General features: G+C 40.8%; 2 protein-coding genes and 1 long non-coding RNA gene across 6 annotated transcripts; 2 read left to right on the forward strand and 1 right to left on the reverse strand.

Annotated features, from left to right (window-relative positions):
• Positions 1-331: 331 nt before the first annotated feature.
• Positions 332-146,669, reverse strand: GABRB1 (gamma-aminobutyric acid type A receptor subunit beta1). 4 transcript variants are annotated; one of them, XR_008234138.1, is made up of 11 exons: positions 146,508-146,669; positions 146,333-146,424; positions 146,172-146,239; positions 72,598-72,818; positions 40,007-40,089; positions 10,023-10,160; positions 9,764-9,916; positions 8,166-8,416; positions 6,653-6,932; positions 6,016-6,183; positions 5,569-5,896 (listed from the first exon to the last, which is right to left on the reverse strand). XR_008234138.1 is itself a non-coding variant. In XM_052780142.1 (9 exons), the coding sequence occupies exons 1-9, from the start codon at positions 146,591-146,593 to the stop codon at positions 644-646; spliced, it is 1,440 nt and encodes a 479-aa protein (XP_052636102.1). In that variant the 5' UTR covers positions 146,594-146,669; the 3' UTR covers positions 332-643. The 4 variants fall into 4 exon arrangements, 1 of the variants encoding a protein (XP_052636102.1); XR_008234140.1 differs by having other exon boundaries at positions 7,238-8,416; XR_008234139.1 differs by having other exon boundaries at positions 6,653-8,416.
• On the forward strand, positions 15,331-17,861 carry LOC128138739 (uncharacterized). The gene is made up of 3 exons (XR_008234141.1): positions 15,331-15,438; positions 16,551-16,742; positions 17,681-17,861. It is a non-coding gene; the product is annotated as an uncharacterized LOC128138739 (long non-coding RNA).
• A 17,833-nt stretch (positions 146,670-164,502) lies between the features above and the next one.
• On the forward strand, positions 164,503-204,305 carry GABRA4 (gamma-aminobutyric acid type A receptor subunit alpha4). Its single transcript, XM_052780143.1, has 9 exons — positions 164,503-164,864; positions 164,988-165,106; positions 174,419-174,486; positions 176,981-177,201; positions 177,304-177,386; positions 179,164-179,307; positions 180,715-180,867; positions 184,229-184,488; positions 203,055-204,305. Exons 1-9 carry the CDS (start codon positions 164,782-164,784, stop codon positions 203,586-203,588), a joined length of 1,665 nt encoding a protein of 554 aa, XP_052636103.1. The 5' UTR covers positions 164,503-164,781; the 3' UTR covers positions 203,589-204,305.
• The last annotated feature ends 84,053 nt before the right edge of the window (positions 204,306-288,358 follow it).

Here is a 288,358-nt window from a genome sequence, read left to right on the forward strand (position 1 = left end):
CTTCCTAGTATAACTATTAACTTTAAAATGATGCGTGATGTAATAGTTATAACCCTTCAAACAGTTATTTCTCCAAATTTCTCTATACTCTAAATGCTGAAAGACTGTGACATAAGTACCACTTTGAGTTGTTTTACTGTCTTGTTTGGAAGCATGCTGCTGTGGGCTGCCTATGTGGTAAGAAATACAGTAGGACTAATTTTTATTCCACTTAAAAATAAGGTAAAAGTGGGTACAGAAAGGTCACGGGTGATGCACAAACTTTGTAAAAAAAAAAGGTAAAAGTGGGTACAGAAAGGTCACGGGTGATGCACAAACTTTGTAAAAAAAGAGGTAAAAGTGGGTACAGAAAGGTCACAGGTGATGCACAAACTTTGTAAAAAAAGAGGTATAGCGCTTTTGCTGAAGATGCTCTTTAAGAGCAGATCTCTGCTATTCTGATCTGAATGTGGTGAGGCTGGATTTGCATTCGTGGGGTTGGTGGGGTTTTTTTGAAAGCTTAAATCTAGAAGTATTCGATGGCTGGGTATCTTACCCTGAACATGTAACATTATGGCTACTGCAGTTCTTCAGAGTTAACAAAACTGAGAAGGAAAAGAAACAAGTCTAATTATGTTAGTCTATGGTAACGTTATTGCATAAATTAGTGGACATAATACAGCCAGTAAACAACATTGAAAAGAATAAACGTGATGGGAAAGACCATTCTGGACCACTTGTCTATCGAGTTAACATCAGTCAAATCAGGGATTTTGACTTTGATCTGGGATGCCCTTCTTCGTAAGCGTCCTTTTTTATGAAGCCTGTGCCTGTCCAGAGCACTCCTACTGTAGAGGTCTCTGCTGGAAGTGGCTCTTCTGTACTGCAGGTTGGCACTGTCGTACGTGTACGTGGTGGCTCGGGGGTCACGGAGGCTCGTGAACACGTCTGAGCTGCTGACGTCATTTCGTATTTCGAGTGGGCTAAGAAGCATGTTTCCATGGGGATCAACCTGTGTCAAGGAAGGAATGTGAATTAGACAAGTTCCTCAGCCAGCCCAAGGTTTCCCAGACGGACGGGTACCTTCTGGCTCTACTGCCGAGGTGCTCCTGGGGCTGCAGTGGCAGTCATGTCTTGTACAGCGTTGACAAAAGTGAAAAGATACTGAATACGCTTTCCTGACTAGTGTGAAATTAGCTATTAAGCATCTAAGTACCTGCCATCCTGACCAGGCTCCTTGGTCTGGGACCTTTTAATTCAGTTAGTTATCCCCTGTAAAGACTTTTCTAATTTTATCTTTAACTTAGATCACAGTCTTTATGAAATACTGATTTTTAATATTTGGTGACCTGACACCTGAAGCTTTCACATACTCAAGGTGAAAATAAAGTGTTGCTGTCTGCCCATTTTATACAGTTTTATACAGTTTTAGTGCTGTAGGTTAGTTTCAAAAACAGTTTCGTAACAATGGGTTCCTCGTATGAAAAGCACGTAGGTACATGTGCATTTTATCAGTTATTGTAAAATGCTCGTGATGACAACTATTTCTGGAGAATTACTATATTGCAGAGATGGAAGTCCCTACTCCCCACAGCATACCATTAACTTGCTCATGTGCAGATAGAATAATCCACTTTACTCAGTGAAACCTTACATTCAGTTGCATTTTTATATGTCGGTACCAGAAGCAGTTGCTTCAAATACATTTATCACTTACTTTATTTGTACTGTTAGTTAGTCAGGGCACTGCTTTAAGTACCTAAGCAAAGAACTGGAAACTGCAACCGGTATGTACATGTCTGGTGCAGACAATTATATATGTGTATACATAAAATATTTTAATATTGTTGCCTTTTTTATGTATAAATGTAATTAATGATGAATGGCTGCATTACTACCAAGTGTTTACCTTTTCACTCATCTTTAGTTTTCTACATGTTTGTAGTAAAATCTCTTTTAGGAAAAGTTTTTTGGTGTTTCCAGGATGACTTCTGACTTCTCCCTAAAGACTTCCTAGGTGTTTCAAATTCCCAGCTATTTAAACATCCACTGTAGCTTACATGAGGGAAATACACATCAGGACACAGAACTATTAAATGAAACTTCAAAGACTTTGCCTTGAGGCTTGAGTATTAAAATTGGTTTTTGTAAACTGTGGCATTGGACCTACCCCAAATATCCTACAATCTATACCATGGCTCTCTGGGGATGCCTTTATACCAAGGAAAAAAAAATTACTTACTGACAATATCTAGTCTTGTGAAGCACCAGTGATATGCAATGCTTTGTTCGCACTCTGAGCTTTACATTTTTAGCAAGACATAGCAGAGAGAGGAAATGGTATAATAATCTACAGCAGCTTTGAAGTATGTTCAAGAAAAGCTCCAAGCAGAGCACAGGGGGAAATGCAGTCTCTGGGGGTAGCCGCAGAGGAAAGCTGGAAGCCAGAGAAAGCCTCGGTTCCACCTGGCAGCGTGGAAAATGTTCCTTCCCATCACCTGAAGGAGAAAATGTTGCATGATGACTGCTGGCGTATTTACACTGTGCCAGACTAAGCACTGAAAACTACTAACTGAAAACAAAGAAGTGAAGGGGCTATTTGTACAACAGCCACCCAGGAGAGCTGTGGGGAGAAAAGTCTTCTAAATGGAGTAATAAGTCACCACAGATAGAAGATGGTCTAGTCAGGTTTAACAACTGATTCGGTACATGCTGAAATGAGCATTCAGTGGGAACATCCCAGTTCCCACCACTGTTTTGGTGGGAAAAGCTCAAATATTCTGGGTTAGAGAGGCCAGCTGGTCACAAACCAGCATGGTGTTTGCAATCTTTACTTGAGATATGGGCTACCCAGTTTATACTTTTTAGATTAAGTCTTCAAATTTAAGCAGAAGAAAGATCTAAGCTAGGGTTTCCTACTCTCCAGAGGACTGCCATAACTATGGGACTATTCATTACTCCTAAGTTCTGGCATTTTCTGTGGAAAAAGCAATGAACTCAGAGTTGTCTCTGTGTAAAAAGAGAAATTTTTTTAATTCTCAGAAGTTTTGATAGGTCAACCTTTTCTTCCCAGCTTTACGAAATAGCTCTTTGAGCTGTCTTTGATTACATAATCTAATGTTTAAGCTAATTGACTTTAGTATTATAATAGTAGTAACAGTAGTGCAAGCATCATTAAGCAGTTATTATAGCTTCTCTTTTGTGAAGACAACTCATAAATGCCTACAATCTAATGTGATTCATAGGGATGTTTCTTCAACTAATATGCCCTGACGGTTTGTTGTAAGCCAAGCAGTGTACAAATTCCCTCTTTAAGTGTTATGAACGAACCTATTGTATTTTAAAATGAGTTTTATTTAAATCATTTTAGGCGGGATGATTTGTATACATCATGAAGCAATTTAGTCTTTGAATTACTGTCGTTGCAATTCAGAGCAAAGGGCCTTACACTGTTCTTGAGTAAATTAGCTAAGAGAAATATAAAAGCTCTTCTTATGTACCTGTGTCAAATTCTCTGCTTGTGTGATGTGAAGCTAGACTAATAGTTAATTTCCCACGTTGTTAAAAACCCTTTCAGAATTTATTGAAGTTCACTTCAAGATATTCTTAAACTTGTGCTGCTGAGGTTTTGTTACTGAAGCATAGGAATTCTACAAATTCCCGTAGGAATCTGGAAAATATGCAAATTGTTAAGGGATGTGCCAAAGAGACTTGTTATTAGGTTTTTTTATATTAACATTAAAACAAATTAACAGCAAATATGCACACAGAAAAAGCTGTACATTTTCTGTCTTAAAGTCTTTTCTCCCTTACCTAATATGAGGTTACCTGGGGCTTGCTGTTGGTCCTGTTCTGGAGGAAGCCTGTGCATCAGAAACAGCCAGCAGGCTTTAGCTCATTCCACCCCATGTCTCAGCGATGAGGCTCTTTGCCCACATCAGGTATGCACCGCAGTTGTACACAGTCTTTGACACATTTGCATCGGATGGCATGACAAAAAATGGGGATGAAAGAGACCAGGGTCTGTCTACTCAGTTTTCTGGCCCACTAGCTGGCTGCCTGCTTAGGAGTAGAGCATCTCAGTCCCCTTCTTAGGTAGGAAAGATGAGCCATATCAAGCTCAGAGCAGTTCTTTCTTGCTCAGATATAACACATTTATTCTTTCAAATACCCCCTTGTTGTTCTTTAACTGGAATGCCCAGATTTTTTTTACATAAACTGACCATTGCTCAGATGAAAACAGAATTTCTTGCTTAACAAATATTCTGAGCCTAAATGTGTGTTTGCATGAACATATACACTTTGCCTTGTTTTCACAATGCATGAATTTTGCCTAAAGTTGTAGAAAGCTGAATAATTGGGGTTTTTTTTGTCTTTTGAACACATCACTAAGAATATGTGAGGAGGATGTCAAAGCATCTAAAGCTGATGTTGTGTTAGTCATCTGGTATAATTATCAAAGTTTAAATATTCTTCAGATCCATGTATGTGGTGATGCTTCTTGTAATGACATTTATATCTATTTTGAGTGTGCATCTATATTGAGTTTATAGATTTTTAATTTTTCATTTGCACTGGAACTACCTAAGCCTAAATCAGCACAGGTACATATATATGAATATTCATCAGTGATGGAAAAGCCTTGAGGTGTGCTCAGGAAACATCACAAAAAAAGAAATAATAATCTGGCTTGTGTGTTTACTTAGAAAATGAGTTTCCTGCTTAGGAGCATCAAATGATATTGTAAGTGTAAAATAGTTAATGTAATAAAAAACCCCAAAACAACAGACCTGTGTTGACCACATAAAAAGTAGTCAGTCAGCTCTAGGGGAAAAGCATGTTGGCATTCCTTGACAGAGAATGGGTCTCAAATGCTTAGTGCTGTCTGGAATGGATTTTTACCTACCTACTTTTTTTACATTAACTGTCGGGAGATAAAAGGTAAGAACTTTTGTTTTGTCTCAATACAAAAACATCTTTTCTTTCTCTTAAGGTGAGAGATTCAGGGCTGTGTTACTCATATAATCTGTCTTCTTGGAACAAATGCAGTAGTGTTATCACAATATGATCTGCAAAGAAACAAGTTATGCTAAGCAGGGATATACTTATTCAGGTGTGGATTTACTTGAAGTTTGAGCTAGTTGTGTGGTTATGTGCTCCCTCCTTTTTCTCCTTCCAATAGCCACTGTACTGGAAAATCGTATATTTTCCTTGGAGCCTGTGGCTGGTCTCTGGCTTTCCATCCCAGGTGTTTTGTGGTTCACAGAAGGTTTGAAAGGAAGGTGGGATGCTGTGTAGAACTGTGGAGCAAGAGACCACCCGTCACCTGCCTTGTGTTGCCATTCATGAACCTCTCGATGTCTCAGCCCCTTTCCCACTCACACTATGATTGCATCCTATCTCTTTCTCATGCTTAAGAGACATCTTCTGTGTAATGATTATTCACACTATAATTGTCTGGGGAAACAGAAGCAGCTGCATGCATGGACTATCTAAATATTTTCTTGCAGGGTGATTTGTCCTACTTATCTGTAATTATGGTGGTTTCCTCAGTGACATCTATCTTCAAGAAATGGACAAGGAGATATAAACAGTCTTTATGCTTTATTCAGAGAAACAGAAAGCTTGTTTACTACAAATTAATATTTTTTTGCATATTAAAAATTAAAATGGCATAAATTGTGAAACTGGAGAGGCTTTATTTCCACCTTGTTCAGTCTGTAGAGCAAGGGACACCCACACATGAAACAGCAGTATGGTTTCATTTTCCATCTGGTCTTCTCTATACTGTTTTAATATCACGGTCAGTTTGCTGAGTGTTGCTCACATGTCTAATGCTTTTGTTATCTGGTGAAGGAATTTGAACTCTTTTAGTTGAAGGAGTTGCATGTCAGATGCGAATGAGCATTATCTTCACCTGGCACAAAGAGAGGAAGCGCTGTTACATATCTTCTATTGATTATAGGTCCCTGTATGGATAGGTGGTATGGGTCAAGAGTAAAAGGGAAAAAAAATCCTATAGCTGTATATACTTACAGCTGTACTTCTTCTGTGCTCCAGAAAAACCTTTCCCCTGCTCTGGTACAGGCGTCATAATACAGTGAAAAATCTCAAAACATGACGGAGAGGGGCTGGGAGCTGTCTTCACTAGAGATCACATAACCTTACTGTGTTCCACTGCTCAGGTCACATGCATTCTTCCTGCTGAAGACAGAAATACGGCTGTTGGACATCAGCATTTCCATGCTGAGTTAAATGAATGCTCACAAGGTCCCACATCAATGTATCTCCAGTGGGATAACAAAATCCATTGACATCCATTCATGTGTGTATGTCTGTGTATGTATGCATCTAAAATCACAAACTTGCATTGTACAGGCAGAAAGCAGTCTTCTCACTTAGAGCAGAATGGAATTGCAGTCTAAGGTGTGAACACTTACAAATCCTGGTACAAAGTGTGTATGTTTTCTGTTTTCTGTCAAAAATATGCTGATATATGCATGTGGAGCTCTGAAAAGTTCAAGTGTGGTTGCAAATACTTCCCATCCCATTCTGAGTACTGGTCTCAGCACAATCTTTGCCAGCATACCATTTAGAGAAAAGCTTTTAGTCATGAGTTAGGGCTTTTTGTTAGTTAAACAAACTCTCCAAATATGTAGGAAAAAGAGCTTACCTGCACTGTTATCCTTTACACTTTCTCATCCTTTACTCAGTTCAGTGCACTGGGGCCCATGTAGCCAAGGCTGACCTCTGAAGAAGTGTTGCTTCCCTCTTCATCATGAACCCTTGCTGTGCTGCTTCTCACCTAGGCCGGGTTATCTCAGGAACTGTTGAGGTGCCTGGTCAGAGTTTGTGGGTGTTGTTGGGTTTTTTTCCTTCCTTACTTTCCGTAGAAATGGATAGACAGTGTCTGCACACAACAATCTGTATCAGGGTAGCTTATCTCCTGTGCTCTGTGGAGGACAATACTTTGTGGGACCTTGGAGACTGCTGCAAGCCTCAACTGAATTTGTGCACCCACTGTAATAAAGCATCTCCTACACATTGGGACAGGAGGTGAATACGAGTAAGGACTTTTAGTGGGCTCGTGAGTTCACTGAGGACATGACGACTCTGTTAATGATGCTGAGCTGTAGTGGTGTGGCTGCTGGGACACAAGACACACAGCTCTAGAACTAATAAAATATCACAGAGTTTCTGAAATGCACTTCCTGACACGTATGTGAAATTGCAACCATGCATAAAGCTAAAGTCCTACCTGTTAGAGTTTTATGTGTCAGTCTCATTCTTCAAGCTGAACAGGGGGCTCAAATATAGTTTTGTCCAAACGTTATCACCACTGGCCACAACAGTAAAGAATTTTATAGGACAGCCTGGGTAAGATCTCATTAATATTTGGATGTAACATATTGTAAGAAAAGCAGAGAACAGAAGAAAATTTTTGGCTCATTAGGATATGTATTTTCCTCTGAGTCAGACTGGGCCAAATACACCTGAGGGAAGTGTTTATTTCTGAAAAACTGGGAAAAAATGGAATAGGTTTATAGAAGTTTGCAAGTGCTCAGTGGTGTACTGCTAAATTAAACTCCTCCCTGTTAAAAAAAAAATGTCCATAGTATTACTTCTTGGAGTTTGTCTGGCTTGTTTTTTAAGAGGGAGTAGCTGTGGTCTGCTTGAATTTAGCCTGAGGGAAAAATCCTGACATCTGTGAAAGTTGTTATAACCTAGCAGCATCCTCCTTGCATTCCTGGAAGCTCAGTGGTGTGGGCTTCATTCAAAACTCACTGAAGCCACAGTGTCTGTCTTTGCTTTCTATTTTTGGTGAAGTTTCTGTGTGTAAAGAGGAACTATATAATAAACATTTCTTCTATAACACCTTCTAGAGCAAAGAAATATACACTTGAAATGGTAAATATTTAACTTTCTTGTACCCTTGTATTTCTTCTGTGCTGCAAAGAAATACTTATTCTGAATACTCATTTCCATTTTCTGTAGTTTCTTACTCTGTTTTCAGTTGAAGACGGAAAAAAACATATGTTGCTGTAATCTCCTTAAAATATGATTTTTCTCTAGACAATCTCAAATGCTTTTGCATACGTGTTCAAACTGCACTTATCTCTATCATCATATACATCAACATTGTCACAGCAGAAATAATGTTTGAAAAGTTAGCTTGAACATTTTACCTGGACTCTATTTGTTTCCAGTCTGCTCTTCTCGCCTGTAGCTTGTCTTGCCCTGCCTGCTGCCTTTTTTTGACGTTGGGGTCCTTTCCCAAAGAATATGTAGTTTACAAAGGCATATTCCAGCAAGGCCAGGAACACAAACACAAAGCATCCCATCAGGTAAATATCTATTGCCTTGACGTAGGGAATCTTTGGCAAGGTCTCTCTGAGGTGGGTGCTGATGGTGGTCATGGTCAGCACAGTTGTGATTCCTGCGAAAGGAAGAAAAAGGCGTTGACTAACAAGACAGGGAAGGGGATTTGAGCGTGAAAAGCATAATGGCAGCATTGCGCGGCTACCATGCACTTCTCATGCAGATGGCTTAATTACGTGATCAGATTCTTAACAGCCAAGGGAATGCATTTTGCAGGACTGGAAAGGACGATATCCTTGCAGGCCTGCTGATAGCACCTTCCTTGGCTTTCCATGCAACGGAGGGTGAATGAAATAGCCTTCAAAAGCCCAGGCTATCTTGGTACATCTTGCCTTAATTTTTACAATAACTCTGCTAGGGAACGTGGTGTTAGCTGACCTGGATAGGAAAGAGTTGATCACTGTTCTTTCTACGTGAGGAAATGCTTCTCGCTTTACTTACAGCAGTAGCCCTGCTTGACCTCATAGGGTGGCTTGCATTGCTCTGGGGAATTGGAATGAGTATCTAGCTTTTGACTGAATCCAGAGGATTGAAAGGAGAAAGGGAAGCTTTATGATAAAGTGATGGTCTTTGATGAACAGAAAGGGATACATATTCTTGTGCCAAAACAGCTTTCCCTGTTAAAGGGGTGCTCGCAAATAAAGAATTTCCATCTCCTTGTGTAATCCATCGCTGCATGATCCTTTTTTTTTTGGGGTGTGTTTGTGTGTTTTGTTTTAGCTGGATGAAATTATTTTTTAGTCTGCTTTAATCACAGGTCATTAATGCATCTAGAAAATAGTTCTTGGCACAGGTGTAATGAATTGAATTTACAGAGAGGTGGGACAAAATAGAGGTGGGACAAAGTGGCTTTCTGACATTAGCATTTGAAAAGCATACCTGCCTTAAAGTGCAGATGGTGGCAGAAGATCTTGGTTCTTATGGAAAGTTGCAGGAAGGAACATGGTACAGGAAATAACCAACTATGTAGGTGAACCAGGCTTATTTCATGTAAGTTGGTATCTCTCCACTGATATTGGTAGGACCTTGTGTATTAATTCCAGTCACATATCTGGCCTGACAGGACACTTTTTAACATCAATGAGATGTTGATGCAGCACAGTGTTAGATACCCTTGGCTACCTGAATTAGACCTTTATGCTCCAGTTTGGAAGCAAGATGATTTTGGCCCGATCCAAAGACCATTACGGCAACTGGAAGTCAGTCAGGGTCCCAACCTAACTGCAGGGCAAGAACTTCAGACATAGGCAAGGTGACACCTGCCTGCCTTCCTGACAACGAAGATCCTACACTGCATGTGTAAGACCACAATTAATGCTGCTGCAATCAGCTGTATGGATTCGGTGCTACTGTATTCAAAGGCAACATGTATCTACGTGGTTCAGTGATTTTAAAAAGAAGTTACCTAGAGCAACTCTGGCTGCAGAGGCATCATAATTGATCCAGAAGGATACCCACGACAGAATTGTGATCAGCGTGGAAGGCATATAGGTTTGCAAAATGAAGTATCCAATATTTCTTTTAAGCCGGAAGCTAAGTGATAATCGAGGATATGCTCCTGAAAGAAAGAAGTCATTATATGACTAATGCCTAACAAAAGTTAGACACTGATATTTCTGGGTTGGGGAAGAGGGGGGAGATTTTTTTAACTAGCCAGTGCTTACCTGTTGTAAATTCTACTCTCTTTGATACCATCTTGTAATCAACAATAGAAAATTGCGGGAGCTCGATGTTATTAACTCCCGTTACTGCCGACTCTCCTCCATTCCAGTAAAATTCAATATCATCAGTAGTGTATCCATCTGAAACAGAGGCACAATTTGATTATTGATTTTTGGTTTTGTTTTATTACTTGGCTTAAATAGTTGTGGTTAAAGTGGAAAGAGCTGCCATTAATCAGGAATTCAGCCTTCTGTTGTGTGACACTTCTGTTATCCAGAAGCCATGTAGCCTCCTCTGTACCCAGGGGAAGCTTCGAGGTGTGGAAAGGGAGAAGACAGGAAACAAGGATAGAATTTAAGATTAAAGATCAATTTTTAGCTAACTCTAATACTACTACTTTTTGTTCAGGCTTGAGTTGCTCAGTTTACCAACAAACTGATATAACATCAGCGAAACTTTTAAACTCTCTAGGAGGATGTATTGGTTTTGTGTGGCAAGGTTTTGGTAGCGGGTGGGGTTACAGGGGTGGCTTCTGTGAGAAGCTGCTGGAAGCTTCCCCTGTGTTCGAGAGAGCCCATACCAGCCGGCTCTAAGACAGACCCGCCGCCGGCCAAGGCCGAGCCAATCAGCGATAGTGGTAACGCCTCTGTGATAACATTTTTAAGAAGGAAAAAAGTTGGGATGGCGGTTTTCTGCAGCCGGAGAGAGGAGTGAGAACATGTAAGAGAAACAACCCTGCGGACACCAAGGTCAGTGAAGAAGGAGGGGGAGGAGATGCTCCAGGCGCCGGAGCAGAGATTCCCCTGCAGCCCGTGGTGAAGACCATGGTGAGGCAGGCTGTCCCCCTGCAGTCCATGGAAGTCCACGGTGAAGCAGATATCCACCTGCAGCCCGTGGAGGACCCCACGCCGGAGCAGGTGGGTTCCCGAAGGAGGCTGTGACCCCGTGGGAAGCCCGCGCTGGAGCAGGCTCCTGGCAGGACCTGCGGATCTGTGGAGAGAGGAGCCCACAGAGCAGATTTTCTGGCAAGACTTGTGACCCCGTGGGGGGCCCACGCTGGAGCAGTCTGTGCCTGAAGGACTGCACACCGTGGAAAGGACCCATGCTGGAGCAGTTCGTGAAGAACTGCAGCCCGTGGGAAGGACCCACGTTGGAGAAGTTCGTGGAGGACTGTCTTCCGTGGGTGGGACCCCACGCTGGAGCAGGGGAAGAGTGTGATGAGTCCTCCCCCTGAGGAGGATGAAGCGGCAGAAAATAACGTGTGATGAACTGACCGTAAACCCCATCCCCGTCCCCCTGTGCCGCTGGGGGGGTGGTAGAGAATCCGGGAGTGAAGTTTTGCCCGGGAAGAAGGGAGGGGTGGAGGGAAGGTGTTCTGAGATTTGGTTTTATTTCTCATTACCCTACTCCAGTTGATTTGTAATAAATCAAGTTAATTTTTCCCCAAACTGAGTCTGTTTTGCCCATGACGGTAATTGGTGAGTGATCTCTCCTATCCTTATCTCGACCCACAAGCTCTTTGTTATATTTTCTCTCCCCTGTCCAGTTGAGAAGGAGGGGGAGTGATAGAACAGCTCTGGTGGGCACCTGGCATCCAGCCAGGGTTAACCCATCACAGAGGAGTTCTGACAGGAAAACCAGGTTCAGTTCCCAGCTTTGCATTTGATTTTCTATGCAGGCTGTGACAAAATACAGAGTTTGGAGCCAGTGGATGCAAAGATGATACTAGAAGAATTCAGGTGCCTGTACGATTACCTGACAATGTCTGTCGGAGCTGTAGGTATCCTTTTGATATTCATGCAGCATTTTATATTTTAATTAGACCATGCCATCTTTGATCTTCTGTTATCACAGAACTACTTCCTATTGACTTCAAAACTAGCACGTTTCTTCTCTTTCCTTTTAACAGCGATGTTGATTATTTATCATTTAATTAAAAATTAATTTGCCATTCTACCATTAGGAATGTTAACATTATGGTTACCATTTTCAAAAACATTTTGATTAAACCCCAAAGTGACTGAGTTTCAAAAAAAATCTCACAGTTGATGACATTTGTGTACTAATATTTAAACTGGTTCCAATTTATTGCATTTTACTACTTTCTCCAGATATCTACCAAAGGAGAGAACAACATCTCATCTATTTTCAGACTTTTCCTTCAGGTGTTAGATTTAATCAGGTTTAAATCATATAACACAGATCAAATGAAAGCTTGTGTTTGAACTCAAAGTTTTAGAAAACTTGACAGTAGTTTTGCCAGCTGAACCAACCGTAGCATCAGAAGCCTCTACAGAGTTAGGAACTTACCTTTTCATATACACCAGTAATACAATTTCTAGCTAGGGAAATTAGTCTCGAGATGTCTTTTCCTATGATAGTGCCTGGTAATAGCCTCATCTCTGGAAGGCTGACCACATGCAGAATGGGTCCGTAGTTTCCCTGGTGACAATTAGAGAAGCTCTCACAACTTGCTGCCAGGCTCAAGGGACTGCTTGGAAAGTCTGCAATTATCGAACAACTATCTCTTGATGCAAACACACAGTGACGGGCTGAACAAGGTTAAGTGTTCGCATATCTTATTTGTGAGCTGCTCAGTGCCATGGTTTGCTAACTATCTGAATTGCTCACGAAACTGTACTAACCTGTGTAATACAGATGGCTGCTGTTTGCTTAAAACTATGCTTCCTGTTACTTACGCTAATTTTTTTGATATGAACCATTCCAGGGCTGTCACACAGGGCTCGCTGCATGGCTAGTTTTCCTTCCTTCCAGGTAGAAGCCAAAAGCTTTTCACTGCAAAAGGTCAAGGTAGCTGCTTGGTCATGGAACTTCAGTAGCTGCTTTAAGGGTGTTGTTGCACACAAACTGCGGGGCCAACATGAGCCACATGTAGGGTGTAATACAAAATGAAGGAGGGAATGAAGACTGCTAAGTCTGTTTAAAGGCTAAGAATAAGATTGTCAGGGAAGCATTAACTTCATTTTCTTGCAAATCTGTATTAGAAAAAAATATCTCTTGAATGCTTTCCCTTTTTAAAAAAGATGGAGCAAAACAGAGGAAATGGTAAACTATGATCTCATACTGAAAGGGTATTGATTATGTGTAGACTCGGTACCACACAGATATCCTCTACATGAGGTAACACTCATAGCTATTTCTTTGTCTGTAGAGGCTAGAATAAAAAAGAAAGGTGCAGCACTACCTAGATGTTGCACAGGTACTTGCTGTAAAGACACAGGTGGAGGTTTAGATGTGAGAATCCTGGATTCTGCTTCAGGGTTTGGAAGAAAAGGGTGAACATGATTCTTCTGCTCTGTACCATCATCACCTGGGGTCCTTTTCACACCCCTCCCACCAATTTTGCTCCAATTGTGCCGCTTCCTCATCTGGTGTGTGCTGGGACCCAGGGCAGAGAGGAGCCGTCTCCAGTCCTCAGCAAGTCCTGACTTTATTTGCTGTCTCCTGAGGAAGCCTCTGCCAGCTTCTCTGCAGTTCCTCTGCCTTCTTGACAAAAAAGGGAATAGTTTGGCCACCTTATTGCAAATAAAATTCCCTTCCCCAAAGGTGAATTATCATAGATTTAGTTGTTAAAACCACAATGGTATGAAATAAACACCTGGGATCTCACAGGGCAGATTTCAAAAAGAAAACAAGGACAACTTCCTATGAAATGATAGCACCGTGTTACTGGTACAGTGTATGGTGATGCTTGACCTTCGCAAAAACAGATTACGGGAGTTTTGTAATGTAGGCAAATGTGCTTTTCACTAGTCTTGGAAAGGTTTCTATGACTTTGGCTACTAAATGAAGAGTAGAACCACAAGGTTATAAAGTTAATGGACCAAAAGCAAGAACCTTGCATGGAAGATTTCAGCTGATGACGTGCCATCACTGCTGGCAGGCCATGTCTTTAAGCTTTTCAAACTTAAAAAAGACTTCCAAATACCACAAAAAATTGATCTAGTGTGAGCTACCACTGTTTCTAATATGCTGATTCATTCCTTCAGTTTATTCTGGTTAAAGCTGGGGGAAATTATGAGAACGGGATGGTGACGTTTTTCAGTCAGGAGCATTCACATTTGTTAGCTCTCTTTTTAGAAAAGTAATTGAGCAGGAACACCTTTCTGCAGTTTTGTACGGAGAGAACCTCAGTACAAGCATGATTTCCTTGACAGTCATTGTAATAACTGTGCTAGGCACAAACAAGGTGTAAACTGTCTCCAGGCAGTCCATTCCCTGGCGTGATATGATTTTTGTTGTGTGATGCCTGTCATTGCATGCTTTGCATGTCGTTCTAGGTGCATGAGAGGCATTGCTTTATTGGCTGAGGCTGCCTCACGGGTGCAGGGCTTGGAGGCCCTCATGGTCCATAGGCGCTGACATTGCTTTTTGCTTTCCAAACTAGCAAACTCTAAAGGAAGGCAGCTGGCTGCAGTTTAAAGACTGGAACCCATCTGGGCTCTGAACAGAGTTAGCAGAGGGCAGATGGCTCCTTCTCCTTTTTGAAGTGGATAGTGCCTTCAAGCGAGGAGCCGTAGTGATGTAGAAACGTTCAGTGTGGAGCAGCGTTAGTTTCTGGCTAGCAGGCAGTGATAAACCCTCATTTCTGGCAGCATACACCTTTAACACTTACAATGGAAGAAAAGCTATTTCAATGGTAGAAAAAGTGGGTCTAGTCTGTGCAGTGGCCAGCTCTAACAGGCTGATTTGTTCACTGAATTTATCTGTACTGCCCAGGTATCCCCTCGGCAGCTTTTTTCCGCGTGATCCTTTTCCCTCTGCGTACGTATCCATGTCACTGCTTTAAAGGGATGCCTCTGCTTTTGTGACAGAGAGCGCAGTACTTACAACTGGACGTGTCTGAACAGAAATTTCATAGAAATCAGATATCGGGAACTTGAAATATTTCAATTGCGTTCATAATAGCTGTCAAGAGTGGCTGCAGCTGCGGAAGTCTAGAATTATATCCCCAAATACGTAGGATAGTGACATTAAGGGCATTTAACGATTTAATAACAGGAGTTAACCTAATTCAGTCGGGCCCGTTCCCTAAAAGTCAGAACCGGCTTCTCCGCGCGGGAGTCGCCTGGGGCCGAGCTCCCGCGTGGCCCCCAGGGCACCCACCCGGGGGACAGCGGGGAAGGTGTCGGGCTCCCCCGGCCCCGCCTGTCCCCCCCGCCCCGCTCCTCCCCGCTCGGCCCGGCGCAGCGCAGCCCCGCGACCACGGCGGGGCGCCCGCGCTCCGCGGCGGCGGCCGGGCCGGGCCGGGCCGGGCCGGGCCGGAGCTCTGCCCGCCGGCCCCGGCCCCCGGCCGCCCTCCCTCGGGCCTCGGCCCCGGGACAGCCCGCCTCGCCGGGCCCGAAAGGTGCCATCCCCACGGGGTTAGGCTTGTTGCCGAACTTGGCCAGGAGAGCCGTGAGTAGGCGGCAGAGGAGAGGCGGGCTGGCAGGGGGGGGCGGGGGTGCGCCCGGCCGCTTAACGTGAGCGGCGGTGTTTAACGGCGTTGGGATTTAAACACGTTCGCTCAGTATTCCAGGGGCAAACGTGGGCCGATTTCCGGGCTGACATCCCTAGCAGTCTAGCCCGCTTAATCACACAATTCTCCCAGGATTTCTGCGCGTGATTTTGTTGACCTAAATAATAAGTGATTGCTAAGTTTTGGTTTGGTTTTTTTTTTTTTTCCAGTTAATAAAGGTCCCATGAAAATTATTTGATCTATTTAAGCCTTTGTTTGCTTGCTAGATTCTTTTCCAGCTTCAAAACCATTAATATATGTTCGATTGCCCAGCTCGAGACATTAAACTTCTGCTTCCTAGGAAATAATGTCTAGAAATGATAATAAAATGATAATATAGCCCTTGATGTGCCAATGCTTCTCCTTTTTTTGTTTTTGTTTTTTTTTTCTTCTAGACCAGCAGCCGAGAGTTTAAGTGAGAACACTTAGGCAGAAGTACCACAGATCTAAAAAGTAACTAGATTCAAGCACGGCAAGAAATAGGTTACGTATAAAGCATGCTGTTCACAGAAAAAAATACTTTAGAAATGTTGCTGACATAGTGATACAGCCAAGGTTAACAGCGTATTAGATGTTAATGTCACCACGCTGTTTTATTTTCCACTGCAGCACTTACCATCTCAAATACCTCTGGGATAAATAAAGATCTTTATTACATTAACTTAACAAATAAAGTCATGGTTCTACTATTACTACCAATTCCACAGAGGTGTCCAAACGGAGCCCCATTTTTCTTCTGATTCTCTAGGGTAGGCAGCTCCGAAACACCCAGCAACAGGGTCTCTGCCTTAGGAATCTGAGTCTAACCAGGTCATTTCAAAAGATTATTTCCACTCTGTGTGCCCCAAGTCATCTGGCCTTGTGTAAAGACATGAGGTTGGAACGCAGCCCTCTTCCATCACTACTGGATCGTCCGTTTCCTAACAACTTAGTTTTCGTTGCTTAATGTATTCTTAGAATATAATTTTTCGTGTTTCACACAGTTATTATTCTTATGACTGTATTCAAACAGGAAGATAAAGCATTTCTTCCGCACACCACCGAGGTGGTCCATACAGTGGTAAATTTATTGTACTATTTCAACTTAAACCCAACATGTGAATGGAGCACCGCAGATCTGAAGATGTGTTTTGGAAAGCAATGTCACTAGTTAACATTAAGGTGGTAGAATTGCTTGAAAAGGCTCCCTGCCACCTGTGTTCAGGTGGGTGTTTGTATCTATAAGTGACTCTTTTTTTCATTAAGAAATACTTTCTATAGGCAGATGGCAGATTGTAACTGGGGATATGAATCAGGATTTAGCCTAAACAATACTGACCCAAATGAAAACTTGGTTAGACTGCTGGAGTACTACAAATTGTCAGTTATTTAAGAAGGTTTCTCAAATAAAAATAAATTTAACATATGGGGCAATCTGTTCCATCCCAGTTGGAGACATCAGTTCCTACCCATTAGAAGCAGAAAATAAATGTTATTACAGCATAAAGTCACTCTTGCAACATCCTAATCTAGTTCAGAGAGTGAATTACAACATTGCCTTACTGTGCAAGCACCTTTAATATTGGTTCGTTATTATTGGTTGTTGTCATTTTTTGCCCCTCTAACTTTTTAAATCTCATTTGCCAGTGAGACTTCAATACAAGGTTGAAGGTCCTTTGGGAGAGGAATTATTTGGTTTTGCTTAATATCTCTTTAATGGCTAACACAGCAGGACTTCTCAGTATCACTGTAGTCTCAATAGATGGAAACATGGAAGGTTTCTGGATAAGTAGTCAGACTTGTACTGAAAATGCCTTACCGGTTTATTTGTCTTCTACTGGATTATGTCAGTGATGTCAAACAACCTACTGAGCCTAAAAGAAATCTAATGCAGTGCACAATCAGAAAGATACAGTAATATATTTTATCTAGTATGGCTTTCATGTGCAAGAGTACCTCTTATGAGGTATACTGTTTTTTTTTTTTCCTGTTCACTAATAAGAGTTTCATTCTCATTAGCTAGAAAAAACAAACCAAGGAATTATTAGGAAAGGAAAAGAGAGCAAATGCAAAAATCTTTGTTTGCATTTTCATATGCTTTCCAATTAATTTTATGCTATTTCTTGACTATTACATGCAGATTTATTTCTTTCCCCAAAATAGCTGTACTAAGTTGGCTATGAAGAAGGGCCACGGAGATGATTAAGGATAGACTTGCTTCCATTGAAGGAAGGACTGACTTAGTCATGATTCTTCAGCCTGGAGGTAAGATGGCTGAGGGAGTGTTATGGCAAAAGTCTGTAAGATCCTAAGTTAGCATGGTGAGCTTGAGCAGGGCATGATTATTCACAATCCCTCACACTTCCAGACCAAGGCAGCAACAAATCGTATGTCTAGTGGCTAGTTTAAAAGAAATAAAGGGAAATACAATGTACAGATAAACTGAAGAACTCATTGCATAAGGTGACATGAGTGTCAGAAGTTTATGCTTGTTCAGAAGCTATCATATATATACACACAGAATAAAAATCTATCCAGGTTATTAAACACAATGATACTATTTCTGACTGGAGGTAGCAAAGTGCAGAACACTTACTGGAGGAGTTTACTGGGGAAGTATCAGCATGTGTATCCTATGCTCTGTATCCTATGCTGTGTGTCCTAGCTTCATAGGTATGTGCTGCTGGCCACTGTCAGATGATGGGTGAGATAGACATTTGATCTGAGACAGTACAGCAGTTAAGGGTCTGACATGTTCCACTGCAGCCTGATTTGCCCGTCCGTCTCATGTCTTTCAACTTTACAACTCATTTTTACTTCATCACTGGAGTGATGATTTTTAGCCTGATGCTGAGAGCCTCTGACTCTACACATCTTTGTGTAATTCATGTAAATTAAACTGCGATTAGAAAGCCTTGTCCATGCCCACGCATATTGTGTAGTAATAAGCAACCTGCCCATAGTAACTCAGTGGCCAAAATGTCACTGAAAACTCAGGTGTCTTCTTATATGCAAATGTTTAGAGAGCAGTGCCAGTGATTTAACTTTGGACTTGAGACATTTTGATGACCTGTTGTCTCAAAATTAGCAGAGGTGACATTGTAACTTTTTTTACAAAGCAAGTGTGCAGTATGTGCTCCTGACCGGTGTCTTCTTGTGCAGACTGGATACTTGTGTAATTGTACATGTAACATGTACAGATGCACAACTGCTATTAACAGATCAGCCCTGATAAGTACAGCCATTATACAGCAGTTTCTACAGACCTTTAGCTAGTTTCTCATCTTATAGTCTAGTTTGAGTGACTCTGAATCATGAAGTTTTAAAATGGTACTTTAGTTACTTTGGTGGTTACAACCGCTGAGGATCTGTTTGTTCAACTGCTTCTCACTTCTTTGCCTGAATCCTCTTCTCCTGTGGGGTTGAAACAAGCAAAGTTCTGAAGTCACACCGTTGTGTTCTTCTCTAAAGGTTAGTCAACAGCAATCAGGGCAGAGGCTATGCATGAGGAGATTAACTCCAATAGTTTCCTTGCCTTGCCTCCAGGTTCACGTGCTGCTGGTTCCAGACTGTCCTTGAGAGTTTGGAGCTGGGACAAGAGGGGTTGTTTCTTTCCAGTTGCAAGTGTCAGAAATCCCAGGCTTCTCTTGCTTTCATTCTGAGACACCTTTTTCCTGAATCTGTTTTGAGCTTTCTCCTTCTCCCTTTTTTCTTCTCCTTTTGAATGGACACTTATACTAGACACCAGCTGTATCTCAATCTGCAGAAAGTTGAGCCAAAGCTCTTGACCTCTTCTGGTAAGGTTTGATTGATTCCTTTTTTTCCTCTCTTTCTTTTTATCTTCTATCCTTCTATCCTGGTTTGATGAGGAGGGAAAAAAATCCATTTTCAGGAACAGCAAAATGCAGACTACAATTTGTTTCTACTCCAACCCTGGCAGCACAGGCTGGGAGTGCCTGACTCAGGATTAGAGACCTCAGCGTGTCGAGAGAGACCTGACCTCTCTGGGAAGCCCCTGTTGCAGTCTCTCAGCTCTTCTGCTAACACAAAGGACTTCTACACCTTCACACAAAGCAGACTAAGGTAACTTGCTTGCAGTGCTGTCAGGAGCACATTTCATGTAGAGTTTGTAACTCTGATGTGAATCACTCTTTTCACCTCTCTGTTTCCTTCTCTTTCTTTCTCATCTGGAGCTACTGTGCCGTAGACGGCTATCCCAGTCTGAGCCATAATCCTGGAAGTTTTTTCTGAGTTGAGTTGCTTTACAAAGTTAAAAAGAGAACGACACTATTTATAAACACATTATGTAAACATTAGCAACAGAGGTCCAGCTGCTTAGCATTCAATTAATTTAGTTCAGTCAATATTGCATGGTACATAGTTTTGTCTGCTCGTATTGTAAACACATCTTGCCCTTGAGCACTTATTTCATTTGACTAATTAAGATCTACTTCTAAGTGCTCTCATTTTGTTGCCAGGCAGACTCCCCCAATTTTAGATACAGCTGTTGTACTTGGTGAAAAAGACATTTGAAATCCAGGTCCATCTGGTTTGTGCTCCAGCCTGTCAGGCCAAAACCTGCTTTGTCTAAGGCAGTAGGGTCTCTGTTTTCAACAGGACTCAGGCTGCAGATGAATCAGGACATGTTGTGGTTCTTACATATGCCAGCACGGCTTATGCAAGTACACCTTATATTTCTATGCAATATTGTGTTCCCCTGCCTGAGATCGTGAAAACCCTTTTAAAATTTTAATTACTTAATTCAGGTGCGTAAATTTTTCAGAGAGGTAAATACGCAGGCAAGTACGAGGCCACTGTACTTGCGCTTTTTAGATAAACAATGAGAATGAAGTTTTCATGGTGGTCTCACTCACTGTTCTGACTATGTAAGTAGCTGAATTTTCAATTCATGAGCAATTGTAAAAAGATTTAAAGTTATACTGAGCTACATGAAAATTTTGTTCAGACAAAATTAAGAATAATTGAGTAAAAAAAGTACTTTTCTAAACAAAATTGATTTCAAATGACTTTTGAAAATGAAATACTACTCTTTTTAGAAAATATATTTTACAATGCACATGTATTGTGCCTGTATTACACTTTTTCTGTATGCATATTTTGCCAAAATAGTTACACCTTACTGAATCGATATACTTCACAGGGGAAAAAGCCTTGCATGAAAAATACCATGTTGTTCTTCATGACATTATTACAAGACCATGAAAGGAAATGTAGATTTGAGTGTTGTTTTGAAACTTTGTCACTGATCCGCTTTACTTCTGTAACCATAGGTAAATACTATTTTGGTACTGCCAAGAAATAGGAGCAAGAAAGTCCTACAAAGAACCAAAACTTAGGGAGAAGCACATCCAGATCTGTACTTGGTAACAGATTTACAGCTGTAACAGGAAAAAAAAAAAGGAGCTTCAGACTGAATGCTGGTCTTGGTTCTATAGAAGTGACTCACATTGCTTATGAAGCTGGGATGGCATTGCCTTCTCCTGAGAAGATTTACCTCTGCTAAGGCATTGAGATAAGCCAGCATCATTTTAAACACCGTGACACATACTGCAGTTCACAGCTGGGCTAAGCGGTGCAAGCTACCGGCATTTTTTGGGCTGCCTGTGTTGCTGAGACTGAATTTGTGCTAACAATGATTAGGGACAAAATAGCAAAGCTACAGCAGAAAATAGCAAAATTCTGTTACTACTAAGAAAATATACACCACTTTTCATCCATAGACTTTAATACTATACAAAATCAATCCATCTCCATTTTGTAGGGAATAATACAGCATACTTTACCAACATGTTGTGTTATTAATTTCACCTTCGCAAGTCAATGATAAGTCAAAGACAGGGGTATGCAGAGAAATGTTAGGCCTTACTAGTCTGGTACGACTGTACAGCCTGGCCTGAAAATCAGAATTAGAAAGTTGCATGTTCCCTTGGGCAATGAACAGGCTGGGTTAAGGAGCAGAGTACAGTCCTCCACCGAGGAGATGAATGGCTTCTTGGACACGTGATACTGCTATGGTTGCCATTTTTCCTTAAGCACTAAGGAATGAGTGGGGGATTTCTGTGGCTAAAAGCATAGGCTAAAGTCAAGGAACAGGTTTTTTAGGTGGTTGAGGTACAAAGTCTGCTTAGCATCTGCAGTTTTCTGTGGAGTCAGACATGCGGCACAAGCTCATTAGTGGACTAATACAAGGTGTTAATGGAGGGGCAGGCGCTCCATAGAGAGAGAAGGTCCAAGGTCTTACAATCAAAGGATGCTGAATAATTTTCCATGTGCCTAATCTTATTGATACAAATTCCTGCCCACAGTAAGCGTGTGAAATATTTGAATTACGGGTTCTGTTGCTTTGACCCTAAACGTGAATTCAGATAAGGCAGTCATGCTCTGTGTGGTTTGGATTAGAAACGGTAATATGTTAAATAACCGTGTGTTTTCTCTGGAAGAACTCTCCATAGGTAATTTAGTGTTCATAGGCACTTACAGAATATAAATGAATGAGAACAGAGATAGATTGCTGAGGAGATTAGCCATATATTCTGAGTTAAAAGTAAGTCACTGAGGGTATTAGCCAAAATTGCACCTCACCAGCAGGAACAGATATACTGGATAGCAATCTAGCAACCTTTAGGTGCTGCTTCATTAGCTCAGACCTGTACTTAGAGTCACTGTGCAGCCTCTCCATTTTCCCTGGCCATCAGCACTATGGCTGTGCAGCCCTGATCCTAGCGTCCAGTGTCTCGTGTGAAATGAATCATTGTCTAATTCAGTTTCCATCTACATGCTGATAGGCAGCTGTCCCTTGTACAAACCAGGCTTGCACTCCAATGGTAGCAGGTATTTGAAGGACCGAGGGAGACAATCATGCACCTCTCTGCACAGATGGTTCCTGCATGGCCAGGGACATTTGGGCTGGCAGTCTGGGAAACTTGGTGCTGCTATTTCCATGGAAGCCTGATGAATTGAGGGCTGCCAATCACCAGAAAAGATAAACTCAGTGAAAGATCATATCAGTATGAATGAACTCTTCAAACACAACTGAAATGCTCAATGTTTTCTTCAAGTTTCCCACACACTGTGGTTTGCTCATAACGAACAATGTTTCTTTGTACAGTCTACTCTTGCACTTCATGTTTGTTGCTTTCAGTTTATGAGGAAGATGAATAAATAAATAAAGCTGTTAGAAGTGGTAGCAGAAAGCTAATGGAGGAAGCATTAAGAATTTTATCTGAAGGACTCAATTCTGTTCTCAGTTCTGCAGAGTAGATTCTGAGGGCTGGACGACTCGTATGTGAGTATACTGGCCACTTAATAAAACTACTTCATGTTAATGTTGTCCCAGGTCAGGTAAGCAGCCTTTCCATGTTGAGACTTGAGGCATTGTGTTTTGTTTATTTGTATTATTGCAGTGTCAAGGAGCCATAGGTATAGATCAAGACACGGAATGGGTAGCCACGCAACAGATAATTTCTGAAGATTTATAATATCTGTCAACTTGGATGCATTTGGGGCAAGGCTTCATTCTCACAAGTTGAAGTGAATCCACGAGTACCAGAATCTTCCAATTTGTTCTGGGTTTTGTTTGTTTTATACAGCAATTCACATCTTGGCAGAAGACAAGTAAATACATAAATTGTACTTATGGCTGTAACATCCTAGGACAACTGCATTATCTCAAAGCACGATATGGCAGCTCTTCCAAAAATGTGATATGACCAGGTGCAGAGATTATTTTTCCTGCTGCTCTGACTGCAGAAATACAGACTCATTTAAGAGCACAGCTGTTTCCAAAGAAATCAGCCCCTCCTCTAAATGAACCCTTATCTTTGAAAAGCAAGCCTAGCTTTTCCTTTTGCTGTTCTCCTAGCCCGGGGCTGTCAGAGGCTGAAGACTGAGACCTGGTGAGGCTGTGCTGGGAAGTGACTCAGCCCCAGCTTTCCTGTCCCCTGCGGTCACCAGGGGACAGCCTGGGCCCTGTGTTGGTACCTCTGAGGCTACTGAGATGGCACTAAAATGAGAAGAGCAGTTGTCCAGAGTAACTCTGCGTTCCTCTGTGTGCAACAGAAAAGTACTTAAGATATACTAGATGGGTGACTGGGCTAATTTCATGTGCTCGTGCACGGAAATCATTGATTGTCAAGTATTTGCTATTAAAATCTATGCATCCATGTAGAGACAAGCTATCCACCTTTTTGAAAATAAAAAGGGAAAGTCATACAGACTATACTATCAGCATCTGAGTAACTTCTAAATTTGTGTGCAATGTAAAAATACATTGTGAAAATAAAATAACTGGTTTATAGTCCTCTGGGGAAAGAAAGCTTTCCAAAGTGTGGAAATAGAGCAGTTGCTGTGGCTTAACATTAGTGTACTGTGAAGAATGAATTATTTTAGCTTAGTGACTGACTTAAAAGATGAGCCGTAAGGAATGACTTAAAGTGAGCCAAAAATACATTTTAAATTTTGATGTGAAAAAAATGAAACATACAGTCCTATTTGGCTAATTTCTCAGTTTCAGTATCAACAAGCTATTTGTGAATCTGCCTCTCAGAGTATCTGAAAAACAACTTGCTCAGCTCCACAGCTATGTGCTAGTCTTTCTGTCCTCATGAGGTTTAAATCTGCTGCTGTGGATGCTCATGGTGTAACTTTAAAACCACTCCTGTTTTGCTGCCAGCATGTTCTCTGCAGCTCAGAAGGATGGCATTTCAGCTATGTCAGAAGTTAATGTGGATCTACAGATTGCTGTGTGCATGCAGTCTCCATGGGCGATGCTTCTGAGAGTAAATTTGCAGTGATAGAAGCTCAGTGTGTGTATTCTGCATAGGGTGTATGGAGTGACCTAGGGTGTATTATCTGAATGTCTTTAGAAATGATTAAAGTGTGTTTCGAATTGCAAAATATGTTGCCCAGAGAGCAGTCGCTTTGCTGTCCCAACAGGCAGTATATGGGATCACACCAGCAGCCTGCGTGTGTTGATCTCCATGCCTGCTCTTGCTGGGATGTTTCCTGTGGTACTGTCTTTCTTGTTTTATGAGTGTGCTGTGATAAAATGTGCTTTTCTGTTTTTCTGGTGTTAACTGTTCTTTTGCTAGGGTTTGTGGAAGCTAGTTGCTTGAATATGGCATTTGATCCATGGCAGAGCCCTTGTGAAATAAGGCATTTTGTGCATGTCATAGAGCAGGCAGCAATGGGAGTACAGAAGAAGGCATGGATGGAGACCCACCTGTGAATTGTGAATGCTGTGAATTGGATGAAATGCTATAGCTGGCAGACTAAGTCAAGATGGGCAGGCAGGAACTCTTCTGCATTTTGCATTCAGATAGTAAATCTCAGAAAGATCCCACTGTTCGAGTGACCTGAGTTTTGGAATAGGTACCTCGCTCTCTCTCTTCATAGTCCACCAAGTTTGAAAGAAATTTAAGGCTGAGTATGTATTTTAGAGCAATTAAAGGAATTGGCCAGAAGCAGAAGAGAGGTCTTATTCCCAGCGCTATATTGCAATAACCAGAGACAAGTAAAACTGGAGAAAATGAGGGTTTTTTTCCACACGGTTTGCAGGGTCTGTGGGAAGCGACACATGCAGGGACATGGGTTTATGGCTGACACGTCTCATGGGGGAGCGGGGGGAGTCTGACAGGCGGGTGACTGAGGGAAGTTCTTCGTTTACAGATGTGGCAGAACCTAGGCAAATGTGAGGGATGGGAGCTGCCCTCATTAGAAACATCAGAAAGATGGAATCTCTTAAAAAAGGCATAGATTTGAATGTCCTTCCAGCCTTTTTTTAACTGGGAAGGGGCCTTGCAACTGGTTTTTAGAGTGCTCTGAGCAATGAGCTCCTTTGGGAGGGGAGAAATTATGCCTTCTGTGGAAGCAATTTGACGTGCTTGGTGAGAAGAAGCAGGATGAGACCAGATGCCCTTTTAGTGGCTTTGGGTGCTTTAGGGAAAAGACATGAGTGGATCCAGCTCAAAGCTCCTGCTGCCTCAGGTACCAGCACAGTCATATTCATTAGTGAATTTTTATTGCCAGGCATGAATAAATTACTAGATATCTGGTGCCTGCAGACAGGCAAAGGAAAAGCTGTCTGGGAAAGCTTAGATTTAAGACAGGTTTTTCATCTCTAATAAAAATAGCCCTTTTTGTTTGAGGTGTAGGTTCTTACATCCTTGGTAGTTCAAATGCAATCATACCCTGGATCAATGCAATCTTGTCTCAAGCAGGGAGCTGTGATAAATCTGTTCAAATCTCATTCTGTCAGACCACTCTGTGCCAACAGAGGTGATAATGAATACTTAGGTATGAACACAGTTGTTGTTTTTTCTGGCATCAAACTATGTAGAGGTTCAAGTGGAGTATTTTATTGATTCACTGCAATATCACTTTAAGTTGGTTGCACCTTCATCAAATCATTATATATATTTAGTGTTAGGTCTATTTCTGTATGAAGCAGGGACAGCCATAAAAACAATGGAGTCAAGGCAGAATTGCCATTTTCTATACTGTAGCTGATTAAATAAATCTTCCTCTTTTCCCCAACTCGCTCTGTTCAGGTTTCTGTGGGCTTGTTCTGTTCACCCACACAAGTGAAGTGGTTTCTAAGACTGCTGCTGAGAAGGCTAATGCATGGTTCAGTGTTGCAGTGTCGATCCCTGAATCACGCTGCAGCATTACAGTTGTCATAGAGACACAGATTTTTGAGACCAAAGGGACAGTTCTGATAATCTGCTCAGACCTGTTGTAAAACACAGAGTAGCTTGCCAATAAGTAAATAACTTGCCAAATTGGAACGTAGCCTGGCCCTCCCTCTCCTGTGACAGTGAAACACATTTCACTTAAGTTTGGGGGATGCTGGAAGAGAAACCCCAAATGGGGATTTAATTTATTGTCAGAGCGGTGTTGTCGGCGCATCATTTTTTTCTGCTGAGTGAAAGCCAGGTGCAAGCTTAGTCCACAAGGTCACGCCGTGATTGTGATACTGGTGACTTCAAAGTGACAAAGAGTATTAGAGTAATAACATATCCTGTCTTATTTTCTAGGTAGTGCGGTGAGGTCAGCACTTATATTTGTAATGAAGGATGCTAGAGTGGGGCAGCTGTGTGCAGTCAGAAGTCTCTGACAGACAAGCGCTGGGTGATTTAGCTGCGGCAGTTTGATGCTACTGTCCCTGGTTGTTTGCCTCCTCCTTCTGTCTGCTCCTTTATCAGCAGAGATGTGTGTCTGCATCTCACCCATGCCGATCCAGAGCCTGCTGCAGCTGCCGCCAGGGACAGTGGGCTTGTGCCAAGGCACTGGGTTGTGAACTGCCATAGCAGTTGTAGCCCTTGCCAGAGGCTACCTGGCACAGCAGAACTAACAGCTGGGGGATTTAACATCTTAAACTGCCAAGCTGACATCCATCAGAGCTCACGTGAGAGTGCCAAGCAGTCTGGGTAACCTCCAGCCAAGTATTAAGTCTCCTCTGTCCCAGTATATGCTAATCTGTGAGAAATGGATTGTTACAGATCCCAGCTCTGCTGATGAAGCGGTTCCAGTTATAAAATCCCTTGATTTTATACACAGAATTTTCCAGTGGCCATCATGGTATTAGACACTGAAACAGGTGTAAAGCCTCTGATATGGTCTCCCCATCTGCCGCTGCAGAATTTGGAATAAGGTGAAGTGCTTGAGCAAAGCTGTGAAAATGTCTGTGAAGGAACATGTGCAACCAAAGTGCTCTCCTCCTCCTAAATGTATACATTTCTCTGGTTGTCAGCTGTGCATACATAGTTCTGCACTCCTGTAAGATAGCTTTGGAAAAGCTGGAAATGTAATTTTTTAATGAAAAAAATCTGCTGGCTCAATATAAGCATGTATTATCCCTGCATTGGCTGCTCTGCTGGAGAGGTTTGATAATAGGGCAGCGTTGATTCTTTGTGCTCTTTTCCCATTCCTGTGTAGCACAGTTGTTTTGCTGCTATTTGCAGTGCCTTAAATTACTGCTAAGTATTATTAAGGAACAATTCTTAGCACTTCAGATTTTCAGGGATTGTCTTTGGCTAATTTCCACAGCATTCCTGTGAGGTGTAATGATTCACTGCCTTTCTGTTCATAAATAGTGTGATGTTCAACTATTCTTTGAGTAGCCTAAGAGCAATTCATCTGTGGGACTGCCTGGTTCCTCTGGAGCGTGCTCCTTCTGCAGTAGGAGTAAGTCTCCCTTAAAAACACAGGGGAACTCAAGAAAGGGCCAGGTTGTGGGTGCTACAGTATTGGTGTGCTCTGGCACTGCTATAGAGCTGCGCAGCTGTTGTGGATGCACTGGGGAGCGCTGAGCTTTTGGAGGGGAAAATGTGTCTCCAGCTTGCTTGGTTTAGAGGTGGGGAAGCACCCCCAGACAGGGAGAGGACTCGCTCAGGTGCCACCTTCCTGCCACCCTTTAGGGACGAAGGAGATCCTGCAGCTCTCATGGTGAGGGGGAGCCCGGGAGGGAGAGAGGGCACTGTTTGCAGCAGCTTTCTGAGCTCACACCCATGCACGGTCCAGCCACAGGCTGACCCTGGGTGAATAAGCGAGACTGAATTGAGGAAGCAGACAGGGCTTCAAACGCGAGGAGACAGGATGGTGCCACATGTAACACTTGTGAATCTGAGCGTAAAATCTGTTAACTGACATGCTTTCCAAAGGATGCTATTCAGGGAACCACTCGGCAGCCCTATTGTCCTTGTACATGGGATTAGAAGAACATAAAGCTCGTAAAGTTCAGTTTTTCTAAGGGAGTTTAGCAATGGTGGGAAGAACACATGATCCGTCTTGGCCATGGTCTAGTGTCTCAGCACCGGTTTAACTGTTAGGCTTTTGCTTGCTGTTTCTATTGCACTATTCTATTTCATACTGCTTGTGATTGCACCTGCAGGTATGCACCTCCATGTGAGCCGTGCATTTACATCTGCAGGAGAGTGGAGATCAGTTTAATAACTACTCCCATTTAAATGCAGGATAGATATTTTACATGCCCATACAGACCTTTGACTTGGTTTAATATTCACCCCTTGTCTTTTTGCTTAAATTCCAAATTGTCATGTGCATTTTCTACAGGCATTGAACACTCCTCATAAACATGTGTCTTCATTCTGAGTTAATTTACAGTGTTTCTGCTAATCAGATCTAATTTAAAGGGTGGGGCTGAGGAAAGGGCCATCCACTTGGAACAAACATTTGAAACAACCAATAAAAAAGCAGAGAGAGAAGATTCTCGGTGTGAGTTGCATTGGTTTAATTGACAAAAATGGAGCCATGCCAGTTTTCACCAGCTGAAGATCAGACATGTTACTTCTATGTCAGATTATGTGCTGCCGAGAGCTACTAGATTTAGGGCTATTAGTATTGTATAGATTTACACATCCATACAGGTCTTTTTGCTGTCTCTGTATCCAGTTCCATTTATTGTTTTCTTTCTGCATGCATCAACCTTGCATGATTACTGGCAGCACCAAGGATAAAAATGCTGTTAAGAAACAAAGTTAGGATTAAAAGAAGGTCAATGTTACTGTTACTACGTTCCTGCTGAAGCCAAGACGACTGTAAGTAGCAGAAGAAGAAAGTCAGTGGCAATGGCAACTTAGAGCACATCTCCTCAAAGTAGTGATTATCGTTCAGTGATGGTTTCCACAAACAGTACTGCTCTCGAAGCTGGTGCCATGTGGGTTAAACCATATAACCGTACACAGTATAAAAATGAACAAAATCACTTTCCAGTGCTTTGAAAATGGTCTGGCAGTGCACATAGTGTACAGTATCTGTCTAGCAGTGAGAGATGCTGCTTGCTGTTAGACAGGCAGTCCCAGGACAGCTTAGTGATTGCAGCACCACCTTCCCTGGCCCTTTTATTTAAGGAACAGTTCTGCCCTGGGGTTTATTTAATTCCTGTCTTTTCCCAAAATTGAGTTGGATAAGCCTTTCTTTTAAAGGGATATTTTTTAAACCAAGAAAATGTTAACAATTTGATTTTCATCCTAGCTCTGTGAAGATTTGTATACTGGCACAATAGAAAGCTGAATAGCTGAAGTGAGATGCAGGAGCTGGAAGGAGAGATTGAGGGTAAGAATCTCATAAACTGTTTCTGTCATGGAAGAAAACGTCACATGCCTAACGCATGTGGCATGAACAGAGAGGTAGTGGTCATGGTTATCACCTCTTTATTCACCCTCTCCACTCTGGCCCCTGGTAGCTTTCATGGGGATTAATGGGTACTACTAAGTGCAGAGTACGCAGGACAACTGGTTTACTTGTACTCAAATGCCTAAGAAAGAAGTAGGCAGCCTGCTCTTCAGAGCTCTGTTCTTCTTCCAGGTATGATCAATAATTTTCAAGAGTTTTAGAGATGCAGAGGAGAAAAGCTGTGGTGCATAGAAGGTATATTTTAGGTGGAGAATTGTCAAAGATGCCAGTGCTCCTGACACATTTACTACCTGTGGCCTTTCGGTAGCAGGTAAGCATGCTTATTCTTTTGGAAAATCATTCAGTTGTTAGTAGAACTGATCTAAATACTCATAAGAAGTAATGCACTCTGCCAATTTTGACCTGTTGGCAAATTGTGAATAAAGATTTTGTTGATTTCTTTGGATCGGCTCAACAAGTATTAACATATCAACATATATATCTTTGGAGACATGAATTATTTATAGCAAGTGTTCAAAAGGTCTGAAAAGCAATTTTCTTTTGGGCATGTGTGCCTGGCCACATGGGTGACATGGTATTCTCTCATCCCTGATTGTGTTAGCATTTTAATTGCTTATTCCATCTAATGCTAATTTTGATTCTTGATGAGGTCTCAGTGGTAGTACTAAGTCCATTCTCACTGAGCATTCATCCCTACAAAGCTTCATTTATGTGAAAGCTTGTGAATAAAGAGGTATGAGCCAGCCAAGTGTCAGTCTGGTTTCGTTATTTGGGCTTCTAGCTGATAAAAGCTCGGGTACTTTGATCAGCTTGAGTCATGACTGGGCTGGAGACTTCAAATCAACTATCTCCCAGCAAATAAATTCAGGTACAAATTCAGTATGAAGGCAACTTCAGTATGAATTCGCCCATTTTGATTGCTCTGGTACTATATATATATCTCCATTTCCTCTCCTAATCAGGTAGAAAAGTTACTGAAGAGATGTGTTATGCACTTTATTTTGAAAATCAAGATATGATTTGTTCTCCAAATGCATCCATTGCATGCCTTAATAAGTTTAAGCTGGAGATGAGCCAAGCAGCAGCAAGCAACATCAGGAAAACTGTTTTGTGCCAAAAAAGGCAGGGAACTGCAAAGCCCAAAGGTGGGTATGCAGCTTAATGAGCGGCTCTGTAGGTCCTGTAAAGTGGTGGATTATGAGACTCGGACAGAGTTTTGCACTAGCATAAAGTAACTGGGGAGATCAGTAGAGTGATGGGCAGCACTGGAAAGGGAAGTTACAATTGCCTACCACCTCTGCTTCTCAGGAATGAGAGGAAAATGGCTGTGTATGTCTTTATACACAGGGCTGTGGTGTTGCGGTGCTTCAGTCAACTCAGAGCAATGTAGATATGGACAGGCTAACCAAAAGAAGATGTATAGGGAAAGTTAATGCATGTTGGTCTAACACAATTATTCATTACTGTCCTGGGTTCAGCTGGGATAGAGTTAATTTTTACAGGAACCTGGGAGGTGGGGGGGCATAGCCGGGGCAGCCGACCTGAACTAGCCAAGGAGCTATTCCATACCATGTGACATCATGCTCAGTATATAAATGGGGAGTGGGCCGGGGGGAGGGCTCTCAATTTTCGGTGGCGGAGCGTCGGGTTCTGGGTGGTGAGCAGTTGCACTGTGCATCACTTTTTTTTTTTTGTATATTCTTTCATTAGTACCGTTGTTGTTGTTGTAACCTTTTTTTTTTGTGTTGTCCCAGTAAACTGCCCTTATCTCAACCCTCGAGGTTCCAGTTTTTTTCTTTTCTCTCCTCCGTCTCCTCCCTATCCCACCGGAGGGGGACGGGAGGAGTGAGCGAGCGGCTGCGTGGTCCTTTGTTACCGGCTGGGCTGAAACACGACAGTCCTTTTTGGCGCCCAGCGTGGGGCAGGAAGGGTTGAGATAACGACAGATCTGGCCAGAGCGTGTTGAAACAAATTTGTTATACGCATTTCTTATATTAAATAAATAGATGTTAGTCACAATGTTGATTCATTTGTTTACATGGTGGCGTTTTGTAAGTTCTTATGTGCTCTATGTATTGCCTGTAGTTACGTTTCTCACCTCTGGGAGAGTGATTGGGATTATCATTTTGCTGTACTGGGCAATGTCGACTTGTGAAATGATTACATCACTGGTCATGAGGTTAAGCTGGTATCTGTATGAGGTAGTGATATCATTTCCATACTTCGGGCACCTTCTATCGGATTTTATTGGTAATTACACTCACTCCATGGGGAAGTTAGGGGGGGATGCTTCCCCCCGTCTGTTTGCCTCCCTTCTCTCCTTCCGACTAATTACAACAGCCTTTGAGAATTTTGAATATCCTTGGGATGCACAAGCCAGTGTGCTGTTAGTGCTATGCCTCCTGAATATGTTTCAGGTCTTGTTTAGGGCTACAAAAAGGCTCTTTAAGACTACCACCCAGAGATCTGCCCCAAAGCTGGATATTCATGGGTGGCATGGCATGTGGGAGGATATGGGCAGGTATCTAGAGAACTTCTCACCTCCAGTGGCTTGGAAGTTCACTCCCGAACAACTACAGAACCCTCATGAAGTGGTAGAATATTTGAAAGAAAAATGCTGTGGCTATTCCAAAGACGTACAAGTCACTGCACTGTGCTGGGCCCTGGCCAGTATCTACCAAACACTACTTGATATTAGGCAGCACCCTCAGGGGGAAAAGGGGGAAAAGATGGAAAACAGGACAACAGGCACCGTGGCAACCCAAACCCCGACAACAGGCACCGTGGTTACCCAAACCCCAACAACAGACGCTGTGGCTACCCCAACCCCGACAACAGGCACCGTGGCTACCCCAACCCCGGAGACAGATACTGCAGCTAAACCAGAGAACCAACCTGTGCCAGTATCAGTCGCCCCTGTACAGAAAAAGAAACACACAAAGAAATCAGTTCGCTTAGTGAGAGATGAAGATGAACCAGGGTCATCGCGAGAACAGGAGGAAGAGGCAGAACCTGAAATAATTACCCGATCTCTATCCCTGAGTGAGTTGCGTGACATGCGAAAAGATTTTAGCCGCCACCCAGGTGAGCACATTGTTACCTGGCTGCTCCGATGCTGGGATAATGGGGCTAGTAGTGTGGAATTAGAGGGTAAGGAAGCCAAGCAGTTGGGATCTCTGTCTAGGGAAGGGGGCATTGACAAGGCAATTGGGAGAAAAACACAAGTCCTCAGCCTCTGGAGGCGACTTCTGTTATGTATAAAGGAAAGATACCCCTTCAAGGATGAAGTTACATGTCACCAAGGCAAGTGGGCCACCATGGACAGAGGTATCCAGTACCTGAGGGAATTAGCCGTGCTGGAGGTGATTTATAATGATCCAGAAAATGCGCAGTCACCCACAGATCCAGATGAAGTCCAATGCACACAACCCATGTGGCGGAAGTTTCTACGAAGTGCACCACCAACCTATGCCAACTCATTGGCAGTAATGTCCTGGAAAGAAGGCAATGGACAAACGGTGGATGAATTGGCTGTCCAACTCTGGCAATACGAAGGAAGTCTCTCTTCCTCCCTATAGGCCTGTGTCTCGGCTGTAGAGGAATTGTCCCGAGAGTTCCAGCAATTCAAAGTGGATGTGTCCTCCTCCCCACCTGTACAGGCCCGCATCGCAGCTATTGGGAGTAAGCACTCCTCTGCCCAAGAGAGAGGAGAGAGAAAGTACACACGACGGGCTAACCTGTGGTTTTACCTGCGTGACCATGGAGAGGACATGAGGAAGTGGGATGGAAAACCTACCTCAGTCCTGGATGCACGGGTACAGGAGTTGCGAGAAAAAGCAACCAGAAAAGAGGATTCTTCTTGGAAAGCTGCTGCTCCAGTTTCCCGTGAGCAGTCCCCCAGACGCAGTAGATGGGCTGATCCCATTTCTGATCCTCTTGAAGGGACTTCTGATTGACGTGTGTGAAAAGTGAGTAACGGATATTCTAACCAGGATTAGAGGGGCCCTGCCTCCAGCCAGGTGGAGGAGAGGGACAACCGAGTCTACTGGACAGTGTGGATTCGATGGCCTGGCACGTCCGACCCACAGGAATATAAGGCTCTAGTAGACACTGGTGCACAATGCACCCTAATGCCATCAAGTTATAAGGGGGCAGAACCCATCTGTATCTCTGGTGTGACAGGGGGATCCCAAGAGCTAACAGTATTGGAAGCTGAAATGAGTCTAACCGGGAATGAGTGGCATAAACACCCCATTGCAACTGGCCCAGAGGCCCCGTGCATTCTTGGTATAGATTATCTCAGGAGGGGGTATTTCAAGGACCCAAAAGGGTACCGGTGGGCCTTTGGTATAGCTGCATTGGAGATGGAGGAGATAGATTGAACAGCTGTCTACCCTGCCTGGTCTCTCTCAAGACCCTTCGGTTGTGGGATTGCTGAAGGTTGAAGAACAACAGGTGCCAATTGCTACCACGACAGTGCACCAGCGGCAATATCGCACCAATCGAGACTCCCTGATCCCCATCCATAAGCTGATTTGCCAATTGGAGAGCCAAGGAGTGATCAGCAAGACTCACTCACCCTTTAATAGTCCCATATGGCCCGTGCGGAAATCTAATGGGGAATGGAGACTAACAGTAGATTATCGTGGGCTGAATGAAGTCACGCCACTGCTGAGCGCTGCTGTGCCAGATATGTTAGAGCTTCAATATGAACTGGAATCAAAGGCAGCTAAGTGGTATGCCACAATTGACATTGCTAATGCATTTTTCTCCATTCCTTTGGCAGCGGAGTGCAGGCCACAGTTTGCTTTCACTTGGAGGGGCGTCCAGTACACCTGGAATCGACTGCCCCAGGGGTGGAAACACAGCCCCACTATTTGCCATGGACTGATCCAGGCTGCACTGGAAAAAGGTGAAGCTCCAGAACACCTGCAATACATTGATGACATCATTGTATGGGGCAACACGGCAGAAGAAGTTTTTGAGAAAGGGAAGAAAATAATCCAAATCCGTTTGAAGGCTGGTTTTGCCATAAAAGAAAGTAAGGTCATGGGACCTGCACAGGAGATCCAATTCTTAGGAGTAAAATGGCAAGACGGGCGTCGTCACATCCCTATGGATGTGATCAACAAAATAGCAGCTATGTCCCCACCGACTAATAAAAAGGAAACACAGGCTTTCTTAGGTGTTGTGGGCTTTTGGAGAATGCATATTCCAAATTACAGTCAAATTGTAAGTCCTCTCTACCAAGTTACCCGGAAGAAGAATGATTTTAAATGGGGGCCTGAGCAACAACAAGCCTTTGAACAAATTAAGCGGGAGATTGTTCATGCAGTAGCTCTTGGGCCAGTCCGGGCAGGACAAGATGTTAAAAATGTGCTCTATACTGCAGCTGGGGAGAATGGCCCTACCTGGAGCCTCTGGCAGAAAGCACCTGGGGAGACCCGAGGCCGACCCCTGGGGTTTTGGAGTCGGGGATACAGAGGATCCGAGGCTCGCTATACTCCAACTGAAAAAGAGATATTGGCAGCATACGAAGGAGTTCGAGCTGCCTCAGAAGTGGTTGGTACTGAAGCACAGCTCCTCTTAGCACCCCGACTGCCAGTGCTGGGCTGGATGTTCAAAGGGAGGGTCTCCTCTACACATCATGCAACTGATGCCACGTGGAGTAAGTGGGCCGCACTGATCACACAACGAGCTCGCATAGGAAACCCCAGTCGCCCAGGAATTGTGGAAGTGATCACGGACTGGCCAGAAGGCAAAGATTTTGGAATGTCGCCAGAGGAGGAGGTGACACGGGCTGAAGAGGCCCCGCTATATAATAAACTGCCAGAAAATGAGAGGCAATATGCCCTGTTCACTGATGGGCCCTGTTGCATTGTGGGAAAGCATCGGAGGTGGAAGGCTGCTGTATGGAGTCCTATACGACTAGTCGCAGAAACTGCTGAAGGAGAAGGTGAATTGAGTCAGTTTGCAGAAGTGAAAGCCATCGAGCTAGCGTTAGACATTGCCGAAAGAGAGAAGTGGCCAGTGCTCTATCTCTATACTGACTCATGGATGGTGGCAAATGCCCTATGGGGGTGGCTACAGCAGTGGAAGAAGAGCAACTGGCAGCGCAGAGGTAAATCCATCTGGGCGGCCGCACTGTGGCAAGATATTGCTGTTTGGATAGAGAAGCTAGTGGTAAAAGTACGTCACGTAGATGCTCATGTACCCAAGAGTCGGGCCACTGAAGAACATCAAAACAACCAGCAGGCAGATCAGGCCGCCAAGATTGAAGTGTCTCAGGTGGACCTGGACTGGCAACATAGGGGTGAGCTATTTATGGCTCAGTGGGCCCATGATACCTCGGGCCATCAGGGAAGAGATGCAACATATAGATGGGCTCGTGATCGAGGGGTGGACTTGACCATGGACACTATCGCGCAGGTTATCCATGAATGTGAAACATGTGCTGCAATTAAGCAAGCCAAGCGGTTAAAACCCCTGTCGTGTGGAGGGCGATGGCTGAAATATAAACAGTGGGAGGCCTGGCAGATTGACTATATCACACTCCCACGAACCCGCCAAGGCAAGTGCCATGTGCTTACAATGGTGGAAGCAACCACTGGATGGCTGGAAACATATCCTGTGTCCCACGCCACTGCCCAGAACACTATCCTGGGCCTTGAAGAGAAAGTTTTATGGCGACACGGCACCCCAGAAAGAATCGAGTCGGACAATGGGACTCACTTGCGAAACAACCTCATAGACACCTGGGCCAAAGAGCATGGCATTGAGTGGGTATATCACATCCCTTATCATGCACCAGCCTCCGGAAAAATTGAACGATACAATGGACTGCTGAAAACTACATTGAGAGCAATGGGGGGTGGAACTTTCAAACATTGGGATACACATTTAACAAAAGCCACCTGGTTAGTTAATACTAGAGGATCCGCCAATCGGGCTGGCCCTGCCCGACCAAGACTTCCACATACTGTAGAAGGGGTTAAAGTCCCTGTAGTGCGCATGAGAAGTATGTTAGGAAAGACAGTCTGGGTTAGTCCCCCCTCAAGCAGAGACAAACCCATCCAAGGGGTTGTTTTTGCTCAGGGACCTGGGTACACCTGGTGGGTGATGCAGAAGGATGGGGAGGTTCGATGTGTACCTCAGGGAGATTTGATTTTGGGAGAGAATAGCCAGTGAATTAGGCTGTATGATATTTAACTGCTAAATAACCTGCCAATGTATGTCATTGTATCTATAGTGTCTATATGCCATATCAAGGGTATTACTGTAAGAATTACCCAAATGACTGAAGGATGGACTTTGAAACTGAGCCAAGTACAACAGTGACAGAACTTGAACTGATGCCCAGCAATTTCCTCAAGATCAGCCTCTTCGATCTGCAGGCCAAGGGTGTGGGTTGCACCAAATGTACCGGCCACAAGTTCCAGAGGCAGCATACAACAACCTAACACCTCACACCATCTCTCTTATCCTGAAGAACTGTTACAACAGATGGAGCCCCAAAGTCATGGACTAAATAAAACTGATGGACACATTGGAGGGATAGCCAATCGACTAAGGGAATACTATTTGTGTGTGTGTGTGTAGGGGGGGGGATGTCCATATACATATATATATATATATATGACAAGGAAAGTGGTAGTAGTTGATTGGAAAAATGTAAGATCTGGGCATGATGTAGATGGTATAGAATAAGGGGTGGATAATGTCCTGGCTTCAGCTGGGATAGAGTTAATTTTTACAGGAACCTGGGAGGTGGGGGGGGCATAGCCGGGGCAGCCGACCTGAACTAGCCAAGGAGCTATTCCATACCATGTGACATCATGCTCAGTATATAAATGGGGAGCGGGCCCAGGGGAGGGCTCTCAGTTTTTGGTGGCGGAGCGTCGGGTTCCGGGTGGTGAGCAGTTGCACTGTGCATCACTTTTTTTTTTTGTATATTCTTTCATTAGTACCGTTGTTGTTGTTGTAACCTTTTTTTTTTGTGTTGTCCCAGTAAACTGCCCTTATCTCAACCCTCGAGGTTCCAGTTTTTTTCTTTTCTCTCCTCCGTCTCCTCCCTATCCCACCGGAGGGGGGCGGGAGGAGTGAGCGAGCGGCTGCGTGGTCCTTTGTTACCGGCTGGGCTGAAACCACGACAAATACATGCACATTGACTTGGCCCAGCTTGCCACTCTACTGTGTCCGTTGAGGGGGTTTAATATAGAGTATAACCAGTATGTCCTTCCAGAGATTTCCTTGTATGTGTTGAACGGTGAACAGAGAATAAGCTATTGTGGTGACTCGGGACTGTAGGTATTGAGGTGCTTCACAGGGAACCTTGACAACACTGTCTCCCTGCTTCTGAGATGTCTGCCTGCAATGCCAAAGTGCTAGGATCTTAAAAATAAAAAACACTATTTTTGCATCTCTAAAGAAATAAATTAGCAGGTTCTGTTCAGACAATACTCTCTAGTAAAAACAATTTTCATTAAGCCTACTGTGAATGTTTACTTGATTGAAATAATTTGCTGGTGGAATAAAAGGTTTGTTGTTCTCAATCTGGCAGAGAATTTCTAAAATCACTATAAAATGACGTTCCAGGAAAAGGAGCAAAAGCAAATAATTTTGGGGGAAATATTTCAAGTTTCTTACCAAGCAATTTAAAATCTAAATGAAAAGCTGCACCTCCACTGACTTACATTAAGGCTGATATTGATTATGCACTTACAGAGAAACAAAATACTTCATTATGGAGAGTAATTTTGAAGGTATGTGCCCATTTTGATGCTTTAAATAAAGCAACTTTCTGGTGCCATCAAGTAGAAATTATAAACAAGTATAAACATTGGGCTGAGAGCCCATCTTGTCTCTCATCAGTGCTCCAGACTGACTGTATGCTTTTTTCAGTGCCTGACAATCGCCACCTCACAGATATGTTGAGATATATTACATTTATGTATACACACTGATGAAAACCTCTGCAGTTCAGAATAAATTGAAATCTTTCCCAGCAACATTTTCTAAGGCTCAAAGTGATTTTGTTTTCTTTGGTTTAGACTTACTTATTCTATATTTGTGTTACAATACTATTAAACATTTTATATGTGAATATTCCATTGTTTTGACATTGTGAAAATGTTTTTATTTGTCAAATTTAAGCAACTGAAGAGTAATGGAATCCTTTTGAAAATTGATGCTCTGAGGTTTTGGGGAATTTAATATCTTTTCAGTCCACAGCAAAATCTTATATCATGTGTTTCTGCAGAATGAAAACTGTACTTACTGGACTTCTGAGAACTTTTAGTTCCTTGAATGGGATGTGCTACAAACAATGAAAACATCGCTTTTGTTGATGACATAGGTATTAGGAAATTATTTTGGTTAATCTTTGATCAGCTTGTTTCTCTGTTCATTTAACACTTCAAACTATGCATCAAAGCTGAGGTTCATATGTTAAAATTGTTTTTTCTCTTCAGTAAACTGAACCAAAATACTGTATTTGGGGAAATCTGTTAATCCTTTCTAGAATGTCATACTTTAGAGAGAAGTATTATTACAAAAAAAGATCGCTTAACTCAGTGCAACAGTTGTAATGTGAAAAATGGAAATTCTTAGAAAACTGCTGCAATATTTTGCCTTGGACTCTATGCAGTCTTAACCAGTTTGTTTAGACAGACGGCTGTGTGGTCAGCGGCAGCAGCTGGTTTGACCAATGACAGAATAAAAATTCTTTTCAAAAACCTTGATAGGCATTTCTCTAAAGGCTAGCATCATAAAACATATAAAGACTATGTTAATGACAAAAATTTGCAAGTGCATGCCTGGATCCTGTGCTCATGGAAGACAATGGCAAAGCTCTCATTAACCTTGGTGCTGAAGGATCAAGTTGTTTCATTTTATAACCTCCAAGTGGTTTGGTAAGACCAATTGATCAATCCTGCCACCACCATGTGGGGCAGACGTTAATCTTGATGTTAGAGATGAATGCACTGAGGTGAAGTAATTAATTCAGCTTCTGCAGTGATTAGGCGCTGAAGATGGACAGTGCTCAGTTGCTGTCCTCTAATGTAATCATCAAGAAATACTCTTCACCCTTCCTCGACAAGAGATTTTGAAAGACATCTTACAAGCTTGGATCAATCAATATTGTGAATTAGACATATTTTGGCTTATGTATTACAAAAATACATTGGGTATGTTCAGTGTGCAAGCTCACTGGACACACAGTATTTGAACAACTTGCTCCTGTTTTACCTAACCTGTGAAGGTCTTTCAAACCACAGCTGTCATTTGGCCAACCCTCTCCCTCCAGTAACTTACAACTTTCAATTTCTAGTGTGCAATTTTGTTCATCCAGAGGATATCTGCGTAGATCCATCATGCAAGCAGCTGTTGTTGTGATCCTGTAAGGGGAGGGTGAAAAAAAAATGAGATTTGAAACCACATTTTACTTGTTTGAGAAGGCAAAATTTTCTATAGTGGCTTTTCAGCTTGTTTAAATACAGAATGGTTATGCACGTGAGTTTCTGGCATACAGGTTTTACATAGCTTGTAAAGCATGATTAAATAATTTATACAGCACAATATACTGGTTACAGTATCAAGCATCAGAGCATATGCTGAATATTGTAGAGCAGGATTTTGACTGAAAACTTGATGTGCAAAAGTGTACAGTGTTTTGAAGAACATTTAGTGAGATTTCTACTTGGACATCTTATTTTTAATGTCCTTAATTCAGACATCTTCAAATTGTTTTGCAAATTGTTTTATTTATAACTTGTACTGCTGATAGCTTTCTTTTTTTCATTTTGTTGTCAAATGTACCGCTATTTTAATTTTGTTTGATACGTATGTGCATTTTCATCCATGCTGTGGAGATACGGATAACATCTGATTCATTATTTTTATGGTTTCATAATCAGTTTATCATTAACTATGATAATTGAACATCACCTCTTAAAAATGTCATGACGCAATCAAACACTTGTGAAATACAATACTGTATGGTGGTTACTTAGTGAACATTGAGAGTAGCTGCGATGTAGGCTGGATCTTCCAGATCCTTGCTCCTTCTAGAGGGCATGCGAGTTGATGTTCCATCCATGAAGGTATTCTCCATAGCCTAAGCCTTTTTGCAAGGCAGCTCCCCTCCTTTTGTTAGACCATAAATCACAGACCATCTAAGCAAATGCTTGCTGATAAGCTGGTGACAGTTGGGAGGAAGGTTAAGTGGCTGTGTGAGGATAGGGGTCAAATTATAGCTTCTTTTAAAGATCCCTTTAAGAAAGACACTCACAGTGGTGCTTTCAAACTCACAAAAGTGAGTTATCACCTGCATTTGCCTTTTTTTGTGATAGGTGGGTTCTTAAATGCTTATAAAGCTTCTGAAGTTGTGAATGGGCAAACTTGGCTTGTAATTTTATTGGTCTCTCCCTCTCTCCAGCAATTCCTACCTGAGAAAGGCAGATAACCTCTTTTCTTGATCTGGATTTGATCCCATTGTTCCAGTTCCATGTTAATTAATGCCACAGGAACACATCTGGAGATTTTACTTTTGATGTGCTGAAAGTCAAGCAAACTTATATGCTGTATTGGGGTGATAATTCTTGCTGTCACAGAACTGACAGAATTAAAAGGAAAAAAATGCCACACGCTTCATTACTGTGACATGCTTCAAATTATCCTAAGTCTACAAAATCCATCTGTCTACCTGTGTATAAGGACCAGCTAGCAAGTGGTGTTATGAGAAACAGTCCATGAAACTATAATACTGTGTAAAGTACCATGGAAATGGTATATTTATGCTTTTCTTCAGGCTGATTTTTGTCCCATTGAATTGAACTGCATGTATCTTAACAGGTTTTGCATTTGTCATGGAAAAGGTCGAGGGCTTCAGCAGAGGCAGGACCTCATTTAGTTTAGCCATGTACCAAATACACCTTACTGAGAGGCATTGAGAAGACATGCAGTAATCATTTGTCAGACGCCTACTTAATAATGCTTAAGATCATACATAACAATATACTAACATTAGTCACAGTTAAATGCTTTTTAATGAAGGTTTCATAGGGTAACGTTTTGTTCCCAATTAATAAATCAGCCTTTGTGGTAATTGAGTTCACCTATATCAACCAGATTTATTTAAGTGGGTACAGAAGTAGAAGCTGACATAGTGTTTCCTAGACCACAGAGTTACAGTGGCCAGCTATTTCCTAATAGTCAGTGCATTTGTACTGCTGACTTCTGCAGTTTTGCATATCCTACACAAGCTACATCAGCGATAGCAATTTGTTACTCTTTATAACATCAATGCAAATTAATTGTGCAGTAGTAAATAATGCAATTGTTGTATATCTGAGGTTTAAATATTCCACATAATTTTTTTTTTTCCTGACATTGTAATTCTGACAACTGTATTGTCTTCTCACTGTTTGTGCAGTTTTTGGCACACTGGTTGGTTTGGTGGGTCTGACCGCTACTATAATCCAATAACAAAAAAGAATGTACGTGTTACTAAGACACTGCATTGCTAATTGCAGGTGGGGTCTGGAAGTAAATACCTGGATTATGCAGAAGAAAGATAATAATCGGTTTCTGGCAGCAGCAAGCGATCCAAATCCGCCTAGCCTGTCTATTGGTAATTTCTCATCCTTCATCCTTATTAAATCACTCTTTGTCTCTATGCTACAAGGAAAGGTGAAACAGAAGCACTTAATCTATGTTCTCTGCTTCCCTCAGCTCTGTTTTCATTTCCTGTAGGGCCTGTAAGGCAGTCTCCATACTTTGGGGTCAGTCTCCATACTTGGGGGAAAGTCAAAGGTGGTGGTGGGGAGCAGCTCTGCCCCTCGTGACTCTTAACCCCTTAGCAGCAGGGCTGAATGCTGCTGCGGCTCTCTGGTGCAATAGGAAGCAGTTGCTTCCAGGGAAGAGGGGAGTGACAGGTTTTTTGCTGAGGTTTGCAGAGACGAGAGCAAGACAAGACAACAAGAGACAGGAAGGACAACTGGAGACTATTGTCAAGCAGTGGGGGGGGGGCTGTCAAGAAGCTTGAACCTTGTGGCTTCCAGCAGCAAGAGAAAGGATCCCGCTTCACTTGTAGACCCGCAGCTTTGGAAGTGGTACAGTGCCCTGGACAGGGGGGATGACGAGCAGTATCTGCCCAAGGATGTGTCAGAGCCTGCTTGCCGAGCCTGAACTGCACGCCCGTGCCCGTGTGAATGGGAAAAGGCAGGCGGTAGCTACTGAAGGCTCCTCCCTGAAGCCTCCAACCTGCCAACACAATGTGATGCCTCCTAAAGCTGGAGGTGCTTAAACTCTCTTGGGAATCTTAGGCTTCCTTGAAAATAGCTACTTGTAATTGCAGTAGGAGTGCTTCAGGGTCCAGCAACATTCATTACCTGTAGTTCATAAATCTGCCTTTCAAGCATTTCTTTCTCCCTCACGATAGATCTCAGCTGTGTAAAATTTTTAATGGCATTATGCTCTGGATAACCACAAAACTTGTTTAAGGAGATAAATTAAACCCAGATGCAATCATAGTAATTGCTGTCTCGATTAAAAAAAAATAAAATCTTTTATTATAAATAGAGTAAAATCCCAAACCTGTTACTGGATGCACTCTCTCAGTGAAGAGAGTAACTGATGGCTTGCACATGCACCAGAAGCTTAAAAATGAAGACATTCAAATGCAGAATACAAGAGTGTAATGGTAGGAAGGGAAATGCAATAGTCTGAAGATAGGGCAAAGCTACAATACATCTGTGTTCAAGAGGATTAGTCCTGAAAATCCCTGGGCACAAGCAGTTTGTGGCAATGGTGGAATATCATGAGGCTCTGCAAAAGTTTAAGTGGAGGACTAATCCTACACTTGAAGCAGAGCTATTTATATCTCAGAGTAGGATATGTTTCTTCCAGGCTTTCCATTCTTAAAACATGTTTTAAGTTCTGGTGTTGGGGCTAATTTATTTTGTTTGTACAGTGTCTTTTACCCTACTACCCTTGCATTCTTTAGATTCTTTTGAATACAAATGATAAAAATGGGATTATGCAAAGAAGACAAGCAGTTAGGTGGAGATATAGCATTATGCTACTTTATTTCATTCATGTCAATACTCGGACATTCTGGGTTGGAGTGAAGTCTGAATTGCTAACAGGCAAGATAAATAACATTTGCAAAAAAGCAAAATGAATTATTTTTTTTTAATTGTGGCTTGGGGTTCAAATTATTTGATCCACTGCTTAGCTTTTATTTTGATATCTGACTCTCTGAATACCACATCCTTACTGTATAATCAAGTTATTTTTGGCAAAAAATAAAATTATATGAAGGAAAACATGGATGTCCAGTATTTGCAAAACTGACTTCATTAAGTAATACTGTCAGAGGTTTCCCTGCAGGGCAGCAGGTCTTGTAGGAACAAATGGTAAAGCTTAATATTTTGGGTTAAGTCATCAGTGAGCAGTTAAAGTAAGTTCAGAATTAGTGTGGGAAGTGGAGTTATGGTTCAGTACTTAGAGCATTTAATCAAAATGCTGTCAAAAAGCTGTTCCTCAATTCTTGAAGAAGAAATAGAAGTGATATTTAAGACAGCAATGACAACTAAATGTGGAGATGATCAGAGCTAAACAATGCAAATTCTGTCATGAAATGTTTCCTCTGTTTGGAGGACAGGTATCAAATTTTAATATGTTTGTTCTTTTTCTCTCAGTCAACAGAGCATAAATTATAACTGTATATGAAGATACGAACTGGGATGGACTCGTTTTTCTTTTTCCTTAAAAGCAAAATAAAATCTTCAAATCAAATAAAGAATAACCATGCTTCTCTTAACCACTGCAGAGCTTGGGCTCTAGTACACACTGGAAGTAGATTTTTATATCCCAGGTAAAACATTGCTTTTATTAAATCAGTGTTAATTTAACTTCAGTGGTATCAGGGAACTTAATACCATAGCAACTGTTTGACATCAGAACCCAGTCCCATATCCCTGGTGTAATTGGCCTAATTTTTCTGGAACTTGGAAGAATCTTGATGTTTAAGATTTAATGGGATGTCTTGGTGGAAGAGTTATTGAAGGAATAGAGGAAGGCAGAAAAAATGTATATTTAATCTGCAATTTTTTTTCTTTGTCCATACCATGTGCAAGGTTTAGAGTTGTCATGCCTGCTGACACTAGCTTTCCAAGCAAAGCCTGTGTGCTTGACCCTGGTAGAAAATGTCAGCTCTGAACCTGCAAACATGCCCAACTTCTAGTGCTTGGAAGAGCCTACTTACAGGATGTACATTTGAGCATTAGCATTATTTAGCTTGGTATCATGTATTTTATATAATGTAGTGTGTACTTGGGAAATCTGTGTTCAACAGTCTGTGTATTGCTTGTCTGGTCAAATTCTATTAAAAAAAAGTTACACATGTTAGTAAAATTGGGAAGGGCCAATTGATAAAAACATTACTGTCCTCACTGCTCTTTCATTCAGATATATTCTTCTCCCCAAAAGCTAATGAGCTGCCTGCTTGGGCTGCCGTGCTCTCCTGTAGCTCCCCTAAGACACTCCTTATCCCATTCCTTCTTCCCCTCAGTCATATTAACATAACAGCTGCCCTCCCAAATAAGAAAGAATTTGCCCAAGTTCATTATTGTTCTTGTTAGGTTGGTTTAACATGGATCAGTTCATCAGCTGGGCTCACTGCTGGGCCCCAAAGATGGTTAAAGGGCACCATCTCTGAAGAGAGTATCGATGATGAAGAACTAATGAAGGCAGTGCTTGCACATAACAAATTTTGTCAAGTTATTCCATTGTCAGTGTTATGTACCAGTGAATTGCCAAGGTCAGCCCATTGCTGGTAAGCTGCTTGAGCTTTGTCTCAGACAGAAGTCCTGGAAGAGTCAAAATGCAATTCTTAAATACTGTTTCCTGTCCATCTGAGCAGTAGAGCCTAATCCTGTGGGATACATTCAATATGTCTTAGGCAGTGGCAAGCCACTGATTTAACACACAGTGTGACAGGCATCTAAGAGAGAAAGTATGGTTTGTGACTGTGTCTTTATATGTCCAAACGATTTCCAGGTCTGATGCAGGAGATGCTGGTTTGCAGTAAGCATGTGCCTATTGCTGTTGTGGTCATTTCAGTTTTCTCCAATTAATATTCTTTAACATAACCCAGGCACTAGTTTCTTACATTGGTTTTGTGCCTACAAAGCTATGCAGTGAACGGTGTCTTTTTCACTTGTATTGGGTTTGTGTGGTAAGGTTTTGGTAGCAGGGGAGTTACAGGGGTGGCTTCTGTGAGAGGCTGCTGGAAGCTTCCCCCATGTCCAATGGAGCCAATGCCAGTCAGCTTCAAGATGGACCCGCTGCTGGCCAAGGCCGAGCCCATCAGTGATAGTGGTAGGTTGACCCTGGCTGGATGCCAGGTGCCCACCAAAGCCACTCTATCACTCCCCCCTCCTCAGCTGGACAGGGGAGAGAAAATATAACAAAAGGGTCATGGGTCAAGATAAGGACAGTTTAATAAAGTGAAAGCAAAGGTCGTGCACAAAAGCAAAGGAAAACAAATGACGTTATTCTCTACTCCCATCAGCAGGCGATGTCTGGCCACTTCCTGGATAGCAGGGCTTCAGTACGCGTAGTGGTTGCTCTGGAAGACAAAAATGCCCCCCTTCCGTCTCCTTTTACTTAGCTTTTATAGCTGAGCTGACGTTATATGGTACGGAATATCTGTTTGGTTAGTCTAGGTCAGCTGTCCTGGTTATGTCCCCTCCCAAGATCTTGCCCAGCCCCAGCCTGCCATTGAGGGGAGGCAAAAATGTCCGAGAGACAGCCTTGATGCTGTGCCAGCACTGCTCAGCAGCAGCCAAAACACTGGTGTGTTATCAACACCCTTCTAGCTACCAATGCAGAGCACAGCACTACGAGGGCTGCTATGGGGAGAATTAACTCCATCTCAGCCAGACCCAATACATCACTCCATCTCAGCCAGACCCAATACATCACTTTTAATAAAAATCATGAGTTCTCTCTGAGAGTAGCTGGTAGCTTGGTGGTGAGGGGAAGGTAAAGCAAGAAATCAGAAATCGTCTTAAGCTCTCCCCAAGACATCCGCCCTTGGTCAGTGCTGGGGACAAGGTAATGGGCTAGATGGACCTTTGGTCTGGTCTCTTGTCATATTTTTTAAGTTTCTGATTTTTAACCAAATTTAACAACTTTAGTGGAGACCTACCCCTCACCACTTTGTAGTCCATTTCAGGCTATCTTTCATTCTCCAAATCCTTCCTTTCCAAGTCCAGCTCACCCAGCATGTTTATATGGATCGCCTGCAGGTGCAATAAATGAGTTTGAGGTAGTGCTTCTCAGGGAAGCAAGGTCTAACTTCCTTCAGATGATCTAATACACAATGGAAGATGGGTGGAAATAGTCCAGTCTTCTACAGGAATTACAGCAGTACAAAGCAAGATTGATTAAAAAAGAGGAACATGTATCCGTGATATTTCACTCCTGTATGCCCAGGAAATGTTTTCTATTCCCAAATATTTGATCTAGTCTCTTGCACCTGTGCACAAGTGATGGCACTGCTTGGTCTTTAGGGCTCTAGTTATATGAGTGGTCCTGCTGAGTTACTCATGTGACCTTAAATTTTGTCAGCAGAGATTGTGGGATCCACAGACTAAGGCAAGTAGAAGTGGGTGCAGTGCATTGTAACATCTTTAGTGTGTATGGTAATATATATTTTTTAAAGCCTGAATCACGAGATCACGTAGACAGAGAGATGAGATGTGGATATTGTCACAAAATACCTGAAAAAAATTCACAACTCCTTCATTCCTTTTTAGACATACACAGCCACAAGATGTGCAAAATTAAAAAGGAGAGCTCTTGGACTTGTGCATTGTAGATTCATTTATGCCTCTGTAAGCAAGCCTACGATGGTGTCAGACTGAGTCACTGGCATTTTGTGCCAAGTTGGAGCAGGTGTAAATAACTAATGCATGCTACAAAGCAGAGGAGCTGTAGGGCTGTATCTTTATCTCTGGCAATTCCAGCCATTCGGGGTGAGCAAACTATTAAAGACCACAGTATGACAATCAGCTTTGTGCTACCATCTATTCAAGTGTAAATACCCTTTTGCTAGACTGAACTGGCTCTGAATTTGAAACCTGTTATCAACATGCTGTTTATTCTCCCTGCCCCCCACCCCCCATAGGCTGTATTTGCTTTCTTTTTTCTCTCTCTCTTTTTTTTTTTTTTTTTTTTTAAAATGATGAAGGGTGGTTTGCTGGAAAAGGTCACTGCCAGTCTTCCTTTAAGGATCCCAGGTTTTTGAAGCACTTTGATGCTTATGGGTTTTCTGACGAGGGCTTGCAGCTGTAGTGCCTTGCGATCATGGTGCTGTGATCTATAGGACAGTAGTGTGTGCTGCCTAAGAACTGCCTGCAACAAGCAGATGGCCTCGAAGCTTCACCACCAATGCCACCTTGAGCACTGGGCTGCTGCATGCTGGCCCCTCCACTGTGTTAGCAGAGGTATCTGTGGGACAGTGGTGTTACCCAAAACAAAGTGTTAATTCTCGTCAAAAAGAAGTGTCCTGTTCACAGCATGTCTCTGTGAGCAGCCGTGGGGCAGAGTCGAAGGGGTGGTGTGCTGCAAGGAGTGAGGGCCAGCAAGCGGCTGCCTCCTGGAGAGCAGGACCTCCTTTCGCTGGCCCTGCTGCTGACCTCCTCTTCAGCTCATGAACCTACAGTCTCAACTGCCATTCCTCCTTAAAAATAGATCTCTTATTAAGCTCTGTAAATCCAGAGTGAGAGCTGCTCCTTAGTAACAGGTGTGCGGGTGAGCTAGACTATGGCATGTTGTCAAGGTGAGAACCTGATGGGAAGGATTCGTTACACTCCCTCACTGCCTGCATCGTGTTCCCTTCGGGTTTATTCAGTGATCCACATTGAAATCTAGCACTATGCTGTCATGCTCAGCATATTTCAAAATTTGATTTGGGGTAGCAGCTGGTTGATTTGAAGGTAAGTTTTGGAGTCAGGAAAAGAAAGCCAAGTATACTATAAACACTAGCTCAATGGATATTCATCCCTTCACAATGAACCAGATCTTTGAATGTAGAGACCTGCAAAGCATAACCTAACACAGTAACATCCACATGAGGAGGTGTTCAACTCTTTCAGGGTCTCTGATTCCTGGGAAGAAGTCAGAATTTCTTACGCTATACTATGTGTGCATTCTGGCCAACTCTTTTTATCTTTTGTTCACATAGAACATCGACTTCTACAGGCAATGCCAAGTAGAAGTGTCTCAAAGGTTAGATAATCTTTGACTTGAGTGCTGTAGGCACTAAAATATTTTGAGGAAGGGGATATGACATTTCAGTTGTCTTGGGAGATTTATCTTGGCACTCAAAGTAATTATCAGTAAATTAATCATCGTTATTTTGCTGAGAGAAACAAACCCTTGCTGAATAGTCTGATTTTTAGCTGTCAGAACTCTGCTTCAGAGGACAGTTACCTAGTACTATCACAAAGCAGGGATGGGGTGAGGAAATTACCCAAAATGGGGACAAATAGGCTTGCCAGCTCCTGCCTTCCCCAGGAGGAGAGCCTGAAGGTCCAGGGCAGCGGTGGGCGTAGGAGGCAGTGAGGAAGGGAGAGATCTGATGTGGAGGAGTGGAGGGAGAGAGGTAGTGGGAGAAAAGGTCTGTAAGAAAACATTTTGCTTTGACTGAATTAGAAACTTCTAAAATCAAAACCTTAAGCCAGATATGTACTTTTTATAGATAAGGTAAGATCTTTTTCTGTTCAATACAGTGTATCAGAAATAATGCAAAGTAGAGTGAAGATGAATGACTTGCTTGTAAAGATCTAGAAATATAAAAAAAAAAAAATCACTAAAATGTTACAATGCAACTCTCTTTAAATATTAGCAGAAAGCTCTCTTTCCTTGATGCTTGTAAGCCAAATTTCAGTGCAATGAGAATTTTTACTGCACAGCTATAAACCCATGAAAATAAATTTTATAATATAAATCCCAAGAGAACTATAACAATACCAGGGCAAACAAGATACTTCAATAAAAAGTGCCTGAGAGTTGGAGCTGAAATTTACTGCAAAAAGTAATTTAGTTTGACAGCACAAGTATGTTGCAAGCCAAAAAGAAAAAGAGAGTGAGCCAGATGGGAAGTGCTTAGCATAAAGGAAGGTCCAAGAGGGAAGTAAAGTCAGATAGCTGGTTTTCAGTCTGGTTTTAACAAAAAAAATGGTGCTAAATCTGTAACTTTGTCAGTATCTCTACACAAACCTTCTAAAAGTGACTAAATGCAAGAAGAGTGATGTTACGACTGAAATTCCTAGCTGCAGATAATATCCACAGACTGAAATATCCTGCTTGAGGGAATAGAGGTATGCTAGATGGCATCAGTGATGTTTAGTGTCATTTGGTACCTTCATGTTTTGGGATGTTTGGTTTTTTGTTTTTTATTCCAAAATAAAACCAAACCGAACACCAAGATATGTATTGTGTATGCGTGAAAGACAGACATGCCCATGTTCAGATGTCTCCCGTGCTTTGGCAGAAGAGGAATCTAGGCAACATCTTCCACACCCAGCCTGGTTTGTAATTGGAAGGCTTCAGGTTGTGCTTGGTCAAAATGACTGGCAAAAAAGATTGTTTCTGGGATCAGACATTCTTCATTTTGACCCATCGCTATCTAACTTCCTTGTAATGAAGGAAGATCTTCCTGGATTCTGGAAGCAGGGGTGAGGCTGGAAGAGAGTGCTGTCATTTCCCTGTAGGTGCTCTGCGACCCTTCAGGAACTGTGACTTCTCATGTAGCTTCTACATGTCAACATTACCCATATCGGTGCATCTCAAAGAGAAACCTGCAGTCAGGGGAGGAAATGTACAGAAGCAAGGATTAAAACAACTCCTTGCTTTCATCTTTCTTGCCTTCTTCTGATGTCTGGCCTGTTGGATTTTCCAAGATGGGGAAGTCTGCTCCTTTTCCAGTGGTTTTAGCTTTACCTATGCACTGGAAAAACGGGCCAAAACAATGTCTTTGGTACTAACTACACAAGCTTGGCTGAGAAACATAGAGATCTAGTGGTTTTAAGTGAAGAGAAATGAGGTGTTATAAGCTTTCATGGGTGGCAGGGAAACTCTTTCATAGTTGAGAAGCTCAATCTTTTCATGATTTTGCAAAACACGAGAAACAGAATGATTTTGAATGTGGCGTGTCCTCTGACTCTCTGTTACACAGTTACTATTACTAAAAACACAGGTTGTCAGCCCTTACTGTTGGTTCACAACACCTGTGTAGGCCAGCAGAAAGGACAGGGCTCTGAGAGAGGAATTGGGAGCACCTGGGGAGGTACTGGCCTCTTTTTGTTGGTTGTGTCTGGCTCAATATCTAGCTTCTTCTGGAGTCATGAACTGAGTGGAGAGCTGCCTTGGGGGGGGAAGGTGGAAAGTACAAGTAAGTGCTAAATTTCTGTGGTTTTTGTGGAAATGGGTGCCTGACCAGGCTCAGTGTCTGTTTAAATGTGAGATGCTAGGCTTTTTGCCGATGGTAGGTGAGCCCTGTAAGCTGTAAGGAAGAGGAAATTCGTAATTAATCAATTGCAGAGAAATTTGACTTGAGATTTTCAGGACTTCGTGGTCCTATGTTGTTTGAAACTACAGTCCCTGCTTCTAGGAGAGCGTAACAGAGAGGGAAGGCAGCATTTTCTACAGGGGTCCTGTGGAGAAAAGAAGGAAAGGTAAGAGACAGGAGGAAACCCTGATGCAAAGGAAAAGAGGCTTCCACTTCAATCTCTGGTTAGTTTTATGGCCACATTTCTATATAATGAGCTCATCTATGAAATCTATTGATGACATGTATCACCTATGAAAGATTGCAATAGCAGCAGTAATGGTTTCTTAACATATGGTATTGTACTGCTTTATGTTTGTAACTGACTGTAAGACCTAATACTCATTAAAATATGCTTTTACCACTTATAGAGAAGATCTTAAATTATCAAGCCTTTACAGACCACTCAAGCAATTCTTAATATAAAGTGTGATTGGTTTCTGAAGGCTTTTCTCAGGTCTTTGGTATTCGCTGTTTTACCATGTTCTCCCATCCTGACCAGACAGTAAGCACACCTCATTTGTTCCAGATAGGTAGCTGAATGTGAAAACTAATAATTCCAGTCAGTGAAGCTGGCAGCGTAATTATGTCTTGATACATATGTTGTGAGGAAACTTGAGTGCATCTGAAGAAGCTGAGCTGCTGCAATTTATCTACCATGTGCGGTGACTGATTTAATTGGAGAACTGAAAGTAAAATGAAAATCCTGCACTAGGACGTTAATGAGAGGATCTTTGCTTTTGCCAAAATATTGACACTGCTGGCAGTGTAAAGCGTGAACAAAGAAATTGGATTGCTTTCTTGCATACCCCTGACTCGGGAGGAACACTGGTGTGATTTTTGTGTAGAAAACTGATTGATGATTGTGCCCTGTCAATGGATCTTAACTGGAAAACAAGATAAATCAGAGAAGAAATGAATGTTTTCATTGCATGTGGCCCAAGACTGATTCTGTGACAGTGAATAAGTTTAAGGCATGTATTATTTCAAAGGGATTTCTAGTTACAACAGCTTATTAATTCTCATAACTTTTTGAATGAGCATAAATTAACATTGAAATAAACTTGGGACAGTAAGGTGTTTCTGTTATTCCAGTATAGCTTTTTTGTAGTTCTTATGCCTTATTTTTCTTTGTGAATTGTTCTGTTGAGTCAGTTGAAACAAACATAGGAATAAAGATTGTACTCTGCCATTCATTTTAATTAGAGAACAAGATCTGGGACACAGTGGGAAGGGAAGGATCTTTGCGTCGTTGTTAGTACTACTGGAAATACCGCCTCATGATATTTCTTTCATAACCTGATCAATATGTGTCTTAAAATACTTGGGATTAGTAGGGCAAACTATTAAATAGGAAGTTTTTTGGAGAACCATGTTTTTCTGATAGTTACCCCTCTAATTTGCAGCCTGAATTGATTTATACCTCGCATGTACCCCTTTGCCTTTGGGACAGTATTGTCCTGTGGCTTACAGAGCACTTTTCCCTAACGTTATTTTTCCTCTTTCTGGACAACAAGCACATCTCCTGTCAGTACTTCTTTTGCTGGGTGAAGCAAAATTCTCTGTCCTTGTTAAGCAGACATGTGTCCTTTCCCAGCTGCAGTAGCACTAGATGAAGAGGTTATCTTCTAATTTATCCCCCCCTTCCCTGGAATTTAAAATCCATTATTATCTACCGCCAGAGCTACTGATGTGAAAACACCTTGAATATCTTTGTGAATCTGTTTTTGTTGACTGGTAGTTAAATTGGGTAAGGTGGTAACTAGCTCATAGTGACTGAAATAGATTAGGAAGTGTTCACCAAAGCAACCTTAGTTAGCGTCTCTAAGAGCTGTAATCACTAGAAGAGAAATGGTGATGGGTAACTTGGAGTAGACTGGGAGAGACCTTCTTAAACCAGCACAGCATAGATTAGGAGAGAATATATTTGTAGGTGTGTGGGCTCCTCTGTGTGAATGTTTTATCTGATCTTGTCCTTTTCACCTAGTTCTTCAGCTGGGCTTGCATAAGATGGAGCAGGTTAACTAGCCCCAGAGAGTAGCTTAGTCATACTTAAAGCATTTAGTTTCTCCTGACTGCCAACACCGATGAGTCATATGCAGATTTCGTCTGAATGGGTCACATCTTTGAAAAGAAAATTGGGTTTGTGCCAATGAGATATTTTTATCCTAAAAGATCTGTTAACTAAACTCAATATTGATAACTTTGAACTGGTAGGGGGTGGATATTTTGTATTTGAAGGTGTTGGGGGTGTGTGTGAATATTTTCATTGTTTTTGTCTTTCAGTAGTGGTAGTCATTTTACAAGGTGGGTAGCAGCTGTGTGTACCAAAAGTGTCTTATGGGGAAGAAAAAGGTACAAAAATTGTAAGCAGTTCTAGAGTAGAACATATATATTTATTTAACTTTATTTATATTTTAATAGAGGTGAGAACAACTTGCTCCAATGTTGAAGCTTTGTCTTGTTTTTCTTTTGGTTTTAGACTTCCTTTATATTAAATATGTAATTTCTTTTTACTTTTAAACAATGATACTTCGTGCTCTCTTATATTCACTGAATGGTGTGTGCACCAGTGATCCAGCAGACTGATACGTAGCTGTGTAGCATCTTGAATGCACAACATCTGTCGCTGCTCCTCTGTAAACTGAACATCCCTCATAGACAGACCACACAGGATTGTTATAAATGGTGTTATTTCAGGAATTAAATGTATGTTTCATAATTTGAAGAAGCGTGCATGTCCTATAGACAATATACTTCTATGAATGCTTTCCCCATGATATCTTGGAAGACCTTATTTTGTCTGTTTGCTATTTTTTCCTATTTTTTATTTTATTTTATTATTCCAAAACATACACATTACTTTTAAAAGTTTCATTAAAAGATTGCCTGGTCATCCAAGTTAGGCACTCAAAATCCACTAGCTATTCTAATTTCTCCTCGGCACAGAACATTTTTCAAACGCATGGAATACAGGACAGCCAGAGGGACAGACCTCTTCAAGTAGGAGAGTAAAAGGTCCAACTAAGTACTTAAAGTTCAGGTTGTCCGCTCCATGCCTCATCATGCAGCACAGACATACTTTTTGATACTTAGCATTTCATAGGGCTAGCAGGTTGCAATTAAAACTGTGCAAATTTGTATCTGAAATCCAAGAAGAGGTATGAATAGAATCTCCTGGTACCTTTTTACATATTCATTTTGACTGTAGAGCTGCATTTAGGGTACTCACATAGAAAGGCTGTCTAGAGAACACTTAATTTTTCAGTAAAATAATGAAGGTTAGCTATGTTCTGAGTGGTGGTGCAAATACATTTGGCAAGATCGTGTGCACTTGTGAAATATGAGGAAGTTGGATGTTATGCGAATGTGGGGAGGTATTAGCTATTGGCTCTTCCAGCAGAGAGAATCAAAGCCTTGATGAAAGAAACAAAATGAGCACGTTTTATGAACCAAAGCCATGAGCTGAATGAGAGCAAGACTTGTCTTCCTCAGGTCCATAAACATCAGCACAGATAATATCCATGTACTTTTGAGAATTTTCTGGCTCAGGCTCTGGTGTTGACCTGTCAGGCCTTCTTGTCACCTTTTTCCTCCTGCCTTGAGTAAGCTTTAATATTCTGCAAGCTTGGACTCTGCAGGCTTTTGTTCTCTCCTAGCAACATATCTGCATTTGATTTCTACAAACTGTTGACATATAATTCCTCACAGTATCTGTTGTGCCTGTTTCTTCCATCTTTAGCTTTAAGAGCGCAGTATGATAGGCTGTTGAATGCTACTGTGCCTTTATTCATGCAATATTCACAAGGACAGAATAAGCAAAAATCTCCTTAGATGATAGAGATGCTCTTTACCATAATGTTAAAATACTGGATGAAGAATGAAGCTTATACAAACAGACACATTTCTTTTCCGCTCAAGTTGTCTGACTCCTTAATGAGAGTTTTCAGATAAAATCAAGTTGTTTATGGTGTTTAATTCTCACTTTGTGTTGTTTTGTCACAACCTTGCTGTGTTGCATGGCTTCTTGGAGCCCCAAGAAGTGGTAGGGTAATTTTACTTCTTTTTTTCTCATGGGACAAGAGAGAAATACAGTAAGACACTGCTGCATGACTACTGTATTGTATTTTCTTCTGGATTTCATAGTTCAGAAGTTCTTCCCTGAAATGTTTTAATGATGGAAGCTGTAATAAATTACATGGGCATTCTTTCATCAAGGTAGCTAATGAAAATATAGAAAAGTATGAAAGACATCACGCCAACCTGTATTGTTCTGAAACTCTCATCCTTCCACTTTCCGTTCTGTATAAATTTTTTGCTATTATGTTTAGTAGCTAAATAACATGTTATTGCTAAGGCTCAGTGTTCAGGTAAGCCTAAAGAAAAGGTGCTCTACAGCCTTGATGACAGCTCAGTGGATAGATTATTATGAACTCTAGATTTTCAAAGAGCAAGATGGCTTACTTCAGAGATAAGCAAACAGGCAGTTCCTCTCTTACCCCCAGCAGATCAAGATGCAAGAGGAATATATAATTTATAGGGAATGATTTACACTCTGGGTTTAGCCCCTTTTTTTGCTGTTTCAAAACTGTCTGAGAGAGCAGGAGTTCCTCAGGTGAATAGGCTTAATGCTGTTTGCTGGTTTTTGCCTTCTCTTATGGGCTGCAGGCAGCTCACTATAAGGAGCTACCACACTGTGTTCAAATTCCACACTGGTTGTCCAAGGGTTTCACAGAATGATTTCTTTTCCTTGAATGGACACCGTATTTTTGTATTGAAGGAAGGAGTTGGGAACCTTTCCAGGAGAGGGATCTAAAAATGGGTTTGGAAGTGTTATATATTGAACTTTATATATTGCAGCTTCTACAAGTTTAATACAGTCTTCCTGGGTCTAATTTGAGGCTCCTTTGGAAGGAGAAATATTTACGTATAAATTTTACTTCTTGTTACATTTACACAAAATAAGTGCATGCCTGGTATAGTGGGAAGAACTATGATAAGTTTTTCTTCCTTTGATCTTTTAACTCCTCTTGCTATGGCCAGGGCTGTATCTTTGAGTATACTAATAGCTCTTCAATTTGGCAAATAATACCTTGCTTATACTGACAAAATTTCCTACAGGTGACTGAGTATGGCAGAAGATTGAGTTATTCCCCATGTCAGTGAAAATTCATGGACAGCGCTGTGCAGTATTCAGGGAGCTTTACTTATAATCTTGTGGGCATGCAGGCCTTTGAATTTTTTCAAGAAAACGCTTTGATATTTTCACTGGCATCTTAAAAATAAGCCTGACATTTTGCCACTAAGAAATAATAGAAAAAAAGGAATTAGAAATGGAATAAAAGATCACTAGTGAATGAAAGCTCAGATATATATACATATCAAACAGCCATCGGCTCAATGCTCATAAAAGATGGAAACTCCCATTGGCATTGAGAAAACATTTCCAATGAAGCAGGCACTCCACTATTGATGTCTCAATCTTGAGCTTATAGGGAGACCTACAAAACATCCTCAAAGGTGAATCTGGAAACTAAGCTTGATGGCTGTACCATTCACAACCAGAAGAGCAAAATGATATGGGTACAAAATACTTACGGGAAAAAGCTGGTGCTTATAATCCTGGGTAGTCTAATTGAACAGCGCTCTGAACGACCGTACTTGGTGGAACAGAAGAGGTAGCGATTGCAGTATGGGTTGAAATATTCTATATGAGTTTTGTCAGGAAAGAAAATACTGAGGGATCTGTGAGTTCAGAGCAGTTGTTCTAACTTGTACTTAACCTGAAATTTGTTGCTTTGGTTTGACCCAAAATTGAGCTTGTGTGCCTGAAAACTTGTATATTTTTTGGCAGTTAAATCAGGTGGTGCAATAAAACCACTATTCTTCCATAGAAACAAAGATGAATTTTGGCATTTTTCTTTTCCTGCAGCCCTAAAAGTGTTTTACTAGGTTTTTTTGTTCCGTCTGGGCTGTTGTTGCTTGTTGGTTTTTTTGTTGTTGTTAATCAAACTGAATAAACCTAATTGTGTTTTATGGCATCTTTAATGATAGCCACACAGATCATCTGCCGCTTTGGATCCCTTATATCTAGCACACAGGCTGTCTGTTTGAATCTCCATGCATTTCCCAGAATTAGGAATATTTTTAAATATTTTAAATATTTAGCAAATTCCAAGAAAATGGATTTGTTATGCAGAGAAAAATTATTTATTTTTCTCCTGCGTAGTGATTTGCTTATGAGGAATTAAGCATTCAGTGACTCTAAGGTTGATAATATACCATATGTAGAGTAATTAAATATTACTGAAACATCTGTGACGCACCTTCAAAACAAAACTCTTCTCTTTGCTTGTTTTCCAAAGGCAGAGTCCCAGCAGGGGGCTCCCAGGTAACACTGAGAAATCTTTGGTAGTCTTAATGCACGCTTATTGCCCACAATTGGATGATAGCTGTGTATTTTAAAAATTTCTAGAATTTGAGTTAAATTACTACTTAGAGTAATTTTTTTTTTTAAAGCATTTTACTTACGGAAGGTTTTAGTTGCTAAACTCTTCTTGGCTCATCTTAAAGTGTTTCAACAGTAATTGCTGTTCCTTGGATCCAAAGGTAGATGATGAAAAGCTGAAATATTTGTCTTAAATATTTTAAAAAAATCTGGCTGATATAGGTCTTGTGCCAGTTTAGGCTTAACACCATCTAACATCCCAGAGAGAGCTTGGAATTCTTACACATTTTAGTAATTTTCTGCAAACAGTGAGGTGTATACCCTGTATCAAGAAGAGGCAGCATTAATTGTACTGAAAGCCGAATTATCAGTTTCATGCAAAGAGATAATTTAAAGAATGAAAAATTGATACACCATCCTAGAATCCTGCCAAAAAAAAAAAGGTGCTAATTTTATAGTTGTTTCATTTATTTCTTTCAGTAAAAGACTCAACAGTTGGAGACCTTGTAACAAGACAAGTAGGCCAGTAGCCAACTGTATTTCAAATGATGCCAGCTGGGGTCAATGGAATGATTCTTAGGAAATAATTTGACAAATTTTTATTCTCTCCCCTCCCTCATTTGCAAAATGTCTGACTAGAGATTCTTCAAAAGTATTTCTTCAGAAACATTTCTTCAGGTATTGAAATACCCCTTGTAGAATAGTTTGAGTTAATAAAACAGAAATTGAGAGGTTTTTTTTTATTGGACTCCAAAGCTGTGTTCACAGATGTTTTCTGACAGAAGAAAATAATGGGAAATGGGTTAAGATATTATTTGAACTAAATCCTTACCTATAAAATAAATCTGTGCAATGTTTTTCTTTCTGTCCCTTGATCGGAACATACTAAAACTAATAAATACAGCATTGGGGACATATAGGTGATTTACCTGGATAACTGTTAGGCCTTTCAAAAACTCTTAAATGTTATCTCCCATTTTACCAAAAAAATAGATAGCCTTAAGAGATATGGTCTTTCCTTTGTAAAAAGGTTTATCATCAAACCTGAGAACAAATTTAAAACATCCCATGTTAGCTAATAGAACCAAAAATGTTAAGATTTCCACACCAGATTTACTTTCCAGGTTCTTCATTTAAACAAATATGTTGGGAACAGGACTGGAAGTAGACTTATGCTTCCAATATAACCACTTGATCACACTGTCTTACATAGTTTACAAATCCATCTATCAAAAGATTATGAAAAATGCTGCATTTGCAGTCTCTTGTGACCATGCTCTTGGAGGTGGCTAGAGTGGCTCTGCTAAAAGCGACATGCAGCATGCATCAGATAGTTAAATTTCCCAGGCCTGAGAAAGGCCAAGGGGTCTAAACTTCCCCAAACTTCTTCTGTCTGCGCCATGATGCATGGGAGATGTCAGCTTACACTTTGTATGTAACTTATCTTCTCAGATGATCAACTTTTCCGTCCAATCTATAGAAATGATGGTAATATAAGAGGGTGTGTATATATATATATTTTTTTTTTTTTGGAAGATGATTGGTGTCTTGATGGACCAAGTGTATTGTTATGCACATAGCTTTGAAAAAGTGGTCTTTGGCATTTTTTTCATGAGTGTGAAGAATGGGACTCTTTTCATGTGTGGAAAATACAAAGTTTTGCAAAAAGTAAGCACAAATTATTTGTGCTTGCTTTGATTTGGTTTTAGCTGTTCTTTCCAAAGAGAAGCTAAGTTTATACTCTTACTGACCCAACTCTAGGAAGAACCTGTGTGTGTTGGTTTTGGTTTTTTTTTTGTTTGTGTATATGTATTGTATTTTATTTGGTGGTTTTGTGTGTGTGGTATGTATGGGGGGGGGGGGTTTGGTTTTGGGAAGTTTGTTTTTTAAAGGAATTTCAAGAATTGGAGCCAATGCCTCTGTCGGTGGGACTTGTTGTTGGTACTGAGGTTGGAGGCTGTGATTGCTGTGTTACTCTGACTTGTGAGCAGGTACCTCAGCTAAGGTGAAACCAGCCACACTGGGTGTAAACAATGCTGTACCTGGGCTGGGGGAGCTGAGGCTGATGTTGCTGCCTGATGGTTTACCCAGAGATCAAGAGATAGTTTGTGGTCAGCTCAGACCCCCATGTAGGTCACTCCCATGTAAATCTAGCTACTATAGGTTTAACTGCTGAGTTTTCAAGTTGCTTCGTCCACACTTTTGACTCTTGCTTTAGGCTCCGAGTAGCTCCAGTACTTCTGATACCTCTAGATTCTTCATTCATGAAAATGAATGAATGATTCATCACTCATGAAAAATGATGGCTAATTATATTTGTAATCCAATCAAATATGTCATTCAAAACTACATAAATTGTATTTGAAATACTTACCCCTTCATGGCTGCTCAGGTTGACTTCTCAGTCCAACAAAAAGAGGTCAGTTTAAGGTGGGATTGTATTACCAATGCTATAGCAATACTTGGTAATCTCACTTTATTAATGGCTTTATAGATGAAAACATTCTAGTTGTCACACATTTTGCCTCTTAAAATGAGGTCATTTTGGCCTGGCAGTTATGAGACCATATATGTTGATACTACAGCAAAAGTGCCAAATAGAGGAATGTACTATTGTATTTTATGGAGTAATTCATTTTACATTTTATTATACTCAAGGGCTTGGCTATTTTCTAGATCGTAAATTCTCTTGCAGCTACTTCTAAACTAGGACAATGATATTTGAGAAGAAAAAAGAAAAAGAGGATTACCCTAAGTGGAAATATTTGTAGAAGAGTGAGGGTTAAGGAGAAAATACATTGCCTGAAAACGTTTTTTTATGCATGCTTATTTTCATCTTAGCATTGTACTCAAAAACCAGTTCTTAATCTGTCTTAAAGTTACTTAAAAACACTGTGTGTGTTTGCCTTAGTGAATTAATCAAGGCAGGGTTGCTCTTGATGCTGATGCCCTTAAACACTTGATTTGGTACAAGCCAACCTTCTGTGTGGTGCAGCACAGAGCAGATACAGCCTGACAGCTGTGAGCTTCGTGAGCAAAGGGGATGTCTCTGAGAAGCAGCAACCCCCACAACCTGGCATCTTTTATTAATCTTTTTCACTTTGGGTGTTGTTAGTGAATGGGCTGTCCCAGCATTTGTTCAGGATTTCTGCAGCTTTAGGGTAGCGTTCGTTAGGATGGTTCTTGTCTCTTGGAGAGAATACCTAAATTAAGACTCCTCCCTCTTGTGGATCTAAGTGGATTCATCAGTTTGGGGCAGGTCTAATAAAATATTTGCTGCCTCCCCTAGGACCTTAATTTACCTGCTTGATAATTTTATTGCATAGAAAAGGTACAGATTTACCCCTCGCTGCCCACCACTCTGATTTTGGTTGAACAGGAACTTCACTGATGTCACAGATCAACATCAATATAAATGAAATGAGAGTGAGCTTGGTTTTGAGCAGCTAAGAACTTACATTCTTCTCCCTCAAGAATAATTGTTCTCGGCATGCTCAAAATTAATAGCATGCAAATTGGAAATCTGCAGTAAAGTACCACTTTAATTACTGTCCCTTTTAAGTTTTTATTATTAGAGGGAAATGGATTTGCTTTTTATTAAATGCCTTTTTAATGAACTTCAAGACCTGGAAAACACACATACTGTGGTATGTACCAAATGTATGCTGATATGGAATGTACTACTTAAAGTATGTTAGCATATTAGGATTCAGCACAGATCTCTATTGTCATATCCTTGTATGTAGCATTATATAAAAACATACACTAAATCTGTACTGCTAATGATACATAGCAGCTCTATAAGTTAAATTGCAGTGGGTTTTTTGAAAAGCTTTTGCCTTTTTCTTTCAAAAATAGAAGTGGTGTAATTGTATATGTCCATTAGTGTTCCTTGCAAAGTATAAGCAGCAAGAAATGTGTTCAAAATCTAGTATTCCAGTGAAAAAGCAAATATTATGAAGTTATGCAAAGTTAAGCACTAAATTCCAGAGTGTGAAGATGACATACGTGCTACCACAACGGTGTGTATGCGAATGGCCATGCTGATACAGTAGGAATTACATAGCTCACTTGTGAAAAGCTTGTGGGGATTTTCTTTCTGGTTGCTCAATTATAAAATATCTGTGCACCTAACACGTTATCAGGCATGAGCTTTTATGGTTTGTGAGAGGAGAAAGCTGAGATGGTAAATATACAAATGCTCCTTTCTCATCTGATATCTACCCCCTAAAAGCAAATAAAGAAATACTTGTAAAAAATTGCCTATGCTATTATTGGATGAAGTGATTCTTAGAGTGTATATAAATTTATTTGAAATTCTTCTTGATCAATGGTACTTCAGTGTTATTCTCTGCCATTAAATTTATTTTACTTAATTTCTGTCTCCCAATGTGTTTGAGGCAACTACAAATAATAGCATTATTTATACACACTAGAGATGAGCTTTGGTGTAAATGGAGTTCTTTTAAAAAATAAATAGTAAAAAAATTTAAAGACCATTATATTTAGAAGTGCAATTTTGATGCAGATTGGGTTGACAGTGGCTGAGTAATAATTCCAAAGTATTGGAAGACATTTGCACTTCTGATATAAGAGAAAGGGAGGAGTTGCTCAGATTTAGTAGGCAGAACACAGTCTATAAAATAGAGGATAAGAAAATTGTCCAAAACCAATTTATACTAAGACAGTAAGAAATGATGTGCTGCATAGAAAATATGAAATCCATACTTTGCAGTGTCCTCCAGCTTTAAGATTAAACATTTGTTAATTGTTGTCTAATTATTTTTCTATTGTTCTTTGGATAGTATTAATGTGGTTAAATAGTATTTTAACAATATTAATATATTTAAATAGGCGACATGTAACTTCAGTAATCTGAGTTTGATCTAGAATCTGCTTGAATTAAGTGGTCTTTGAAAAAAGCCTAGGGGGCTTTGCTCTACAAAATGCTTATAATTCAGTTCTTCAAAGTGCTGTACTTGATAGCCACAATCAATTACAGCATCTAAACCTTGTGTTTAAATTCAACCCTGTGAAGCCAGTTGTTATGATTCCACCAGACTGCTTATGTACTTAACTACTGATTATAAAAGCCACTGCTCACATTTAAAGCTAAGTCCATGTTAAGGACTTGTGGTTTGTGTGGTTTTTGTTTTGGTTTTTTGGGGGGGTTTTTTGGTTGGTTTGTTTGTTTGTTTTTTTAATACACTCTCTATAGGAGTCATTCAACCTGAAGTGTTTCCCCACCTTCCCTAGGGTATTTTTACATCCAAAAATGCTATGTGAAAATCGAATAAAAATTGAGTTGGTTGAAATTGCAGGAAAAAGTTCCAAATCAAATACAGGGAATTATTTGACAATTTAGTGGGAGTTTATGAATAGTTGCTCCCCCCAGAGCTGCGTGTTTCTGCCACATCTGCTGCTTACTGGGGGTCGGGGAGGGGGGAGAGTTGCTGCACATGCCACTGGAGGGATTTCGGTTTGCGTGCTGTCAGTGACGAGGAGAGCACCTCTTTTGGGGATGGGCAGCCGGTGGCTTCCCCCTGGCTGTTTGTGAGGCCGTTCGTGCTAAAGGAAGACAGCAAGGCTGTCTCTGAGTTACGCCTGGGACTTCTTCCCCTGCCCTGGCAGCTGGAGAGGACCCTAGCTGTGTCTTCCTCTTTCTTACAGTTTTCAGCCTTCTGTTTCCATTTGTGCTGTTTGTTAACTACCAATTTACCACTTCATTTTAATAAGCCTGTGGGCTCCATTTTGGGCTTGGCACCGAATAAAACTTCAGTGTTTTGGAAGCAATATTTTTGGTTTGCACATAGAAGCCCATAAGCAGTTGCAGGTTTTCTGGTTTATCTGCAGTAGTAAAGCTCTACGTAAATGAGGCCCTGTAAGTTTTAAGGGCTGTACTCACTTTTGTCTTGAATTTCCTCAGTTTTGGCTGTGTGTTTTCAGTTATAAATTACTACAATGATCTCAGTCTCAGGTATTCCTTATCAAATGATGTTAAAGAAATTATAAAATCCTGTGTTGATTGATATGTTACGTTATGTATAACAAACGTGTGAGGAAAGTAGTAGTGAGATTGCATTTCACTGTATATACGGCATTACACGGACATAGCATAAAGGTTACAAATCCAACCAGTCTAGAGTGAGGAGGTGCCTGATCTGAGGTTGTCTCTTCAATTTCCAGCCATGGCGTTAAGCAGTGAAGTACACTGCAGCCTCCGGGGATGGGTATAGAGCAATGTCGTACATAGAGTTTCCCACCAGTGCCCACCTAAACACTGGAGAAGTAAAACAATGATGAATTGAGCTTCATGCAGCGGAATGGACTAAATGTGCTGGTCCCCCACTGATTTATCATCCTTATCATCCTGTAGCACTCTGTCCCTTCTAATCTTTGTACATTAAGTTGGGGAATAAGAAACCGCAGGCTGGGCATGAAGAGTCCTGGGAGGAGCTGGAGGAGGCAGGTTTGGGGAGAAGTGTTCACACTGGTAGAGGACAGTGCAGCTAAGCTGGCGGGGAATGTAAATGCAGGTTTCGACATCTAAGCTGAAGAAAAGTCTGGCTGGCCGTGAAAAAATGTTTCTGAAATGCAACAGGCCCAGTGGGGAAGTAGAGCTTTGTGCTGCTACTGCCGCGTTGCCTGCTGCTAGCAAGTTAGACGGCTGCAGGGGACAACCAGCCTGGGGAAGAGACAACTGTTAAAGTAAAAATAATCAAAAAGTGCTTTTTATTTGAACTAGAGTAATGCAGTGGTTTTTTGTTGTGAGCTTAGGAGTGGCGAGGTTACAGTTCCTTTATTCTTGCTGGTTTTTTTTGTTTGGTGTCTGAATATAATTACAGATCTCTGTCTGAAGGACAAAGTGAGCAATTACAATTTCTGCAGGATTCTTTTATTCTGTTCCATATTTTTTCTCCTCAACTAGAGCATATAACTGTTTTTCAGTTAGATTTGCTCATTCACTAAAAATGAGTGATGCTGAGAGTGTCTCATTCCCTGGCGCTCCTTCGCCATTCTTCCATAGAGCTATGAGACAGACTATACCTGTACCACCTTCTTATGCTTCCAGCAGTATTTAGATGAGCACATCCCTCGGCTTCTGTGTGAAAAATAAGCTATATCTTGGTATGCCGGTGCCTGGTTGAGTGCTACTGTGCTTCATGCAGTAAATTGCAGACTGTAGCTGTATTGAGATGATGAAATACATTTGATCTTTTTTCTCAGAGTGTATTATACAAACCAGTTTGCAATCTCTATCAAATTAACTGCAGTGTGTGAGAAGTGACCTGGGACTGTGTCAAATTAACCAGTTTTGCATGTGGTAAGAGCAATCCTGAAAATGCATTTTAGCTTATGGCAACATCACATATTGGTGGTGCTGCAGCTCTCTGGTAAATACAGATGTTCTCCATTTTGACTTTATGAACATGCATGCTGGAGGAGTGTATTGGGTCTAGCTGAGATGGAGTTAATTCTCCCCATAGCAGCCCTCGTAGTGCTGTGCTCTGCATTGGTAGCTAGAAAGGTGTTGATAACACACCAGTGTTTTGGCTACTGCTGAGCAGTGCTTGCACAGCATCAAGGCTGTCTCTCGGACATTTTTGCCTCCCCTCAATGGCAGGCTGGGGCTGGGCAAGATCTTGGGAGGGGACATAACCAGGACAGCTGACCTAAACTAACCAAACAGATATTCCGTACCATATAACGTCAGCTCAGCTATAAAAGCTAAGTAAAAGGAGACGGAAGGGGGGCATTTTTGTCTTCCAGAGCAACCACTACGCGTACTGAAGCCCTGCTTCCTAGGAAGTGGCCAGACATCGCCTGCTGATGGGAGTAGAGAATAACGTCATTTGTTTTCCTTTGCTTTTGTGCACGACCTTTGCTTTCACTTTATTAAACTGTCCTTATCTTGACCCACGAGCCTTTTGTTATATTTTCTCTCCCCTGTCCAGCTGAGGAGGGGGAGTGATAGAGTAGCTTTGGTGGGCACCTGGCACCCAGCCAGGGTCAACCCACCACACTTTGGTGCTTTTTTCCTTCTGGTAACTGCCAAGCGTAAGGAGTAGCTCTTTCTCCTACACCTGCTGAAGCCTGGTCAATAAATGCAGCTGTATTTTGGCCATGCATGCTGTATTCTGTGCATAGACTGTTGGTGCCAACTGCTTTTTCCCCATGGCTTTAGGCACTGGTCATGGCTCGCTCATCTCCTTGTACCAGCCATGCCATGCCCAAGGACTGGGTTATGGACTAGGAAGAGGAGGTGACAGTAGGATTGACAGAGGGGCACAGACAATTCAAACAGTCCACAAGCAGTGGGAGGGACAAAGAGGAAAATCCATCTGCCTCAGGATCAATTTGCTATGTCCTCTTCCTCTCCTTTTTGCTTCTGAGTTAAAAAAATGCTCCGAACAGTGCATCCCCTGTGATTAGGGGCCATGCCGGCTGCCCATCAGGCACGTTTGCTCGCTTAAGGGTAGTCTGTTGGAAGAAAGTTTGCAGCAGGCCCAGTGTGACCTGCGGCGGGCTGAATTGGCATCCACAATGCACATGTGAACTGCCCCCCTCATCCCTACCTCTTCCTAATAGGTGTACATTGGGGAATGTACTCATTTGCCCATGAATCCTGAAAACCGACCCTCAGAGACTGAAATGTTTTGGGAGGTGGAAGAAATGACAAATATTTGATTGATTTATTTTTGCAAAGTTCTTGTGTATCTTCAGGTTTCAAAAACATAAAGGAAGTCCTAAATTGGTTCTTGTGAGCCTTAATACCAGGTAACCATACAGGAAACACTAAGTAGGAGAAAGTAAAGCTTTCTGTGTCAGCTGTGATCTAATGTCTTGCTTTTCCTTGGATTCTTTACTCCAGCATAACAGTTCTTTTTTTAAAGATGCCTGCTGCTAAATCTTTTGGCATTGCTACATGGAAGAAATAGCTTCTTGTATCATTTTCAAAACTACTTTATCACCTGATAAAAGAATGCTTTACAAGTTGTTCTGTATTTTTCTGGAGAGTGAAATAAAAAGTAGCTTTTTATTTCAGTTAGAGGACATCATTTTTTATCATTTAGAATGACTGCAGTCTTTTTTTTGGCTGGAGATGTTTAGTAACACAGGTGAGAACAATCTATTGAGTACCAGTGTAAGTAGGCTGCTTGTTGCCATGATGGGATGTCCTCAAAAGGACCCAATAACTGAATCTCTAATAAAATCCATGAAGGATTTGGAGGAAAGCCAAAACTCCGAATCATGGCAATACAAAACCAATCTATAAAGCAGTGAAATATCACTCCATTAAAAGATGTAAGCTCCTGGCTAGCAAGTTTCTTTAGTAACACTCTCGGATGTGTCACCAAAATACAGACAGTCAAGAAATTTACTTTTAAGATTATATTTAAAAACAAAGCATTCTGCATTTAAATATAGCTTTTCTTGTATTCCACCTTTAGAATGTGCTAGATGGGCTTCTATGGATATTGCATGAATAAGTGGTTAGTAAATACAATGTTGCATGTGTCAGTTCACATTTGTGAATTTGTTGGAGCTAGATGGATGTGTCTGACTGTTTATGTCACAGAAGACCTTCTTTGTGTAAGAAGTCATGAAGTAAGAAGTCTTTATGTTGAAGGCAAAGATCATCATTCCCCCTGTCCCCTTGCAGTTGTAGCAGTGCCTAGCAAAGTGGCATCCTCTGCTGCAGCAGTATAAAAATGTGTGGTCTCACTAAAACCAGAAGTTTTTGGTTCTCCAAGCCAGATCTTTGTGTCCTTGTCACAATATGCTCAGTCCCCCTGCCTTGAAATAAATGAAGATCTGCCCTAATGAAAGATGGGTTTGTGTCTGAACATCAGAAGGGAGGGAAATCTGTGTAAAGGTATCACTGAAGGTAGGTTGCGCTTCTCAACAACTCATACTTTTAAAGGATATGCTGCTTTTACCACACCAGATGAAATTCTGCTGATGTTTATTTTGAGGCAATGTCATGATAACAGAACAGATGTCTCGGAAGCAACAAGATGTCATTGTTCTGCTACTGAAATGCTGAGAAGAATTGAGAGGTGGCATAAAAATACTAGGAAAGGATGATTTAAATCAGAGCTTCCATTCTTAACATCGGGACATAAGAATTTAAATATGGTATTCAATACAATAAATTAATAATGTTTCCTTAAATATCTTAAAGACAGATTACATGTCTAGGATCTTACTCAGGAAAGGGGGAGAAAGGACAAGAAAAAGGAACAACAGCATGTGTTGGTTTGAGAATCTAGAGCTTGGGGAGCGATTTCTAGAGAATCTTGCTTGAAAAGGCAATAAAAGGCATGAGAGACACTGCTGATGTCAAAAGGGCTATAGATAATGGGATCTGATGACTTATTAAAAATGCAGAAAAAATAAAGAATCCAGTATTTCACCAGCTGTACTGGGACCAGGCTAGAGCTGTCTCAGACACCAGCCTCAGTGCTGCAGGTTTGCACATTGACTCAAGGGGATTTTTTTTCCTTAGGAAGCAGGTGGCTACATCACAGAAAATAATAATAGCTGCTGGTGGGAGTACTTGATAGAAACTGAAGAATCACGCACTTCAGGTACATAATACTTAACAGTGACACTCAACTTCCCTAGCGTATTTGAAGTGGAATTCAGTGGAAATACTAATGTGGAGTTAAATACGTTTATGTGTGTTTAGTTTCTTGGGTGATAGGATGAAAGACTTATTTGGTTAGTAATGTTACACATTATTCACTACTGTGAATAATTAACAGAGGTAGCATTTGCAGTAAGAGACATAACAGCAATGCACAATTTTAGGAGTATTCTGTGTCTGCACAAGTTTATTTGCACACATTGTTCTTTAAACTGTGGGGATATAACAGCTGAAAGTTACAGGAAAAAATAGCTAAAGAGACTTTTTTTCATCATAGAAATACTATAAGGGAGACATACTGAAGTGATAATGCTTTGTTATATGATCTAAAACCAGTTCAGTGTATTCAGTGCATGTTTCCCTTGTTTATTCATCTGTAAAGCCAGATGATTAACCTTGTTTTATTTTTCCTCAACTCTGTTGAGACTGAGCATTGCATCAATGCCAAACTGCCGAGTACATGGATGCAAGCAAAACAGGTTATTTAAAGCTGCTGTGATTGTTCCAATTCCTGTTTAAAGAAGCCAGTAAAATTTCATATCTGAGCCTGAAAAGAAACATTTAACTCTGGACTGAAAATAGAAAATTTGTGTAGGGAATAGGAGGCACGGGGGAAAGCAAGCATTTAAATCATCTTTGAGAGATGGTTTAAGGCCCTGCCTAATTTGTTGGGAACTCAGACCCTGGTCTGTAGTGTAACTGGTGGTGTCTGTCTTGTTCAAGTCACGCCAGGCCAATGCTCTGTCTTCAGGAATGAAAGTGAAACTCACAGGTTGCAGCTCCTGTGTGAGAGGTTTGGTGATTGTCCTGGTTTCAGCTGGGATAGAGTCAGTTTTCTTCCTAGTAGCTGGTACAGCGCTGTGTTTTGGATTTAGTGTGAGAATAATGCTGATAACACACTGATGTTTTAGTTGTTCCTAAGTAGTGCTTATCCTAGGTCAAGGATTTTTTATTTTCCCGTGCTCTGCCAGCAAGCAGGTGCATGAGAAGCTGGGAGGGAGCGTGGCCAGGACAGCTGACCCAAACTAGCCAAAGGGCTATTCCATACCATAGAACATCATGCTCAGTATACAAACTGGGGGGCAGTTGGCCGGGAGGGGCAGATCGCTGCTCAGGCATCGGTCAGTGGGTGATTAGCAATTGCATTGTGCATCACTTGTCTTTTCTTGGGTTTTATTTCTCTCTCTTTTTGTTATCTTCCTTTTCATTACTATTATTATATTTTTATTTTATTTCAATTAATAAACTGTTCTTATCTCAACCCATGAGTTTTACTTTTTTTTTTTATTGTCCTCCCCATCCCACTGGGGGGAGGCGTGAGTGAGCTGCTGCATTGTGCTTAGTTACCAGCTGGGGTTAAGCCATGACAGTGATATTGTCTTCACGCTCTCTACTGCATAGAAGCTAAATGCAAGCTAATATGTTGCAAAGTTTCTTCTCTACTCGTGAGACTAAGATTGGAGCTGTGTTCCTATTTCTAACAGGCAATGCTGAATTTTACCTAAGAACATTTTCTGCAGTGTATTCTCTTGTTTTACTACTTATGAGGCATATGTGTCATCTGGTATATGAAGAAATTGCTGTTTGTATGATCTAAAGGTAATCTATAGGCTGACAGAAGCATATTTATTACCATGAGGGAAGTGACCACTAATAGGTGCAAACTTAGTGCAATAATTGCCATCTGTTGTATGAAACCTGTTTCAATGTCTCAACTTCATTCTTTCTTCTGCTCATTTGTTATCTTTGTCTTTGATCAGATCTTTCTTGTGGGATGGGGACACTGCATGTGTTTTCACTGGCAGCTGGCAGACCAAAGTCTGCTCGCTAGATGTGTCTAAACAGCTGCCTTGTCCTTGGAGAAAACATGGCACATGTGAAAAAAAAACCTGACAGCTGAGCATCTCTTCCTGCACGTGGTTGGTGATGACAACGCTGTCGGTGGATATGGGCACGTCTGGCAATACTTGGCCCTGCTGCACCCTGAGCCCCTGCTGCCTTCGCTGGGGTGAGAAGGTGGAGAAGCCCAGAAACCTGGGAGAGCCCCAGGTTGTCCCTGTGCCAGCGTGCGTTAAGGGCTGAGGCAGGGGTGAGGGAGGAGAAGGGAATCATGCAGTGCTAGACTGCAAGTGTGTGGAATGTAGATTGGCCTTTATATTAGTGTGTGTGTTTTTCTGTTTATTTGGCTTTTGGTTTTGTTTGGTTTTCCTACTGAGAGCAGTGAGGTATTGGACAGGGTATTATGTTGCAGAGCTGCTGCTTAACCATTCAAATGTGAATGATTATCTAATCATATGAACTAGCAATGTCGTTACGTGAAGGTGACCATCTTTGCTGTTGCTCTGGAGGTTTGCCTGACCACCTCTGAGAGGGAGAGCACAGACATTATGCTTGGGCAAGGTCACAGCTTCTTGGCCAGGCTGGTGCTTTGTGGGTGAAGCACGTGAGAGGACTTGCAGCAGGTTCACCAGATGTCACAGATTCTTTTGCTATTTCTGCAGAAGACAGTTATCGATACCAGATGTATGGCGTGTGTGTGGAAGCACGTGCATGGCATATATTTTTCTGGGTGTAGTTTATATTGTATACAACTGCTTGTGAGGGACTGCTCGGCTCTAATGCACATTCTTGCCACTGTGCTAAACCTGGAATGTAAATAAATTTAGTTCCTGGCCTTAAAAAAAGAAAGGAGTGTTTTGAAAAGTTCTCAGGCCAAAAAGTCCTCTAATCATAACTGCCCTGCTAAGCTGCTTTTCAGGAGTCAGTTTGATTGAAAGGAACTATAGGAGGTCTGAAGGCAATTGGAAGGATGTATTTTTCAAATGCTCCATTTAGCAGATTACAATGACAGCCTGTAGTCTATCAGCTATTTCCTCATGGGTTCCTTGTTTTCTTTTTCACAACTGAAGTAGCAGTTTTTCTGTACCAGAACAGATCTGGCTGTATCAAAGTGCCTGTGTGGTTGTTGGTAGCAACTGATGCACTGCCTGCAAATCTGACAAGTTCAAAAGAAAACTTACAATGAACCAAAATAATAATTTTTAAATGATTTTTTGTTTCTTGTGAAGCTTGAATTGATGGTTTGGAAGGCTTTCTCTGAGTGCATGGGTAGTATTGTGTTTTAAAAGGTTATGTTTTTATAAGCTGAGGTCACTTCAAACTTTTATTTTCAGTAAGCTCTAAGTTATCTTTCCCCAAATATTATTTTAATTTTGAATTGCTGCAGCAGTTTGGGGTTTTTGCTTTGCTTTTTCTTGTTTTTTCCAATCCTATTTTGGGTACAATTTTGAGGTATTTCAGCTAGGTTTTATGTGTTGCGACTTTTTTCTGAGTAACTGAAGTATGCTTTCAGGTTTATGTTCTCTGGACATTATTTTCACTGTTGGATGATAACCGTGATCAAAGGTTGTTTCAGGCAGGCAATGTTTGTTGTTTGTTTGGTTTTTTTTTTCCCAAGCAAAGCTACCTTAACTTTAAAAATAATGCAAAGCTTACTCAGGCTCTGTAGCAATCTCAACATAACAAGTAACTTGGTTTAGTTTTAATTTTACATTTGTGTACCTTATCATTAGATTGTGCCTGTTCAGATTTTAGAATATATTTTTATCTACAGGGGGGTATATAGGTTGCACTGTATGAAGAAGCAGTTGTGGTGTGAAGAGGCAGTGATAAACCAAGGCAGATTAAAGAAAACCTGTACTCAGACATATAGATAGTCTTTAAATAATTCATGTAATTTTACAAATGTCGTCATCTTTATTCCCTACCAAATGTTGGTCATGTTTCTTCAGATGACTCCCAATTTTATATTTTACATTGTTCTAAAGAACTGCTGGAGAAATTTCAGAAGGAAGGAAGTGTTTGTCTAAGCTGTGATTGATTACTGGGTGAGAACCATAATATAGAGCTCATCAGTAGCGTTAACATGCTCAGAAGAGCTGAAAGAAATGGAGGCGTTAGGCTTTGTTAGTTATGGCTATAGCTATTAAAGGTAGTTTTGATGCCCTGCAGAACATTCTCTGGTGTATTGTGGTGGTCTAGATGGAGTATTTGCTGACTCACAAAGCTGCCCTGAGGAACCAGGAAAAAGGAGAGGAGAGCAGCATTAGTACTATCTGCACTTACCAATCACAACTTGCATTCTGCCAGGACAGCCATATAGCTGATTAAAAAACCCAACGTACCGTAGGCCATAAAGGACTGTCCCATCTGGATGGAGTCGAATCATTCGATTTTTCACTGTCACCCCATGGACAAATGATTTCTTGTCATTTTGGAAATACGTGTCCGGCACCCAGAGCTGGTCAGCCACTCTGTTGTCCAGAGTTAGGTTCAAAGGTATTCCAGAGTAAGAGAGCCTTTTATCCCTCCAGGACTGCTGGAAGTACATGGTCAGGGTGTAGTCCTAGGGAAGAAATAAGAAGGGCTTTTTGTATTTTGCATATTGATTAACTTAACAGAAGTTTATTTTTAGATAACTCTCAGTAACTGAGTATCAGTAGCAATAGGAAGTTTATGGATCATTAAAATGTTGTCATTAACAATGATCGTAAGTCTTGGCCTGTTTGTGTTTCTGTTGAATTTCACACTACTCACCAATGTCAGTGACTGCCACAGGCTTTCAAAACCTCTTGAGCCAGAAGGAATACATGGTACACTTGGGTCTCCAGTCTGTGGATCACATTTGCATGTTTTTTGATATTTTTTTTGGTTAGTGGGTTTTGTTTGTTTGTTTGTGGTTTTTTTTTTTTTTTTACATGTGAAAAGGGCACAGTTTAGCTGACCTCAGCTAAATAGCATTGCATACCATTGAGGATACTCTTTTGATATTTGCTCCCTTCATCCTGATAGATTCTCCCCCGCAATCCAGAAAGGCCAGCAGTCCCTAGACCTCCTGAGAGAGAGCAAATATGACCTCAAAACGTACAATGGACAACTTCCCATTCTGCAGCTGCTGGAGTTGCCAGATGTAATGGCCTTAGATAGCTGGGCACATCTTGCCTCAGCCTAGGGAATGTGGTGCTTTCTGTCCTTGGCAATCAGATATTACTGCATAGAAAATGAACATCTTCTCTTGACTATCATGTTGTAACTTAGGTGAAATACCGTTTACACAATCCTTCAGCTTTTACTTAGTCTGAAAAGAACTTGTTCTAAAAGGCTTCTCGTCTGGTTTACTCCCTCGTGTCTGTCTTTCTGGAAATTTGGTGATTTTAAAGGTAGTCAATTTTTTTAAAGTAGAAAAGCCCATGTACTTTGTAGTTCATGGAGTTCTTAAAAGATGACTGGAACAGCAGTATGTGGACTATTAGTTTTCTATTCCTCATCTTCTCCCCCAGCTCCCTTTTCAAGTGGCAGGTCATTTTGTCACGTTTTTATGGTAGAAGTGCAGCAAAATTATAGAAATTATTGAAAAAATTGGTCAGGGGTAAGATTTTCTTTTATGTGAGGGAAAGCCCTACCTCTGTCATCCTCAGAAATCCTAGCCTGGACTTTTTGAAGAAATAGAGAGCATAAAAGCTGTCTGTGATTTGCGCTCTCCTTTTTCAGTGGGTTCTTAAGACTGTATCACTGCCATGAAATCAAAGCAGATGTCACCTTTCAAAAAGACTTTCTGCCTGAAATGTTGCATCTAGCAGAGCTATAAACTATAGACTTATCAGTAAAAGAAGTTAATGCAAATACTGTTCTTGCTTGCCCTGGGCCTGTAGTAGTTGTTTTGTATGGAGGAAATGTCATGACTTGATGATCAGTGGTCATATACAATAGGACAACTACATCCATTCTGAGCACTGATTTGCAAAGATTTCATAGATATGCCCTTTTCTAGGCCTGCAAGATGATGGGTACCCATGACAGAGTCAAGAGGTGGTATGCTGAAGGCATGTTTTTTTTCTTGGCCCAGGTAACTAGGAGGAGGTCAGGACAGCTGCTTTTGCTTTTCAGACCACGCTGGTCAAGCCAGGAACTACAAAGTAATGCAGTGGGGTGTATGCTGTGTTCTGCTAAATAGGTGATTTACAATTTAAATAGTGGTATGGAGAAGCACGAACCCCAAGGAGGCAAGTTTTTGAATGTACAATTTGAATAAAGTTGGGTTAGACACTTAAAGAGAAGTTAAATCACTGTCCTTTGTTCCTCTTACGCATATATAGACCCATAGACCAGATCAGAATTGGGCAAGAAAGACTGAAAAGAAAAACCAAACCCCAAACTATTCTGGTGCAGTTTTCATATGTTGTATCTGTTTTCTAGCCTGTCCTATTTCAAGCAACTTTAGGTAGAAAAGCTTTCATGCATGGCTGATGCAAGTCAAATCCTCAGTGCTTCACTTGGTATCTGCTGCATCTTCTGCCTGATTCAGCTGAGCCTATGCAGTCTGCAGCACAGATGGAATAGAAATTCCAATTATACATAATTATCTTTTTTCCTTCCTGCTTGCCTTTATATTTTCACTAGGTCTCACAGCTGCTTTTGTAGAACTGTCATGCTGTCCTGGAAAAAAGCTAACATTTGAGAGCGGTGCCTATGTGATGGTTCTCAAAGCTCAACCAAGACAGAAAAATAGCCAAGATAAGCTACAAGAGATCTTTAAAGGATGTGATCAAGGCGGGGGGTAAAAAAAATTCTGTCTCTTGGCTATGGCTACTAGAAGAAAATAAGTTGCTATTTTTAGCATCATAGTCTGCTTTAGAAATTTTATTTCATCCAGCTGTGCTATATACAGAATACTGCTGTTGGTAACACTATAGTAGAGTGATCCTCTGCCCTGAAATTGTGCTATACTATGTAGAAGTATGTGGCAAGCCAACAAGTGTTAATGGGGACAAAAAAAAAAAATCTGTTCAATACTAAAGGAATCTCAGTGTTTCTTAACTCAGAATTATCTATTTTTTTCCATACTTATTCGATATTTTAATGAGGAAAATGAAGAGTTGTATATCATGATTGTGAAAGTCCCTGTTGCAGTCGGGTCTTATTTTAAAAAGCATAGTTAAAGGTTATGTTAACGAAAAGCAAATGATATCTGAGCTATGATAACCCAAATTATATAGTTATGCATTTTCTATTTTTTTTTTTAATGGAATACAGGCTTACCTTTCTCATATTTCATCACTGAAGAATGAAATGCCAGCAAACCACATGGCTAGCTGCCTCTTGGAGGTCCTTGTATTATTTTTTATATTTTACAGTGCTGTGAGTGAAGTGAGGATTTAATGACTACTTGCCTTCTAACCTGTAAATTTTGCTGGGAATTTTGTGGTTTCAAGGTCTAGAGTGTGTGAATAATTTCTGAATCTTTCATATCTATAGAGAGAATCTATTTCTGCAGATAACTGTTCTTTTAAATGATTTGTTTTAAAAAATATTTTTTTTTAGAAGCACATTGAATATTTTTTGCCTAACTGTACTTCCTATAATAAAATAAAAAATCTGTAATGCTGCTGAAAAATCATGATATTTCAGTAGATTTGAGCTGTCTATGCTTTCCACAAGTGCCACCCTGCTTTTCCAGGGCATAGTCAACCTTCCTAGTGGTAAATGTCTGAGCACCAATGACAAATTTGTGTTGATGTGTATTGATTTTTTTTTTTTTTCTGATGAATTCTGATTTGTTAGAATGAGATGGGCTTTTTTTCCTTTCTTAGTAATTGTGCAAACTCCTTATTTCTTTGTATCAAACTGGAAATGTGTAAGTGAGCGTGTACCGATGTGTACTAATATAAGCCAATCTGTGTATCAAAGAGTGTTTTAATAAGGTGCATTAGGTTGCCAAGACAAATACTTACATGCTAGTCCTAAGTAAGAGAGATTCTGTGAAATTGTGAGTAAGAAAACCCAGCCTATTTTACTCAAAATGGCAAATTATTTCTTAATCTGAATTTAAGCAGCCTCATAAATAAATATTGGCACCAAGCTTCACAGTTCACTTGGGTAATATAAATTTCTTGTACTAAAGAAAATGAATGGACCACTGATGCATATTGTACTTGAAGTTAGAAGAACAATTTATAGTTCCAGTAAATAATAGACTGGAGAGTTCCCATACAATGCTAAGTTTCCTTTTTATTTCTATTTTTTTAGTTCCCTAATCTTTTTTGTGCAATATGTATAGATGATGTAAGGGAAATAATGGAATTTTTCTTTCCTGATAAACCTTTGTGGCTCTCTGAAACCAGTATAGATGCATTAAAATAGCTAGATAATTTGGACTTGCTGGTAATTTCCACTGTGTGGTTTATCAGTTCAGCACAGCAGAATATAATGTGGAATACATCGTTATATTATAACCTAACCTTCTGGGAGACACAGAACTGGTACTTCACCATGCTTATCAGTTGAATTACAGACTCTGGTGGAATAAAAGATGAATTTACATGTCTGCTGTACTGGCAGTTGCTTTGTCTTTCACAAATTCCAGACATGCATGTTTTAAGGGGAAAATAGGGAATCTTTTAATTTGCAATGTTCATCTTTGTAATCTAAAAGACCTTTTGTGTTTTTTCCTCTTTCCAAGGTGGCCTCAATCTAAGTTTTGTTATCATTTCACATATTGAAAAACAGCTTAGCACATTGTGATATATTTAAGTAATAACCAAATATCAAAGTACACTCTAAAAGTCTTACCAGCTAAAAATTAACAATATGGATGTGGTTGTTAGCAAAAGTTAGTAAATGGAAGAATATTTTGTGAATATTTAGCTGTTCTAGGTCAATTCAATATCAAATGTTAGATCTCCAGATGAATCTGCACATGAAGGCACTGTGCAGCAAAGCAAATATATGAAACATATCAATGTCATACTTTTAATAGATAAAAGTGTATATTGATAATTGTGGGATGCATACTGTACACCCAAACAGTCTTAAATTTAAATGATATCCTTGGGAACCATCCAATAATCAAATATCTGGCAGCATCACAGAAAATGAGATGCAATGCAATTCAAATATAGTATAAATTAATCAAGACAAACATAACTGAAATTGCAATTTAAAACTAAATATGGAGTGATGATCAGAATACTAATATTGACTGCTATAAGGCCATAAATGTAGAATAGCAATATATGTAAATCCTGCTGTGACTGCAAGCTGTTATTGGGAAGATTATTTTCCATGTTTATCTGATATTAACAAGAATGGGAAGGGCAGAGTTTTGAGACAATGGTAAGTGCTGAATTTGCAAACTGTGAAAAAGCATACTTATTCATATGCTGTAAACATGCTAATACATCAGAAGAAGCCATTAGTGTTTGTTTAGCAACAGTTAGCTGTCCTATCTTGAACCTCCTAGGGAAGATCTATACCCTCACCTGCAAAAGAGCTATTTCAAGGTAAGAGAATGCAAATGGTGATGTGGTTTTTTGCGTGTGGGTTGCTTTTTTTGGTGTGTTTTGTGTTTGTTTTTTTTTTCTTTTGCTTGTTTGTGTGGTTTGGTTTATTTTTAAATCCTGTATAATTTCCCACATATACTTGGTGCTCAATTCCTGATACTGCACAGAAATTAGGGGAAAACATTTTAACTGAAATTATGGAGGAAGAAACTACTGGTTCTACTCATGCTCTTCTCTAAAAAAGTCAGGGCAGCTACAGCTCTCTATTAAGTCTGCAGTCCAGCCAAGCAAGGAAGCCAGGGAGTTATGGATGTGCACACTAGTGGATAAATTGTATTTGCCTTCCTTTCTAAGGACGTAGTTCAGTGTTCCTTTTGGTTTTGTTTTCAATGAAGACTGATGCAGCATACGTTATCCAGTTCCCCATTTCTGTCCAAAGTAGTGGGAGGAGGAGGGGAAGGAGCATGTGCTCAAATTATTCAGTGCACTGGCCTGGTTCACAGGAGGCCGTGGTTCTTGTGAACTACACTTCTGTCAGGGGAAACAAGATAGGAAGCTCTGACTCTAGGACAATAGAATAAAAGCCTTCTATTTTCCTGAGAGAAGCTGTTTGGCTCTTTTAACGAGATCAGAATTTTCCCACAGCAAGCTTCAGTTTTGCAGAAATGACATTTTCTGTCAAAAAATTGCAAATAATTTGTAAATGCGAGATTTCTGCAAGAGAAAAAGTTGTGCAAGGTATTGTTACTTTGTTTGATCCAGTTGGTAGCTCTAGTTGCTAGTGAAGTGCCTTGCATTTTTGTTTTTCAAATGTGCTGACAGTTCTCCAGAGAAATGTTTCATAAACCTTGTTGGCATTTATAACTTCACAATTAAATTAAGTATGTGGCATCACAGTTGTGTCTTACAGAAAGAAGCAGAGATCTGGCAGGAGTCCGCATAGCTGTAATGATGATGCTCTTTATTGCTCAAAGCACAGCCAGGAACAAGATTAGACTCATTATAAGAGTAGCATGGAGGAAATGAAGGCGCTCATCATAACTGTATTGGGATCCAATATTACTCTTTGCAGTCAAGGCAGAAGTCCCCTTAACTGTGATGGGATTAGAATTACATCCAATGTCTTCAATCATAACTGAAAAAGCAAACCAGAAGGCAAAATATTTCTCAGTTACAACAGCAGACTATGTATTTTGTTGCATTTTGTTCGATGTTTTAGTAATAATATTTAGCAGGAGTATTTACTACTGCTTCTGGCATTTAAATGGGTTTTTATGATAGTTGTGTTCCATTGGCTTGGCATTACTTAACATAGAGGAGGGTAAAATCCCAATTTTATCTTCCTTGTTCTTTGTCTCTCGGGGAGAAGAAGAGTAAGGACTTCTGTACTTTGGATCAATATGCCATTGCCTTGCCCTCTGCTTTTTTCCCTCTTATTTGAGCTTTGCTAACCTGGGAGGCCTGAATGTGCCGCTTGTTCTTTGTATAGGAAGAAAACAGATGATGTTACTAAATACCAATATGGATTGCTTTGATTAGGAGTGGACTTGGCTAAAATTAGCAGGAAAATAAGGTATCAGGTAAGGTAGGCTTACAGGTATGTTGTTGTTATCCTCACTGCATGCTGGAAGCTCCTGTAAGAAAGCTTGAAAACCACTCTAGCATTCCCAGCTGCACTTCATGCTTCCAGTTCCACTTCAAGCTTCCAGCCACATAATCCACTATCTGGGGTAGCAATGAGATACACCAGTATAACATTGCTCACAGCGCAAATTAATACTATGTCTGTCTTACGTCAGCAATTAGCATAGCCACTTAAGACTCGGAACATGTCAATGGTATGATTTGTATTCCCTGAAAGATCAATGAACTGCTTCTAGTACCTGAAGGAAACAAGTAATGGTATCTATTCCCGTGCTATTCTATTTTGCTTTTGAAGCTGGTAATATTTTCTATATAGAGGGTAGTACTGCCATAAAGATGCTTGAGGGGAGGGGTGGAGAACATGAAAAATACGGCACAGGAGATATATGTGCTTAAGTAAGGTGGCATTGTAATGAATGCTGGAGTAAACAAATACAAGTGTACTGGCATATAGAGTAACTGTATTCAGTGTGTGCATGTATTTTTACAGGCAGCAAATAACAGTGTCCTTTATATTTTGGCTCCAGTGAGAGCACATGGGGTTGAATAAAGAACAACTGAAGGGAAAACAAAAGAACAGAAGAACTTCTTACTGGCAAGTAGCCCACAAACCAATGTATGTTAATCCATGTCTAGGTACATATTTTAAGAGCAAATGTAGACAGCAATGAGACACAAACATGTTTTCTCTTAGACATTTCTCTCTGTGAGGCAGCTGAAAGCAAGTTTTTGCTAAAAAAACCCAATCAAACCCAACTTGTCCAGGTGGTCCATACCTGTCTGTATGTGAGGACTCCAGTTAGTGTTCAAGTCCAGGTATTAACAACTACAGTGCAAAGATGTTCTAGAAAATATATGCTGCTTTGTGCTGAAGTCAAGGATGTTCTAGGATTCTTCTCCCGTGAGTTGTGCAAAAACTTGTCTGTTCATGTGCAGGTATGAAAGAGAATGGTGGGATAACATTTGAGGACTGTGACATTGTGCCCAAGTAGTGCTGTCCCTGTCACCTCTGCAAAGCAAATGGAGCAAGTGCTCCAAGGAAAAGAAATTTCAAGCTTTATCTTATGTTCCAAAACATGTCAGCCAGCTTGGACTGGAAGCACTAATACACAGGAGTGGGACTGGGCATTTGGGAGGAAACTGTACTTCCCAGGTTCTTGTGTGGACTATGTGGAGATGGCTCCTTACTGACTGGAGGACTGAATCCTAATGAGGAGGGCACAGATCAGCTCTGAGGGTCTACAACATGGAATGTGATGTGAGGAGTAAAGCAAACTAAGAAAAAAGATATGTTGGAAGGATGCAGCACTTTAAAGTTCCTGTAAAGGCAAAACATTGTGGAAGAGTGGAGAATTAATTAAACCACGCTTCCCTTGCTACCTATAAGCAAGATAATTGAAAAGCAGCCTCTTTTCTAACAATAGTTGTTTCTGAAGCACTTGATTTCTTTTTTTTTTTTCTTTGTAATTTCCAGCTAGCTCAGCAGGGGTAAACTATGAGACCATCATGAAGTGCACTGAATGTCTAAGGAGGATGACACAGTGCGAAGAAGAATTCCTCATGGTGTCAGTGCACAGTGCTGCAGGCGAAGCTGAACTGATTGCTAGCTTAGGAGCAGATGGGAGAGGTTTGCTGAATTTTGTCTTGAATGCTATTGTGTAAGCGATAACAGTACCAGAAATCTTATAAGCACTGGACAGAAAGTTGAAGAGAACACAAGCACAAGAAGGTCAGCAATGTAAAAAAATGAATTGGAGTCACAGGATGATCTAGCTGAGCATGCACAGTAAAAGCAGAAGTGCCACAACCCTTAATTATGTGTTGTGCAGGGGCTTATGTTAAGCAAAGCTTACGAGTTAGAAATCAGTAGTGAAGACAGCAAACCATGGCCAGACTCCTTGGCTCCAGAAGATGCTGAACAGTCTAGGAGGAAAGTTAGATATATCTTAATATGAGGTTGGGCTAACTTTGTAACAACAGCTACTAATTTTTTTTTTAATGCCTTAACACACGTGTATTTAATATATTTTTTACCAATTTACTTCTATACAGATTATGTAGGAGTTATTTCTATTTCTGTGGGTCTGGTGATCTATTTGATTCCTCCTGCCTGGTTCTCAGTTGTTGTTCTACTGTATCAATTTTCTTTAGTTTTGAGAGAAGCAGATGGATGTCAAAGTGACATGCAGTGAGTCAGTGGCTCTACCTGGAATAGAAACAGTAATCGTCTAGCTGCTAGATCTTTAGACTGGATTTTTTTTGGTGGGTTGGTTTGTTGTTTTGGTTGGTTGGTTGCTTTTTTGCTTTGTATGTAACTATTGTTTTGGGTTTGGTGGGGTTTTTGGGGGTTTTGTTGTGTGTGGGTTTTTTTTTTTTTTTTTCCCCAAATTGCTTGGGACTACTTTGTTTCATTGTTCATGGTGCTTATGCTTGAATTGCATTGCATAAAATGGTGATGATAATGAAGACTGTTATGTGGCTGGAGAGATTTTTCCCATACGTTGTTGGCATCCTGACTACTTTACAGAATTCTAACCCATAAATCATAAGGTCAGGTTGTCTCCCTGATACTTTCAAATGAAGGATCGTAATATTTTGTGCTGTATCTGGAAACCTGGGATAGAGGTGCATCGTGACATTTCTACTTTATAATGTCCCTCAGAGTGGAGGTATTTTGCACTTGGAGTTGATAACACTAAGGGTATTAGTGACGCTGTCATAGTACTACCACTACTGAGAGTGGTTTGACTGTCATCTTCCCTTCAGGCAGTTGTAGGCTGCCATGAGGTTTTCCCCTGGCTCTTCTCTGCCAGACTAAGCAAGGCAAGCTCCCCTGCCTCTCCTGATAGGTTATGTGCTCTGGCCCTGGCCACGTTGATAGCGCTCCACTGGACCGTTTCCAGTTTCTCAGTATCCCTCTTGAACCGGGGGAGGAAAGAAATGGGGGAGACTGTTCTAAGTGCAGCCTTACTGTTACAGAATATAGGCAGGTAATAACTTCCCTCCGTGCTGACCAGACCCCTGCCAGCGTAGCTTAGTATGCAGTTTACTTTACGTCTGATGAGAGTGCACTTGGTGGCTTGTATTCAGCTGCTGCTTAACCAGTCAGTTTCCAACCTGCTCCATGGCTGACACCTGTAGTTCTTGCTGAACTCTGAGTTTCCTGTTAGCCCAATCCTCTAGTTTATTAAGGTCACTTGAAATGAAGCTCTGCTATTGATTGTGTCAGCCACTTCCCCTAATGTAGAGTCATCCATGTACTTGCTAAGGATGCACTATGTGCCATTTATGAAGATGTTGAACAGTGTTGGCTCCATTGTTGACTATTTTGCTTGTTGCTGGCTGCTGCCTTGACCTCAAGCCATTAATGATTACCTTTTGAGCCCTGGCAGTCCAGCTAGCTAACTTTCAACCCATCTAACAGCCCATTTGTCCAGCACATCATTCCTCAGCTTCCAAATGTGAATGCTGTGGGAGATGTCAAAAGCCTGACTAAAATCAAGTTTTATTACATCCATTGCTCTCCTCTCATCGTGTAGACAGCCTCTGTATGGTAGAGGGCAGTCAGATTGAGCAAGTATGATTTGCCTGTGGTAGTTCTGTGTTGACTATTTTAATTACCATAGAATCACTGAGGTTGGAAAAGACCTTTAAGATCATCCAGTCCAACTGTAAACCTAACACTGCCAAGTCCACCACTAAACCATGTCCCTAAGTGCCATGTCTACACATCTTTTAAATACCTCCAGGGATGGTGGCTCAACCACTTCCCTGGGCACCCTGTTCCAATGCTTGACAACCCTTTCAGTGAAGAAATTTTTCCTAATGTCCAATCTAAACCTCCCCAAGGTGCAACTTGAGGCCATTTCCTTGCATCCTATCACTTGCTACTTGGGAGAAGAGACCAGCACCCACCTCACTACAATCTCCTTTCAGGTAGTTGTAGAGAGTGATAAGGTCTCCCCTCAGCCTCCTTCTCTCCAGACTAAACAACCCCAGTTCCCTCAGCTGTTCCTCATAAGACTTGTTCTCTAGACCCTTCACCAGCTTCGTTGCCCTTCTCTGGACACACTCCAGCACCTCAATGTCTGTCTTGTAGTGAGGGGCCCAAAACTGAACACAGTACTCGAGGTGCGGCCTCACCAGTGCCAAGTACAGGAGAACAATCACCTCCCTGCTCCTGCTGGCCACACTATTTCTGATACAGGCCAGGGTGCTGTTGGCCGCCTTGGCCACCTGGGCACACTGCTGGCTCATATTCAGCTGGCTGTTGACCAATACCCCTAGGTCCTTTTCTGCCAGGCAGCTTTCTAGCTGCTCTTCCCCAAGCCTGTAGCATTGCATGGGGTTGTCGTGACCCAAGCGCAGGACTTGGCACTTGGCCTTGTTGAACCTCATATGATTGGCCTTGGCCCATTGATCCAGCCTGTCCAGATCCTTCCTACCCTCGAGCAGATCGACACTCCTGCCCAACTTGGTGTCATCCGCAAACTTACTGAGGGTGCACTTGATCTCCTTGTCCAGATCATTGATAAAGATATTAAACAGAACTGGCCCCAATACTGAGCCCTGGGGAACACCGCTTGTGACTGGCTGCCAACTGGATTTAAGTCCATTCACCACAACCCTCTGGGCCCAGCCATCCAGCCAGTTTTTTACTCAGCGAAGCATACCCCGTCCAGGCCATCAGCAGCCAGTTTCACCAGGAGAAGAATGCTGTGGGAAATGGTGTGGAAGGCTTTACTAAAGCCTAGGTAGACAACATCCACAGCCTTCTCCTCGTCCACTTAGTGGGTCACCTTGTCACAGAAAGAGATCAGTTTAGTCAAGCAGGACCTGCCTTTCATAAACCCATGCTGACTGGGCCTGATCCCCTGGTTGTCCTGTACGTGCCATGTGATGGCACTCAGGATGATCTGCTCCATAACCTTCCCTGGCACCGAGGTCAGACTGACAGGCCTGTAGTTCCCTGGATTCTCCTTTCAGCCCTTGTAGATGGGCATCACATTTGCTAACTTCCAGTCAACTAGGACCTCCCTGGTTAGCCAGGACTGCTGATAAAATGATGGAAAATGGCTTGATGAGCACTTCTGCCAGCTCTCTCAGTACCCTTGCGTGGACCCCATCCAGCCCCATAGACTTGTTTGTGTCTAAGTGGTGTAGCAGGTTGCTAACCATTTCCCCTTGGATTATGGGGGCTTCATTCTGCTGCCCTTCCCTGTTTCCCAGCTCAAGGGGCTGGGTACCTGGAGAACAACTGGTCTTACTATTAAAGACTAAAGCAAAGAAGGCAGGAAGTACCTTAGCCTTTTTCTCATCCTCTGTTACTATGTTTCCCCCTGTATCTAATAAGGGATGGAGATTCTCCTTAGCCTTTCTTGTGTTGCTAATATATTTATAGAAACATTTTTTTATTGTCTTTTATGGCAGTAGCCAGATTAAGTGCTCGCTGGGCTTTGGCCCTTCTAATTTTCTCCCTGCATAACCTCATGACATTCTTGTAGTCCTGCTGAGTTGCCTGCCCCTTCTTCCAAAGGTCATAAGCTCTTTTTTTTGTTGTTGTTGTTGTTTGTTTGTTTTGGGGTTGTTTTTGTTTGTTTTTGTTTTTTGTTTTTTTTTGTTTTCCTGAGTTCCAGCTAAAGCTCTCTGTTCAGCCAGGCTGGTTATCTTCCCTGCTGGCTTGTCTTTTGGCACATGGCGATGGCCTGCTCCTGTGCCTATAAGACTTTTTTTTCTTGAAGAATGTCCAGCCTTCCTGGACTCCTTTGTCCTTCAGGACTGCCTCCCTACCACTTTGTCCTTCATATGCTTTGAAATGGATTCCAGAGGACGCGGTCCATGATTTTTCTATGGACTGAGGTAAGGCTTATAGCTCCCTGGGCCCTCTTTCTTGCCTTTCTTAGAGATGGGTATAACATTTGTCGACTTTCCTACCATCAGAGACCTCCCTGATCACACGCATTTTTCACAGTGATAGGCAGCAGTCTTGAAATTATACCAGTCAACTCCCAAGTACCTTTTGACCCATGTTGTCCCTCAGCTTCTTTTTGCAATTAATGTACCTACAAAAGCCTTTCTTGTTACCCTGTCTCTTTCTACTTTCAGGTCCAGCTGGGCTTTGAAGCAATACTTTTATGCTTCACAGAATCAAAGAATCATTTAGGTTGGAGGGGACTTCTTGAGATCGAGGAAGAACTTGTCTGAGACATGAAGGTCAGAGGCAGCCTTAGCTGCTCTCCTGAAATCCAGGGCTGTGGTCCTGCTTTTTGCCCTTTTCCCTCCCCTCAGGATCCTGAACTCCAATATCTCACAGTCACTGCAGCTAAGGCTGTCTCTGACTTTTACATCTCGGACAAGTTCTTCCCTCTTGTAACTATGAGGTCCAGCAGAGCACATGTTCTTGTTAGCTTCTCAGTCACCTGTGCCAGGAAGTTGTCATCAATGTGTTCAAGAAATCTCCTAGATTACTTGAGCCCTGCTGTATCATCCTTCTGGCAGATATCAGGGTGGTTAAAGTCTCTCATGAGGACCAGGATCTGTGAACATAAGGCTTCTTCCAATTGTTGGAAGAAGGCCTAATCTACATCTTTTTCCTGGTCAGGAGGTCTACAGTAGATACCCACTACAACAGCACCCATGTTGGTCTGGCTGCTAATCTTGATCCATAAACTCTTGGCTGACTCCTGACCCATCCCAAGGCAGAGCTCCATGCATTCCAGCTATTTTCTCACATAGAGGGCAACTCCCTCTCCTCACCTTCTCAGCCTATTCAACAACAAATAATTCTTTGTTATTGGTTTTCTCGCCAGTTCTGTTGCATTTTTTTTTCCTTCTGTACACCCCTTCTGTGTTTTAGTTCATTGAGAACCTCCTGTCTTAGCCAGGCAGGCCTTTTGCTGAAATTCTGGCCTTCCTGCATGATGGGGTGGATTGTTCCTGGTTTTCTTTAAAATTCAGCCTCCACCCTTTCTGCTTGACGACTGCTTGCTGGGGAATTTTACTTAGCAATTACCCAAACAAGCCAAATTCTACTGTCCTGAAGCCCAGAGTCCTAACTCTTCTGCTCACCTTCCCAGCTATCCTCCAGATCCTGAACTCTGTCATCTTGTGGTCACTGCAAACCAAGCATGCTGTAAATACTTGCTTTGTTTCTACAAAAGGCAGATTGAGAAAAAGCTTCCCCATGTGATTTCTCATGAGCTGCATAATTTAAATATTAAGCTGCTTACATGATAATCTAACATCATAGTTGATGAGTTTACAACACCCATGCAAATTTTCTGTGGAAAACTTGCTTTTTGGCTTTTGCAGGGAATCAGTTTGCCTTTAGATGCATGTATCACTGACACTAAATCCTCAGAGCAGAATCAAGGGTATTTTTAGAGTGTTGATAATAAAGGACCTTGTTTTATTTTTATCTTACTAATAACATAACCAATTGGATAACTAATTGAGTTGGCCAATTTAATATGATTAATCTGATTAAAACCCTACAAATCCAGTGCCATTGCCAGTTTCATGGGAATCCACATTTCAAAACATTTTATAGTATGTGTAGGCATTTTAGGAGAGAAAAAAACAAGCAAGAGCAAATAATAACTCATCAGTCAGTGTGAAGGCATGTGAATAATAGTCCTGAGTACCGACTGGGATATGGAAGTGCAGGGTCTCTTTCCTGCAAAATATGTAACTAGGGAAAACAGTAATAGTAATTATTTGGAGAACTGAGCAGCTTAGTGCAGAAAGTTGGGATTGTCACCAATATACTGAAAATCTGGGAAAGTGTGTTCTTGCAAATGACATTATAAATAAAGCAAACCCCCAAATCAGGTTTCTTTAATGCTTATGGCAATAAAACCTCTCTCTAAGACTGAAGTTTCAGAAGGCTTTCACCTCACTGAAGTCCAAGACAACCAGTACTTCCATCCCTTCCTGTGTGCCAGCACACATTTGAATAACTAGTTAGGAAGCAGAGGGAATTGATCCAGGTTAGAAATGACCCTTGTTGTTACTATTTTGGTGTGGTGGTTTTTTATGTAGATAAATTTCCTGATCCTGTCCCCACCATGGGTACCTGAGCACTAATGCTGGGGCAGGAAAGGACAGCTCAGAGCGAAGGAGGAAGGCAGGGCAGCTCAAAGCCTCTGTGAAACTACAGTTCTGGAGTGGGTTTTACAGCCCCCAAAACAAGGCAAGAAAAGTTTAAGGACTTGTGAAAGATCATAAAGCACACCTACCACTGTTCTGAACCAAAGCAAATGCCATTGCATTTTTCATGTTTGCTAGTCAGAGGAGGCCAGGATGAACCAGAATGAGTTAGCAGTGTGGTGCCATGCATGGGGCTACAGCAGAGGCCAGGTTTATTAGCTGTGTAAAACTGTTCTACAGCTGAAGGTCAGAGTGACAGAAGAAGTTCAGATCTGTTGCCAGGGCTGCACCAACACTTGTCAAGGTCTGTGGGTTGGCATCTAGTGGCCTACCTGCTATCTTATATTGGCAATGTAAGTTTATCAGTGTTTTCACAGCATTATAATACCCCAGGAGTTCAGCAGCCAGTTGGCTGTTTCAGTATTACTTTGCCTTTGTTTGCTCTTGGTTATTAACCGGGGGTGGGGGGGGTGGAAATTAGCATCCAAAACATTTGAAAAAGCAAGGAAAGCCAGTCTGACCCTTCAGCTTTTCCTTGCTTGCTACAGCCTACTACTGAATATTGAGGTACTGTTGTGAAGTTTGTCCTGCATGGTGACCTCTGAGAGGAGCAGACTGGAAGCCTTGCTGAGACAAGTCTGGTGTTGGTTTGTTGAGTGTGTTTGGTTTTGGGTTTTTTTTTTCCACCCTTCTGAAATATTTGTTTTCTTGGTCCATCCTGAGTTGTCAGCAGAAGTACGTGTAGCAGTGCTCCTGCACACAGCTTCACTTCTCTTGGTGCTTTTTAGGGACACCTCTGTCACACTATGAAGGATGAAGTTAAAACATCTCACAGTGACCCACACGTGATGATCACTGACACAGAAGGCATAGGTTTGGTGTGTCCTTAATTTATTACAATTGACATGATATGGGCTAGAGGGGCTATTGTTACATTTTAAAAGAAGTCAAATCTGATTACAACTGAAATATTAGGAATATAGAGTTGTGGGGTGTAACCATAGTAGATAAAGAACTTAAAGAATGTGCAGTACTGTACTTTTAGCTGATTATTGTTGGCTTGTATTTTCTTTCAAGAAGCCAAGAAGATTTGCTTCTTGGAAACTCCCTACCTTTCCCATTTTGATAACAAACTGAAAGACCAATCATTGAAAAGGTTGGATTTCAAAAGAGAACATAGTATACATTTTTATGCAAACTAATATAGATAGTGATGAGAATCATACTGCGCAGAATCAGCTAAAGGAGGTCAAGAAGCGAACAAGTGAGGAAGACTATGAAAGACCACCAGAGGGCTTCTGAAGACCACCAGAGACCTTTGCTGCGCCTGCGTGAAGAGACATATACATATGCTAATGATTTACTGGAAAGTTGATGATTATGTATAACATTTCCCAGAAACTTAATGAATATGTATAACAGGTGTGTATTTAACTGTATCGTTAGACAAGACAGGTGCACACGATAGGTGGAGCGATCCCCCGTGTGCCCAGCGCTGCAATAAAGGAGTGCCTGCTTCTTAACTTCTCATTGCTGTTAAGGAGTTTTATTCCGGATTTCGGCAACACTATTGAGGGCTGAGGGATCCTAAATCCATAGGTTGTTGGCCAGGCAATGTTTTCTTCTGGGGCTTTAACTTCTGGAGTCATTGCAATGCCTTAACCATGTCAACTAAAAGTCTTCATTTTTTTTTTTTCCAGTTAAAAACAAGCAAACAGCTGCTTGTTACTGGTAAGCTTTCACTGCTTTGCAAATTAGACAATTTTCATCCCATAGAGGAATGGAAATTCAGCGTGTTTTCAGGAGCGAAACAAGCATTTCAAATTGTGCCTATGCATTTATTCTTTCTTCTACAAATATGGCTGGTTTTCTGTTTCTTTTCCTTAATGCTTCCACTGAGTAGAAAGACTCATTTTCCACTAAAATCCACTTGTATTCAGCCAGAAAAGCTCTACATGCAGCTGGCCAAACTATGTGAAGTCTAGGTCTGTGCCACTATTGTTCAAAGCTAAAATGTAATGTTTTCCCAACTACAGCTTTTTGTAGGACTAGCTTACCTTATTACAGAGCCAATCAAAAGTGCTGGTGTCAGAGGTGTATGAAGCATAGAGGTCTAGAAGGCTTGGCTTTTCTGAAGATAACGCTGATAAATGAGATGTTTGTGGGTATGAATGGAAACCAACGTTAGTGAAGCAGCACTCCCGGCAGAGGAGTAACTTATGGGACAGACGTAGCTCTTCTCCTCCTGCCACCTACAAAGGTGGTCTGTAGCAAGGAAGGGATGACAGTAAGAAACTGAACTGGGACAGGAGACCAGCTGTTTGGTAGTTTTGGTGTATAGCAGAGGAGACTAAGTCATGCAATTGTTCATGACATGAGCAACGATGGAGATGATGGTGATGTTTTTCTTCTTTGTGGTAAAGGCGGTGAGTCTCGCTGTTCTTTAGTATGATAAAATGGTTCTGCCTGCTGACTTCTAATCAGAGATAAGGCCCTTACAGGTGATCAGGTAAGTGATGTTCCAGCACAAAGTAGGATGCAGCACCATGCCATGCAGCAGCAAAAGCTTTGAAGCAATATGGCAAATGGCTTAACTTAACGTTCCTGATTATATGGTGCCACTGTAGGCAAGTATGGCTTTAGTGGAACGACCCTTTTCCATATATTGCCTGTTACTTGCCTTACCCAATTGCATAAAGCTTGATTAAATAGTTACAGAATTAGTGGGTTTGCATCAATAGACACTGAATGCTTAGAGATAAACATTCTGGCTAGTCACAGGACTTTCCAGATGAATCTGTTTTATCTGAGTGGATGTTTAGTTTTTCATTTATTTATAGCAGGAATGGCTTTTGTGTCTGTTAGATCATAGTAATAAATTTACCGAACTATCAAATAATTTATCTTCATGCTTGCTTTCAGCTGATTACAACATCTCTAGGTATCTCAGGATAATATGAACATCTGTTCCCTGGAGATTGACTCTTCACAGACAATAATCATAAAGCTAACGAATGGAGTGGAGAATGGTGTTTAGGAAACAACTAGGGACAGCTCTGTCTCCCTTTGCTAACTTTCACTCTAGTATTTCATTCTTTTCATCAGATTGGCTTTCTGACACACCCTACAGCAAACTTGCCAGATGCAATAGTCCATGTTCTTCAGAAGAACAGGATAGAAAATCAGATAGTGACTCTGGGACTTGAACAGCTTGCTCTAATAATTTGTGTTACCAGATCATCAGAAACAGATAGTCCTGCTTCATTTCCCACCTACTCTGAACTCTAGAGCACAAGACCAGAAGCAGGTCTCTCTTCAGCACTCACCAGTGTTCTCAGGGAGAGATCTCCTATAATTTCCCATAATTTAAGATAAGTGAAATGGATTGCTTTCCTGGTATGCTTTTCACTTTGCTATTTTTAATGATAGAAGTGAATCTGACACCTAATTTGCACTTGTTAAAACAGGCTTAGGAAAATGGGATGTAAATAAATCTTGGGAGGAATATAAATTAGCATGGTTCAGGGTAAAACAACTTCCCTGTTGTGGGTCAGAACGAAAATAATGCTGTGGAGAGATTATTCCACTTCTGTGTGCTGGAAGATTCTTGTATCTTTTTATGTAGTATTTGATGTTGGGTGTCACTGGAGATAGGACTCTAAATGGACCTCAATTCTTAGGCAGCATGACAGCCCTGTTGTTCTAAGGCAGCCAGATGAATGCTAACTCTTGGGTCTCTCCTGGATTACAGGTATGACAGAGCAGGCAAACAAATGTTTGTGTATCAAGCAGTAAAATAGCTGCGGATGAGAGCGAGCTCTGTAGCTTCTGCAAGAAACATGGATATAGTTAATTCAGCATATGTAGTCCTACTGAGAATGTATAGGGAGCAGGATGGGAGAATAGCTTGGTTTTGCCTGTAGCCAAATGAAATTCAGTAGGCTTAGTAAAGCATTATACATTGCCTGCTGTAACGGTAGCTGCCGCAGTTTTGTGACATGGATAATACTCTTCACTTATGTCTCATCTCAGGGGGCAGCTAAGAAAGCTTAGTCCTTGCCCAGCACTTGTTTTTTATCATATACCCTCTCCTGTATCACCAACCTGATGTTTGGGAAAAGCTTTTCTGTGATGGGCAATCTGTTAGGTGGAAGATAAGTGTTCTGTGTGGGAACAATGCTTTTATTTCTCCTTTTTTTTTTTTTTGCATTTACAGGAACAATTCCAGTTCTTTAATCCTGTTTTCAGTCTGTTTTTAACTGTATTTCTTCAAATTCTATATGCAAAGATTGCTTGTCATAAATATACTTATTTTCTACAGCATCAACGTAGGTTCAGCAGTAGGTGTCAGTTCAATATTGGTTGAACTGTTTAAATCTCTCCCCAAACCTTTTCCTTCTCTATTTCACAGCAAGTTAAAGTCTAGCAACTGAAAGGAAATCACTATGGTTACAGCACTCAGTTCTAGCAACGAGTCCAAGATTTAAGTCTTACTGCTTGTAGCAAAATACATATATTTGAGACACCCCCAGACATTTGGGATCGTGTTTGCAAGTGTTAAAACAGACATTGACAGTTTTAGATAATTCCATTGCAACGCTTTGCTTGCAAGACAGTGGTCTGCTATTATAAATGGATTGCTTACATAAGAAGTGAAAGAATACACACTAGTTTAAACCACAGCTCGAAGCAGTGTTGGAGTTTTTAAAGTCAGAAATCTAAGATTTAATCACCACCTGGTTAGCAGTCTGTGTCAACACTGTCAGCCAAAAAAATGATTGAAACTTGGTTCTTTCCCAGATGCAAATATTGCCAAGACATCACCATGGGCCATTTGTAGGCATTATGAGAGCTATGAACACTATGAAGCACCAGAGCTTCAGAAACCTACAGCAGATGACTTTATGGCCCAGGTGGTTGGTATTTCCTGTGTTGAGGTCTCTCACCCCAATTAGTAACTAATTTCAATCCAATTGCTTACAGATGGCAGAAAATTGCTGACCTACCACAGTTCTCTCTAGTAGACGGGTATCCATCCATAAGCCAAATTAACAACCCAAGACCAGCATCACATAGGGAGATTTCCTGAGATGCCCAGCCATTGCATAACATCAGTGTGCAAATTGACTTCAACAGGGTGGCTTGTGTGTGCAAAGTTAGATTTGGGCTTAAGTTTCTTATGGAACTGAAATCAGAACACAGATCTGTGCTTGATCTTCAGTTGTTTTAATTGTCCGAACCTCTGCAGGGCTGGAAACTACGCTGATTTGTACTGGTGCTGCCATGATCGGTGATTTATTTAATCTTGTGGCTGATTTCAAGCAGTCAGTGTTCTCACTGAAACAGAAGCTGCTTAGAGGAACGTATGTGCCTGAGCATTGTTAGAGCAGTACTGGGGGCTCTGCTCAGGGCCAAGCCTAATGGGAAACTCTGAACGAAGAACGTTTTTACACTGGCAAATGTCTCTTCTGGCTGTGGCTCAGGCATAGGAGTTAATCTGGATGGGCAATGTCAAATCTGGACCATTTTGTACTTCAGGTCAATACATGATTTTACAGGGTTGTCTTTATGCTTAATGGATGGGAAAAGAAGGCTTAGAGTTCCCCAAGAACTGAATTTCAAACATAAGTACAGTAACTACTGCAGATCAAGTGACCCTATACCATAAAATGTGACAATGTGCGGTTTTTTTATTGCATTCTCAGAATGGCACTACTTGCTAGTCTTGAAGGGCTTATTATCCTATAATATCTATTCTCTAGATATTTTTTTCTTAATGGAGAAGTAATTAGAATTTTTAAGCAAATCCCATTCATAACACTTTTCTACATTACAGCTGTCAATAGCACACCACAGTTTTCCACTTGATATATAATTTTTTTTTTACTTTATGATATTAATTTCTTGAGTCTTTGAGGACATTGAAATCCTATATAATGTTTTTCTGGAAGTAATCTTTTCCATTTAGTGACTCATCATAATTGTGGTGGTTTTTTTGTCCTGATTCTATTAAATATAATACTGGATGTAGAATTTTCTCCAGATAGCAAGTCTTTCAACTTAATTATAAAGTCAACTGTACCTCAAGAAGTTAATACACATTTTCATGGGATTTTTTTTCTTTTTTTAATATGAACTAGGAGGCGGTGGCTGCTGCTGCTATCATTTGACTTCTAGATTGAGGATGTTTGAAAGGATGCATTGTTTCAGATTAAACTTCATTTGTATCTGAGGCCTGAGATAAGTAATTGCTAACTCTTTTTGCCCTGGAGTTTTTTTTGTTTTGTTTTGCTCAGAGGAACCTTAAGAATGATGTTAATTGGCTTTTTGTTTGGGTTTGGTTTTTTTAAGACCACAAGGGACAAAAGTAGAAACAGCTGGTGATGGAATAAAATGCAATATGTGCTCATCAATTGTAGATCATGCCACTTCTTATTTATTCTCTGATAATTGGTTTCTTAGATAAAAGAAATGTGGTAGATCTCAACTATCTGATGTTCAGTAAAACATCTTTGATTGTGAGATTTAAATTGGAGAAGACAGGAATTAGTACAAGAACAGTGTTGTGGTTTAACCCCAGCTGGCAACTAAGCACCATGCAGCTTCTTGCTCATTCCATTACCGCTCCCCCCCCCAGCAGGGGGAATTGGAAGGGAAAAAGTGAGAAAACTTGTGAGTTGAGATAAGAACAGTTAGAACAGTTTAATAATTGAAATAAAATAATAATAAAAAATTGTAATGAAAAGGAAAACAACAAAAAGAGAGAGAAATAAATCCCAAGAAAGACAAATGATGCAAACGAAAACAATTGGTCACTACCAAGTGACGGATGCCCAGCCAGTCCCTGAGCAGCGGCCCCCCTGGCCATCCTTCTCCCTAGTTTTATTGTTGGGCATGACGTCATATGGTCTGGGATATCCCTTTGGTCAGTTGGGGTCAGCTGTCCCGGCTGTGTCCCCTCCCGACTTCTTGTGCCCCCCCCAGCCTGCTCACTGGTGGGGTGGGGTGGGGTGAGAAGCAGAAAAGGCCTTGGCTCTGTGTAAGCACTGCTCCACAGTAACGAAAACATCCCTGAATTATCAACACTGTTTTCAGCACAAATCCAAAACATAGCCCCAGACTAGCTACTGTGAAGAAAATTAACTCTATCCCAGCCAAAACGAGCACAAACAGTACAATGGTTAAGATACTGGATAAAAGAGGATGTGACAGTAGTGTGTGCTAAACATAGAAGAAACATGCCAAGGGAGATTACAGGTGGAAATCCTCAAGGATGAGATGGGACTAATTCTTATTTTCTCTTATATATTCTCTGGCACAAAACATCAAAATGTGTCAATGAAATTTGCAGCTGATATTAAAGTAAGGAGCCACTGTCAACATCACAGAGTATCAGAATATCACAATGATCATCTTGAATGCTAGGCTAGTAGAAGTGGGATTATATTCAATACTGAAAAGTCACAGACTAGGAGACTAAGGATTTGTTTTATAAGCTGAGACCTTGTTGGGGAATGGGATGAAAAAAAGAAGCGCGAGCTGAATATTTATCAATCTGATGCATCGCCCTTATGCAGATGGGATAGAAGAAACAGGATCCTACTGTATACTAAGTGATGTATGCCAGATAAGTCAGGGAGAAGCTAACCTTGCTGTCCGTGAGCAAGCAGGGCTGGGAATTCTGAGCATCATCCTGGTCATTCACAGAAGGATCAGTTAATCACCGAGGAGATTAATTCAGGCTGGGACAGTTGCAGAGAAGGGCTGTGGCAGTGGTCAGGTGAATGGAGAGTGGGGTCCTGAACCCCGGGTCCAGCCTTGTGTGACAGCAGCAGGCTTGCTTAATTGGAGTGTGGGAAATCTGTGTGCTACTGTACAGGGATCCTGATCAGCTGTGTGTCTGAATTTCTCATGTTCCAACTTGCGCCTCTTGTCTCTCATCCTATCCCTATGATGTGTGTAAATACAAAAAAGCTTATACTTAGGTACTGAAGCGAAGATTTCATTACAGTTGATTGTTAAAGATATTACATGATGATATTGACTTTTAATTTCTTCTTATATATTCATGCATGATGTTTTAACATTCTTTTTTGAACAGGAAATTTCTCAGTATTTAAATCATGTTAAAGTAGAATTATATGTGACTATGTAAAACAACCTATGGTTAAAAGCTTCAAGTGTACTGAATTATCTCTAAAGTATCTTTTGCTCTATTGAGTTTATATTTGAAATTTTGGCTGAAATGCTTAGCTTTAAATGTGTAGACCAGAAAATCAAGTAGATCAATGGGCTTTTGTAATTTCCTCAATCTTCTTCACCTATAGGTGAAGGGAAAGTTCTCACAGGCATGGGTTGGGTCAGTGATTTTAAACCCTCAACTCATGGGGAACATCTATATCCCATTCATGTGAAGGTAACCCAGAAAATTATTTTCATTCACATGCATTTTTCTCCTGCATTATGTTACCCTGTAATGTTTTAGTAATAGCATGTGTATACTTCTATGATATTTTTCTTTTTTACTTAAGATGTGTCAGGAAATAATACTGAGGATTAACTTTTTTTAATCATGAAATGCTGTCATATCTCAGCAGAAGAATGACAGAAATAGAGCTCACAAAGAATTAATCTAGAATGTTTTACTGTGATTAAGTTCTTATTAGTAAAGAAGAAGAAAATAATAGTGAAAGCTTTGAGTCACTTTGAGTAACAGCTATTAAAAGTCAGGTGTATTTTAATTTGGTTTAGATTCTTTTCATATTCCCAAGTGTGAAGAAAACTGAGGGGTAAAAAAGGAAAGAAAAGCATCCTTTGCTAGGATGCTTCTAGCAAAGAAATGTTGGGAATCAAGTTTTGTAGCTGCTTGCTTATAGAGATGCACAGGTGATTTGAGAATGTATTCAGCATTTTCTTTAGCTGGTGTTTGCAAATAATATTTCTTTCTGGCCAATGTATTTTGATGTTTAGGTATCTACCATAGAAATAAAGAGTGTAGCTGAAGTAATAAGTCTGTAGGAATACTTCAGTGTATATCCTGGCATAAGAATTGGCTTCCAGCTAAGCTTTTCATAATCATCTGCAAGCTTAGATAGGGGAAGATCTGACATTTGATTTTAGAATACTAGCTCATTTCCCTTTCTTTTCTCTGTCGAAGGTATATCATATTTCTTTAATAAAGGAGACACATTTCCCTAATAGAAGACACTGATATTACGATAAAAGAGCATAATAGAAACCATAGGGACTAAGATATTGTTTCCATTACTTTCTCATCTGTTTGCAAATATTCCTTAATATCAATTTTTACTTTGATGTGGCTGCTTTGTGTGGCTATGACTAATAAGATACTTCCTATTCAAGCTGAGGTGTTCCCAGCTCTCTCTGTCTCCTGAGTGTATTCTGCAAAGCCACCGAAGGAATCTGAGTAAAACTGGAACCTGTACAAATTCTGAACGCAGTGCATCCTGCCTCTTGATTTTGTCTACAAACACTGCTTTGGTTAAGTCAACAGGCAGCCTGGCTTTTGCGCAGGCTTACAGAGCTTCTACAGTTAGGCTGTAAACAAAGGCTACAGAAGAATTTGCTGGTTAAGGCAATACAACATTTGTGTGGGGACAAAGAGAGAAAAATTAAATTGGAAATAAAACTGTCAGTGGAGTTCCTGGGAAAGAGTAAGATGGTATTGCAGAAAAAAGGGAAGATCTTATTTCAGTCCTGGGAAAATCTGGAAGAAGAAATTACAGGAGAAACATCAGAATATTTATGTAAATTTAGGAAGGTGTTAGTGTCTTACAAGAATTGTTTCTGAGCTTCTTGATTTTTATACATTGTTAGTCTAAAACACTGAATTGCTCTATTAGAGCTTCACAAGCTCTACTATACATTTTGGGCACGTTCACATGAACACATAATTTGATTTACTGAACTTTTGACACTAGTTTTCTCAGGTACTTTCTATAACTTTTTGATTATACTCTCCTGTCAGGAAGAATATTCAGCCTTGATTTAGAACAAAGTTTTATCTGCTGCCACTCAAACATAAGCCACTGAGCTAGCTGTTCCTCTGTCTCCTTAACTGAAGTTAGAGGCAGTGGCACCTGGGTCCAGGCCCTTTTCTCGAAAGGTGTTACTACTTCTGATGAGTGAGTAACTACATATCTTTATGAACTTTACCATGCCGAGCAGAATTGGGCTAGAAAGCTCTATCTTATTCGCTCTATGAAGGTTTGTAAACATCTGAAATACAGTGGGAAGATGTATGTAATATAGCCAGCAGCAACACCAGAAAATTATTATTATAGGAAACTTAACATGGGATTCACAGAACTCCTTAAGCAATGAAAAGCAGCATACCAGCTTTCCACAGAAAAATTGGTAAGGGCAGGTGATGACTGCCTTTGGAAATTGATGCTCTTTTCTGACAAATGCATTCATTTATAATAGCTGGTAGCCTCAGCTGTAGGCAACCTCCCTGATCTAATAAAGACAACTCTTACATTTCACAGATACTGAAATCTAAATTTGGCTTTTGATGCCAGACTGGATCAATGTTTTAATTAAGGGAACCTATAATCCTTCCTTTAGCTGCCACTTCCTACTGTGTGTGGCCACATGTAGCTTTTTGTCCTACAGTGAGGAGGTAATTTCCAAAATGCTTGCTGAGAGAGACAAATAAGTAGACTTTTTGGGATATTATTGGAGAATCCAACACTAAATCCTGTGATTATGCATGCTAGCCACTTGATCAGTGTTGTGAGTTTTCTTTCTGTGCTACTATTTCTCTAGCAAGTTAAGTAAATTTTATGTTTATTTGCAATTTCTGTTTACACACATTGAACTTTCAAAACCCTACTCTGCAAGTGAAGCAGAGCTAATTAGCCCACCCTAAAGTTCAAATACCCTCATTAGTATGAGCGGTCCAGGTTTGCTAGTTACCAAGGATTACTGAATAATGATCTCATTAAGGAAATTTATAATTTGCATGTACAGACTAGGCAAAGTGAAAGAAGCTGAATGTTTTGTTCACAAGAAATTACATGTTCAGTAAGCACAGACTTACGCCTGAGAAGGACCTTTAAAAGGAAATAGGAGAATCATATTAAATTCAGAGATATGCTCTTGATGTCTGTTTTGCTATATTTCTGGTAAATTAAGAAGTCTGCGCATATTGCTTTGACTATTCTGATAACCTGAATTTAGAAGCAATTGGCCTGAATTTCTGGAATTGTTTCAGTTTTAGTTATTTGCTTATTGTGTAACACCTAAGTGTTTTGTTTCTTCATAATACTGATGCCATTTATGTAATGAAGTTCACTTGTGAACTGACTAGTTTTGAACAAACTTAGAAGGATCTGCCATTATCTTACAAGGGAAAATTTCAAATTACGTTCCATCATGGGAATGTGTTTACAAAGACAGTATTCAGAGGGGCTTTGTTTTGGAGTAAGACAGTACTCTACGACTTCACACACACCCCACACCCCCCCAACAGCCCACCTTATCAGTTCCACTATGGTATAGTATTTTATCCTAAAGCATGCTTCAAATACTAAAAATGTCCCTTTTAAAGAGTGCATCACCCATGAAGAAAATTCTCAACATTTTCTCAATATGTTAAATATGTACTTGCCACAGATATTTCTGCAATAAGGAGCAGCAGGATTACTATCAAGATAAAGATTCTTCATCCTTTTCGATCCTCAGAATTTTATTTCTTCTGAATTCCTTTTTCACTTTATTTTTTTCCAAATTCCTCTCTTATAAGATAGTCTTATTCTTCCATTTTCAGCCTTTTACTAAGTTAATATAAAAATATTCCTTTATCATAGACATTATTGACTACAGAAATGACCAGTATGAAAGTCCAGGCTGTGACAAGTTCATTTATAGAATTTGTTTTGTAACAGACTTGATAAAAGTTGTTTTAGAAGATGAAGGAAGAAGTAACACTACAGAGAAGTGATGGATCAAGGTTAACTTCATTTAAAATTAATTCATAAGGAATGTTATTTCTTTCCATAGAGCAGAAGGGCAAGTTTTTTTTGCTACTCAGCTAATACTTCCCTGATGAAACCTTCACTGCTCCTGAAAACTTCCGGATCAGCTTGTCGAAGTATTTCCCTCTCCCATCAGTGACATATAGCTGGTCCTTTAAAGCATGAGGATTACTTCAACATACTGTTTTAGTTTTCTTAATACATATTATGATACACTTTTCAGCTCATTCTAGCTAGCATATATCTCTTTTTTCCCTATGCCCCCCAAGAAAAGTCTAAAGCCCACAATCTCTTAGATACATGCTTTAAAGCGTAGTTTGCTTGTAAGAGCCTCATACTTTTCACAGAAGTTGGAAGATGCTGCATGGAAAGGGTGCCTGTAGCAGTTATTTTCCACTTGCACAAGGAACTACAACAGCCTATGGAATCTATGGGAATGAGGTTTCCATTATACGTTCTTAACTCACTTTTGTTCACTGGATCCAATGTATTTTAGCAGTCAGTGTTAGCTTTAGTGGATAACTGCAATTTCTCTTGAGTATGAAAGTAGAAAATATAAATATTTCCATAAGTTTTGCCTTAAGTCAAATAACCCTTCTTCCTGCTTCTTATGTGCTCCTAATATAATTCCAGCATCATCTTAATGGGAAGCATTATTATGGATATGTATAATGGAGTCCACAGCCAGTGCCCTGGCCCACAGTGGACTTCCAGGTGAAACTGAAGGAACAAGTACTAATCTCCAGAGCTCTAATGGGCAGGGACCTGAAATTTTGCTGCCCTGTGCCATATTGTCACTGGTGCAATCTATATGGAGCAGGCATTCTCTGCTGTACTCTCATTAGTCCTGGTCTACCAGTCATCCCAGCTAGATGACCTATTGAAACAGCCAGTGGCTTTCATTTACCCACATCCATAAGTTTCTTTTGGGAGGAAGCCCAGATGAGCTGGAGAAATGCTGGGTCAGCACAATCTTCTTGCAGCATGAGCAGGTGGCAAAGGCCATTTGTGGCCTGAAAAGCAGGGTGAGCAACAGGGTGCCTGTGCCCCTCAGGCAGGTCTGTGCAGCTCTGCTGATGACAGTGGATATGCCGGCATATCTGTGATCTGTTGGAGAGCGTGCTATAGGAAGGGTTACTCTGCGATAAGTCCTTGGTACAGGGACATGACCCCAGCCTGTTTTGCTAGCCTTCTAGCACACCCCAAAGTATGTCTCCTGTTAGTCATGGTGAGGGCAGCGGCTTCAGGCTTGGAGTTCATTTTTGTGAGTAGTCTTGAGTATTTTTGCATGTTTTGATCAGCAGAGGATGGGCAAACATATCTATATTTGATGAATGCCATAAATAATAGAAGCGGATTATTTGAACTGAATGGCTTTGTGGTCTCCTGGAAGAAATGAGTCACTGCTTTCATGTTTTTTAGGTCCTCATGTGGCATTCAAGGGGTCCCAATCACATTTGTTTTGTAAAATTTCAGAGCTGTTGGTAAGAGTTCTACTTTTTGTTGACAACCCACAAATTACTTTGTGGGTAAAATCTTCTGGCTTATGACTGGACTTTTTCTTAAATAACAATGTTGTTTAAAAAAAAAAAGTAGGATGTTGACTTTTTTTTTTCTCTTGTTGTGCTTTTGCTGCTTTCGCATATGCCACATTTATTCTTCCTTTTCTGTCTTTTCTAGCTGGATGCAGTTAATAAATATGTGCCCAAGATATCTATCTCTGTACCATGTTTCTTCCAGCTGGCCTTGCTGAGCTATTTCTTGGTATGTTCCTTCAGGGACTTCTTGGTCAGCTGTCTGGGAGCCACAGAAGTGCTATGGGAATTGCTCCTTCGCTTTGATTCTAATGAATGCTGGGGTGGTGCTGGGTGAGAAATGCTTTCTCAGATTCAGGGACAGGAATACACACTTTTTCTAGAAGTTTAGAATGTTAAAAGCATCTTGTGTTGATACTGATCATTACAGAATTAGCTGTCATTTAATTTTTTTTATATCAAAGTCTAAGAGTATAATAAGGCTTACCATAATGAACTGTTCTTCCATTCGTGTTCAGTACACGCCAGCTTAATTCATTGTCCTTTGGTTTTCATTTAATTAACATCAGCCTCTGATGTTGGCAGGATAAATTGCCTCTTCAACTACATGGCATGAGAGTTCTCTGTTTTCATGTTTTCCTGTCTCACGTACGTGTTCAACAACCCACCAAAGGGAAGACTGGTTTTGCTCGCTCACTTGTCCACAGTAAGTAGACCACAAACAATCTGATTAAAATTGTATATCTGTGAAGGTGGGGGAAGCAGAAATAGAAGAGTTATGTAGCCATCTGAGATGTAGCTGTTCCTTATAGGCATGCTTCACCTCAGTCAAATAAGTAGAAGCCCTGGCTGTTACTGAGTCCCTGTGAGAACAATGTTTACCCCTGCATCTGTATGAGATTCAGCAGATTAGCCCTACGTGCCGGTTCTGGTCTAAGGACTGGTACAGAAGGAGAAAGAAGCTTATTATCTCTCTAGGGTTCCTTACAACTCCAGGAGAACTGGGACAAATGATGGTTAATCTACAGGTGGTCCTTTCCCCCATCACTCAGGAGAATTGGAAAGATGTTTTGTGCCTTCTGCCCTTCCATGTGCCTGTAGTAGTGACAGGTCCCTCGTGGGAAACTAAGACGTAGAGTGCATCAGAACCTTGTGTTAGCACGTCTGCTTCATCTCATAGTAAATCATTCTTCATGAATGCATGTCTACTGGAAGGAAAACTAGACTCGCCAAGTACTTCATTAGTGAAGTTTCAATCAGTGTTAACTGATTTAGGGGATATTTCTCTTAACTAAGTCTTGGGTTTTTACTTCTTGTACTTGCCAAACTCCCAGTAGCTTCATTGAAAGTATGAACTTCATCCCTTGAATGAACAAGCATGCAAAAAGGAAGGAGTGTAGAAAGGACCATCTATAGAACCAGATGACAAAGCCTAAAGGACTACATGGCACTGTAAGACTTTTATAAAAGCCTTATGAAAATAGGTCATCTGCCCTGCTGAGTGGTGGCAGATGTTGAAACAACTGTTTTGTAACTGAACTCTGCTCTGCACTAAGAGCTGCCTACAAAGATTTGAGTCAAATCCCTACGATAAACATCTTTGGAATGGGCTCAAACATTGTGCCAAGCAAATGGGAAAATAATTTTCAAAAAAAATAGGAAATGAAAAAGATACACAAAAATTAAATTGGCACACGTGTGAATGAACGCTATTAATTTGGCTGTTTTGCAGAGTATGATGTTGCTAATCCTTTGATTAGCATATGACTGAGGCATTTTTAGTTTAGATTGTCAGTCCAGTTATACTAAGGCTATTATTTCTTTCTCCAAAGAAGAGTTTTCTGAAAAAAACTCTCTGGGCAATCACATCAGGAATTCGACGTGATACCAACAGTCTCTTTTGAGAGAAACTCTCTGTGGCTTCCGTGGTTTGGAAAGGGAAAGTAGAAAAATAATCCCTGGAAAATGACCTGATAGAGATTTGTGTGTCTCTGACATACTATGGAGCTTCATGCAGACTTTTACCATGGTGTCAACTATTTTTGCCTTAACTCCCTGGACCATTAACAGTTCTACAATTACATTCCACAATTACACCCAGGACTTTAAAAGCTAGACACAAAACCCAGATATATGCCACGTGCTGAAACAGTCCCAAAGAGCAGATCTGTGGGTTCTAGCACTTTTCAAAAAATCAGGCCACTTATTTCAAGACTTAACTAAGAATAATTTGAAAACAGGAGAAAGACTGTGTGAAGGGGGAGACGCCTTTTTATTTCTACCCTTTTCTGTGGTTTCAGACTTTTGGAAGTCTCCAGCTGTAGTCACGCTGTCCCTCCCAAACATACTTGTGCAGGTGATAATCGAGATGGTAGACAGTTGGTGACACCAAGCTGTGCACACACAGCAGGGACTTGTGTCAGATGTTATTTGAGTCAAGTTGTTGGTGATGGATTCCCCAATATTTGTGAGCTGGGCTGGAGGGATTGTGACAAGTACCCCTGTTTGTAGGTGGATTAAAACTGAGGGTTGTTACAGCCAACAGAAAAAAATGACTGTCTGAATTTTGGTAAATCAGGAAGAGCAAGGCCAGTCTCTTATCTCAGTTGGCATGAAGATAATTAAATATGAGAGTTAATGGATATGGACAAAAGACAAGACAGGAGCAAGGACGTGTTGTCTAGACTGGAGAGGCTGTGTATATGTTTCTAGAGAGAACATAATGGAACTAAATTTTATCATTTGTATGTTTTGTATGTTAAAAACTGGCTCCTTATGTATGAGTATGGTGCCACTGTATTAGGAAAACAGAAATAATTATCGTAAGGTTTTTTAAAGTGGATTTGGCTAGCAGAGATTTCTGTGTTTGCATAGGAAAAACCCTAGAAGGTGCTTATACACTGTACAACTGCAAGGATCAATGCTACCTTATCCTGAAGAGTTTAATAAAGGAAGCAAGGAAGAACATGAAATGTAAGCTTGGTTGTACTTTCTGGCTAAACATAAAAATAATTAGAAAAGGCAAAAAGACAATCAGCCAGCCAGTAGAAGATAATATTCTTGAGCTGTTCTCACAGGGGTTGTTAGAAGAGATGAATGAAACTGCTGGTAGATGAGTAGATAGTTGACTGAAAGGAAGAGAGAAGAAAGGCTACCAGGGCTCCTGGTTGCTATTAGAGCAACAGGCTACCAATTTCAGAATCTAAGCCAAAACTCAGAAGCCCAGTTTTAGGCTACAGTGTTTTGGCATCTGAGACCCCTTTTGAACAAGAACACAGCCTTGTCCATACACCAGGACACACTGTATATCCTCTGTTGTGGATGCTAAAATCACTGGGAAGAGATGAACACGTTGTGATGTGTTTACATGGTGCTTCACTGAGGGTGCTAAGAGCTACCTCATGATAATGAAATAGAATTTTAAATTATTTTCATGTTACTTGTTATCACCTTGAGTCCCTCACACCTATTAGCACTAGGTTTACCCTTGCAATGCTCACTGGGGTAGGGAAGTTGCTCTGGAAACTTTCGTTGCCATATAGACCTGATAGTGACAGAACATGTGAGAATCTGAAATTGCTTCGTTGTGATTTAAAAAATTTTTTTGAATTTTTAGTAATCAATAAGTTTCCATTTAAGCTCCCTTGTTTTATTTTAAATAATCACTGCATACAATTTAATTTGGGAATTGGCCTAAAAAGGGTGACTCAGTCACAGAAATTAAGCTAGATGTGCTGAGAGCAGTCAGTGGTGCCAGACATCGTCTTGTGTCAGAACAAATGACAAGATTTATCCAGGAAAGCAAACTCTCTAAACAGTCTCTTCAGGTGACCCTCTGCTGCCTGGGCACTTTGGTTTCCATAAGCTCAGCATTGTAGCTCCCTAGCATAGAGGCTGAGCTCTGTTAAGACTAAGGAGTGTGTGTAATAGAGAACTGGGGAGAGTGGATTTCATGAGCTTGTGGAGAGCCTGTAGACAGACATCCTCTGTACCTTCTTATTAAGATATCTTATTAAGTCCTGTGAGGCTGTATTGGGTTTGTGTGGCAAGGTTTTGGTAGCAGGGGGGCTTACAGGGGTGGCTTCTGTGAGAAGCTGCTAGAAGCTTCCCCCATGTCCAATGGAGCCAATGCCAGCCGGCTCCAAGATGGACCCACTGCTGGCCAAGGCCGAGCCCATAAGCAATGGTGGTAGCACCTCTGGGATAACAGATTTAAGAAGGGGGAAAAGTTGCTGCTCAACAGAAACTTCAGCCGGAGAGAGGAGTGAGAATATGCGAGAGAAACAACCCTGCAGACACCCAGGTCAGTGAAGCAGGAGGGGGAGGAGGTGCTCCAGGCACCAGAGCAGAGATTCCCCTGCAGCCCGTGGGGAAGACCATGGTGAGGCAGGCTGTCCCCCTGCAGCCCATGGAGGGGGGGTGGAGGTCCTGCAGATCTCCACCTGCAGCCTATGGAGGACCCCACGCCGGAGCAGGTGGATGCCCCAAGGAGGCTGTGACCCCATGGGAAGCCCATGCTGGAGCAGGCTCCTGGCAGGACCTGTGGCCCCATGGAGAGAAGAGCACATGCTGGAGCAGGTTTGCTGGCAGGACTTGTGGCCCCACGGGGGACCCACGCTGGAGCAGTTTGTGAAGAACTACAGCCCGCGGGAAGGACTAATGTTGGGAGAAGTTCATGGAGGACTGTCTCCCATGGAAGGGACCCCACACTGGACCGGGGGAAGAGTGAGGGGTCCTGCCCCTGAGGAGAAAGGAGCAGCAGAGACAATGTGTGATGAACTGACCACAACCCCCATTCCCCGTCCCCCTGCACTGCTGGGAGGAGGAAGAAGAGAAAATTGGGAGTGAAGTTAAGCCCAGGAAGAAGGGAGGGGTGGGGGAAAGGTGTTGTAGGATTTGGTTTGTATTTCTTATTATTCCACTCTGATATGATTTGTAATAAATTAAACTAATTTCCCCAAGTTGAGTCTGTTTTGCCGTGAGTGATCTCTCCCTGTCCTTATCTCAACCCACGAGCCTTTTGTTATATTTTCTGTCCCCTGTCCAGCTGAGGAGGAGAGTGATAGAGCAGCTTTGGTGGGCACCTGACATCCAGCCTGGGTCAATCCACCACAGAGGCCAGTAGGAGTGATGATGATCAGGAGCTGTAGATCTGGCAGGTGCCTCTCCATTGCTGTACTGAGGTAGCCTTGAAGCTAAATTGCCTGCCCATTCCACCTTACCTGTTGGGCAGCCCTTAGAGCCTGTTTCTGGAACAACTTGCTTACCACTTTTTGGGATGTGCACAGGCCTTTAGTTTGCGCACAAGCACATACACACTTGCTGATGGTCATTTCATGTACTAAAGGCTTGATTCAGTTTCCCGCTTTTAAGCTGTTGGAGAGGTTAAGTGTAACATATGCTACCTGAACTTTCAAAATGATGGGGGACATCTTGTGTGTGATTCCTCTAAGGGACCCCAGGCATGAGATGACGACCAATGAGGTACTTGACAGCCCAATGATAGCATTGGAACAGTAGCAGAACTGGGGCACTTGCTAATGAAAATATTGGTACTTCTTGGCTCACTTAAGGAAATTTCTTGAATTACTCAGCTGAAGGCAGGCTACTAGTTATATTTCCCTGAAATGTCATCATTTTGGTAATTTATTATTTCTCAGAACTACTTTTTCCTAGCTCTAGTTGAGTGTCTTTGCACTGGTCCTGCAATATTTTGGGAGTTTTTATTGCTTACCCTTATTTTTAAGAAGTGAATATACGCTGAGTCTTTCTAACAGGTTCAGATAGAAAGCCCTGAAGTATTGTGTGAGAGAGGATTATTTCAGAGAGAGGTTGAAACAAGTGACCAGTGTTTCCTGCTGCTGGTCTTTAGGGGATAAATCATTTCTCTGACAGTAATCTGTTGTACTTACTGTTGATGTGACATGTTGAAAATACTTATTCTTTGTTTTGAGTGTAATGACTTAATTCTTACAGTACTTCTTAATCTCTTCTTTTATTGGTCAGTTCATGTATTTTTGCACACCTTGGTGAGCACTTCTTCCTCCCAACTCTGATATTTTTCTGCTATTGAGGCTTTCTCATTCTCTGCCTGAGTTGACTGGTTAAGACAGACTGGAGGTGCTGGCACAGGTGAATACTTGTTTCCAAGCTACAGGCTGCCTGTCAAAATTTGGTGAGCCCCTTATAAAATGCACTGCCAAATGGTTTATCTGGAGAGAGACTAAGATGCTGTGGCAGAGCAACACCATGTGATAAATGTGAAATTTGACAAGTGAGAGCTACTTAAGTTGGTGGCCTTTGAACTCAGGGATAGTGGTCCTGGACTTAGGATTTGAAGCTGCAGACTGCATAAAATAAATGGGATCTGTGGTCACCACCTTCATTAAAATTCACCCTTGTTTTTATGCTTCCTACATCATGCTGTTGCCAAGTAATAAAAATTCAATTTCTTGTGAAATGAAAATCATTCTAGCCCTAAAATGCTGTCAGAATTTTAAAAAAGATGGCTTACTGGCAGCTGCATCCACCATACCATGCTTTTCTGTTCTACTTTATATGTGCTATTTAGCCATACCAGAGTTTTCTTTACTATTTTACTTATTTATAACATAATGATTCCTTTCATGCTTTCAGTGGCTTGTTTTGCAAGACATAGGCTAGCCTTAGTATAGATTTATTGCTGCTAAAATATGTCATGAGAATAATCGGATTAACTGTACAGGTGACAGGTAAGGCTTATTAATTGATCATCCTCTACCATAAGCAGCTTCAGAAATTCATTATTTTTATTTTCTAAATGACCTTCATAAGCCCTCTATGCCTTGTGTCTTCAGATGCTGAAAATCCAGACCTTTAAGCTGTATGCTAAACTCTAAAGCAAGGAAAAAAAAGGGGGGGTGGGGGGTGGGATTTTAACAGACTATTCAAAACCAGTGCCATTATACACAATTAACAAACAATTTTGAATTTCTTCTTGCAAATTAATAAGCTATTAGAAGCAAGGAGTGGAAACTTACACTATCTGTGCAAGAATGATTGTGGTGAGCTCATACTAAGTATTTCTCATGTTTCTTTTTGGTCTGAACTTTTCTATGCCTCAGTTCACTCACCTGTAAAATAATAAATCTTGGCTATTTCACAGGGCTGTTCTGAGGTTTAATTAATTGTACTCTTTAAAGAGCTACAGTTATTATACTGTGATATATAAAATGTCACACTGTAATTGGTGTAAGAAATGAAATGTCCAAATAGCTATACCTGAGAAGGGATATGTCTCTTGAAGGCACTTTTACCTTTCTTTGCAGCAGTAATTTGAGAAGCAGAAAGGAATAGAAATGAAAAAATAAAGCAGCGTAATGTTTCCTTTGCTGCTAATTTTGCAAGACTTGTTTAAAGTGGGAATGTGTAGACTTTGGAAACCAGAGACAAAACAAAAGACTGCACAGTGTCCTCAGCCTAGAAATGAGGGACTTGAACTCAAATATTAAAGGCATCCTGCTAATCTACCACCTACCATGATTTACCAGCTGAACCTTTTGGAAAGCTATAGCTTTCGGTACTAGAGATGGTGTCTTTGTAGTCAGTATCTTTCCTGAGACCTTTTTTCTTTGCTTCAGAGCAAAGGCAAATTCTATTTGTCATTGCCTGGGGAACTGCAAGCATGTGGTTTCTCTGAAGGCCCACAGGGTTTTAGAACATTTCTGTTTGGATTTTTGGTACTTGCAATCCCAAGTGATTTTTGGATTGCTTAGGAAGTAAACTGCCTTTTCATCCTTTAAAGTAGTTTGGATACAGCAGCTCCTCTCAATTAGTATCTATTACTTAAAACACTCCCTGCAGCTACCCTAAAGTAGAGAATTAACATTTGGTTAAGAAATTTGCAATTCCTTGATGCAAATCACAGAGGGAAATATATATATACACACACGTGTGTATATATATACACAGATATATAAAAAGAGTAGTTTTTGATACCTCATAGTGACACCCGTTGGTTTAAATTGATGAATGCCCCTATAGAAGGAGGAGGTGTTGGGAAAAGGTCTGAAAAAGCCTGGATGCTCATTTTTCCATGGGGCCAACAGGAACAAGGTGCCAGGAATCCTAAAAATGCATAGGTACCATATTGGGCTATAACAAAAGGAAAATATAGACAAGGATGTTGGAAGGCTGAGGTCAGGTAGACCCCCCTGGTGATGACTACAATGTTACTTCTGTGGGCTCTGTTCAGCTATGCTATAGCTGAGGGGGATAGTCTATGCTTTGGCATAGAAGGAATAGAAAACATGGGAATCGGAAACAAGGGGAGAGCAATGGGTATTGTCTACCTGGACTTCAGTAAGTCTTGACACTCTTCCTTACAATCCTCATAGAGAAGGTGATGAAGTATGGGCTGGATGAGCAGACAGGGAGGTGGATTGAAAACTGGCTGAATGGCCAGGCACAGAGGGTGGTGATCAGTGGCACAGAGTTTAGTTGGAGGCCACTAACTAGTGGTGTACTTTGGGGGTCAATACTGGGTCCAGTCCTGTTCATCATTAATGACCTGGATGATGGGACAGAGTGTACCTTCAGCAAGTTTGCTGATGATACCAAACTGGGAAGAGTGGCTGATATGTCAGAGGGTCATGCTGCTCTCCAGAGGGACCTTGACATGCTGGAGAACCTCATGAACTTCAACCAGGAGAAGTGCAAAGTCCTGCACCTGGGAAGGAACAACCCCATGCACCAGTATATGCTGGGGGCCACCCAGCTGGAAAGCAGCTTGGCAGAAAAGGGACTGGGGTTCCTGGTGGACACCAAGTCGAACATGAGTCAGCAACATGCCCTGGCCACAAAGAAGGCTAATGGTATGCTGGTCTGCATTAGACAAAGTACTGCCAGCAGGTCAAGGGAGGTGATCCTTCCCCTCTACTCAGCATTGGTGAGACCATACCCGGATTACTGTGTCCAGCCCTGGGGTCCTCAGTACAAGAGAGACCTGGACATACTAGAGAGAGTTCAGCTAAAGGGCCACAAAGATGATGAAGGGATAGGAGCATCTCTCCTATGAAGAAAGGCTGTGAGAGCTGGCACTGTTCAGAGAAGAGAAGGCTCAGTGGGGATCTCACCAACATATATAAATACGTGAAGGGAGGGTGCAAAGTGGACAGAGCCAGCCTATTTCCAGTGGTGCCCAGGGACAGGACAAGAGTCAATAGGCACAAACTGAAACACAGGAGGTTCCGCCTGAACATCAGGAAACAATTTTTTACTGTGAGGGTGACCAAGCATTGGCACAGATTCCCAAGAGAGGTCATGGAGTCTCCATCCTTGGAGATATTCAAAAGCTGTCTGGGCATGGTCCTGCACAGCATGCTCTTGGTGGCCCTGCTTGAGCAGAAGGGCTGGACCAGATTACCTCCAGAGGTGCCTTCCAACCTCAATGATTCTGTGATTTTTATCAATGTATAGTCTATTAGAAGTTTGTGTTTAAGTGGTTTAAATCCTGGATGTTTGTGCAGCCACAATGTTTACTGAGGAGAATTTGGCCTTTCCAACTTACATAATCACCCTTCACCAATACACGTTTATGTAGTAGATAGAACTGTTTACTAAGATCACCCAAAAGGTGAATTAGTTTCCAATGGGTTTATCTAAGCTGTACTGCTTCACACATTCTGCTAGCACATTGCATGCTGCATTAGCTGCTTTCTGCCTTATTACCCTATAAAGCTCTAAATGCTTTGGGACTTTGTTATTGCAGAGAATTGGCTTTCCACATCTGATACCTCTGCTGCTGCATTTAGTGTTAATGTGTGAACTAACAACTACTTTTAAAAGAAAGGGGATAAAGCAGAAACATTTCATCAACAGCAATAATCCATATATTTTTTTCCTTCATATCACAGCAAGCTGGGAAGTGAGAAATGCAAGCAAACGAACAAAAACGTAACCTGCTCTGGGGACTTTGAGATGACATACGGTATTAAGAGGTGTCTATTATAAGCAATGGAAATTTCCATGCATACATTCTTTAGAAAGAACTGGAAAAATCTTGAAACCTTATTTTGCAAGTGTTTTTGTCTGTTTAAATTCTCAGTGAAATTTCTGGGTACATGACTTGTCTCCTCACCTCCCCTTTTGCACTTTATGAAGACTTTAGCTCAAAAGTTTAGTGGCAGAGACATTCATTGGAGGGGTATGCTGGCCATGTGGTGAGCTTTACTAGTGAAAACAGTTCCTAGAGTTCCAGACTTTTTGCTTTGATCTCTCTATATAATTTCCATGGTTCAGGTAGAATGATGGCAATCTGCATAGTCATTTTGCTTCTGGTGTTGGTGTCTGTTGAAAATGATGCTAGCTCTGTTGTTGTGCCTTATAACACTGGCTGTTAAAAACAAGCATCCATGTATGTGTCCAGGAAGCCTTTAGATGATCCATTCTGAAGTGGATTCGATACAGAGATGAACAGCTCCAAACACTATTATGATATGAACTAAACTCACTCCTCATACTGAAAGGGAGCTTAATGAGATTTTTCTGTTTACTTTGAAATTGTAGACATCACATTTATTTCAAACCAGTTTAAAAACAGAGTGGAATTTTTTTCATGTGGAATATGTTAATACATAAGGCAGATGATTTATATTCCGAAGGGTTGGTTTTGTGGTGCTTTCTAGCAAGGTTAATGGGTAAAGATCTGTGGTAATAAAGAACTGTACTGAGTAGTCTGATATTGAAATGAGTACAAGGAAGAATAAATCTAGTGCTAATCAGATAAGACATATCAAAATTATGTTCCTTCATCACTTGTTGTGTTATTAGGAGGAAAGTCTAGAAAAGCCAGTAGTGGTCACTGAAGAAGACTTTAATGTGGAACATTTAGCCAACAGTAAGAAACTTGGGAATTTTGTTTTAGGACTTGAAATGTCTGCAAAATTGTTTTCCAAAGAGAAATGGGGAGTTGCATAGTACAGTGTGCAGTTGCATTATGTGAAATCTCTGGTTACACACAGGTTATTTCAAGGCTAGTGTCTCAAATAGCTCACAGCTGAGCCTAATCCAAGAGTGGCAGCTGATGACAGACCATGTAATACAATAATGATAAAAGAGCACTATGGCAGCAGTGAGAATCAGAGGAAATCTACAGCTGCGGTGGATATAAGAGAACTCTGTTTTCTTTGAACTTTTCCTTTTGTCTCCGGTATCACCCCTGAAAAAGCTTCAGATAAAAGATTTTTTTTTTTTAAAGAGTATTTTTTCACTTATAACAGTAGCCTTTGTAGTTAGAAGGAACAGATTCATACACACCCAGAGGACAGGAGACTTCTAAACCATGCAACAACAGCTTTTAAAAAACACTGCATTTCCTCTAGGAGGAAAAGGTGTACTTGGTGTGCAAATGCTTGGTGGACAGCTGACTAAGGTATTAAGCACTGGAATGGGGGAATGTGTCTATGCAGGTTTGTGGTGGCACAATAATGCAGTGAAGGAACAGCCCTGTATGTCCTGAAAGACACTGACTGGGTGCTACTGGTTATAAAGATGTGACATCCAAGGAAGCTACATTTGGTAAGTGGAAAACTCAGGTGTACTCTGAAGAACTGGAAAGATCCCACGGCAAAGAGAGTATTTCTGAAAGTCTGTGTGTGTTGGGAAAGATGCTGAAATTAACTGCACTGAAAAGGGAATTTGCAGGGGGGGAAGGGTCTAGTCAGTCCCTGAATCCATTTCGTGCCTGAAAGAAGTTGAACTTAACAAAAATTTCAGGGAAATATTATGGTTTAGAATCATAGAATTGTTTAGGTTGGAAAAGACCTTTAAGATCACCGAGTCCAACCATCAACCCAATACCACTATGCCCACTAAACCATGTCCTAAAGTGCTACATCTATGCATTTTTCTGAACACCTCCAAGGATGGTGACTCCACCACTTCCCTGAGCAGCCTGTTTTAATGCCTGACAACCCTTTCAGTGAAGAAATTTTTCCTAATATCCAGTCAAAACCTTCCTTGGTGCAACTTGAGGCTGTTTCCTCTTGTCTGTCATTTGTTACTTGGGAGAAGAGACCAACACCCATCTTGCTACAACCTCCTTTCAGGTAGTTGTAGAGAGCGATAACGACGTCTCCCCTCAGCCTCCTTTTTCTCCAGACTAAACAACCCCAGTTCCCTCAGCTGCTCCTCATAAGACTTGTTCTCTAGACCCTTCACCAGCTTCATTGCCCTTCTCTGGACATGCTCCAGCACCTCAATGTCTGTCTTGTAGTGAGGGGTCCAAAAATGAACACAGTACTCGAGGTGCAGCTTCACCAGTGCCGAGTACAGGAGGATGATCACTTCCCTGCTCCTGCTGGCCACACTATTTCTGATACAGGCCAGGGTGCCGTTGGCCGCCTTGGCCACCTGGGCACACTGCTGGCTTGTATTCAGCCAGCTGTCAACCAGCACCCCCAGGTCTTTCTCTGCTGGGCAGCTTTCCAGCCACTCTTCCCCAAGCCTGTAGCATTGCATGGGGTTGCTGTGACCCAAGTGCAGGACCTGGCACTTGGCCTTGTTGAACTTCATATGATTGGCCTTGGCCCATTGATCCAGCCTGTCCAGATCTCTCTGTAGAACCTTCCTACCCTCGAGCAGATCAACCTTCCCGCCCAACTTCGTGTTGTCAGTAGTTTAGTAGTGGTCAGATGTGCCATTGCCTTTTACATTTACTACATACCTCTGTTACAAAGAAATTTTAATAAACCAGGTTCCCAAAGAGCAAACACCATTGGCAGTAGGATGTGATGAATTATCCAAGCAGGATAATCCTGGCAGGGTTGCAACTATGCCTTGAGAGGTGCAAGCACAGCGTGTCCTGGGTGGAGGAGTGCTTCTGTGAAGGACTTGCTGTACAGCATGGCCTAAAATCATGGCACCTAATGACTGTGAAGCTTTTATTTTGGTGAAAAGCAGGTTTCTGGCCTACTTGGAAAGAGTGTCTGTAACAGAAGCAAGGGAGGTTTCAGATGCACTTGATTTGTGGCACTTGTTGCAGAGGGTGTAAGGCAACCTTGAAAACCCTTGTTTGCCTTTAGAGAGTCTTTAATGTGGAGCCATTACTTCTAGATAGTACAAAGAATGCTTAGGGCAATACACTGAAAAATAAGAAAACCAGCAGAAAATTATGATGATTACTTTACTTCCAAAAAGCTGTGTTTTTGAGAATATTTGGCTTCTGGCTGAATGGAATTTATTAAGCTAATAACTCTTCTCCTGGCTGGAACTGATCGAAACTGCCACAAGCAGGACACTGACACCAGTGTCGGGCAGTCTGGGATCACTCTAAGTATCAACCTGAGTTACAGTTTTGTTTCCTGCTATAATGGATCTGCCTAAAGATACGGGGCCTCTCAGAGCTCTCTGCATACTAAGGTGGGGCTATTTCTTTTCATCTGGGTCTTGCAGCCAGGTTTTCATGGCTTTTGCCTGCCCTGCTGGGGAATAAAGCATCACAGTGAGCAGATAGGGCAGCTGAGCTGTTCCTTCAGAGACCTTGTGTCTACCTCGGGCACAAGGCCCCTGGGAGCTGCTGTACCAGCTCACTCCTCAGAGGGTGACTTTTTAGCCTTGAAATTCTAACTCAAGAAGGTAAGGATCTATAATGTATTGCTTACTCTACTCTTAGAAACAACAGGAAGAACGAAACGAAGCAAGGGAATGGGTAAGCCGTATTCACATGCTTGGATAAAAATAAAGCCCAAGAAAAGCCATTGTCAGTGTCAAGAGTTCCTTGGCTGTCATAGTCAGTTGTACAAATCCTGGTGATGTTATGTCTGCAGCAGATGTTTTTTATTATTTATGATGGGTTGTGGGGAATTTGCCTTTTAGCTGGATTTGTTTTGGTGCTACCATCTTTTTTCCCCTAGGCTGTTTCAGGTCTTCTGAGAGTGCTGTTGCAGAGTGAGTCTTTTCTCAGATGGTCCACAAACTTCAAAGTCACTTTCCTGTATCTACTGCTGTAACACTTATTTTGATCGGGAGCTGACACCAGACCAAATGCATACATGGAATGCAATATTGTATGTTATGTCTTCTCTTAATGAAGTCGGGCAGAGGGGTGAGCTTTCTGCTGTAAAATTTCCTTATTGGTCTTCCAGAAAGAGTGGGCATTCAGAAACAGGCTGTGACTTCCCAGCAATATAAAGAGCTGTGTTTGGTGTAAGAGTGATGGATTAGGCAGACTATTAGAAAGTTGGCAAAGGAAACATTCTGTAAATTAGAGAAATCAGCTCAGATCTGTTATTATTTAAAAATCTGTATACACAGAAATTTTGAGCAATGACATTAGGCTGCAGCGTTGCACCATGAGAACAGATCATCACTGCTCAGTGGTTGTGAGGACAAGACACTGTTACCTAGCAACTTCTCGGAGCTGTCTTTTATAAATCCATCCTGTCATGGATGTCACGTATACGTCACAGTTGGTCTTTACAAATTTTGCACTGGGTAGTACTGGAAACTATCTTCTGAGCAGTAGTATCCTTGGCAGGTATTAAATCATGACAGCGCAGGTTGTTGTCACAACAGTAGTGAATTCTACCTTAAACATGTTTTGTGATGAGGAATTGTTACCTTTGTCTTATTTTTTTCAGATTCTGCCTGTAATAGCAGCAGCAATGACTGTAAGGACAGGAAAGATACTACTAATGCATTTTGCAGGCTGCCCATTGACTGGGGAGCTTCAAATAAACCAGTGCTTTTTGTATTGCATACAAATTGACATTCTTGACTGCATGTGATGGGAAGCAACTATTATGTTAGTTTTCCTTCCCAAAACAGATAACCTGGACAGTTACGATGAGATGCCTTTCTCGGTTCCACACAGACTTTAGCCCATGTTTCAAGCCACTCAAGCTACAGAAGCCAGTAAAAGGGTTTTCAAACCTATTCTGATAAGTACATGTTGTATTTTTTTTCCTCCCAATTTAACCAATGGGATTATTCAGAGTATATTGGCTTTGAGTAGTGGTGTTTCTGTTTCATTTGAGTAGAAAACAGGTGGGTAAGTACCCTGACAATGCAGTGTTAAAAGTATCTCACTTCAAAGGAAAGTGATTTCTCCTCTGTCTTCTTTCTTTAGCTGTCTTGTCTTTCTGTCAAGACCTTGACAAACTCAAGAAACAGTCTGAAAAAGTGGGATGTGATTCAGTTAAGGATGCATTCAAATTCCTGTCTACACCCAACAGGAATATCGTATATGCATATACAGGACAGGGAATAGATAACAGCTCTGAACAAAACGATCTGTGGCTCACAAGATGAACGTGGACTAAGGTGAAGCTGTTGCAGAAAGAAAAAAGGCATATGCTGTAGTGGTATGTATAGAGAACCTGCAACATCTTGTATTTAATACAGAATAGAGAGGACAGAGGGGATGTGATACTAGTCTTTAAATACATGAAAGGCTGCTGCTGACTTCAGTGGTTAAGTCAAGACATGCTGGGCTTAAAATGCAGCAAGGTAGATTTCAGTTAGTAAGGGTAAAACTTTCTAATACCAAGGATACATTTTGCATCAATTGCTTCTGGATGTTACAGGGAATTAGTCACTGGCGGTTTCTAAGTACCTATTAGCCAAATGTGTGGTACGGGTACTATACCACCATTAACCCTGCCTTGGAGCATCCAAAGAAATGGACTGTGTGACCACCTTAGGCTTCTCTGGGATTATGCCAATATGTATAACAGCACTATTTCATTTTCAGGATAGTACTTGACAAGAGGCAGGAAGAAAGGTAACATATTTTTGGAGTAAATTTATTTTATTTTGTAATTACCCAAATACATATTCATGCTAATTCCTAACATCCTAGTATTAAAAGGTTACAGTAACATCTAAAGAATGTGTCCTAAATACACAGTGATCTCCATGATACAAACCAGCCTCTGCTGCCAGAGCTGCAGGGTCATCCTCAGCTGAAGTCTTGTTTTTGAGGTTCTCCCCCCCCCCCCATCTTCATTCTCTCCTATTACCTCTTCTAACTGTGGAAAACTTTCTACAGACAATTCCTTCAGCCCCCTTTACCGTGACACACAGTTAGTCTTTCAGTCTGGCCATGGCAGGTGGTAAGTTGCCATCAGGACCACTCATTATAAATAGTGTACCTAAGATGATGGTGGCTGGACAGAAAAAAAATTGTTCTTTAATACAAGCTGGATTCCTACACAATTTTCTTTTGGCTCATGTTTGTTTTATCCAAATATTAAGTCTTGTGATTTAGATTATGAAGTCTTTGCATCAGAGCTTCCACCTACTGTCTTGCATGTGGGTTTTTCCTCTATGTAAAGTCGGCTGTGGTCTCTCTTTGGTACTTTCTCCCTTGCCCTTCACTTGCTCAGAGTGCCTAAGACAGTGGATCAGCTTAATAATTGGAACGATTTCAGGTCAAGTACTTGGCAAGAAATGCGAATAGAGCACTCATTCTGGAAGTGGCCTGAAACAGCAGAGCTTGATTAATTGATTAATGTCTGATTTCCAGTTAAACATTTAATAAATCTTCTCTTTTATGCTATGTTATGCACAATATGTGGCATATGAAAGCAGCCAGCTGGTTAAGACGCACACTGTGCTGTTCAGCATATTGGCCAGCCAGCTAGTGTGCAAATGAAGCAAGCTGCCAAGCCATCTGTGAGGATGGGACACCACAGGAAAAAAAAAAACAAAAACCAGAAGAGGGCATGGTAGAAAAAGAAGGTAGAGGGGGTAGTAGCAATGATGGAAGTGAAAGGAAGTGTTTTAGGAGCCAGGGGAAGTGGCTGCAGACATTGCTTATCAGGTGAAGCCTTTAAATATTGAACTCCCTTGTTTTGGGTTTATTACTCTTGGTTCACCACCTGATTTTTAGTGCATCATGTATCAGCTGTTGTTGCTCCACATGAAGACAGAGGCTGGAGCCAAGATAAAACAATTTTGCTCACCAGTTAGTTGCTGGGCATGATGAAGTTTTCTTCAGCTGAAAGTAATTTTAATTTGAAATGCACAGAGAAAACCAGTACCTTTTTTTTAACTCAGCAGTGCAAGTCTGACAGCACCAAGTGCCCCCAAGACCTAGTGCTTCTATGACTTAATTACACAAATAAAGTCTATAAATTAAGCATGACAACATCTGAAATGAGTGGGATTTGTTCTATTTTTCCCTTGACTCTGTTTGCACGCTTGAGAAATCAAGTACATGGCCAGGGAGAAGCCACGCTGTGCTCCTATTCATCCCCTGGATGCAGTGATGGGGCCACTGGGACTTGAGGCCGTGGCATGAAAAGTCCCCTCCCACCACAGGGATGGGTCTGGCTGGGCACACTGAGAACAGGGCTGTAAGAAGGGGCATGAGGGATGGGTATAAATATAATAAAGATGCTAATAATGAATGGCAACATTTAAAATGGGAGGAGGGCTGGGGAGTTTGAGTGCAGTGTTTATGAATTGTTCTGTCCTCTTCTTTTTTCCTTATACACACCTTTTGGAAAACAGAGTTCACTGAAATCCTAAGTAGGCTCCATGATGCTGTAATGGACTCATGTCTATTGAAAATGATCTGCCTGGTAACATTTCTTCTGTGCTTATTGTAGTAACACTAGTAAGAATTATTCCACTGGCTTTTATATGGATGGTGCAAGAACTTCACATAGTTAGCATTAGCACACATGAGGAAAAACCCTTGAAGGTCATTCACAGATTTCCCCTCTTTGTACCACCTATGTTCTTACAGTAACCCTTCTAAAGCTCATGTTGTCCATTTTAATTATTTTCAGATGAACATGTTTTAAACTCCACAAGAAGGATGGCTTTAGTGATGCTTTATTGATGTGCACAAGGAGGCATGAAATTAGTTGCAATACATAACACTATTTCTTTCCAAGAGGCTTTAATCGCTTTATACTCTTACGTAACTGGGACCACTCTCTATGTGGGTGTATGTTTAAATGCACATCAGTGTGTTTGTCACGTCATTTCCAGGTGACAAATATGGAACTGGAGAGGATCTCCAAATAGCCTTTGCTACAGCCACTCACACTGCTTTACATTGGGAGTGGGGAAAAATGTCACATAACATTTGAGACTGATTCAATTACCCTGGCTCATTGAAATGTTTTATTGTTGATTCTTGATTTCATTTTCCTTCCCTTGCTCATCTCATGTAAATCCCCCCCCCCCCTTACCAAATCACTTTTTATTTTACATCAACTGTCATTTCACTTACAGTAGAAGAACTTTTCATCAAAACTTAGATAGACATCTTATACATCTTAGAATGGGGATGAATTGTTTGATAACTTGCTGGGCAGACATGTCTTTCTCTGAAGACAATACAAGTGAGCTTAGATTACTGATTTGGACCAGATTCCTAACACCTAGGTGGCTGTGCTTTGGTCTGAAAATTTTCACCTTGGCAGAACACAAACAAGGCTCACAGTAGGCAAGTAGTTTAGTTTATACAACTTGGGCCTTCATAATTTCCTTCTGATAATCTGAAAGGGTTTTGTCAGGTAGCAGAAAAATGAAAAAGAGCTTATGTAAAAAATAAAACTAGTTTTAAATCATTAATAGTTGCAGCAAATTCTCTTTTTGAAACCAATCCTAACCCTATAGGGAGATGCTGCTTTCCTGGGATCGCAGACGGCAGGATCAGTTCAGTTCTCTTGCAACCTTCTCTTTGGGAGACTGAGAAGTGATTCTTCTAGGATGGGTTTGAGAGTATTTGTACAGGCTTCTTGTTCCTTCAGGGCTAACCCTTATACCAGTCAAAAACAGTGAGTGAGAAGACCTCTGGAGTTAGAGGGTAGGTTGTAGGGAAATTTAAGCATATTTGATAGGTAACTGCTCCTTGGTCCTTATGGATTCAACACAGTGAAGTCACATCTTGTTAATTATGGAGGACATGTTCAATGATAGCAAACAGATTTTCCCTGTGGCAAAGCATGCTGTGTCAAGATCTGTAGCCTTCCGCTGTGAAAAGTACATGGAAGATGCATCATGAGCTGTTTTGCATCTGCCCACATACTGAGTTGGCTGCAGGTTTCATATCAGTGCAAACACAATTAAATATTACTGCCTTGAGGATGAAGATAAAATAACTTACTCATTTTGACAAAATTCAGCTTCACAGCCACAAGAGCGTGGCTCTGTCAGGCACCATCTACCTACGTGGGCTGGGAGCAAAGGCTGAAGGAGCTCCCTTTCCTGTATTCAGTTTTATCTACAGCTGCTGCTTCCCCTGATGATACTGAACTCGTGTACCCAGCCCTTGCCCTGTTGTCTGGACGAAGGTGAGCAGAAAGCAGCCAGCTGCCTCTCCCTGCCACCATGCTGCCTACCAAGGCAGCTTTACCTGTGCAGCCTTTTCCTTCAGCATCAGCACTGGCACGCAGAGCACGGAGTCAGGCGTGCACTGCAAGAGGCACTTGCGTACAGAGGTGCATGGGAGAGGGCATTTGAATGAGCTGCTCTGGGGAGACAACCTGAACCTGGAACAGAGCTGGGGTTACTGCCCGGAGACCTACAGGATTTCCCTCCTGCGCTTACCCCTACACATTTGCTGTGTCTAGCACTTGCTTATTTTGCTCGTGCCTTCACCACTGCTGACTGTAGTCTTCAAAACCTCTGTTTTACCCTGTACTGTCTGGGAACTGCAAGCCTGGAGGGAATAACTGCAATGCTCCCATACATTGCACCAGCAGCTGGGAATCATTTGGTGATGCAGTCCCTAAGGAATCCTGACCTGATGGGAGCTACTGATTTCCTGCTTTCCACCCTTTCTTTAGCACGTGCAGCCACAAAGGAGCAGGATGCTGCATGTGCTTCAGCCTGTAATTCCCAGTACAGCCAGCTCATGCAGACTTGCCGAGTGTGTATTTCCATTAGAATTACAGATGCTGTGTATTTTGATGATGAATCTGCTACAAGACTGGAGAAAGGTAACAAATTACTTATCACCAGACGCATTACTGTTTACAATCCTTGTGGCTACTGCTGTAGTGCTATTAAATTTTAGCACTTCTGTTCAAGAAGGGGCTTCATGTTAAGAAATTTGTCATCTAAAAAACAAAGCCTGTCTGTGCACATTTGGTACAGAGGCATTTCAGCTGTCCAAACAATCTTCTAAGCAGGCTTCTTTTCTCTTTCTAGGGAGGTTTTAAAACTTCACTGTAGCAGTCCCTGAGGAATAATGTATTACTTCTCTTAAAAAAAAGAATCTTTATTATTTAGCTTCTTTGTTATTCTCACCTCTGCTGAAAATGTGGCCATGTAAATTCTGTACACAGGTTCTTGCATAGACCTACACGGATTTCTAGATGGGGGAAGAAGCCTCAGCCTAGTCCTTGTTCCTTGACGAGGCAAAGAAAGAACTTCTTGTCAGTTTTCAAACATTCCTATTTTGTAACTTTGCTGGACATATGCTTAAATCCTGGAGTAAGAGAATTCCCACTAGAGCTGCATAGGCAAACATTTTTGTCTGAAATTAGTGTGTATTTAATATTAGGCATTTACTAGGGTAGGGCTGGACCTCAGATATGTTTCCTCTCACGTTTTCTTACGCAAAAACATGCAACAGCTTCTACAGGAGCAACTTAGCCCTGCACCAGGATAACTTTGTTGGCCATTCCTCAAGGAGGTGTGAAATCAGTTACCCTAGAACAGGAACATTGTATTTTGCTCAACTGCTCAAGCCTGTAGGTAGCCAAGTGAAAGGGAAACAGTACTGCACCTTCCTCTTCTGTGAAAAACATCTGGCTTGGATGCCTACACTGTGAGCATTCAAAGTTAGGAAGATGACTCCTATGGGGCTAGGTTAGGCTGATCTCTGCTTAGTGAGCTGACCTCATGCTTTAATTTGGTGCACGTATGTCTTTCGCTGCAGGTCTTAGTACAGGCAACCTAAACTGCTTCTGACCCATGTCTGTTCTGAAATAGAAATGGTACAGCTATATTTGTGGATGCCAAGCCTAAATTAATCATCCCTGCTGAGTCTGGACTAATTATTTTGGGCGCAGTGCTGCAAGATCTGTCTTCCCTGCTTTCAGACTCAAAATGCTATCTTCATGTTATCCTGCATGATGTGAAAATACAAGCCTGGAAGGTGGATTAGCTTACACTCCATCACAGGATGAGCCATCATCTTGGTCACCTCGCATTCTCCATGTATGGCAGAGCATGTAATTCAGGAGTGCAGGTACCATTCACCTACTCAATCGCACCAGTGCAAATTAGACACAAAGCACTGCTATTCAGATTTGTTCTCACGAAACAGAGTGGAAAGAGTGGAGAACAAGGCTCTAAATTTAGTCTGTTTAGAATGACACACCACCGAGTATTCCCATCTATTTTCAAAGATGCAATAAAACAGCATGGCAATACTAGTAAATGTCATTAGCTCTTTGAATTAATAGAATTACTGTTGGCAGCCAACAGTAATAGATTAGAGCAATTCTCATCTACTACATTAGAGTAATTCTTGGCAGCGTGAACATAATGAATCAGAGGAGTTTACAATACAACCATCCAACTAAAATTTGGAATATAAATTCTCAGCCTGTAATCACTTCCTTTTTCACCTCTTTTCTCTTTACTCAAGGCAGTATGATTTTTTTTTTTCCAGTCAGAGAGTCATAAAATTTCTGTTTAAAGTCTTTATTGGTTTTCAAAGATGCAGTTGATTGGTTAATTTGATTAAAAAAAAAAAATCCTTCTCTTTTTAACACAGGACATTTTCAAGCTTTAAGAAATTTACCTGAAATCACTTTTTTTTTAGGCAGATAGATTATAAATTTTGATTAAACAACTATATCAAGCCATGCCATCTTAACTGGGCTATGAATAGTAAAGTACTGATCCTGTTCTATAGCTTCTTTAAAAGCCTTTTCAGTAAAAGAAAAATTGTCTCCCAAGCTTATCCAGTGTTAGTTTACTCATTTTTTCCCAGTGTTTAACAGCTGTATTGATAAAAACAGCATTATCATAATAGCATCAGCAGTATGTAAGCCCTTGAAATGCTACAGAAGCCAGTATTTTATCACTATAGTTCTTAAGCCTGATACCAATTTCTCTGTTCTTGGTATAATCCCCAGGTGTAAGTGGAGTTATTGTTGATTTACGTGGAAGAATTAAGTCCTGCGGAGGTTGTTACCACTGGCATGGCATTGGGAATGGGATTGTGATTCCTTTTGTTTGTGAACCAGTCTCTGCTGTTCCTACCCTCTGTCTGGGCTACAGTCCAAACACTACCTGAGTGACAGTGCTAAATCTGAAGAGATTCAGAGACTCTGAACTGGTTGAGAGAACAGTGTGCTTTGATTCATCACCTACTTGTGCCAAATTTTGAATTATTTGAGAGAAGACAGCGGCTTCTTCTGCTTGCCCCCAAAGAGATGCTGGTAAGACAGTGAGCAACCGCTCCCTGACACCTTTTAACAAATTAATTCAATTGCTGAAGAGGAGCGTTGCCACCTTTTAATAATCACATCTTTGGTTATCAAAGGCATTGAAATACTGGCTCTGTTGTAGAACAGCACCTATGTGTCGCTTGCCCAAAGAATTGATGTATGTGGATTACAGGTTATCAGAAGATCTGTACAGATATTGAAAAAGATGTTCTGTGCTCTTTCCCCGGTGACAAATTTAGGGACCGCTAGCACTTTCCTCAGATTTGAACACAAAGTGAATGTTGAACCTAATGGCTGCACTCTGGAATGATTACTGACAGACAATATCCTGCACAGAAAAGGAGAACCACCAGTCACAGGTGAACACGCCTGAGACCACGACACCATGTGGAGAACCTGATAGTTGGCTCCTTCAACACTGTGGTGAAAACCAAGCTTTTTTATGGAAAGTTGAATCTCTCCATATAATCTTAAAAACATCCATCCCATAGGCTGGGCACCAGTTTTTATTTATTTATTTCATTCTCCTTGCTGAGCTATGTATGTTTGTTTGTCTAATACTTCACCTTGATGGCCATCACTACAGGAATGCCCCTTAAGAACTGAAGTTAGAGCAGTATTTAGGTATTTTGAGCACTACTGAAGAGTTAAATGTTCCTTCTGTTTCTTCTTTACAACTAACCTTCCAATACCACTGTAATGCAGAAGCAGAGTTTTTTGTAAACTGAGCAAAAGGAGTGGATGAACCCTTCTCTACTGTTTGACCAAGAACAATGTAAAAGAGAATGGGGGGAGGGGGGAAGATAGATGTACAGCGATGTAGAGATAGGAAGCCCAGTGTTTCTGAAATGACCAAAATTACACAAATGGTAACCACTTTGGATCTCTTTTATGCCCTTTCCTCCAGTTTTCATCATTATACTGTCTTCTGTATTTTCTTATATTCTGAAGCAACCAAATAGTAGTCTACACAGGGAGAACTTGCTAGAGGAAACAACCTACTAAAAGTAAATGCAAGACAACACTGTGACTAAGTGCTGTACCAACAGATCTTGCCCTTCTCTGTCTACATTGGCCAGCTTGCCCTTGCATTAATTCAGGAAGGATTTTGACTTTGTTACTGCTTTCAGTTGTTTTCATTCCAGAATGGATGCTGAATGGAAAAGAAAGTAAAAAACAGTTGTCTCTCTGCAGTCCACCATAGAAGCAAATGATATCACTGGTTTGAGAAATGTGCCAGACTCATTCAGTAAAAACAAAAAACGACTTTTTGCTTGCTGTTCTGTAATTGGTTTACAGATTCCAGAAACTTATAGAAAAGACAAAGCATTCAGAGACTTAAAGGCTCCATAAAAATTACATATTTTTTGCTAATGTGTGTAAGTCCAGTACATATTGTTAATTTAATTCTCTTAGGCTTATAATCAACAGGACGGAAGAAAATTTGCATGAAAAATGCATCTTTGTAGGCATTTTCTTTCATAAAATAATCCTCTTAACAACTTAGGTTTTTCTTCCCAACTGTTTGAGCAAAAATGAATTCTCAAGTGATTAATAACTTGAATTATGAGCATTCAAAGAAACTCCTCCATGATCTGAAAATGTTGGAAGCAAATCATAGTCACCTAACAAAACATAAAAATACACAGGGGCAGAAATATATCGCACAGAGAAATAAATAATTCTTTGTGACTCTAACTCTTATGCTGTGAAATTCATTTAGGTAACTCTCTTTTTAAAATGAAATCAGAGATATCATAAAATATCATACTGAATTAATAAACCAGGATTTTAGTAATAAATCTGTTGGATGTTGTCATAATTGGTCATGTTGGAAAGCTCAGATCTTCAGCAAAAGGAAATAATATAGCTAGATAAAATACAACTGCAACCCTACAGCTGATTTGGGAATTGCATTTGGCTATCTAGAAGCTTGGCCAAAACCCAGCTTTTCTTTCTAATCCTGGTTCAGGTAAAAACAATACTGACTTTTATAAGATCTCTAACAATCCCACATATGATGTCCTCGATCACTGTCCTGTGCAGTTTCTTATTGTCACCTAACATTTCTCTGCCTGACTCATTGTCTAAGCAAATGTTTAAATAACTGTGGCCAGCCATTCTTACCTCTTTTGGGAGTGATTTGTTTTCAAAGACCTTTTTTTCAAAGGTTGTGTTGCTTGGGGAGCTCTGTCCAATACAGTCACAGTTCTCCTGCTACTCATCAACTGTTGTATTCTTCCAGTCGCAAATAGCTGTTGTGGGAGGGAAGGGATAGATGCATGGGCTTTGGAGTATTTTTTGCAACGGATTTTCATACACTGACAATTTGTCAGCAGGAAATGCCAAGTGATGAAGGCTCCAGAGGATCCTACAAGAGAACCAATAATACCCATTTCAAAACATGGGATGCCATGCTAAAGAAACAATGGCTGCCACAGGTACAGAAAGAGTGGTTTATAAAACCTGCAGGATAGAACTTGGCTTTCTGCACTGCATTACATTTTCATTTACTATTTAGTCCACAGTGGGAATCCATTGCTTTTTGTCATGGAATGCTGCAAAGGGAGATAGAAACTGAGTCATAGTATTTTGATTAGATAAACACTGAATCACAGTATTTTGATTACAGTCACTCTTGTATCTTTTAAATCTTGTATCTGTATGTAGAAATAGTAGTGAAGCAAGGAGTAAATTTCCTAACACTCTGCTTAATATCATGCTCAGTTGTTGGTACTGTCTGGTTTACAAAACAAGGAGAAGTTGGCACTCTCTGTTTACATTTTCCAGAGCAAGAGGGCTCTAGACTATTGAATTTGTTTCAGTTCCAAAACTAATACCTTCTGTTTACAACCATGGTGGAGCACTACAGGGTTGATCTTCATCTTTGGGAAGATTTCTGTGAATTTTGCTTTTGCTGTATCTATTCAGCAATAGAGACTAAAGTGATGCTTTTGATTGTCTCATTCCATCCTCCAAGGCTAACACCAAGTCCCTAGCATAACCTAAGCCTTTTGTTGACCTTTATATTAATGCTAATGACTAAATAAAGGAATTTAGGAAGCATTTTTCAGCATGGTGTTTTCCCCACCATACTTCTGCCAAAATCCTCCTGCTCAAACTCCTAGCTATGCAGCTACCTGAGCTGAACACCTCAGCACTAGTTTTTGAAACACTGGTTCTGGCTTTTTATCATTTGCTGATACAGCAAGGGATGGGGGTGAGAGATGGGAGCCATGGGATGGTGGAGTGCAGAGAGCTCTCTTCTGAAGGGAAGTTTTCTTGGCCATCCTTTTCGATTCAGCTAAACATAAGATAGTAAAACATTTCATACAGTAAAAACAACTTGGAGTGAGGGAAGAAAATTAAAGTGGTTTTTTTTAATGGAAGTTGATCCTACATTTTGTATTCCTCTTTAGATTATATTACGCTTACAGATGTCCAAATAAGATATTTAATCTGTTAACAGAGATGGATGAAAAAGCAATTGTTTTGTATTTAGTTTTTAATGCTGCATCTTCTGAGAGATTTCTTTGCTCAGAAACCAACTTTCACTTTAATGAAAAATGTAGTTAGTTTTTTAAAATTTGATTGTACTATGATAGGTTGTATACAATACACTGTCTAGTATTTGTATTCTATTCTGGCATGCTCTAGGTACATTATTATCATATTGTTTACGTATGTTTTCTGTTGATCATTTCTGAAATACATTTCACTGATCCTCTGATACGCTTTTATCATTTGACTCTGTGAATGCAATCGCCAGTAAGACTGACTGAGTGTGTCAAGACTACAAAGAAACTGAGAAATTGCCCGTGTCTGCTATCAAGGTCTTATATCACCCCTTGCTAAGGTGAGAAACATATTCTTGCTTGATGCTTATAATCCACTTTAAAGAAACATACCTCCCACGCTCACATAACTCAGAAACATGCTGGAGAGAAGACTTTTTTTTTTAAAGCACTGTTGACCTGGGTCTAAGCTATGCCTTGCTGTCTGGACTGAAGGCTCACTCACCATTTGCTTCCCTCGCTTCCAGTGCCATTTTAATATGTCCTAATTTTCTCCCTGCAACTAGACAAAACCCATCGAATGCTATCCAAAGTGACTCTCAAAGTGCAGGCCAATTTCAGCAAGTCCATAACTAAACTCCATCTGGGTATCTTCCTACTGTCTGCCAGATGTCCCCCTTCTCATCTGCCATGCAGGTGTTTGGTTTGCTCACCTCCATGATAATGAATCAGACAGCCGGTAAGCCCTCAGCTTGCTGCCCCATCATGCATATCTCATGGGTCAGAAGATACTGAATCTGAAAAAAAAATATCCATTTGGTGATTGCCTACTGCTGCGTATTCAATGGAAAACCCAACCCTGAGAAAATGAGCTGGATTGCTGACATCAGAAAATGTGCATTTACTTATCTTCTTGTAACATATTTTCACTCAGCCTTGCATGAAAATTCATTTGTGGCACTGATGCGGAAAGCAATACAGAAGTTGCCTATCTACTAAAAGTCATAGTGTGGAAAATATACTGCCTCTCCAGGAATTTGTTTGTTTCAGGTCTGTAATAATGCCCAGGCTGAGTGGTCAAAGCATTTTATCTCCAGCCTTATCTCAAACGCGTTGGTTCCACACTTGCCTCAGCCAGAGTACCTAGGAACCTGATGAGAAATAATTTACAAAAGCAAAGCATCTTGTGTGATAAAGCATCTTGAACCTGTTTACTCCTCACTCTTTTCACAGAGGAATTTACTGTAAATCATTTACTGTTCTTCCCCTAGCTCAGTGTTAGTTCAACAGCTATTTATGGCACAACTTTGCAAGGTGTTGAGTATCCTTGGGGGGATCACAAGGCCCAGTTATTGACTGAATGTACCAATGTTTCCACAAGTGACCTCTGTGAGGCGGCTTATTTTATATGGACCTATCTGTGGGATGACACAACCAGAAAGTTGAGTGAATGCACGAAGTCATGTATTAAAATAAACAGGATACAGGTACATTTAGGTAAGATTGCTTAGGTGTAGATAAGATTGCTTAGATGTAGAAACAGGCAAGATAACAGAATTAATAAAAGATAATTCATAGTATAAAAAAACAGTAGGGCTGTGCTGTAAGGAACAAAAATTACAGGGAAATGAGGAGACTTGGGAATAATACTCTGAATTGCAATTACTTTCCATGCAACATCGGAAAGATGCTTTGTTCTGGAATTAATATATATGCAGAAGTTGGCTTTTGAAAATACAGTATGTCTGCTTGTCCTCTTTCCTTTCATCTGGATCTGATTCACTGATTTCAGACTAGTTACTGCCAATTTATAACAGTGTTGGAGAGCAGGGGTTCTGATCCAACATCAATGTGTAGTGAAAAGTATGACTCCAAATTGGACTACTCACATTACAAAGCATGACATTACTCATCAGTTGTTTTCTCAGTGACATGTGTGAAAATACATCTAGGAAGCTGCAAGGTAGCCAAGCATGCATTTCCAGACTGCATAAGGTGGATCCTTACACAGGCTGGTACTTGGAATGACGTATGACGTGCTGTTTCATTAACTTGAAAATAAGTGAAATAGCCATTGAGTTTAAGAGTATCATATAAGAGAAAAAGTTGAGGAAAAAAAGGATTATAGGATGTAAAACAAAGGACACAAAATGACTTACCCTTATGTGAAAGGAGCAGGTATTGGGAAATGTGATATAAAGTCATAAAGAGAATATAGGAGAAATAAAGTCCCGGAGACAAGGGGAACCTCCTGACTGAGATATGGAAGGGCTGCTCAACAATGATCTGATTTTAGTTCCTGGAGTCTTTCAGACTAGCTTGGAGTAAGCATAGAAAATACACAATGCAGGGCAGGATTGTCCTCACTCAGCGGATGGACTAGATAAGACCATTTTTCTCATTTCACGCTGATTTCTACACTTTCCTCCCAACAAATGTAGCAGTTTTTGTCATGAATCTAAATATCTTGTCCTTGCTTAAGTCTTGTTACTCATTCAGTATCTTTATCCATCTGTAACGCCAGTTTACCCAGTTATCCAGGGACTTCTTGCCAAGTGCATGAAAACTTCCATTTGGCACACACCAGCCATATTACCTTCTGTTGCCTTTGACTGGTCTTTATGGTAGAGACATAGCCAAGAGAATGAGTCTGAGGAGCAATTTTATCCACCAAACACACCTAGTATCGGTACAGTTTTTAGGTGGCTCTAAATTACTTTGTGCAATTGGTCCGGTAATGTTTGAATCATGAGGCTAAGGACTGTTGGGGGAAATAGTGCTCCTTATTTTGAATTTAAGGAGTAACAGATTATAAAGCAAGAAAAAAAAAATCTTTGTCAAGGTCTTCACTGCCTAACTTTATCTTCCTAACCTTGGAGAAATATCTGCATACTTTGTATGACAGCATTAATGGAGAGAGAGAGATGAGGATCCTCAACCAAGTTATTTAGAGGACGGAGGAAAACTTTCCTCTTTGGCACTTTAAACAACCTGCATTACCTCCCTAGTGAGTAGACTGATAGCAACTGAAGACATTTGGCACTACCATGCTCAGCTCTCATTACAGCACATCAGTAGCAACATTTTAGAATTGAAGTACTTGACCTGCTCATGTACCCAGGACTAAAGCTGAGCATCCACCTTTGTGTCCCCCCAGGAATGGCTGACGTTAGAATTGTTGCTCCCAGCGTAAGACACAACTTACCCAGGAGGCCAAAGGGCTGAAACTGCTGAAACTACAATGCAGAGTTGCTACGGACAAGTTTTTTTTTTTTTAAAGAGCACATTGGGCATAGCACTGACAGAGAACCCAGTGAATTAAGTGTCCATTCTGGAAATGAGAATGGCAGGTCTGGGAAGACTTTTTCCACTTACAAGCTGCACACTTTGCATGAAGGCTGTGGTTTGTCAGGGTGCACTAAAACTCTTCCAGAAATACCTAAAGAAAAAAATCTTTACCACAGAAGGGAATTTCTGCTCATGCTAACTGCCCTGGTAAATTTGTGAGACAAAAACCAGAATCTGTGTCAGTCTCTAGTGCTTCTTCCTCCCCAAATACCACCCTTGCAATTTCTTGCAAAAGACAATATGACCATGGAGGGATACATATGAAAATCTTCCCACCTCTTTAATGATCAGCAGAGCCCTCTGCTGTTGCATGTTGTTCTCATGTTCCAAAAACTGGGCAAATAATGATCTGAAATTTAATGAGATTAAATAGCCTACTTATAGAATAGTCATGCATGTTGCTTACCTGTTCTGTTACTCACAAGTGGCATCAAAGAGTAAATAGAAAAAGTTAAGTTTTTTATTTTGACATGCCTGATTCTTCTGACAAATGAGTATCATTATTGTCTTCTCCTGTGAATCCATTCTGCAAACAATATGTTCTTAAATATTAAAGTGAATATGTAAGCTAAATAAATAATGAATACACAAAGTTTTCCCAAGCCAGCCCAGAACTGTGTGTGTTTTGAAAGCTAATGCTGACAAAGTACACATGATGCTGTGAGCATTCAGAAACTTCCCTTTATTCTTACACTCACACTATGTATCTGGAAACCTACTGTACTGGGCAAAGTCTACTGTGCTGACTCAAGTTAAATTCACAGTTGCCTCTTGATATATCACAATATGTCATTCAGTAATCACACTGAGGAAAATGTAATTACCATGCAACATCTTGTGCTGTCTTGGGATTTCTCACTAGGTAAGTAAGAAATAAATTCCTGTCAGTACTGCAGGAATACTGTTGTTGAGATGTAGGAACAGACCAGTTGGGTCATAAGCCACGATGCTGTGTTGAAATTACTGGTCACAGGGGATATATTCTTTTTTAGCTGCAGGCTGTATGCCTTTTCTTTCCTCCTGAGTGTGCAGAAACTTGCCCACTGTCCAAATGAACACTCATAAAATGCATTTAATTCTCTTAATATCCCTGTAAGGTAGGAATCATAACAGAGGAGGAACTGAGGGCCAGAGGAATTGTGTGTCCACAGTCATGCAGGAATAAAAAAAATCTGTGTAAGGAACAGAAATCACCCCGTTGGTTCTAGGATCTCTCCCCTGAGACTGTTTATTCTTCTAGAATGCAATAATATAAAACCCTGTAGGCACTGATCTGCTGAAGACAGAGCGAAATCTAAGGCTTCTGCACTGGCCTCCAAAACACTTTCTGAACCTGTCCCAAGCCAGCTGAATTGCTGCCTTTTCCTTGGGAATCGGGACCTCCCCTTGCAGCTTTGTTCTGCGGCTACAACAACTGTCATAATTGCTGGGAGGAAGAAGCATTAACACCCACATACTTCCCCAATTTCAGCACAAAATTCAAAGCTCCTATTGTGGACCTATTCTGGTTTCTTAATTTAAAGACAAAGATACAAATAAAATCAAAGGTAGTTGATCACTCATACCTACAGAGAACAGAACAGATTCTCACTTGTGACTTTTAAAGCTTGTATGTTATTCTGATAATGTAGTTGTTGCTCTGAACAATAAAAAAGAAGATGTATAGGTAGTTGTTCACATTTATTTTGTTTCCACTGGAGCTGGCTCAATGTAGACTAAGGAGACTGAAATCTCCCATTACTGTCAGAAAGACTGATAGCTTCTGATACCAACATTTAAACGTTATGTTAGGATGGATGAATACAGCAGCAAGAAAATTGTAAAAAAGCTGCAAGGGAAACCAAGTTGTCTACAAGCCAAGATTCTAAAATGACACGAGAATATATTCCTGAGAGGATAGCAGGCTTCATGTTTTTTCTCACTTGCTCATTTTCATTTGTTTGCATTTTGCTATTAAGATCTTCTCAGAAGCTTTAGCATAGAAATTAAGCGTTTTGAAAAGTTTTTCCTTAATGTCTGTGTGCATTCAGGACAGTTCAGTTTGTCTTGAGTTTACAAATGTTACAGGCAGCATTTTTACAAGAAAATGCAATTACTGCAGAAAGTATAATCAGCTTGAATAAGGTTGGTTTGATTCATTACTGATACATCCTCACTGATTTCAGTGGAACCTAACCCAAAGGACAAGGTAGGCTGAGCACCTCTATGCTCCTCGTACTCCAGAAGAGCTGTTTGGAGCTGATATTCAGTGGAAGTACAGCTAACAAATGAGAATAGCTAATATTAAACTATTTCACCCAAAGTGTATTGGTTCCAAACTGGGTTTGGCTTACTATTGCCTAAAGTTTGTCCAGCTTCCTGCTCCAGAGTTCTTGAATATTGCAATGTGTTACGGTGATCACTTCTGTAACTGGAAGGCACATGAAATACTGACTTCCCATTTGCTTAGACTAGAAAGTGCAAAATTATGCATCCTAATGAGTTTATTGGCTTCCTAATGTTTTAAGTACAGAGCTCCATATTTTTTAATCCCTTTCCGCAATATTGTGCATCACTGTAATCATTTGGATGAGAAAAAAACCACAACTAAGGAATGTAGTTCTACTAGTTCAAGTTCCATTCTAGCCCCACAAACATCCTTGGAAATACAGCAAACCTGAAACTTATAAAAAATGTTGACTGCACTGTAAGAGGTTCTCTATAGTCTTATAAAAACTAATCTAAACCACAGTATTCCTGTCTTAAATATGGTGAAAAGAATTAGCCATCTGTCATGACAGCAGCTTGACCTGATGGGCCCTGCAGAGTAGCAGTGAGATCAACAGGGTCTCTGCTGAGCCAGCAGTCCTCTCCTGCAGAGTCAGGTGCTGACGTTGTTCCTTGGAACAACAGGTTGTCGTCAGCAGCTCCTCTTGCACTTATTCTCTATGATCTGGAGCACCAGTGTTGCCTACAAGCTGTGCAAAAATCACTGAAACCATCAGGTCCTGCAATAAACCCATGTAATAAGCTTGCCTGAATAATACATGTGTGAATCATCTGCAGATTAATATTTAATCTTTTTTAAAAAACAGTATTTGTTTCCAATAAGATAGTAGCTTAATAGCTATCCTGCTGCAGAAGGAGGGGAGGTATAACCAGAAGTATTACCTCGAGAGAAAAAGTGACTTGTAAACCAATTTAAAAAAAAAAAAAAAAGTCAATTTTCTCTTTCCTTTTGAGAAAGAAAAACAACTTTTAAATTGGACAACTTAATGAGCAGTGTTCCTGGATGGTCCTTTGTTCTGTGTTACACTCTGAGAGAAGGACGCAGTTCAGGAGTTGACCTATCATTTTAATTGCTTCTGGCTTCTGCAGATGTGAAAAGCAAACACCTGACACTGAGGACACTGCTGGATGCTCTGCTGCTCTTTGCCAGTGCTGCACTCTCTCTTAATGATGAGCTGAAGAATTAATATTAATACCCCTTAAAAAGTAATTTATGGTATGTATTTAGTGTCTGTTCTTTGACTAACGGAGTGCTTACAGGTACTTTGAAGGCACTAAAATAAAATTAAAAAAATTAAAATCCACGGTGTTTCATAGTGGGCAGTGTAACAGTACTGTACCCATGTCACACTGCAAAATGCCCAGAGACCTAAAGTGACAGTGCAGTATCATGTTATTCATGAGAATAGTCTTGACTCATGCTATTTGTATCTCCTCTTGCCTATTCCTCTTCTAGGAGCTAGAGCAGTATTACTTACAAAGTACCCCTGTTCCAGTGAGAGATTGAGAGATCAAACCCAGAGAAGGACAGTGGCAGCACATAGGCCACATTTCCCTATTTTGTCTCTGGCAGTGGTATTTCCCTGGTGCTGTCTGAAGGTCAGAACAGTGTAAACTGCATTTAAGATTATAGGGTTCTGGGAAGGGAAGAGTGAAAGATTGGTGTTATGGTATGTTTTCAGTATTGGCATGGTGAAATGTCAACTGGGATGAGACACTCCAGAATGAGGTGGAATTTTTAGCTTTGTATTTGAAATTGGCTCACTGAATTGATCCAGTGCAGAAATTTCCTCAAAGAGCAACTTTCTCTGATGGACCAGGTCACATTGGTGAGAAGACCCAGGATGACTGCTGCGAGTTGAATGGTTACTACTTTGTTATGTTTGTCTTTCTATTTTCCTGAAATATGCTAGTCCTTCTCATCATCTGCTTTGTGCTTACTCCTGAGTTTCTACTAGGAATAATTAAAAGCAAAGAATGTGTTATCTGGAATACAAACATTCCTTAAGATCTCAGAAATGCATGCCCCCAGTGTGCTTCTGGAAAATAAACTCATTTCTCTTGACAGTGGGAACTGAAAAGATCTATATTCAGGATTCATTTCCAATTGACACCACAATGACACTGTATTTGCTCCCTATTAGTTTAGGAATCCACAGAGCATTTAACAAGCTGTGAAGACTGTCATTGCAGATTTGATTCCCAGCATGTTATTGACGTTTTGCAGCTTACTTTTTTTTCCCTAGTTAGTCCTGGCACAGTAGGTAAAATAAACCCAGAATTTACAGGTGGCTGTTAATCCCATGTTTTGTTTCCTTCATAGGAAGCCAGTGACAAAGATGCACTGCCTGTGAAATGCAATATATGCATGAAGCCTCTGAACCTCATCCATTTCTCTCCTTGACCAGTGTATTGTTTTGACCAGTGAACGGTTTACAAAACAATTGGTTAAAGAAAGGATAAATCATTATGGAAGAACACAGGGTGGGAGGCTATCATTCCAGGTTTTGTTATTCTCTCATGCTGAAGAGTAATGACACAGAAAATTTTAAGGAAACAAAGGTTTAAAACCGATGTAAACCGGAGAGCTGGACTGCTCCTGCAAACCACTGAGTGAACTGTTGAGCTTAATATGCACTTAATTTTACTGGTGTGAGAATTTTATCCATGAGCATACTCACTGAAACCAATGGAACTATCAGCGTCTAGTTTCCTCGGATGGGACAAGAGTCCTCAGTGCTTTGTAGGAATTAGTACTGCCTAGAAGTTCCTGAGATACACAAGCATGAACATACCTACCTGCAGTTGACTGCTACTCATGTTACTTCAGCTACACTTAAGAGTCTCTTCAGGTTAAAAATAGGCTGGGGAATTAATTGCACTCCTCTTTTAATATGATTAAGATCCTGAATAATATTTAGACACCGTGTATCTGTTTCAACAGTTTTAACTTTGCTATCTCTTCAGTTCTCTCTATAGGCAATTAAAAAAAGACATGACTGAAATTCTTCCATCTCAGCCAAATGGATTGATGAATTTTAATGCAGAACATTTATTCCAACCTTTAATTAAGTTTGGCAGTCTGAAATAATTCATCTTTGCTTTGAAACTACGCACTCTATTGTGAGCATTTAAAACCTTACAACTCAACCTTGCTATAGGGTGACTGTGTGATAATGCAGCTTTCTAGAAATCTTTGTGTCTTTTTAAATTACCTTTCCTTTGTTCACAACGTAACACAAACCATTAAGGATTTGCCCCAGCAGAGGATGCAGCAAACCTCAGTGTGACACTGCTTTGGCCAAAAGCAACCTTTTAATCCTGAAAGGTCATTGTAAAGGTTGATAGGCAAGAAATCTAATCTACCTTCTCTAGCCCATGTTAATCTTAATACAGAGCCATTGCTTAAAGAAAGAATCAAACAAACTGCATAATCTGGTGTTATTCTGCTAGATTATTCAGTGACTGCTACTACTGGTTTCCTCGTGAACATATTTGCAGTAGTTTAGCCTTTGGGGTGGAAATAATTTCATTTAAATATGCTTTTTGGAGCACTGCCAGTCACAGGCGATATTGTATGTGAGGGAAGAGGAATTATACAAGCATGGAAGTGAGTGCCTTGAGATCCTGAATTCTTTTTCTAGAAAAAAAAAAGGAGCCTCAAAGAGAATTTAAGTATAAAATGTTTTTGGTAGCCATCTTGGACTCTTTCATCACCTGCGAGAAGTTGGGTTTTTTTCAGGCTTTACTGATGCTTTAAAATACAGCACACTTGGATGGGAGATGAGACACCTCAGGCAGCTGCTGTTCGGAATACAGTGATCAACAAAATATATCAGCTGGGGATACTTCTGAATGAAGGCAATCTCTGGCTTTGATTTCACAGCTTCAGCTGTTGTCCCAGAGTACTTGGCATCCTGTGAACAGGAACAAGTCTTTCTGGAGCTAGCTTTGGAGCTTGTTACTGTTCCCCCCCTGAGGCTGGGATCTTTTCCCACTTGAGGGTGAACTGGTGGTGTGACTGTCTCCTTTCTTGGTTGCGCAGCTCCAGATCTGTACTGAACTGCAGCTGGTAGAGAATTATGAATACAGCCTAGAGGAGTTAAGGAATACTTCTCAGGCAATAGAGTACAAAGCAAAGCTGATTAAAAAAAAAAAAATCACTAAGTTTTGCAGACACTTGAAATGTATCCCTTAAATCTCCTTATGAAGAAAAATGCTTAGTTTGGAAGATTCTGATATTCTCTCCTTTCCAGAATCAGAAGTAAAAAGGCAATGCAATTGGGGAAAATGAAAACACAAGTCTTTAATTAAGCCCTTGTCCTGTCCTACACACACACACAAGAAAAGAAACATCTTTCAGGTTCCTGGAAGAACTTAAAATTTAGTTTTATGGATTTATTTTGCTCTTTTTAGAAAGCGGTTAATTTGGGGGAATGGGTCTTCTGTGTGAATCATTGACTGTTCCAAGAATTATTTGGGACCCTAAATGTTTCAAAAGGTTTGTCCCACTGAACTGTGGGGTTTATGCATGCTGACAGACTACAAGCTGGAAGTTTCCAGTGGTCACAGCACAGCCGTGTTGTTTGATGTGGGTGCACAAAACAGGCAGTGCTGGGGAAAACCCTGGATCTTCTCATTCACATAATTGAAAGGCATATCTCACTGCAGGTATACCCCTTATTTAGTGAAATCCTAGACACCCCAAACTAGGTGCTAAAGCTTCCAAGAAACAGGGGGAGGGTGTCACCCCTCCCATTTCATATGCACCACTATGCACCTCTGTGATATGATTAACTGTAGATTTCAGGAACCAGACCTGGCTGGAGAAGCGGTTTAGGGCATGATTAAGAAAACGTGTGGTCCTTTCCTTTGCAGGTGGTCACTTGCTCACTCCAGCGGAAGAGATTTTTGACAGTTCATCACAGTAATGCCACCATATTTCAGACTTGCAGTCGTTTGGGTTTTTTTTTTTTTTTAAACTCCATGCTCAGGAGAAACAAGAAGGTAAGAAGCAGCTTACCAAAAAAATTACGTTAAAAATTCAACTGACTTTAGTAATTTTCTGTCCTTTGTTATCTTGTGCAATTCTGTTGCATTCCTGGAATATGTTTTAAACAAATGGGAAGTGTGACCGCTTTATTTCTTGTCTTCAGAAATGTGAAGTCTGCGCAGGTTGTATTATCTGGCTGGACTACAGATATGTCAGGATGCCCTGTGGTGTCAGGTATAAAATCTGGCCTAAAAGATGAAGTACACAGGTCAGAACTGAGCTTAGCAACTCTTGAGAAAAGCTGGGAAGTGAGGGTAAGCTACCTGCAGTGGCTAGATAAACAATTGAGGGAGTCAGGAGAGCTGCCCTTGTGGGAAACTGAGTTTAACATTAGATAAAAGAATCACATCTTTTCTATGAAGGGCATTCATAGCTAGTTTGTTTAAACCTTGAGATGGGGGAAGTATTATGCCTGTCAGGCTAAAAAGAAAATTTGGAATACAGCTTGTATCAACACTGAAGCTGGTCTCAGGTTAGTTTAACTTTTGAAAAATTAAGATATATCCACTTTCTGGATCATACAAAACAACATTTAAGTTACTGCTTTATCCTTTTTGCCTACTTGTTCAGCAAAAATTTTGTTGAAGAACAGCTTATTCATGTAGTGAAATGAAAAACAACCTAACAAAATATCCAGTAACAGTGACCCAGTCATTTAACCTCAAGCTGCCTATTTCTACATTCATTCCATGTTTCACTCTTTAATATAATTATTCCTGTTTGGAATAGACAGTGATGAAATGATCTGACCTTTATGTATTATTACTTGATTAGTTTTTCTGCATTTGCTGAAAAAAAATAAAATCAGTTGCTGAACATTCTTATTAATATTCATTTCAAGTGCTTTTATATGTCCTTCATGCTCTTCAAGAGAGTTGCTATATAACAGAAAAGTACTTCTCCCTTCTTCTGCACTAGTTAAGCAAATTTTCATTAATAATTATTGAGGTTTATATCTTTTTTTAAAAATCAGTTTAAACTGTACAAACATCTTCAGGCAAATATATTTAGACCGAGGACCACTTATTATCATTGTGACTACCCTAATCACTTCTGTTGCCTCACTGGCTGAGCTGAAGAAGTTTGACTTTTTAATTCTCCAGGAACCAGACTTAAGATTACAAAAAAATGAGACTTGGCTGCTCTGACGCAAAGAGGTATGAGGTGGGGTTCATAATGCCAATTTAGTTCCCTAGTGCAGAGTTTGTTTTGTACATTTGAGATTCACAACAGCCACCATGCTCAATTCTCAGATACTGAATCCAGACAGGGAGAAAGAACAAGATGATGTGAAACTCTGGCTACATCTATAAACACAGCTTAAGCCTCCCTCAGCCTGCAAAAAGTCCCGTAAGATAACCTGCACCCATACATGAAAGTCTCCCTACCATTCCTAAAACTGGGGTCCAGGGCAGGATTAATGGGCAAACTTTCAGTGTCTTGGTTCTAAGCCTTATACAGCCTGAGTGTTTAAACCCACAGGTTTAGCTTCTCTTAAAACACCTACCAGTGTAGGATGCCACAGCCACCTGGGCTGGCATCAGCCCTCAGGTAAGGGGAAGCCCTTCTGTTCTTCTAGGCCCTGGAGGCATCTATATCCTTGCCTTGGATTAATAGACAAATTTGAAAACTTTTGTGTGTGTACATATATATATTTTGCCAAGTTCATCTTGTGGACTGTACAACCTCCCTGGGCATCCTGCTTCTCTCCTGGACCGTCCTCAAAGGGTAAAACACCCTCCTCCTTACATACAGTCTGAACCTCTTTTGTTTCCCTTCATGTCTGTCATCTCTTGTCCTCCCACCACGTTACTCTGTGAAGAGCCTAGTCCATTTTCTCCCTAACCTTTTCACAGGTCCTGGGAAGCTGCCTCTGAAGCTGCCTCTTCCAGGCTGAACAAGCCCTGGTCCCAGAGCCTCTCCTCACAGAGCAAGTGCTCTAGCTGCAATCAGCTTGGTGGCTCCTCCACTGAACTTGCTTCTGTTCAACATATTTCTTGTATTGGCTGGGGGGAGCCCAAAACTGGATGCAGTACCTAGATGTGGTCTAGCACGTTCAAAGCAAAGATAATCAGTTTCCTCAACGTACTGGCTGTTGCTCCTGTTCATGCAGCTCTGGATGCAGATGTCCTTCTTTACTGCTGTTTATACAACTGAACAGAACTCTAATCCTCTGTTTCAACCTGCAGAGTGAGAATTTGCTCAAAGACTTATTCATTTGGCTTCGTTCTGATGTTCAGACTGTCTGGAACCTATTCTGTTGATTTCTGTCATTTTTTTGAAGGAAATTTAGCAGTTAGACTGGTGATAAGCAGCAAACACAGCAAACCTGTGCAGATCCCAAAAGAAGTAAAATACACAGTTATGTGAGAAATGACTCTCTGAATGTTCAAACAGAAAAAGCAAGAAGTATCCCAGAAAGACACAAGCTGAAGATCAAGAAGATTCTTTCTAGAGATCATGTGGGGGAAGAACACAAGTTTGTTCTTCCTTTTTCCACACTTGCAGAACTGTTCCCTACCCAAACCAAACAAAGATGCTCTGAACTAACGAATATAGTTGAGCCTTCAGACAGAGAACTGTTTATAAGCCTCTAAAGTAATACATCTGTAAACTTCTAGTACATCAGAAAATGCATTTCTCTTGGATTCAATTTCTAATGTAAGCTAGTGTTTCAGCAGTAGGCCTGGGAGCAGCCCTAAAGCAAGAAAAAAAGAGAAATACTATTTTGCTTCCAGGGAAAGCTAAATAAGTGTAGTAGAAAAGGATGTCTGACAATATGGGCAGTGCAGCTCTAGTACTGTGGGAGACACTTCATTCTCCAAATCAATGATAATCTGCAGTCATGACAGAGTAAGGGATCAAACGTGACATGCAGGTCTACTCTCTGCCGCAAACACAACTTCATCATTCGGCATAAGCCATGGCGTCAAAGATGCACCAGAAGATAATGGCTGTCTCTATGTCTAATTCCTTATGTATAATCATACAGGCTAGAAGGATTGAGACAGAATATAAGAGCATGGTATCACATGAAATGGATGATGTGATGGGTTAACCCTGGCTGGATGCCAGGTGCCCACCAAAGCCATTCTATCACTCCCCCTCCTTCTCAGCTGGACAGGGGAAAGAAAATATAACAAAGAGCTTGTGGGTCGAGATAAGGATAGGAGAGATCACTCACCAATTACCGTCACGGGCAAAACAGACTCAGTTTGGGGAAAAATTAACTCAATTTATTACAAATCAACTGGAGTAGGGTAATGAGAAATAAAACCAAATCTCAGAACACCTTCCCTCCACCCCTCCCTTCTTCCCGGGCACAACTTCACTCCCGGATTCTCTACCAACCCCCCAGCGGCACAGGGGGACGGGGATGGGGTTTACGGTCAGTTCATCACACGTTATTTTCTGCCGCTTCATCCTCCTCAGGGGGAGGACTCATCACACTCTTCCCCTGCTCCAGCGTGGGGTCCCACCCACGGGAGACAGTCCTCCACGAACTTCTCCAACGTGGGTCCTTCCCACGGGCTGCAGTTCTTCACGAACTGCTCCAGCATGGGTCCTTTCCACAGTGTGCAGTCCTTCAGGAGCACACTGCTCCAGCGTGGGTCCCCCATGGGGTCACAAGTCCTGCCAGCAAACCTGCTCCGTGGGCTCCTCTCTCCACAGATCTGCAGGTCCTGCCAGGAGCCTGCTCCAGCGCGGGGTTCCCACGGGGTCACAGCCTCCTTCGGGAACCCACCTGCTCCGGCGTGGGGTCCTCCACGGGCTGCAGGTGGAGATCCGCTCCACCGTGGACCTCCATGGACTGCAGGGGGACAGCCTGCCTCACCATGGTCTTCCCCACGGGCTGCAGGGGAATCTCTGCTCCGGCGCCTGGAGCATCTCCTCCCCCTCCTGCTTCACTGACCTTGGTGTCTGCAGAGTTGTTTCTCTTACATGTTCTCACTCCTCTCTCCGGCTGCCAAATACTGTCTGTCCCAACTTTTTTTCCTTCTTAAAAATGTTATCCCAGAGGCGTTACCACTACCGCTGATTGGCTCGGCCTTGGCCGGCGGCGGGTCTGTCTTAGAGCCGGCTGGTATGGGCTCTCTCGAACACAGGGGAAGCTTCCAGCAGCTTCTTACAGAAGCCACCCCTGTAACCCCCCCCCGCTACCAAAACCTTGCCACACAAAGCCAATACAGATGAAAAAAAAAAAAAATCTATGCAGCTGGCTTATTCAATTATCAGTTTTCTCAAAAGGACACAAAAAGTGAGTGGTTTAAGCTAAATTAAATTTTTTCTGGGGCAAAAAGACATTACCCAACAGGTTGGGATGTTGACAGCATAAAGACAGACTACTTAAGAAGAAATCTAGAGAACCAGGTAGTGACTTTTCAGTAGGCAACAGATGACGAGATCCTGCTTCTCTGCAAGATTTGTGGCTTATTCGGGAGATCAGATAAATATAAGAGCCTTGAGTAAAAGTGACTTTGGGATACAGAAGCTAAAGAATCATACATTCTTCCCGTGTTTTCTTTACCCTCTTTTTGCTGGGACACAAAACCTTCAATCTGCTGTCATACAAACCAAATCTTCATCATCAGTGTAAAATCAGTATGGTAGGTCAGGAACAGTGTTCCCCATATAAAATAATGGGCTTTTTTTTTTTCCTTTTTGGTGTTTCTAAACTGCTCTATAAAAGGTTCTTTATCATGTGCACTGGTTTTCAAAACTTTAGAACATGTATAGCTATCTTTTCCCTGATATAAAGGTTTGACCACCTGCTCAGTAGGAAATGCATTTTAGAGAAAATTATGCATGTACTGCATGTGACTTCTTTTACAGAGTCCAGGTACTTACTGACTGTTTCCTAGTAGATATAGCAATATGCTATTTGTTTGCTTGCCCTGAAGCTTGACGGTAGTTACCAGGAATCATGCTATCCATGTTTATTCTTGATGTACAAGCAGCACCTTCTTTTAACCATGTAAAGGTATCAGAGTAAACCATACTATTCACATCACAGCAGCTTAATAGATTTAGTTGTAGCGTGGTTCTTAATGAACTCTTTATATTCATGTAAATATCTGATATACTTCTAAAGGAACTCTGCCATGGATGAAAGTTAGCTGAACCACCATTAACTGAGACAAAGCAAAGGGTCACCTTGTACCTTTGGAAGGGAATGCTTGCAGTTACTGTAGCACGGATGTGAAAATCTGATGGAAACAGATTAAAACTAACCTTATGGTATATTAGGGAGAAAGAATGCTTAGAACCATCATTAGGACTTTTACATTCTACTTCTCCTGCTTGTTCGATGTATGACAAGCTCTTCAGCTTACTACCTGCAAAAATCAATATATGACAACATACCTGATGCCAAATGGGAAAGTCATGAGAATGAGTGCTTCAATTAATCCTTCTGTAAAAGTTGCTATGGCAGCTCACTACAGTATTATTAAACTACCAAGCAACTATAAAACAATGCAGTTTAAAGAGCTGAACAGATAAGGACCAACCGCTCAGGGAAAATAACAGAAAGGTTGACTTCAAGGCTGCGCAAGTCCTGATTCATTAACTGAGTAAAGAACTTCACAATAGTTTAGTGTATTTGAAGAAGTCACTACAACTAGACAAGCTGCTTGAGCAGATGGTTATTACTGATGATGTTCACAGAATTCACAATAGTTCCACTGTCTATATTTCACCTTTTTACCTGAGGACTGGATTTACTCGGACATACAGATCAGCCTGTTGACTAGGCAGACAATCTACAGCCATGACAAATTCTCAGCTAATGCACCAAAGGGGTACACCTCCTTCATAGCCTAGAGAGAGAGATATATATGGATTTTCTTTTTTTAAATCTTTACTCTTATTTAAGCACCAAGACTGGAATAGAAAATTTAACCCTGCCTGTGGGTACCAGGATTTGGAATAACTGCCTTTGTCATTCTGGAAATAAGGTTTCATGTGCTCGAGGAGAGCCAAGGGATGAGACAACTCCCTTCAATACCGCTAGGGTGAGACTGACTGAACAGAGCTCTGCTGGAGTCCAACCAGACTCTATTGCCAGGAGGAGCTCACACAATGAGGCTGTTGCTCTGTCTGCTTGTTACCAGTTTCCTACAGCAACAAAACTGACCTATAGAAAACAGAAGCTATAAACTAGCACCTTCTGGTAAACATTTCTGGCTCTGATGCCACAGAATGGTAACTCTTACTAAACAAAGAAAACAATAATCTATGAGACAACAGTTTAAAAGGAAAGGAGAGAAGGTGAATGATTCACAGGTTGCTGCAACATTAAGCATTTCAAGGCTGTGATTCTCAGAAAAAGTACTAGAATAAAGCATTATTTTACTAGGTAGAAAAATTTTTCTTAAGATGAGATATTGATCCCCTTATTTCTGCAGCGATGGATGAAATTATTGATCATTTTCCAAAAGACTATGTAACAGTCTCTAGCAACACAATAAAGGCCTTGCAACAAAGAACACTCTGACATGGGTGTGTACAGGTAAGCACTTGTGATATGGGAAAGCCCCTTTCGGACTGATTCAGAATGGAGACTGTTTCTTCCATATTTTGCCTTAAGGAATGGGCTTTTGGCTATACCTGGGAATGGTTGCTTCCTTCCACTGTGAGAAATGTGGCATTTTATGAAATGAAAACATCATCTTACTTTTTTGACCAGTCTTAATCAAGCTGCCCCCCCTAGCACATGGAGATTAGTCAAAGAATCCATTTGGCATGTAACTTTCCTTGATTAGAACCCAGGAAGTTCAAATTACAGTTTCCCTGGGGCTGTGCAAGTGTTGGAATGGAGGAGGAAGCTGCATGCTGGATCCACCAAAGCTAAGCAGAAATGCTGTGAGCTGGTGCAATGCAATTAATGCCCTGTGACATTGCCACTGGAAACTGTCACATCTACTCCCCTCCAAATTAACAGTATTTCAGGTGTTGAGACTTTACAAGATAAGTTCTGGACCTTTCAGAACAGTTATATTCGTGATGGTGTTTACTGTGTTGGGCTTTCCCAGGGTGTACCACTTCGTAGAAGCAGCAATCCTGTTACAGGGTGGTAGAAACAGTTTGGAGTTGGAGTAGATTTGTTCTTTCACTGTTTTGCTAAGGTCTATGTTCTGTTTTCTCTGCCTCATCTGCATAGTCCCTACCACGTTCCTCCCTGAAAGTACAATACAGCAACAGGAACTCCAGGAGCCGAAACTTGCAAAACGTTGTCTTTGTGCGTTATTAGCACTCTGCAGAGCCTGCTATGCTACACGCAATGTGACAAATCTCCTTTCCTCCCCTTTCTGCCAAGCATATTCATAAGCAAATATAACAGTTACACACAAACAGGAACTGTGTATATATAACAAACAGAAAAAAATAAATATGAAAATGAAAACAACCTCTGAAGAGATTGTTGTAATGACAACTATTGGCTAATATACCAAGGAAAAAATCCCCACTCTTGAATGAACTACTTTGGATGGGCAAATATCACCTTTTTTTGAGTGAAATAAACTGCTGATCAGGATGAAAATGTAAGGTTTCTAGCCTCTTTTAACTAAATAGGTGTTCCCCTATGGAAAGAAAGCATCTTAGGTTTTCATGAGACCAAACATAAGAAAAAAGAGTGAGAGCAAAACGCCCACGGTGCATACTAATCCAACATGATTTTTTAAAATGTTCAAACTTGTAACTGATTTTTCATTTTCTTCTGGGAAAAGGTTGTCAAACGAGGCAAGCACTATACAGACACATTTTCGCTCTTTAAGCCTGCACGTCTATTAGCATTCCTTCCAGCAGCAGAACTGAAATCAAATGCAGTATGTTTCACACCTGTAGCTAGGAGACTTTTCCGATTTTGATAGCTGGATAGGCAACGTCCTTATGTACTTAATCTGCAATGTTGGGGTTTTTTTTTTTCCCTTCTACAAGAAAGGGCGCATTTTCTAGAAGCTCCTTTTTCTTTTTGCGCCTTTTACTCAACACCACTAGCTTGCAAAGTGAACTAACTCTTTTTTTAAGATGAAAAAACGCACGTCTGCCCATCTGCTGCTACAGCTCAAGAAACTCCCAACATTTCTGAAGACAGCTATGCAAAGGGCAAACCAGCACAAGCAGAACGCAGAACCTCAAACCTGCAGCAGGTATTCTGATCAAGGCAGGGAGCACTTCTGGAGCGCCAATTCAGGCACGCAAACACCACCTCAACAGCGCAAATAACTTTTCCTACCAACCGCCGCCTCCTTGGCTATTTTAAAGCATTTGGGGTGGCTCGGGGGGCAGCCCCCTCCGCAGCCGGGCACCCCGGCAGGTGACAGCCCGTCCCGCCAGGGCGCGGGCTGCCTCCGCACCTGCGGGGCGGCGCGCAGCTCGGCGGCCGGCAGGCGGCGCTATAGCGCGGGAAGGGGTGGGGGTCTCGCTCCGGCCGGGCGCGGCGGGGAGCCGGCGGCAGCGCCCTCCGGCCCGGCCCGACCCGGCCCGGCCCAGCGGTCACTCACCATGTTGACTTCCGAGACCACGTCGATGCTGGCGATCTCTATCCGCATGCCCACGTCCACGGGCGGACCTGCGGGGGGGGGGGGGAAGCGGGAGGCGGCGTTAGCCGGCGGGGGGCGCCCGGGGGGCCGGGGCGCGGGTCGGGGGAGCGCGGGCGCCTCACCTCCGAAGTCGGGCCGGAGGCGGATGTCGTAGCCTTGGAGCAGCCTGTCCACCGTCTCCTTCACGTAGGACATGTTGCTGGGCCCGTCGGCGCTGCGGGAAGGAGCAGAGGCGGGTTAGGGAGGCGGCCGGGCGGCCCCGCGCCCGCGTCCCTCCGCGGCCCGGCCGGCGCTCACCTGCGCGCCGCGCACGCCACGGCCAGCACCAGCGGCAGCGACAGGGCCCGCGGGCCGTCCCGCCTCGCCCCCACCGCCCCCCTCATCCCGGCCCCGGCCGCGCCGCCGCCTCGCGGGGGAAGAGCCGCGGACTGCAACTTGGTGCGGAGCGGAGCAACAATTCCCGACAGCACGACGCATGCGCGGAGCGGGGCGCCGCGGCTCCCGGGGCGCACCTCTGCCCGCCGCGGCCCCGCGCGCGGCGCCCCCGCCCTGCCCCGGACCGGAGCGGACCGGACCGGACCGGGCCGGACCGGACCCCGGCCCCGCCGCGGAGGGGGGCTGAAGGCGGCGGCGCGGCAACAGGTGCCGGTGGCGGGGCGGACCGGGACCGAGAGCCCCCGGGCTGCCGTGAGGGGCTGCGACGGGCGGGTGCGGCCGCCCTCGCGGGGGCGCGAACTTCTCGTCAAGAGAGAATAAATAATGGTGGAGGGCGCGCCTCTGTGAAAATTCACGCTGGCAGGCTCTGGTGTTGACGATAACGCAAAAGGGAATCGGCAAATTTGAAAGGAATCGCACGTTCTGGTGCGAATAGTACTTTGTGCAGCTGTGAAGGCTTAGCTGCGCGTCCGTCCGTCGATGCGCTCGCTGCTCCTTGAGCGGGTTCGTCGCTGCCCTGCAGAAGTACCTGCTGTGGCACACGCAGGAGATCCCAACAGATTTTTAGTTGTTATTTTTCAACCAAAATAATTGATCCTGCCTTCAGAAGCGGATTTTTTTTTTAAAGACTCCATGAATTGATGGTCTAAGGTAGCCTGACCTCTTACGAGCAGCATTACTGCTGACTAATCGGAGCCCTGTGAACAATTTACGGCTTTGCTGGTGCTGCTCTGTTCTCCTGCACAGTAGCTCAGCAGAGGTAACATTTATCCCTTTCAAATTCAACGCACCTCATCTGTGCGCTATACAATCCTGCATGCGGTGACCTTGGGGTGCATATTTGATGGTTTTGAGGCCCCTACAGTATTTCTGAGAAATGGCAGACTTTTGGTGATCCTTTTGTGTCTGAAATATGCCACGATATTTGAAAAATGCAGGAGTATTGAAACAGTTTGTGACACAAATTCTAGTGATGATTTTGAACATTTTAACAATGCATATTTCTATGCAAATTTGTCACTCTTGGAAGAAGGGGCACAACACACTTCCTGAGAGATGACCACAGGAGTCTTTCACCCTCACAGCTATTTCCTGTAACCATGAGAGTACAAGTTTATGGAAAATAATTATTGATGGTTTGTTACAGTATAATAAGTATTTTCAGTTGGCTTTGAGGATTTTTACACTGAACATATCTTTCTTTTCCTCCTAGTTTAGTCCTTAGTTGCTGAAAAATGTGATCTCCCAGCTCAACTCAATGGTACTTTAGCATTGCTGTTTGGAAAGTTTTTTTAAAATTTACTCATCATGATCAGTACATTTTAGTAGTGTTCAATTCTAATTGATGCAGCTTGGATATAGACTTCTAAAAAAAAATTTCCTGCCCATAGAAGTCTACCAAACAATATCTTCTAATTCAGAGTTGTATCAAACATATCCATAATAAAGTTTCCTGGTTCCTCTGAAGCACTGAATTAGGATTTTCCATGGAACTATGGAGTCCCTTTTACTTCTTGATGGTGTGCAGCATTATATCCTATAGAAAATTTTAGCTTTGTCATAAGCCATATGAAAGTCAGATATGCCTGTATGAAAGGGAGACAGCTGCTTGCCAAAATCTGTCTTCAGGCATAAGTGCAGGGGTTTATTCTATATCAAGTCTTCATTCTCTGTACATTTCAGGGCAGCTTTAGTTTGGACTAGCTGTAGTCCAGTCCCTGGACTGAATGCCCATTAGTGGATGAAATGTTTTAACGGTGCGTTTCTGGAGCTTATCATCTGGCTGGAAAAGGAAGGTGTGAGCTAAGCGTGCCTTGCAGGTGTCCTGCCATTAGGGATGCCTCAGCCCAACAAGTGTACTTCCAGGGAGGGTAAGGATGTTCTTCTCGGCAAGCCGGTTCCTCTGAGAGCTCTCCCAGCTGAGCCATCCTGGCTTCTGCAGAGCAGCATTGAGCTTCCTCGACTGAACATCTCAAAAATAAGACTACTGAGCCGTTGACTGTTTCCCAAAGGTGGCACGCTATGGAAGTTCAACCCCATTTTGTTCAGCTTGATCACTGGGGACATCTGGGCTCTAAACTGGGGTCTTGAAACAACTGCAAATATCCCACTGTGTGGAGACAATACTGAAAAGGTCCCTCAGTAGTTGGAGCTTGGGAACAAAGAGGTTTATATGGTACTTTTAATAACCATACAAGGGAGGATCTGCATGGCATTACACTGCCACATCAGGGGTGGTGAGAAGGATCCTTTTTGCCCCATGGGGTGGATGATGGGAACATGTCTGGGACCTGTCTTCCATTGCTTCTAGGACTGAAAAAGATAAACTATTAACAGCAGAACTTCCACTCTCCCACGTGTTACCAACTGAAATGCTCAATAGTTTTACTTGGAGTTTGAGAACTTTAAATTCTGCTTTCTTTGCAGAAGATCTGTTTCTAGGAAAATAAAGCATGCTTTTTCAGGCCACCAATGCAGAAGAATCTTGTCATAATTTTGATAAAAATACTCCTTGTGACATAATTCTGGCTTTTGGCAGCTCTTTAACAACCTCTTTTACAAAGAACAGGTGATATAAAAAATGAGCGACCATGGCAAAGAGGCTAACTTTCAAAGTCCAGATATTATTACTGTCATTCACAAACATTTTCTAAAAGCTTTTGCAGGTGATGAGACATCTGGTGGTCTTATTTACAAATGTGGTTCAGACAGCAGCTGCTTCTGCAGCCAATAAGCTTGATTCAAAATACAGCAGTGTGTCTTTCCATCCACTCCAGGGGGGTTTGCTCACTCACTCGGGCTGAGTGAAACCTGATGGGTACCCAACATGGCTTTTAGGCATCTTGGAATTTGCTGAGCACCCCAGAATTTAGGCACATAAGTAGATGTGCTGCTTTGCACTTTGGAAATCGGGCTGCTTAGTGCCTAAAAACCTAGGAGGTTAATCTGGAGACTTTTGCCACTAGTTTTCAATATTTTTAAAGAAAATAGACTTCTGCAGTGGCTTCAATTTCTGCTCTTATGATCTTTTCTTATGGTTATTTTCTCATATATGTTGTTTAATAATCTTTTTTCTTTAAACCACAGCTAATGATAATGCCAAATTCCTTTCCCACTCATTTCTACGCTATCTATGAGATAGACATACAACTTGTAAATAAGATGTTTTTAAAGTATTTTCTGGGCTGTGTTAGTGAAGGCAGATCTTTTGGGCGGGGAGTAGTTTCATCTTGATTAAGCATATATAAACACTAGTAAACTAAAACAATTGAAATCCACTAGTTCTAACACAGTAGCCGTGACTTTTTTTCATATTCTAAGGCATGTTGAATGCTTACTAGAAGCAAGACAAGTAATATAATTGCAAAGCATGATTCATAAAACCATCCTGGGCCAGTTGCATGTTCATTTTTCACCTTCATTATGCATAAACTTTCAGGAGGGAACCTTTTTTTTTACACAAATATTTCCAGTTTATTAAAGATCTTTTTTGCAATGCTCATTTTCATTTGGAATCAGAAAGTGCACACAGTACAAAGATAATGTCCTGCTCAGACAATGTTGGGTAATTAAAAAGAACACAAGATCACTGAGAAAAAGGGAAATTCTTCTTGTTTCCTGCTGGATAAGCTCATTAGGAGGGAAGACCACAACTTTTAATGAAACTGGGGGGGGGGGGAAATTGCAAAAGTGGTGACTATGCCATCTCTCTCTAGTGATACTTTGTGCCTTCTTAAATGTAGAATGAGGGAAAGTCTATCTGTGATTCTGCTCAAAACAGAGAAGGGCAGCTGTGTGCCTCACACTGTGCACTTTGTATGTGGAGGTGATGACTGAAAATGCTAGTATTTGTAGTACTGACTGGTTAGAGTAATTGGAAATAGAGACTTGCAGACACAGGATACTTGTAATGTAAGTGTCCAACTGGACTTGCAGTTTTCCAGTCAGTGGGGAGAATTATTGTGGGAACAGGTACACCAGCCACAGACCAGAAGCAGGACTGGTGTTAAGTGCGAAAGCAGCATCATTAATTAGCAAAATTGCATTACAGTGTAACAGTGTGCACAGAAAACAGAATGGGAAACCGAGCTCAAGATTTTTGGATTATTCATTGTCAGACATCTGTGCCCCGCGGGTTGCTTGGCTGTGTGGCTTTTTGTACTGCATACACCCCAGCTAAAAGAAAAATGAGAATTAGGATGGGTATACATTTTTTCCTACTTGGCACTGAGAAGGTGACATTTTGCAGTAACTATACTGTTAAGATATATTCAAAATTTTAGATGAAATTTTCAAATTTGTAAAAATTAAGCTAAATGGTTGGGTTTGAAAACTATGAAATGAAACCTAGGAACTGTGAAATTACTACCTTTGCAGGTAAAAACCAAACCCTGTTAATATTTATACTTAGAGAAAGGAGGCAGGTAACGAAATAGGTCACCTATTTCATCTGCTTAGTGATAATGCTATTGTCATTTTATACCTACAGTATTCCCTTGAGTCAAATACAGCTTGTGAGCAGTCGTCTTGGATGGCAGAAGACGGCAAGCTGGAGATGCTTTTAGTGTGCTTTGGGGATTTCAGTGCAGCAGGAAAGCTGCGCAAGCGATTGAGAAGAGCTGTGGAGTGACACACTGAACTTGCACTTTATCCTGGGATCTGTAGACACTCTGATGCTGCCCTGCACTGAAGAGAGCACCTTACCCTCCCAACCATTTCCCTTTCCTTCGGGTCTCTCAGTAAGCCTCCACACCCTTGCCCTTCCCTTAGGAAATAAAAAAGGTACAGCTCAAAACTCATGCCCTCTTTGTGCCCCATTTTTATCCCTCTTTTTATATGCTGTAAAAGTCAATTAAGATCTTCTTAGTGTGGGTTCTACTTTCTTTTAAGAGCCTGTAAAACACTTAGGACAGTGCTTTTAAAGAATTAATAGTAAATATCAAAACTGTGAATTGAAGTTATTCACCTTTAATAATCAAAGTGAGAAGAGGATATATAGTAAGAGCTATAGGATTCTTTTTGTCCTATAATATCTACAGCCAGCATAATTTAGTGAGTCTTTCATCATGTCAGATAAACATCTGTAACACTCATTTGTAATCCCTTTTTAGATCTCCCAGCCTTGTGTCTACACCGCTTGTCCAACATCCTTTCTTAACATTACAGAATTTGCTTCCTCTCTGGGTGTGCAAGTCCAGCACTGCACCCCCCCGGCAATACACTTCCTGTGCCCCCCTCCTCGCTACTTGTGGGAAGCAACTCTGTTGACCTTCCAAGTCCTTCATCCCAGGTGTGGGAGACTCACAAGCTCTTTCTCCCTCTGATGCTAGCTCAAGAGAAGTAGCAGAGGCTGAAGATTAAGATCTTTGTGCCAGGTACTATAGAGATTATAAAAAAAGACAAACCTGGCTTCAGAGAACAAACCATCCAGGATAAGTTAGGAAGACATTCAACAAGTGTTGAGACAGACGTGAAGAACGTGAAGGCAGCAGTTAGTCTGTATGCATTTCTATAGTTTAGTGGCCTCCGTGGGCATATTTACTACAAGGAGCCAGTAGTCTTAAGTGTTGCTGAAAAAAGAAAGGCAGTTGTAGACAGCACTGCAGAGGTTGGTTTTAAGGAGATGATACTTAAAGAACAGAGATGTATGAAGTGTGATATTGTTATGATTCCTGTTAAAAGGTGTTTCAGGTACTTCCTTTTATACAGTTCCTAAAAACAGGTTTGTCAGTGCAGGTGAGATGTCAGAAGCAGGACAGAAAGAGTTAATACCTGATGTATTATTCTGTAGAAATGAAGCACACATATACCTTTCCGTTGCAAGCAGCTCCCTTGATTTTAACAGGCTGATGCATACAATGGCAAGTTGCATAAATATTTGTAGGATTGAGACCTTTGCTTCTATGCTTTTAAGGCCTGGTCCTGTCTTTATTTGTATGGGGGGGGTTTTTTTGGTATAAGAAATGAAACACTGGTACTGGAATGGCCCAGAAATTATTTTTCTGATAAATGGAGTTCATTTTCTCCAGCTTTGCCTTTTCATTGTTTTCTGAAGCAGCTCACTGCAAAACCCTATTTAAATTGTCAGATTAAATAAGTCCTTTTAAAAGTAGTGAGCAGAGAAATATGAGTAGTAGTCTCATACTCAGAAGTATTTTACCACACTGAACCACTAGAATGCAATGTGTCTCTTTGTCCCATTTCAGTGATGTGATGCACTTGCTATGTACGCTTATGAATCTGTGAGTCACGTATATAAGAGCCTAGCTTGTTTGCTTCTAGCAGTAAAGAATCAGAATGGCTGAATTCAGTCACACAAGCAACTTTTCTGGGGATATTTTCACATAAGCGTGTTGATCAAAGCATTCCTTCATCAAGGAGAAAGAAAATACTTAATCAAAATGAACTTTTCTTTGAGAAAAGATAGATTTCTACATTATTTACTCTGAAGAAATTTCGAATTAAAAGATACGCCTTTCAAAGCTCTGAGCAACCTGATCTATCTTTGAGGTTAGTGCAGCTCAGAGCAGGAGCTGAACTTGGCTCTGCAGTTGAGCAGGAGGTAGGCTAGATAACTTGCCCTTCCAATTTCAAGTATTTTGTGATTTTGTTACTCTAAAGGGTGGTAACATCGCTTTCTGCCTCTACGTAGGGTTTGCATTTCTTCCATGGAAACCGTAGTTCCAGTTCCTTTGTTAATCTCCAGTAACCCCTGCTTATTTGCTGTGTTACGTTGCTGGGGAGATTGAAGGTCCTAATTAGTTTTTCCTCAAAACTAGTTTTACATTAAAAGTTTTGGGGTTTTGACTTAAGTCTGATTTGGGATGAAGACTGGTGCTGAACATGGGCCTTCTCCATTGGCCAGGGCTTCCAGTTTTAAAATTATATCTACCTGAAAGTATCCTTAGTGCATTGGAGACCCAGCCTCCAAATCACATACTGCTCAAACAGCCAAGTTCAGTAAGAAAAGAAACAGACATTTTGGTTGAGATTGAATAGTACTTGTTTTTTAAGAGGTTGTGCCTGTACATGGTAAGAGCCTAAAGAATAAAAGCTAGAGCAGAGCCAGGAATGGTCACCGCAAATAGAAATGGTTCTTTATCCTCTTGCTGTTGCACCTGCCTCCCGAAAGGTAGGAATTTTGTATTTCCACTCATTATCAAGGTTGTCTGCTGCCTCCAAGGGCAAAGGTGACAAGAAGGAAAAATTTGCATTATATTTCAAGAATATATTTACAAAATATTTCACCTCTCACATTTAAAAGTGAGTATTAGAAAAACAGCAAAATATAACAATAAAAGCTGCCAGACTGAAAACTTAGAGGCTGATTTCTTTGCTGATGGCAAATTCCTCTGGAATTCTGTTGAGTGGATTTACAGCCATGAAAATGACAGCATTAGATATGTATCGCCATGTATAGTCATACCTACGCTGGGAGAAAACAAAGTGGGCATGATTTTAACAAATGCAGTAGTCCTACACAACAGCTGCTTGCACACTCCTTTCTTGTCTCAGGAGCACATTTGATGAGCGAGATAGATGCTTCTTGCTTGCTGAAATAAAGAGCACATGTGAATCTCTTCAGCTGGGAGTCACTTTGTCAACAGGGAGGTGTAAGACAAGTAATTTTACTTATCTCTTTAACTGATGCAGGAGTGCAGGTCTAAAATCCATGATTTATATATGTCGTGTGGGCTGGCAGCAGTCATTGGAAGTGGTCCATAAACTGAGAAATAGATTACGCCCTGTCATTTGTGCTGGTTTTAGCTAGTTGAAAAAACCCCCTAAAATAAAGGCTAAAGTAAGTGCAAAGATAAGAATTGGAAGAAAAAAGAAATTGAATACAAAGAAAGAGAACTGGTAAAGATGTGAGATAGAGGTTCCTCAGCCAGATCACAAAACTGGGATGCTAGTAGTTTTTTAGCCCCTGTTGGTGTCTCTTCCCACTGCAGTGGTGGGCACAGGGGCACAGAGGCTCTTGCACGGATAACTGCTCTGAGAAAAAGCCTGCAGGAGGGATGGCTGAACGACAGGGGGTATTGGTTTATTTGCTGTTCATGCGTTTTGGAAAAGACCGAACTGCTTGTGGCTGCCTTCAAACCCACCTCAGACGGCAAAACCATCCCGACTTCTCTTTTAAGGCAATCAGCAGAACTTGAATGCTCAAGCAGTAAAGGGTGAGATAAGGGGTGAGGAAGCATCCCCTTGTTCACCCGAGCAGTGGCAAGTATTTGTGTGATGTCAACAATATTAGCTTCAGATATTTTCTAATACCATCTCTGGACACAAGTGAAAGAGGTTGAAAGAAGACTTAGTTTCATGGGTAGAAGAGGCAAAAAGAAGAAATATCAAGAATATACTTAATTTTATAATTTGGAAGCATTTCCCTCTCATCTCTTCCTACTGTAAGGGATGATTTTTGGATCATTCTCATGAGTTAACTTCCCATATTCTTAACCTCTCTGTTGTGTCTTCCTTTGTCTTTCCAAGTTTCTCCTTAAGTGACTTGTTCCTTGGTTCAGACAGTTTCTCTCCCTTCACCTAGCACATTAAGGCTTAAATTTTACTTCAGCTTCTGGACATTATCAAGGTTTTCATTTCAGAAAATCTGCAAAATGTGTTTCAGTATTGTCTCTGTGTTAGACCAATCTGAGGGGCAGGCCACAGGAGTGGCAGCCAAGTCAAATTCCTGACCACCCCCCTTTGATGAAGGCAAAATGTTGCCTGCCTGTCTGTCAGATGGGGAACTGAGGAATTAGAATATTTGTATAATAGGATAAAAACAACAACAATGAGGCTATAAGAAAATGAAGTACTCTAAATATAGAGAAAAACCCAACACCATAGTAAATTGGGAACTCGGAGTGAAAAATGCTTTCTGGCTCTGATCCAGAATCCCCAGGGTGAGTGGCAGGTTTTTAGTTTACTTCAGTGAATTTTGGAACAGGACCTAAATGACCCTGGTGTCTAAATCATACATAAGTCAGGATAGATTTGTACTTCATCTTTTTGGGCTGTGAGCTGAACCGTACCGCAGGGAAAAGAGCATTTATTGCTCTGGAGTAATAAGACAGGGAAGACACAGGTGGTTTTCCATGAGATAAGAAAGAGCGCTTGTGAATGCAGACCTCATCCATCCTGTTAAAACCATTCGTCTTGTGAAGTCTGCCTCCTGGAATTGTGTATTTGTCTCTGTAAAATATTCAGCTTCCTTCTTGTCCCCTGGGTTTTCCACCCACTCATTTTCACCATCAGCAGTGGAAGTCCTTCATTTCTCATGTCTAAGTGGGCTAAGAGATCAGGGAGGTGACTGTGGAGGCCTGTTCATATAGACAGTGTGTTGGCTAAGGGGTGTTTATTTCTCAGATAGTGTTAATCTCATGTACTCTGAAGCCTGTGTCCAGCAGAGAAATATTTAGAAAGCTGATTATGTATTAAACATGCAAAATGAGACACAAAGTTGACAAAATGTCTAAACTAACAAGGACATGAGAACTGGTTAAATACTGACCTATTTGATAATAATACTTAGTATTTATGTACTTTATATTTTTAAGCCACTGTGTGCATTTGAACTAATTAATGCCTTCAAATATCCCTGCAATATAGGTAAGCCTCCTCTAAAATTACAGAACAGGAAATTCAGACACAGAGGTCTGGGGATCAAAATTTTAAATGCAGATTTGGGTATTTGGCCTCCACAAAATCTGGGTCACTCTTACATATAAAAGCCTTCGTATATGTTCATGCACTTATTATTAGCTACACTTGTTGAGAAGTTTTGGCCTAAATGACTTAACTACAGTCACAGAGATCAGTGGCAGAGCTGGGAAAGGAACTGAAGAGTGCATTTTCTTTAAAGGTAAAAAGCAACAGAACCATAAAACGATTTCTGGTTTTAAGTGTATTATGCTTTGTGAATTTTATAATTACAATAGTGAATTTATTTTACTTCATTTCATGCTATTCTTGAAAAATTGATTCTAGTGCATAAGACAAGAGATGCTGCAGCTGCACTGGATCAGCTCCATGGTGTATTCAGACTAGCACTCTCTGTGACTGTGACCAAGAGGTGATATTTCTACTGCTGCAAAATACTTAGAGTGGACTTGTCACTGTATATCAATTATCTGTTGATCCATCTGTTGATCCATACACGTAGGTAAAAGCAAAAGGGTATTGTACTTCATCAGTTATTTTACTTCTTTCACTCGGTATAAGAGTAGACTACCCTTGCTTCATAAGAAATACTCCAAGGATAAGAAATACTCCAAGAAGATTGAAAAGGGTGAGGATCTCCTCAGAGGCCCGAGCTACCTGATCTAACTTTGAGGCTGGCTGCGCTTTGAGCAGGTGATTGGACCAATGACTTCCAAAAGTCCCCTCCAAGCTGAATCACACTGCACAGTTTCCCTTTGATGAAACCATTGTGTGGGAAGGAGAAGAGACTATACAGTGGAGAGCCTGAACTGTGCGAGAGGAGAGCTAGCTCCCCATGTAGTTGTAGAACGGGATTATCTTCCTCTTGCTTACCACCAAGGACACACAGCCCCTGCTAGGATACCACTTGTAAGATACCTCTCTGGGTAAGTACTGGAGCAGATCTGGAAACTAGTTATTAAAAGTGGTTAACAAGATACCTTCTCTTGCCAAATGGTCTCAGCTGCCATTGCTGTCAGTTGGAGGGAACAGTGCACTATGCTTCCCAAGCAGTTCTCAGCAAGTGATATTCAGGGATGCCTTAAATGACTTCACAAAATGCTAAAGTACCACCAGATGCTTCTTAATTTTCTCTTTTCCACCTGCTCATTTTGTCAGTGTTTTCTGGGCCTGATGCCTCTGTATCAATGCCTGTAAGACAAAACCACTCCTCTTGTGCTGCCCACTGCTGCTACAGCAGCCTTTCTTTTCTGGTGATATGAAAATTCCCCTCAGTAACTTTTTGAGATGTGAGTAATGCCACTCCATGCAACAACCACCAGATGGTAATGAAGAGCAGACTGGTTGTGTGTCTTCTGTAGATTAAGTGTATTACCACAATGGCAATTTTTGCCTTTGCAAGCAGAGCTTGCAAGTACAGCTCTAAATGCCAATTTGCTCAGCTGTTTACTGACCCCGGGGCCACTACAAAAGTCTGCTTGGCAGCTCTATTTGCATAAAAAATCGTTCTGTTTGTTTTTATACTAAAACATTTTAAAGGGAATATTTTCTACCTAACACATGAATGCTGATATTATTATTTAGTACGGAGATGTTATCATTACATGGAAAGTTTTGACTGTAGTGGGTGTACAACTATACAAGCTGACCCTTGTAAGAAGTTAGATGCAGAACACCTTTAGGTGACTGTATGCCTTGCTCCTTCTGAAGCCATAGTATTTCTTAAAATGTCATGACAGAAAGGATGTATCTCTTCCAAGTAGAAAGGAAGGTCTCTCTGTTAATGTGTGTGCTTGACATAAGCAAAGAGAGCAGTGGTGGGAAGTGAACCAAACCAAAGCAAACTGTCTCTTCTTAACTGAACATCATTGTCAGTGCAGAGGCGGTGGTGAGCATGGCTCACCAACCCCCCAGCAGAGCAACATGAGGGAAGAGCAGCATAAACAGAGCCTCATCAGTACTGCTAGCCCCACAGTTTTGAGAATCAGCAGTCAGCCCCACAGGGGTCATGAGATTCAGAAGTCCCAGTTTTACTTACCTGCATGCAGGATTTTGAGTTCTTTATGCAGTGCCTTGTAAAATACCTAGGTCAACTTTTGGGGTTTTTCTCCCCCATTGTACAATCCAGAGACTTTGCAACTTTCCCTCTCTCTCTTTTAAAGAAAAATAAGGCTCCTCCTGCCTTTGAAAGACCTGGGCAAGCCAAGCACCATGAAGGCAGCGAGAAAATCACTAGAGTTGATGATGCCAATGGCTTCAGTGTGAGTCAGGAGACAGACCTATGGCTCCCATGGCATATTTAACTCATTCCCCAGGCCTCTGCCCATGACTCATACACTTCTGGGATTAATAGACATGTAATGACTGGGAACATGAAGCCTTCCAGGGAGGTAGTTTGTTGGTGCTTCTGCTCTCCTGTTCCCTCTGGGAGCAGGGGCCAGCAGTGGGATGCAGCTGTCTTAAAACGAGGTGGCAGAATGGGAGGCTCTGCCTGAAAGCGGGAACCTGAAGGAGACCACAAGTGGGAACACCCAGCCTTCCTCCCCTCTCCTTCTGAGCCACGGCAGCCCCCACGAGCTGCCCCTGTCTCAGCCCCCTGCCCCTCTCTTCAGCCTGCCTGCCGCCTCTGAAAGCTGCAGGTTTGCTACCGTTGCTCAGGGCAACCAAAATTTTTGACACATACTGCATTAAACTTGGCAGCCCTGACAGGGGAAGGCAGGGTACAGGGCAGTGGCTTCCCAGATTCCTCCCCACAACCCTGGCTGCCATGTCCTTCACCTCGATGAAGCAGAGACAGCCTCGTACTGCTTTTAGAAAAATCTGTATTCCCCCCTGCATGAAGAGATCTTCTTGCCATATTTTTCTGGGGATGCCCATTTTAGAGATGGAAATCAGGAGATCTGCTTTATTCCTCACTCTGCCACTGAGGAGGTGACCGTGACCTGCCCTGATGGCCCCTGCATCTCTAGGCTCCTGCTGCAGATGTGACATGGGTCAGTGACATGCCTGATTATATGAGTGTGTGTGCTGGGGAAGCAGCAGGGTAAGACGAGAAATGAGAGATGGAGGCATAGGAATTCTCTAACGATTTTTTGCTGAGAACACTTTTTGCCCCAAATTGGCAGTTCCTGCAGTGAGTGCTTCCACAAACATGTTTCCATTGCAGTGTGTAGCGGTCCCCTTAAATATGAAGCTCACAGTTTACCTCCTTAAACATCCATGTGTCAATCACTAGAAGAATCCACATAAATCCTATTGCAATCAGTAATAGCAATATATATGTGTGTGTGTATGTATATATATATATTTGGTACTCAAAGGATTTTCTAGCCTTTTTCCAAGAAATCAAGGACATGTGTGTTAAAATAACCATGGTACTGTAGAACAGTCTTGTAAATACCATATGTCAGAGGAAAAAATACACGGCTAAATGCATGTCGGCATCAGTTCCTGCAGTTTCGTAGGAGTTCTGGCCATGGAAGTGAAGCAAAGCTGGACCAGCGGAAGGTTCAGTTCTACACAGAGCTTACGCTGTGCCTTGAAAGGACTGCTGAGGTGGTGATTAGTGAACTGACCTGGGACACAGCAGACTGGAATTAAGCTCCTGTTCTGGTGCAGATTTCTTACATGGTGTTATGGTGTTGCATTGTCACTTTTTTTGCATCTCAGTTCCCAGCAAAACAGAAATAATAGTACTTTCTTGTGTCCAATCCTTAGTTAGTCTTATCTATCTAGACTGTAAATTCTGGAGAGAAAGAAATGCATCTGGTAACACACTAACTACAATGAATGCAATGGGATCCTTCTAAAACTGGAGGTAACAACTTTGTGATCAGATACTGAAATGAGAAGCTGGAAAGAAAACTACTAGAACTACAGCAGGGGCGAAAAGCTGGACTAGAAGAAGAGCCAGAAAGAGCTTAAGCATCTTACTGCTCCCACAGCAGAACTGAAATTGCAATCAATAGACTCAAAATCCAGACTCCTTAAACATAAGCACTTCCCTAGAGGTGCAATCAAGGCCCACAGTATCCTCATGTCCCCACTGATTAAAAACTCTTCCCTGAACAGGTAGTTCAGGGTTCTCCTGAGCTCCAGATCAAAGTCTTGATAAAGCCAAGGACAGGTGGGGGTTTTTTTGTAGGTTCCCATGATCTCTTTAATGTGTGTGGATGCAGGAGAGGAGGGGAGTGAAAGACCCCTTGCACACTTGAGGAAGTGCAAGGATGGGAGTGAAAGAGCCTCTAATTAGCTGTACAGAAAACGTATTCATATCTTTTCTTGGTCATCTACCAAAAATGGGATTGGGGTATACCTTTTCCAAAGAATGGATATTCAACCCCTGACCTTTAAAAAGGATGTATGTGAAGACAAGCCGTTTGATCAAGACTGTAAGAAACTCTATTGATATGGGCAGAAACTGTAAAAAGTCCAAGAAATCAATGACTTAGCTATTCAGATAAAGAAACATTTAGGTGCTTGGCAGTGACCCCAGTTTTATCTCCTCTTTTCTAAGTGTTAGAGGCTTTTAACTATGCAATATATAGTTGGGCAATAAAGATTTTTGCAGTCTTTTCCATATAAGCTTCTCTATCTTCATGGATTTGATGCCAGGACTATATCAGGTCAAAATCAGCTGAATAATCAAATCTGATGGGGAAAAGGATGTAACCTATAATTTACCTATATAACCTGTTTGTTGGTGGAGGCTATAGTTTACCAAAAAAAAAAAAATATTGAAAGGTTAGATAATGCCTTCCACAAGAAAAGTACCGGCTTCCTGTTTCTTTGCACTTAATCTGATGGTAAAGTAGAAATGAGAAGAGTGATGAAAAACTTTTCTGCTTCTCTGTGTGTTGTGATAAATAAAAAATTATCAAGCTATACTTGAAGATCCATAGCTTTCGATAAAACTGCTTTTGAGGCTTGGCCAGAATGTCTGCTTCATAAAAAATTATTAGGAGGATACATCAGCATAGGGACAGTAAAAAAAAAAAAAAGTATTTAAGATATTCAAGTGCTTTCTGAGCATATGGAGCTGGGCAAAAATAGTCCCCTTCTTACAATAGTCCACGATGGGTGAGATTTCTTTGGAGAAATCTTGGAAGAATTGGTGGTAAAAGCTGGAGAAGCTGAGAAAATGCCGAATTCAGCAAACATTTTTAGGCACCATCAATCCAGCCTGTGACCACGAAATCCTTCTTGGAGTCATCAAGTTCTTTTAGAGACATGATATAACCCAGAAATTCTTTGAAGTGATCAAAGACCATTTGAAGCAGTATTTTTAAAATCAGCATACATCTGCTGGTGACAGAGAAACACCCTGGGAGTTTCTGTATGTGTCTATGCTACAAATACATTACAAAGGAATAAAGAATATCTCTTAAGATGCAATTCAAAAAATGTTGAAATTAGCCAGGGCAATGCATATATCATAAGGTATAAACAAGTACTCAGAGGTGATATATCTGGCTTACAGGACTGTTTACTGTTATTTTCAACTGATTTATGTTTCCTTCAAGCCAAGTTTTGTAAAAGTTTCAGCAATATACAAATGACACAGTTTTTCAGATACCAAGGACAACAATCTGGTTTTGGTATTAATCTCACTGAGTTCTTGATAGTCATTGCTGGATCTAAGGGAGATATTAACCACTGATAAATTTGAGAAGTGTTAGAATTCATTTTCTTGATTTAGAGAAAGTGATTTCTCATTTAGTTTTAGCACTTGTAGGGAGTAAATGCACCCAGATGTCACCTGGATCCTACATCAATACAACCTGCGGCAGGGAGGGTGTGACAGAAGGGCACTATGTCTACCTTTTCTTAGAAAAAACAACATGAGCATCTTCTTAGAAGCCGTGAGTACTTCTTGCCTGGTGCCCTGGCATGGCACATCCACAAATCTTTCAACTTGATGTTACCTTTACTGAAGTACCTGTACTGAAGAGACAAAAGGAATCAATAATATTATTCTTTGTTCTAGAGAACCTGGGAATCATTCAAAGACCAGCTCAGTTCCTAAAATTGCTGTAAAGAGGGGTAACGGAGTGAGTTTCTTTGATTTTTACCTGTAGCAGAACTACTGGATGTACAGCATCCAAGTTCCTTATGACTCCAGGCATGGATCTGAGAGGGTGTTGTGATAACATTTCTCAGGACATTCATGTGGGGACATCATTACCGGTGAATACCACTTTTCTATTTCAGTTCGCACAGGTGTCTATACATATGCAGAAGGTAATAACACAATCTAAACCCAAGGGTGTCCCCAGCTCTGCCAGGGTGTTGTTGGCTTTCTTCCACGGCAGCTGCTAGAAGTGGCAGTGCTGTAGAGCTGTGGTTTGCTCTGTGACTAGCCGACAGGATTCTTCCCAGTTCTCAATTACCATCTATTGCCCTTGCTTCAGTTGTGAGTTTGGCTTCTGCCAGCAAAATTTTTCTGAGGTATCCCTAGATCAGATAACCTTACTTAGAAATACTTTCAGTGTTCTGCAACAAGGGATTACTTTTCTTGCAAGGGACAGAAAAACTAGAGACTCTTTTTACTGGAGGCCAATTCTATGTATCCCTTTGGCATAGTCCATGCTACAGCAGAACACTGGTCCAGAAAAACAAATTACATCACTTTATAGATCAAAAGTGGCTGATTAACCCAGGCAAACTTACCTGATGTGGTGAAGTTAGACTCCTGAAGAGCTGCTGATCCATCCTTCTGTCGTTCCTGATCAGATTGCGAAGGGAGCCAGGGCAGTGGACTCTTGCTGGCGTGCTGGTTTTCACCTGTGTGTGGAGTTAAACAGGCTGCTCCCAGAGCCTCGTCACAGGAGCCAAAGTGACCTTGGCATGACATCCTACCGTCTGCATTGTCCAGGCTTGTAAATACTGCATGGAGCACACGTGCTGTCCATAGGCAGGCTGCCCGCTCTGTGAGGTTTCAGCAGAGGATTTGTCGTTCCAGTAAGGCAGTCAGATCAGGATCCTGTAAGGCAGTCAGGAGATGAGGATCCTGTCAAAATCTCAGTAAGCCGACTAGTAATCTGCAGAGGCCTAAATTGGGCTTTTAAAATTGGAAGCAGAACTGACTGCCTAGACAGAGTTTTTTGAAAGATAAACAGCATCAGCAAGCTAAATGGATTTCAAGCACAGCTTTAATTGTTTTTCAAAGGAATCAGCAAAGGGCACCCTAGCTGGAATAAGTTCTGAAGTACAATCAGGAAGATTTCAAGTGTACAGTAGTTTTGAAGATAATCAGGCATTTCAGTGCTTGGAGATACTGTAGCAAGTAATGAATAAAGCCTTTTTATGTCAGCATTGACAGTACTGTAGTCTTGGAGTCAATTACAATACCTGCTCTATGTGCTCCTGCACGATGAACTTCACCATCCTCATTAGAACTGACATGCACGCCGATTTCCAAACCTAAACAGTTGTCCCTGCAGCACGCTTGATCAGAAGAACAAGTTGTTTATTGCCAATACCTATTGTGTGGGGGACGCCCCCCCCTTCCCTTCCTTTCCCCCTCTCTTCCCCTCGGCACCCAACTATCCCAATAGCCCGTGACAGACTAGCAACACTTCTGAGTGGATTTTACTGTAATTGTTGCAGAATCCCTTGGACCTCGCATAATGGAAATTATTTGGGTCACCAAATCTTGTTTCCTAATTATAGGAATGAAAAGAAAAAAAAGAAAAAAGATAGAATGTGAAACCATTCCCTTATTCTGGCATTTTTGCTTTTAGAAACCCGGGATAACCCACTCGCTGCCATCCGTTTCGGCTGCGCTCTGTTTTAACCTTGGAGTCAGAGCTCGCTTTCCTCTCCTCTCCCCCCCAGCTCCTCTCACGCCGGAGCGGAGGGACCCTCCCGCTCCCAAACCCTCCTCGCTGGGGAACTGATAGCTTCCCGCCCCCCCGCCGCTCTCGGTTTAGTGTGTGTGTGTGGTGTGTCCCTCTCCCCTCCTTGGGGAGCAGAGATGATTGGGACGAACGAAGGCTTGCCCGCCGCGGTCACCAGCGCCACGCTCCCAGCCACCCTTCCCGCACAGGCACCCCACGCGGCCGCACCCCCCGCCGGCAGGCCACGGGCGGACCGGTGGGTTTCAGGCTGCGGCGGCGGCCGGCGGGGGAGAGCGGGGCGGGGCGGAGCGCGGGGCCGCGGGCGGGGCGGAGGGGGGGGGGGGAGGAGGAGGAGGAGGGTGAGCGGGGCGGGGGACGGACCGGCGGGGACCGGCGCCTGTTGCCCCGAGAGAGTTAACGGTGCGGGGAAAGTGGCCTCTCCTCCGCCCGGGCCGGGCGCCTGGCAACCGGGGCGCCGCGCATGTAGGGCCGCCGGGGGCTGCCGCCGTCGCCGCGCCCCCCCCCCCTTCTCTCCCCTCCCCTCCCCCCCGCCCCGCCGCCGGGCCCCGCGTCCCCCTCCCTTCCCCGCCCCGGACAAGGCGTTTAACGTGCCCAGGCGTGAAGTATGGCATGCAAAGATGGTTTCTGCCAAGGAGCCAGCCATCGCCATGTCCTCGGGTCTCTCCATCGCCCTCCTGCACTGCCTGTGCCTGGCGACGTGGTGAGTACCCCGGACGGTCTGCGGGGGGGGGGGGGGTCCGGGGCCCGGGGCGGCCGGTCCCGGTGCCGCTGCCCCCGCGGGCTCCCGGCGGCTCCGCTCACCCTTTCCCTCTTTGCCTCGTAGTCTCACCGGGCCGCCAGGGCAGGGCAAAAAAGAGGAGAAATTGTGGCCGGAGAATTTCACCAGCATCCTGAACAGCCTCCTGGATGGCTATGACAACCGGCTGCGACCGGGATTCGGGGGTACGGTGGCGGTGCGGGGCCGGGGCCGGGGCGGGGGGGGAGCGCCGGGCAGGGGCGGGGGGCAGGGGCGGGGGGCACAGCGCTTGCCGATCGTACCGACCCGTTACCGACCGAAAACCTGTGTGGCGTGTCCCACCTCTCCCCCCTCCCCCGGCCCGGGGTCCGAGCGCTCCGGGGAGGGAAGGGCCGGCGGCGAGGCAGCGCCTGGCCCCGAAAGCTTCGTGGGGGTCCCCAGTAACCCCGGCCGTGGGGGTCCCGCTGGGGCGGTCCCGGGCTCAGCCCCCGCTCCGCTGCTCTGCCCACACCCTGGGCTCGGGCTGCTGCTGCTGCTGTTGCGCTGGAAAATAAAAAGCCCTGAAGCTGGCGTGCGTGGGCTTGATGAGGGTGGAGGGACCTGTCTGACATCCAGATTCTTCTGGCTCTTGGTAGTTTTTGACCCCTAAATGCCACGGATCGGGTCCTAATAGAAACAAGTGCACTTTTACTGGCCTAAGAGGGCAGGTCTTTGATGAGTTCTGTTCCACTAGTTAGGGAAAACCAGAGCTCAGGTGCCTGAGCACACCAATTCTTTACCACAGTTGCTCGAATTCCAGCTTTGATTTAGATGTAGTAGACTTAATTGCTGTATAGGAATTACAAGTGGAGGAGTCTTGAATTTGCCTTCACCTGTGCTCTGCATGCGGGGGTTTCGTGCCCCTTCCCTGCCCCTTTCGTGCCCCAGGCTGTTAAGATGCAGTTCTGTGCTGCTGAAGAAGCAGCCAGACTTGCAGTTCTTTATTGGTTTTGATGGTGCAGTGTAGAGACTTGGAACCAAAAATCACTAGGATCCAGACGAAATAAAACTTTATTTTGTAATCTGGAACGAAGATATTAAAAACACAGATTTGAAAGTTAAAAAAAAAAATTAAAAGGAAATGCTACAGCCCTTCTTGGGATGCACAAAGCTGTAAGGAGCGTTTTATAGGCTGCTTCCTATACAGGATTGAATGAGATCCTTGCGTAGGTTTATGTTGCGAAATACTTTCTTCCTCCTCTGAAAGTACCTTCTTCGTGCACGTGATCCATCTACACTGACATGTATGCCAACACGTTCCCCACATGCCATATACAGTGCTCACATGCATGATCGTGATTGTTAAAGGACAGCACCTGGCATCGTTGATCACTCCTTTATTATGGAAAAATGAGGCCTTCTGTAAGTTAGCTTACACATTAAGCGAGAAGGAAGCTAAATTTACTGGCACCCAGAGAGATCATTGGGAACCGGTAGCCTTTTGCAATTTAGTCTCTGCGGAGAGGTTACAGACACTTCTGCACGCGTACAAGAGAAGTGCTATGTTTGGCATCATTTTAGGTTGAATGCCAACTAATTAGTCATCTAGCAAAGATGCTTTATGAGCATTATCAGATTTCCAAAATTAAACAACTACTAAATATGTAATATGACATACAGTTTATGTTGATTTTTTATTTTCATACAGTTGTCCTTTGCAGGATATTTTGCAAGAGTGGATCTTTTTCCCCAGTAAGTGTTGCAGACTTTCAGCAAAATGCTATCAAGGAGAAAAAGTTCATTGTATCTCCCTGAACTTTTATAACGGCAATATTGAAGTAAATGATAGAGGGAGAAAAAAACTCTCAGATTTCAGCCTGGGGAAAACACTTCTGGGTTAATATTTCACAAAATGGATATTATATTGCTTCTTGCTTCTTCCTTACTTGTAACAGCTAAACCACTCATCTTTCCGTTCAGAACTTCTAAGTAAAACATGGGGAAAAAAAATGCTTTATTTTTGAAAATGATGCCTGCCTCCCTAGCTCCTTACAGCAAAAGTTATCTTCACCTGATTTGGCAAGAACAACTTTTAAAAAAACCAAACCAAAACCAACCAAAGAAATTTCTGCAATTGGTCAGATCTGACTTTTTGACATAACTCAGAGTAAGAACTATGCATTAGTTATTAAAATATACACTATCCAAATCCCTATATTTGGGGGTGTTTTTTGCTGTTAAATCTTTATGACAAATGGGACTTGCCTCTTAAAAGTGGTTTACCCACTAGTTTGTAGCATAGCAGACAAAATGTCAGAGGGGTTTGGCAATATTTAGAGACGGAAAGTATAGTGTGTTTTGGTAATGTTAAACCTACATCACTTTCTGATGAACAGCAGAATATTTATTTTTGTTTTATTCTTGAAGCTGATTCACCATCTAGTTTTCACGTGGCTCGAAATGTAATGAAGGTTTTATTTTAAGAACAAAAGGCAGCACAGAGGTCTGACTGATGCTGATTTTAAACTTCAAATCAATGAAAACATTTCTAATTCTGGCTCAAATTATGTTTAAAATCAGACTTGGGGAGGTAGCCAAATTTTGAATTTTGCTGGCATCTTCCAGAGTTGCCACAAATAACAGTTCATGAAGTTTTTTCGCATGCAGAGCAAAGTAGAAAACGTTAGATTTTTGAAATTTCCTAAAACTGGATCCAAATTCTCCATGCTATCGTTAATTGGCACAATTTTTGGTAGTTATGGAGGAGAAGTTAAATTGCCTGAGAATGCTTACAAATGGGGAAATGGTCTCTCAGGAGGGTTTTGAACCTCAGTGGAGTACGTGGAAGCTTGTCTTGGTACTTCTTATGCAGGAGCATGGCACATGTTGAGGGTTAATAGAAGAAGGAAGTTTCCCATGTCATTGGATTGACACCTTGCATTACAAACCCACTATATTAAATGGATTTAACAAACCTAAAAAGTTGCTGTCAGTTGCTAAGCACTCTGAGGTTTGGTAGTGTAATAAACAAAACCAGAAGGGTTTATGAAAAGGTTATTAAAGACCATTTAAGTGAAAGTTCCCATTAAGTTTGGGGGGGGGGTGTCTAACGAAGCAAGAGAGAAGCAGAGATTTCACCTAGAAATTTAGTGAAACAAAGCAGAATGGGCAGTTTTGTGTAGTAAAGAAAAAAAAAAATCCAAAACCCAAATGCTGTCAGGAAAACTTTAAATGCATAAGAGTTTTGAATTTCAGGAGAGGGAAGGTATTTAGGGACTAATGAATAAAGTAATGCTGTATGATGTTTGAAAATAGTGTGGTGGAAATGAAGTAAATCCATTCCCTACACTGTATGCTCCATTATATCATTATCGTGAATTTCAGAATGCAATTAGTAATGCATGTGGGTTTCCTGGTCAAAACCACTCTGTAAGAACAGCGTGTATACAGAAGCCACTTGTAGTGAGATTAAATAAAAGCATTATCTGCTGGAAAATTCAAGAGTATTACCACAGTGCTATTTTGATTCAGCTGTAAAACTTTGAAGCAAAAGCATTTCTAGTTATACCCTAACTCCAGTTTTCATTTGCTTTTAAAAATTTTGTGTATGACACAAAGGAAAACTCTAGAAAGTTGCAAAAGCTGGCTTTTCTCTGAAAATCCCCTTTCTGCTGGTGGTTAGTTTCAAAGTGACGCTAGAAGTCCAGAGAATTTTTAAAAGGAGCATTATTTGCTTGAAGTGAAAGGCCTGGGTCTGATTTGCCATTTTAAACACTGGCATGGTTTCAGACTTTACCTGAGCAACTCTTGACATAAGTTAAGGGCCTGCGAGATCCAGTCTAAATGTGTATTGGATTGTAACTTTAAAAAATGTAATGGTGTCTTTGAAACTTTCATGATACAGTAACTCATCATACTTAAGCCTGCACTTCGGGAAGTAAGAAGGAATGGAGGGACCGAAGCTGGTGAGGGCAGCATCACTGTGTGCTGCCATGTATCTGCTAATTTTAATGAATTGTGCCTTTTAGAGAACATCTTATCTGGTGTCTTGCTTTTAATGGCCGATTGTATGGCCAGACCAAAGAAAGAAGGTGGTGTGTGACTTGCTTCCTGCCCAAGGCTCCTAGGTTGACTGTGAAACCCACTGACGTTAGCTCTTAACAAGCTGACACAGCATGTTCCTGGCTCATTGTGGTGTGACTGCCCATCAGTCGGTGAAAGCTGGAGCTCTCTCTCCTCTTGCGTTCTGTTTATTTGTGTGAGGTAGTCTGGCATGAGCTGCAAGTCTCACTACCAGCTCGCGAAATGGTGATAGCTCTGTGCCTTTCGGTTTGGAAGTTGGCATGTACGCTGGCTTGTGAGCAGAAGGAACAGGACCCTGTTCATTCGTTTTCCTTTTTCTTTTCTTCCTCTTTTCATATTCTTTCTCATGATCTCATACCTGTGAAAATGTAGCTGAGTACTTGGTGGAATTAAATATGTTGGCCACTGTCTCCCCTAAGAAGGGTAGGAGAGGGCTTCTTGGCCCCTTTTAGGCTGTGTGATGTTCAGCTGATGAACAGCATTTCTGAAGAGTTTGATTTCCTGTCAATGCAGGAGGAGTGACTTTAGTCAGAAAATAAACACAGAATAAATTTGAAGAGCAAAGACAATTTTCTGTTTCTAGAGAAAAGCAAAATATCTACATGATTATCTGCTCTTATTAGGAACTCGTGTACCTTCAAGGTTCTGTTGCTCAGCGTAATGGATATTGTAATTTATTTTTATTTTTTAGATTGCAAATGGACTTAAAGTGAGCATTGTAAAGTGAAGCTGATCGTTTTTTTTTCAGGCAGTTGTCCAGTCTTCCTCAGTTGGTGAGAGTAGATGACTCAAAGGCTTAACAGGATATGGTCTTAGATACCTGTAGTTGGCTGATTTGAATTTGGCCCAGGTTAGTAATGCTTGAAGTCATTACCATCTGTCTGTTGTTCAGTGACCTGCATAAAATTAGCTGATATTCTTAGTCCGGTTCTTAGTAGACAGGTGTCCACATCATGAAAATTGGCACCAGCATCAAGCTTGTTGGCTGTCTCAGCAGAGATTATCTGCTGATGAACAGGCAAAGAAACAGTAATCTCCTCATTTCTGGAGGTATGGTTTTCCATTTTCAGGGTTCAGACATGCTGATGGATGAACATATGTAGCGACAAAGGTTGTTGTGTGCTGCTGCTGCCTTTGTTGTATTTGTCTTTTGGTAGAGAATGTAGCCCACGTGTTTGAATTCCACATTAATTTTTTAAAAATGCCCTACCTAGTTGTTCTGGCTTCCTAAGGGAAATCTTACATATAGCAGGTGTCCTCAGCTATTCCTTCTGATAGACTGAAACAAGAGAACATGCTTGATATGATGGCTTCTCCCCCCCCCCTTTTTTTTTTCTTCACTTGAAAGATATCAGACCTATTCAGGCAGCAAGAATTTGGAAGGAGAAAGCACCAAATCTTTCACATGTAGTTATATTTAAAAAAAAAAAAAATCTGTAGCAACTACTTTTTTTTTTTTTTTAGATGTCGCTGTAGGAACTGATGTAATATAATTTCATGTAGTTTATGTATCCTGGGACTGATCTCATAATAGCAGCAATAACTGCACTTAGAAGTTAAATTGTACTTTGTATGTTGAAACCTTTGTACAGACTCGTTTGTTAATGTTCCCAATTGGCTGTGTGACTCCTGATGGCAAAATCTGCAATATATAGAAAGCCTGTGCAGGATCTGACTGTTTACATACAGTGGAGATCTCTGCAGTGATAGTTGCCTATGGAGACGCAGGGATAATGGAGCCCAAAGTCTTTCACTGGGAGCTGTACTGCAGTTCAACCCATATGTTGGCAGAAAATGCATGGGAGAGCTGTCTTATGTTCCTCTTCACAGGGTTAGGGCCTGGCATCGCTTCTTCAGCCCACATGGAACATCCCTATCTAACACTGAACTATTCTGGCTTTTTGCAGGGGTTGCTTTTAATCCTGCCTGAGCTTCTTTAAAGTATATTATCTTGCAAGCAGTGATTCAGACTTAACTGTTCCCACTGCAGTGTGTAGGACTCTCCTCCTATTTCATTGACATAAAAATACACACCAGTATGTTATAAATAGTTCTTCAGCATTCCTGAGGATTTATGGTAGATAGATGCTTTCTGAACATCCATTGAGGGATGAGCCCAAATGGTCATATTTAAAGTTAATTGGCCTTCTTACAACTTGCTGCATTTTATTGCCAGTAATAGAGTGTTAAGGATTCTAATAGGATCTTCTGCTTGCAGAGCCTGAGTTGATTAAGTGGTGCAACATGTTCATTTCGGAGGGCTGCTTAAATCACCAGTAAAAGTAGGTTAGGTGACTACAGATCACCTCCTCCTTGACAGGAATTCCCACGATTTGAAAAAAAGCATGACTCACTATTTGTTCCCCGCTATTGTTACCAACTGGAGTTATGTTTTCTTCTAGAACAAGACTAAGGGATAGGTTTTGGTGTCGCTATAGATACTCCTGGGTTGGCATTAAGTACTGGGATGTGCTAGAAAATCCAAGATTTGGCCTCGGCAGTTGTGCACTGACAGTGTAGGTGGAAGACGTGGAGCACGACGGGGCTGCAGTTGGAGAAAAAGCATTAGGGAGATAATCAGCTTCACTGTCCCTTGCTGCTGTCTTCACTCCTACCAAACATTTTACTGTTTGACCAAAGTTTTGGATGCAAAGCAAGGATTTGCACATCAAATGTGCAAATCTAGCTGGATAACTGTTATGATGCCTAAAATATTTCTTGATCCTCATTCATCTGCCATTTTCTAGTGGCCTAAAATGTGATTTTAACATTTGTTTTGTCACTGTACTGCCATCATGTCAGGCATGCAACCAAAAGTAAACTTTAATTTCAGCCTTATTTTGTGGCTTTGTTATTGTCTGCTTCCTTCTTTCTCAAGGGTCCTACTAATAAATAAAGGTTTGAGAGCAGAATAACAGTTACTAAAGAGTGAACTTGAGCGTAGTTTTGGTCCTGTGCTGTTGCCACAGGATTTCTAATAGCATTAAGTCGTAGGCTTGCTGATTTGGAGATTAGCTTCTTGGTCTTAGCTCTCTCCTTCTTTCTGAGAAACTCCAAAAAATAAACTTGCAAAAAGCCTCTGAATGCTTAGTGCCCATGAAGCTGTAATCATTTAATAAAACAAAAGAAATCAATGCCAGAGGAGAAGCAGCTCATGCCTGTGGGAAAAATCTGTCCCTTTGCTCAGTTTGATATGATTATAAAATTACAGTGTTCTGTGAGCTAAAGAAAAGCAGACATCGCCAGAGGAAAGCAGTTAAAGGTTTGGGGTTTTTTTGAGGAATATTCCTATTTAGTTTCTTAGAACTAACAAATAAAGCAGTTCCTGAAAGAGATTTGGGAACTGAGTGCGATATTCAGTATTCTCTTATTATTGAGTAACAATGACTAATTCCTCCATTTTCTTATTAGAGCTACGTAGGAAAATGACTTTTTCATTTCTATAGAACTTTGATTTCAGAAACATTTCAAGTTCAGGTGAAATAAATATTTAATTTAAGTGGGGTTGGTTTAAATATATATAGTCCTGTGATTATGGGAGGTCAGATATGATTGGATCTCTTCTGTTTCTATGTACAAGTAAGATTGGGCTTTTCTCCCCTATTTTCTAATGCCCCAGATGAATGTCTTCACTTTCAGTATCTTGACAGCTCTATTATGAGTTCTTCCAATCTCTTGGAGCTTTTCTGCTCTCCAGAAATAATTATATTCAGGAAATGTCATTGGACTACTTTGTCAGTAAAATAAGTAGTCTAACGACTCATGGATTTCCCTGACCTAATGAACACTTTGTTATCTGTAGAAAGGGGAGCAGCTTCCATTTGACATATTAGGAGAGCAACCCATTGCAAAACAAACAGCATGGTATGAAAGTGTGTTATCTGGAACTTGGGAGTTTCTTATTAAAACCTCTTCAAGACAGACCTGCCAAACTATCCAACTTTCCAGGGACTGCTGAACTACCAACTGTTGTAGGGTGAATTTTCTTTAGATTTTATCCTGAAAAAATATCCTTCCGTGAAACTGTTAACTGCCAGCAAAGTCGGTTTTTTTGACATTTAGCTGAAAAATTCTTAGCTGTTCTTCTCTACATAACTTGCAAACTGTTTAGTGAAATAATTTTACATGGTTTTGTTTTACTTTTTGTTCACAGTTTGACACTTGTTATAGGTGCAAGAAGTATAGGTTCCCTGTTTTCCAGTTGCTTACTTAATTTTCTCCTTTTAACATTTGATTCAAAGTGACATCTGTGAACAGTCTTTTTTTTTAATATTTTTTTTTCTTTCCAAGAGGGCTATATTCTTCTGCTGCTAACAGCCTTAAGTCTTTCCTCCTTTCATTTTTAGATTGCAAATACTATGATAAAGCCCGAATTAACAGACTTGAGCCACTTATCGCCTTTAGAAATTTGAGTTATAGGGGTTTAGAAACTGTGGTTGTGGATTTGTAGATCATACTTTTTTTTTTTTTTTTAACCACTTACTGTTTGGTAAGACCATCAGTAGATTTGATTTTTTTTTTTTTTTTTTTTTTTAGTTTATGATGTGAGTTAATTGCTTGAACTAAACTGTTAGCTAATGCTTTGATCACAGAATCATCATAATAATTGGTAATCATTAGCAGCTTTCTAGCTTTTTACATTGGGAACAGACCTAAATCCCAGTGAAACTAGTTAGTGCATATGTTCTTTAGTTTAAGGGGAACTGTAGAGTGTACTGCAAAGTGACTGCCCATTTGAAATTTCAAGGTGTTTTGTCCTGTAGTAAAGAAAATGATACGTTAAAATGAAACTGCTTTCTCTGATAGTTGCTATGCCGTACCCAGCTGTGAGAGTTCAAGACCTCTGCTCGGTGCACTGTTTTTAACAGTGCCCTAAGTATCACTAGTTCTTTCAAGACAGGCTTTGTGGTAGCATGTGGATCTAGGTTCAGACCTTCAAAAATGCTTAGATATCCAACTTTTATTTTGACTGTTAGTATTAAAGCACTTAAGTACATCTCAGGGTATGGATGCAGTTCTTGATCCTCTAGTACAAAATTGCCCAGTGCATGGCATGCTAATATGTGTAGTCCAGTTATTACCAGTAGGACCAAATGTTAGTAATAAATGCCTTGGGGAATGTGGATTTCCTGAATTCAGTGCTTGTTGTTAATTAGTGTGGTGTTTTCAGTGAGCCTTTTAAGTTTTTGGCATTTGTTTTCTTACCCGTTGAGTCAACTTTGGTTTTCTGAATGGGGATTTGTATGGAAATGCTGCTTTTGATTTACTTATGTGGTAAAGGTAATTGAGCAGTGCTTGTTATTAGAGACTTATCTGAAATGACCTGTGTTTGCATTTTGCTCTTGCTCATCCACAGAACCCTCAAGGTGGTAACTGTTCACACGCCAGGATCATTTATGGGAATTGTTGACCTGCAAAATTCAAATTTTCTTGCTCACTTCCTTTTCATACATTAGGTCCTGTTACTGAAGTCAAAACAGATATATATGTCACCAGTTTTGGACCTGTTTCTGATGTAGAAATGGTATGTATTTCTGGGATTAAAATGCCATTTCCTGGTTCTGAGAAACCATTAACTGAAGTAAGGAGTGGATGCTTCATCTGTGCTGTTCTGTCAATCATGCAAAGTAGGAAAGATTAGTAACAGCTTAATTTACAGGTTATAATTAGATACATCAGGCCTGATTCTGGTCACAGTTTCACTGGGATTTGGCTGGCTTTAGGAATTCACTTCATAGGATTTAAGACAGACTTTCATGGTATAGAGGCAGAATCAGGCCTTGTGGGGAGTGCCTAAGTCAGTTTACTGTGAGGAAGACAAGTAATATCTTTGAAATTGCTTTTCCTTTCTGAAACCTGTGTTATTCTCAGGTGAATAATAATGACATCATTTCACAAATACTTGTTGACATTTTCATTTCAGATGAATGCCCTTTGCTGATCTTTGTGCCCCTTTTAGCATCACATTTCAGCGAATGTTTGACTGATGAGTTTTCATAAGTGTCTGCAGAAATTGAATGTCAAAGTGACATGCATGAAATAGTCACAGAAGAGATACGTTACAATTGCACGTACTGTTATTTGTGCCTGAATGGCATCTGCATTCGTTTGAGGTCAAATCCGGCAAAACTCTCATCAACTTCTATAATCCAGTCGTATACACTTAAATCAACAACAGTTTCTCTTTTTATAAAATATCTAAGAAATCCTATGGAAGTAACACAGCCATATGTGCTGCACTGAACTTCTTTAAGAGAAAGGCCGTTTCAGGGCAGTGACTTTCTTCCCATACAGTGTCATTGTGCACTTCGTGGTGCACCTGATTTGGTTCTATCATGTGATAGCAAGATACTTTTTCAAGGGCTACATTTGTGACAGCAGTCTCATGTTGAAATGCATCTTACCCCTTCAATGGTTGTCATGTACAGTATGATGCTGTTCAGTGTGACAAGGGGTACAAGAATCTGGTCCGAAGGAAATCTAGTAATGTGTGCCTCAAATCTAAAAAGAGGGCTGCATGGCATCTCTCAGGTTTCACTGAAGCATTTGACATGGTGCCACATGGGAAATTATTAGTTATATTGCAGAAGGCAGGAGTGAGAACATGGACTGAAGGTAGGTAAGGAACTGGCAAAAGGAGAGTTTACATTAGGTGTTTCCCCTTTCATCATTAGGGAGTAGTTAGGAGGCTATTCAGGGATCCCGGAATCATTTTTGGAATAATTTTTAGTTAACGTATCGATTAGTGACCCAATGTAATCTGAATGTGGCTGCACTCATAAAACTCGCTGAAACAGCAAGGTGTGATACAGTCTCAGTACAGGGGATGATCGGAATGTCTTTTTAGAGCTGGGTTACTTTGGTACCCAGTGTAATGAAAATGGTTGAAATCTTGTATTACAAAATCTGTCATGTAGAAGCTAGTAACAGAAACTGCTGCTTATGAGCTATGAAGTTACCAGCAGGAAATGACACTAGAAAAGAGACTTTTCATAAATTAACTATAAACCACAGTGGAGGATGCAGCCATGGAGAAGACGGCAGATATAATTCTAAGATGCATTACACTAGTAGACATGCCTCCTTGCCAATGTGAATAGATATGGCCATACAAGTAGTTTCAATGGTAACATTATGCAGAAGAGTTTGAAATACAATGAGAAAACATTGTTTGGCTTAACAACAAAATCACAGCCATCAGAGTGGTTCCAAAGAATGTTTATCAATATGGTGATAGGTGCTCATTTATATATATATGAATATATATATAAAAGCACTTAAAGCTTTCTATGACCATTTTCAATTCCACGTGATGCTTTTTTTGTGAAATGCTTTAGCTTCCTGAGATCAGAAATGCATTCCTTCATCCATTCATTCACATATGATTTCTCATGATGTGCCTGTGTCTGCAGTTGTTGTTTGCATGTTTTCTGTGAAGCATCTGAATGGCTTTTCTGAGGAAGTTAATGGGATGGTTACGTAGTTTAAGAACAAATATGTATATATGCAAGTCTATATGTAATTCATTATCCATGTTTTGTGGGCATGGCAAAGAAAATATTTAGCTTTCCTCAGTTAAAAGCTTACTTTCCATGAGTTGAAATTAAATTTTCTTTCCTAAATTGATAGTGGAAGTAATCGTTTGTCCTGGTATTTTTAATTTAGCCAGCAGCAGAAAATCCATGGATATCTTTTCTGTAAAAATCTCTTGACACTTACTGTCAGAGATCATTTTGTTTCCAGTTATATGCTTGACTACAAATTCAGTTGCCTGCTTCCTGCAACCTAATTAGATTAATTATTCCATAATGATTAAATATGTGTAGCAATTTATTGATATGACTAATGTGGGAAATTAAGCTATTAAGAAGTACACAACACTTTAATTGGTGGAAATACATTTGTGTAGTGGACTTAGCGTTTTCTTTACTACTGATTTCTTTGTTCCTCAGGGATTTCTTATTTTACAGGAAACACACATGCAAATGTGATTTTTGTTTTTCTGCAATTTAATACAGGAATATACAATGGATGTCTTCTTCCGTCAGACATGGGTAGACAAAAGATTAAAATATGATGGCCCTATTGAAATTTTAAGACTTAACAACCTGATGGTTTCGAAGGTGTGGACTCCTGACACTTTCTTCAGGAATGGGAAAAAGTCTGTTGCACATAATATGACAGCCCCAAATAAGCTCTTCAGAATAATGAGAAATGGCACCATCCTGTACACAATGAGGTATCTAATGTGTTTGTTTGGCTTCTTACAATTAATGTATGCAAAAGTTATACTGCCTAGACAAAATGGCAACCAGAGACTATTTAATTTGTTCCATTATAGGCTTACAATAAGTGCAGAGTGTCCCATGAGATTAGTGGATTTTCCCATGGATGGTCATGCTTGTCCTCTCAAATTTGGGAGTTGTAAGTTGCAATTATGAAATTTCTTGTAACTACAGAATTTAAATAGTAGAAGTAGATTTTTAGCAGTTACTAAACTTTCTGAATATTAGTCTTGATACACAATCCTTATGCAGACAAAACTCCTGTTAACTTCCTTGGGAATTTTATTTAGGGCCTCAAAAATTAAACCCAGGTAGAGAATTGAAAAGCAGGCAGTGATTCAGCTATTATGTTAAACCCCACTATTCTGGCTACACAGTTGCTTGAAATACGTAGTTTTTCTTGGTTCTTAGGGAGGAATTGGATACTCAGTGAAGTGAGAGATTCTCTGTAGAAGACAAAGAGGTTGGGATCCATCTCAGCTTACAACAGCCAGGTAAAAGGCACTTAGGGAAGCAGGTTATTTGACTTTCTCTACACTTAGTGGAGGCACATTGACATCCTAAGATGTGTAGGTTATGCGCAGAGATTTGATCTTTAGTTGTATTTGTCTGTCTCCTGGCCTATAATGGGAGTCTGCATGGCAAGTTCAGACTAGATAAATAATTTTTAGACTGGTGAGAGGAATCTTAGTTCAGATGACTTCCCTTTTCTGCTTTGAAGTCAGACATAGGTTTTTGGATAATCTCCAAACTTTGGCTAGAGGGAACATTTTGGGACATACTGCATAACAACTGAGGGAGGTAGTTATGATTCCCTGATTTGAATCCACAGCAGAGACCTCCGAGACCACCTGGGGATGGTTGGTGCACTCCATTAACTATCTTGTTGCTCTTCTAAGCCTCCTTGGTTACTGACTTCTCTGCTTTATACTCCACTGTAGTCAGTGGTTGGACATTAATCTGTTTTCCTTGACCCCAGAGCTCTGAAGTTAGAAATGACACTGTGGACACTCCTCAGTCTTTCCTTAGCATAAATTTAGCTTATTCAGTTGGGTAGTCAACCAAAAGGGGGATATTAAAGATGCTGCTCTGATAAGGTTTTTCATCCCTGTTATGGTGAGACTGGAGATCAGATGCTGCCAGATTTGGCTTTGGTATCAGCAATACAATAGGGGAGCTTCAATAGTGGGGGCTTCTCCACTGGCATAATTCTTCAGGAGGAATCACCAGCCAGCAGAAATTGTGCTTGACACTGATCTGATCTTTTCCTCAGTTAAACTTGAAATAAGCTGTAGCCATTTCCAATGCAAGACTGATTTAATTTAATTTTAACAGGAGTTTGGGCTGTGTAGGGATTGAATGCTAGCCCTAAGTTATATCTTTTGTATTAAATGTAAAATGTTTCTTTGGGTGTGCTTATTTTTGGGCTATTGCGAGTTTTTTACTGACCTCTGGTTTCTGGTAAATATTTTAAACACAAGTTTAAAATATTATAGTTTTTAGTATAATCATTCTTTTCTGTAAAGAAATGCGCACCCAGTCTCCAAAATGTGTCCTCCTTATACATGCTCTTTTTTTATATAGTAGTATACTTTAATGATAAAATTTTAGATAGAAATTTCTAAAATAATTTAAAGATAAACTTTACATGCCCAATAAGGGCTGATCCAGAAAGAACTCGTGTTTAGACTTCACATTCAAATGTGAAGTGAATTCGTGTGTGACACTTGACATACGACCTTAGCTGCTATTTATTCTCCTGTGAGGGTGGTTTTTGGGGGTAACTTAACATGAAGGGTATCTTCTAAAGTTGTTAGTGTGAGTCTTGCCATTCGGTTTCAGTAAGTTTGGATTGCGCTCGTAAGTAAGGTGTGAGAAGAAGTTTCCTATTTATGCAAACTGATGCTGTGTTGTAGATGCTTATCCAAAGAGTGAAATGATTTATACCTGGACAAAAGGACCCGAGAAGTCAGTGGAAGTTCCTGAGGAGTCTTCCAGTTTAGTTCAGTATGACCTGCTTGGGCATACGGTATCCACTGAAACCATTAAATCTATTACAGGTAGGAATCTCGTCAATAAAAATCAACTTGAGGTAAAACTAACCCTGTAACATTGCCTGAGGCTTTTTTCTTTCCTTCCTGTAAGGTGTTCTACTGAATGTCCTAGGGTATATATGAAGGGCTGAAAGCATAAATCTGAATTAGGTTTCTGTCCTTCAGATTTACATTTGCAGATTCATTACAGTAGATTGCGACGGTCTTTCAGAAAGCTAGAATGAGATCATTACTCTGAGGGACAAAATGAGCATTTAATCACTGCTTAAAATGCAGTTTGAAGAGTCAAGAGGATGCCTGGGTGAGGAAGTAATTTCTCAGCACTGTATCCACATTATGTGCAAAAGACTTCCTTTGTTTGGTGATGCAAACAGCTCGGGATAGAAGTACAGCATACAGAATGGGTTATTAAAGCCATAAAAACCCTCTAGTCAGATAAGGATAGGCACAAATGCATTAGTCACAATAGATACTTCTGCTGATTTGTGTTGTAAGAAATAAGGCAAATGGCAACTACAGGCATCCGAAATGAGTGAAGTATCACTGATGAGCAGTATGGAGATAAACAAGCATATTCCCAAAATATTTTTAAAATTTGGAATCATTTTCTAAGCATCAGCAAGTTTGGGTGTTGCAAGATGGTCAAAATGAAACAGATAAAGCAAATGTATTTGATGTATTGCTCTATGGATATTTTTCTCAAAGATAAAACTGTTTTGCAATACACTAGAAATTCACTTCTCAGCATATTCATTATTATGAGTTAACAACAGAATTTCCTTACTCTCCCCAAAATGCTTACTCTGTAGTGCTTTATTTAGACAGTTTATTCCGTTTATGGTAAAACTGCCATTTTTTTGTTTGTTTGTTTAATATGAATGATAACATTTTAGAAAAACTTACAGTATTTTTAATTCTTGTCAATGATTTTTGCATTTGTTTCATTATCATAGTGGTGCTGACGTATAAACCTAGTAAAAAGCTGAGATGCTTCCATAACATTTAGTGTGCATCATTGTTATTATTGTTTTATTTGGCAGGTAGGTAGCACAATGTTATGGATACTATAGGTAGCTAGATAGCTTGTGTCTTGGGACTCTTTTCTTCAACAGCTGCCAAAAGAATTTTAAAAATCATGCTTATACTTTAAAATGTAATCCAGTATTAGCTGTACATTTGTAGTATTTTTGATACCAGCTTCTGAATGGCACTGTAAGGACCTATTACTTCCAGGGTTTTTTGTTTAAAACTTTCATTCATTCTTGTGTCTAAGGAACATATCATTCTATACATGTTAAGTGGAATGAATAACATCATCTTAAACAATCCTAGCTGATAGTCTGAAACAGTTATTCTGCAACACAAATTTTATGCACAGTCAGAAAAATATTTTCTTTTTTTTTTGTTTTTTAGGCGAATATATTGTTATGACAGTTTACTTCCACCTCAGACGGAAAATGGGTTATTTTATGATTCAGACCTATATCCCCTGCATTATGACTGTGATCCTTTCTCAAGTTTCATTTTGGATAAATAAGGAATCTGTTCCAGCTAGAACTGTATTTGGTAATTATTTCTTTTTTTGCTTTTTCTCATACTTCCTCTTTTAATGACTTTCACTAAAATAGGCCTTTTTAGTGCATTGGGGTATACTGCCTCCATACTAGTGTAGAAACAAGGGAATGATGTAAATTCAGAGGAATTTTTGCTGTCGATGGATGAAGAATATTGTTATGTGAATCCTTGGAATCTGAAGAGAGACTTGGAATATATAACCTGAAGGGTGGCATGGTTGCCTGTGGCAAATGGGTGTACATCTCTGGGGATTCTACCTGCTTGGGGGAGCAAACTGGGAAGACCTGGCCCTAAATAATACAGTCAAGTCCTTAGTCTACATCCAGAGCAGTTTTATCCTCCAGTAGACAGTAGTGTAATTACTTGAACTCACACTTTTAAAATACTTTTAAAATAATTTGATTGGGAGTGTGTGAGATGTACAGATGTCTTCTTATGAGATATCTGTGTCATCAGTGGAAGCTTGCTATGAGCTGTTACTGTAATTTCATGTTTAGTGCTTTTCTCTCCTTTCTGCCATTGCCATTACGAAAATGAATTAAAAAACCAAAGTGATCACAAGATATTAAAATTGCCCTCACCAAAATACAGCTTGAATGAAATGCTTCAGTGAACTCTGAAAATAAAAAACAAAAAAGCTTCTATGGACGACAAAGCATAAGAAATTAAATGGAAATATGATTCCTAACAAAGAAGTAGGATAAAAACATTTTTAAAAGCAGTCTTTATAGAGCAATGTCTTGACTTTATAATGTACTGTAGTCTAAAGCAGGACTAATTAGGAAGAGAATGTTCTACAAAAAGCCTTTCTATAGATAGATAGATGCTGGCAAGAGTGATAGGAATTAATGTTTCTACGTGACGGCCCATTTGAACATGTGAGTGGAGCCAGAACACTGTTTAATATCACAAATTAGACAAGGTTAATGATTAGTTATAGGAGAAACAAGCTGTAAACCTAATAAGAACCCCACTAGCTCTCAACTCAAGTGTTACATTAGGCAAACTAGTATATCACTTCAGATGCCTTTGCAGTGATGTTGAATAATGGTACTTTTTTTGAAGGGAGTATTGCCATGAACTGGAAAGGTAGAATCTGTATTTACAGACAAAATGTGATAGTTGAAAATGTACAGATTATAGAGCAATAGATGTAATATGTGTCATTATATCCATATGTGAAACTGAAAACAAATAATAATAATAAAGTTTGGACATCCACTAAGTTACAGATAAGTCTCTTGAATGCCTTTGAAAGCAAATGGCTTAAAGTATGGCTAAAATTATCTTTTTAGTTTTCTTGCAAATTCCAACAGGAACCCTGTTTTCTAAAGGTTTTCTTAAAAGAAGATAGAAATGTTGCAGGCAAGAGATAGGAATAAAGCCAGAATACCTGCTATGGTACCAGCTTTCTAGAGGAACTGTCAGAAGAGGCTAACCAAAAGATCTTTCCACTGGACACTGCATGATTAGGGAGAACTTGGCAAAGGATGCCAAGGAACAAACAGAGGAAGGATGCACAATCAACAAAGGTACATGAGGTTGTGATTTCTGCAGTCAGACCTTCAGACACCTGAACCTGGTGATTGTGGGAGATTGGTGTTTCTTAGAGGAAAGAAGCAGTAATATTAAAACAGGTTTTTAATGTTAATTTTTATATTAAAATACTCAATATATTTTTATATGGTTATGTGCATTTCTAATCAGAAGCTTGCAAGTATTTAGGTCTGGATAATTACAGTACCTGTGTGGATATAATATTTTTTACCAGAACTTAACTCCTTACCCTGTAAATCCCTGCGGCAGGTATCCAAGGGCAGTTGCAGTGGCAACTGCAAGTCTCCCAGAAGAATGATTTAATAGGGGGAAATCTGATAAAGACTATCGCAGTAGACTATAATACTGTCACGGCCTCCTCCCTCCTCCTTGTGTTTTGGGAGTGGTTGGTCATTCAATTCACTTCATCCTATTCTTACATCTATTAAACAAATGTCTTTAGAAAGACAATTCAGACAAACTATTTGCTTGAAGTGAGCAGAGGTATAATCAGGAAGGATAGGGCTAAGTAGGGATGGGTTTCTTCCAGGAAAAAAATAACTTTCCATGATTTTTTTTTTTCTCAGACTTAAACATTTTCAGTGGTGTATTTTTTCAACACCTTCCCACTGAAGAAGGTTTTGTGAGCTTGCATCCGTGTTTTTATCCTGCTGAGTTTGCTCTGAGATATTGTTTGTGCTTGCATGAACTGGCTATTACTCTTTTTTCTTTTTTTTCTCCTTCAGTATGAAGGACTGGTTTCATTGTGTCCAGTTCTCTGTATGGCAGTGTCTAGGTGAAGCTTTTTCATATCAGATTGCCCAGATGGAGTACCACCATTTAGGGAATAGGGGATGTGAGGATCCTGCTGAAAAACATGCTCTTTATTATTTTGAATTCTTCTGACCATGAGCATTTCATCTTGAATTAAAATGGGTACAGTGTTCTCTTCATAAGAATAAAGACATGTCCATTTGTAGTCAGTCTTCCTTGAGGTTATCATGGTAGGACTTATGTGGTGTTCACTATATACTTGGTATTTTACATTTGTATGATATGGGATATTTTGGATGAAAAAGGAAAAAAAGACCCCATACCTTGGTTTTATACAGCTTGTACTTGCATTTGAAGTATTACCATGAAGTGGTCATATTTGAGTTCAGTGTTCATGCTTGTACACTTTAATTAAAAAGTTGTTCTTTCAGAAGATGAAATTCTAATTAAATTTCATTGTTTGACTAGTAGCAGAAGGGTTTAAAAGATAAGGTGATGGTTTCTTAATTAACAGAGTTGTTAACATAATATTCTAGTTTTCCTTAGCACCAAAATAATTTGCCATGACTTAACAGCACCTGCATCATGAGTGGGATCAGAGGAATGGATGCAGACTAATAGGTGGTATTCTGAACCCATTACAGGAAAAATCATGTTTTTGTTGCAGTCTGAGGAGCACTCCCCTATTTAACAAGTTAAATTATGTTCAAATGTTTAGAAAGTAACTTGTTGTAGGAAATTCTACTGAACTTTACATGAAAAAAATATGAAATTAAGGCTTCAGTGTTTTCTTCCTGTGAACTCTAGATCATCTGCTGAAGTCATGGCTTTCCATGCCTCCTTTAAAAACTGATTAACTGTTTTGTGTGCATAGCTGCTTATAGATACATGATGGTTGCCGTGACTTAAATCTAATGCACTATTCACAAGTAGCAGAGAAAGACTCTTAAATGATTTAAAATTCTTTGTTTGAAGCTGCTTGCCTCTATTCTCACTTTGTTTTACTCTGATTCAGCAGTGCTTTTGCTTTATTTCTTTGAAGGAATAACAACAGTGTTGACAATGACGACACTGAGCATCAGTGCAAGACATTCACTGCCAAAAGTATCCTATGCTACTGCCATGGACTGGTTCATAGCGGTCTGTTTTGCCTTTGTGTTCTCTGCTCTTATTGAGTTTGCTGCTGTCAACTATTTTACTAATATTCAAATGGAAAAAGCCAAAAGGAAGACAGTAAAATCACTTCTTGAATTTCCGGTTGCTCCAGTACAAAGAGAAAGAAGTACAGAAGAGACAGTCATGGTACGTTTTCAGCTTATACAAACATTTTCTGTCTTTTTGGTGGTGTTTCTTGGTAAAAACAGGCCTTTAACTTCCTCCCAGGTTCCCTCTGAGCTAATGATGCAGTATAAGTCAGCCTAATGGAAGACTAATGCTACACTATATTCAGTGATAAAACCCTGTAAAATATGATTTAATTCTTGCATTATTGGATTAACTTGGGGGAGAGGAGGAAGTTGTGTCCATCCATACCTGCAGCCTCTTCTATATTTAGTTGTGTTTTGTTGGAGGTCAGATAGGATGGGTACCTTTAGGAAACTTTCTTTCCCTTTGCGCATTGATTCTGGCTGGACTGATTATACAGACCAACATATTACAGATTATAAGGGCAGCATGTTATCTTATGTGGCTAACGTCTTTAATGTGGCTACTGTCTTTTTGGGGGGTAATCCCAAGCACAAATACAGCCTGGGCAATGAGTGGATTGAGAGCATCCCTGCAGAGAAGGACTTGGGGGTGTTAGTGGATGAAAAACTGCGTGTGACCCAGCAATGTGCACTCACAGCCCAGAACGCCAATTGCATTCTGCGCTGCATCAAAAGAAGTGTGACCAGCAGGTCGAGGGAGGTGATTCTCGCCCTCTACTCAGCTCTTGTGAGACCCCACCTGGAGCACTGCGTCCAGCTCTGGAGCCCCCAACATAAGAAGGACATGGACCTGTTGGAGTGGGTCCAGAGGAGGGCCACGAAGATGATCAGGGGGCTGGAGCACCTCTTCTATGAGGAGAGGCTGAGAGAGTTGGGGTTGTTCAGCCTGGAGAAGAGAAGGCTCTGGCGAAACCTTATTGCAGCCTTTCAGTACCTAAAGGGGGCCTACAGTAAAGATGGGGAGGGACTTTTTACAAGTGCATGTGATGATAGGATGAGGAGTAATAGTTTTAAACTGTAAGAGGGTAGATTTAGATTAGATATTAGGAGAAAATTCTTTACTGTGAGGGTGGTGAGGCTCTGGAACAGGTTGCCCAGAGAGGCTGTGGATGCCCCATCCCTGGAAGTGTTCAAGGCCAGGTTGGCTGCGGCTTTGAGCAACCTGGTCTAGTGGAAGGTGTCCCCGCCCGTGGCAGGGGGGTTGCAACTAGATGAACTTTAAGGTCCTCTCCAACCCAAACCATTCTATGAATTAAAATAAGCTAAAGCATTGCAGTTGCACCTTGGAGCACTTCCCTAGACATCACAGTTCTGCTTTCATTGCATGTATGGCCTATTTAGAGTTTTCTTTCTTCATCAGTTACAATTTCAGTTTTTTTTGATGAATGTTGGATGAATCCTTTGTGTCCACCATAGATTTAATTTTTATGTAATTTGCGTATCTTTGCACAGGAGCTCACCTCAACTCCTGAAAAGGTTTTGGGGTTCTATTTGACAAAATGCTTTCCAGCTTTTATAGTGCTTTGGATTAAGTGTGACTTGTGTGGTAGCTATCTTAGCGTGCAGACCAGTTAATAAATGCTCGATCTCATTTCTAGTTGAGCTCACTGGTAATTCTCCTTTCTTCCCTTTTTCCATTCCCATATGCTTACTCTCTGCTGCATCACTCCTTCTATTCATGAGACACCTAGCCAACACAGTCACTACAGCACTTGCACCAGCCATACGGTAGGCTAGTAATTCCCAGCCATGGCTGACTCTTGGCAGCACCACTCAAGAAGTAAGATGCTGACAGTAGCATTGTAATTTACTCTTCCTGTCAGGCTGACTTTGTAATTTCCTTTGGCTGAGCCATGATTCAAGAACTGCTGTTTTAGACTAACTCTTGGTAATTTTGTCTCCTGTCTCTTTTCACATCTCATTTGTCTCCTGTCTCTCTTCACATCTCATTTGTCTCCTTCCCTATTCATCTGTTCTTTTTTGCCTTCCCACCCCTTCCATTTGCTATTGCTGCTCAGCTGCTGTTCACCCACTTCCATTTTTCTTCCTCTTCTTTCCTCTCCTACTGTAGATCATTACGGTTTTCAATCTTCTGGCTGTGTTGTTCTGTTAGCTTCCATTTCTGCTTAAAAGGATAGATGTGCTCCTGAAGAGTTTGTTACTTGTCACTCCGTTGGCTGCTACTAAGAGGCGGGAACAAGAAAAAGTATGTTTATAGTAGTGTGTAGTTCGCCTTGTACATAGAAGTATTAGTGCTGTTAGTTTATGCTAAGCTTCTTGATTGTACAGCATGCAGTTTAGTATAATATCTCGGGCACTCCTGAGGAGTGTTAGTAAATACTGCTTTTGGTGATAGGTTTTACTTGGATCCATAGGAAAATAAATTACGTAAGAACAGTTTCATCCTAGGTTCGTCTGTAAGGTTCGATTAAAACAAGAGGAAAAATAGTTTTTTCAGGTAGCAATGATGGAGCCTTAACAAAACTGTTTTGATTCATGGTCAGAATTGGTGTAAGTCAGTCTTGTATCATGCTTAGCCATTTACACACGTTTTGGAGAAACTTCTCTTTGTCTCTCTGTCTCTCTGTTTTGTTTTGTTTTGTTTTGTTTTGTTTTAACAACAGCACACATGCAGCTTCACCCAACTTGAAAGCTAGGTAAAATGAGATGTGAACAGTTCTGTTCCACTGCTTGCTTAATACCTCTGTGATAAATGTGATAGTGTGCTTACAGGTTTGGGGATTTTGAAAGCACTCAAGGGGGCAATCTACTTTTTTGAAGGGTTACACATTAGTGTTGCGAGTATGTAAAGTGAGTGATAATGTTGTTTGTACCTTGAACTGTTATTTTTTTTTATGGCTTTTTCTCCAATTATGCCTATGCTAAGACTTGAGTCTGTGCTCTTCCAGGACAGGTGCGCAGGGTGAGCCCACAGGTACTGTTATAAAGGCTTAGCTATCATGCAGTCCTTCCCATGACTAGATGACTTCTGTTCTGATCTCCTGCTGTGCAGAACAGAAGCTAATAAGGCTGTTCTAATTCTTTAGAAGCTAATACGGCTGTTAGACTCTGCTTTCCAAGATGACATGTAATATAGTCCTCTCCTTAAAATTTTTAGTTTTGCTTATAAAGGACTAGTCTAGAATTTTCTTATGCCTTATTATGAATTTGTTTGGTTTTTTTTTCTCTGCATATATACTGTCTAATCAGTGCTGATTTACCGGAGAGAACAGAATCTCAGCTTCCCTGTGAGTTTGTGGTGCACAAAGAATGCAGGACAGTAGCCTGACTGTAGCATATAATCTGTAAGCATTGTTTCTTAACATAAAGACTACACATTTTATCTCCATAGCTAAATGATAGGCTTTGATTTCTTAACCCAGTTAGTGTTTGAAAAATGTCTGTACTACACTGCCACTATTGTGCTAGAAATTGTTAGCCATACAATTGCCAGAGCTCAAGGAAAAGTTTTACTTTAAAGTTGAAACTTTTTTCAAACAGACTTTGCCTAATCTGGTAAATTTGCCAGTCTCCCAAAATTAAAAATTTTCACTTAGCCCAGGGAGAAAGTACGTGTAAATTGGGAAAGAAGATGCCCAAATACCTAAACCCTGCAGTTCTTTCTGGTGCATATTTCACCATTTGCAACCTGCTTTGGATGTTCTACTAATTGGAGGGGGAGATCCTTCTCTTATGCCTGTTAGCCCTGTACTTTTGCCTGCCTTGAAATGGCATACAGGTGGCTGCACTGACTTTTCATAGTTGAGGTCCCATCTATATAGGTCCCCTGAAAAGAAGAAAAATTCAGAGCAATTGAGGCTGTTAAGGAAAACAAACAAAGTGATATTATACTTTTAAATGAGGGTTTCATTTTATGGGCTGTTGATTCTGCGTTGTTCACTGGATGGTTACATGCATTTGATTTTTTTTTTTTTAATTTAATTTTTTTTTCTCCAGTAATGTGGTGGGATTGTCCTAGAGGGTTCTATGAGGGAGCAAGCTGGGCTATGAAACGGGATTCCCTATAGAATATGGGGATTTTACTATCTGATAGTAGTGGAAATTAGGCATATTAATAGTAAAATTTGGTAAAATAAAGATAAATCGCACATAATTGTAAGTCCTTTTTGACACGTATGTGTTTGACCAATTTCTGACCATAGAATTAAAGTGGGTTTTCTATATTGAATCAGTTCATATATTACTTGCACTAATTAGAATTCTTAGTGGTGGGTTGTTCTTTTCTTTTCAGTCAAAAACATTTTTCCAGTTGTCTTGGATCAAAGGCAACTCCTGTCATTATGATAAAATTATTTGGGATGTGTTCATTCATATTACATATTTCTTCAGCGCAACCAATACATCTTTACTGTGGCAAATGTGGACTATATGCTTTTCTAAGTTATTCTCTTGTGTAATTATATTTACATTTTTGGAGCTACATGATGGGTGTGACTGATCAATATATTGATTACAGTAAGCATTAAATGAGTTTTGGAGGCTAGCTAAGTAATCTGAACTGTGTTAATTCCAACAAAAAAAATCCTGGTGTCAAGCTAATTTACTGGGCTGGGGGTGGCAGGAGTGAGCCTGTAGTGCCTGCAGATGCAGCGTGTGCTCCTCTATTGCTTGATTTGGTTTTAGCCATGGTATTATTCAACCTCTTTTTACCCTCCTCCCCCTCCCTGCCCCATTTCCACTTTTTCTTCTTGTTGCCTATAACTTTCTGATACAAACTTAATGTGTTTCCATAAGGAGGATTGCAGTTCTGCAGTAGACACCCCATGAGTAGGACCCAAGCTTGTCTGAGATCTGCCTTGAGTTCACAAGGAACTTGGACAGCCTCGCTCATCCCTTCTGTCAGGGACAGTGAGATAGTACTGGAATCTGTCTAAGCCAGGACAGATGACTTACACCATGGTCTCCTGTGATTTCCTTGTCTTGGGCGCAAGTTAAAATGCTTTCAGGTTAGAAGGAATGAACCTGTCCCTAAATGTTCTGCACTCCGTTCTTTAGTAAAAGCAGAAATGTTGCAAGTCAGTGTGTGATGGAAATGAATGATTTATAGCTTGTTATTGGACTCAGTCTATTTTTATACTTCTGCACTATTTCCTTTTCACTGTATTCCTATGAAGTTTATTTTTAAAGACCTACCCAATTTTGGAGATGAAGAACGCTACTGAAAAATAGTCTTCAAAAAATAGGCTCCTAAACACTGTTAACATGAGCTTCAACCTCAGCTGTTTGTTAAAAGAGCGTGAAACTTGAAAAAAAACAGGTCAGACTCAAATGAACCTTTTGAATGGAATAATTTCTTCATACTTGGTCACAAGTAGATTGTAACTCTTAAACTTTCTCCCTCTTTTCTGAAGACAGTTAAGTGTCACGTTGTCTTGAGTAAGCCCTGTAATGTCTAATGGAGGAACTCAAGGGTCAAGCTCTTCACTGCCACTTAGGTGTACACTCCTGTCCTTAATAGGAGCATCCATGCTGGGGTGATATGTGACTAGCATGTACCTGACAACAAGTTTACAAGAAACATTGTCATGTGGGCAACCTGCATATGTGCTTTCATGCGATTAAGATTTATTTTCTGTCATACGAAGTACTTGCCTTTTAGTCATATGATGGACACAGCTCAAGTTACATGATGCGGGATGGGAAGAAAGTGGGGATCCTTTGGCAGCTTTTGGTGAAGAGATGTCTAGAGCAATTTGTCTAGAGCTCGTGCCCAACTCTGTGCCCCATCTCATGACTTCCAGAGCAAGGATTGGGCCAGATAAATTGTTCTGATGGGCTGGGTACGATCCAGAGGCCATAGTCTGGATACTTCTTTTTTTAGTGTGTGTGTGTGTGTGTGTGCCCTTTTTCTGTTCTTAATCCCTGAAGTTGATTGATGCTGAAAGAGCAGCAGATATCCTCTTGTGTCTAAGGCTTAGACTGTAAGAGAAAGTGGAAGTTTTAGCCTTTGAACCAAAACTTCTTTTTGAATATGTAGATGTATTCTGTAATGAAGAGATGCATACAATGTACCACATCTAGAGTAGTACCACTTAATTTCTTTGCCTCTTCCTTGGACTAGTAGAATAATAGCTTCCCCTGTCCCAGCAAATAGAGAAGTGGAGCTAAACCCACTCCCCTAATGTGTGGAGGGAGGTATCTGAAGAGCAGCTAGATCTTAATGGCAGTACTTGGACCACAGAGTGGTGGTCTGTTTACTGAACCCTGTACGCGGATGCATAGCCTACCTTCTCTGCATGACTTTGAATAGTCCTGCAGTTGGAACAGCATTTCAGTTTTTAAATATAATAATAATTTTTTGCTGCTTCACTACTTCTGCACTGCCTAGGGTGTTATGGTTCAGGGTTTTTTTAGGGCAGTGGCATTTATAACTCAGATCCTAATGAAGGACTTCAGGCTCAAGAAATGTGTAGAGTGCTTGCAAATATAAGGACAGGACCATAAAAAGGGAGGCTGCTGTGCCTCGTGAATAATTTCTTTGACATGTCAACAATTTTCTGTCCCTCTAGTTTCAGTAGTCAACATTTTTGCTGTTGATGATTTACAGTCATAATATGCTAGCATCATGTTTAAGTAGGATGAGAATGGATGCAGGTCATAAACAACTGGCACATTTTGTAGTGAATGCTATTTGAACGATAGAAGAGAATGACTACCTGGGGTAAGGCTGCAGTGACTTAGTGGGAACTTTGAGTGTTTGGATACCTGAAGATAGAATAGATCCAAAATGGTTCTTAAAATATTTTATTAGTTGTGATGCTCAGGTACAATGTTTTGTGGGTTCCCCTCCTTTTTTTTAATTTTCAGTTGCTGCTTTAGTTTTGTTTGGTTTTTCTGTTGTTTTTCTTTTGGTATTTTGTTTTTTACTTGGTTCACTAGACTTTGATAGTCCTACCCAGCAAGTTGCACTACTCACAATGTATAAAGCTAAATATGTGCTCAAACGATACGATTGGGACATAAATGTGGGGTGTACAATTTAAAATGGTTTTCTTAATATTTCACATAGTATGTCTTTCTAAATATCACAAATTAAAGTGCTATATTAAAAAATTTGGTCTCTTTCCAAGAACCTGATATTGCTCTATCTTTAACGTGGTTGAGTTGTGGAATAAATTTACGCTGGAAGTAGAAACATTTGTCTACTGCAAAGAGAGCAGAGTAATTACTGGAAGCATGCAACGTAGTATTAGGTTTGCGGCTAGATTCTGACCCAACTTAACTGTGATGTAAACTCCATTGAATTCCAGAATTCAGTTATAATGAAGGTAAAAATGGCTGGGTGTTGATAAAACAAACAAGTGTGTTGGAATTCCAAGTTGGGGAATGAGTATTTTTTTCTTATTGATAGTGGAAATGTCTTTGGGGTTTTTTTGCTCGTTTGTGTGGGTTTTTGGTGGTGGTTGTTGTTGGTTTGTTTTTGTTTGTTTGTTTGTTTTTTAATATGCACAAAAAAAGCAGGAATTTGATTTCAACATCTGATTTATAACTAAACAAAAAGAATCCTGTTGGAGTGCTATCTCCTCCAGCCCTTACTAGGAAATGCGGTAATTGCTCACTCTTCAATTTTCTGTAAGTGTTACAGTGAACTACCACAATAGTAAGCAAGGGAATATGAGGGATATGGTTGGCTGTTATTTATCTGATGCTCAAATACCTGATAGTGTTTACTGTAGTTACTGGAAGACTTAATTTAAATAGTATTAGGATAAGGCTTTTATTTTGGAAGCCAAAGGATAGCTCAGTAATGTCAATCTTTCAAGTAGTTATTGTAGAAAATACTAAACCCCATTGGTTTTAATTCTAAAAATACACTTAAATGCCTTTCTCTGTCATTGTGCTGATCGACTGGAAAAAAAAACCCCTACCGTGCTCCAAAAAACCATATTCCTTATGATTTCATCATTAGAATAAACAACACATGTTCCTGTTTAATAATAAAAGACCTTTTTATGCTAATTATCAGTTGCAGGCATTAAGATAGGTCTTATATCGATCTAATTGCAGTTTCTTTCCTTTTTTTTTTTTTCTTTTTTGTAGAGGCAAACATTAAGTACTCAAAAAATATGTGGTAGCATTTCAGAAACACCAAGTCAGAACAAACCTGTATGGTGACAGGGGTAAAATTTTCAGATTGTTCAGCATCCCTTATAATGCAAATTGTCAGGGAGTTTATAGTTTTCCCTATGATGATTAGTATGAAATGATGCCTTTGAACATGAGGCTCTTAATATTTTCTGCTTAAACCTTTTTCTGTATTTATATTTAAATTTCAGTTTTGTTTCCCCTCCACAAGGAGTTTTGAATACTGGTGAGCCCAATGACACCAAATTGCAATTGAGTTTCACAGCTGTGTGAGATTTCTAGCTGACTTCATTTTTACACTGGGAAAATTGGAGTCAGAAGAAATAAACGTTGAGAGGCTTGGGAAAATCTATGAGGCAATGAGTGTTTAAGGCATTTTCAGCAAACTACTGAAGCAAATTTAACCGCAGCTTTAAGGTCATGGAAAAGTGAAAGATACAGAAGATAATGAAGGTCATTGGTCCCTAATCAGCTGTTCTTCTTCCTTTCATAGATGTTATACAGAGCACCTCCGCAGTTGGTTAACACATGACCTATCCTAACAGATTTATCTCCCCCTGCACCCCTCCCCCCCCGTAGTTATGTTTTCAGTTCTTTCATTTTTGTCATGCTACAAATAAAACCTTTAAGGATTGTGCACACCAGTGCATAAGAACCATATAAATGCATACTTACATATACAAACATACATGTATGTATGCAAGTATATGGCTCTTAAGCATCATACGGATGAATGGGTTTATTTGGCATCCATTTTTTGTAAAAAGGTTCTTCTAATTTATGTCTCTTTAATAACCTTGAATTCACTTTTCTTCCACATTGTGCACTTTTAGGCCTGTCTAATGGTGGAACATAAGATGGAGTGCTCTTCTTACCTCTCTTCCCATCACATGATTCAGATTGCAAAATGAGCAATATAGATGGTGGACTGGCTCTTATAGCTTATCTCCCCTCACTTTTCCCCTTCCAAATAATCTGCATTGCTTATTGCACTGCTAAAGCTATGGACTAGAATTCATTGTATTTTGTGGCATATTGGTCATATTCCAGGGCTCTGTAAGGCAAACCAAAATCTCTAGTACTATTCCAGTAAAATTTTGATTGACTGGCTCTACAACATAATAGTAAAACATGGTAGATTTCTCCTCCAAGTTGTGCATTTGCTAGCAGCATGGCAATATGGTGACTCAGTGGGATTTGGGACAAGCAGCATTATTTACACTGATGACAACATGCTACTTCCCTGGTAAATGTCAAATGGTGTGAATTTGGCAGGCTATCTAATGTCCTCCCAGAAGAACAGACTGTTTTCTTAGGAAGGAATGATAAGGACAAAAAACGCGGTGGTAGAGTTTAATAGGAAAATATTACTCAATTACCATACAAACAATTTTCATGTTGCAGCTAAACAATAGGTAATGCCAGACTTTTGGTTGCTTTAAGCCTTCCAATTTTTGCATGAGTTTGTTTGAATTCATTGAGATCTCCCAATTTGGGAAACCTATGCTTTCATATAGCACATCACTGACCTTAATATATAATAAATATATTAATTTACCTGCGTGTTGTTGAAGGTTTAACAGTGCTGTCATGGAAGGCTCTTATCTTAGTCTTGCAAAATTAACAGCGAGGCATAGAGATGTTTATTTACTGTTCACTTCTGATTTCATTATAGTAACACGTCTTTGTTATATGCTTGATTATTCTAATAAACAATTAAAATTCTTCTGTGCAATTTTAAAACTGCTTTGATTGTGGTAGCCTTTTCAGGTTGGTTTTGGTTTGGTTTTGGGTTTGTTTGGTTTTTTTTTTAGTTGGTTTTTCTGGTTTTGGGTTTTGTTTTGTTTTGTTTTTTACTTAGGGAGATTAAGTATCTAAAATGGTGATTAGGCACCTGAAAGGCTTAGTTACTAAATTTCCCTGGGTAGGCATGTACAGAACTGACTTGCAGCTTCCAAAGTGTTTGCCATGCATCTTAGGTGGAAAAGATACCTACTCTGTTTCATCTGAATGGCCAGCATGCCTAGTAGATACGGCCTCCCACAAACTCCACGTGGGAGTCTGAGCAGGCTTGAGTCCTGTCCCTTCTGTCTTGGAGAATTGTGTTAGTAACCAGACTGCTAGGTAGTCCATGGGATGTTAAGTTCCTATTGAAGCCGCTCTTGTTATGTTAAATAATTTATATGGGGCCAGGGAGAAGGAGAGGAATTGATTCTGGAGCCAGCTTGTCTGTGCATGCACTGCAATGGGAGGGTGAGATTGAAGTGTGCAGAATGCAATATCCATAACATGGAGTGAGGAGCACTTGTCCTAGAATATCGAGTAGCCTGGTGGGGAAGCACTTGAGATGTGCGAAGCCTGCGTTGATATCCCTGTTACAGTCAGGGCAGATTTGAGAAGAGGTCTCCTATCACCAAACCTATGTTCCCATCCTGGTCACTGGGTTACTATAGAGGAGGACAGAGTCTTTTTGTGAGTGACTTTTTACAGTGCGACTTAGCTATGTAGCTTCAGGAAAGAGCTCAGAGCTGAAAGTGCTGGGTTGGATGGCTGCTTCTGCACAGGCATGTAATTTAGGCTGTGATCCTACCCAGGGCATTTCTCTCCAGCCTTGACAGCTGCTTGCTGGCTGTCAAAGTGTTAGCCCTCTCCTGCTAGGACTGGTACCAGATGGTGGTGTTGTGACTTTTAAATTCTGCTGTGAATTTATCCCTGAGAAAATAGATGCTACTGCTTTAAATATTGTACTGCCTCTGTCTCAGAGAGAGATACCACTTTAGTGATATCCTGTGCCAAAGATCTGCTACAAATCTAGAAAATGTATTGACCTGCAGCAATGAGCTCTCTGTTTAAGTAAACAAATGGTGCAAAAGCAGCCCTGGGACCTTGCACAATGGTGCTGTAAAGGTCTGTTGTAGGATGAAGCTGATGCAGGTCTCCTGAAGTGTCTATATATCCAACCCCAGGACTGCTGAGCTATTTTCCAAAGAGTGCTGAGGCGGATTAAAAGAATACCTCTGAATTATATTGCAAATACGTGGTCCTAGTTTTAATGTGTACCTGTTTATCAGCGGCTGATGATGGCTGTGTTTCCTAGTGCCCAGAGGGCCTATGAAGGGGATTTTTGGCACTGAGTACTACTGATTCTCTGTTAGCTCAGGCAGTAGGAACTGCTTATTTTGGATTCACATCCCAACAGGATGTATCCATCATATAAACTATGAATCAATTTAAAATTGCAGAGACTGATTTAAAGCTGCTGTGTAGAGCACTGACAGGCTATAGGCAGATGCTCTTCAGTTGTATGAAGGAGCTAACTGTACAGTGCTGTACCAACACCAGGATTTCCCACAGCTTGCAGTGCTTATGTTCTTAAATACAGTCCTAAGGATAAAGTTGCCTGATGCCCAGGTAATCACTTTTATCACTGCTGCATTCTCCCCAGGACTTGGCATGTGACTTTTAAATAACGTTCTTGTTTGTTTTACAGATTCTAGGTTGGCCTTATCATAGGGAATATGCACTGTGGTTGATACCAGCTCTCTTTGTTCTGTAACAAGATGACTAAGTTTGTCAGTTCAGTATTGGATATTGCTGTGCTGATGATCCTCTTCTCATGAATCTCAGCTCAGCTGCTGCACGCTACTTCAGTTCATGCTAAATTTGCAATCTTGACTTCATTGAAGTGCAAAATTGGCTTGCTTGTCAAAAACTGGTAATACATACAAAACAATCCAGTACTTTATTTTTTTGGCTAAAGTCAAGGCTTATGTAGGCTTAGAGAAAGTTTCAGAATTTCCACATTATGTGAGCAGCTGTTTATAGTGTGCAAACCTTGTTAAATATTGAAGAATTTAGATTGACTCATATTTGTGCACCATTTTAGTGTGGTAGTAAACAGCAGTATCCATCAAAGTTGAGCTTAAATGGAAAAGCAAATGATCTATGAATTGATTTTTGGCAATAGATGTGTTGTAGGGGTTTTTTTGTTCTATACGTTCTGTCATAGAAGCTGACCATCAAACTTGCTCCACAAATCTGCCACAGTATTTAAATTGTATAGATTTATCCTGAAGTATGCTAACAGCATCCTTCATTGTATTATCCATGGTCAATTGCACGTGAATCCACTTGTCAAGGGAGGGATACAGCATTAATTACCGCATTTTACACATGCCTGCAAGGAGATTGGTTTAGTTATCCTATCTTCATGCCAAATAAAATGGACTTTCTGCTCTGGGACTAGCAAAAGGTCATCTTACATCAGGACTTTTTACATAGGAAGAATTTGTACTGAATGTATCTTTCCCACTTCAGTTCTTTTAAAGATAAAAACCATGCAAAATAGCATGTGATGCTTAAAATTAAAGCAAGATCTCTATGCTTCTTAATACAATAAATATTTCAAAAGCTTTTTGCATACTGCATGCTTATGGCAGAATTTGTCTGACAGAATTTGAACCTCCTGTCCTATCCTATGCTCCCCCGCCTCCCCAGTAAAATATGCATAGGATGGGAACTTTCTAAATCTCTTGTACTGAGCTTTTTTTTTTAATTGTGTAGACTAATGAAAAATTCATTTGGATAGAAAGAAGGAGTGATTATCAATCTCTCCTGAAAAAGTCTGGAGTCTGCATTTCCCTGTGTTTGGTCAATTCCTTTTGTTAGTGCAGTCACCTATCTGCTTCTGGCATGTTGTACCTTTTAGTGTCCCTAATTAAAAGTCTTGGTGATAAATGTTTGAAGTCCCATGGGGGCTGAAACTTAGCTTTCACTGTTGCCAATCTTGGCTGTTAAAAATCAAATAGGAGATCGGTGCTGTAGATTCTTGTCATTAACGTATCCTAGCCAACCACAGACCTTTATTCAATGAAGACGTCCTACGATTATATCAAAATACATATTCTTAGATTATTGTCAGAACTCTTGAGGACTTTGTCTATGCATGGACAGGAATTGTGCTCTTGAATCGTCCAGGATTTTGAAACTCTCATCCATAGTGTTTCTGCCAGTTAAGGTTCAGAGGCTGAATTCTCCTGACAGGATCAACAGCAAGAAGGTTTCCTCTTGAAGGAGGGTACAGCAAAGCAAAGTACTTACAACTTTTGGCTTGGTGGTTGTTGTGAAGTGTGGGCTTGGTTGGACCAAGTCAGAATGACAGGCTATTTCAAAGGAAGGGTGAGGCATCATTTATGTAAGCAGCAAGTTGTTGTGTTTATAGAAAGGCAATCTTTATCAAATGTATTAAGGCTGGCATTGCATGCTGTAATATACTCCATTTTATGGTAGCTTCCAGGCTCCCATTTTGCATTCCTGAGCAACACCATTTTAAACGTCTCCCAGAAACCTCACTGAAATGCCTCCAGAAAATCAGATCTTTTCTCAATCTAGAGTGGGAATGTAAAAAATGTGGACTCAGTATTTCCTGTGGAGCTCCATCTGGACTAGTGCAGCTCTCTGTTGGTTCAGGATAACTCAGTGGTTTCCTGACTTGCCCTCAGAAAGGAATCTTTACTCAGATAATCCCTTCATTTTTTGGGTTGCATTTTAATTTGGCTTGTGTTTGATTTTCTTGTTTTATTTCTTGTTTTCATGCCTGTGGTGGGTTGACCCTGGCTGGACGCCAGGTGCCTACCATAGCTGCTCTATCACTCCTCAACTGGACAGGGGACAGAAAATAGAATGAGAGGCTCATGGATTGAGATAAGGACAGGGAGAGATGACTCACCAATTACTGTCACAGCCCAAACAGACTTGACTTGGGGAAAAATTAATTCATTACCAATCAAATCAGGGTAGGGTAATGAGAAATAAAATCAAATCCTAAAACACCTTCCCCCCACCCCTTCTTTCTTCCCAGGCACAGCTTAACTCCTGAATTTTCTCTTCCTCCTCCCCTTCAGCAGCGCAGGGGGATGGGGAATAGGCGTTGTGGTCAATTCATTACATGTTGTCTCTGCTGCTCCTTCCTCCTCAGGGGCAGGACTTGTCACACTCTTCCCCTGATCCAATGCGGGGTCCCTCCCATGGGAGACAGTCCTCCTTGAACTTCTCCAATGTGAGTCCTTCCCATGGGCTGTAATTCTTCATGAACTGCTCCAGCGTGGGTGCCTTCCATGGGCTGCAGTCCTTCAGGCACAGACTGCTCCAGCTTGGGTCCCCCGTGGGGCCACAAGTCCTGCCAGCAAACCTGCTCCAGCGTGGGCTCCTCTCTCCATGGGGCCACAGGTCCTGCCAGGAGCCTGCTCCAGCATGGGCTTCCCATGGGGTCACAGCCTCCTTGGGGCATCCACCTGCTCCGGCGTGGGGTCCTCTCTGGGCTGCAGATGGATATCTGCTCCACCATGGACCTCCATGGACTGCAGGGGGACAGCCTGCCTCCCCATGGTCTTCCCCACGGGCTGCAGGGGAATCTCTGCTCCGGTGCCTGGAGCACCTCCTCCCCCTCCTTCTTCACTGACCTTGGGGTCTGCAGAGTGGTTTCTCTCACATATTCTTACTCCTCTCTCTGGCTGCAGTCTTCTGTTGTGCAGCATTTTTTCCCCCTTCTTAAATCTGTTATCCCAGAGGCACTACCGCCGTCACTGATGGGCTCGGCCTTGGCCAGCAGTGGGTCCATCTTGGAGCCAGCTGGCATTGGCTCTGTCGGATATAGGGGAAGCTTCTAGCAGCTTCTCACAGAAGCCACCCCTGTAGACTGCTCGCTACCAAAACCTTGCCACGCAAGCCCAATACAATGCCTCCAAACTAAATGCTACTGGTAGGCAGTAGGTTTGTGTTTCTTGCTGTTGTTTTTAAAAAGACTAGGTAATATAATTTTGGGAGGCAGCAAGTGCTTTACCTATGTATATCATTTTGTCAGTCAGATTGTTATTATCACAATATCCTTTTACTTGGGGTATGCACCATAGCTGAAATGTCTATGGAATGTTTTGCTTAGTACAAACTGAATGATGCATTTTACTATGTTTTGCAATGTAGTGGTTAACCTGACTTCTGCTGATGTCAACAGAATTTGGTTTGTTAAGGCTTGGCCATGGCATCAGCCTTGTTTAATGTTTTTATTAGTGACCTTGGCACTAATCTTCAGATGATGTAGAGTTGTGAGATAGCATCAGTATGGAGGAGGCATAGACTAATCTAGGAAGAAATGAGTTATCTTTATAACATTGAATAGAGGAATATATAGGGGTCATACGTGTACAATCAATAAGAATTTTTGCTAGAAACTTTTCAACTGGAGAAACCAAAAAGGAAAGATACCCAAGTGCTCTGAAGGAGGAGAATGAGGTATTTTCATGATACAGTCTTGAGTACGGCAAGTGCAGGAAAAGGATGTATGAGGGGAGGTGGTGGGCAATGTGCTGGCGAGGCCACCCTGGCGATGAGCGTGCATTCTGCTCAGCTTTGACAGGGCACGGAGCTGGGTGCTCACCACTCACAGTGGGAGTGATACAGCTGCCATGTTAAAAGAGGAAGCAGTGGGGCAGGCTGCCTGCCTCTTGTTTTGCTGCTGCATGCTGATTCTGCAAAACCTACTGGGGACAGGAGTTGGAATGTGTTCCCCTCAGACAGGGCCTCTGGGGTGCATAAGGTATTGGAGCTAAGGACTGACCCTGGAGATTTTCCACCTCCAATATTTAAGTTGGTCCCAGCACTGTTAGAGTGAGTATTAATGGTTAACAGGCTGCCCCAGCAGTGGCCAAAGCCCCTGCTTTTCTGTGTGTAATGTAACATCTCTCTCCTTGAAACGTGCTTGTTTCAGTACGTTTCAAGGACAAGGTTCAATATTCAAGAACACAAATCCAAACTATTACATTTGAAATAGTATAGATAACTTTATTCTAGAATAAACACTGTAATGGGACATGAGTAGTGGATTAAATAGCAACAGGTCTTGTTTGGTCACGTAGATGACGGCCAATGTGGGGGGAAGAGGAGGTATTATGGAAAAGTATCAATGGAAACAAGTTCCCACAAAAGAAATGGAGATGACTCTAATGTGAGAAGGAGCCTGGCTGTTACCTGTCTGTCTTACCAGTGTCTGTGGTTGATGATGCACAGCAGGGAAGGATACTGAGGTTGCTGTTGAAAACAGGTGACAGTACAAATGAGCAGGAGTGTTAAATGGTGCCTCTGTGAATTGCGCTTAATTCTCTGTTCTACTCTTGGGACTGTTCTTTTATGGTTGCGCTTGGAGTGATTGAAGATGTGGTACTTCTATTCTCCAGCAGCACCACCTCTAAGCTACTGGTCCGATGTAGGCAGAGAGCAGGAGGGAAGCGAGACATGTCTTCATTCCAGTGTAGATCTACTTTACAACCCCTGTCCCAGCTTTTGCTCCCCAGGCACTGCTTGAGAGGTTTATGATGGGAGAATTTTACTTGAGCAAAGCCAGGTTGTCCAAGGATCTGCACGTAGAAGGTAAAACTGATCTCCTCAGAATGACTCTAGTGCCAGCTTCTCCATAGCACAGAGCTATTGTTTTGGACAGTGAACGTCGATGACTTGCATCTGCTTAACTTTGCAAGCCTTCAAGAAACATGCAGTACTCCATCAGGTATTACCAAGTCTCTAGCAAATGCACTCCTGTCCTGATTGTACTTTATAATTTCAGTTTAGCAGTCTTGATAGCTGCTTTACTATTCCTGGGTCATTGACAACCCTAATGTGAAAAGTATCCAAATTGCACACCTGTGTGTACTTCTACACTTCCCAGAGAGTGAGTCAGGCTTCTCTTTCAAACAGCACAATTAGTGTTTCTTTCACAAAATACCAGTTTCCTCTGGTGTTTATTCCAGTCCTCTGCTTCATCGGATTGCAGATGCAGAAAAATAAATGAAAGGGATTGCCACGCTTCTATGCAAGAAGGAAAACTCTGAAACCGAAGAGGGCTTCTTTGATATATCAACCATGAACTGGCAAATACATCAGCCGTGAACTGGCATATAGCTGTGACAGCTTCAGATAAATTCAGGCCAACGGTATTGCCAGTCACTGATTTGTACTGCAATTAACAGGATTTAGGACCAACGTTCTGGCCATGATGGGAGTACTGGAGATGTCAAGTGATATTTTTTTTTTTTTAATTATTATTTTTTCAGGGTTTTTTCAGCTCCCATTTCTCTGTTTCTTCGAGCTAAACAGCCAAGCACAACTGATGTAGCAGACAGACATGGTTGTCACTCTTCTCACTACTCAAGGTACTAGTACCTTGAATAACACCTGAGTTGTTCTCCGTTACTTCTCTGGGACTTAGCTGGGTAGAACTGCTGTTGGATGAAGGAGGGAAGAGAGATCACTGCCCACTTTCTGTCCCTTTTACTTGTGCGGTGAGCTTTGGCAGGGCTCTCTGGTAGGGGTGAAGGGAAAGGGAGCCAAAGGCACAGCAGCAGGTGTGGTGCAGGGCAGTGCTTGGGAACAGTATCATCAGAGAGGTGCAAAAAGTTATTTTTGATATACAACAAGTGATTGTTTGGTCCTGCCTGTATTTAGACCTGTATTGCTGCAGTTGAGTATATGTACCCTATCTGCCATTAAATCTTTGTCTTTTGGAAAGCCCTGAGTCTTTGCACAAAATATATTCACATATTATATCTAAAATATAATATGTTTTATATTTTAGATGCAGGGCTGAAGGTTCAAAAGTCTGTTCTTCAGGTACCTTTCCAGAAGGAGGTTCAGGAGATGTTAGGCTTCCTCTTAAATACGGAGAAGAAAGGCAGAGCCTGAGTCCCACTCCCAGAAGTCAGTAAAATATTAAACTCTGCTGGATTCCCACCTGTACTTCCTTATCTGTATTTCGGTTTCTCATCCAGCCTAATAAGTACTATTTGGCTTAAGTGTATCTTTCAGAAAGACATCCAGACTTGCCTGAAGACATCAAGTGATGGAGAGTTCAGCACTTTTCTTAGTTAATTAATGGAAAAGAGTAGCTGATGAAAGACTGATTTATTCACTGGTTCAATTGCAGCTGGAGAACTTATTGCCTGTGGTTGATGTGAAAAAACACTGCCTTTATTTCTGAAAGAGCAGCAATGTGGTAACTTGATTTGGTAAATACTTGTGTTTTAATAGCATCTACTTTAGAAGACAGACTAGAGTTCCTAATACATGTTAGTTACTTTTCTGGAGATATAAAGCAGAAGTAAACCATCATGGCTGGTAAGTTGCATCTAGAATGTTTTTATATCATCAGAGAAATAAGTAAACATCAGAGAATTTTATTCTGAGCATGAGCCTGGAAAAAAACCCTGATTCTAACCCAAGAATTATTAGCCTCATGGTATTAAGTTTGCATAGGTACCACATCACATGGAGTGTGATGCATCAGATGTGCCCACCCTGGTATTCCAGCCACAGGTAAAAGGAACTCTTGTTTATCGCTTTATATGCTATTAAATCTATTTTCATGAGCATGCAGTATCTTTGTGCCTCAGGATCAAGCTACTGGTTATATTTGTGAGTAGTACTCTGATAGTGCTTGATTATAAAGTTTCCATTGCTTCTGTTTAAGTGTTTAAGAATGACTAGTATTTTTTTGTAACTTTGCAGAGTACAGATGCCAATTCAAATGTGAGGAAAAGAACGAATGCCACAGTACAGTCTGAAGCTGATGGTGGGAGCCGAATTGACACAAGGCACAGCTCCATCCAGCCTCCCTCTGTAGCTCAGGGGTCTTCTGACATTACACCCCACTCCCTTTCTGCATCAAGTCCCAACCCTTTCACACGCATCAATGCATCAGAGACATTATCTTCTGCAAGAGCTACCCCTCCAGCTCCTCCTTCTACCCCAATTTTAACTGGATTTGTATCCCAGCATGCCACAGCTGGATCCCCTTCCATTCAGCACTTGCTTGGATCTAGACTGGAGCAGATTCAGACCACCACACCCAATGCATTAGGAGCATCTGCAAAGCCATCTGCTGTCACACCACCTGCTCCCCCCGCCGCCCATTCTGGCACGAGTAAGATAGACAAATATGCACGCATTTTATTTCCTGTTACCTTCGGAGCATTTAACATGGTCTACTGGGTGGTGTATCTATCCAAGGATACCATGGAAAAATCGGAAAGTCTAATGTAGTTTTGCTGCTATGTAGTAGTTCCTAAATTATACTTACATTTGATGCAGAGTTTCTTCTTTTGAAACTATTTAAAAAGGTCAATAATTCTTATTTATAAAAGCTGTGTGCTACTTTCCCATTGTAAAGGCTGGAGTTATTGGGGATAATTAGTTAACTCCTACCAGAGTAATGGGTAACAGATTTGTCTTCCTCCCTTCAGCTAGCAGTGAACCATCACTCTCTTCAGACAGACTTCTCTGGCTACACAGAACTTGCCTTTGGGAGGAATATGCACCTGAAACAAATCAAAGGCAGAGGTGCACAGCTGTGCAGTGGAACACACCTTGACTGCTAGGAATATGCATGTTGATTACTACAAATCCCTGAGGCACCCAGCACTGCTGTCTGGACACAGCATTGCATTCTTGGAGTGCAAGGTCCATGTCCTGAATATTTTGACAGTGCTTGCTAGACAAGGACTTTCCCTGCTAGATTAAAATTGGCAAAATGAGGGGGAAGAAAATGAACAGTGGGAAAAGAAAAGAGAGTCCAGCCTGGGAGAGTGCAACTCCAGAAAAGTTATGCAAAGGAGTTGTAGAGCTCCATATATTTTTACTAAGCATTATTTTGCGTTGCAACCTGGGAAATTCTCACTCCAAAATAAGAATGAGTGAACATTGTAAAATCTGAAATCCGATGTAATTCTCAAAATTGGAGTTTTTTGTTTGGTAAGGTGATCTTAAGTGTGTGATTCTTCTTTGACCTTGCTGACCAGCTTGAGTGGATTTATTCCTAAATTACATCTGTTGTGGTAAGTGAGGACCAGGCCCACAATGTTCAACTTTTTATTTGAATCCTTTTTTCTTTCTTTGGATGCTTTGTTGGGTTTTGTTGTTGTTCTGCCCCCCCCCCCCCCCCCCCATTTTTCCGTCACACTCCTCTGATTTCCTTTGAACATGTATTTCCCCACCACCACCCCTTATATAATGTTTGAGTCAAGTTAAATTTTCAACACAGTTTTAAAAGTGGCCTCAAAATTAAGCAAAACAAATTTTCCTGTGCTTTGATGAGCATGGCTGTGGCACATCTTTGAGTGAATGAGAGACACCCTTTTGTGAAGGAATGCTGTGACATAAATAAGAAAAGAAAATTTCTAGGTGGAGCCTGGGGAAAAAAAGTTTGTTTATGATCTGTTTGTTTCTCTTAAGCTATGGCATAGATAGGCACTTTTCTTAGTGGCTCAAATTGCAATATGCAAGCAGGCAACTTTATTAAAGAATTGAATAGTTTAAACCTGATAGAAATCTTCATCAGAAATGTTCTTTTCACCAGAATGGGTGGAAGATATGCTGGCAATAAATCTAAAAATGTTTGTCCAGATCCATCTGGCTAGGCAAATGGTTAGCATTTCTGTGCAGGTGACAAGTAAAAATCAAAGGCCAGATTCTCAGCTGTGATCTGGCTGTGCCTGGGTCTGGACTAATCCTTAGCTTCAGTTGATTGGAATAGCAGACTGGTAACCTATTGTCAAAGGTTTATGCTGGGGGGCAAATCAGATGAGTGTTGAATGGTTCTGTGCCCAGGTAATGATCAAGTGACTGATGGAGACCACAAGCAACTGGGGTAATTGAGGACATGCATAAGACTGCCTTAGACTATGTTGGGACAAGAATCAGAGTAAAAAGACCCCATAATGGTGAAACTATGTCTGTATCTTTGTGCCTCTTTCTGTCTCTCCAAACCTTTTAGACAGTTCATGGCTGAGAAGCTGACCTTTAACGTACAGGACCTGGGAGACTGCAAGAGACGTGTACTACAGCATGTAGTATGGATCCCAGGCTGCTATTTTGTGTATAGCGTTGGACTGTCGATGATAGAATACACAGGATGTGGGAATGTCTTACATGACTTTATTATGATGTAGTGATATAAACAGTTATCTTAGTCTTTTTTTTGCTTAAGTGATGCTCTCAAAAGGCCAGGTGTGGTCCTTTCCTTTTTGTCTTTTACATCTAGAAGAAGTCTGGGATTACAACACTCCTTAGAAAACCATTACACTTGCCATAGCACAGAACTGGAGATGGAGCACCCATGCAAGATGTCTAACTGCAGTAACTTGCATCTTTGCATGTATCTCTAGTTGCTGTAGCTGTTTCTTCCCTAATTTGGTCACATTGTTGCAGATTGTCAGAATAGAAGATAGTATACAAGAGATTGTTTATTAATTTTGTTAAACTGGAAGAAACAAAGCTAATCCTATGGCAATTATTGATCATAATTGCACAAATGATAAAGTATTTCTAGTATGAAGAATGGTGGCCTTCTGTGTTGAGAGCCTAGTGTTTGCACCAGAAGTCACTGAAATGACTCTTTTCTGTCCTCTCTGATGAAAACCAAGGATGTTTTCTCTCAGGCAGAGCTTTAAACTATTCACTAGAAACAGCTGTCTCTTCCTTCCACCCATCCCCATATAAAGATTATATAATCAGCTTTCTCAGTGCATCGTTCAGTAGGATCAACACTGGTTCAGGCTGTTTGACCGAGATCGATCTAAATGCGCTACTTGGATTCATTTGTAGTTCCTGTTTCACTTTAAAGACTTATAAGGAGGAAAAAAGGATTGCAAAAATTGATAGATTCCAAATATTTATTTCTCTGCTTCCATTTTGGAAGAAATTTTTAGTGATACCCCAAGAAAAAAAAATAATCTATTTTTAATCTGTCAACATATTTCTGAAGCACCTTCCAACACTTGCATGCCTACATTCAAAATGAGATATATATATATAAAAAAAAAATCTCATTATGAGTCTAGGACTAATTTATTCTACTGTGCTACATTTCTGTGTTACAGCATATGAAGAAATTACCATAAATAGCTTTCCAAAGTACCTACAGACAATGTAAATAGGAATTTATTGTTAACAGTCATTCTTCATTATATTTAATCTCCTTGCAGAGTGATCAGAAACAGTGAAGAGCCTGCAGTATACTCAGTAATACTGGCAGGTTCTGAATACTGTGTAATTCAGAAGCACAAACAAAAGCAGGAATATGCTAAATATAGTGGCCCAAATGTTCAACACTGCTAACTAAAATCCTAAGGGAGAATGTTGCAGGTGTCATTTCAGTGACCAAATGGCTTATTAGGCATGGGTTTGTGTGAGATGAACTCTACAGGAGCTATTTTTATTTTTTTTTCTGCTGGCTTTGTTGAACAATTTTTTTTTTTTTTTTTTTTTTTTGACAGAACCATACTGATTTAAAACTAACCAAACACTTCAGATAAGTCATCTCTATCAACAGGAAAGGAAGCTGGATAGAAAGCCAAAAACCCTTACCAGGAAACAGAGATAGATCTCCACTGTCTGCTGTTTCCTCGGAGACATTGTTACCAACAACAAAACTCCCACAGATTGCAGTGATGCAGCCCCAACCACTAACACAGTCATTTGAGAAAACCAGTTAAAAACTCAGTTCAGGAAGATTGCCTTCACAGGAACTGAAGTGAATCTTATAGTCAATTGTGAGCAAGGTCAAATTTCCATCAGCCCGCTATTAACAGGTTTCACCGCAATTGCGAAAATAATGAAGCCGAGCAAGGTGGCAAACCTAGACCCCAACCCTCCATGGTGACCTGAGCACTTAGAGCTCATCAGCAGAACTGAAGTCTGTTTCTCCTATAAAATGGACTTGTCTCCATCAAATGGATGTTGTTGGCACATTTCTTCTCCCACGTGTCTTTTAAGTGAAAAAAAGTAGACTTTGTAAAGTGTTTAGTCATCTGTTCTAGATTACTCTGTGACCAGGCAAGTAGACCATATGATAATTGAATGAAAGAGGTCAATAATTTAATAAGAAACATGATTAGAGCTTTTCTGTTAACGGCGGCTAAAAGTTACTGATTACAGAGTGTTGAAGTGTAGCCTTTGGCATCTCATCATTTTCATCGTTCAGGATGGACCTTGCAAAAAATTGGGGAAACCAAGTAACTCTATTTAAATAGGATTTAACCAGTATTTCTACAGAAAAGTGAATGAACTCAGCTTTTCCATGTGCACAGAATTCTGTCTCCTTCCACTTCTTGCGTACCCTCCTGTATGTCATTTGGCCGCAGTGTACCTTACGCTGTAGTACAGTGTCTGTGTGCCGTGTGAGAACATCAGAGTATACAGTGTATATTTATCCAGTTTATCCAAAGCCATGTCCCTTGTGCTATTGGAAGTGGAGGGAAGGCCAGAATGGAAGAAATGACCACACAGGTTGTGTAAGAGACACATATTGGCCACCTGGGACATTTTCCCATAGATGCTACAGATTTCCTAGGAGAATCTTTCTCAGTGTGAGAAGCTGGAGCATGCTTTCTCCTGTACCACACTCTCCCTCTGAATCCCCAAAACTTCCAAGAGATCTGGTTAGAAGACAGAGTAGATCATGGACTTTGCACACCAGGCTCCAGAACTTTTGCTTGACCCAAAAGATTTAGGAGGAAAGAAATGTTGGTGAGTTTTTCCTTGTCTTCCTGGGACTTGCCGGTAGGGCTTGACTGCACTAAAGTAGATAGGCATTGTGTGGCTAGCACTGTTGTGAATTGCAGTACAGACAGCTGACAAAAAATTTGCCCGTGGTTTTATTTAATCCTAACATGGAATAACAGATTAGGAAAATGGCAACTGTAGTGTTGAGAAGCCTAGGTGAAGTATAATGTTTACTGATGATTTGGATAAAGCCAAGGATGATCAAAGTTGTAGAAGTATTACAGAACTGCAGAACTATGTGGCCGTAAGTTTGCGGCAGGTCAGTGGGAAGTGGGGAGAATAGGAGGTGGTTTTCTTCGTAGTCTGACAAGCATAAAGCAGTACAGCATAAAGTTGGAGGAGCAAAACTCTATAAATAAAATTTCAGTGAAAATCCAAAGGGTAAACAGCCTTATGGAGGTCAGTATTAACCACCCCCCCAAACCCCCCAAAACTAGGAAAAAGTCCAGGAAAAAAGAAACCCGTTAAGTGACAATAGCATCTTTTCTCCCCAAATACATTTTTTTTATTTTTTCAAGACCTTATATTTCTTTTACTATGTGATTCCAAGGTAAGTTACTTATATTTATATTGTTGTAAGGACGTGTACTGGTATCCACTGAAATCAATATGTGTTTTTCATTGACTTTGATGCACTTTAAACAGGAAGTTTACTGGAAGGAAAAATGCACCATTTTGAAAGTCTGATATGCGTTAATTTGTACAGTCTTCATTTGTAGGTCTCCTCTCGGAGTCAAGATGTAGCTTTTTTTGGAGTATGAGTGTGGTGAGCAGTTTCAGCATGTTCTGAGTAAATCAGACTCTGAAAGTAAGTTTTTGGCACATCCCAAGCAGGTGAGAGTAGCGTGAAGTACAGAGCACTCTGAAAAGATCTTTCTTTGCTAATGTTATGGTCTGTGCTCTTAACTGGAGGGAATGAAAAATGCAATTATTGTAAAATTGGTAGAATTTGTAAAACATATTTGGTTTTCACATGAATTAGACAATGCGGTAGGTATTTATTTCAGAATTGAGTAACATTGCCTTCTGGTCTGTAACTTAGTGCATCTACAAATATCTCTTAGACTTTCTTATGCTTTTTATGCTATTCCACTAAAAAGGACTTCAAAGCAAACCAGTTACTATCCACTGCCGTTCACTACATTTTTTTGGTCATAATTCTATTTTCATTTTCTTGTGCAAGAGAAACTGAGAGCGTGATGGCTTCTTTAAAATAAAAATAACATCAGCAAAAATAAAAAGCTTTGGAGATTCCCTTTTTAGAAAACCATCCAAACTCCCATCAATTACTGAATGCTCTTTTTAAATAATAGCATAGTTTTAGCATTTAAAAAATACTAATGTGATCACAGCCTGGATACATATATATATGTATCCATTCAAATAGTATGAATTCCCTGAAGTGTAAGGGAGACAGGCTCAAGATGCGCTTGGAAGCAGTCTTGTTTTGAAAGATTACCTTTCTGGATGGAAAGCACTGTGTGAGGTAGGTTTTTTTTTAATTATTATCATATCTCTATTTTCAAGAAAAAGATCCTGAGGAAAAATACAGTACTACTGAATTTAACCCTCTACTAGCACAGAGATCTAGGTTATTTCCTGCTGGTGATCTTCCTGTTGTTGATCTCCTTCAACATTTGCTGTGTGTTTTTGTGACTGTTGTAGCCACGTTGCTGTTAATTGACGTAGCACTCTATTGATGATCTGATGGCATAAAGAAGCATTTAAAGAAATAATAATTATTTGTGAATATGTTTTCATCCTTGATAAAACTTAACTGGATGTTTGTAGAAGAAGCAGGTGACAGTATGAAGCACGCAGCTGGACTTCTGAGCTTGATGTATTACAAAATTTAGTCGAGTACTGCTTTGTCTTGCCTCATCATCTTGTGCTGGTGGCTCATCTCCATGGTAAGTAAAGATGCACAAGGATGGAGGACTTGGAAGTCAAGAACATGTACAAGTATTTCTTCAAAGTGCTTTCAAAGTATGAGATAGTTAGCCTTGTTACTAACAGTAACTTTGCAGTCTGCTTTACGTTTGCAAGCTTGAAAAGCTCCTTGTCTGCTAGAATGTACCAAGTCATCAAATGAATAATAACATACTTTTCATAAATAGATGATTCTGTATGTACATGCATTTCATTTTTTATTAATTTGTGGCAACATTCTCTGGCACCAGACCAGTGTTGGAGATTTGAAGAGTTTCAGATAACCAGAATTCTTGCAGAGTTACATAAAAATACCATGTTGTCTCATAGATGCATTCCTTTGCAGATCAATACCAGCAGCACGTTCATGGTGGAAATGAATCCACTTGTGCAAAATCCTGGCCTTGAGTATTTAACCCGTATTTGAAGGGCTCATGAAGCATATGGGGCAGGGCAGGACTTTGGACACATTTGCTTTAAGAGGCTTCTGGATTGGAGCTGGCTTATGTCCTACCATTGTCTGAAGCAGTCTGCACCAGACAGACCACAAGCAGAATCCATGGCTTGGGATTTTTTTGGGGGGGGAGGGGGTTTTTTGTTTGTTTTTTTAAGACCATGATTACTCCACCATAAAACTGTATTACCGCTGAAGGTAATGCTCCCACCTTCTTCCTTACTGTCTTGGTTTGTGTGGGGAGAAGTATTTGTGTGGTCATGGTGAGCTGGCTGAAATAATTTGTCTAGCTAAAAACCAAGTTTGTCTTGTTGTCTTTTGGCTGGTTAGTAACCAGCGGGATCAGTTCTCTGATCAGGCTCCTTGTCTTAGTGCTGGTACAAAGGAGGTGGTGAGGAGGCTGGGATTGATGTTTTGAGCTGGGTTAAAGCTGGTGTGAAACCATAGCCTGAGAATTCTCATTCTTCCTCCACTGGCATTAAAACAAAGGTGCTCTCAGGCTTTTTCGAACCTCAGGTGCCCTCTGTAGTAATTTTTCCTCCACAAAGGTGATTTTGTGAATTACATCAATGACAAATAATGGAGAAAAAAATAGAAAATGCAGGCCAGAATTTATGAAAGAGCCCAAATCAATAAAGTTATTTGAAGAGAGAGAAAAGGAAGAGAAGGGAAAACATGAGTAAGGATGAAAAATTAGTTTCTTGCTACCAAGCAGTTATTTTAAGATATGTCCTATTAGAGGTACTAGAACAGCATCTGGCAGGAAACAGCCTAGAAATAATTATTTCTTCATTATAAGTATAATGAGAAAGTAATAAAGAAAATAAGTTGCTAATGTCCTCTTAGAAACATTTGTGTTCCATTGAAGTTGTTTTCATTAAAAAAAGGGTATTTTCATCATCAGCCAGGAAGAATTGGGAGACAGAATGGTAAGGGAAGAAGATTGAGTTTTATTAAGTATTACTGTTTCCCTCTGTTTTAGAGCATTTCTCAACCAAAAATGTAAACACTAACATTTTTTTTTTATCTTTTGGGGACTCCATATATTTAATTTTCAGTAATGAAGCACTGTGGAACTTAAAGCATTTAACTTGCTTTATGTTTAAGAGACTGAATACAGAGATTGCTGCCTCTGATTTAATTCAGTTATAAAGGGGGGTGGGGGGCAGAAAAGAAAAAAGCTTTTATTACACTAACAGCCAGTGTCTAGAAGTGTCATGCTTTCCTACTAAATCTGAAGACTTCATTCCTCTACCTGAATTCATGGGAGCTTTTTAGTACTGAGCATTTCTGATAATCCAGTCAGTACTACAGCTTGTGGGCTGTGGCTGCGTTTAAGGTAGACATGTCTGAAAATGTACATCCACAACCTCAGCACTTGCACAATGTGGATCCCGTGAAAGGCAAAGGTGCGTCTGTAACCCACTGTATGGGTGCATGAGTGCTGTTATGTTGCTGATGTGGGAGAAGTTAGGAACCTACGGTTAGAAATAGAGGGGAGGAAGGAGAGTGAGACTGCCTCTTTCAGAGACAGTGCAGATCTTATATTGGATTAAGCCACTTAATGAAAATGCCCCGTACTCTCTTTTCCAAGTAAGCAGCTTAGGCACCAGCTGAGTGCAGTGTGGAGTTCAACACCGACTGCGAATCCTGCCCGAGGATCAGCGCAATTAATCTGTCCTCAGGTTTCTGATGCAGTGACTGGAAGACTGGAAAGACGTGAGCTAGCAGCTGCTGCCAGCTGGGATGCATCCATGTTGCTGTGCGTCCAAGCTGTACCATGGGACATCAGGGTCCTCGGAGCACGGGGGTGGGACGGAAAATGCTTTCTTGGAGTACAAAATAGGGCAGCCTGAAGCTGAAGAAAACTCTTCCTTCAGCTCAGCACTGCTGATATTCACTGTAACAGCACTGAACATCCCAAAGGAGGACCAAGGTATATTGCAGTCTTGTCTTCTCCTTGCATGTCTGCTAAATGCTCTGATATGGAGAGTGGTGGGAGTGACAAGTACATGTATGGTAATGAAACAGAGCATGCTTAGTGCTGCTACCTGGTAAGTACCCACAGTCTCATGCCAGCAGTTTGTGGGCCTTCCCAGAAGCGGAACTGCATCGCTGAATTTTTGTAGGTACAGTTGTTATGTCCCTACTACTTCTCCTGCAGCTTAAACATTGGAAAGGGGGTTTTCTCTTTGACGCTCATTTCTCCATTTTGTTGTGTATTTGTGAAGAAGAAAATCAAGCTGAATTTTTCTCTAGTTCTGTTTATTTTTTTTAAAAAAGAGGTTTCCTCACCTGCACACATGGAAATCACAAGCTCTGTTGCAAACTTTGGGAAGGTAGCAAACACTTCTAAGCCAACTTCAGGAGAATCTCTATGCTTATTAAAAAGACAGCATTTGTTTTCAAGTAAAATCTCTCATTTGGAGAGTATTTAGTTACAACTTTTTAAATGAGCTGTAGTTTATCAAAATATTTTCTCTGTGCTGAAATGTGAGTTTTATTTGTAGCCATTTCACTTAGGAAGGTAAGACACAATGAATGTACGTGGGGTTTCTGTTAAGCTAGTTAATATATGTCACAGTAGGAAAGATGCTCAGCCGTGTGATACTCAGTATCCATTTCATAAATACATAGGTTGTATTTTTTTTTTCTTTTGAGAATATGGAGATCATATGTAAACAGAAGGTGGGAGAATTTTGTAGAGAGATTTAAAAACGCTACTTCTCACTTCCTATCTTGATATCATATGCATAAACATAGTGAAACCAGGTAAGAGAAAATACGTGAGTAAAAGACAAGACCTTCTTTGATCTTCACACTCTGGATTTTTCTTACTAAGTACACGAGTTAACAGCTTCCCTATACACTTCTGCATTTTCCCTCTGCTGTGCCTTGGGGGGAGTGCAGGAGGCAACGCCTTTTCAAACAAGACCTAGGAATTTTTAGGTTCCATTCATCAGTCCAGTCAGGAAGGCACTCGGTCAGTGCTGGCCTTGCTGAGTTAGGAATGTGGTTTCGTAGGTGTAAATTTAGTCCTGATGGAGCAATCTGTTCAGCAGGAGAAGGTATCCCAGTTCTGGGTAAGAACAGCTGAGGCTAGAGACCATTAGGCATTTTGCTGAGGTAAGCAGTGAGAGTTGAATTAGGCTTGAGAGCTGCTCATTAGCTATTTAAAACCCCCTAAGTGTACAAACTAAACCCACGCTTCAGCGTGTCGTGCTACTTTTGCGCTGTTTTGATTCGGTCCAGACCTGTCCCTGGCTTTGCTGCCTTGCCTCACGGCTGAGGTGGGAGGCGGCCGCGGCTGGGGCGGTGCAGGATTCGCATGCCTGCCCCTTGGCTGCGGGTGGGCTTGCTCTGCACGGAGCATCACCAGGGTGGGCAGCGGAGCCTGGGCATGTGCTCGTGCCGGTGGCAGATGAAACCTGACAGTCGAGCAGTGTGGGTAGGGTTGGAGTACTGAAGCGGTGGTCTTTAAAGATTGTTGCGAGGGTTTCAAGATCCGTTGTTAGTGCTGTGGCATAAAGCACTTCGGATGCTTGAAGTACAAGTCAGTTGTAGAGCAGACAAAAGATTTTCTGGTTTCTACGTTTTCTGGATGAGTGCTAGCACTGCCAGCCTGCTCGTGCTGTGTGCTGCTGTGACAAGGGCCGTTTGACTTGGATGTATGTGAAGAGTGTTGCATCACTAGCAAATACACAGAGCAGCGACAGTATGTCAAAAGCCTGGCTGCAGACACAGTATTTACTTGCTGCTAATAAGTAAATAAGCCCCCAATGTTTGCCCCAAGTTCCTGTTTCTCCTTACCTTTACCTACTGCCCTTGCGCTCTGCCAATCCAGTTTTGATATTCCAAATTGCTGAGGCACTTCTGTGAGCTGTGAAAATTGGTCCATCTAACAAATGATGTGGAACGTCCTTTCTCTTGCTGTCTCAAATCACAGTGGTCAGAGAGGCAGGCTGGGAGATACTACTGTGCTAATTCAAAGTGTAATAGCTGTACCACCTGAGGAACCAAAAGAAAAAGGAAATTTCTACATGATGTGCAGCAGCTGCTATAGCTGTGTGTTATTTTTAAGCTGAAAAAAGTAAAAAGCAAGAAGATGGTATTTACTGGTGTTTTTATTAACTGTAAGCTTTTCTTTTCCTGTGAAGCCCTGTCCATTGTAACCAAAGCATTAGGGTTTAAGCTTAAACATTGTAAGGAATACTCCCAGTGAAAAATATGAAGCTTCTTGAAGTATTTTTATCTTTGTTTTCTGTAAAAGCTGTGGCATGCAGAAAATACACACTAAAGTAGCATAATAGAAATGCTTCTTTAACACCCTCTTATGAAAGTCCCAAATCCCCTAACTTCTCTGTCAATAATTTACTACTACTGCAATATGTGACTGTCCTAGATGCATGTTGCAAGAGTTTCTGTGCCATGCCAAATTCTGATGTTTATCCCTTTTGTATTGACTCGTACATGGGGAAAAACTGAAAGGAAATCAAAGCAAGGGAAGCATTGGAGTTGAGTTCTTTTACACTGTTCTTTGTGCACATTTTTGTCGCGTGGAACAATGTGGCTGGGAGGACTGGAAGAATCAGAGGTCAACTAAATTATTTGAATGCATATATTCAATGCTGGTCACCTGACTATACTAACAAACTTAAAAGGTGGTTTGATAGCTGTCAACTTGTTTTGCTATTGTGCAGCTTAACTGTTACCTTCCTGTATTATGAACATCTATGTATTTGGAAAATAAATCCATCTTGCAAGAAAGATTGTGCAAAAAATTGTTCCTATTATACTCCAGTGTATATTGCTGATGTCAAATAAAATACAATTGTGAGAGTTCTTAAACAGTTGTCTCTAATTGTGGCCTGAAGCAGGAAAAGGAAAGAGTATAGTATACTTCTTCGATATGGATCCTCCTGCAGTTATTGCTGGAATATTGATGTTAGCTAAATGATTCAATCAACCTGATGCTTTATATATGAACAGATAAAGGGATGGGTTTCATCAGCAATATGATGATTGATAATCTGTTGTATAATTTATTAAGATGGCACACCAGTCTACTGATGCATCATTGTCAAGATGTGTCTCACTATGTTAATAAACTAAAAGCAAAATAAATTACCTTGCCTCTCTCACAGCAGCAGAAACAAATAATACACATACTAGTAGTGCCCACTTTATTTTCTCTCTCTCTCTTTCTCTCTCTCATTCCTCTGAGGTAATCTAACAGTGCTTACTCCTTGCCTTACCTGCCGATGGGCCAGTTGTCAGCTGCTCTACTTCTTTACGTTACCTAAAGTGATTCTTCTAATATTCTGTGCTTGGGCCTGGTAAAGCTTCCATGCATTAAAAAGGCATAGACTTGCAAAAAACTGTGTTTCAGTAAGGGTGGAAAATACCTAGCAATAAATACGTGTAGAGAGAGATGTATGGAGAAATCATTTCAGTATGCGTGGTGGCCAGTGCAAGGCAGGGAGCAGGGCACCCTCATTTCTTTTGCTGAGTGTGGCCAGGACCATCAGATCTTTTTGCAGGCTGAGATGAGAGCTGTCAGAATGGCTTACAGCACTGCAAAGTGCTGTAACTGCTGCTTGCTTCAGGCACAGATGTTGATGCCAAGAAATCTGCTCTGTTTGACAACCACAGCTGGTTCATAGATTTGGGAGACTCTACATCCCTTTCTCCTGGCTTCTGTGGCTGTACTTTTTAAGGCTGGTGCACAAATTAGTCATATGTCCTGCTGCTGCCACTTAATGCTGTATGGTATGTTGCTGCCCCACACACCACATTCTATTAATGGCACTTGTATTGATTAGGCAGGAAATTCTGCTGTTAGGCTACAGATGAGGCTTGTTTAGCATCCGGGGAAAGTTGCCATTGACTTCAGTGGATGCTGGGATCAGGTTTTATGCAAGTCAGAACTCTGGCTGCTGATCGTGTAAGAGGAATTCAGTCTGCAGGCTGAAAGCAATTAGGAACTTTGCTCTGGGCTGTTGCAAAGCACCTCCTAAATTCATTTTTCATACCTCTTCATGTACTTGGGCGTGATTAGTGTTTCTTGAGAGCGCTAGGATCTGTTCCTGGTAGTTAGGAGCATGAGACTTCTGTTGTATGTGTATCTTCAGTCTGAGTGCAAGGGAGCTGAGCCTGGGTTTGCTGTCTGAGTGGTCTCGCTGGGGGCCTGTGAAAAATCTGAGATTGAGCTGGGAATAGGTGCTCTTGATTCCCATTAAAATGTTCTGCTTCTATATATAGTACTTAATACTTCTCAGAAGAGAAACGCCACAACTGAGGAGGACTCGGCTGGGGAAGCTGGGTTCTGGCTCTTTGCCTGCCACTGTCTTCTGCCCTTTTCCTCCTTCCTTTCTGCAGGGCTGGGTCTCACAGACGTATTCTGGGATGCTCTGTTGCAATGGTCCTGGAGAAGAGACAGGTAAGTATGCCTTTATTTGAATAAAGTGTCCTGGTCTCAAATGCTGAATATTGCTTTTCATCTACTGAGCAGACTCTGACCTGGAACGTATTAAAGGTAAAACCAGCTCAGCCTGTTAGATTGTCTGAGATGATAAGATGAAAATTGTCTAGGAAACCAACCAAATGACAGCTCCAGATATAAGTGAAGGAACACCTGGGAATAGGCTGGATGTAACCCATGTGGCTTTTCATAGCTTATGCTAGCAAGTGTCACGTCAGGATGACAGCCAGCACAGGCAGAGAGAGACAGGCAGTTGTATTGACTTCACCTTGGGAGAAAGCGCAGCTGAGTGAGGCTGGAGGAGGAATTCAAGACACAGGGTGAAGGGTAGTCCCAGTGTGAGAGCGGGAAGGAACTGGTCACAACCTGATGTTACTGGGCGAGGGAAGACGAAGGCAGGAATTGATGTGATTAAGCCAAGATTTAGAGAAATTATATATCAAAGGCTTGTTTTCAACTTTGTTGGAAAGTGATGCTGAAGGGTAGTCTTTAAGAGGAGCAGAGGACTTACCTGTATTGCTGAGCTGGCTTTAATGCTGGTGAAAGCCTTTGGACGGGAATTACGTTGCTGGCCCAAGGGATGGTGTGAAAGGACTCTTACTGGAGAACTAGCAGGCGTGAAGCTGTTGGGACAAGACGCCAAAGGCATTCTAGGATGGGAAATGTGTCCAAGCATACTCACTGGTATTTATTGCAATTTTGGAAATGTTTCCTATATGAATTTTTCTGTTTGCTCTATGGAGATTTTTACTTTTTCAACTGAGAAAATTTCATCTTGAACTACAGAAAATTCATTAAAAATGTATTGAAGTATTTTCTTTTGCAGATGACAAGAAGCTGAATAAAGAGCTACTCTGAAGTGTTGTTCACAGCATTAGGAGAACATGCCAAAACAACATGAACAACTCAGGGCTCCCCGGTGTTGTATCTACTGGGTGGGTTTTTTTAAACTGGTTACAGACTGAAGTACTTTTTATGTCCTTTCTTTACAAGGCTAATGGTTAGACCACTTGCCCGTAAAAGACCTTCAGAGACTCCTGCCCATTTTACAAGGTGTATATAGGTGCAAGTTCCCAGATGACATAAACCAACTGTAACCATAACATGAAGTAACCATAACCAGTGGGCTGTTACAGGAAAACAGAATGCCCACGGGGTCCCTTGAAGCATACTAGAAGGTTTTTGCTTCAGGAGTCTGTCTGGGATCTGGAGTCGGCAAAGGTGCGTGATTCAGTTGCTGGTTCAGGAGATAGTTTTGGACACATTGTTTACAGTGTTTCTGGATCCCTTGTTTGAGGAACCTATATGCCCAGGGAGCCTTGGCACTAGGTAGCATTGTATGTGGAGTATGTATAGACCGGTGTTAGAGTGCCTACAGATGTTGCTGGATTTGGCCCTGAATACTGCTAAGATAGCAGCTGATAAAGCAGTTTATGGCCTTGTAATATGGGAACTGGAATCAACTGAAGAGGCCCAAGTGTTACGTGGGTTGTATGGACACAGATCCAGCTATAGGAGGACTATTTGTCCCCAGGGACACAACCATCCTGTGAGCTCCACCCTAGCTTTGTGGCTTAAGTGCTGTAGTGGTTTTGATACTTGGCTCAAAGAAAAACTTTGTAAGGGTAGATGTAGGCAGTCAGAAATTAAATCAGCCTGATTATTTACATGGGTCTGGGCCTGTCTGAATGATTTTTGCTACTGCAATATAGCAGCCTCTTTTTTACCGTGCAATTGACTTTGGTTCATTTATTTATTCTTCTCAGTAATGTTCTTTGTTTTTATGGAAACCAATTGCATCTGTCAGTTTAGGCTCAAAGTTGTGCTGGTTTTTTTCTAAATTTCCAGCTTCTCTAAACAGCATTGCATCTTTGTTATGTGATTCATTGTGGGCTATAAAGCACAGCAGTGCCTTGGTAGATGGTGTGTGTAGGCTCTGCTTCATATGTTGAGAGCTGAAGGTTGAGAAGGTGGGATGCCTTGGGGCTGCAGAAGCAGGACCCTACCAGATTCCCTGGCCATCACACGGGAGGAGGTGTTTGAGGTCTGCTTCCATGCTCTCCATGTGTCTCCCAGCCTCTTCAAGCAGCTTTACTGTCTGAGAGTCGCTGCAGGTGGCATTACCCTAAACCCCCTTTTCAGTGTGTTTTAACTTCAGCATATAAGATTGCAATGAATATCTCCTTTGGAGAGCAAGTGTGGTAAACTTTATCCCCGAATTTGAGAAAACATTATAACCGGTTGTGAATGTAGCTACGTAAATAAGGAAATTGTGTATGTCTGCTCCACTTCTTTAATTGGAAGCCTCTCTTTCTGTGATTTTAAGAGCCTGGGATCCTATCAGCATCTTGGGCTTTGATAATTTTCACATCCACCTAGATTAGCTAAGATGTCAATATTGATGCTTCTGAATATAATTAGTTATCAAACTTGTGACCACTTGTAGATCACTGTATCTGTCAGACCTTTTTCAATCAGTTCTTGCATAATGCATGTTTTATCTTGCCCTTATTTTCATAGGTTCTTGTCAACGAGCTGCATTCTAAAATATGAGCAATTAGACTTCTCTGGGACAGAGTAAAATCACATGAGCATAAGTGGCAATCAGCTTGCTATTGCAAGTGGTGATGGGAAGAGAAGTTGGTTTGGCAGATTCTGAAATCTGTGCAAAATACCTGTGTCTGTATGCCAAGAAAGGTTTGGAAAGAGTTAATCTCTAATGGATTACTCATTTCTCTGTCTGAGGCATCTGTGGGCAAAGCCTAATAATTAGGTGTATCAAAACCTAAATATGAAAACTTTTGTTCATGTTCTGTATGTGCCTTTTAAGTACTTAGCCATTGAGTGCTCATTGTGGTCATTGAAGCTCTGGCTGGGAATGCAAAAGCAGTGCATATAAATGCTATAAGTAGGGAAGAAAAATGCTGTCATCAGAGGCAAAAATACAGAAGGTGTGCTGGAAACATGAGACCTGCACAGTTTGCTGAAAAAAGAAAAATGCACTTAGCAGCAACTGGGCAAGAGTTTTTAGCCTGGAGGTAACAAATTATAGAGATGTCCCACTGTAAACCTGAGTGAAGCCCAAAGGAGTAGTTGAGGAAGATGAGGTGTTTCCCTTTAGGCCACCTCAGGAGAGTCCCCCTCTAGCATCCTAGTCTCTGAAATCCCTTTCTGAGACCCCCTAGCTCTCTGATAAACATAGGATAACGAGCCAGGGATCCCACGGGAGGAGAATCAAGAACCTTTCCTGTGAAGCTCTGGATCGCAAACCCTGGGCTAAGTGCTGGTCATTGCAGCTTTCTAGATGAAAACAACATCCAAACCTATAGTGGAGTTTGAACCTAAACACAAGCAGATGCTATTTCACGGTGATACCATTGCAAAGGCCTTTCTTCCTGCTTTTTCTAGGACTGAGGAGGAGGAGAGAAGGCCAGGTGACAGGGAAGTAAAGGTGGGCAGTGGATGGGAGAGGAAGGCAATTCTATTCTCAGATAATCTTGATGTAATTTGAACAATATAAAAAAATTGTTTGTTTTCCAAGGTACTTTAAGGTCTTGGGGTCACTGTTCTTAGGTCTTTTTGTCTAACAAGTGTGCTGTGGAATGCAAGTCTTGCTAAAATGTTTAAATTTGGTTATGTAGAGACTTGCACTGAACTCCACATTAAATCCTTGGTTAGGTATCCAGTCTCTGTCCCAGCACACACTGTGGTCTGGTTGTTCAGTCAGATGGGAAGAAATGACCAGTGGCAGCGACAGGTTACAGGTGCTCAAAGTGAGAGCTGGGGAAATGAGCCTGAGCATTCTCTTGTTGTTTCACGCAGCTTGATTTAGCATTACCTTGTTCACATGAAAGTCAAATTCATTGAGTAAATTACCTTATATAGTGTGAGCATATCTTACTTCCATTATCATAGGAGCAGGGTGTGCTAAATTGAGGAAATCAACCAAATCATTACTTAATCGTGTGCTTAATTCATTGTCATGGATTTTCCCCATGAGTATTGGTTAAGTCCTTGCAAATGCATTGCTGTTGCATTTCTCTGTAACCGTTATTTCGGGTTTTTTTTACTATTCAGTTAATACATATTACATTAATGTCTTTAAATTTAGGTGACCTCACAAGTACTTAATTCAGGTTACAAATAGCTTTGTGTGTTACATGTTTATTTAAAGAGTTTTCTAGGGAAACTTGTATAGAATAAAGCATTTTGCAAGAGTCATGAAGAAATGAGAGAAGTACAGAAGATATTTTCTCCTGTGTTTGTGCTGGAGCTACTGAAGAGTGAGGTATAGATCCCTACAATGGCCAAATAACAGTGGTCTAAGGCCACCAGATTTATTCCCAAATCCTGTTTTTTTTTCATTTAGACTTTGTCCCATATATTGTTTCTGTTTCTCTCCTCTGCTTTTCAGTTCCTGCTTTCCTATGTCCAATGTTCCTCCCCGATCTCTCTTCGTAACTAATTCCCTCAACTAACCTAATAATTGACTTCAGTGGGACTTGAGGACATGCTCAAGTGCTCTCCTGAAGAAGGATGCTCTAGTTAATCAGAACTGAAATTGTCTGTGAAGTAAATAACATTTATGAAGAGTTTTCTGAGTTTTGAATAAATGCAAGAACAATTTGTTCATGTTCATTTTGTCACAGATTATTCATAAATTGTTCAGGCAGCTACATAAACCTCTCTCAGATACCTGGTGTGGAAGAGAAATAACCCTACTTACATATTCATTTAGGAGTTTTGTTGCATCCCCCAGTGCAGTAGTTTTACTCTGCAGTCCAGTGTTTGGACAGTGAAAAAAAGACATAGTTTTATCTCTTTCTTGCTTTTGTTTGTTCCTGACAACATCTGTACTAGAAGTTAAACACCTAAACTAGTCTCTGGAGTGGTTTTGGCTTGCACCAGCTAGCCAAGTGGTTTCTGCATGCAATTTGGGAGTTCCTGATGGGAGCTTTCTCAATACATAGTTGCCCTCACTGGAAGGCAAGAGAGGCAAATGGCATTACTCAATCAGTGCCAGCTGGCCTCAGCAACAGGCAAAGGTCCTGGGCACAGTTAACCTAGTAGCATAGTTGCACCAGACTGTGGTGGGGTAGAAAAGAGTCCTTGTGTTCCTTAAAGGACTGTAATTTTACCTGGTCATTAAGCAGAAGCTGCAAAAGAGCTTCTTTGAGTTGAATTGTGAATGTATGGAGGGATGCAGCAAATTGTGCTGTTTGAAAGTAGGGTTTTTAAAAAGCAATTGCAGAGGAATACCCCACAGGGTTATAATAATCCTAGCTCAAGGTCAAACTTAACTACCATTAGTGGCATTGTATGCCATTAATACCTGTATTTCAAAATGAAATGACATGTATTACTGCAATTTGGTCCTTTGCAAATGCTTTTCATTGGCTAGGAAATAAGCCTAACACATTCCTTCAGTTTGAAATAAAGTCATTTAGTGTTTCAGGCATCACGAGTAAATGATCTTGCTGGTGCCATCATATGTGAACTTCACAGCCTGTGATCACATCCAAGCAGTGACATATAGATAAATCAACTGAGACATACCACAGCTTATTCCACCCAGACTAACATACAGTGATAGCTCCATGCCCAGTACTGAACCGAAGTTTAGGCGTGTAAGCAGTGACTTTAGAGAAGTATAAGCCTCATATGCTTGGCTGAGTCAAAAACTCAGATAAATATGGGACTAAACCTGTACAAACAATACATATTAATTGCCAGATTTTTGACCTGTGCAAAACTATTCAATATAATGACATTGATATTTCCATCAACTCTGTAATTAAAGACTAATTCCAGAGAAGTATCAGGCATGAACCTCCATGTTGGTTTAGGAGAAATTTGGTGTTTTGTAGATCTGGCCTTATGGATAGGTCTAAGGTATAGTGTACTGCGGGTATCAATACCTGTTGTTATTAATAGAAGAGTTAGGAGGAGGTAAGGACTGATAAATGTAGAATGGCATTGTGGCTAAAGAATTGCATTCTTAGATGAGGCCAGAGAAAAGAATTAATCAGCTTTAATAGCAAAGAAATTAGCGATGGAGAAATAGAGTGTCTTAGCAATGGAGAAATAGCGTGTCATGGTAAGTCAAATTTTTAGAGAATTTTTTATATACAACAAAATTTAGAGCTATGGAACTAAAAAAATCATGAAATGTCAAGAAGTGTGATACAATATGAAAAAGCGTGACCAAAAAAGTTACCTCAGCTGCAGCAAATGTTTCCTAGCTTCAACCGAATAGCAAGCATATCTATAACATACTAATGCAGCACGCTGAAAAATATGTTAGTTGCCATCTGGAAAGTTGCAGTGATTGCACTTCTTAAAAATTTCCTTCTAACAAGAAGCAATTTTGCAATCTCAGCTGTGGCAGAAATTATCAAGATGAAATGCTTCTTTACCTTTACTTAAATGATACATTATGCAAATTGAAAACAGCAATTTAAGGAAACAATTACATAAAGAGAACAGCTTTTCTGATCCTCGAACAGGAAATGTTAAGGGATAAAAAAAGCAAACCCTAAATGCTGTTGACTTCAAGCTATTACAGGAAAAAAGCTCAATACCTTTCTTCATTTCAGGACTTCCTGGCTCAGCTCAGCAATTGCCAATAAGGACAGTCCTTGTGTAACATCCCTGTTGTGAGGCCTTTAAAAATCTGAGAACAAGTAAGTAAAGTTGTACACCTGCTGAAAACTTGAAATGTGAGGATATACTATTGAAAAAGTATAGGGGTAGTAAACAAGCAGACTCTTACCCTGACCTGAATTACTGTACCCCCTTCACATTTACCAGATTTTATGGGATTCATGGCCCAATGCTTGCTGATCCATGGCCATCAGTGAGTGTTTTTTACTAACAATTTATTTATGTCAGGCTTTAAAACTGAGAAGATGGTCAGTGTCTCTGTGGCTGGGGAAAAACAGGGGCATTCAGGTGATGACAATACTGTGTCCCACTTCACTAACCCATCCCCATCGTGTATTTCAATGATTTTAAGCATGTGTTTACATCTTATTGACTTCATAGGCTCTCTTGATTATCTGTACGTAGATTACCTTTTAGTCTTCTGCATTTTGAGTTGCAACTCAAACTCATGGGTTGACATTCACACAGTGAGGGAGACCTTTGACATTGGGAAAAACCTGCTGGCTGCTATTGTATTGCAGCACAGGGGCTGTCTAGGGACTTTTGGAGTATTTGTAGTTGGCTTTTATTCTTAAAAAACCTGTATCAGAAATGTTTTAATGCTGTTGGTCCTGTCTTGGGTATGAGTCTGGATTAGCTGATCTAAGGTCCATCCTTGAGGAAAAATAAGGTGTATTTCCTTTATTCAGAAAAAAAAATGAATCTAGTGATTTATTTTTTAAAAATTATTATCTTGATTCATATTTTTGTGAATATAGCTCCTTGTGTTTCTTAAGAGTTTACATCTTTATTATGAGGACTCCTGCTACTGTCATTATCACACAGTGTGATTTGGCGACTGGCAGTTTATATGCCTAACCTTTTTCTAATTCCATTCAAACACTGTGTCTGTATATTCAGTTTTCTTACATAAAAATAGAAAGGTTAGATCATTTTTATGTAAACTGATCAAAATATTAATTTTTTAAAATATCAAAATATAGTTTTTACAAAAGCTTTTCTTAGACTATGATGTTCTCAACATTGCTTTTAGTTTTTAACTGTGCTGCAGCTCAGCTTTACCTTGTTGAAGTAGTATGCGTAATGTAGTGGCGAGTGGTGAGACCAAAACTGTGTCACCTACGCAATTCAAATGATGTCCTCTCTTCTTTTCAAAAGGTGCAGCTAAAAGGTCCTGCTCTTCTTGCCAGCCCTCCACCTGCCCACCTTTCTGAATAAATATTTTGGCAGTAGAGTGATGAAGGGGGCTGTGGTGCAAGGCAGATGTGATGTCATGATGGAGGGGGCTGTGGTGCAAGGCAGATGTGATGTCAAAGAAGCAAAAGTTGCAATGGATTAACTGAAGCTGTGTGTGACAGTAAAAAATGAATATGAATGGTATGAATGTCTGGGGGTGGGGAATAAACCTGGACCATGTTAGCTTAAAAAAAGACATCTGTAATGTACTGGGGTCAGTTGCCTGCTGTCATCACTACTGACATCACTGTACATTGGGATAAGGGACAAGAGGTTGGGTGCATTAGTATCATATATTCTTGGAAATCTGTTTAACTGCTGCATAAACGGTATATATTTTTAGTTAGGATGTGTCTGTTATTTTAGGCTATTATTTTTGAGGGTTGTGTTTGTGTTTGTTTAGGGTTAGGTGTTAAATCTTAACTGTCGCTGAAAGTAGAGTTTACTAGATAGTTGTTTGCATGTACTCGCCTGTTCTTCTGGCTTCCCTCTATTTCCTAATATTATAATTCACTGTATCCCCAGTTGAACATAAATTTGTATTGAGAGGTAGCGTGGTAAGCACGGAAAACGTGATAAAAGTTCTGGTAATAGAAAACGTCCTTAGATTGAATTGACGTATGTCAGTTCTCTTTAAATTTTGTGAGAACAAAAGTAGGTCTATAATTAAGATGTTCAATTTTCAGACTAAACTATGAGATACAATGAAGAAAACTGAAGACAAATTGAACTAAGAAGCTCAGAAACTGATGTGAAGATGATGCCTGGGATTTCCTTAAGAAAAGAAAGGAAAGATAAGGAAACTTGAGATTCAAAATATCGTAGAAAAGATCTCCATATCTTTTTAAGTGAATAAACCTCTCAGAAAGGATTTTGGGAAATATTTAGAGTGCCTTCAAGCAGTCAAAGAAAGGCTGAAGATTTAAGTAAAATGCCTTGGAGGTCAGAAAATGGGTGGGTAAAGGAAATTACAAGCAGTCAACCTCAGACATTGAAAGGGAATTAAAGCAAATAAAGGGCTTTTTGCTTAGTAAGTAAGGATGAGATAATGACACTTTACATATTGTATTGAAACAGTATTAAGACAGAGAAATAATGTAAGAAAATAATATAGTAATAGAGAGTTGTACTGAAATAATACACAAATGTATGAGTAAAGTCATGAGAACCAAATACCTACCCATCAGCAAGAATTGAAATAAGTCTGTTGATTAGAAGAACTTTAATTTCTGAGAGTCAGAACTTGTGGGTGATGATAATAGAGAAAGTATGATTAAGGATGCTGTGACATCTTTGTGAAACAAGAAGCAAGCAATGTAGCTTCATAAAGGACCATGAAAAATTGGAGGGGGGGAAACTTAAGCCACAGGTAAAAAATAAAGGAGACATTTGCAAGAATATTAAAGGCACTATTAAAACCAGCATAGAAAAGATAAGACTAATAATGAATTGGTTTGGCCGAAACTAATCAGGTGTTAAAAGGATTTACTAACTGGACAAGGGTAAGAAGGCAAGGAAATGAGAAAAGTAGGTCCATTACTTTTTAAGAAGCTAATGGGTCAGAAAAAATAGCTGACAATTCAGAATTTCTTTAAAAAAAGAGAAATAAGGGTGCTGAGCTCCAAAAAACCAGCTCTTGATTAAAATCAGCTTTTCTCATTTCTGTGTTTCCAAGAGAAAAAATAAACGGGATTTAAAAAAAAAAAAATCAACAAATGAGAACATGATATTTTGCATTTTTAAAGTAGCTTAGAGGCTGTATGCAATAAAATGTTAGAGACAGACTTATTTAGAATTGAATGGGCAGGTATCATTTCTTCTATGTTCACCACCTCTGACTGAGAAGCTGTGTAATTGCACTAGGATCATGTTGTACCTGAGCTAAAAGCTCTGCTGGGACAAAAGTTGTGTGTTGAAAAGGTGATCTTTTGCTGGAAAGCTTCCCTTTGGCACGCACATTTCAAAGAAAGTAGCGTTCACACTGTATCTGATCCAGAGCAAATTATGGGCATTATGAAACCTGTTGAAATGGGCTCTTTTCAAGACTTTGGTGGAAGAATGGCTAACTTTGGCATCCCCTTGAGACTTGGGTGGGAGCTAGATGCTGAATTATGCAGGCTGAAGCAGACATGCAGAAGAATAGAAGGCTGCCAGTGAGAATTTTGGGTGGTATCAAAGGGATTTGAGCACTTCCAGGTCTTGAGGGTTGCTGAATGCAATTATGTTGGGAAAAACTGGGTTGGCTAAATCCTGCTGTGGGGCCTGCCTACCTCTTCTTTAGTACAGCTAACCTTTAGCTCAGATCAGTAGTTTCCAACACATTAAGAGCTGTTAACCTGAGTTTGTAGTGTTTGCCTAAAAAGAAATGAACAACTTGATTCATTGTAAGCTCTTTCAGCAGACTTAATTTCATTAGCAGGAGATGTCTGGTGAGAGATTCGATAGACCCTGGGGCCAGGAAGAACATCATCCCCTTAACACCAATGTGTGCCATGTAGCTGCAACCCCAGAGACCCTGTCTTGGTCATGTTTGGTAAGGCACACATGAAAACATAGACTTTGGCCCAAAGACCTTACAAGGTTTTCACTATTTATTTGTTTTTATGTTATTTAGTTTTAATACATTCTTCTATAAGCTATTCCTCATCCTTAATTTTCACTACTGTGCAGCAATTTTCCCTTCTTCAGTGCCAGTCCTTCCTCTTTCAGTGTGTGTCTCTAGTGCTCTCATCAGTCTGTTTGCTGTCTTCCCCTTCCCTGTGACGTGTTCCCCCCCATAATCTAGTCAGATGTAAGCTGATCATAGAAATCTTTATGTTCCTTTGTTCAAAGCACCTCGGCACAGTTCTTCACTTCTTTTTTCTGCCTGACAATTATGTTCATGTCTTTGTCATCCCAGTCAGTGGGAGTACAAGAACTAGCAACTTCCTGGCATCCTTTTTGAACACACGCACTGGATAGCTTTTACTGAATGCTGTTCTGTCACGATGTTCAAAGCAAACATCTACTGCAATGCAGCTGTTTGAGCTCTGCCTGCGCTTGGTACTATTTTTGTTTGCAGTTCAATACATTTTCTTAAACCTCTTTTTGTAAACTCAGATACATGCTGCAAGCTGATAGCTATTCAGAGAAAAGCATAATCCCTAGGAGCTGCCTGCCTTGGCAAACAGGCATATGCTTTTCAGTGTGTCAACAGGCAGTTGTTCAAGTAGTGTTTGTTCCCTCAGCTTGTATTAGCCTGGCCCAACACTTGAATAATTTTTTCATTTGCCTTCACTTAAGGAGATTGGATGAATGTCCAGAACGGTGAATTGGACAACTGTGGATCCATGCGGTCCCAGCTCAGATGATTTAGTTATTCAACCTTTTATGCTCTATTAGGGTTATATTAGAATACTAATATTTCAGGACCATGATCATGCAATTGATAGTACCCACATGAGCAGTCCCATATTCTCTAAAACCAGGTGTTGACATGCTGGAAACAGTCTTTTGCTTATCTTCATTAGCTCTTATTTCCTATTCCCCAGTCACAGTGCATTCCTACCTCAGTAAAACAGCTTACCTCCACATCCTCAGGAGAAAAGCTACTGCTTTGCTGTTTTTCCCAATCAAGATTATTTCAAATTAAAGGATCTCGTTATATGCACACCCAGGGCCTCATCTGTAATTATCCTTCAAATCTTCAGTTTATTCTGTAATTAACTTGTAACTGTATGGCTCATGCAGTGTACAAGTAGTTCAGTTCTTTATGTAAAATGGTCTGCTGATTTGTGAATGGTTTAAAATATTTTTCTTTGAGAATTTTTTTTTTTCATTATGATAATGAGAGAAGTAGAAGGTGCTTTTCATGTCTTAGCCAAGTTATAAACACTGGAAGATAATGGTTCTCCACCTCTTTCAAGGAATGAGACCAGCTACAACGGATCTTTTCACATGATGTCTGGAACTCTTTTTCTGAAGCAAAGTAGCTGTTAGAGTGCTTAAAATACCTTGATAGTGTGATTATAAATACGTGCTGCAGTCTGGCACGGAATGATTACACATTTGATATCAGGACTTATTCCATTCAGGTATCTACTAGTGATGGGGGCTATCATTTGAATATTTGACAGCATCAGTACTAACATAAATATTGTAGTTTAAACAAGTATTGTAATACCAGCATACCTTTTTTGACTTTTGGGGGGTTTTAGGAGGCTGTGGGTCTTCCCTCCCTCCTACAGTAATGTCTCATCTGCACCTGATAAGAAATTGTGGGAGCTAAGACTTCACCTCAAGATGCAGTGCCAAGGCCCTGGCATGCTTCATCCTTTCCCTCCACACTAAGTTACATTTTCTTCTAGTTATTACAGCCGTTTCCTCCACCCAGTCCCCTTTGGAGTCAGCCATGCACAGGGCCCTCTGCTGTGTTCTGCATTTTGCTGGGGAGAGTGCGGGAAGGCGCAGATCATGAGAGGGGAGAATGTGAGCAACTCCCAAAGTGCAGCGGTCCTTTGACGTACAACACAGGCAGAACGTCCTACTGGCCAACATGAAGAAGCACAGGTGATGGGAAACAGCTCACAAGTTTGAAAGGCTTCCTCTTCAAGAAGAGGAAGAGCTTGGAGAAGGAAGAGAGATTTAGGGTTTTCATTTTAGGGGAGATTTTTTTTGGGGGGGGGGGGGGAAGAGGGATGAATAGAAGTAAAGGAGAGTGTTTCTCTTGAAGAGTCTGGAGTGCCCTGTACTCCCACCTAAAGAAGGGCAAATTTTTTTCTTGTATTGACTTTAACTAGATTGAGGTAATCTGATCCCTTTTGGTGAAAAGTGAGACAGTTGGGGATTTCAAAATTAAAGTAGTTGTGGTACTCGCTGAGCTGACTGGAAGGAAGCATGGACAACACATCCTTACTGCCATCCCCTTTCTTTCCTGGCTGTTACCACAGGCCACGCATGTGGCATTATCCCACTGGTGGGAAGAAATGTTGAGGAAGGAAAGTGGAGGTAGGACGTGGGCCAGGAGCCTCAGATAACCCAAGCCTGTTCTCATGGAGAGTATCTCTGCCTGACAACTTTGAAGTAACACTACTGTGATAGTAGCATGCCACCTCTCTCTTGAACATGGCTATTTTGATATATTTGACTGTGGTTGCAAAGCTCTTGTATCTTAAAGAGCACAAACATCTAGTTTGTCTCTTTGTTCTTCCCTTAGTATTCACAGTTTGCTCCAGGCACTTGCAGCATTTAGGAAGAATATCAGTCTGATTTGTTGCCTGCAAGAGAGTCTAATTAAAATGAGAGAGCAGGATGGGAACTGATGACACACAGTGCAGCTGAGCTGCTCCCAAAGCTGAACATGGCAGCTGCAGTTTTCGTCATTTGCAAAGCCTCAGCCAACACGTTGGCCCACAGAGTTAAAATAAATGTCTAATTACATTGTTTAATTATTTCAGTTCCAAATTCATGCTTGCAAAGTATTGCAAAAGATGGGAGAGAAACACTGAGAGCGCCATGATCACGACTGTGGCCTGCCAATAAATCAGAAATCACGATGCTTTTTCTTTGTCAGGTTCCTTCCTTCCCCTGCCGGGTGGTCAGGCTGCAGAGGAAGGGGGGGGGGGGTGTGCTTGAACCAGTCTCCAGCCCTCTCCCCTCCCCTGTCACTCAGCACTGACTCACAGCACTGTTTTTCAGCACGACGCTAATTAGCTGCCGAGCAGTGAGATACTGCAAATGCTAAGAGAAAACAGGAAAAGACTTCAAAGATATTTACCTTTTTTTTTTTTTTTTTAAATCATATTGTGAAAGTGATGAAAGAAATATCTAAGCACTGCTGCTTGCATCCAGCAATTTGTTCTGTGCAGGCAGGCATTGCTTCAGGTTATTCTGGGGTAAGGAGGTTATGGCTTTCTTCTTTGCTTTCCATGGAGTAGCTATTCAGTGGGCCAAGGAGAGGAAGCAAACGTGGATTGCCTTGTTAAGTCTGGTGGCTAAATGTGAACGGGGTGGTACTACTGTGCCAGGTAGAGGAAAATAGCTGCAGCAAGAGGGACTGAGATCCCTGCATCAGAGCAGCCTCTGTGTTAGGTCTAGGTCCAGTTTGGGGCATGGGGGGCAAGTGGAGACCTTTTCACCCACAGCTTAAGCAAATGCTCTTGATTAAAGTGATGAGGACAATTAGGTGCTTAAAACACTCTAGTTTTAGCCCATACCCACAAAAGTATTTGCCAGTAAAGAGATTAATACTATCTAGATTAATAGGTCCACTCTATTTGTACGAAGGTTGTGTATCAGTTAAGCTGTTTGTGAATCAACAGTTCATCTAAATTATCTTTACCAAGAGCACTGGAAACGATGTGACTTTCCACATGTGAATGGTTCCCACTGATTGTGCATATTTACTTAGGTGGTGTCCCACTACAGCTGTAATGTGTTATTCTTAATTTGCCATTCTTCAAATAGCTCAATAGCAGATGAATGTTGAATACATTGCCAAAAAGTAGGAAAAAAAGTCTTTAAGAAAGACTTCTCATTTTCATCTAAGTCTACTTTTCTTCTCCTGATGTTAAAGTTCTTCCTTTCCCCAGTCAGGGAAATTCTGCACAACATGAATGAAGATTACCAAAATAGTCAGTGCCTCACTTACTATTAATTTGTATGATGAAGGAGACATCTGAACTGTTCAGGGAATACTTAATGTCAACAGTTTGCAGTCATCAAACTCATGATTCATTCACAAAGAAATTGTGACAGCAGGTGATGAACTTGGTAAGCTCTCTTGAGAACATAGTTTTGTTCTCCCACAAACTGAATCTCACATTTCTCATATCTATACTGAGACCTTCTCCATTTCTACATAGAAGTAATAAGAGGGGAAAATGAAACCTAGAGCACTGAGAAGCCAGGCCTATTCAGAATCCAAAGTTTTGGCCTTTTTTTAATGATGCACATTTTGCACCCAAAGGGATTTACTCTAATAACAGTTGTTAATTATTACAAAGATAACCTGGCTGAAGAGGGAAAAGAATTGTCCCCAGAGTTTAGTGTCAGTTTGCTGCTGATCTTTCTTCAGCTATTGTAATGGTACTACAAACTATGACTGCACACCGCAGTCAACTGGAAAGACAATTGATTTCTTAATACTTCTTTTGGACCATATGATCAGTCAGCTGTACTCTCCTTTTTCAAATCAGGGCTTTCTGATTTTAATTCTCTGTTTCTTCTCCAAACTGATGCTTTTTGTAATTAGAGCATTACAAAAAGACTTTCTGGAAAGCCTACATAGAAGAAAAAGTAGGTTTCATTTATTTTGTTCTAGTCTGATCCTGTGGGGGGGTTTAATGTGATGATTACATAGAAATCTTGATGCCCATCTGAGGGTGGTAAGAATTTAAATGAGTGATTTTTATTTCTCTTAACCTGGAGATAGCATAAATTAGAATTTGATAAATTGCACAAATTGGGGCAAAATGAAATTACACTTTTTCAGCTGCCCTTGGGTCTCTACACCTTGCCGGTCCCTTATCTTGTCTGTTTCTCTTTTTTTTTTTTTTTGCACGTGCACATCTGTGACTGGTATTTTATTCTCACATGTATTTCAGGATTTATTCAGGTCTATTTGTTTAAACTGTGCAATCCATAAATGTATGGATTGTCACTAGCCTTTATCCAGATACCAGTCACAGTTCTTTATTATCTTGGACATTATTTTCATCTAATCTAAAGTAAATCTAAAATAGTATTTTATTTTCTGCACCTTTTTGTATTCATTTTCAACTGCAGGAGTGAAAACAACTCATAGATTTTGTGGTGAGGGCAAAATTAATGCAATTATTCAGATATAGAAGGATATTAAAATATACCATGATAGCTCCTGCTCACTAAAATCCCTGATCTGATCCTCAGTTCATAAGCAGTTGAAGGAAACAAAAAAAAATGTTAACTGTACCTTTCCAAATGTGAATTTCCACCTGGGCAGGCAGAGGAAGGTCATTAATCAATACACCCCATGCTGGTCCTCGCTGGTGAGACTGCTTCCCACCTCTGTTGGTGAGAATGCACTTTCTTTCTTTTGAAAGCTTGGACTTACCCCTGCCCACTGTAAGCTAGAAGGACCAGAGACAACGTGAGGCTGGTGTAGTAGGACGTGATGCTGTGATGCATAACTACTGCTAAAAAGACAGGGTGTTTACCAGGTTGCATCTCGTCTCTCTGCTCTGTGAAGGCATATTGCTTATCAGATGCAATAAGCATGAGGCCACTAGACCTGAGATTTCATTCTGCCACAGGGCCCGAAAAGGTAACCACGCTTCCCAATGACAACGATCTGCTTTCACCCTTGAGTGTGCATGCAAGGGAGGACTACAGTTAAGCTCACACAATGTATACATTGAAAAAATACTTCATTAAAACTCGTGTCAGAACTAAATTTTTAAGTTGAATATTATCCTGGATTTTCAAACACATTGTTAAGTAATGGATATATTTATGTTCTTGCAATTCTAGAGGAGTGCAACTTTGACAGCATGGCAACAGGGCATTCTGCAAGCATCAAAACAGCAATGGGTGAGATTTTCAAGGCAAGTACAGAATTAAGCTAGCAAAAGGGACATTGAAATCCATTATTGTAAGGACAGCTTTCCGCATCACAATCCACGCTCGAAAATGGTGTGGATCATTTTTTCTTTTGAAGAAGCTGCAGTCAAGTGGGAATGGAGAAAGAAATCAAAAACCAGAATGTAGTGTACACAGGCTTCTTTTATGCCAGCCTGTTAATGCCTGTTGCCCTTAAGACAGCTTTTATGCTGTTAAAATAAAATTTAAAAAAAATCCATCTCCTACTTTTCAGTGAAGAATTTAAAAGACTGAAATGGAGACTTCTGAGTTCTTGCAAGATCTTGTTATCCAGACCATCTCTGGAAGAGTCTGGTACTTCAGTGAAACGTTAAGTTACCCCATGAAACCTTCAGTTACCCCACATCGTTTCCATTCCAGTTTTCAGAATTTCCCTCACGGGGATGGTCACTGGCTCTCCTGGCTCACCATGCCATCCAGTTGCTGAGTCTCTTTCAACTTTAAGCGTATGTTTACACAGTTAGATCAAGTGTTCTGCAAATGAAAAGCTCAACTAAAATCCAAGCAGTAGGCTGCCATTCATGGATGCAGTATTTCTCCTTGAAATCAGTTGCCCTCTTCAAAGAGAAATTGCCACATCTCTCCCATCTTCTAGATGTTTTATTCATCCACAGAGGTGGTTGGGCCAATCTCAACTTTAACTTTCAACTTAAACTCATGTGAGAGTGGCTTTAGATATTGCTGGCTGAGGTTTCTAAACTAAAGTAAAAATGTTTATGTGTGCTGGCATGACAGCTGCAAGATGTGCAGTGTGTCACTGTGAAGGCTGGGTAACTTCACAGTGGAGACACCAGTACCTGCTTGTGTCTAGATACAATAGGGACTTACTTGCCTAGAAAGCAGGCTTTGCAGCACCTAGCTTGATCCTAGAAACCAGGAAGAACTCTTAAAGAGATCAACCTGCTTGGATAAAGAATAATCTGGGTACATCAGCAAACTTTAGAAATGTCACTACCTTGATTTTTATCTTATTTTAATGGTAGCCAGACTTAAATGCATGAAATTTTGGACAAAATTTGAGTGTAATAAGTAACACCCCCTATAAATTTTCTAAATACATGGCTGAGTGAAACTCTAACTAAGTATTTTCAATTTTTTTTTTTTTTTTTTCAAATTAGATGTCCTTGGATATTTTTACTTAAAAACATTTTTTGTACTTCAGTACTCAGTAAAGGTATAATCAAGGTGCACAGTTTAGCTTTGAACAGTCTATTTAGCAAGTTTTCTCTTTCAAGGTTCAGAGCCTTAAAATTGTGGATGAACTGTCTGAAACTATCCATAAGCCTTCTGCAGAATGCTTGCCTTTATGAACCCCTCCTAGTTTATGTTTCTTTAAGATTGTTATTTAAAACATAGCTTGTCTTGTTTTATTTCGATGCTTGAATTGCATGTTCCAGTAGCAATAGCACACTCCAGGTAATTCATTTCCAGTTGAGCTTCACTCTGCTTGAGTGCTTAAAAAGCCATTTGGCTTTCTGTCTTGTACCTTTTAATGCCCCCCACAGTCTGCAGTAACCGTTCAAGAAATTCACTGCTTGTCATGGCCTATTGCTTTAATTTAAAAAGCTAAATTTGGAGACTCCACATGCTCTGCTGTCAGTTTTTCCAGTGTAAACCTGTCCTACCATGGGAAATTGGCAGTGGACTTCACTACCCCTGAAAAAAACTCGTCATTAATATAGTGGCAAAAGAGTAGAAAAATACATTGGCTGTGTCATACTTGTGAAATGTAGTGCAGATATAAATTTGAAACCTGCCAAGGCTTCTAAAAAATCCCAGCTGTCTTAAGGCAATCTCTGCCTTGGGGGATTGAACGCACCACAGAGACCCTGAGGCGGCACGCGATGTGGCAGCACCAGGCAGAGATACTCACACGAGTCAGGAGGCACTACAGGAATGTTGGCAAAGCAGCACGCCTGTGGCAATGCAGTTACTGCCTGCGTTTCTCCCTGTCTGGAGTGTCTGGCTTGTGCTGCATGATACTCCTGGCTCTTGGAGATAGCTTTTGTGGAGACATGTCCAATGGCTGTGATGTAAACGCAGCAATTCAAGAGAATCCTAAGCCTCACCACAGCATTTTGCCTTCAGGACAGCCCCCAAATCCCTTTTTGCTTGACTGGATTTGCTCATGTTGTACCTAAAATCCTGGAGAGAATGACAGTCAACAATGTGTCCTATCCAGCAGTGGGCATGGTAGGTCTCATTTCTCCTATTTAATCTAAGCCTTTGCCTTATCTGGCACTGGAAAGGAATATACTGAAGTCAAGAGCTGATCCATACTGCAGAAGAAATCTGATTGGTAAAAAAAGCACGTAACAACCAAGGGTAGACACAGTTGATATCTGAAGGGTGGTAAGCAAGTCAATAAGAGCTCCCCAACCCCAGCACTGTGAACCGACTCTAGATAGCACAGATCAGTGGGGTGCTGAATCTAGATTATCACACTTGCAACTCTGCGTGGTTTATCACTGCTTGGTCTTGGCAGAACAGCTTCCGATCCATCTGAAGGGCAGTTTCCCTCACAGCATCCTCCCAAGTACCATCTAGGTATAAGTTTATGTACAAAACCCCAAATCTGAGCATTTTTAGGGTTCACCCAATGGATAGGATGAGGTCCCTTGTCATAACATGATAGAAGCCTGTTTCTGGGGAAAGAGATCAGTTTGCATGTAAAGGTTCAGTCACACCATTGGGATGAGGGAAGTCTAGGTTAAATACTTTCAGCAGATCTGTCCTGTCCCAGGGGAATGCCCTCCAGTGCCACAGAGCATTGGGTAAGATGTCACCTCTGTTAGAGCTGTGCCATTGTGCAGGCACAACTTAAAGGTTTATGGATGCCAGAGAAGAAAGAAGGGTATAGTTTGGCTTTTGGTATATCTACTTAGTGTTTTGCAAGTAGAAGCAAGCTGGCTCTCTCCAGGCTTCAAGCTGGCTGAACGTGAGCCAGCTCTAAGCCAAAGCTCTGTAGCTCCAGATAGCACATTGCTAACCCTAGGCTAATCAGTAATCTGAAAGGCAGGATTTATTAGGTTGGGCCCAGTGCCACTCTAATGCAACTAGACAATATCCCACCCGCTGACAGAGCAGGCAGGCACACTGCTTGAAGAATAAGGGCACCCAGCTTTGAGGTGCCTGGAGAAGGCCTTGCATTCCAGTCAGCAACCTCCAACTTATTTCTGGGTTTGTAGCTGTTCTCCTTCATCTATGTCACACAAATCATACCGAGTTTGGATTGATCACAGCATGATCAAAGCCATACTGTGACAATATGCAATTTGAGCTTCCCTTTTTGCTGTTCGTGGTGAGACCACTACTGAGCTTTTGAGTATTTATAGCTTTATAACTTAGATACTTATCTCCAGGTCACATCACATGCTGTATATTGACTGCAAATTGATTTTTGCTCATTGTGTAACCCTATCTTTTAAAAATAAAGCTATTGCAGAATTATATTCAAGGGCCCTGTCTCTTCACTTAGAGGTAGCTCATACGCTATATCACTTTTTTTCTCTTTTGTGATCGGTTTAGCACATAAAGCTGTTACATATTTAGTAGGCATTTTCATTTGCAGATTTTTTTTTCTTTTTAGATTTACACATTTTTGTAAAACAGCGGAAATCTTAATATGTAGAAGATTAATATGTGCTTTTCTTTTCAGATGGTCTGAGCATTAACATTCCATAAATAGTCCAATTTTCCCTCTGAGTTGATAAGTAGTCAAATACTTCCACTAAGGACATTTTTACTTCATCATCCAGAATGTGAACAAATTTAAATTTAACTGGCAATTATTGGTGGTGAATGGAAGTTAAATATATGAGTGTTTTTCTAATTTAGTTTGGTTAATCTCATCTTCAGTGCGACTAAGTAATTGCTTGAGGAGCCATCAAGACAAAAGGCTCATGACAGGCTCATAGGCTTGTATATTGCTGTGGTATACTAGTTTATGCTGTGTCAGCATCATCCACCAAGAACCAAGAAGATATTCCAGCCTCTGGTCTCAGGAACTTTAAAATGCTTTTTATTTGCATTAAGGTACTCTAAGAAATATAAAAATGCAAACTCAACCTCACTGTGGAATTTCTGTGTTCAGCAGCTGAAATGTCACCATGTGACACATGATTTTTGAGGAGATGTAATTCCAGACATACACATTCCCCACGAGGCTATACCTCATTTATGTTAGTTACAGAGACTGAAGGCTCAGGATATATGCAACCATTGAAACCGTCTTCTGATCTTTAGTTCTTTTGCTGATGTTGCTTTTTTATTCTGATGCTTGAATAATGTAGCAAGCTCCAGGATTCAGAGGACCTGTTTCTGTAGTCCGAAGAAAGGTACTTATGGAGCCAAACCTTAAAGTTCAAAAAGTGACAATGGCTAAGAGTGTAGTCCTTACCAGCTGGTATTCTAGGAATGCCATAGATAATTACAAATAAAAGCAGAACTAATAAATATTTGTACCAGTGGAACCCATCCTGGAGTAGGACTACGTTGTGCCAGGCTATGCAAACACAAAGCTTCTTTCTGTATAGCTGTACTAACTGTATAAGAGACGCCATTTGGGTGGTCCAGCTATAATAACTTTTCAGAGCTTTAGTAAGCAAATTAAAACAAACGGTTGGCTCTCCTAGTTCTATCTTAAATGTGTTTAGGTATCGGAAGAGATTGGTAGCACCAATGAGACAGTGGTCAGACTTCACCTTGGGGAGCAATCATCTGATTTTGGTCACCTACATTGAGGAAAGATGAATTGGTAGCATAGCTGATGCAGAGTAAGACTACTAGTATAGTTGGGGGACTAGGAGCCTTTTTTACGACAGGAGCTCTGCTGGTGTGGCCCCACCAGATTAAAGCTGGAAGACAACAGCTATCTGATAATTTAATTAGTATCTAATACATTGGAGATTCAATAACAGGTGAAGGCGAAGGTAAGTGACTGATGATTCTTTCCTTTCACTTTATCCTGAGTTTGATAACTTTTCATTCTTTTTTTTCATAATGCCAATTCAATGACTATTCCTAAGGTCCCTGTACATGGAAGCCAAATGGTAGGGAGTGGCTTTCTTTAAACTTACCTGTATTCAACAAAAGCAGACAAATAGCCATTAAATAATAATATTCTTTATTTACTTATTCCTTGACATATATAGAGCTTGTTTCTTTCTCCATTGCGTGTGAAAAAAGCCAAATGGATTTCAAACACTATCACATTACAGTTTGCTGCTTACAGTAGGGGCACTAATTTATACTGACATTGAGCAGATGTAGATGGTACAGAAGACTACCTGTGAAAAGCCAGGTGTCCATACTTTTCTTATTCCAGAGAAGCAATACCCTAATCTCCTTTTAATTAGTTTACACCTAGGGAAAGTAACACTCCTTCAAACATCAGACTATGAATAAAAATCTGTTATTTTCTATACTTGATAAATATGTTTTTCAGACTAAAATAATAAGACTAGCAGGGAATTGCTCTTTTATTGCTCCTGTGACTCTAAGCTAATTAAAGGTAATCAAAGAAACTGTAATGGGCAGTCTTAGGGTTCCTTCTGAAACTGTATTTTTCTAATGTACACTTCCCTCAAATCTCTTTTCATACCATTTGACAGTGGTATATAATTAAAATTAATGTGTTTACTTTAGTTAAATGTAATATAATAACAGTCATGTTATATTTCTCAGAAGGATACAGGACTAATCCTGATGGATAGATGCAGATCTACATTCCTAGCTAGATGTGTTTCTTCTCTAAGTTTTGCTGATGCACCTCCATTCTGAGCACTTGGCTTTCTTCCTGAGATAATATCATTCATGGCTTCCTGAGAATCTGGATGAAATGAGTCAGGGTTTTGTCAGGAGGATTAAGATGAGATCTAGTGAGGCATCCACATTAAAAATAGCAATGTAGAATAGCCCTGCTCTGGCAGCCACCTAAGCCAGGACAGCTCCAAAACTCATGCAGCAACTCACGCAGCATCATGCAGATAAGAGGGCTGGAGCACCTCTCCTATGAAGACAGGCTGAGAGGGTTGGGGTTGTTCAGCCTGGAGAAGAGAAGGCTCTGGGAAGACCTTATTGCAGCCTTCCAGTACCTAAAGGGACCCACAAGAAAGGTGGAGAGGGACTTTTTCACAAGAGCATGTAGTCATAGGACAAGGGATAATGGCTTCAAACTGAAAGAGGGTAGATTTAGATTAGATGTAAGGAAGAAGCTCTTCACTATGAGGGTGGTGAGGCACTGGAACAGTTTGCCCAGAGAGGTTGTGGATGCCCCATCCCTGGAAGTGTTCAAGGCCAGGTTGGTTGGGGCTTTGAGCAACCTAGTCTAGTGGAAGGTGTGCCTGTCCATGGCAGGGGGTTGGAACTAGATGATCTTTAAGGTCCCTTCCAACCCAAACCATTCTATGATTCTATGATCTGTAACTAGGTCACAAAATTTTCCTTAGTTTGCCTTTATAGGGGAATTCAGAGGCTTCCTTGTTTAAACAAAAGCTACCCCACTGATCTGGGCTTCACTATGATCTACATGTGAGGTAAAGCAGAGTTTAACCTCTGCCAGTCTCTGGAGGTGACTACAACCTTAGTTTAAACCCTTCTACAGCTGACACAATTATTTTCTTACCTAAGTAATTTCTTGTCTAGAATCTCCACATTTTAAGAAAGATGTACACTTGGAAGGTGATGGAATTTCTCTCTCAGGTATACTTCTTCTCAAGGCAGTGAAGATCGCCTCTAAATCCTTCAGCCAAGTCTCCTGAGATGTTGTCATGGTTTAACCCCAGCTGGCAATTAAGCACCATGCAGCTGCTCGCTCACCCCCCACCTCCCCAGTGGGATGGGGGAGAGAATTGGGAAAAAGAAAGAAAAACTCATGGATTGAGATAAAGACAGTTTAATAGGACAGAAAAGGAAGGAATAACAGTAATAAATATACGAAATAAATAATGCACAATACAATTGCTCACCACCCACTGACCAATGCCCAGTCAATCCCTGTCGTGCTTTAACCCCAGCCACCAACTAAACACCACGCAGCCGCTCACTCACTCCCCCCCCCCCAGTGGGACGGGGGAGACAATCGGCAAAAGAAGTAAAACTCGTGGGTTGAGATAAGAACTGTTTAATAGAACAGAAAAGAAGAAACTAATAATGATAATGATAACACTAATAAAATGACAACAGTAATAATGAAAGGATCGGAATGTACAAATGATGCGCAGTGCAATTGCTCACCACCCGCCGACCGACACCCAGCTAGTCCCCGAGCGGCGATTCCCCGCCCCCACTTCCCTGTTCCTATACTAGATGGGACGTCACATGGTATGGAATACACTGTTGGCCAGTTTGGGTCAGGTGCCCTGCCTGTGTCCTGTGCCAACTTCTTGTGCCCCTCCAGCTTTCTCGCTGGCTGGGCATGAGAAGCTGAAAAATCCTTGACTTCAGTCTAAACACTACTGAGCAACAACTGAAAACATCAGTGTTATCAACATTCTTCGCTCTGAACTCAAAACATAGCACTGTACCAGCTACTAGGAAGACAGTTAACTCTATCCCAGCTGAAACTAGGACAATCCCAAAGCTGCGGTGCCCCCCAGCCAACTCCCCCCCCCCCCCCCCCCATTTATATACTAGGCATGACTTGATATGGTATGGAATACCCCTTTGGCTCGTTTGGGTCAGCTGCCCTGACTGTGTCCCCTCCCAGTTTCTTGTGCACTCCCAACCTCTGCTGGCAGGGCAGTATGAAATGCTGAAAAGTCCTTGACTTAGTATAAAGACTGCTTAGCAACAACTAAAACGTCAGTGTGTTATCAACATTATTCTCATCCTAAATCCAAAACACTGCACTATACTAGCTACTAGAAAGAATATTAAATTTATTCCAGCTGAAACCAGGACAATATCCACCCCTTATTCTATACAATCTATGTCATATCCAGGTCCCACACTTTCAGATACATTTTCAATTAATCACCACCACTTTTCCTGTCTTTTGATACATATACACATAGATATAATTCCCTTAGTCTATGGGCCTTTAAAGTGTCCGTTGAGTTGATTTAGTCCAGGACTTTGCGCTCCATCTGTCATAACAGTCTTTCTGGGCAGGAGGAATGGTGCGAAGTCTGCTCAGTTGGCAGAGCAGGATCGGGTTTTGGTGTGGTGCAGCAGGAGGGTGACATTGGGCAGGAGGATGTTGTGTAATGTTGGATTGTTGCATGCTGAGGTCAGTCCTGGTTCCATCACTACTGCACTTCACTCAGTTTTATCAAAGTTCATTCTTCCTTAATCTAAGTGATTCTTACTGTAATAACATTGATATAGACTATAACAATTATAATGATGACATACAGTGGCAGGGTTATATAGCAATTAACATCATACAATTTAATTCATTGGCTGTTCTCATCTAACATCAAATCCCCTTGAGGCACACATTGGACTTCCCTATCACCCACCAAGTGCACCCAGCTCCTTGAGCAAAAGCAATCCCATCAATAGGTTTACCTTTGCCTGAGGGAGGAGTGACCCAAACTGTGTTCCCTAACATATTCTTTATGTGCACTACGGGGACTTTATCCCCTTCTACAGTATATAAAATTTTGATTGGGCAGGGCCAGCTCAATTGGTAGATCCCCCAGTGTTAACTAACCAGCTGGCTTTTGCTAAATGTGTATCCCAATGCTTGAATGTCCCAGCACCCGTTGCTCTCAGTGTAGTTTTTAGCAGTCCTTTGAATCATTTGATTTTCCTGGAGGCTGGTGCATGATAGGGGATGTGATATACCCACTCAATGCCATGCTCTTTGGCCCAGGTGTCTATGAGGTTGTTTCGCAGATGAGTCCCATTGTCTGACTCAATTCTTTCTGGGGTATCTTGTAGCCCTAAGACTTGCTTCTCAAGGGCCAGGATAGTATTCTGGGCCTCCCCATACTGCTATTTCAGCCATCGCCCTCCATACCAAAGAGGCTTTAACAGCTTGGCTTGAAAATTACAGCACATGTTTCACATTCATGTGTAACCTGTGCAATAGTGTCCATGGTCAAGTCCACCCCTTGATCACGAGCCCATCTATATGTTGCATCTCTTGCTTGATGGCCTCAGGTGTCGTGGGCCCACTGAGCTATAAATAATTCACCCTTATGTTGCCAGTCCAAATCCACCTGAGCCACTTTAATCTTAGCAGCCTGATCCACCTGCTGGTTGTTTTGATGTCCTGTGGTGGTCCGACTCTTGGGTATGTGGGCATCTACATGACGTACTTTTACAACTAGATTCTCTAGCCAGGATGCAATATCTTGCCACAGTATGGCCACCCAGATGAGTTTACCTCTGCATTGCCAGTTGCTCTGCTTCCATTGCTGTAACCACCCCCACAGGGCATTTGCCACCATCCATGAGTCCGTATAGAGATAGAGCACTGGCCACTTTTCTCATTCAGCAATTTCTAAAGACATCTGGATGGCTTCCACCTCTGCAAACTGACTCGATTCACCTCCTTCAGCAGTTTCTGCAACTTGTATAGGACCCCATACAGCAGCCTTCCACCTCTGATGTTTTCCCACAATGCGACAGGACCCATCAGTAAATAGGGCATATTGTCTCTCATTTTCTGGCAGTTTATTATACAGTGGGGCCCCTTCAGCATGCATCACCTCTTCTTGTGGAATAATTGCTGGAGGTGACTTATTGATATGTTCCCCCTCTTAAGGGAAGGTAAACCTCCAGGGTGGAATGCGGTGGATGTACAAGAAATCTGTTCCATAATAATTCCCTAAGCAACATAACCTGCAACCTTAGATGTTAGCAGCATCAGGGGAGCTTGGTACGCTGACTCTAAGAGAAACAACATGGAGGGTGGAGCGGGGTGGAGACACCATGGCCAGGCTCTGTGATATCACCACAGAGATGGGGAACTGGAAGTACCGGAAAAAGAATTGAAGGTCCCTGCATTGAGTCCACTGAAGCAAGGAGGTGAAACAATGGGGTTCTGTCAATGCTATTGCCTTACTTCTGATTTATATCATAAGTGCCCAGTTCTGGAGTAGTGACATACAAAATCATGTCCTCTGGGTGAACTTTGCTCATCATAATCTCATTATAATACCAAAACACACCTGCATCCCAAAAGCTACCTGTCTTCAAGGTGCGACCACCCCTCACTGAGCATGTGCTCTGAATTTTCTCTAGCATATACTTTTAAAAGTAAAGCAAGGAGATTATATACCAATCATAATAAAGGTATGTATGACTAGAGTCACTCAAGCTCCACCTTAAAATAAGAAAATAGTATAAAAGAGCTTAAGAGAGAAGGAATGCTAGGGAAGATACCATCACAGACAAGGTGGGAGAACATTGCCGACTTCTGGGATCAGTCGATGGGCTGAACCTCTCTTGCCCTCATAGGGACGCCTATTGGGTAAGATTCAAACCCTCAGTTACACCGAGTGCTTCCCCTGGAAACTTAGAAATCTCCGTACAGTTTTTCCATAATTTAATGCGTTTGTAGTTGACTGTATTATTCATATTCTTGGTACTTGCATGTGCTTTGCAGACAGTGTATTTATCACTGGCAATCCAAAAGAACCTGCACTTCTGTTGCTTTAATAAACTGTATTATTCATTAAAATCTAGCTGTGATAGTTTGTTGTATGCGACCGCACTCCTTAAGTCTGGCTGTGATAGTTCGTTGAACGTGACTAGATTGGAAGTACTGTTCATTAAATTCTAGCCATGATAGTTCGTTGAACGCGACCACACTTCTTAAGTCTGGCTGTGATAGTTCATTGAACATGACTAGATTGAAAATATATTACTATATCAGCCCCTTTGATATCTGAGGATAAGCTGGAACACAAGGGGGTTTATTTTCTGCCAAACTTCTTTACCTTTTAATGCAACACCTCTGGTTATATTCCAAAATCTTTGCCTTCTGCCCAGTCTGTGATCACTTCTAAAATTCCTGGGTGACTGAGGTTTCCTGTTAGAGTTCATTGTGTGATCAGTGAAACACACTTACTTCATGTAGCATCAGTTGCATGATGTGTGGAGGAGACCCTCCCTTTGAACATCCAGCCCAGCACCAGCAGTCGGGGTGCTAAGAGGAGCTGTGCTTCAGTACCAACCACTTCTGAGGCAGCTCAAACTCTTTCATGTGCTGCCAATTTCTTTTTTTCAGTTGGAGTATAGCGGCCTTGGATCCTCGATATCCCTGACCCCAAAACCCTAGGGGTTGGTCTCAGGTCTCCCCAGGTGCTCTCTGCCAGGTAGGGCCATTCTCTCCAGCTGCAGTGTAAAGCACATTTTTAACATCTTGTCCTGCCCAGACTGGCCCAAGGGCTACTGCATGAACAATCTCCAGTTTAATTTGTTCAAAGACTTGTTGTTGCTCAGAGGCCCATTTAAAATCATTCTTCTTCCAGGTCATTTGATAGAGAGGGCTTACAATCAGACTGTAATTTGGAATATGCATTCTCCAAAAACCCACAATGCCTAAGAAAGCTTGTGTTTCCTTTTTACTAGTCGGTGGACATATAGCTGCTATTTTGTTTTTCACATCCATCGGGATCTGACAATGTCCATCTTGCCATTTTATTCCTAAAAACTGGATCCTCTGTGCAAGTCCCTTGACCCTACTTTGTTTTATGGCAAAACCAGCTTTTGGAAGGATTTGGATTATTTGCATCATTTTCTCAAAAACTTCTGCTGTGTTGCCCCATATGATGATGTCATCAGTGTATTACTGGTGTTCCAGAGCTTCACGTTTTTCCAGTGCAGTCTGGATTAGTCCATGGCAAATGGTGGGGTGTGTTTCCACCCCTGGGGCAGTCATTCCCAGGTGTACGGGATGCCCCTCCAAGTGAAAACAAACTGTGGCCAGCACTCTGCTGCCAAAGGGATTGAGAAAAACATATTAATGATATTGTGTCATACCACTTGACTGCCTTTGACTCCAGTGCATACTGAAGTTCCAGCCTGTCCGGCACGGCAGCACTCAGCAGCAGCATGACTTCATTCAGGCCACAATAGTCTGCTGTTAGTCTCCACTCTCCATTAAACTTTTGCACTAGCCATATGGGGCTGTTAAAGGGTGAGCGAGTTTTGCTGATCACCCCTTGGCTCTCCAGTTGACAAATCAGCTTATGGATGGGAACCAGGGAGTCTTGGTGCGGTATTGCCACTGGTGCACTGTTGTGGTAGGAATTGGCACTTGTTCTTTAAGCCTCAACAACCCCATGTCGAAGGGTCCTCAGAGACACCAGGCAGGGTAGACAGCTGTTTAATTTCCTCCATCTCCAAGGCAGCTATACCGAAAGCCCAGTGATACCCCTTTGGGTCCTTAAAATACCCTCTCCTGAGGTAGTCTATGCCAAGGATGCATGGAGACTCTGGGCCAGTCACAATGGGGTGTTTCTGCCACTCATTCCCAGTTAGGCTTACTTCGGCTTCCAATAGAGTTAGCTGTTGGGATCCCCTGGTCAATCCAGAAATACAGATGGGTTCTGCCCCTTTATAACCTGATGGCATTACAGTACACTGTGCACTGGTGTCTACTATAGCCTTATGCTCCTGTGGGTCTGACATGTCAAGCCACTGAATCCACACGGTCCAATAAACGTGGTTGTCCCTTCCCTCCACCTGGCTGGAGGCAGGGGCCTCTAATCCTGGTCAGAGAATTTGTTACTTAGAATGACTTAGAAGTCCCTTCAAGAGCATCAGAAGTAAGATCAGCCCTTCTACTCCGTCTGGAAACTGGAGTGGCATTTTTCCTGGAAGAATTCCCTTTTGTGTTTGTTTTTCCTCATTACTCACATACCTGTGCATCTAGGGTCAAGGTAGGTTTTCCATCCCACTTCCTCATGTCCTTTCCATGGTCATACACGTAAAACCACAGGGTACCCCGAGGTGTGTACCTTCTATATTCTTTCTCTTGAGCAGGGGCACACTTACTCCTAATAGCTGAGATACTCATCCGTACAGGTGGGGAGTAGGAAATATCCTCTTTGAACTGCTGGGACTCTTGGGACAGTTTCTCGGCTAGTATGTCTGGCAATTTCCCCACAGTTGCAATAAGGGAGGAAGAGAGACTTTCTTTGTATTGCTGGAGTTGGCCAGGTGTAGGTGCAGATGCTATTTGTCTTAACATAAATGACCAGAAAATTCACTTCCAATATTGTGTTTGAATAGTGAGATGGTGTATATATAGTGTATTGGTCTAAGCAGACGCTCCAGCTGTGGTCCAGTGTTAAGAAATGACCTGAGAAGAGGATATCTATGGTCACTTGGGCTGACACAGTCTGGCAGTGACCAAGCAGTTTCCTTACAGCAGGAGCTGCTAATGGTAAAGGAAAATGACTTCTTTAATTACTGTTAAAGTGTAAGGACTCTTTAAACTAATTAAATAAATTTAAAAGGCAGTTTGGAGAGTTGATAGACCTTTGTGTAAAAGATAAGCTTGTTTGCACTTATTTGAAACAGAACTTTAACTGATATTAAACTCTGATGAAAGTGAAAGGATATTTCACAAAAAGGACAATGAAGAAAAAAGTAATCTTTGAAGATGCTTTAAAAATTCTCTACTATAAAAATAAAGCCATTTAGAATAATGCTGCATATGTATGAAGCCAACTACATATTCACAAGCTGAGATTGAGCTAAGAGCATTGTGTGAAGGTGCTGAGTCAATAAAGGAAAGACAGCAGCTAATTTCAAGTCCAGCCAAGCTTGAAAGAGGTTCATGTTTTGTTTTGTTTGTCTTTTTTCCTCTTTTCAGAGCTGTTGAAAGGGTAGAGTTATGAAGCCATCTTTATACTAGCAGCTCCTTACCACCCCTGCCTCAGTTTTATAATATTGTGCATAGCCTCTTGCTATATTCAAGACTGGCAAAAATAAAGGGCATAAGAAGCTACAATATAGCTTAATAGCTGCCCAGTTTATCGCTGTCTTGCACTATATTGACATCACAGAAATATGACCTCACAGAACATGCAGATGGGAATAACCTTAAGAACAGTAAAATACTTTTGTTCTGATAAACTCTGTTACCACTTCTACTGGCTTTGTATAAAGATGTGTATGTCTATGCAAAAAACCAACCAAACAAAAATACCAAATGACCCCACAGTAAGTTTTAAATCCAAATTTTTAAATCCAAATTCCTTCTCAGTTTTTTTTTTTCCTTTTTATGCTGAGGAAGGGGAAGTTAACCAATACAGTGGAATTTAATGAAATTTTGCTAATATTGATATAGCCTTTTCTAGCAAAACTACATACTACAGCAAATATTAGACAGCGCTAGTGAGGATTTCAGTTTTGAATACAAAACTAAATTCTTTATCTCAGACTTTTCATTTAGCAAATAGTGACTATATTCAATTGTGTACCCAGTACCATTCCCATTTTTATAACAGTCTAGCACATTACAGGAGTGGAGACTTCCTTCTCCCTCCCCTTTCCAAAAGTATTATCTTCTGTCTAGTTTTGGAAATGGGTCTTATATTGGGAGACTAAGAACTCAGCCACCATCCTGCACTTGCTCATGCTCATCCCTGTTTGCCTTCAGGGTATGGATTCAGTTACCTGCCCATAAGTACCTACAACCATTTTAGATGTTTTAAACACCCCCTTGGCCCCTGGTTGCCTCTTCTTCAAAATGGTGGGGCTGTATCGTAAATCCTGGACAATATCTTCCAGCCTTGTGCAGATGTTTACCTGGACTTTAGTAAACCTTTGACACCATTTCCACAGCATTCTCCTGGAGAAACTGGCTGCTCATGGCCTGGATGGGCATGTGCTTCACTGGGTAAAAAACTGGCTGGATGGACAGGCCCAAAGAGTTGTGGTGAAAATCCAGTTAAATCCAAAGTTAAATCCAGTTGGTGGTTGGTCACAAGTGCTGTTTTACAGGGCTCAGTACTGGGGCCAGTTCTGTTTAATATCTTTATCAATGATCTGGATGAAGGGATCAAGTGCACCCTTGGTAAGATTGCAGATGACACCAAGCTGGGCAGGAGCGTTGATCTGCTTGAGGGAAGGAAGGCTCTACAGAGGAATCTGGACAGGCTGGATCAATGGGCCAAGGCCAATGGTAGGAGGTTCAACAAGGCCAAGTGCCAGGTCCTGCACTTGGGTCACAACAACCCCATGCAGAGCTACAGGCTTGGGGAAGAGCAGCTGGAAAGCTGCCTGGCAGAAAAAGACCTGGGGGTGCTGGTTGACAGCCGGCTGAGTATGAGCCAGCAGTGTGCCCAGGTGGCCAAGAAGGCCAGTCGCATCCTGGCCTGTATCAGGAACAGTGTGGCCAGCAGGACTAGGGAAATGATTGTTCCCCTGTACTCGGCAGTGGTGAGGCCGCACCTCGAGTACTGTGTTCAGTTTTGGGCCCCTCACTACAGGAAAGACATTGAGTTGCTGGAGCGTGTTCAGAGAAGGGCAACCAAGTTGGTGAGGGGCCTGGAGCACAAGTCTTATGAGGAGCAGCTGAGGGAACTGGGGCTGTTTAGCTTGGAGAAAAGGAGGCTGAGGGGAGACCTTATCGCTCCCTACAACTACCTGAAAGGAGGTTGTAGTGAGGCGGGTGTTAGTCTCTTTTCCCAAGTAACAAGCAGCAGGACAAGAGGAAATGGCCTCAAGTTGTGCCAGGGGAGGTTTAGACTGGATATTAGGAAAAATTTCTTCACTGAAAGGGTTATCAAGCATTGGAACAGGGTGCCCAGGGAAGTGGTTGAGTCACCATCCCTGGAGGTATTTAAAAGACATGTAGATGTGGTGCTTGGGGACATGGTTTAGTGGCGGATTTGGTAGTGTCAGGTTTGTGGTTGGACTTGATGATCTTAGGGGTCTTTTCCAACCTAAATGATTCTATGATTCTATGTCTCAGATACTGTGGCTCATACTTCTCTTTCTTAATGGATGTATCACCTTGGAGAAAGTAATTTTCTCATAAGGGTCTCATTTTTTAGTTGCCCTCCATGTTTGAAATCTCTAGTGAGCAAATGATAAATTGAGAAGGAACATTAGATGCTTGTTTCTGCGCTGGGGCCCACTTGCACTGCGGGTGCTGCTCTGCAGTGCAGCTGCCTTGGTGGGTGCTGGCTGGGCTTGCTTACCTCAAAGCTCCTGAGACCAGGCTCTTTACTGTTTGCAAGGCAAGTGAAGATACCCAGGGGGTATGTTCTAGCCCAATCCACTTTCACTCTGCTTTATCGTTAGTAGCGGTTTATTACTTACATATTTTAGCTGTTTTGTTATTTCAATTTGAATACAAAGTGTTTAATTTGAAGAAGTTGCTCTCTGTTGACTTTTGCTGAGATAATAGTCTCTTCTCTTTTTTGGTATTGCTGGGATTATAGATTTTCAAATAGATCGGGTTTATCAGTGCCGTGTAATTTCCTGATAAACTGTCCTACTCTGAAGCAGGATGTCCCTTCCTCCTGGCCACTGGGTGTAGGAATAAGGTGAGAAGAATCACCTGGTTTTAATGGGGATGGCCATAACTGGACCAAAGACTATTCCTGTTCATTTCTGTTGTATAGGATGTTTTAGGGTAGTATCCATTCCCATTTTCCTCCACAAGAAACAGATAGTTGCTGATGAAGAAGCACGTGAGGAGAAAGGGGACCTGCGACTTGATTCTCCATTACTTCCTACCTCACTAATGCCCAGGCTGAGAATTTGCAGATGTGGAAGGCACCTGATTTTTCCAAAGTTACTAGTCTTATTATGACCTACAGGCCTTTGCTAACTGCCCTGCTGTGGAAGTCACTGTCACTGTGGGTAGGAGAGGCACAGAGGAGGAGGCCAGCCCGTCCCTCATCAGCTCAGACCCTCGACCTGCTGGCAGAGGAGTGGGAATGCTGGTGTTTGAAATGGATGACCTTAGCTGTGGTGATTAGCTGTGATAACAGTCCTTTCACCAGGGCAGGAGAGAAGGAAAAGGGTCTGCATGTGCCTGTGATTTGTGTTTATCTGCTAGCCTGTTGGTGGGGCCATTTGAGGCGTGAGCAGTTTTTTGTGTCCCCAGCAGCCTGCCATGCAATGCAGTTGCCTGTTTGCCAGCCCCTGTGATTAAATAGCACCCTTTGATTTAGTAGCTTCTATTCATCCTGATAGCAAGAAGTACAGGACAATTGAGATTTAAATTAAATTATCTGCAAACCCAGTGACCCACTTTCTATTTTAAATAGAGCACAAGTGTTCAAAATATACAATTTGTTCATTTGCCTTACAGAAGGATGTGTTGGGAAGAAATGGTTACGCTCTGCAGAATATTTTAACAAGGAAAAGCTAATGTGATATGACAAATTATATGTAGAACTGCAATGGTGAAATAATTGATCTTCTGGAGATTATTTTTATTGTTGCTTTTTGTCTTTTATATGCAAATAGACAACTGCTGGTCTTATAAACTGTTTTACAGCTCAGAGTGGAACTTACTAGCTGCCTTGTTAGCAGCGTTCAGCAAAGTGTCATCTTCCCAATGCGGGTAATTTGTATAAGCAGGGTCTAGCAAAGATAAGTCTGTTATTGCAGTTTAGACTTCATATTCTTACATAATTGAAATTCAGAGAAACAGGTATAATAGCAGGTATGGTTTAGATCTTGCTGTAGAAACAAATGTATTTCTAATTCACTAGGTAGAGAAAGCCTAACCCTAGGATAGGATGATGCCACCTACTTTATCAACATGTTCACTATCTGTGTCAATTTGTATGGAATATAATTACTATTGTTTTAAGTAATTGCAGCTATCAGTGAGGGCCTTTGAACAAGGGAGAGCATATTCCAAGACAATAACCTTTTCAGGAATTAATGGTGCTATAATTTTCTTAAAATATCTTTTCTTTTTGTGCTTATGCAACTGTCAATCACTCTTTGGCTAATATGCTAATCACACGCTGGTCTGAAAAACTCTTTTTTTCCTATTTTCTTGATTTGCTAAAAGAGAAAACTCTTAGCTAACAAGGGAAAATGATCTTTTAAGAGAACATTTCTACAAAGAGAAAAGTGTCACCTTAGTTGTCTCCTGTTTGCACAATATTTCTTTCTCATCAGCTACTTTCTTCCCTCTGTAAGTAGACCATTTACAAATGAAAAAAAAATGAGGAAAAAAACCCCAAAGGTCTAGCAGTAGTGTTTCCCCAACTCAGCTCCTGTCAGCATTTATGATATCCTTTACTGTATGTATCTTAATTGTCAGTCCAAGGTGGACCACTCAGCACTTACTTAGACTGCAGGCCGCCCAACTGAACTGACTAACCTTAAGTTTACCCTCAACAATGTTAACATATGCATATTAGTTATGCATGATACTGAGAAAGTTTTTTTTTTTAACAAATAGGGAGGTTGAAGGTAAAACAATAGAGAAGCTATTTTGTCTGTGTCCTGTCCTGAAACTCTGTTCTGTGATGCTGTTCCCAAAGGATGCAAAAATCCCCGTAGACTGCAGTGACTTTCTGCAATGACAGTTCAGTCATTTTTTTGTCAGGTTTTATGGTGGCATTTCTTATGTCTGAGAACTACCATGCTAAATTTAAATTTATTTCTCCAAATAATAAAGGATTTGTTGAGACAAGTCAGAAATCTTTGCTAAACTGATAACCATACTTTCCCTGTCTCAAATATAGAATAATAAAGCTATTTTATTTTTATTTGCTTTTTAGAATTTCATTAAAATGTTGCTCATTGTTGAAACCAGTGAAACACATTTTTTGTGTCTTGTATCTGGATTTTCTGGTGCAGACAGATTGAATTCACAACACAATCTTTACCTTGGCACTTGCACATCTTTTCTTCTCTTTCTGGCCACATATATTTACAAAACTTAGTATCTTCATGAAACTATTAGAAATACTAAGGTATAATTAAGAATATAAAGGTATTAAGAATATGTTTAAGGTGTTAAAGACAAGATATGTCTTAACATGTTTATGGTATTTATGTCAATATGTTCAACTCTGTCAAATCTCTCTGATAAATGGCAATGGGTTCAAAAGAGGAAGAGCACACAGAGATACAGACAAACATAGATATTAACACACAGGCTTGAATCCTTGGTGAATTTAAACCTCATTTCCTTGAGGCAAAGACCAAGTATGGGTAATTTCAGCTTGTCAGTTAAATTGAGGAAAATCTATGATGAAGCTTAATATAGCCCTTTTGCTTCAACGTTAAGCCTGGCTATAAGTTCATCTGAAAAGGTTAAAAGTCATAGCTTACAGAAGTAATAGATGTACATGGTGTTTAGGGGTATTAAATTGCATTTGTCTCTGTTGGTTACTTTTTAGCTTGGGCTTATGCTTAGTAAATCATGCTGTCAAATCTGACTAATGCCACTGAAGTTTATCATTTGTAATACAGAAGGATAGAAACTGAAGATAAGATAGTGCATTTACTTAGTGATATTAAATGGTCAGTAGCTGATTATTCTAATACAGTTATCATTCTTCAGGTGACTCTTACCCATGAGTTAGGGTATTTGATAACAGACGACTCCACCTCTTGGGGGAGTGTCCTACTGATTAGAGAGGTAAAATGTACTGTGAAACTTGATAGCCCTAAATTTCCCTTGTTGGTCCTTGTGTAAAAGAGCATTTGCTCAGGGTGGTGAGGTATTTGTGCCTACCAGCCCAGCAGGTGAGATTTTGACAGGATGAGACTTGGTTTCAGAAACCCAGCTGTGCTTAAAAAGGACATTTGGTACCTATGTTTATGCCCCTGAATCTTGTCCTTTTTACCTAAAGAAAAGAGCTAGATAGATCTCTGAAGGAAGGTACCGAAGGCAGCTGGCAGACATTTTGAGAAGCACAGCATCCTAACTGTTGGATGTAAGCCCTTCAATCCCTTCCTGGATTTGGGTCACAATACATCTCCTACTACTGTAAGACATAATTTCAGAGGGGGAGAAAAGCTACCATGTGTGCAATAGAGCCCGTGGGTGTCTTTAATCTTAGGAACTACTAAGTTTTGGGGCCTTGTAGCAAGCTGTTCGTTAAATACTTGCAAATTTGAGTTCTTTTTTTCCCCCATCTCTGATATTTAATTCAATGACAGGTGGCAATAGAAATGTAAGGTATGTGACTTCTTTGAAGCCTTTTAGGGGGCTTCTGGTAGCTGTGGTGAGGTGGCAAATGTTATCGACTGCCATGGCATGGTAGATTCCTGCCCATTATTAAACTCGGCACTTCTGTGAAATTCCTACTTCTTTTCTCTAAGGGCTTGGGATTAGCTAGTCAAGGAGTCTTTTGCTCTGGAGGGTTAATATTGCTATATTTCTGCCTTCCCTTGGGGAAGAAATACTGTCTGGTGTGGGTGAAGAGGTGAACGAGCAAAATGCGGATGTCTTGGACAGAGAACAAAGTGATTAGTTCCTCATTAAAGGGACAGAGAGAGATCCTGTAACTATAGTAACCACTGCATATATGAACCTCTACCCACCTCATTATAACCCACTTGGTTACAACAAGGATTTCAAGCCATTGTTACTTGTTCCTACAGCTCTTCCTCTAACTGAAGAGACACATCATAAATTCTTGTCAAATATGCATATATACATATATATATATATTTGTATATTCACTCACATATACAGACTCAGAGAAACTGAGTTTCCTTATGATTAGCTAGACAGATGGGTAAATCCACCCATATAAATACCCATCAGTGGTATTTTTAATATTTTTTTTTCTTGATGACTAATGGAAAAGAAATGCCATAATGACTCAGGAACCATGTTAACATTTAAGAATACTCGTATCTGTGCGTATATTTTCATTCTCTGAAGCATTATATGTTTCATTTCAGCTGCTTTCTTTCTAATAAAATACCATTAACGTTTAAAATTCGAGTAAATGGAGTATGTCTCAGAAATCCTGTCGCCTGTATCAGAGCCAGATTCTGATCTCTCTCAGGTCAGCAATGCCATTAACCTGTTCCACTGCACTCACTTCACACCCGGCTAACCGCATTAATGCACAATACTACTCACCTACTTGGAATGAAATGACTAACATTTAACCTACTGATATGATCAAGCATAAATCTGAAAGACAAATCTCTGGCAAATATTCTCCCTTCTAAGAAGGTCATATTGAGGCTTACAATGTTCATTGTCCTCAAACCAGCCAAAATCTCCTGGTCTGGACTGAAATCAAAGGGCAAATGTGAGTTACACCTAACAGCAGCTATTTCCAAGTCCTATATTTTGTGGCCTTTTAGCTAGAAATCCTGAGGGCTCCTAGTCAGCAGAACTGAACATCTTCCTTTGGTTCAAAACATTTATTATTGCCAAACAGCAAGTCCTCACATTTATTGGTGGTAATGAAACCAGTTAGCTGTAATATTTCCATCAGCATTAAGGAGATCAAATTTCAGTTGAAGTCCACCTTTGCTCATGTCAGTGAGGTGGTATTATAGCAACTGAAATGCCAAAGATCAAATATATTTCTACACGATTTCTTTTACAACAGAGCAGTGGAAGCCCACCTGCCTAGTCTTATAATCATGCCCGTACTTCCAGTGACTGAAATGTCTGGGGTTTCTGGATCATAGGACCTATTCTGATAGCTTTTTTTGACTTTTAGACTGGTTCAGTGGAAAGCGTAGAGGTTTTTTGTGCTCAAACAAGCTCCTGCATGTTTTCTGCCTGCTTGAACTTTCAGAGTGAAAAAAATCCTTGCCCCTCAGTGAAATAGCTCCCTTGTTAGTCTGAATACCAAGGCAAAATTTCAGTGAAACATGAGCTCCACTGAAATTTCTTCTGGTTGTAATAAGGTGCAGGATTTCTTCTTTCCTGAAGAAAAATCAGGCTCTTCAGGATCAGGACCTTCTTGACATGGTTCCTGGGCATGGGCTGCTGCTTGTCCTTTGCAGGTATAGGGCCATGCAGTGAGTTACCCTGAGCCTCACAGTGAATACTGGCCACACTGGCTCCTGGGACTTGCAGTACACTTTTCTTGCATGTCTCCTGATCTGGGATCACGTGGAGGCTGCAGTTTCTGAGGTATCCAGAACTCACAGCATATACAGTCATTTGCACACCATAATAGATAACTGATGCAGTTAAAACAGAGAAAAACCTGAATGCGTGAAATCTGCCTCAGGTTCCTCATCATGCTGGAGCTCTCTTAGGTTTGTGTTGAGGTGCCCTTGGTTTCCCAGAGTCTCCTCTTGAGGACATCGCAGGCTCTTTCTCCTGTCTCAGTAACTTCTTCTTGCCTAGGTGTGCAAGAAATGGCAGCAGCTCTGAACAGGAGGGCACTGAGAGGTGACAAATGAGGGGCCCCGTTATGTCTGTCTTTGAGAGCCACTTTACAAAATGCTGTGAAAGAATGTATGGGGCCTGCAATTACTTCTCATCAGGGTACGTCACAAACAACCAAAGAAGCCCTCAAAAGACATATTGCTTTAGGCTTTCACCACCAGGGACATAGAAAACAGGAATTTGTGACACACAGTTTTAATTTGTTGCTCAGAATACTGTTGATTTGTAACCTGGCAAAATTATAAAAACGCCTCACGTTTCTATCATATCCGCAGCACAGGATGTCAACGCAAGCATCTGGGGAGAGCTTTGTTTCTTTGTCACTCATATAGATGTAGTGGTATTTTCAAGCATCACATGAAGTACTAGCAGGTATACTTGTTTCCTCTTTTACCTTTGAAATGGAACAATACTTTCTGGTGTGTTTCAGAATACACAACAGACATCCCTTATTTTCTGCAGTACTTTTCATAGGGAACTTCACTGTATTTTCTTTTTTATACTACAGGAATTCACTTCTTCCCCTTTCAGACCAGTCAATGGAGAAGTGAACACCTTGTGCTCCAGCTGAGATCATGCCTAGTGTCTTTTTCTCTGTGCCTGTGAAGTTGTAGGGTGAAATTCCTTTTCTGTACAATATTCTGGCAGAGCTTTAAGTTTTGCATAGCCCACCTGACACCAAAAACTATTTTTGTATTTCTGCAACTTCAGTCTCTTGAAACTGGGAATCAGAGTGGCATTTATCGTGATTATGTGCATGTGCAAAATGAACACTTGGAGCAATGTTATTATGGAATCAGCTAGTCAAGCCTGGCATTTATAGTTACATCTCTAGGGCTAAACCATACCACCTTTTTTCCATTAAAAATGAAAGTCTGTTGAATTTCAAACCTAGTTTTACTGTCTATATTGCACAACCTAATTAGACTTAAATATTGTACTATAACTTGCTATTTAGATCATCAAATAGTCTTCAGAAATAAAGTCTTTAAATTTTGTTTCCCAGTCTCATTTTGTGTGAATCACTTTTTTATTGTTTCCTTTTTGTTTTGGTTTGGGTTTTTTTGCTAGCCATGGTCCCTAGCTACATGCTTGCACTGTGCACTCTTTGTTCATTGCCAGACCAAAAAGCATAGGGTGTGTGTGTTGGGACAGATAGGAGCTGTGAGGTTTGCCCTTGGGTAAAGTTGCCCTCTCAAGCTGAAAACACTCAATATAAGCTTAACTCCAAGATTTACACAGTGACAGACTACAGTGTTATGATTCACACCGCTGTGTATGGCACAGGTGCTTGCATCTTGAGACCTGTAAATGTCTGGCCTGAGGAGTATTCAGAAAATGGATTGATGGATGGATGGATGAATGGGTGGGTGGATGGACCGACAGATGGATTGACTGGGGAGGAAATGTACACATAGACTAAGCTGAGTGAAGTGGAGCTAATGCTGTGCTGACTGGACTGATTCTGCCTGACACCTGAACACCGGTGGGAAGCAGGAGTTTTGACATTGCTGCTCCACAAACCAAGTGTAAATGCTAGAGGTTCCACTTCTGGCCTCTCCTAAGGAAAAGTCAGTTTGGAAAACATTCAAAATTTTATAATTTAAGAGTATTTTAAACCACCTGCGTATTGTCACTATACTTCTGAGAGGTGCACCATCTCTGAATAATCTAAACCATGGACAATTGATTGCCTTTTCTGTAGAGGATTAATAATGTTCAGAGACAATTTCACCTTTTTGGCAGTGTATTGTATTTGGTCCAGGTTAATAATGAGTAAAAGTAATTAGTCTTGGTAGCCTATGTAAAACAAACTGGTTGTCTCAATCTCCAAAGGACATGTGGCACAATAACAGAGAAAATAGGAAACTAATGCTTTTTACAGCAGTATCTTAAATCCTTTATCCAGGTTTCCCTAGCTTAATTGCTTCATTCAGCAGGATGTATAAATAAGAAGACTTGTCCTTGGTTTCCCTTGAGCCAGGCACAATTCAGCCTCCAGTCCTTTATTTCTTCTCACCTCCAACCTCTTCTTTCAATACTCTTTCAAAAAGCAATCAGTCAACCCTTACTCTTAAATAACCATCACATTCAGATGGGAACAAGAACCTAATGGAGTCTAGAGTTTAAAATACTATCCAGGAGTCTCATTTTTTACACTGCAGGTACATGACTTGCTAGATGTTGAGGTGAATCTTAGCAGTAATTCTTTTCCAGAGTTATAACCTTCCTCCAGACCTGTTCGCAAGCATACACAATGCTAGTTTGGGATTCTTGCTGACTATTCCTCAAATCAAAACATCTTGTCTTTGCTCTACTTTCCTTAAGCTTCACTGTGGTCAGAGAACTTGAGCAGCTATGAAATGCTCCAGTTTTGGGGCAGAATCCTGGAAAGTATTTTAAGCCTTGGCTGTTATTTGCGGTCCCTTTCCCCCACTGGGGTGCTGCTCTGTTTGCCTTTGCTGCAGTTCAGCTGCATTCCCTAACCGCAAATGACCTCCACCACCTTCACTGCTTCTTTGCCAAGTGGGAGGTAGCAGCAGTTCACAACTCAGAAGCCCAAACTCTGAGCTGTGCATTTCCACAATGCTTTTAGTATTAACTCTTCCCTCTCCCTTCCCAAAAGGTGTTGTAACTTTTCAGCCCACTGAACATTTTCAACCGGACATGACAGAAGGGTGGAGATCTCAAAGATATGAAATTGCTCCTAGTTTTGTAGGCAGCTGGTGAGAAGGGAGAGATTTGCTCTCTCCGACAGCAAGTCTGTAGTTTCTGAGCTCTAGACTTTTACCCTCTGTTTGGCTTACTGATCGCCCAGCATAGTGCGGGATATCTCAGAAATCACATAAGCACGGGCTGCTGCTTTTGTCGTATATAGGAAACCAGATTTCATGAGTTTTCCTTCTCAGTAATGATTTGTTTTCCACTTGCAGCTTTTAGTATTAGATGCCATTATCTTAAACAAAAACCAAAGCCTATGCTTAAACTAGTAACTTCTTGGCAATGTGCAACACAGAGTGAATTTTCTGATAACTTTTTTCTGAAGTAATGGAAATGTTCAGCTCAGATCGGCATAGCAGTGAACAACTACTAGCACCAGTGAAGGCAGTGTGAGGGAAAGCCTTGGGAAACATGGATTACACAGCATGAAATCAGAACATACCAGGGGAAGAAAAGGCATTCACATCTGAAAAGAGGCTATAATGGGACAAAATCAAATTTAAATGAAAATTTTGATGATTGAGAACCGAGAGGTGCCTATTTTGGAGGAGAAAAGAAAATGAAGTTTCACGTGAGGCACTGTAAAGGTGGCAGAGGTTTATTAAAGAACGGTTTTAGGGAAAGCTGCTCTTGGATTTTAATAGTGTAACTACTGAGGCTGCAGGCCATGTGGCTACAACAATGATGGAATACTTTAAAATATATGGGAAGATTCACAGGTGCACTGTTCCTAACTGGGTTGCAGTAAATGCTGTACTACCCAAAGTAGAAGCATATGCACTGTTTACCTGTATATGCTTTTTAAAAAAAAAACAAAACAAAACATATTTTATAGATGTATTTTGCATATTTTTAGTAAAAAATATGCATTTTTGGCTAAGCCACTGAACTGCACAGGGGCATCAGGCACCCAAGCTAAGGAAAAAAAAAGGAGTTTAAATCCAGGATGGGATAAATGCGAAAAGGGAAACCAAGATCTGCCATTTCATTCTTTGCCCCAGCCCATTTGAACCATGCTGTGTAGGGTCCCCATTTTGGGGGGCACCATGCTGGGACTGTACTCACAAAACCCAGCTGAATATGTGTGTGCCATGAAGGTTAACTCTCCATCTTCATCAAAGGGTGTGACTGGGAATTAAATGAGTAAATAGAAACATAATGTTCTTATGCAGCAGGAGAGGGAATCATCATCCCCCAAGCGCATGAAGATTTTATCATTTTGGTTCTACTTTAATGTCCTATTTGTCTGGAATCTGACTTGGCTTCAGGCACATGTTTCTGTGATACTTTCCGTATTAAAAGGCTTGCCTCATTTCACACATTAAAAAATCAGAAAATAATTTTAGGCTACATGTCCTTCTCTAGCTTTACTTACAGTTTATTTCTAGAGTTTATTTGGTACGATATGATCTAAAGCATACACTGGTTTGCCCCATGATATAAAACATTTAATTAGTTCTGTAACTATCTAATGAGATTTGAAATAAGAAGGAAAGACTTTAAAAAGTCTTCTCTTGTCCTTTACAGAAAGAAAATGAAAAAAAGATTTGCAGAAAACATCCAAATCATCCCGTATCTAGAAAGCATATATTATGGAGGTTCAGATATGCTAAAATATGATGAAACAGATGAAGCTGAGGAATTAATAAAATATCACGTAACAGGGTAAAATATAAAAAGAAAAAGTGAATAACTGGCAGATAACAAGAGAAAAATATTAAAGTATGAAAGGCAGTATTCCTATAAGTCCAGGCTTAACTTTATTGATGCTAAAACTTTCATGCTGTAAGAGATGTACTAATAGAAAATAATAATGATTTGAAGAGAACTTAAAATCTTTTTTATTTTTAAGCAAATGTAAGATTAAGATTTTAGAAATAAGAATGAACAAACTATGTAACAGTTCAACATGAATTATGTAGCCTTTCTGATAGCAATGGATTAATAACAATGCAAATTAACATTATGCATTAACATTAGCATTTATGTATTATGTTTAAGATGTTTATAAACTAGGTAATAAAGACATTTGAGCATCAAGTATTCTAGGGTTTTAGTAAAAAGTCAAGTCCTGCTTTCCAAGATACTTCCAAACACCTGTTTTTCAGCTGGTGTTCCTGGTAATATCTGTGATACGAAATCAGCATAAGCTTTAAGTCAAGTAACAAGAAGAACTCTGTTAACTACGAGGAGTAGTACAATAAGTATAGTTTACAAAGATAATATATATGTGTATGCAAATTAAAAATTTAACAGATTAAATAATTAAATAATAAGAATAAAACCAGCTTGGTTAAGGTTTTATATTGAGGGATTCGTGAACTTGATCAGATAAACATTAAATTTGTTTAAATGTACTTTTATATAAATATCTACTTTGAATTATCTGTTGCATTTAATGTTCAAATGTATGACTTAAAGAAAACCAGGAGGCCCCCTGGACACCTGAAAGAGCTATAGTATGTATACTATCGTGATGCATTATAAGAGGTATGAAGTGCGTGCACACTAGGTTTATTTCCTCCACGTACATTCCCTTGTTTAAAACCACCTCAGGAACCTGGTTTTTATGCTCAGAAATATAGGCATGCCAATCCTATTTTCTTCCCCCTGACTGCGCTAAAATGGTCATAATTTTACTTTATATAATTGCACCATAGTATCAGGTTAAACTTGTTTAACTGAATCAGTTACATTCTTAGTAATACCCATTTAAAGTGATAATAGAGGGTAATAATACTTCCTAATCATAACTTCATAATCACAGTCATAACTTGTAGACTTTTAAAGTAAGTGTGATCAGTAATGCAGTGATGAAGTGGTGTTGTTTCTCTCATCATATATAGCTGCAAATTTTTCCTACAACTGATGTGTATGACTAGACTACAGCTGTTACAACCATGCCTGATCGAAACAGAGCTTCTCACAGTAGATCTGTCCTTCCATAGCCCTTAGTCACCATACCATGTGCTTGTGCGTGCTTCATTTGCATTCACCAGCGTAGCAAACTGCTTATTGTCTGCTCCGGTGTGATTTAAAGCATAGCCCATACAGTGAGCCATGGCAGGAGTGAAGATTATTTCCAGTAGAGGAGAAATGAATATATTAGTGGTTCAGAGTTTTACTGTTATTTGCTCATGGAAAGTAAAAGCCCTACCTCAAGTCTAAATAAATGAAAGCAGAAAAAACAGTGGTTAAATGGTGCTTGCAGTTCTTGTTTTGACATGTTCTGTGTCACACTCCCTTCCACAAGCAACAATGTTTAGATTGCCTTAAAAAGATAAACTGGAAAGCATCTCTAATTATCTCTTTTGCTCATAGTTATTGCCTAATACTGCAACAATCATAGAGACTGGGATGTGTATTTGTTAATTAGCAGCTGTCATGGTTTAACCCCAGCTGGCGTCTAAGCACCACACAGCCACTTGCTCACTCCTTCCCTGGTGGGATCAGGGAGAGAATCGGAAGGATGAAAGTGAGAAAACTTGTGGGCTGAGATAAAGACAGTTTAATAGGTAAAGCAAAAGCCGCACACGCAAGCAAAGGAAACCAACGAATTCATTCACCACTTCCCATCGGCAGGCAGGTGTTCAGCCATCTCCAGGAAAGCAGGGCTCCAGCATGTGTAACGGTTACTTGGGAAGACACATGCCATCACTCTGAATGTCCCCCCCCTTCTTTCTTCTTCTCCCAGCTTTATATACTGAGCATGATATCACTGTCCCTGCTGTGGCCCCCCCCAACTTCTTCTGCCCCCCCCAACCTACTCGCTGGTGGGGTGGGGTGAGAAGCAGAAAAGGCCTTGGCTGTGTGTAAGCACTGCTCAGCAGTAACAAAAACATCCCTGTGTTGTCAACACTGTTTTCAGCACAAATCCAAAACATAGCCCTATATGAGCTACTATGAAGAAAATTAACTGTACTGTAGTCAAAACCAGAACAGCAGCTTAATGAGCTACTCTCTCAGGAAGTTAATTAGGTCAGTCTTCTGGGTTACAGCCATTATTTTTAAAACAAATAAACAGAACCCATTGATAAATCTCTTTCTTGGGGTTTCTTTGGGTAGATGTTAGATGATGATGTCAGGCTCAGTCCCATGCACTTTTGCTAATGAGAGCATTGGATCAAGGAGGACACTAACAATTACAAACTTATCAGAGGCAAGAAATCAGCTGACCCAATGCTTGCAACTGTAATTAAACTGAGCCCTGTGGCTAACAAGCAAATTGTGATAAACGAAGCAGGAAATTGTTTGTTGTCTGTTGTGTCCTCTCTTTTTGACATTATTTGTAGAAGAAAACAGTCATGAAAATCTTCTGTCATGTTCACAGTTGCAAAGCATTACAACCATTATCACAATGAACAGGGCTGAGGTTTGGGATGGGCAAATTGACTAGGAAAAAAAAAAAGATAGTTGGTAATTATCCCTATCTGTCTCTGATCAAAATAAAATTATTTTTCACTGCTAATCTGTTAATGACTTCTGCTTTTACCTGCTGCCCAGTAGCTTTTGACTCTTTCTTCTGCAGCAGTCTGACTAGGAAGTGATTATGCAGGTTAGTATTGTGCATTGCTTTGAATCTTTACTTAATATGTTTTAGCTTAAAAACAGATTTCACCCAGTAAGCATGTAGGGAGAAGTGCTGTTCTCCTCTTAATGCATCCGGCTGTTAGATAACTGCAGACTACCCAGGTTGGGACTTTTACTTAGGTTTGTCTTTCTGAAGTCTTATGAAAGCTAATCGAGGCATTATAGTCCTAGTAATTCTTAGTTTGATTGTTAGGCGTTGTACTTGAATTATTCCATGGCTATTATGATGCAGTTCATCCCAGTAATATGTTGAATAATACAGCTCTGAGCATTAGCCTTGTTGGTATTACCAGCAGTGAGCTATTGAGAGGAGCGAATGTGTTCATTCAGGCTTTGTGAAAGCAAAGATGCTTTGACAGTGAGCTCTGACTGAAAAAACGCTGGGGTGATTTTTAGGCTTGCTGCTTCAGCAGCTCATTTGTGTTGCCATGTCCCTCATCCTTAACTAACAACAACAACTGCTTAATGCCAGTCCCTGTGCCTCCTGCTCTGCCCCCGCCAGACTCCAAGCCCCAAGACCTGTGCCTAAGCCTGCAGACCCCCATGGGCATGACCTCCCTCTCCTGTTTGCCTGTGGTGAGTGATGATATACGGCTGCTCAGGTCGGATGTTCAGAAAGCATGCTCCCCTGTCTTTCCAGGCTTGTCTCGGTATTTTTGGCTTGGTGTGCTGAGCTATCCCTCTTATCTCAGAGTTGCTTTAAAGTGAACTGTATTCGTGGACAAGGTACCTCCAAAATCTCTGCAGGTCTCTCTTGTGTATGCAAGTATATTGAGTATGCTGAAAATCTGAATGCAATATAATTTTGCCTTATTAGGAGTAAGCCTTGATCTGTTCCTACTACCAGACACCGAAAATCTGTGTGATCTTGATGTTACAGTTTTGTGACAAAACCAACAAAAATATATTTTCAGCTCCTTTGTTCTTTGCCAAAAGCATTTAAACACACTTTATCTGAAAACATTCTAGTGTATAACTACCAAGAGAATCAATTGCCACAAGAAAACTCTTAGATATGAGTGATTAATGGCTAGAAGCACTGATGTTTTTTAATTATTTATTTTGCAAGTAATAAGATTTACTTGTAAAAGGGGTAAGAGTAACATAACATTTATTATAAACCTCATGGCACTATTAATAAGGTAGATTTCCTTATTGGCTTTAGAGATAAATATGTTCTTTTTATCTGTTTGTTTTATACATGTGGTAAAATGCATGATGATAAATGCAACAGACTCTGTTTTGCTCAGATTGCTTATATCATCACATTAACATAGATTTCTAGTGATGGGTGATGCTTATAGTATAATGTTTTCTCTGCACTGATCTTGCTGAGAAAGGACATAAAAAGAAAAAAAGTTTTTAAAACTATTTAAGAAGGCGGTCACAGCCACCATCAACTTGCCTGGCAAGACATCTTCATCACCAAATTGGCCATCAAGAAAGTTAAAGCTGTTATTTCTTGCCCGACTTCCCTGTTCCTCTGGAATTCTGCTGGAAATTTTCAGGGGAGATTCCTGAGAGGCTGCAGTGACAACATCCTGCAGCCACAGGATATGTCCTGTTGCTTTTTAATACACTTTAGAGTTTTGCTAAAGTTGATGGCATGTGCTGTTACCAATTTAGTTTACCCCTTCTGCCCAGACCAACAGTTTCCTATTTTTCCCCTTCACTCCTTAGAGAATCTGCAGTATCCTAGAAGAAAACATCTGCTGGGTCAAACCAATTTGAGGATGTGGAAAAAAAAAAAAAAAAATCTGCCTAGCAATGAGAAGTAAGAGGCCATCATTTTTTAGTTTAGTTGAGTGGTCATTGGATCATAGCTGATGCATACCTGTGTTGGGAAGAGATTTCAGTCAGCAGAAAAACACATAAGAAAAGGTAGTAGTTTTAATCTGAAGCTGAGCAAAACTTAAATTTGAAATGAAGTCAATGGGCCTATTTGTGGCCCAATGGTTGTATTTCAAGAGATATGATAGGCTCCATAGCAATTACTAGGTGACATACAGTGGCCTATTTATGCCACTATATGTCACTACAGAGTGTGAAATTCTATTGAAATTAAGAAATAACATCATAAGTTCCTGAACTGAAGACTTAATGTTATTTTATGCTAGGCTTGTGCTGTTCCATGGATAAACAAATGTTGAAATTATGCTATATTTTGCCATATAACAATTGCTAAATTCTTGAAAATAGAGCAGTCTGTAAAATAAAACCATTTCTGTCATAATTGTGCTTTGTTTTCCTTAAACATTTTGATAGTGTAATTTATCTGCTAAGTGTCAATGTCCAGGAAAAAAAAAAATCTGTTTGCTAATCTTTTTAGTTCTAGGGTTTAATGTGATGTTAATAATCATGCCCACAACTTGCATAGATTTAGCAAAGGCATGAATCACAGTGCAATTATATCTTAGTGAATTGGGGAATTTGTAAGAGAGCCAAAGTACTTAGCAGTTCCTGCTGTAAGAGTAGTATGAGAATATGGTATAGTGTTTCCAGATGCAGTTCTATTACAAGCTGCACGAAGAGAAGTCAAGGGGAAATTTTCATATTTTTGTGTGAAAGCAAAAGAGAAGCTGTTAATGCGAGGGTGGTCTTAGTAGCCACATAGTTTAGGCTGAGGCAAGAACAATAGAAGTGTGATTATTAAATATAGAAATCCAGGAAATACTTATCTAAAACTACCCTGTAGTGATGCACATTCATATTTTTTGAAGCATATTAAAAATTTAAAAATTAGCATTTGAAGGGTGTTTTATCCAGATTGTACAGTAATTAATGGTTGCCTCATCTCACTACTGCCTGGCCCCTTTTTATTGCTGAAGGAAGATTTACTGCCTTCAAGGACTGGCAGTGTCCTGGGAGCTTGTGCAGGCTCTTGTCCTGCTGGTGGGAACAGGGAAAGGCCTGGCAGAGGAGGGGTGGGGAGATGCTGCAATATGCTTTACTTTTCCTACAAAAAGGTTACTTGCAAGTAAACATCCAGAAGAGTTTTTTTTAAAACTTTCTAACTGCTATGCCAAGTAGGATGCTTAAATGTTCCCTAAATTGATTTAATCAAAATCAGTTTTCATCTGATTCCTCAGAGTCATGTTTTCAGATTATAATTTAAGTTTTAAACTGTAATTGTTTTGTCATATGCTAAAAAGTTGAAATGCTGTGTTTCTACCACTCCAACTTCCTCTTATCTGAAAATTGTAGGAAACGAGGTTGAAGAACCTGGGGAGGCTGTCTAGTCTGCCACAGCTGAAATAATTTGGCCAGTGCTTTACATCTAATTGATGAGTTGCCCTCTGGCTTTCCAGGTTAAAGAGGGGAAGGGAGTTTGCCCTGTGCCTCGGTTCCCATTGCAGGGGCCTGTGGCTCTGGCCTCGGGAGTGAAGCAGGGAAACTCTCATGTAGCCAATTCCTCTGCCCCAAGCAGGACCAATTATGTATAAACATTTCCTGACAGATGTTTGTAAGATGTGCTCTCAAAAACTGCTAGTGATGGAGACTTCTCCACTTCTACTGAGAAATCTATCACAATGCTTAATGCTGGAAATAATTCTCTCTTGATGTGCAGCCCAAATCTCCCTAGATGCAATTTAAGTCCATTATTCCTTGGCCTTCCTGTAATGGACATGGAAAACAGATTAATGTCTTCTCCTTACAAGGAGCTTTTGCATATTAGAAGACAGCTCAGTCTCCCTCTAGCTTTTTCCTCTCCAAACTAAGTAGCTGCAATTCATACAAACCTTCCCTATAGGACATTTTGTGGCCCTCTGATTATTCTTCTTGTCTTCCTCTGGGTTCTCTCCAGCTGGTCCATGGATTTCTTGAAGCTGGTACTCTGTGGGATGCAGCGCTACTGATGCAGGAGCAGTGCTGAGCACAACAGGTTGGATGCCTTGCATACAACCCTTTTTTAAATCTATCTATATATAGATAAATATATAGATATATATAATATATCTATTTTTATGTATATACATCAGGGCACAAAGATAGCTTTTCAAGACTGATATTGTTGGGTAATATTAAGTTGATCATCCTCCTTCTTGTGTTTGGGCAGCTGATCCCTTCTAAGCACAAATACAAAATACTCTTTTTTTTCCATACACACAATCATTTCACAAACTTATTTGGATTATTTTGAATTATCAAGCATTATTTAAAAAAAACCAAACCCAAACTTCAGTAGAATCAAGCTGGAAAATATCAGTCTTTTATATCTGTTGAGTTAAAATAATATACACACTGCCTTCCCATATGGTTACAGATCGAGTTGTCTAAAGGACAGATATCTGCATACAATACTTATGTGCAGTGAAGGCAAAAACCTATACCGCTGTTAGCAACCTTTATCATAGAATCACTTACATTGAAAAAGACCTTTAAGGTCATTGAGTCCAACCATAAACCTGATGCTGGAAATCCTGTACAATTGCTCCTGCACAACTGTACTTTATTATATTCTGATATTAGAGGGTTTTAATACAAAGGTCATCTTATAACTAATCTGCCAGATGGTAAATGTTGAAATGTACAGGTACAGAGAAACCAGATGGGGTCAAAATATTTAGAATGGATCTTCTTAAGCAGGTTTGAATAATCTGGACCAAAGTCTGCCATCCATTTTCATGCAAGTCTTCATTTGTATGTTTGTAAAGTAACTTCTTCTAACTGAGGCAGATGTGACCTTTTTCTTCTTCTTGGCTCTGTACTATTATTTTACTTTGAATGTTTGAAAAAACTTTCAGCAGAGTCATATCTTGCCTGTCACTTTCTCTTTATGAATGTTCTTTCACGACTTCCTTGAGTTTCCTGCTCTGTTTACTTCTGTCTTTATAACTCATTGCAATCTTTCCGACATTCTTTCAAATTTCAGGAAGCATCAGCACATTTTCACTCTTTTGTTCAGTGACAGTTTGTCTGCAGCTGAAATCAGATGATGTCTCTTCATAGCTGGCAATATTTCCGTTACATTAATCTCTGTTGTCACTTTTTCTTTGCAGGTAGGCCACTGATAGGAGCAGTGTAATAAACTGCCAGCGTTAGGCATTAGCTAACAACACATAATGCAATAATGTTGGCGTTGGAAACAATATTCATTGCATGATGAGTCAGAGAAATCTAGAGGTTTTTCTAAGACTGTAAGTCATATCCCATATGTGTTGTGTTTGTTTTGCTGTACATAATAATAAACAGAATAATTCTTTAATAATGTTAGGGTGGCTGTGGATTCTTTCTTTTTCTGTATGAGCTAAGATGGCATCAGCATTTTTCCTTCCTTTGTTGCCTAAGAATTTTCTGGGAGTGGAGCTTCTGTGTGTATTTAAGTTAGTAGAAAAATTTACCGTCTTCTCACCTATGTTATGTGTACTACCTGCAAAAGAAGCAAATAAAAATTTATGGGAGTAGAATGGCTGCAGCAGTAACTTGGAGCTGTCTAAGGACAAATAAATGTATAGTTTAGTACCTCAGACCCCTTTGTAACAAGACTTTTTAATTTTCACTGCTGCATCTGTAGTTCAGCAGGGTATCTGCACTGCTTAGCCACATCTTACCCATGTAGGTAGTACGCGTGGTGTAGATGGTACCTATATAATGCTAAATGTAGTTGTAAAGGTGGAATCTTCCAAACTCTTCTCTTTCCGCTGGTGCCCTGAGCTGCCTTGCTGCTGATGTGGCTGAGCAGCAGTGTACCAACCATAATCTGAAGCCTCTGTAGGATCCTCAGGGCACTCTACCCTCATGGGCACATACTTCCCAAGTACTTCCAGGGGCTCAATAAAAGCCTTGAGTCCTGTGGAATTGCCTTTCATATTAGTTGTCTCATCTGTAGATTTTTTCCCTAGTCATCCAGTGCTTATTTTAATTGTAATAAACATTAAAAGGTAAGGGGGTGGGAAGCAGGCAGATGTACCTTCCTGGCTTTGCAGGGTTCCTGAAAGAATAGCTCCGAGAGGTGTGACTTGCCAGTGTTGAATGTTTTCTTAGCTCTCAGTCTTAGTTGTTGTGATGCATTCAACGCCTCTATTCAATCTTCCAGGCAAAGCATAAAAAATGGTATTGGATGACCTATATAATTTACAGCAAATGATATCTAAATTGGATACCAGAGTGAATAGACCCTGGTTTGTAGGCAGGTTATCACATTTTTTCTCAAATTTAATGTCTTATTTGATAACACAACTCTGAAAGAAAAGCTGTAATTATAATGAAATAAAATAGGGATGAATGGCGTAAAATAGAAATGTAATAGGAATATATAAAGCAGAAACACTTGACATCATTGTTTTTGTTCTTTATATTCTTCCCAAAGATGTCATAACCCATCAGACTGTGGCCATTTGTCTGATTTGAAAATCTTTCCTTTCAACAAAAAGTGAAATGTTTCCATGGAGATCAGCCAGAGATAGCCAAATGACGAACTTCTTGGCTGTACTTTCAGTTTGGTTTCTATGGTTTCCAGACAAGGAGGGGGGAAAGTGAAGTCGCTGAGGTTCTCTTTCTCTTTCTTTCTTTTCTTTCCTTGTTTTTCTGCACGTAAAAGGTTACTGTAAACCAAGTGATGGAGTTGAAATCAGTGTAGGCCCACAACAAGCAAAAAGGTAATCATCGTCATCTTGGTCCTTGAAAAACCTTGCATAGGACATATTGTGCAGTTTTACATTGTGCAGTTTTACATCTGCCCTCATTCTAGGGGAAAGAAATCATGACAAAGAGAGAAGACTTTATTAGCATTATGAGTAAAGTTCTAGGAAAATATGTTTATAGTGACTAGACTTACCTTGACTGCACACTACACAATGAGAAAATGGTAACAGGATTGACTGTGCACACTTCTTTTTAAAGGATACAAAAGCTAACAATGACATACTGCATCTTGGAAAGACCTGAAGGCCTTCAGAAAAAGCAATGCTGCAGGTCCTGCTAATAATACTAAACTGGATGGAAAATTTTAGGTATTACAGTAGTGAGCAGGGCAGCTCATGGATTTCTGTACAGAGCAAATAGGACATAATGCAAAACAAAACTGTCATCTTGAAATCTAAAGTCTCATCTTTCTTCTCACCCAGCACCTTAAAGTTGTTTTTCTCAAAAAGTGTCACGTGGTTGTTTGGAAGTGGTAAACACACCATTTTCATGCTGCTTCACTGAATGTGGCACAGACCACATTCTTTCTTCATAGGTACGAAAAGTCACTGTTTTCCTCTCCATCCTGCTTCACTGCTTCTTCCTTCCCCAAGAACAGTAGGCTTTTATTAAGTATTTTTTCTTGTAAATACATCGGCTACAAACTTATTTCCACTTCTTTTTTCAGAGCTAATTCCATTCTCTCCTATTGTCTCTGTCATGTTTCTGAGAAGCCAACTTCTGTCTCTTGCCACTGATTGCATCCTTCTTTGTCTGGCTTCCTTGCAGAGACAAATTTATGATATTGTAGAAAGAGTCATAACTCAGAATAGAGTAAACAAGATGTGATGGTATTGCTATGTGAAACTAGCTGAAGGGAAGATCAAGTGAAGCTTGGTGACTTGTGAAGCCTCCTATATCTGCCCTGTACATATGACTCTGCAAAGTTAATTGCTCATGCTGTCACCAGGCAAGAAACTGATGAAAAAGGAAGCTATGTATATCATCCAACTCACTGTGATGCCTAAAACCTTTCTTTAAAAAAAAAAAAAAAAAAAAAGTAATACCTAGTTTATCAATCCAAGATACCTACTTTCCATTGAAATGCATGGTTAAAGAATTGAAGAAGCTGGAAATGGTCAAACTTCTTGGTTCTAAATTAAAAATAAAAGAAAAAAAAAAGCCTTGATATCAAACAGGACACAAGAAAGTTAATATGTAATGAAAATAAGACCTCAGAATATTAATACATGTAGACATAAAATCTCTTCTCCCAAAAGCCTTTGAAAAGTATTTGAAGTCTCTGCAGAAAACAGATGGTTGGTGCCAGCAGAATAACAGAGGAAGAGTCCAGGAGGCGTCACCAGCCTGACCCACAGTAGCTTAATGAGGGAGAGCTACAATACCTTAAACACGTGTGGGACACTGGAAGGTGACAGATACTGCTACTTACAAGTCAGTTCATTCCTGGGCACAGTGCTTGCTCTTCTGCCTGTGAAATGAGATGAAGAGATGGTAATAAGCCTTGTACGAATTGCACAGGGAAGGGCCATCCCTTCCACTTATGGCAGTCTCTCCTTAAATTGTCCTGTGTATCACTACGAGAGCGCAAACAGCAGCAAGAAGGTAAAAGAAGCAGTGGGAATCTGGCGTAACGCTGCTCTCAAATACCCTTAGGTGAGATGCAGTTTGCAGAAGCATTACATGGGGAATCATACTGAAATTGATCTGTGTGGCTATGAGATCTGATTAATACAAGCATTTAAAATATTAATTCAACCTTTACTTCAAGATCACTGTATAAATGGAATCTTTGAAGTAATGAAATGTAATATTTACCTTGATTAAGTAATAATGAAAATAGTTCACTGGTGCCAACTTGTAAATTATGACAAAACAGAGTTTTCACTTCTGTAATGATTTTTAATTGTGTGGGGTACACTAGAACAGAACTTGTTAGTGGCTTGCAGAATGGTGTCTTAACTTGTGTAGAAAAGACTCTCCGTGTTGGAAAATATTTTCCTGGAGGGTATAGACTCTGTTTGGTGGATTAGCTTTCAGAAAAGACTTTGTGTGTTGTGTTTATCATTACCGTTACTCTGCTTTCCTTTAGTTATATTGCCTGTTAAAAATAGACTATTTTCCTAGTTTTTATTCATCAAACCAGCATTAGCTGAGATATGGCCCATGTGCCAGATGCACTTCATAGTGAAATTCCTCCCCTCCACAGCGTGATCCTGTTGCCATTGTCTCGGTGCATCTCAGGACTGGCTCCCACCCTTGCACCTGGGGAGGGGTCACAGAGCCAAAATGCTGTGGTGTCAGTCAGAAGCTGCTCTTATTTCATAGAATCATAGAATCATTTAGGTTGGAAAAGACCCTTTAAGATCATACACTCCAACCGTCAAACTAACACTGCCAAGTCCACCACTAAACCACGTCCCCAAGCACCACATCTACATGTCTTTTAAATACCTCCAGGGATGGTGACTCAACCACTTCCCTGGGCACCCTGTTCCAATGCTGGACAACACTTTTGGTGAAGAAATTTTTCCTAATATCCAATCTAAACCCCTCCTGGCACAACTGGAGGCCATTTCCTCTTGTCCTACTGCTTGTTACTTGGGAGAAGAGACCAACACCCACCTCACTACAACCCCCCTTCAGGTAGTTGTAGAGAGTGATAAGGTCTCCCCTCAGCCTCCTTTTCTCCAGACTAAACAGCCCCAGTTCCCTCAGCCGCTCCTCATAAGGCTTGTTCTCTAGACCCTTCACCAACTTGGTTGCCCTTCTCTGGACACGCTCCAGCAACTCAATGTCTTTCCTGTAGCGAGGGGCCCAAAACTGAACACAGTATTGGAGGTGCAGCCTCACCAGTGCTGAATATAGGGGAACAATCACCTCTCTGCTCCTGCTGGCCACACTATTTCTGATACAGGCCAGGGTGCCATTGGCCACCTTGGCCACCTGAGCACACTGCTGGCTCGTATTCAGCCGGCTGCTGACCCTCAGGTCCTTTTCTGCCAGGCAGCTTTCCACTGCTGTGCAGCATTTCCTCTGCTGTGACCAGTCATGTGCCCGTCATGTGAAAGGTAATGCCTCTTTTTAACGTGTGCCAGATGTGCATCCTGTGACATCTGTGACCTGCAAGGAGGAACGCAGCAGCTAGCTGTTCTGCCTGCTCCCCCACGCTGCAGTCCCATGACTGATGCTGCCACACAGCTAGGATGTGACTGTACTTTGGCTGGGTAGTGGATGTGCAAATAATCGTGACAGGAGAGGGGGATGCAGCTTCCAGTGCAGCAGAAATAGATCTATGGCCACCCTCTGGCTGAAAGTGTAGGTGTTACTTCCCTCCTCTGCACATTTTTGATAAGTTGAAATAAAATTGCATACCATAAATTAACTTTAAAAAATCCGTATCTCCTGTGCCATACCTTTCTGCAGTGATCTCTGTTGCTTAGAAAAGGAGAGTAAATTAAAAAGCATGAGGCTTTTTACCTCTGCTTGAAGCCCTGGGCTATCTCTCTGTTATCGGAACTTCGCAGGAAACATGTTGGTTTTCACCCTTTCAGGGCAATCTTTTTCACCCAAGCTCATGACTCTGCTTTGCTTCTTTTTTTACTTGGCAGAAAGTGCTCCCCAACCTGAAGCTTTGCTAAGCATGCTCTGAGATGCCTGCAAAAATGCTTCTTGAGTTTGGTTCTGCCAATAGCAAAACCAAGGGAAGACTTCTGTGGTAAGTCTGAATATTTGGCTTTTACATAAAAGACTGGAAACAAAAGGCTGCAAGTAAAACAAGCCTGACGTCATCTAGCTTAAATTTAGAGACAAGGTGATGTAACTATGTGATTTTGCTTAAAATCCCCAAAGGACTTCCAAGAGAGAGATTGTGATCAGCAAAGTCAGAAGAGCCCACAAAGCTGGTGGATAAAAAAGGCCACGGTCTGTGGTGAGGGTAGGTTTTCCCCAAAGATAGTTTGTCTTTCTGTATTCCCAGCAACAGAACTTTCTGAGGGAAGGGGAGAAGAAAAAAAAAAAAGGTTCTTAAACTTGCTGGGAGAGCTGGGTGATGTCCTGAGGCACTCCTAGACTGTCCAGTACGTGTATTCCCCAACTTCCACCACAAAATGTTAGATCCCTCCACAAATCTAGTCACCTATCTGCAGCTACACTTATCATACCACTTAACATGGATAGTATGACACTATTGATAAGAAGCCAGAATTTAATGTAGTTTTAACTGCCATTAGCACTCGTAACCCTTTCTGCTTAGACATGCAGGAGACTGAGAGAACTTCATGGGGTATGCAGATGCTCCCAGGTTCGTGGCACTATCCCTGTTGTCGCTGACATTAGGGCTGATTTTAGGCATTCAGAAGTGATGCTGTAGACTGTGCATTTGAACTTTTAGTCAGTATCTGTGTAAGAAACTGCTAATTGCTGAAGAACTTGGCAGACCTTAAGCAGAAGTAGTAGGTCTGCTATTGAATAGAATAGCAAAATATTAACTTTTTTCAAAATTACTTTTTTAAAGTATATAGCATGATGCAGGAAATGAAAGGTCTTCAGGCCAATGTTATGAATCCTTTTAATACTGAAATTGAACAATGAAGTTCAAGATTCTTAGAGGTTTTGTCTGAATGCTTCAAAGAAGGTATAGTTTCCTCTTTTACTGGATATTATCTGCTCAGGAAATTATGTTGAAACACTCTTTGTGTGGAAAAAAGTATTACTGGTCTGCTTAAATAGTTTTGTAGCTTAAATATTTATATGTACAAGCAGATATATCTAAATATCATAGTAAAAACTGTGTCCCAAGCTATCCTAACATAGCACCTCTTTTTGTGTGGCAGTAGCAGTGCTCGGGCATATTCATTCCCATTTCACACATCCTTCAAAGGTCACCAGTTCACTTGCCCAATTTTGATAACCTGTCCAACCCAGTGAATTTACAACATGTGGGACTGGAAAGAGATGCTTTTATGTGAAGATTTTTCACTCTAAGGGCATGAGAAATGTAGAAAGGGAAAAATAGAAAGAAAAAAGGAATAGTGCACAAGGGGTGTGTGTGTGTGAGGAAAGGTTATTTGGGAGTAAAGAGATATCCTGAGAACAGAAAAAGTACTATTCTGAGTAGAGGAACTGGTGAAATAGGGAGTTGGAAGCTTTGTCCAGAAAAGAAGAGTCAAACTGAGTGCAAGAAGGAAGGATGCAGTAGTTTTGAGATTCCTGAAGAACTCATCTTTGCTAGGAAAAAAACCCCAAACGTTATTTTCAATACACATCCAAATTTTCATGTAATGTAAATTGCATCTTGATTCTAAACACACAAATTGGACAAATTGCGTAGTGGGGTGTTTTCAAAGTCTCACTGCCCACGAGTTACACAACCTCTGCAGCCTTCATTTTGGTGCAGATGACACCCTGACCTGGTTTAGCTATTGCTTTCACTGATTGTTATGCTTCAGTTTAGGATTTTAACCCATGCCAGTTGAGATACAAGTAAACACAAGTGAAAAATGGATTTTAATTCTTGTTGTTGACCTGTTCCCAATGTACTCCGAACGTGTCGGGACATTTTAGTAAAGGGTCATCTCCATACTTCTGCGTTGCTGCATGCTGCAGAGTAGACCAAGCCATTCCTGAATGAGCCACAAGACCTGGCTGTTAACACCTAGTATCCGAACTTTTTTGGAAAGCTTGCCCTGTGTTCCTACCGGGATGTATCTTCTTTCTCCGACGCTCAGGAGAGAAGGAGCTTCTTGCTGCCATCTATTGATAAAGCGACGGAAGGGACAGCCCGAGTCCGACCGCCTTGGCTGCGCCTGTGCAAGCGCCTTGGCCGGTCTTGTTAGTACTGCTTTTTAATCTCTGTTTATAGAGGTAATGAGGTCTTGTTATCCTTAGTGACTGAATAAGCAACAAATGACTTGAATTTGATGCAGGGCGAGTGTGGCTGCTGCGTAACCAAATCTCAGCCACGGGCCGCTGAGTGTGGGAGTTCAGGTGCCCCAGCGATGCAGAGAGAAGGGAGAAAGGGCTCTGGGGCTTTTGCCAGAATGAAATTCATAATAACTTGCAATAAGATTTAAAAGAGCTGACACAGAGATCATAATACTTGTAAAGTGACGATTGTTAAACACTTTGAGAGCACGAAAATTCCTTTCCAGGGCTGTAATAAAGGCAGAGGACCATGAGGGCTCATATAGAGCAAGTGAAGAGAAGAGTGCATAGGAGCAGTGACACAGCCAGGCGCGAGTCAATGTAACAGGCACCTCTTCATGACAGCACATCTCCCCGGGAATTAAGGGGGGATGTGTAAGGTTGTGCCGGGGTCTGTATCTTCACCGAACATGGCTAGTGTGCAGGGGGCCTCTGGAACGTGGGAGGGAACCACGGGACCAGAGGTCTTTAATATTGAATATTCACACCATAGATGGGGAAACTGAGTCAAAAGACTTGGAATGCTTAAGTTGTGAAAGGGTGTGCTTTGTTTTTTTGTGCAAACACCTCTGTGATTTATTGGTGTTTGGTTCCCTGAATTGATGTCAAATTTATTTTTCTTTTCCATGTAGCTTTTGTTCCATACAATGACTTTCATGTACGGGAAGATGCTGCCTGCAGGATGTTTTTGACATTTTTCCTTACATTTCAGGGAGTGGCTACAAGCTGTTGTCTCCTATGTGTAGAAGGAATCAACAGATATTTGATCCTTACTATCTTTGCTTGCAAACACCCATTAAGGGTTAAAGTGCCACCAAACTAAATTCAAAGAAGTTATATAAACAGTATATGTGAATTTCTTGCTATTAACTTAATACTAATGTGAAAATGCTAAAATAAGAGATATAATATGGAATTGCTGAAAGAAAAAAATCTAGCTTTAAAAAAATAAATCTAAACCCAACACACTGAGTACTCGAGCCAAGTGCAGTTTTCTTTCTTACAGAGCTTTTAAATATTCTTTTAATGTAATTAAAGGTAATTAAATGATCCTCAGCAACTGCGGTCTACATCTGGAAAAGGTGCTATTAATTATTAATGCCATTTTAATTCTTGCGCAGGTCATTGGGGTAGAGCAATACTGGATATTGTGCAGATTGTCTTCATGTTGTGTTTATTATCAATAGAGAATGCATGTAGGAAAAAAGCACGCTCTCAAAAATAACCCAATGTTTATTTCTATCAACATATAGTTAATATGAGAAGAGTAAGAATATTAGTGTCTGCTTATTAGGATCATGTGATTCCTCAAAGGCTGTGATCTTCCCCGCAGGAGATCCATAACTGCTCCATTGTGCAAAGATAGCTGCTGAAGAGTACACTTGGCCAAAACATGGTTGCTGCTGCTCGCGACGGGTAGCCTAGTCTGTGTGTCTGCCTGATCTCACAGAGCCCCAGCGTCAGAAATGCTGGCCACCAGGACAAGCACAGCCTTTGCATTGGCTGTGCTGCTCTCATCAAAAGATGTGAGTGTTCTGTGGAGAACTTGGAAGGACAGAGTTTTGACCGGGTGACTAGATGGCCAGGCCCTGTGGCTGCTTCAGTGGGTGCCTCAGGTGCTCATTCGCTGGCTGTCCTCACACTTGCATACTTCACCTGCAAACTCATGCTGCTGGTGACTTGGCCCGCTCTCCTGCACCAAACATGTTGTGTAGGCATGACTTGTCCTCCTTATCAGGGAACACCCAGGCTGCATCTGACCTTCTCTCACTGTCCTTTCATAGTCACCTCTACCATCTGCCTCACCATTTTTCGCAGTTCCTTGTTCAAGTGAGCCAATCCACAAAGCATTTCACTTGGGTCGATTTGATTCAAATCAGGGAGAGCAAGCAACTGCTATACAATAAAAAGAGCATGTGTTTTTAAAAAATGTGCTCTAGGGAATGTCAGTGAAAACCTGAAGGGCTGGAAACCACATTGGGGAGTATAGCAGAATGGGAAAGTTACACCAAGGGAACTGAGACCTAGGGAGAGGTTTTGCAAAATAAATATCATAGGAAGAATGTCAAATTGTTTTTTTCATGGTACGTCTTCCACTGAGAATCTATACATGAGTTTGAGAAACAATGTCAAGACTATGATGTTTGATGCTGGCACTATATGTTCTTGTTAATGTCTGTATTCCCTTTGTATTTGGTGTTGATGAGATTACTGAAAGAATGCTATGTTCAGTTCTGACGTCCATAATTTACAAAAAAAAAAATATTGGAGAAGGTTCAGAGAAGAAACAAAGAGTGAGAGAATGACTAGAAAATAGGCCTTTAATGAGTTCCTGAAGAATCTCAGTCTATTTAACTTATCAAAGAGAAATTTAAGGGCTGAAAAGTCTATTTATAACAGTGAGAACAAACTTTGATAAGAGATGTTCACTATCTGACTTGTGAAAGAAGAAATATTCAAAATTGAGATAAGTGAAGATTCTTATTAAAAAGTGGTTATCCATTGCAATGGCTTGTCAGAGTGGAGTAGATTCCTCAGCTCTGGAAGGTCTCTAGTGGTGTCTGGACACTTTTCTAATTAGTTAGTGTGTGTGTGTTTTGTGTTTGTTGTTTTGGCTCTTTTTTTTTTTTTTTACTATTAACATGACCTATCAGCACTTTAATGTCAGTCCTCAATCTTAAACAAATCTTAATTAGATGGATACTTTCTATTTCAAGATATCAGTGCTAGGAAACAAAATCCTTCTTTTTCAGCACACAGGATCAAGAAGCAAGGTAGTACTGCCCTACTGCTGTGTGTTCTTTGCTGGATTTGCAGAAACTTCTGACGGCTTTTGGTTGTCTTCATTTAAAATTTGTTAGACTAGGCACTATATTGCCTGACCACACAAGCATCATAGATTCACAACACTGGAATCTCTGAGAAGTACAGTACCAGAAATTTTACCTATAAACTAACTGGAGGGCATTTTAGATCAGAGAAGTACTATTTGACACTGTGTTTTTCATGTTTTTCATTTGATCCTCATTTATCATTACAGTTTCTAAGTAGCTCACACATACACACTGATCATTCATCTTTCATAAATCCGTGAGATATGACGGGGGTGATCAGTGTTGTGTAACAGACTATTCCAGATGAGAACAACTTTGTGCCTTGTGAATTTTATCTGAAGTCAATGCAGAGAGCAGGTCATAAAAATGCATATTCAGTGTTGCTAATGCAGTGAAGGTGTAATTGCTTTCACCTCTGGAGTAGGAAAGCTCTTGGAACATCTTTTGAATATTAATTCTTATACCATCTTTTTCCTAGGGATCTATTTTATCCATTTATCAGAGTGAAGAGGTTTCTTTTTTTCCTCTCTGCAGTGGCCACAACAAGGAACAGGCAAATATAATGCAATTTTGCTTGGAACAAAACTTTGCACAAAATAAGAGGAAAAACATTCACTTTAAGACAAACTCTTGAAACCTAACCAGAAATATTCCATTTTGGTTATTCAGCATTTTTATTTATTCTTTATCTTTCTCAATTACATGAGCTTTCAAAAAAAAAAAATTTCAAGTGTGAATTTATCCCACATTTACAGATGACCTTCATTCACTGTAAGAAAATTCTGTTTTTACTTCTGTTTTACTTTTAAAAATTATTTATTTGTCAGGCTGTCTATTTTTAAAAACATAGATGATTCTTAAGCATTCTTTTAATACAATTAAGAACAACCTGTCAATAAGTTATGACTTATTACACTACTATATACAACATTTTACTATTTATGTAGCCAAGTTTTCATGCAATTATATGCAGGCTTGCTTTTTAGAGTCAAAGTATCTGCGGGTAAACCTGTAAAATAAGTGAAACCATTTGATATTTCAGTAACAACAGAAATTTTCCTATTTCAGTTGAAACATGAGTTATATTGTTTTTCAACTGTATCACAAGTATATTTCTACAGTTAATGCTTGATTTTTTTTTTTGCCTTTTTTTAGCCAAAAGGATGGATATGAGAAAGCCAGATGACACAGCTTTCAGCGCATAAAATATACCATAAGCACCACCTCTGTTTCTGTGGTTGCTATCTGTTCAGTATCCTTCTTTTACACAGGCAGATCCCCTTCTAAAGTGTAAGCATGAGTCTATCTTTTTGACGTTACCCCTCTAACCTGCAGCTGCCTTTATAAGAGTGATGTATCCTGTATAGTGAGAAGACACTTTTGTCGTATTGTGTTTTGACCAAATAGCTTTTAGATTTTTAGCCATTTCTAGAATGGTTATTATGGAACTCTTATCAAATGTTCCATACTTGGTATGATTTATAATACCTCTTTGTGTACATCCTTGTGTTTTTTAATAAAAAACCTCGTTTAAAAAAATTACAGGATGCAAAGCAATACAAAATTTACAAAACTTCCTTCCAGAATCGTTTGTATTCCATTAGATTGAATACACCTGGGTTCAGAGCTAAGAGGGTGGGTTCCCTTTTGCTTCCATTAGTAGAAAACAGATTACATATTAATTGCCTTAATTATTTTAAATATTTCATGTCACTGAGAAAGCAATCAAAATATAACTACACAAGCAACTGATCTTCAAGTGTTATAGCCATGAAATTAACTGAAATGTTTCTTGCAACAGAATGTAAAGGCAAAATCAGGATCAAAATAATGGGAATTATATAAACAAAATAATCACTTTTTTGGTATCAATATTGAAGTCTGCTGACTGTATAGTTTCAGAAAATAACACATTTTGTATTTACTATTGACTCCTTGATTATTGTTTATTACCTATACAGAATATGAAAGACAGAATAAATATTGTCACCTATGACAAACTAAAGGTAAAAGTTTAGCTCAGGAAAACACGATGTCCTTATTTAAGCAGGAAAGGCTGATTTTTAAAAAAAATTTTTTTTCCCCTCACAGTTTTGCTTATTCTGTGTGTATCTGTGGTGTGTCCATGACTCCTGCGGCAAATCACAATGCGTAAGATTAAGAGGGTGATATGTCTCAGGGAGGCTATTTGAATTCTTTTAAGATTATTAAGTAGCTGTTCACAGTCCATAGGCACTGGCAAAGCTATTCATGTGCATGGTTGTAAAATGATGCTCATCATCATAAAAATGGATATACTTTTAGTTTTCTGGTTTCATTGCTTGTGGCTAGCTTAAAATTGCTGTAAAGGCTCTGAAATATTTCCTGAATTATTATTATGTCACTTTAACATAATTTAACAGAACTATTAAATGTGACTTATGAATCGAGTGACTTGCCCACCGGATTTCATTGTTCACAAAATTCATAATTTTCAACTTCCCCCTTTTTCTTTTAAAGTGTTCTCTAAGTTGCTTTCTATTCAGCTTAGAGTTTGAATGTTTTTTGCCTTCTCCAAACACCAATGCTTAGTGTTAAGACTGATAGCTTTACATACCATGTAAGTATTCCTTCAAAACCAGATGCCTGTTATGGAAAGGCAATGCTAGGAAGATACAGATGTACTGGGACTCTAAGGGAGTTATAACCATTAGCCCCAGGCACATGTGGCACATGCACTCACTGTTACCTGATGTAATTTTAGCCAGGCAGCAGCGCAAAACAACTTGCCTCCCTTTCACATGCTATGACTTTGCGACAAACTTATGCCACAAAATGCAGTACTTACATGCCTTAAAGTGAGATGTTTTTCTACATGGTAATACTTGCTTTCATTGCTGCTTTACCCTAGAAAATAGAAGTACGGTGACGTACAAAGATTGAATACAGCAATTTTAGACAGTCAAATAATCCACTACTGAAGTTAATACGAAAGTTTTTTCTTCCATTATAGCTATTTATGCTGATAGAGTTGCCTTGGTAGAATATCATCCTTTTATACATGAATGTCAGATCTGTCTCAGTAATTTTAAAGTTAGTATGTCTGCCAGACAAGAGTGATTAAGCACTCCAGAAGTCTGAGAGCAAACTAAAAGAAATGTTCTTTATATCCTTTCTGATTATAAGGATTAACTGTATGCATCCTTTCCTTTATCTCCTACAGTCATACTGCCTTGATGTGTGTTGTATGGATTAGCAAAACAGCACAGCCTCAGAGGAACTGTGCTTTGCTGGTTAAGTTTTAGGTGAAATGTACTGTGGTCTTTGCTGTTGGTATCCATCCTCTCATTTGTACTGAGGTGAACTGAAGCACACAAGTGGTCTCTGATTGCCTGATGCTGGAAGAGACCACTCCTGCTTCATGCCAGGTGACACCACTGCTTTGGGGAACATTTTTTTGTTTGTTTGTTTGGTTTTTTTTTTGTTCAGTCTGCCTCTGGCTAAAATGGGGAAAACCCAAGTTATGAAACTGCATGCAGCTAGTCCAAAAAGAGCTGTGAGCACATCTGTGGTGAAACACATCACTCTGAGACACTCCTGAACTCTTAAAAAGAGTTGGGGAATGGGAAGTTACACTGGGTAACAATCCATTCTACTTAAAGGAGCTCTAGTTATTTATATTGCATAAATAACGGAAAACAAATGATAAATGCAATAGAATATATAGTAAATGTTAATCATGCAGATGGCTGATGAGATTGTTTAAAGGAATAATCAAATATCAATGGTTACATTGGTTAAAAACCACGCAAAGATTCTCTGATATATCTGAGTAATAAAATACCTTCAGTCAGAGACATAGCTATTATTAAACTTTGATTATAAATAATCATGCAGAGCAGCAAGTAGTTCAACAGCCAACCCTATTCTGCAGCAGGGTGATAGCTCCATCATGTATGGCGTGGTAGGTAGGTTACCAGTTGTAGGAAAGGAAGCTGTGAGGCATTATCTACTAAAATTAAGCATTTTCAAATCTCCATGTTTTGACAGCATATGCTTAGACCTTTTAAAGGGACTCAGTAAGAGTATATTTTTTTTTATTCCAAACTACATTTCTTCAGCCACAAACCCATGAGTATGTTAAAACAATACAGCTGGGTACTATTGCCCCCCCCCCCCCCCCCAAAAACCAACCCCAAACAACCCCCCCAAACCCAACATTCACTAATGCCTGTGACCTGACCAAGAAGAAAAGAAAACATACAATTGCGGAGAATATTATCCCAATCTCCACCAATAGGCCTCCAAGCCAGACAACGTTCCCTTCTTCTCTACTCCTATCTCCATCAAAATCCAGGACATGTAGGCTGAAGTTAGAAACCTCTAGTTTCAAAGAGGCAGGCTCCTTCATATAAGGATAATTCAGTGTTTCAAAAGAGTAGCATTTTGTTTGTACTGGCCTAGATAATTATAGCATTTTTTTTTACTTTAAAATGTGTGGTTTTATGAATTCTAATTCTCTTTCTCTCTTTTTTTTTTTTTTTTGAGGATCCACAGGTAAAATGTGTATTGCACTCAGCATGTTTTTAACATTTGCAGCTACATAACAAAACAGTAAGTAGAACTGAATCTCCTGCTTCAGTTGACTCTCCAATGTCAGCTCATTGCCTAGGAGGGTCTGGAGGAATTTACACATTTTATTTATTTACTTATTTATGTGAACTTTCAAAATTTGGTCAGATGGCAGGGTAAGTTAGGAAGGTTGTATTCACATTGTTAAATAATACTGAGAAACCTCTGCTTGGGGTCCTTATATGCTCAGGGTCACAGCAACTATTACAAGCTTCTAGGAAGCTGACTTCCCTAAGTTTGGCTGGCAGGGGCTTTGTCTTGAATCTGAAGGTAGTGGGGCTTCCATAGATGACTTTTGGATGTCTCATTATTTCCTTGCCTTAGGTATTGGTCTCGTTTGTTGCCTGAAAAACATCTGTTTATGTATTCATCTAAGAAGTGTAAAACTTCTGCATAAATCAAATGACAAGGCTCAGTATAGGTGCATCTGCAGGAAATTATGATGATCCATGACAGTGGTTACCCAAGTTTTGAACACACATGCATCACTGTGAAGCTTTAGATTTACTTGTACTCTACCATGGAAGTTGTAAAGAAATGAAGAATTTGTACATTTCATTATTTAGTAAGCTGTAGATCAGCAGTGATCTGAAGGTGAGACTCCAGATATAGATAATGTAGCGGCTTCTGCTTTGTTTAAGCTCTGTGAACATGGTATGAAATTGGAGTTTTCTTTCTGTCTTTTGTTTAGTCACAATTTTATTAGCTGGCTGCTTTCTACCCCTATTTCAGTCTTCTTTATTACCCTCCTTGCCATTGCAAGAGATTTCTGCATAGATAACTAGACCAAAATTGCTATTGGTAAGAAAATTTGCTGCTTGAGGACATTCTTTCAAATGCTCCCATTAATATTCTTAGAGAGCAAAGAAAAGTGACTTCCTGAAACAAATTCATTCAATTTCTTGACATTTTGTAGAAAAAAAACAGTACTGAACCATCTTTGATCCTAAGGGCTCTTTTTAACTTAGCTGTAGTATGTGTGTGGGAAGGCACTGAGAAATATTTATTGCCCGAGAGACAAGAAAATATAGGAAAAGCTGTGATCTAGTGCAAGAGTAGAGAACATGAATCATGGTGGTTTGGTTGTTTTTTTTTTTTTCCCCCAATCTATACGAAATACGAGAAACCAGACAGTCTTATTGTTAAAGTCTTTGGACAAACTTCTTCTGAGTGCCAGGATTCCAGGTAGTTCTGTAAAAATTACTATGGCTTGAAGGATGTGTGGAAACACTCCATGAGTATTTATGTATCTCATTTGACACAGGATAGAAAGCTATCCCAGAATGACTTCATATCAACTGATGTTTATTGAGACATTGTTCCAGTTAAGAAAGGTGCATACAAAAAAATGAGCTTGTCGTTTTAACAAAATATTGTCCTTTCTCATTACTTTCACTGTTCACTGAAGTATGTTACAGTTATGATATTTTTTTTTCTGTTGAAGGTGGTAGTTGACATACTAAATTATGGAACTGATCTTTAGATGGTGTGATTAAGTGTTTTGTAAAAATAAGTCTGCCAACTGTGTACAAGCTACTTTACCTTGCATGCTTGATTCAGATATATTTTAATCTAGGTACAGCTAAGTATGAATGCTTGACTCTCTAATTGACTGATGCATGTAATTATATTCCTGGATCACTGATCAAGGGCAATTAATTACTAAAACCAAAGTCTTGCCTAATTTGAGTCTGAGACTCTAAAACCTGTTGTGACAGCAAGCCCTGCCCTCTGCTGTGCCTCAGTGTGTGGCTGGAGCTGTCAGGTTTACAGCCAGTGCGCAGGGAGTTGGAGACCCTCAGTAAAGATGTATACTCTAACCAGAAGAGAAACAAATTTGTCAGTCATTTTGGAAGAAACCTAGTATAGGAGGAAAGCTAGGACTTGTCTGAAGCAATTTTTTGTCTGTGAAATCTACAGCATACTTGGTGCTTCAGTGGCTTGGGTAGTAAATACTCTTTTTTTTTTTTTTTTAATACTAGATAAAGACATCTTTTATGACACCAATATTACTGCCTGTGATGATGATGGGAAGGATACCATCGTGGTATCATAGTACAAGAACTGTTTTGGTAATGTTTGATTCAGGACCCTCTATGATTATAGTCCTGATACAACGATGTTAGTGGTATGAATTTGGTTTTGGGGCTCATAGATGACTGGAGCCCATTCTGCAGAGACGTCGTCTTCATGAGGAGACCTCACCTTTGGCAAAATGGTTGCTCCTGTGAACCTCTGCTGAACTCGGGGGAAAATCGGAGCTTTGCTGTACTGAGCTCCATCAGAAGGTTCCCTGGTACTCCACACCAGCAGATTTAGTTTTAATGAAAATGCCTGTTATAAATGTTTATTCATCTTCTCTACTTTTAAGCACCAAAAAAGGAATCCAAAGGAAAAATATGCTAACTAACATTAAGGGTCTGATTAAACTTGGGAAATGCAGGGGTAAGACTCAACCAAACAATTCTCATTTTTGTGCTGAAGTATTGTACCTCATTTAGTGTGCAAGATTTCCTTCCTTGATAGACCATAACAGCTGCAATAGCAAACCTTTAATGAGGTAAGGACTGTTTTAGCCTTGACTGTAAATGATTCTTACTTTATGCTCCCCTGCATCAGCTATATCCTTGAGGTGCATCCTTTCATGTAAAAGAGGTTTAGAGAGTAGAATGAAAAAGAACCAACTATAAAATGTACATACTAACAGGACTTTAAATTTCAGCCTCAGCTGCTTTGCTAGTATTATGGTTGATGGAAAAATACACTTGAGCACTCTCACTGCAAAAGTGGTTTTTGACTAAACAGAATTTTTGTATGAAAATAGGTGCTTTCCCCAGGAGGAGAGGCTGACCTACAAAGGACAGCTAAAGAATAAAGCACACAAATTTTCCTGAAAAAGCTACAGCAGTGTTTCCAAACTTTGACCAAAATATCTGGATTTTTTATATTCTCTTCAACCATGTGTATAATCCAACATTTTGTTTATGGCCACCACCTACAAACTGAATTCATAGATTCATTGGAAAACTTAAGAATGAAATATAAGAATGCACATACATCATCAGAAGCTAGGTAGCAATGAATTTCATTGGAAGTGACTGCTGTGCACAATACTTTGTGCATTGCTCAGAGAGGCTGTTGGAAGGCAGATCAGATTTGATAGTGAAAGGCTGGAAATGCTCTGAGTGATGAAGCTATCCATCACAAGAATAAAGTTCTGGGTATGTGTATTGCTCTGATTTAATAAATGGCACCAGACTATGAAACTTGCTCCTGCAGGAGCTGTGATTTGTCGCAGACTTCATTTTGCTTCAGTACAAATGTATGGGGAAATCAGCTCAACCTTTCTTGGTAACTCAGGGCTTGTTCATCTTGTTAGATGAGTAAGAAAAGTTAGCACCTCGCTGGTGTTGTGTTGAATGCACTCTGACCCAGCAAATCAGCTTTGATCCAAAGGCCATTGAACATTGAAATGGGGCTATGCTTAAGCTTATAGTCTGTTATTTTTGTCTTATCTGCTTTCCCATCAGAGATTTTTCTTGGAAGTTTTTTTACTCTTCTTGAAGACAGCCCTGACCTTCTGGCATTCTTTTGTAGAAAAGCCAGCAAAAATTTTCTGGGTGTCTCCACGAATAGCAGGAATTTGTCCCTTAGGAAGAGTTGTAGTAATGACTTTAAAGATACCAAAATCAAAAGCTGCCATTATGCTTAAAGACAGTCAGGAATCATGGAATGGCACCGTTGATGTTGTAAAGATAAGTGAAATTTGCTATTTACTGTAATGGCCCACTTTTGCATAATAAGCTTAACAGGCAATATTTAAAGCTTACTGAATTAAGGAAAAGACTTCAATTTTTTTCAGAAAAAAAAATTTCAGCGAGTGGTGTTTGTTCACTGTATATAACTTAAAAATGAAAAGTCACAGACTATGGAGTCATTCTAGTTGAGGGTAAGTGGGATTTATGTACCTTTGAGAGGTAGATTAATCTAGATGATTTCATGGGGTCTGTTTTACTCCTTCATGTTCACAGTTCCTAGATGGTGACAGCAAGAGCACATTCCATCAGTTGAACATGAAGCTGAGTAAAAAAAAAAAAATATACATTTTTTTTACAATGCATAGTTAACATCTATCAAGCATTGCCCCAAGATATCATTGCAGACAGATGGTAAACAGGAGTCCAAAAAGTCTTAAACTTTTATACGTGTCTTCACAATATTTACAGTTGCATTAGAAGTGGGAATTATAGAAGGGTTATAAACATTCATACTTCCACTTGTTTACAAGATGGGAAGACAAAATAAAATTGGTTAGTTCCAGATTTTCTTTTTTTAGAAATCTATACGTTGTGCTGTATGAGACAAATACTCAAGGTCTGTGTGCCAAATTCTGCAATCCTTAATTGAGTGATGGCTTTTGCCTGACAAAGGCCTATGGAATTCAGCCCAGTTAAGTTGTTTTTTTTTTCATGCAGTGCTGTGTGCTGTAAATTGGGATGCAGTAGTACGACAATGCAAGTCCTAAAAAATTCATCTATTTTCATGGGTAGGAAATTATATCTCTCGCCCATCATTAACCAGCAAACAGCCGCTCCCGTTCAGTATTCTAATCACCGCTGAATAGTTTGACACATCTTTAAACAGCCGTTTTAGCATGTTGGGTTTAAAAGACTCTGTGTTGCTGACAGAGCAATTGCACAGCTGGCTGGCTGTACTTTGAGCACTAACGTAGTTGGAGCACAGCTGTGGTGAAGTAAATCATGCAAAAATACTGACTTTTAAGATTAGTCTGGTTTGTGATAGAATGAAGAACATGTTCCCATAAATTTAGGAAGACAGAGATTTGTATTGCTGCAATAGTAAAACAGTACTAGAGTTCATGGAAGATCTACAAAAATTTTCTGTGATGAATGCTTTCAAACAATCTGTTCTGAATGTTGCTGATTTACACTACTGAAACAAGCAGATTTAGAGGTGTCTTGTGTATACACTATCCATAGCACATTCGAGTACTGCATATGCTGAGTACCAAATTGCACCAAAGACAACAGTGCATTGCTTTCTTGGTGAGATGCTTTGCATTAAGGTTAACACACACTGCTGAGAGAAGGATTATGGTTGTTGGGAGGAAACGGTGTGGACAAATTGGATGGGGAAGAATAGATTTTTAGCCCAGGGCTTATTGTAAAGAAAAAAAGGAGCCAACTGTTTCTTAATGTACAATGTTGTAATAGAATACACAGTAAGTTTGAGGCTTAAAGAACTTTATATTTTCCAAAGCAT

The sequence above is a fragment of the Harpia harpyja genome, chromosome 2 (assembly GCF_026419915.1).
Source record: "Harpia harpyja isolate bHarHar1 chromosome 2, bHarHar1 primary haplotype, whole genome shotgun sequence".
NCBI classification, from domain to species: domain Eukaryota; kingdom Metazoa; phylum Chordata; class Aves; order Accipitriformes; family Accipitridae; genus Harpia; species Harpia harpyja.

Excerpts from the sequence above, each read along its gene's own strand:
- GABRA4 (XM_052780143.1), top strand. The coding sequence starts at position 164,782 with ATGGTTTCTGCCAAGGAGCCAGCCATCGCCATGTCCTCGGGTCTCTCC. Across the intron at positions 165,107-174,418 it reads GCTGCGACCGGGATTCGGGG|GTCCTGTTACTGAAGTCAAA; the intron begins GTACGGTGGCGG and ends TTCATACATTAG. Across the intron at positions 184,489-203,054 it reads GTACAGAAGAGACAGTCATG|AGTACAGATGCCAATTCAAA; the intron begins GTACGTTTTCAG and ends GTAACTTTGCAG.
- GABRB1 (XM_052780142.1), bottom strand. The coding sequence starts at position 146,593 with ATGAGGGGGGCGGTGGGGGCGAGGCGGGACGGCCCGCGGGCCCTGTCG. Across the intron at positions 146,425-146,507 it reads GTGGCGTGCGCGGCGCGCAG|CGCCGACGGGCCCAGCAACA; the intron begins GTGAGCGCCGGC and ends TCCTTCCCGCAG. Across the intron at positions 146,240-146,332 it reads CCTCCGGCCCGACTTCGGAG|GTCCGCCCGTGGACGTGGGC; the intron begins GTGAGGCGCCCG and ends CCCCCCCCGCAG.